This window comes from Phyllostomus discolor, chromosome 5, assembly GCF_004126475.2.
Source record: "Phyllostomus discolor isolate MPI-MPIP mPhyDis1 chromosome 5, mPhyDis1.pri.v3, whole genome shotgun sequence".
Classification (NCBI taxonomy): domain Eukaryota; kingdom Metazoa; phylum Chordata; class Mammalia; order Chiroptera; family Phyllostomidae; genus Phyllostomus; species Phyllostomus discolor.
Genome location: NC_040907.2, coordinates 38,959,958 through 39,248,315, shown reverse-complemented (window position 1 = coordinate 39,248,315; position 288,358 = coordinate 38,959,958). Strand labels below are relative to the sequence as shown.

Sequence of the window (288,358 nt, the reverse complement as noted above, 5' to 3'; positions counted from 1 at the left end):
AAAAAAAACACAAGCAATTCAAGTATCCTCGAGTTTCTTAGTTTAGAGGGTAGTCTAAAGGGCCCCTTTAAGGACCGCAACACAATGGAAACTTCAATTTGCATAACTGTAGGAGCAAAAGCAAACTCTGCCCACATCACCACCAGGTACTTCTTAGGATTCCAAGACAACTTGTGTTCTCTTGATAGCCACCTCTCCTTCCAAACCTCTGCTCCAAGCTGCTACCATTCATTTCTGCCCATTCAAGCCTTCCCCAAGCTGCTGTCACGTCTTCCCTTGTCTTCCCACGGGGAAACTTGGCCTTCCCTTAATTCCCCAGAGCACAGGTGATGCTAGGCCTAAGTGCTTAACCAACTCGACTCAAGTCCTGAGAGGACTACAGGGCTTTACGACACTGAAAAGTAAAATGGAAAGTTGTGTCCCTTCATCTTCAGCCAAAACAGGGTGCTATTTTGCTCCATCTGTGGTAACCTCATAACAGAGAGCTCTCTCCCACTCTCTTTCCTCCAGGCTTTAGCACTCCGATCCTCTTGCTCTGGGCCCTGCCAAGGAAACCCAAAGTTTGGCATTATAAGAGGTGGGCAAAAGTGTGTTTACAGTTATGACTACACAAAACATGGAGCTTATCCTTGTATTATTTATTAATTATTATGTTACTTTCCACACAAACAGCTATAAACCTATTTTTGCCCACCGCTGTTTAGGTTAACACTAGCTGCTTTAAGAGTAAAATCCTGACATTTTAGAGGCATAAAAGAACACCTTATTCTACTTTTACAAAGTCCAATCAGTAGAAGGGTAGGGGCATCCATGGAGTTATGCTCCACAGAGTCACTCAGGGACCCAGGATCACAGAGAACCTGCCATCTTCTACATGAGGCTGCCTGTTTGCCCTGGGCATCAACATCCCGCCTGCATTTAGGAAAAGAGAAGGAATCATATGTACAAGAGATGGGTTTTTGTGGGCCAAGCCTGCAAGTGGCATGTGAAATTCCCACCTGTATTTCATTGTCTGGGACATGTGGCCATACCTCATGGCAAGAAAGACTGGGCAACACAGGATAACTTGTGCCTAAGAGTAGAAGGAAGCAGACTTGTCAAACAACTAGTCACTCTTTGCCGTAGGCATCATGGTGCTCTCTCTACCCAGGGAGACAGCACCTTCTAGTCGACTACCCAAAACAATTTAGAACCCATCCCTTTGTCTCAACCCCTCCTTCCAAAATAGTTTCCATGCCTCCTCATGACCAGATTTCCATTTATATATTTTTTCCTAAACAATAAAGAAATTTCCCTCAAAAAATCAATTCTGCTACCAACCCTAGAATTCATAAACATTTGTGTGGTTCTTTTGTATTTTTTGTCCCCTTGCATAGAAAAAAAATGGTTTCAAGAAACCCTTATAATCCTACAACTCTATTACTTCTAATGTGTTTCTTTCCTTCATATTTCCATATGCTCAAATCTTGAACAACCTTGAAGGTCCTGTTTAAATGATTTACCTTCTTTGGACCTGGGGCTCAGAGAGGTTAAGTAACTTGCCCAAGGTCATACAGGTAGGAATAGTAGAGCCAGACTTTTAATAACAATCTAACCCCATAGCCAAACCTCTTGCCAATGCACCATTGTGCCCTTCAGTATTTTTGTAATTTTCCCTGCCTGAATGCTGATGGCAATTAGCTGTGCTGAAAGTATACAATGGCCCATATAGGAAATACCTTATTGTCCTTATTAGAGTGTCAGCTACAAGAAGGCAAGAGCTATATGATTCCTGTTTGCCACCACAAGGCCTGGTCCATAAGAGCTGTTTAATTCTCTACCACCCAAAGAAGCAAACATTTATAGGGCAGTCAAATTGAAAACTACCTAAAGAGTCCAGACCACTCCCCAGTCTACCACCCCCTTCCTGTTTCACATAGTGACCAAAGAACAGACTTTGGGGCCTAACAGATCCAGGTTCCCTTTCACTTCCACCACCACATGACTTTGGACAAGTTACCGAACTTCTCTTTTTGTGAAACCCAAATAAGTTAATGCACTAGGTGTTTGATAAACAGTATTGATTATATTGTTGTTAATAGTGTTGCCATTGTTATTATTGTTATTCATCCTCCAACTTTTCCAAATTATTTACCATAGAGAGGAGTGAACAAAACCTTTAAGGCCTGGAAACAAAAAGAAGGCGGGATTTGGGCTGGTTTCTTGTGACCCTCAGAGAGCAGCGTGGAGTAAATACTCTTTTGGGGGAATTCTTGACCCCTCTAAAATCCCATTAAACCTAAACACACATCTGTTAGCACACACCGAGCATGCAGTGTCTGCTTTCACCCAGCACTGAGTAGCACAAGGAGGAATATTATATCCAGTAACTCATATGGAACTATTTATCCCCAATCACTTTGTGCTTTTCCTTAAACTTTTCCATAGTCTTTGGTTTCAAAGGCCATTTTTGAACAACTGAATTTCCTTGCAAAGTCAGTCTCCCCCTGCCCCCACTCCCCCCAAAAAAAGATTGTTTTAGGAAAATCTCCTCAGGGCATAGAGGCCCTAAGTTTCCAAACTTGCTTTCTCCTGCCCTCCTTTTTTCTTTTAAATAAAAATTGTCCAGGAAACCAAGATTCATTAAGAATGGTGAGGGAAAAAAAATATGGCTGAGTTTAAAGGAGTTTATGCCTTACTGCTTAGCAGGGAGCTTACAAGGGCCTTTTAGGAGAAGCTTATAAGATCAGAAAATATGAGGGCCAGGAAGGAACTAAGAGATCATACACAAGTTGACCTTTGAACAATGCAGGAATCAGGGGCACCTACCTGGCACAGTCAAAAATCCACATATAACTTGACTCCTCAGTCATCCCTTGGTATCCACAGGGGACCGGTTGCAGGACCCTCTGCAGATACCCAAATCCACAAATGCTCAATTTCCTTGTATAAAATGGCATGAAATGATGCATACAGTTGGCCCTCTAAATCCACAAACTCCTATCTGTGGATCAAAAATGCTGTTTTCAGTCCACAATTGATTAAATACATAGACGCAAAACTTGTGGATGAGGGCTGACAATATTTATTGAAAAATAATCTGCATATAAGTGGACCCTGCAGTATAAACACATGTCATTCAAGGGTCAACTGTAGTTCCAATTTCCTCATTTGGATGTGGGAAAACTGAGATCCAGAGGAAAAATTAATTATTGATGTAATACAGGTCAGCCAAAAAACTGAGACTTAAACTCGGGTCTCCTACTACTGAATTAGGCCAGCTCCTGTAGAAAGCAGAGCCTGAGGCAGGAACTATGGGGTTGATGCTTTACTTGGAAGCTGCAAGCCCAGGTAACAAGAAAGAAGGAAAAGGGAAGTGAGGCGACGAAAGGTGGGGAGCTGGGCAATGCAGCAAGAAGCAGTCCTGCACTTGCTCCTATTTCACAGGGACAGCACAACAATCGGCAACTTGATTGATTCACTTGGGACTTTTCTAGAGCTGGAGGGAGAGACTGGGTGGCCCTGACCAATCGGATGGCAACTTGGTGGATACAGAACCCAATTTTCTCACTCCTAGTTGGGATAACTTCAGGCATTTGTGCTACACTCTCAGATTGGGTGGCCAAGGCATCCTGATTTGCCTGGGACTTTCCTAGATTTTGCACTGAAAGCCCCCTATCTCATCAAACACCTCAGAAAAACAGGGTCAGTTGGTCACTCTACCCCAAAGGGCCCCAGTGTGACTGGGCTCCAGTTGCTCACAGGGTAAAGGGCTTGATTACACACATTTTACTGGTTTCCTGCCCTTTCCTGTCTCTCTTCCTGATGGGTGATTACTGGGATCACCACCCAGTCAAACTACTTGCCTTTCAGTCTTTGTCTCAGATTCAGCTTCTAGGGGAAACCACATGCCTGGCACATGGTATGCTCTCAAGAAATGTTATGAGTAATCATAGTAAAACATCACAGCAAAGCTCTCTCCCTCTTCATTTCAGTTGCTTTGGGAACTTGCAAAACACAATAGTCATGTGAACCCTCAGGTGGCCTGAACTGTAATCTGGTTTTGTCCACTCTCTGCAGCCTAATGGTAATTAGGGTAGGCAGGGTCTACCTGATCGAAGTATAGATAGAATATCTGCACAGCTACTTTAACTAGGGACTGTTGTGACTCAAAAGAATTAGTTGAGAATGACTAAACTACTCATACACTAAAACACTGTATACAATTTATCATACAGCTAACTGAAGTCTTATTTTAAATTTAATAACACAGAAGTCCTCCAAGTGTGGCCAGCAATCCAACTACCTACATCTACATAACTGTAGGCATAGACCTACAGTTACATGTGCATCTACATCCAAAACATGTTGGAAGGAGAAGGAGTGACTTCTTTGAAATTCGGGGTCCAGGTTCCCACCACAGATCCACCCGCCCCCCACCCACCCACTGAATGCTGCTGGGTGAGAAACGATGATCTGCTCGTGTAACAGTCCCTCCAAGAGACCCTTGGACCTGTTAAGCTTTGTGAGTCACTGCCCTAAACCATTGACAGAGGTTTTGTTCCTCTTCCTTGAAGAACAAGTGAAAATTCCTTGCTAGTCCTAGTTGACCCAGGTAGATTTCTTCCTCATTCTACCTGGTTTGTGCAGTGCCATCTGAGAGCCCACTACTGCTCTTGTCCTACTTATTGATTTGGGCTGACAAAGTCACTTTCTAGGGGCCCAGTGTTTTCTTTGTCTGCTTCCAAATTCGTTCAAGGGTCACTATAAGTAAAAGCCATTCTCCACCATGATGCCCAGAGCCAATACCTGTTGATAATGGTGAATTAACCCAGCTAGTGTTGTGCCAGTTTTCTCTGATCTGAGCCTCTCTGTCTACCTAGCTTCAGGTTCAGAGAAAGGTCAGGACATAGGGCACTGTGCCTGAGCTGCCATCACAAAAGAATGTTTTGTTCTACTCCCTTTGGTGGCAAAAGAATTTCATCTTCAGGACACAAGATGGAGATGGATTTTCCTATTTGATGCCAGTGAATAGCGCAGTACCACCTCCCCTCACCCGGTTGGCACAGCTCCGGTGTGTCTGAATAAATTCCACTACAGGGTCTCCTCATACCTTTTCTTAAGTGGACATAGGGTTCTGCACGGCAAATATTTTGAGGACGTGGATCATGTCTGATGGACCTTCTGATGCCCAAAAGCAAACCCAAATCCTGGCTCATTAAAGGTATTCCAACAATATATGTCAATATTTTTGCCAAATATATAGCAAATTTGTACATATTTACTATAATATGTAATGCATAACATATCATAATGAGTGGTAAATTTCTATGCCATTATCTTGGTTTTATTTTCTTCATAACACTTATCCTCTAAATTTACCGAGTGTGTTTATTGGTATAGTCATTATTGCCCCCTCAGCCCAACACACATTAGAATGTAAACTCTCTGCAGGTCTTATGAGCTGAGTCATGTTCCCCCAAAATTCATATGTTGAAGTCCTACCCCTAGTACTTCTGAATGTGACCATATTTGGAAATAGAATTCTAAAAGAGGTAATTAAGTTAAAAAAATGTAGTCATTAAGGTGAGTCCTAATCCCACTTGACTGCTGTCCTTACAAGAGTAAATTAAGACACAGACACACACAGAGGGAAGACCATGTAAAGATACAGGGAGAAAAGGGCCATCCACAAGCCAAGGACAGAGGCCTCAGAAGAAACCAATTCTGCCAACACCTTGATCTCTGACTTCTAGCCTTCAGAACTGTGAGAAAATAATTTTTTGTTGCTCAAGCCACCCAGTCTGTGGTATTTTATTATGGCCAGAGCAGACAAATACAGCAAGAAAGAAACATGTCTGCCTTGGTTACTCCTATATCCCCAGCACCTGGACCGGTTCCTGCCACATGGCAGTTGCTTAATAAATAATTGTTGAATTGTCACTCTGGAAATACAAAATACTTCTAGTTCCACCCAAAAGCACATGTTGCTTCTTGCATCTGAGCCTTTGCATATGCTGTTCCTCAACCTAAACCCCCTTCCCCAAAGAAATCCTATTTTTCCTTTAAAACTCAGTTTATTCTAATAAAATGTCCTCAACCTCACTGGACAGAATTTATCACTCTCTTCCCTGTACTATTCTGAACTGCGTACACATCTTTCTACATTATTATACCTGCTAGGCTGTGAGTTTGACTTCAGAAACCATATTCAACTCTGGTCCCTGCCATCTGGTATCAGACCTGGTGCAGATAAACTGATCAATCATTAAACTACCAAGGTCTTTGAATCCATTACCTAGCTGCAGTGTAGACAGTCCCTGTCTGAAAATAACTCACTGCCTGATGGGGGGCATATTCATAAACATACATGTCTGGTACATACCAGTGTTAAAATAAATTTCTATGCCCAAGATGGAGCCACTTCTGCCCAGGGTGGTATACATGCGCCCCTGTAAATGCTCTACTTGACTATAAATGCAGAAAGGCAAACATCAAGCCAACTCTAGGGTCTATACTTACTTCCTTTTTCCCTCTAACTCCAAACAAAGTTGGCTATTTGGCTCTAATCAGATGGTTTCTACTTTTCTCTTCCTTGTTTTTTTATTCTTTATCCTATAAAAGATCCTGCCTTCTGCCACATTTTTCAGTTCTCCAAATGGAAACTGTCTACTCCATGAAGTATTAAATGAGTTTATTTTTACCACCTAAATTGTCCTTTAAATCCTATTTTAACACTAAGTACTCAACAAAAATTTATTGGATTGAAATTCATTTCAATTCAAATTGTTGCCATCATAGCCACTTATTCTGCTTGCTTAGAATGCCCTCCTCTCTCTTCTCCTTTCAAATAAACCTCTCCCATCTTTCAAAGCAAAACTTAATTCCTAACTCTTAGAGAGCACTCCACCTGGCTACTTCAGAACTCACTGAGCTCCTAGAATTATTTCAGAATATGATTCACTATACGAAACATGAACTCAGCCCAGACAAGAGGCTGGTCACACTACTATCCTGGATCCCAGAGCACTTCCTGGTTCTAAAGCCAGCAACAGCCAGGTCTCCTCCTGACATGCACCTACCCAGCTTAGGAGGGCCACTCCACACCCCAGGATGGATATAATGCCTGCCTGGGTATTCACAGCCTGCATTTCACTTTAAGGAACAAAATCTGCATGTACAGAAAACATTGACAGGAACCATCTGCCCTCCCCCAAAGCTTGAAAGAAGCTGCATGTGGACTCGCTAATCCTTCCTCTCTCCCCTCAGCCAGGAATGAATTTCATTTGGAGGCAAAATTGGAAGGGGGGGCGCACTGTGAGGGAGAGGGAGCCCAGAGAGGTAGACCAGCCACATCTGGACAGCTTTTCTCTGTAAATTCAGAAGACTGCAGGGAATCACTTTCCTGCCTTGACAAAGGAAATGGCCCATGGTCAGGAATTGATGACTTGCAAATCTCAAGCAGGAGAAGAGGTTATTGTGCCTCAAGGTCTTAGGGGCTTAGAAAAAAAATACAGAGCAAATAATTTAAGTGGGGCAGCTGTTGGTGGGACTAGAAACCCTACCACCAGCACCAGTCAGCAGAGAGAGCAGTTCTGGAGGATAAGTGTCTCCAACATAGTCTAGGGTCCCAATGGTACATATACATTCATTCAGTTATTCAGCAAAAAATGATCATAAGATATGCTTAAGATTCTTTGCCAGGCAGGATACTTGGTACAAGGGAAATAGCCACGGGCTTACATTCATCTTCATCTCTTAACAGCCTCACAAAGGAAACAGTCACATAAACAATAATATACAGACCAACGGTCACAAGCAATCATCTGGAAATAAGGATAGATCAGGTGTTAAGTACTATAAATGAGGTATTTGGAAAAACTATTCACTTGACTAGTACCTTGACATGGTGGGGGGTGAGGGGTGGGTAGTATGAGACAAAGCCTTGGTGAACAGGGCACAAAGCTAGATCCTGAAGATTGTCCACTCTGCCTAAAAGGAAAAACCTCCCAAGAAACAATGCAAAAATCAGCGACACACTTGGGCAAAGGAAGCTGGATCTACTTTGGGGGATAACCTAATCCAAGAGAGTTGCTGTAAAAAATGTGTTCCTGGAAAACAGACCTTCCAGGTAGGATTCTGGAACTGTAATACCCACAGGTCAGACAGTGATAAGGAACCCACTGCAGGGTGGTGATAACCCCTAAATGGGTCCTTCAGGGTCGCAGGAAAATCATTTCAGGGACACTCCCATAAGGGGAGTTATAAGTGGAAGTGGCAGGATTCATCAGGGCAAAAAGCAATAGTACACTCTTGGAGAGGCGGAGAGTGGGCAGGCTATAGCAGTAGCTGTGTGGACTCAGGAAAGGAAGTTACCAAGGCAAAAGGAGAGTCCTCTGCTACCGCTCACTTCTCCCCTGTTTGCAAGTCTTGTGGGGACCCTCAGATGAAAAGAAAGCAAAAAGCACGTGCCGGAGAGAAGGAAGGGCACAGGCATGGTCCAAGGAGGGACACACCTGGGTTCTTTGTCTAGCTTCCATCTATTTCCTTGGGTTCAGGGAAGAGCAGGCTTTCCTTGAAACTACCCAATCTCTTTCCTGGCTTTTCCCAGGCTGGTGTTTGCACCCCCACCCCTTACCCAATTTCTTTTCTGGATTCTCCAAGGATTATGACCTCCCTTCTATAATCTAACCCTTTTCCCCTCCTTTCCCAGGCTTGTGCCCTCCTCCTGGTATGGTTGCCATTTTTGGCCCTACTGCGCATGCCTCACAGTTCTGCTTCAGTCATTTGGCTTGTACTGCGCATGCGCTTAGTAAATGTAATTTCCCCCTTGCAGTTCCCCACCCTTGACTTTTGTTTGCTCCCTCATCTTTGGTTAATTATCTAACTGCCTACTAAGTATTAAGACAGAGGTGGGTTGGAAGGAGGTGAAGCATGGGGACATTGGGGTCACTGGTAATTACAAGGATTATGGATTGGCTAGCCGTCGGTAAGTTTTTGAAGTCTTCACAAAAGGAAAATGATAGCTCAGTTAATAAACTATCTATTCAAGATCTGGGGTAAAAGTCAGGAGGCCTCCATCGCAGCTGGAATGGCTCTTTGAAGCTTAGATGTAAATTTGGCCTAGAGCAAATGAGAAGGGTACCAAAAGGCAGAGTATTGAAGGAAGGGTCAGAAGATTCAAGAAAATAAGAACATTAGTATTGTGTTCTCATGTGAGACCATTTAGCATCTCAGTTTACTACAGACTCAAGCCCTATTGTATCTGTAAGTCAAAAGAGTTCAGTGAAGAGCCACCAAGCTTGGGTATTTTGGAAGAGCTAGAGTTTCTTCATCTAACACGGGCCTCTCTTAAAAATCCCAGTTTTTCAACTCACCTGGCAAATAGGTGAGAGCAATACACCCAAACATGGCACCAACTGAGTCCAAATTTTTAAAAAGCCCACTTAGCACCGTGCCTCCTTCATAGGGGAAAGGAGAACAGGACAGACGGTCTTGTCTTTGGAGGAGATAGTTAACATGCTATAGATCAGGGGTCTGCAAACTAAGGCCTGCAAGCCATACTAAGCCCTCAGCCTGTGTTTGTAAATGAAAGTTTGTTGGAACAGGGTCATGTTCATTGGTTTGCACATTGTTTATGGCTGCTTTCTCCATGCAACAGCAGAGTTGAGTAGTTGCAAGAGAGACCATGTACCCAAAGCTAAAATTATTTTCTATCTCACCCTTGACAGAGAAAGTTTGCTAACTCTGCTCTAGATCACTAGAGCTATACAGAAATTCAATTTCACAGGATGTATATAGCTCACCATCTGCTCATGTGTATCTTGCCAAACATCTAGGGAATCTGCTATTTCTAGTCTTACCTACTATAGGGGAAAAAAACTTTCCTCAGCCATCTTAAAGTCTCTGTCTGTGTCCAAAAATTAAACTGACAAAGATTAACAGAAGAAAACATACAAATTTGATTGAATTTTTTGCATATAAAGCCTTCAAAAGAGAATGAAGACCTGGAGAAATGACCAGAGCAGGAAGCTTTTATATCGTTTAGGGGGAAAAAACAACAGCAAATTTGTGAAGCATTGGCAAGACAAAGTCATTTTGGCTGGAGTGGAAAATGAAGAGGTAACAAGGAAGGTGAGGGTTAGGTTAAACAAGGTTTGTTCATACAGATTTCTCAGCCCTACATTTCTCATCTTCAGTGGTCCCCAACTCTTCTTTCCTTCCTCATGTACAGATGGGGAGCGTACCTTTTACATGGGAGTTTTGTGACCTGTTTCCTGGATGAAAGGCAAGGAGGGGTGGTTAGAGTGAGCTTCCTGCTTCTGCCATTTCTTCAAACTCCTTCAGCCTAAGATATTTAATGTGCCAAGGTGCCACAGTCTGGGGTCACATGTTTTGAACCCCATCATTACATGGCATCAAACTAGTGGACACACATGATGTCCTGTAAGATGGTGAGGCCATCATGATCCTTTATAATAGACTGTAGCACATACCTGGAGAATTGACAAATCCCTGACTCAGGTGAGTGGTCTTTTACTACATAATCTACCAGGTCAGAGCTACTTGCTCTGATGTTCACTATGATTCAGGAGGAAGAAATGCATTTGCTGACTCAATAGCTGCAGAAAGAGAATGCCTCCAAAATGGCAGCTGCCATTTAAGCCTCCACCTAATCAAAGTTATAGTCGACCATTATCATCTCAAAGATCCATTGACCCTGGCAAATTAAAAAGTAAGTGGGAATGAGCTAGGAAGCACCCTGACTTTATCTTCTAAGTCTGATGGTCGTGATAATGTCTTCAGCTTTCCTTGGAAATGTGTTATTGCTTTTTATTTTCCCCTTTTGTGTAACTGGTGAATGCTAATAATTCTGTGTGATCCTTTCTCCATGATGGGCTTTACCATAGGTCAGGAAAAGATGTGGGAATTATGTCAGTTGCTGAAGATACCCGTTCTGGCTTCACACTGGGGTAATAATGACAAGGAGATTTAGTGTCCTATTGTCCTCCTGTGTAGAGAACTCAAGTGAGATCTCTATATAACTCCTGACTTACCAGAGTCCTCCCTCACCCCCCCTCCATGTTAACTGGTGAACCACAGTACATTTCTGTATCCCTAGCTTTAGCTTGAAGCCAGTGTAAAATAGAATTCCAAAAGGTTAGCCACTTCTCTTTCCTTTGGGTACAGTTCCTGAGTTTCAAGAGTAGCAGGTTCCTTTGGGGAAGACTGAAAAAATATTCACAGGGACATTTAGGTGTGTGTGGAGCAAGGTCCATTGTCAAGGGTTCCAGGACTCTCCACTACTCCAAGACCTCAGGGACTGAAGGCTGAGTCAGGTACAGGATTGGAGAGAAATGGTGGGTAATCCTGTGGCTCAAGTCAGTCACTACTCCATGCTTGCCCAAGTTCCAGTCTAGTGGGGGAGACAAAAATTACACATGTAAATGTTTACTGTCTTACTGCATCAAGATCATGATGTGAACACAGTGTACTATGAGAGAGCCTGTAGAAGGGGACTCTCCCCTGGTCCAGTCGAAAAAGCTTCCAAGAAAATGACATAAAATCTGAAGAATAAATAACTAAAACATCAGGGTACAAAAAGCAGAACATTAGACTCCCCATTTTGTCATAACTTTATTTTTAAAATAAGATGTTTATGTGTATAAGTGGAGTATCCCTCGCCTCTGCTGGGGCACATCATTCATATTGTGGGAACTGGCCAGGGTACAATGTGATAATTTGTATGCAGTACGTACTTATGCATACACAGAAAATGTCTGGAAGGATATACAATATTGTGTTAAATGTGGTATCCATGCAAGGTGGAGTTATTAGTAGGTTTTTACCCTTATAAATAGTTCTCCATATGATTATTTTCCACATACACATAAAAAGCAGTTGCTATTTTTGTAATAAGGAGAAAAACATAAGTCATTTATTTTCTTAAAGGGAGAGAAGGTGGTGCATCAATTTTTAAGCCATCTGACCTCTTAACTGTCACCTCCAGGGGCTCTAGCTGTGCATATCCTTGCATCACCCCTGTCATCATGGCTTTCCAAAACTGAATTCTAGAGATCAGTGAGTGGTGTCAGGCTTGCCCAGAGCTTCAGCATTTAGGACCCCAGCCCCTGAGCCAAGGGCAGTGACTCTGACACTAGGCAGATACTCAGTGCTCTGTCTCTGTGGCACATCTGGACGTGGCTGTGTCCTGGGCAGTGTGAATCCTGGGCCAAGTGCCCCTGGTAGACACAGCCTGTCATGGTCCCTATATGCATCTCCCGCCTCCACCTAGAAGACTGATACAGGCTGCTGTGGGTCAAAACTTAGTCGCTGGCCATAAGTAGAACAAATGGTTGGGCCAACAGCTTAACCACCTTTGCACTGAAGATCATCAAAACATCTTGAACTCTTTCCTTAATATTTTGGGTTTGTCAAAACTCAGTCATGCTTGGCTGATTAATTCTAAGTGCACGCTTAAAAAGAAGCAGGAGAAAGCAAATGGAATCCTTATGTTTTTGATTCATTCACACCTAATTCAGCCAGATGTGGGGGATGGGTGGAGGAGGGGTACCAGATGCTCTGCATTTGATGACGAAGTATTCCAACGAGACAGGAGGCTGACAGGGACCTGGGTGCCAACAGGGAGCCAGAAACCTAGATTCTTGTCCAGTCTTCACCAATTACCAGGCCCTGTGCTGGGTGCCACAGACACAAAGGTAAACCAGTGAGATTTCCTCAAAGGATTTAAAGTACAATGTCAGAGATAAATATGTGAGCAAATAACTTCCCTACAGAGTGTCAGGGATGTACAGGATAGACTAGAACATCAAAGATGAAGAGTCCATTCCTTCCAGAATGTAAAGAAAGGCTTAATAGACAATAATGGTACTAACACCCACCATCCATATACTGTCACGTGTACCAGTTTCCTGGGGCTGCCTTAACAAATTGCCACAAGTTGGGCATCTTAAAACAATAGAAATGTATTCTCTCACAGTTCAGGATGCCAGAAATTAAGGTGTCAGCAGGGCTGGTTCCACTGAAGGCTCTGAGGGGGAATCTGTTCCGTACCTCTCTCTTGGCTCCTGGTGGCTCCCAGCAATCCTCCATGTTCTTTGGCTTGTAGCTGCATCACTCCAGTCTCTGCCTCCTTCATCACATGGCCTTCTTCTCTGTCTCTCTGTGTCTCTTCTTCCTGTAGAGACGCCAGTAATTGAATTTAGGACATACCCTAAATCCAGCATAAATTTGTCTTCATGATCTTATTTCCAAGTACATTTAAATTCATAGTACTGGGAGGTTAGGACTGAACATATATTTTGGGGGGACACAATTAACACAGTATAATGTGTTTCATCCCCTGTGTACATTATATGAGTTAGTTCTTACGATGACCCTATGAGGCAAATACTATCATTAGCCCTATATTAGAGATAAGGAAACAGAAACTTCAAAAAATAAATGTCTTGTCAAAGGTCACACAGCCAGTAAGTTAGCAAAAAGCAGGGTTTGAGCACAGATCAGACAGACTCCAAAACCCTGTTCTTACCCAGCATGTTATTCTCATGAGCTAAGTTTTGAATGGTGGGAGCTGGTTACCAGGCAGATGACAAAGTACCAGGAAGTTACCATTTCAAGAAGGAGCTGCAAAGACAAAGGCTTGGAAGAGGGTATCCTCATCTTAAATCTGTCACTTATTTGCTGTGCAATTTGGGGCAGGCCACTTTCCCTCTCTGACTGAAGTGCCCTGGCTGCCTCTTGTCATTTGCATGCTGCTGCCAGAGCCACATGACTCACCTTTAAAGATTCAGCTGCATCCAGACTCTAGAACTTATGCATTCCCTCATCCAGGTGCCATAACTCAGGACATTCCACATTAAATCAGCCTGCCTTCTAACCCCACTCCAGCAGTATGCCTCTATGTGTCTGAACCTCCTTCAGATAACGATGATCACTAAAATATAATGAGAACATTCAATACACTGGGGCTATGCTAAGTGCTATATATGCATTGTCTTATTTAATATTCACAACAGTATTGTGGGGAAAGTATTGCTACTATCCCCAGTCCACAGATTAAGTGAGCCTTGGAGAATTTGCCTTTTGCCCATGATCATACAGCTATGAAGCAACAGAACTGAACTTCAAGCTCATGAGATCCATAAGGTACATTCTTGATGACTAAACAACACCTCAGGCAATTGTCTAACTCATCTGTCCCTCTAGCACTCAGCAGAATCTGGCATACAGCCAGTGCACCATGGGTAGCTCTCTCTGACCTGGGGCCTATCCTTCTACATCACCAATCCCCCATCTCCATGCTCTCCAGAGACCATTCTTCCCTCTGGGCCAGGACTGCATGTCTTTCTGCATTAGAACGCCCACATTTATAAAACTTATATATGTGAAAGAGTATATGAAACTGATAAAAGTCATAGAACTGTACAAAAAAAGAGTAAACCCTAATGGAAACTATGGACTTTAGAAAATACTGATATACAATTATTGGTTTATCGATTGTACCACACCAATACAAGATGTTAATAACTGGAAACTTTGTCTGTGGTGAGGGGGTATCTGTGGGCACTCTCTGCACTTCCTGCTCAAGCTTTCTGTAAACCTAAAACTGCTGTAACAAAGTCCATATTGATAGATAGATAATAGATAGATAGATGATAGATAGATGATAAATAGGAAAGGAGCATTTTCACTCCTACCCACCTGTCCACTGCCAGCCTGGAGGCATGTGGAGAAGGTTGAAGGGGGGGGATGTTAGTGAAGAAATGAAGGGATTAAAACTCCATTGGGAAAAGAGTAGGTCACTGTTCCTTGTTACTTTTTCCCCACGCATACTAAGGTGCGTCATCACCAGTTTTGTCTGTTTTCAGAAACAATTAGGTGAATATGTGTCTGTTTCTCATCTCCAGCACTGGCCCCATGCTGTGGCCCAGGCATACAGAGATATGTAAGACACAGTGCAGATCCTCAATGAGCTCACATTACTAAGAAGTCCTCAGACACACAGCATAGGATGCCAGGAAATGAAATGGAGCTTGGGAGGCTGTGCGGGCAGAGGAGAGAACCAGAGACCTCAGGCTTCCCAACTGGAACCAGATACAGGTGGGGAAATGAAGAAACATACAGGCTGAGTTCAAATTCTAAGGGGATTCCCTGTTCCCAGCCCACAACCCAAGGGAGAGAATTTGCAAGGTATGGGGGAGTGACAGGCTGGGACAGGTGCCTGGATTTGAGTGGCAGAGCAGTCCTGTAGCCCGGTGGTGCCAACGGGGCATTCTCAGAGCCAAGGCTGCCATGGGCTCTGCTTGTGGTAGCGCCCATCATTTCTTGGAGCCAGGACAGTGGACTGCAGGAGCACAGAGCCCACCTTCTTCTTTGGTGCCTTTCTCTCACTTCCCCTAGTCTACTCTCCTTAGAAAACATTTGATGAATTCTCTCTTGGAGGAAGTGGCAGTAGCATCAAAGGAAGACATTGCTGCCGGTGGCTCTGGGCTGTTTTCCTAATTGAAATACATGCCAGGCCCCCCTGTGGTGGGACTGCTCTCACCCTAAATATAGCAGCCCTGGGGGCTCCTGCAGTGTGCTAGCCACAAATCCATGCTTACACCTACCCAGCTTCTTCCACTCACCACCGGGCTCTTCCTGCCTGGTTGACAGACCACCCACAGGAAGAAGTGAAAAGTGCTGATTCCCTGTCACTGGTCATATATCCTGTCTTCTGTTTCACAGCAGACACTGTGGTTGGGACTCTACAGGGGCTAAGTCCAGATGCCAGGACACCTGTCACGCTGGCCTCCTTTCCTTCTGCTCCCATAGGGCACACCCCAAGAGTGCCCTATGTTCTTACCACAGTGAACCTTCTCAGTCCTCTGAGTCTTTGCTCATGGCTGTTTCCTCTGCCAGGAATGCCTTGCTTCACCTTCAAGCCCCTGCTTATCCTTCAAGATTCACCTTAAATGTTCTTTCTTCTACACATCTCTCCAAGTTCTCCCGAAGTGACTCATTCCTGGATCTAGGTTTCTGAAGGTCTTGCTTTTTATTTAAATCATTTTGCATCACACATGTTTCCATTCCTGTCTCCCTCCCAATACACTCACCGCTTCATTTCTACAGGGTAGCACAGAAGTAGGTTTACAGTTGTGCATATGGAAAATAATACAATAATTAATAAACAATAGTACAAAGAATAAACTGTTTCATATACTCACAACTGTTAACCTACTGTTTCCCTACCATATATTTTCCCAGCATTAAGCAGAGCAACTGGCACATACAAGTGCTCAGTACCTGTTCATAGTATGAATGCATGGTCAGGAGGCAGTTAAATGTGGTCTCATCACAAGCGTAAGGACACCTGTCAGAGCAGATGGGAACCATTTGGGAAATGCAGCTCTTCCTCTCCAGCCCAGGCTCCACCTCCCCAGTACCCTCCTCCTTGCCTCACCTGAGGTTGAAACACCCTAACAGGCAACAATGCCCATCTTAAAGCAGGCGTTGTGGCTTTGCCCAGATAAACCAAAAGATGTTCCCTGCACTTTGCATGTTTCCCACCACTGATCTGATTTCCATCATTGACCCCCATTTGGCTTATGATAGCCATTTAGGTCATGAATTCCCAGAGGCTGCCTTCCCTCCAACAGAGATGGAAAATGAGGCACTCACTCATCATCAGCCAGCATAAGGAAGCCCTGGACCAGGCTGAGACATGAAGATGAATGGGACTCAAGCTCTTGCCACAAGGATTCCACCTTCAAGTTGGGTGGGTTGGCAGATCAGTAAATGAACATGCATAATACAGTGTGCTTCAGAGTGAAAAGAAGAACTCCCAGAGCAGGGTGCATCCACCCATGCAAGGGTGGGTGCATATGGGAAACCAAAGAAAGGACCTCATGCCAAGCTTGGAGTATCCAAGGAAGGCTTCTTGGCAGAGGCAATACCTATACTGCAGTTTTAAGCACAAGTCCTTACACAATTTCAGATCCAGACCCCTAAGGTGTCTGTCTGTAGAATCCCCGAGGCAATGTCAGAACAGGGATGAGATGCTGTCATCTACAACCACCCAGAATCTGCCTTTTCTCCAGTGAGGAGAGGCCCACAGCAGAAAATTCTTCAATAGTTGCTTGGGCTTATGCTGTCCCTGTTGCTGGTGCAGCTCAGGACCAGGAGCTCAGAGCCTCAGGATTCAAAGATCTCTAGTTCTTGGTCACATTTCTAAATTCTAGCCTTTTCAAAAGGACTAACCATAGAGGCTTGGTCCTTCACACCATATGTTTTAGAATCAGCATAGACAGGGGAGTCAACCCACCATGTTTCAATTCACTTTTGGGTATGTGACCTTGGGCAAGCCACTTAACTTGGTCTCCATTCCTAATCTGTTAAAGGAAAATAATAATAATATTTCCCTGTGGGTTGTTCAGGGGATTAAATGAAATAAAGGATGGAAAGCCCATCTTTCAAGCATCTTTCACTCCCTGATCACACCATGCTCTATCCTGCCTTCTCACATCTCTTCCCTGGCTTGGAAGATTCTACCCCAGTTTGCCTGGATAGCTCTTATTTGTCTTCCAGAACTCCCCCTGCAGTCATTCCTCAGGAGACAAGTGACACCTCAGGCCCAAGTCCCTTATATCACAAAAGCTCACAGCATGCAGAATCTACTTTGTATCATACTCAATGAACCTGAACATTGAACAGGTGAAAACATCTTTGCCAGCCAACTGTAAGGGCAGAGATCTTATCTCTCTTGTTCAGTGCTATATTTGCATCTAGCCCAGTTCTGGCATGCCACAGCAGGTGCTCAATAAATGTCTACTGAATGAATACAGAAATAATCGAATAAATAAATGGGAACTCAATTTTGGATGGGTATCACTAATATATTCTTAGTCTACCACTTACCAGATATGTGACTTCGTTGCTTCAACTATAAAGTAGGAAGAATGAAGACTCAAAATGACCTTGCAAAACAGCTATTGACCTAACGTAGGTAAAATGCTTTTCTCATAGGAGTCTTCAGACCCCAAGTGGAATCACTTATGCTAAGCCCCACATCACCAAACCAAGACTTAATTACAGTTTTGGCTCTTCCAGATGTGGGATCTTACATCAGTTCTTCAAGAAGCACCTGTTAGGTAACCTGCCTGACAGACCACTGCCACCCCCTAAAGCAGGGGTGTCAAACTCATTTTCACCAGGGGGGGCCACATCAGCCTCAAGGTTGCCTTCAAAAGACTGAATGTAATTTTAAGACTGTATAAATGTACAGTCTTAGCTAGGGGCAAGGACCTCGGCGCTGCCACCAGGTAGAAACAAGGTGCTGGGCAGGATAAAACAAGGTGGAGGGTTGGATCGGCCCACAAGCCTTGTGTTTGCCACCTGTGCCCTAAAGGGATTTTATTGTGCCATAACCAACCCACTTTTTGTCTAGTAGAATTTTCTTGTTCCTGCTCCCTTCTGCCTATAAATGTCCTTCATTTTGTGCAGCTCCTCAGAGCTCCTTTCTATATGCTAGATTGGATACTGCCCAATTCCAACTGATTTTTGCTTAAACTCTTAAAATGTGCAATGTGCCTCAGTTTATCTTTTCAACAAGTCATAGCCACTATTTTTATCTTAAGGGCAAAACAGAAGTAGGGTCTTTGTTTCTGAACCCAAAGATATCCTTTCTCTGTGTTTCCAAAGGTCAGAGAGCAATTGTGACATCTTCACCCCCATACAACCTAGGGCCCTCCAGGAGATGCTGGAGGGAAAAACATGCCCCTGGGCTGGCCAGGCCTCCTCCCCTGACCACTGAGGCCATCCTATTTCAGGGGCTGCAGCAGGTCTGCATGACCCTGCCTCTGACCAGAGCAGCAAGGCCGAGAGGGGACACTGCCAACAGCCTTGTGCAGATTCATCATTTTGAATCCTCATTTTTAACATATGGTTTCAATCTCACACAAAACATGGCTTTCTGGTTTCCATTACCTTTGTTTCATTTTAGAATTTAATGTTTTTTATAGCCTAGGGAAGGGAGGAATATGCAAGCAAGTCAGTGAGAGTGTGGGCTTGTATTGCTTTTTATGAAAGAGAAATGAGAAAAAAAAGAGGAATGAGAAAGCCAAAAAACAGTGATGGTAAGCTTGCCTCTGACTCCTTCAAGTCAATCACTGCTTCATCAAGCATTTATTAAGCACCTACACTGCTCGTTCAGATGGGTTAAAAAGATGATCCACACATGGTCCCTGCAGTCGAGTAATTTGCATTTGAATGAAGCAGATATACTGGCTCACAGCGTCATAATTCAAGACAGATTTTTCCCAGGAAGGGAAGAAGAGGAAACAGGGACGGGATAAAGGAAGGAAAAAAAGAAAGAAGAAAATGAAGACAGAATGAAGGCATAGTAGGAATAAGGAAAGAAAGGAAGCCAAACTGTATTCATGATTTCCTATGTGCCAGGCACTGTGCTAAGTACTTTACATCTTGTATTTTGTTTAATCCTCGTAACAGCTCATTAAGGAAAGGCCGTTTACCATTTTACAGGTGAGAACACAGAGACTTAACTGACGCCCAACGTCTCACAGCTGGTAGAGCAATCTGGAGGTGTTGCACAGGCCACCAAGCTGCTGGAGCCAGGCTGGCTCTGCTGTGCAGACAGGACTCTCCTTCTTGCATACACAAGGGGCCCAGAGTTCAGTCAGTCCTCTGGCTCCTTGAAGGTCACCCAGAAGCATAGAAAGTTAAACCTGATCAAGCTTTGATCATTAATCTCATCCACTTGAGGAGAAACTGAGATCCAGAGGCAGGTGGAGACTTGCTTAAGGTCTTATAGAAGGGTCATAGGTGACCTGGGGCCCTGCCCTTCCCACCGGAGCCCACGGTGAAGTCAGCAATGCCAATAGCCATGGCATTAATTGTTTCCAGACCCCGGAAGACTGCAGTCCACCCTCCTCGTTCTGTCCCCTTCTAGCTGAAGCATTTCCCGGTCAGCTGAGCAGAAAGGTTTGTTTTGGCAGAAATCTGGGTGCTGTCCAGCTCGATAATCGCCCGTGTTAACACACCGTTATGTGTGTCGTTAACAGACTTGGCAATTGGGACTTAACTTTTTTTTTACATTTTCTTTTTATTTTCAAAAATAGAAAAATAAAATGTAACCCCCATGTGTGAATCAGTAAGACTAGCCACACAGGTGCATGTTGACTCTGCCTGAAAAAGGGGGTTTTATCGAAACCACATCATTTCAGCTCAGGAAGTATCTCAGGACTTTGTTCTTGAAGGAGGCTCTGTCTGTCATCACAGGTGGGCTCTGCTGCTCATGGCTGGGGCTTGCATCCAGCCTTTTCCCCTGGGACTCCCCAGCACCCCCTCTGTACCAGCCCAGCTGATGGAACATCAAGGTAAGGGCTATGGGGTCAGACAGACTTGAGATTAAAGACTGGCTCCATTGCTTTGGGGCTTGGGAGAACTTGATCAAGGTTTAACCTCTCTGAACCTATTTCCTCATCTGGAAACAGGGTAAAAATGAGATATGATATATCATCTTTCCCTCATAAGTCATGCCCAGAAACTTGCCTTTTTTTTTGAAAAAAGGAAAGGATTTAAAAATAAGTTTGTTTATAAAATTACAAAAATAGTAAACTTATTGTTTATCAGGCCTTATTCTAAGGACTCAGAATATAAAGATAAATCAAACACAGGTGTTGCCTTCCAAAAGCTTACATGCTCAAGGGAGCTAGATTAAAGAAACTGAAGTCAATCATTATACCACAAATACACACTAAGCTGATGTTAACCCAATTCCAATGTTAACACCCTGGCCCAAGCCACATGTTCTCTTGCCTTTACCACTGGACTTAGCTCCTAATTGGTCTCTGGTTCCCTCTCTAACTCCTCTACAGTCTATTCTCAACAGAGCAGCCAGCATGAGCCTTTTAAACACCAGTCTGATCATGTCATTCTCCTGTTCAAACCTCCCAACAGCTTCCCTAACATAGGGGAAAATCCAAAGTTCTTACATTGGCCGAGAAGGCCATGTGACCTGGGATCTCTTTCGTCTCACTCCCCTCCTCACTTACTCTGCTCCAGCCATAGCAGTCTGCTTGCTATTCCTTGATCACACCTAGAAAGCTCCCATTTTAAATTCTTTATTCTCTTTCCCACAACAGTATACCCCTGTATACCTGCATAACTCCTTACCTCACTTCATTCAGGACTCTGCTCATATGTCACCCGATCAGAGAGACACTCTATCCAAAATAATGCTACTGCTTTGTTCATCCTTACTTTGCTTTTTCTATATAGACTTATCACTTCCTAAATTATATTATTATGTATCTATTTTTTTCTGCCTTTCTTACTATAATACAAACTCCCATAATGCAGAAATTTCAGAACAATGGGTCCTGCATGTGCTATGCAGTGAATAAACATTTATTGGGTAGATCAATGAATGCCCGAATTAACACATACTGTGTGCCAGGCACTACTTTAAGCACTAGTGAGACCATTGACAGAGTTCTACTCTTCTAGTCTATGTGGGGAGGCAGACAGCAGGGAGTTCAGTAGGAGCCCTGAGGAGGTACCCAAGCCAACTATGGCTAAGGTCAAAGCCAGGGAATCCTTTCAAAAGAAAAACATTTCTAAGCTCTATCTTAAAGAATGAGCCAAGATAGTCAGATAAAGATGCAAACGCTGGGAGTGAGGGGAAGGCAATCCAGATAGAGGAAGTAGTCTGTAAAAAAGTAATAGAGGAAAGAAATAGGTTGGTATGTTTTGAGGCCCACAGAGATTCCAGGTTTACAGAGCTATGCACACATGTACACGCATGTGCACATATGTGTACGTGTGTGTGTCAGGGGTGGGTACAGAATGGCAAGAGATGGAGCTAGAGACATAGAAAGGAACGGTTCATAAAAGGACTTCTATGCCAGTTGAGGATTTGGGATCGTACCTTATATGCCAGGGAAAGTCACTGAAGAATGATGTAGTCAGATTTGTGTTTTTGAAAGATCCTTCTGACCAATGCATAGAGAATAGATTTCAGGGAGGTCAGGGTGAGAAGCATGGAGATGAGTTAGCTAGTAATACAGTAACAATAGAAATTAAAACAGAAAACATGGTAGTACTTTTTATAACTACAACTATATTCTAAAGAGAGCAGATCCTGTTCAATGAAAGAGGGGCCTTTTTCTTCTAAGAATGTCTATGACTTTGGTTATATAGTTTTGAGAACAGGAGCTATGGAGAGCTAATGCATGACAGAAGGACAAAAAATTGGAGTTTCCCAGAGAATCTCAATGGGAAAAAATAATAGTAATAAAGAAAGAGGAACAAGCATGACAATATGATGCTACCTACTGAGCGGAGTGAATGGCCAATGAGAATAACCAGCAGCAAAGGAACTCTAAAAAAGGGCAGGGGAGAGGGGGTAGGTAATTTGTGATTTCAAGTTGCTTACTAATTAACGGAGTTCCACTTCAGGATATGATGCAATTGCTGGTATGAAGTATGCCTTCCACCATTAAGACAAAACAAAGATAAAACCTGACAAAATATGGAAGACAGCAGTTTTCTGGCATTGACCACCAACCAGCACAAGACTGGGATCCCTGAAAGAACGGGAGTTCACAAGATAAACCTCTCAACTGCCCCAGCTCTGTGTCTGGGAATAATTTCCCCACCGCAGACAGAGCAGCTAGAGTCAATGCACAACATGATGATTCTGATGAGCTGAAGAGGTGGAAATCAAAGATGAAATGGTTGGAATTGTGAGGCACTGCACCAGAGAAGAATAATCCTCGCAGACCGGGGTTCCCAGTAGCTCATGTAGGAGTGCCCTATGGAGTCCTCAGCTGTAAGCGAGATTATGTATGTGCTCAGGGAAAAAATATACAGGCTGTAACAGGGCAGAGAACAGAACAGAGGTACTAGAAGTTAAGCAGTGCTAGAGGACAGAAGAGATTCAGTTCAAACATAAAGGAGAAATCTTGTTCACATCCAGGCCTCCAGCTAAGACCTGAAAGGCTAACAACCTAAGAGTAAGAACCACACCCTGACATGAGGCATCCTCTTGATAACTACTGGCCAGTAGAGCTTTCTGCAATAATAGTGATGCTATTCATGCTGTCCAAAATGATGAGCACTAGCTACACGTAGTTATCAAGCACTCAAAATATGGCTGGTGAGACTAGGGAAGTGACTTTTTAATTTATTTTACTTTATATAAATTTAAATGTAAATAGCTACATGTGGCTGCCATATTTTACAGCACAGCTTCAGTTCCACCAGAAAAAGCATAAAGCCAAGCCCACACAAGATCCATGAGGGACGCAGATTTGGATGTTGGCCCCATCAAGTTAGAGGAGCTTGAGAAAGACATTGAGCTCTCGGGAGACCCTGCACATCAAAGCAGAAAAACAAGCTTACAATACTTCAAGGTGATGAGCCAGTAACCACTGAACTCCTTACTGTGTGCTAGAATAAAAATCACACTTTTTGGAGGACAATAACAAAATACAAGACCTTGACCAAATAGCTACTAAAATTTAAAAATTGACTGGACTGATAAACTTAACAGGAGATTGTGGAGGCAGAGTGTAATAAACTCAAAGACAAATCAATAGAAATTATTCTGTCTGAAGGAAAGAAAAGAAAAAGATTGAAAAAAAATCAACAAAAGCTCAGGTATCTTCAGAGCACTATCAAATGGTTGAAATACATGTAACTGGAGTCCCAGAGGAGAAGAAAGTGGGAGTGGGGAAGAAAAATATTTGAAAAAAGTGGCTGAAACTTTTCCATATTTATTAAAGGCATAAATAGGGTAAACACACAGAAAACCACACCTAATATGTTGGGGTCAAACATAAAAACCAAAGGAAATTTTTAAAAATCTCAAAAGCAATCAGAAAACAAAGATATTCTATATACAGGGAAACAATTACATCAATTATTGATGACTTACCAGAAAGAGTGGAGGCAAGAACATTTTAAAGTCCTGAAATAAAATTTAAAAATTTTACCAACTCAGCATTCTATATTCATCATCAGTAGTCTTCAAAAACTAAGATGAAATAAAGACACTGTTGATAAATGCAAGCCGGGAAAATCTGATGCCGTGGACCTGCACTGTGAGAAGTGCTGGAGTATATTCTTCAAGCTGAGAGGCATTGGTAGCAGATAGAAAACTCAGACCTATAGACAGGAAAAATCAGCACCAAGAAAAAAGTTTTTTAAAAATAAGTTAAACATAAGAGGTAATTTTATCTCATAATTTCCTTAAAAGCTACTGACTAGTAAAGAAAAAATAAAAACATCATATTTAGGAAAAAAGATATGGCAACAAGGCACAAAATACAAGATGTGGGTAAATGGAATTATATTATTCTGTTTGTGAAGTGGGAAATAAGTTTCACATGTGAAGTGAGAAAAGAAAAAAGTGTGAAGAATCAGTTGTGCAGTGAGAAGTATAACGCTGAGCATAAATAGATTTATTTTGATAATTTAAAGATATATATACATGCTGTTAGTTCTAGAGAAACCACTAAAAAGTAATAAAAAGTATTTAAAGTACTGATGAGAAGCTAAAATAGAGGAAATAAAGTGTAATTCCAAATATATAATTAGGAGATAAAAAAATCATTAGAGGAACAACAGCAGAAGAAAAAAAGAGTAAATGAAAACAAACAGCAAGATGTTAGACTTAAGTCCAAATACATTGATAATCTCATTAAATGTAACAGGACTGAAACTCCCCAACTTTAAAAACAGAATGACCAGCTAGATTTTTTTTAAAAATTCAAGTACATTTTATCTACAAGAAATTCACTTTAAATTTCAAAACACAAATATGTTGAAAGTATATGGATGGAAAAAGACATGTTATATGTTATGAATTCATTTGTGTTCCCCCCACAAAATAAATATGTTGAAGCCCTTATGCTCAAAGTGACTAAATTTACAGGTTGTGCCTTTAGACAGGTAATTAAGGCTAAATTAAATGAAGTCATCAGGGTGGGACCTAATCCAGTAGGACCAGTGTCCCTATAAAATGAGGAGGAGAGACCAGAACTCTCCCTCTTTCTCTACACCTACATGGAGAAAAGGTCGTGTGAGGACACAGCAAGAAGACAACTGTCTACAAGCCAAGGAAGAGAAGCCTCATCAGAAAACCAACTTTAACAGCACCTTGGCCTTGAACTTCCAGCCTCCAGAATGGGGAGAAAATATATTTCCATTGTTCAAGACCCCTCGTCTGTGGTATTTTGTTAGGGTAGCCCAAGCAGACTAATATATTATACAAAGAACAAACATAAAAAGGTGGTGTGGTTATAGTGACATAAAGTTCTTTGCTGTTTTGTGCTGTGTGATCCTGTTGAGTGACAACCAAGTAAAATCCACATTTATGAAAGCTTTATACAAGTGAGTTCCTTTTAAAGACATCAAGAAAGAGCTTGAGTTTCATGCCTAGGTCTAGGCAGTGCAGAATTTGAGAGCACATCTGCTAACATGGAAACCTAAAGTGAAGAGGACTATGAAAACCTTGGGCCTCTTAAAAATTGTTAGAACCTTAAAAAAAGATATTAGATATTCACAAGCCATGAAATAATGGTTTGATCTGATATTGTAAGATGTAAAGATGCTAAATAATATCTGGGTTTAATAATTTTTAAAATCATCACAATAATATTGATGGTGATGATGATAATGATAGTGATGGTGATAGAAATCATAAAAACCTAAATTTCTTATTTCCATGCCCAGGATACTTTCCACTAATTTAACAGTGCTTTCTACTTACTAGTAGCAAATTACATCGTGGATATTCAGATTAAAGAATGTAGGAGTTTGGGCTACTAGAGAGATCAGGAAAAGGCATTCTTAGAGGAAGGAACTTTTACACTGGGGTGTAAAGAAAAGGGCTCAGTTGAGAAATCTGGAGACATGTGTCATGTCTCTGAAGGATTGTCACTGACAGTGATGAACAGTGTGGCATGTAGCCCCCAGCACAGAGTCGTCCCAATGAATGAGCACCACTGTGGCTATGGGGCCTTTCTGGCCTGGGAGAAATTGCCAGCTTTATTTTTACTTTTCTTACATTTTTCTTATGTAAAAATAAAAATCTACTTAATCAGGATTACACTACCCACATCATAGCATGGTTGGGAACATGGAATGACATAATGAAGTGATTCTTTTAAAAGGCCAGAAGCAACCTCATCACTTCTCAGCTCAAAGTCCTCAACTGGAAAGATAAACATGGAGGGGTGAGAGGAGGAGAGAGCGCACTGGGGTAAGGGGCAGAGTCAAGGTTAAGGGTTTATAGTCAGAGCTCAAAACTCTCTGACTAAGGGGGAGGTTGAAGAATACTTCTTGAGAAAGGTAAAGGTAGAACATTTTTGTGAAATAAAAATCTGGTAAAAGTGAAAACAAATAAAAAAAAATACCTACATCGCTGGCTTTCCATCTTAGAGAAAAAGCAGAAGTTCTCAAATTGGCCAATCAGGTGCCACATCATCGCAAACCTGCACTCCAGTTCCACTCTTTTCCCCTCTGCTCCCCACATGCAGACACAGGCTCCAGGCTGGTCCTTGAACCCAACACATACGTTCCCACAACCCTCCCCAGAGGTAGGTGCTTGCTGCCTCACCTCCTTCACACTAGTGCTCAATGTCATCCTCTCATGAGGCCTTACCTGGCCTCCCCTATTTAAAACTGCACACTACAGGCCCTATCCCCTTCCACACTTTATTTTCCTTTATAGCACTCAACATCTAACATATACTATGCACATTACTTATGTTGTTTATTTCCTGACTTTCCTGATAGAATGTAAGAGCAAAGGCAACAAATTCTGTCCATTCAGTCCATTGCCATATCCTGGTGCCTAGAACAGTGCCTAGCACATAGTAGGTGCTGGATACATATTTGTAAGGAGGGGAGAAAAAGAGGAAGTATTTTTCATAGCACTTAGCACTTAAGCCTCCAGTAATTCATTTTTACTAGATATGAAGAATAAAGCCTAGAAAGAAAAAAAAGTCTTGATCAGAAGCCACAGAAAGTTTTGATAGAGCCAGTGCTAAGCCCCAGGTCCCCTAACTTAAAGTATCTAGTTGAAAAAATAAAACTAAAAATGAAGGAAAAAAAGTTCTGACTTCCTATTATATACCTGGCATGCTCACATTTAATCTGTGTATTAGTTACTGAAGGTGAGGATAGGATTTTAATTTTAATTCTGGGAACACTGATGCTCAGAGAGGTCAAGAGACTTCCCAAGGTCACAGACAGGTGAGTGTATGAGTCAGGATTCATACCCAGGACCGTAACTTGAAGTTCAGTGGTCTTTTTTTAATAAGGCAGGAGAAGGGTGTGGCAAAAGGTGCCAACAGCTTGGAATGAAATCCATCATACACAGGCCCAAACTCAAACCTCCCCTCATTTAGCCTCCGGCAGGTTTTCATCTATGCCTTGACCTTGAGGGAAGCCTGCTGACACTTTGGCGTCTGCCTTTGAAAGTCAGCTGCCTGTTTTTCAGACTCATAAATTGCCTGTAAGAAGTGTTTCATTATTCTATCCAGGCGACATCAAATATCTGGGCCGTATTTCATGAAAGTTTTCCTTCAGGCCCAGGCCACAGGGCAGGTAGCATTTCTGTCTCCAGGAAACCCCTGAAACCACCTTCTGGATTATTCCATCGGAGACAAATTAGAAGTGAAAGCGGCTGCCTGCACTCTTTCATGTTCACAGGGGAGACGGGTGGGTGTGGGCTACCAGACACCAAAGAATTCTTTCTTCTTCCATCACAGCGGAAATTGAGGAAAGAAGGTAAACATGGTGCCTTCCACCCATACACCAGTCATGGAGTGGGAGGGAACACAAAAGGTGTCACTCCCAAAGCAGAAATCCATAGAAAGGGCTGGGACTCTCTCATCCAGAGCCAGGCCTAGTCAAAAATACAGACTTGCGAGAGGCAAGTGGTGCCTTGCAATGATCTAAAAGTCAGGAGGCCTCTGTTCAAAACCCAGCTCGGCCATCGAATGGCTAAGTGTCTTTAAACAAGTCACTACCCCCTCCACGTAGCAACCAGGTGATCCGTGGATCCTTACCGAAGATCCGTGGAACGATCCTATCGTTCTGATCTTCGTATTGACCAACACAGCCAAGTTACTTGAACTAGTAATTTATTAACTATATAAGTGAAAAATGAATGAATATACAACCAAGTTTATCAAGCCAGTTTTTCATCTTGGCACCAACTCTTTCTTGATCCTTACAGTACGTTAAGTGTACACCATTCTCCCCAAGGCTTTATATGTTCTCATTCCCTTTTCTGCGGAAGTGCTAAAGCCAGCACAGCCAGCCATCACCAGAGAAGGGTCTAGGTGCTGCACTCACAAAGCTGATGCGGTTTGGAGGGAGGGAAGCTCACTTTCATTGAGGACCTTCTCTTGGCCAGGCACACGTGGTATTTCATTAAATCCTGAGGACACCCCTTACAGGTGGGTATTGTTATTTCTCCCTAAAGTAAGGAACCTGAGGCCTGAGGTCATCAGCTAGGATTCAAATTCAAGTTCTACATTCCTCCAGCCTACATTTATTCCACACTTTGCAAAGCCTTGTTCTTGTTTGCTAGAACACTGAGTGGAAAGCCCTAAGTACCAAAAGAGTATATTTACTTCCAGCTGAGGGACTCTGGGAAAGCTTCCTGCTGGAGGGGACATTTGTTAAGGGGAGGGAGCTGAGGCCACTCGGGGTTTAGTCATTCAATTCTATCCCACAATTACACACAGTCACACTCATACTCTCACACACGCACACACACACACACACTCTTCCTGTCTTCTGCATGGATCCATGGTAGCCCTCTGCTGACCAGGCTGGAAGAACGTGCGCATACACTGAAAAGAAAGCTGTTGATTTAGTGCTGGCGACCCTCCAGCCGTGGAAGTGGGGGGTCCCAGAACGGTTATTATTTCTTTTTCTGCCAGCAGAAAACATCTGTCCTGTGAAAATTATATTTGCCAAGAGACCACAGCATACCTGCTGGGAACCCTGTGGCCCTCCCCTCCAACTCTTCTTACAGGCAGAGGCTACAGACTGTGCTCTGGTGAGACTGACCGTGGACCCCCAAAAGTTCTGAGCACCCTGAGCTGACCAGAAGGAGAGAGAGTGTCCTCTGACAAGGAGGCCTCTAGGAACCACCGAAATGGAGCTTGTGACTCTCATGAACAGAACTTTGATTCCACCTAAATTAGCTGCCTCTGGATCTCTTAACTGGCCCTGGTAAGTCACCTAAACAGAGTTTATTTAACAGAATCCAAAACATGGTGCTGTACAAGGGAAGAGGGGTAAAGAGGACTACATGTCAAAGACCCTAATAAGTCCCAGTCCTGTGCAGGGTTCTCTCTCTTCCTCCTCCCTTTCTCCAACAGACTGTGACCCTCTTTGTACCCTTCTACCATCTGTGGGGACCAACAGATTAGAGAGGTGGTATGTTTTCCTGGAAACAACTTAGGTTTTGGTGTAATGAATCCAAGGTCACACAGGTAAACAGGTAAGACAAACATGAGATAGAGGTATGGGGCTGTAAGGTCTGTGTCTTATACCTTACCCTACTACTTCCTCCAGCAGGTAGTCCCAGTTGACAGTGATGTCAAGGACATGGATGTGTGCAGTGGAAAAATAAGCATTACCCAGATTGGGACAGGTCCTGAAAGCCAAGGGTTTTAAGGGTTTAAGCTTAATTAAGCCAAGGGTTTAAGATCAAGGGTTTGAGCTTAATTTAGGAGGCACTAGGGAGCCACAGAAGGTTCTTGAGAGGGAGGGAAAGTTTATCAGGTTTGCACTTGGAGACCCAGGTGTAATCCATTATAAAATATACTCACATGGAATCTACAGCAAATACAATCATTTTCAACTCTGGATACCTCACACCTGCTAGCTTACCAGGAGGTGCAGAGACCACCCTGCTCAGCAGACACTGTCAGTCTCCTTTGTGAGGACTGTGCAGAGGCAGCGTCCAGCCCACGGTGCCAGTGATGGCAGTGATGGTGGAGAATGGACTGAGCATGCATGAATTTGAAGCACTGCTAATGACTTACCCACCTCAGAAGCAGGGCATACTTCTAGCCCTGAAACACATTTTTCCAAAACACGGAAAAAGGTACCTGGGCACTACAATGAGCATGTCACATGACTTGGAATGACTCATTTTTCTCTGGGACCTGCTTCACTCCTGGGTGGATCGGGTGGTGTGGACAATATCATTATGGCTGATTTTGATTGTTGTGTCAGTAAGTGGGTGCTGAGCCCCTCTTTGGGGCCAGGCTCCAAGCTGGTGACAATGCTATACACGTCTCCTGTTACTGCTTTCACAGACATGTTACTGCTTTCTGACATGGGTAGGAGCTTCATGGCCTCAAAGCATTAGCCATGGCCTCTGTGGTTAGACTCTGAGTTCAAGTCCAAGCTCCACCATTCACTAGCAGTGTGACTTCAAGCAAGCTACCTCACATGATAGCCTTTCACTTTTTTTAAATCTATAAAGTAGTATAATAATCATCTACCTTAGAAGGTGGTGGTGAGCTTCCAAGTTAACCTTAAAGCACTTAGGGTAGTGTGAGGAACTGGCACATGGTAAGCAGCTGACAAGTGTTATCTATTTACAAAGTGAATTGGAGCTACGCTCAAAAAAGCAGCTCTCAGGACCTGGTGAGAATTCTGTGCAGTCCTGAAGGAGGGAGAGTGGGAAGGCCAGGACTGTGTTACAGGAGGGTCCAATGCACCTGTGGGTGAAGGTGGTAACAAAGAGGGGCCCAGGGAAGAGTGATAGGACAGTGGAGGTGTTAGTGACACATTAAATGGCACCAGGTGCTAACCTCAGTTCAGCAACCTCAGTTCTTAAGTTCTTGCTAAGAGAAGAATTCAGAGCCCAGACTCAAATTATAAGAGAAAGTTTATTTAGACAGCCACAGAGGTAGAAGAAGTGAACCATAGAAGAAATGGGTTCAGGAAACAAATTATAGCCAAGGAGGGGCCTTTGGAGCTTAGAAGAAAGAGTGGTATATGTGCCCTGAGAGACCAAAGATGGAGGAGAGCTTCAGGTGGGCTCTGGAGAAGGGTGAAGGTGTGCTCCATGAAAAGAGCCTGCAGGGTCCTCCATCCTGAGGGCTTTTATCTGGAGGTCTCAGGGGAGGGTCTCATAGACTATTCATCATCTTTCCATGTATGTCTTCTCAGGGTCATGGTCTCCACTAATATTGGTCAGTACCAGGGCAGGGGGTCCTTAGTCAATGCTGCTGGTCCTGCTGTCAGCCATGGCATCACTCAGTCTGATTTTGCTGCTTCTCTGGTTCTCAAGCTAAAACACAGCTGAGGCTAGGTGTCATCTTCCAGGGGTTAATGCTTAAGGGAGTAGTCATGCAAGGGCTTATAATTTTGTCCATTGCTAGCCACCTGGGGCTCTCCACCCTGGTAATCCTCTGCACCTGGCCTATTGTTGCTACTCTGCTCATGCATAACTGCCTACTAAAGAGGGAGGTGAGTGACAGGCAGGTAGTAAAAGTACCTGGGTCCCAGATTATGGATGGCATCACAGAACAGACTCGCAGGGGTGTCCAACATTTTGGCATCTCTGAGCCACACTGGAAGAAGAAGAGTTGTCTTGGGCCACACATTAAATGCACAAACACTAATGAAAATGTATGAGCAAAAAATAGTTTTAAGTAAATTTATGATTTTGTGTTGTGCTATATTCATAACCATCCTGGGCTGCATGCAGCCCATGGGCCACAGGTTCACACGCCTGGAAGGATTTATACTTCACCCAGAGACAATGGGGATCCATCAAAGGGTAGGCACTTAAAAGTAAGACTGGCCTGATCAGACATACAGGGGACTCTGACAGTGGGAAGAGAATTGGCTGGAGGGGCCACCACAGCTGTAGAGAGGCCAGGCCCACTAGGAAATAGCAAACAATGCTGGATGAGACAATGGCAGAGAAGATGGGGAGCAGAGGTCAAGAGGCTGCCTGAGGGCTTTACAAGGGTTCTTGCAGCTCTGACACTCCAGGCCTATGGCATTTTTCCAAGACCCTCCAAGTGGCTACAACAGGGCAGTACACACACTTCAGAGACGTTGTTCCAGTTCCTCGGAGCTCAGAAGACAAAGAAGCCCTGCTGGGGAAAGGATGAAGCTTTGCAATGGCTGTGCTGTCTCTTCCCATCTTGCTCCTAAGAGTCAGTGGAACTACAGAGCAGAGCCAGACCTGGCCAGGGAGGTGGAAGGATGGGGGCTATCCTCTAAATCTGAGAGGATCTGCATATCCACAGGGACAACTCTCTTCTCAGCTTCCATCCATCACCCCAGTGGCCTTCTTCCCAGCTTCATGCAGCTGTCTCTGCTGTAGCCCCTCGGTTTGCTGCTCCAAGAGATTTGTCATACTTGGAGAGACTCTGCCACAAGGTGTGCCAGGACCTTGATGAGGATGAACCAAGGGGGAGGTGAGGGATGAGGGACTATGCAGACCAGGACCTGGGTGAAACGGGTTGGAGATGCTGTTCCTGCAGGGAAAGGCCTGAGGAAGGAGTCAAGCAGAAGGGAGCTAATGTTTAAGGAGAGCTTCCTCCTGGTCAGGTGCTTTGTCAGTATCCTCTCAACCCACCACCCCCACAATGAAGCAAGAGAGCTTCTGTTACCATTTTTTATCCAAGGATAAAATTGAGAATTAGAATGTTTAATGATTTGCCTAAACATAGAGTCAGACCCAAACTTCTGGGCCTCTGGAACCTATTCATTCACATATTTATTCATTTGTTTATTTACCCAGTGAAGATGTACTGAGGGCCTGCTATGTGCCAGGCACGGTACCAGATACTAGCGCTGCCAGTCAGACACATTTCCCACCCTTTCATGGGAGGGACCAACAATATCGAGTTTATAAATGCACAGGATAACTCCAGATGCCAAGAAATTGTGGAGCAAGCAAATAAAACAGGGTGATTGATCACTGAGAGCAGAAGTTACTAAAACACAGATAGGGACTAATCTCATCCACACTGTGTCTTGGCATGGAACTGCAAGCTAAGAACAGTTTATACATTTATAAAGGGTTATAAAGAAAACAAAGGAGAATATGCAACAGAGATGACTTATGTCCCACAAAGCCTACAATATTTACTATCCAGCCTTGTGCAAAGTTTGCCTACCCCTGGTTGAGAGAGAGCCTGGAGGGGTATCCTTGGTAGTGGTCATGGAAGGCATCCCTGTGACAGTGACTTTGAAGTGAGGCCCAACAATGGGGGAAAAAAAGACACCAGGCAAAGGGACCCTAGCAAAGTGAACAACAAGTGAATGCAAAGGCCCTGGGGTAGAAACAAGCTTAGCAGGTTCAAGAAACAAAAAGGAGGCCAATGTTTCTCAATTCCAGGAAATGAGAGGGAAAAGGTACTGGGTGAGCTCAGGGAGGCAAGCAGGGAGCAGTCTTTCTGGGCCAAAGCTAGGAGTATCCTGTCCCCTTCACCCCGCCTATGGTGTGGCAAAATCAAAGTAGGATCTAGCAGGTGTTGGGCTGGGCAGGGTCCCATCTAGAGGTTCAAGCACAGTAATAAGAGTCCAGGTACAAGGGACACTTGAGTTTGACCCATGGTAGCACCAACCTCCAGGCAATGAGGCCACCCCATGGACAGAGGGTAACAAGGAGATGACCCAGGATGGACAGGGCTGCAGGAGTGTGGCAGGTTGTCAGGACTCTTACCAAACAAGCTGGGACTTGAAGAGGCCTTGAGCTCCAACAGAAATGAAGGATAAATACAAAGAACCAAGGATGGGTGATGATGTACTGAGGGCGATTATAAAAAACAGTGACTTCTTGAGCATTTGCCTCCTCAGGCCTCAAGACTGTGGCCACATGGCTTACACTGACCCCCTGTCCTCCCTGTCCTTGTTGGACAAGGTTCAAGAACTGGGCAGGGCCAAGCCAGGATGAGGAGAGCATCAGTGACTCCTCTGGAAGGAGCTAGTGATGCAGACACTGGCTGAACCGTGCAGGAAGTGAGTGTGCACAGTAATGGTGGCTGAATGTGTGGTGTGGTCACCCAGGCAAGCATGCTACAGGGGGCTTAACCACACGCAGGGGATTCTCTGACCCTGGGAGCGAGAGGAGGGAATCGTCGGTGTGTGGATCACCTATAACATTTTGTACCTTGGCGACCACTTAGTTTAAAATGGCCACGCTCCTGAGCATGTACCCAGGCAAAATGTGTTCTGTAATGTGATTGTTTAAAAAACAACTTCTTTTGGAATTTTTTGCTTACAATAAAAGCAACACATTTCTTTTAGAAAAATCAAAAAGTACAGAGATACCAAAAAGAAAACAATAAAAAATACCCACCCACCCAGGGACTGCCATTGTCAATAACCCTGATGGCTATTTCTCCAGGCTTTCCTTTGTGCATATATACTTTATTAAACAAACATCCTCTGGGTCTCACCAGCTGGTCGCTCCCCTGAGGTATGATGAGTGGTTATATCACTGACTTGATGGCTTCTATCTTCCTGTCTCCAGGCCCCTAGCTCCCTTTTTGAGATTTCTTCCCCCAGAATCCCTGGACATCTTTAGGGGGTTCCCATACACACTGCCAAGACAGGTCAAGTGTCTACCTGTGCCTCCTTCACTGCTCACCTCAAAGCCAACTCATGGCTGCCCTGTGGCTCCTCCCATGCAGCTGGCCCCCCTGCTCAGCCTACCTTTGAGCTCATCAGCCTCGGTTGGACCACCCTAGCTCCCCTAGGGCAATTCTGGTTGGTCACTTTGACTCTCAAACACTGCCACTTCCCTGGGTCACATGGATGTTCCTGCCTCCTCATAGGAAAAATACCTTCCCCATATCTGCTCTTTCAGTGGGGTCCCCCAGGATTGAAATACGCAGTCCTTCCCATCCCTGGGGTGAAGGGACCCTCTAGTAGCTAGATCAGGCACAGATAAGAGACCTATTCTATATCTGGAACCTTTAATCCACTCCTATTCTGAGAATGAGCCTCAGGTCCCTTCCCCCATGGTGGGACATCTCCCAGGGACATACAGCCTCTTCTGTAACCTCCCATTCCTCCCACTCCAAGCCCCACCCATGGCTATCTTCTCCAGACACACTATACACATCAAGTCACCTGGAGGGGAGGAAGGGGTGGAGGTCCCCACCCCCAGAACCCCCTCATCACTATGTCGCATGATGAAAGGGATTTATAACATATTTATAAGCTTATAATCTTCTTTTTTACCTGCCAGTACAGAGTAGACATATTTCTTTATCAATAAATGTGTTTCTATATCAGGTTTAATGGTTGCAAAATATCCCATTATACACATTTAGCTTAATTCACATAAGCTAACCCTATTAGACATCTAGATTGTGTCCCACATTTTCTGGTACCACTAAAATCAAGCAATGTTATTTTTAAGTGAAAAATGTCCTTTTGCAGAAATTCCTTATCAATCCTAGAACTTTAGAGGCAAGTTTCCTGGTCATCTACTGAGTTCAATAAGGATGAAACACCTACTTAGTGTGACATGCGTGACAGTGTGCACTACACTGTACTCTCTTGATAGGGGATGCATAATTAAGTTAATGCAGTCTGTGCCCTGAAGAACTAATGAGAGGCAGGCACCAACGGCAATGACCCTGATGGGAGGCAGAGGGTGTGCTTGCTGTAACAAACTGGCCACAGGGAGGATGCTTGGGGAACATCATGGTGAAGCAGTCCTTCTACTTCATGTGGGTCTGAAGGATGACTGGGATCTTCTTCAGGAGGAGGAGACAAACAAGAGAGCTGGGAGAGTGGTTAGAGCCAATGTGTGAGAGCAGGGAGGGGCAGGGCTTAGGAGGAACAGGGGGGAGGCTGATTGTAGAACAGAAAGCAGTGCAAGAGAGACGAATGGAAACAAGTCTAGAAAAATACATTGGGACCAAGTCATGATGTCAAGGTCAGATATCAATGGGGGAAATGGAAAATTAAAGAAGCAAACTCAAGTTTGTGGATATAGTTTTTAAATCATTGTTTCTGAAAATGAATTTTTCCACTATCATTATTCTTACACCAAATATTATCATCATACGAACACAGAAAATTACACCAAGTACATTTTTATGATCCTAAAGCTGGCCATGTTGATTTAGAACTAGAATGAGTACTAAAAAATGAAATTCTACACTTTCAATCTACCTAATATTTCAGTGATTGCTTTTCCTCACAGATAGAACAGCCATGAATATTCCACATCTATATTCACTGACCTTCCTTGTTACCCTTGCAACTCAGGGCCTTTGCACCTGCTATTCCCAAAGCCTAGAATTTTTTTCCTCTTACCTTTTACCTACCTAACCCCACACATTTTTCAGATATCATTTTAAACATTACTTTCCCCAAGTCCCCCAATTTGGGTTAGGTCTTCCAATTCTATGTTCTTAGGTTAGTCATTCTTTCTTTTTAGTACTTACCATAATTAAACTTAAATAATTTAAGGTGCACTCATGCACATGTGTTTAAACTCAAGGGGTCAAAGCCTACCTCCCCCACTTGAATGAGAGCAGGAATTGTGTCCAAAGTATCTTTACATATAAAAGATAACCATTAGGTATTTCTCAAGTAAATGAATATCACTCACAACCCAATTATGGTTCCAAATTTTTTGATAATTCCAATTTTTTTAAAAAAGTGTTTTCTCAGAACAACTATAGGGTAAAATTTTATAACCATCATCTCTTATTTTTATGTGCTTTTTCATAGCCCACCTTAATTTGCATAAAAGACCATAGACTTGAGAAGATATTAAAATAAAATCAGCAATCTCATTATCATATCAAAACTATGTAAGGAATTTTTGTGAGGTAGGGATTATCATTCCCAGTTAGATGAGAAAACCGGGGCCCAAAGAAGTGAATGAGCTTGCCCAACTCGCAAAACCAAGAAGTGGAACGAAAATGAGCTTTCCCGGTGAATGAAGACTAAACATCAAGTTTACTGCTTCCTGCTGCCTCCTGTTGGTGTGAAGAGGAAAGAGCAAGACTCTGGGTTGTCTGAAGAAAGGCGCCTTCCTTCCTGCAGTTGAGGAGGCAAGCCTCCCTTCCACCCCACCAAGCCACATTCTCAGGATGCCTAATTGTTTCAGTTTACAGATGATTAACAGAACTCAAGAATTGGAGTGATAGCCTTCCAACCCAGCAGTGGTTTCAGACTGGCTGGAGGATCCGCATGGTCTCCTCTTTTCAGCCCGGTCCCTAATCATCTGCCCTCTGAGTTGTAGGTGCAGCCTTGGGAGATGACCAGAGACAGGAAGGGATCTGATATTTACCAGCTGTGTAGATACCACACCAGGTCTTCACTTCTCTGACCTTAGTTTCCTTCTCTTTAATAGGATCAGGATGTCTGCGACTTATAGAACATTGTAAATTGGAACAAGATTTGGAGTTAGGCACTTAGAAAATGTCCACTTCCCTTGCTTTTCTTTCAGTTTCTGCTGGCAGCTTTAGCAAGGACTGAAATATTGATTGCTCTCCTGCATGGTGCTTTGGCCAGGCCTTGGGGCTGATGTCCCAGTAATGAAGTCATTGTGTGCTGAGCCAGGAGGATGAGTAACCGCCTCCCTCTCCAGTTGAACTTTATCTCATACAGGTGTTTGGGTTGAGGCAGCCCAGGCACCTCTGCCCAATCCCAAATCATACCATTACACCCAGCACGTGCTATGAGCTAACAAAGCAAGAGCCGCCAATCATGGCTATAAATCCAGGGTGTTTATGTAGTCTTAGTGCACCTCTAAACTCCAATAACCCCAAGTCCCACAGGAGTAGAGAAAACAAGCTGCAATTGTTGTTTACTCATCAAAACCACATTCTTCAGAGGAATGAGGAGCCAGGACCCAGATGTCACTCAGTAAATCATCCAGCAACAACTGGGGAATGATTGCAATGGGTGAAACACTCTGATCAAATAATGGAATGAAGGAGAGAGCAAGGCTTAAAACAAAGAAATCAGCCTGGATGAGGCTGGAGCCCAGAAGATTCCTTCTCCCTGTGCCATTTGCAAATGTGTGTCTTCAGGGTGAACATGCAGAGTGATTCACCTTAAAGTTTCATGGGGAGGGGTCCAGGGCTTCATTAACAGCGAGTTCAATAGGTTATTAAAGTACACTCTCCTTTCAAATGTATGGGATGAATTGTTCTTTCAGTGAAAACAGAAAACAAAGTTGGCATCCAACTAAAAGATGCAACCAACATGGCAAAGATAGAAGCCCACTGGAGTTCAGAGAGCTCGCCCCAGATTCCTGCTGGCTGAACACAGCAAGCCAGCTCAGCCTCAGAGATGGCCCCCTCTGAATAGACACAGGTGCTGAGTCCCACTGGCCCTGCCCGGGCTTGGCTCAGGGCCAGGTGGGGTGAAATTCTAGGGGACTCTTGCTGGAAGGGATTGGAATGTCAGAGAGGAAGGGAACTTTGAAAAGATGTCTGGTGACAAGAACAACACCTTTACTTTAAGAAAGAATAAACTGAGGCCAAGAGTGGAGAAGAACGTTGGACAGTCTTGCCATTCATTTGCCTATAGTATTCATGCTGAAAGTACAATGCATAGCTTCTTGAATTTCAAGGCAGTGCCATTTGTTCTGAGCTATTTAGTCATAAAAGTAGAATCTAAGAGTTGTAAGGACCTTACCTAATCCTGTGATGGAGAATGTGTGGCCTGTCTGATGCCAATTTGCCTCCCATGCACATAGCTGGTGTTAATGCCTAGCTATAGGGTTTATTCTACCCAAATGGCTTTCCTAACCCCTTCTGCTGCAAAGAGCTCCTTAGTTTTCTTTTGAAAGAAAGAATGTCTAGGAGGCCTAGGTGGGGCTGTTAATCATAGCGCTTTACCCCCTAGTCCAAGACTGAGACATGTGACCCAGGACTATTCAATCAAAACACCCTTTCTTCTGGATGCACTGATTGGTTTGGATATGGATGAATTACCCAAACCTAGCCAATCAGAAATCATCCAGGATCTGTCTATCAAAGTAAAATGGAAAGATTGTCTATTTCCCTGGAGATAGCTAAGATGGAAGCATAGGAGTACTGGGACACCAGCAGTCATATTGCCCACCCAATAAAAAGAGCCTGCATGAAAACTGAAGCCCACCAATGTCAGACAGAGTCAAAGGATGGAGCAAGAAGAACCCTAAAACATCATGTGTGCCCTTGGCTGTAGCTTTGCCTAAGGCAGTTCTTCCTACAGGCACCCTGCTAATGAGTCAATGTATTCTCTTTTTATTTATTGTTGTTCAATTTTGATTTCTGTCACTTCTGTTCTAACATTGCCAATCACTCACAAATCTGCATGATGCTTCATATAGTTGACATGTTTTCATGATGAAACCAATTGACCTTCTCAGATTCTAACCCAATGTTTTCACTTGGCAAGTGAGGAAACAGGTCCAGAGAAGGAAAAGGCTTTGCTTAAGGTCATGTCCAACTAATAATAAAACCTGGTTCACACCCCAATGGGCACTTGATATTCTTGATCAACCATTTTGCAGCTAAAAGACCTGCTGCCAACAGTTGAATGAGAGCTCATGGAAAGCTCTGCATCCTCCATTAGGATTTAGAGCATCTCCATTCACCCCACCACATATTTTCCCAACCCCTCAGCTATATCCCTATATAGCCTCAAAGCTGCCCAGGATTTCAGTGTGATATTTCATGTGCCCTCTCAGAATATCATTTTGAAGGGGACTCTGGAGAAAGCTTCCTGTGTTGGCATTAAAGGAGCAAAGAGAAACCCATTTTACTTCTACTTTCTTTGGTCAACAAGACCGGTCCTATGAAAGATGTTTTTCTAATACACACTCATTCATCTGGTTCCCTCACACCTCATTGTCTCACAGCTGAATCTGTATAACTCCAGAGTCACTTTTCCCCTCCTTTAATTCAGATACTGTACTTCTTTTGATGCAATCTGAACTATCATTAACTTTTAGGGATAAACATGTGATTGACTTCAGGAAATCAAAAAACAAGTGGAAATATGCAATTAGAAGAATTTTTAGCCTGAAAATGAGAATATTAAGAGGAAGTGCACTATTTTTATATTTTTAAATGATTGTCATGGCTCAAAAAAAATTAGATTTCTACTAGATTCCAAATGGAAGAATGAGGTGAATGAGTACAAAAAATAAGCCAGATCTACAGATTCAGAAACTGAGGGGCTCAGAGAGGTTAAGCTGCTCACCTGCACCCACACAGAACACTGATTTACCAAATAAGACAGTCAACTATGACTGGTTGAAGTATCTAACAGCCTGAGACAATTGAGTGAGTCAAATCCTTGTTCAAATCCAGTTTTGACCATTTCCTTTCTTGGACAAGGATACCCGTAACTTCTCTAAACCTCTTCATCAATAAGTAGGTGTTGAAACTGCTGAGGTTCCGAGAATCAAATGATAGAATGTGGATAATGCAACCACCATGGGGCTCATCTCATGTTGGCATTCAACTAATCTTACTTCTCCAACCTTTCCTCTTTCCCCTTACCATATCACCTCTTCTTTTCCTGTAATTTGAAAAGCATAGGGTCTACTTTAACCCAGTGTGCAGAATGGGATATTTTTTTTTGCTTTAATCATAGTCCAGTTCCATTGGGCTCAACCATTTCCTGGTACCACCACCACCAGACAATCAAGTGACAACCATATCCATGGAGGGAAGGTGCCCAGAAAGAATCTGGTGCAACCTGTAGAATGTGGAAGATGGTGTTTCTGCCACACCTGCACCTTGCTGGCTCCTTCCCTGGGCACCCTGCCCTTCACCTCTCCAGCAAAAGCCACTGTCTGCTCCCCCATCTTGCCAAAGCTGATGCTCCATTTGGCCTCAACCCTGTCAAACTGAGTCCCCAGAATCCACTTTGCCAGGTCCAACTTCTAAATCTTTGCCTATGTCTCTGCCCAGGAATTTTTCTCATCCATTTTTCAAAATGTTAAATGATGGCATATTATCTTCTTCAGAAAGACTTCCTTGGTCCCAGATTTGTTTGTCTTAGTTACATTGGTTTAAAATGAATTGCCAGGCACAAAAGTATTGCTAATATCTACCTTTTATTGTCATTGCCAGCATCATCATCACTGGCTGGAGTACAGTCCACCTTTGGGCATAACTGGAATGGTAGCTGAAGGAGTGAGCACAGCATGGTTCTCTCGTTCTTTTAAAGTGGTCAGGACACTAACAGGGAAGGAAAACTGGCCAGCCCAGAAGGCCTCACACAGGGATTTTCATTCCCTTGGTGAATGTTTCAATATGTGGGGGAAGACCTAGGCTGACCAAGTCCATGAGACTGATGTATAAACCCTAGAACACTTGAACTTTCTTACAATGGGAATGGAACTGCTAAGGAGTAGAGAGCCCTGTTCACTCCCTCTTACCCACCTCCACAGTGATGCCTGATGAACAGAGGATCAGAACCACAGAAAACAGAAGTTATATGACGCAAATGTTCCCTATCATCAGACTTCCCTTGAGAGTTTTGAGCCCTAATGTCTTAGTCTGCTGAGGCTTCCATAACAAAATACCACAGACTGTGCAGCTAAAACAATAGGAATTTATTTCTCACAGTTCTGGAAGCTGGGAGGTCCAAGATCAAGGTTCTGGCTGATTCTTTTTCATGATGAGGACTCTCTTACTAGCTTGCAGATGGCCACATTTCTTACATCCTCATGTAGTGGGAAAAGATGGAGGAAGCTCTCTGGTGTCTCTTCTTATAAGGACACTAATCCCATCATGAGGGCCCCATCCTCATCTTCATGACCTCATCCAAACCCTAATTACTTCCCAAAGGTCCCATCTCCAAATGCCATCACATTGGGGGTCAGGGCTTCAGCATTTGAATTAAGGGAAACACAATTCACTCCGTAACACCTACTATTCACCAAGTAGCCATCTAGTTCCATTTCCTTTAGAGACTGAGTATTATACTCAGTCATCCTTCTTCCTGTGCTCCTTATTTAGATTTAAGCATTAAATACTATTAGCTCTTAACAGTAGCAAATGAAAATAATTCAAAGAGAAAATTTCCAATATCTAACACCAATTAAACATTTTCGCCTAGAGTGCTATGTGTCTAAAGCCCTTCTTCCTGTGCCCTTCCCACTGTCAACTTAGCTTTCCAGCATGGTGCATGATTGGGAGCACTAGTTACCAAATGGATGGAGAAAGAGAGCCAGGATGGACAGTGGGAACCATGGGAAGTGAGCCCGCCTACTCCAGAAGGCTGCTCTCAAGTAATGGGAAACCAGACATTCTGGCACCCAGGTGAACATTCCAGCCTTGAGCTGTGGCTCTATTTTTGAGGTCAAAGTAAGTCATTTCTCAACTTCATCCCATCAATGCTGTGGTCAGAGAGAATTTCTCCCACAAATCTGCAAATTATTCATGGAAGTCATTCCTTCCAGACTGGTGCAACTTTAAGTCTTATTGTGTGTTTGAGAGTATTTCTACGGAAAAGACGGTGGTTAAATCGGGTACTGCTGGAAAGCCACCAGCATAACCCAAAAAACCCCTAATTCTTAACCATTAAACATGCTACTGAGCCTTTCCTTAGTTTTAATCCAGCTGGTGATATGGATGTGGCATGTTTCTGGTCAGCTTGATGTCAAAAGCTCTTACAGGAAGCCTTGTTTTTTATTTTGCCACCAACACTCTTCCAACCCAGATATATGAAGCGTGACTGGTGAGGCTTTTTCCAGTCATGAGACTTCTCCAGAGAAATCCATTCATTCAGCAAACTTCAGTGAAAACCTGCCATGTCCCAGGCCTTGGTTGGCCCTGAGATTCAAAGATAATTAAGCACAACCATCCACATTTCTCCTGACACTGTGGATGCCTTATCTTGTTTATGGCCTGTCTTCTAATGATGAACACCTGGCCAGCATCATCTATGTGATAATTCATCATTCCTTTCTTTTTTCGCACAAAAGTCTGTCCCTAGAGGATCCTCAAGGACAGATCTACTGGGATTCAGTCCAATATCCAGATGCATGAGTACATTTAGGAGGGTCATCAGACCTTTGGAACCAAATTTAACTTGATTCAACTACAGAAACCTTTCTTAAACCCTGCTCAAGTTTAATATTGCTTTCCAGAGGCTTGTCTGTTCTCCAGTGCCTCTTGTCTTAGGTTCTTCCAAGCCACCTGCTGCAGCTGACTCTGCTTCACTAACCCAGAACTGGAGAGTCATTTCCTGTTTGAAGTATTGGAAAAGATTTTAATAAGATGATACAGAGCAGCTGTTATCTCAAAGCACAGAAGGTAAAACAAAAGGAACAGCCCTGGCCTGAAATGAAGAGACTGGGGGTTCTCCTCCACCCAGTCCCCAAATTGCTGAGTAGCGATTTGAAGTTTCTTCACTCTGAACCCATCTCTGTGACCTCCTTCTGAACCTCACTCCTCCCCTCCACCTACCTCACTCCTACCTCTTTCCAAGAGTGTCTTTTCCAAGGTTTTAACCAAGTCTTACCAAGGTTCACAGGAGCCAATTCACACCAGAATGTCACTTCATGAGCATGTGAGCCATTATTAGAAACCAGTAGTGCCGGGGGCAGGAATTGAACAGCCCATTTGCACCTTCTTGCTCAAACAGCACTCCTCCTATCCTAAACATTTATTCTAACTCAGGCACCTTGCTGGAGGCTGGACAACGATTAAATAAGGCTGTAACACAAATATCAGGGGGACTTCAGAGGCAAATCTAACTCATCCTGAGGAGAGCAAGGAAAACTTCCTGGGAGAAAGCATGGCCCTCACTGGCCCTAGAAGGAAGAGCAGGGGTTAACCAGAAAGAAAGGGGGAGGAAGATGCCCCAAGCTTGGGAAACCATGAGCCATTGTGCTGAGGTGTGAAGTAGCATAGAGTAACTAGGAACCTACCAGAAGTGTGAAGTTACTAGAAGAAAAATCAAAGCTGGAACCGGCAGATGAGGATGGGAAAGGGAATAAGAAACAAGTCCCGAAAGTCCTTGCAAGCCAAGAATGAGATCACCCCTCAGTTTACAACCTTTTCGTGCCTTCCTCTGCACTCAAGTTAAGATCCAAATTCCAGCAAAGGATGCATGCACTGGACTGACTCCCCGAAAAGGCCAACTGCTTGCATTTGTTTCTTTTGTCAGGGTTTTTAGAGTTTCTTTGAAGAAGTGCAGCATTCTCTAACTGTGGGGAGAAAAGTTTTATTTTTTCTATTTTAAAACATAGGGAAATGACATTCAAGTACATCATCATCATTGTTGTTGCTACTACTGTTATTTCATGGATTTAAAAAGTATCGAAACAGTATAATGAACATCTGCATACCTCTCGCTTTTATTGAAAATTAAGACTACAGATACAGTTAATGTTGCCCTCCCTAACTCCATTTCCTTCCCTGCATCCCAAAGGAAACTACTGTCCTGACGTTTGTATGTTATTCCCTTTTAGATTTGTACACTTCTATCCTATGTATGCTTGTAAAGCAATAACACAGTTTTTGCATGTTTTAAAGCTTTGACAAGTTGCACTGATTCTTCTACCACTTGCTTCTTTCACTCAACGTAGAGTTTGAGATTTATCCATATTGATACATATAACTCAGTTTTATTATTTTTAATGCAGTATAGCATTCCATTGTATGAATATACAGGAATACCCCAGACTTTATTTTTTCCATTCTCCTGATATGGATATTTCTTTCCAATGATTTGCTATTATGGATAAGGTAGCCATGACTGTATCTTTACATGTCTCTCTGTGCACATGTACAACATATGTACTCTGGGAAATACACCTAAGAGTAGTTTTTTGATCACAGGGTATGCACACCTTTAACATTATTGTCTGTTGCCAAATTTCTCTTAAATTGACTTTACCCATTTTAACTTCTACCACCAGTGCATGAAGACTGAGACCATATTCTTTCAAATACTTAACTTTTTACCAATTTTATCTGGTGGGTATGAAATGATATCTCATGGTAGTCTTAATTTGCATTTCTTTGATTACTAATGAGGTTGTGCATCTTTACATTTTTATTAGATATTTTGTGAATTGCATGTTGAACATTCTTTGCTCGTTTTTCTTTTAGTTCTCTTTCTTAGTAATTTATTGGTGTTCCACATATCTCATGGATAAAAAACCCTTTTACACTGCACACCTTACAAGGAATATCAGGAAATTTCATGAAAGACTAAACATGGGTAAAAGGGATTCCTGGGCATTCTTTCAATTAAATTCTGAGCATTGTTCAAGGGTTATAAGATTCTATATACCTTTTTTAAAAGATTTATTTATTTATTTGTTTGTTTGTTTATTCTTAGAGGGGAAGGAAGGGAAAAGAGAGGGAAAGAAACACTGATGTGAGAGAGACACATCAGTTGGTTGCCTCTCACACACTCTCTGGCCAGGGACCAGGCCCACAACCCAGGCATGTGCCCTGACTGGGAATCGAACCTCTCCCTTTGTGAGAGGACACCAACCAACTAAGCTACACTGGCCAGGGCTTACCTTTGATTGTTTTTGATGGATTAAGGTATTTTACAACTCTGTGGAGGACAAAACTTAACTGGCAGAAAACTAACAGTAATGCAAATGTTTCCTGTTCATGACAATGCAAATAATTGCTGCTCATAGGGATCAAAATGAATTTTGTTTGAAAGAAAACATAAATCTCTGTAAGTTGAGTTCTCTTTTAACCTCTTATTAGTTCCCTCATCAATTAACAAGTTAAAATCTTTTATACCCCTTTATATTTGTATGAGAGTAGTGACTTTACCATGATTAAAATTATATTTTTAGCACTGGCTGGTGTGGCTCAGTGGATTAAGTGCTGGCCTGTGAACCAAAGGGTTGCCAATTCGTATTCCCAATCAGGGCACATTGCCTGGGTTGTGGGCCAGGTTCCCCAGTAGGGGGTGTGTGAGAGGCAATCACACATTCATGTTTCTTTCCTTCTCTCTCTCCCTCCCTTTAAAAAAATTAATTAAATTAAATTATATTTTAGTAAGTCAGAAGACAGAGGGCCTGAGCCCATCCTACAATGAATAACTGATTCCAAGCCTCTGAAAGCTGAGATCAAATGAAAGTAGATGGAGATGAGCCCTAAGAGGCAGCAGGCAGCTGTGTGGCTGGTTTGCAGCCCAGCACCACCATTTTCCTATCTGGGTGATTTGGACAACGTATTTTACCTTTCTGCACCTCAGCCTCCTCATCTGAACAACTAGAATAATAATAACATCTACCTCAAAGCCTACCCTGAGACTTAAAGGAAATAATACATGTGAACCACTTAATGTATGATATGACAATCGTATTACAACAATAATAATAGCAGCTAACACTTATTGGAATTTTATTTATTGGAGTAGCTAAAAAGCTACAAAAGAAGAAACTGAGGCTTAGATATTCCAAAGCCCAGGATTGTTACCAGGGAGCTAACGGGTAGCTAAGTAATTGTCCAGCAGAGCAAACAGTTGTTAGGCACCCAGAAAGAACTTCACAAGTAGACTCTGCCTCCAACAGCCATGCAACCTTGTGCACTTCACACCCCTTCTCTGAGCCGCAGCCATTCACTCACTCATTCCTTTGATAACACTGCCTCTACCAAGTCCTAGACTAAATTGTTGGTGCTGGAGAAATGAGGAAGTTTGGGGGCTCCAGTTTCTGAACATTTAAGGTAGAGATGAAATATCTACTTATTGAATATCTTATTAGCATCCTAGGGCAGCCATAACAAAGTACTTAAAACAATGGAAATTTATTGTCTCACAGTCCTAGCAGTTTTAAGTCCAAAATCAAAGTGTCTGCAGCACTCTTCTCCCTCTGAAACCCAGGGGAGGATGCTTCCTGGCCTCTCCCTAGCTTCTGGTGGTGGCCAGCAATCCTTGGCCCGTTGCTGCAGCCCTCTGGTCACTGCCTCTATTGTCGCATAGAGTCCTCTTCACACAGTCTTCTTATAAGGACACCAGTCACGTTATATTAAAGGCCTACCCTACCCCAATATAAACTCCTCTTAACTAATTATATCTGCAAAGACCTTATTTCCAAATAAGATCACATCATGAGATACTTAGGGTTAGGGCTTCAGTTATGTCTTTTTTGAGAGGCACAGTTCCACCCATAACAATACCCCAGATGGGAACCCTGAGTAGCATAGGCCTGCAGGGCCCATGGGTGACCTGGCATGATCTTCCACGGCATCATGGCCACTTTGGACTTCCAGCTCCACAGAAAACAGATGCCCAGATCCTAGGAGAGAGCAGTCACACTTCCCAGTGCAGAAGTTTTTTTTGAGGCAGCCTTATGAATTAAGTCCAGCCAGCAGGGCGATGGCTTTGATAAAATGAAGAGGAAAGACACCACCCTGCTCTTTCATCCTGAAAGATTAGGTAATTGAAGTGTCAAGAGTGTTATACTAGACGAGTGCTTCCTATTCAGCAAATACAGCCCAATTCTAGAAGCCACGATAGGCAATAACTTTTCTCTTTAAAAAAGAAAATTTCTCTAGGATACAGGAAGGGAAGAGAGCCAGCATTTTTATTTACAGCCTCCTCTGTGCCAAGCCATATGTGGAATGGTTTACAAACATCATCCCTTTCCATCCTCATGATGATTCTTTGATTATTAACCCCCCCTTGACAGATAAGGAAGCAGCTTAAGAGAAGTTAACTGAATTTTTTCCAAATCCCACTGCGAAAAAGGTGATGGTACTAGCATTTAGATCAGGTTTGTCTGACAATCAATGTTATAATCTTTCCACTGTGTTAACGTGTCTCTTTATTATTTTATATCAGATAACACATGTGAAAACTGAAGCATTATATCTTGCAGGCAGGGTAGTCAATACCCATTTATATCCTTGCTCCAGAGAATGTTTCTAGAATGAATGAATGACAATGGAGAGGAGACAGTCCCTTCTGGTTGTCCTGTCTTCATGCGATATCTCTCTCCTTTTTTGCACATATGGATTTTAAAAATAAATGTGTCCCAAGAGAAGGGTAGGAAGCAATAAAAAAAGAAGTGAGTTTTTGAGATCACCCTCTATTCTTTATACTCAAATGGAAGGTTTTAAAGTTTCGTTTCAAAGCTTTTGTTAACTACAAAGCCCTGTTTATTAAGTTCCTAATGTGTGCTAGGTCTGGTACTTGGTGCACTGTATATATATACTCTCTCTGCTGATACAACAGCCCCAGGCAGGGTGTTCACTCTCACCACCTTAGAAATGTGAAGACCAGAGAACTGAAGTACATTGCCCAAAGTCATACAGCTACTAAGTGGCTGATCAGGATCTGAACACTGATCTACCTGATTCCAAAGCCATACTCCTCGATTCCACGATTCTAATATTAAATACCTGTTTTATTTCCAGCTAGGGCTAAGTTCCATGGAGAATAGTAAGATAAATCAGATACAAACTTTTTGTTTGCTAGGTAATATCAAGACCTTTTTTCTTATGGAAAGTAAAGAGATAGAAGGGTGTCAGACCTAAAGTCAGAACTCACGGGTTGCCCTGTCCCTAACTACCTCTGCATCCTTTTGCACATGTCTAAACCCCTTTGGGCTTCATTTTCCTAACTTATAAAATAGAAGTAGTACCTATTTCCCAGAGTCCATAGAAAAATTGAGATAACAGGTATGATAATGATATGTAAACTATAATGCATGGGAAAAGATCACATTGCTTTAGGATGTCCTGGAAATCTTGCTTGTGTTGTGTAAGTGCTTCATTAATGTCCATGAGGACAGTGAGCCAAGCACCTTTGCTTCCCTAGAGATAAAGGGCAGTCAACTGGTATCTTCTGATGATGTTCCCAGCATGTGAAATCCCAGAAGTCCAGGTATCTGAGCTCTGAACAATCTGACCTTTCTCCAAAGTGATACCAAATGGTATATGCTAACAGGTTCTTGGCCCTCTGCAGTCTCGCTGTTGGCAACAACAATCCTTTATGTGTGGGTGGCATTTTAGGATCTACAGAGTAATCTCACAGCCACAAATTCTTCAAGCCATCTTGGAATCAGCAAGGTGAGCAGAGCAATTGCATATGAAGTTGTTGGGAACCGCCCTGACTGGTATCAGAAACTGAAACCCCCGCCTAGGCTAAGGCTAAGGGAACGCCCTTGGAACTGTAAGCCAGCAAGGAGACAAAAGCTTATCTTCCTGGCAGGAATGCTGCTTCTGCTGCTTTATTCATAACTGAACCCCAAAAAGCTTGGTCGGTTAGCCAAGGACGGGTAAGATTCCCCACGGGGGGAACGACCTAAGCCAGGCACGATCACTTTGGGAGGCCCCCCAAAAGAAGGACTTGGGGGGCTGCAGCAAAAGAGGGTGACGGACCCTCGCTCCTCGGCTTTGACATAGCCTGAATTCTCATTGTCTGGGAGAAAATCTCCTTATTGCCTTAGTTCCCGTGCTAAGCCTGAAACAATGACAGGGTGGTGCAGCTCTGGGCTGAAAAGGGCAGATTCCCTGGGTGATCAGGCCTAAGAAAAGATATGTAAATTACTGTGAAACCTTCTTTGTTTAGAATGCTCTCAGTTGAATGAGAGGGGTCCAAGGAGGAAGTTTGTTCCTCAAAGTCTTACAGCTCTTTGACCCCGACTCAATAGACCAGCAGAGTTCCTTGTTTTCTATAGTTCCTTACTTCCCCCTGATAAGTACTGTACTTTACCTGAATTATTATGCAAAATGAGCCAAATAAAAGCAGGTATGGACTGTAAATCAGGGCGGTCCCCACTAGAGGGGGTGGCCATTTCGTCCCTACTTCCCCACAGAAACTAGTTTGTCTCTGTGCATGTTTTTCTCTCGCGTGTTTTTCGGCAAGCCATCTGCAGCATTCCGTGGTCACTGCTGGCCGGTGACCCACGCAACATGAAGTAACTGGGGTGCTAAGGTTTTGGGAGATGCCACAACCTGCCCAACAACTTACAGTTATTAATGGGCAAGATCCCTATCACCCATATCTCAGGCCTCTATCTGGGTCTAAAGTTTCTTTCTATACCACCTGCAACAGAGGAAAATACCTTCATTTGGGGCCCAGATTGCAAAGCATAGCACTGAAAGATAGTCATCCATCCAATAAGCACAGAGGATCTGCTCCTGCCAGGCCCTGCAGAAACCAATAGGGCAGATGCAGACACCTGCTCTCCAGAATTCAATCTGCTGGACCACAGGACCACATCATGAGGCTCTGCTGTGCCAGGCACATTACCAAAGCAATCTCTAATTCTCACAGCAATATGGGAAACTATATGCTTGTCCCCAGACTTTGTAATGTGGAATGCAGACCTAGAGACACTGAGTGATTTCGGTTCAAAATGACTCAGCCAATAAGTGGCAGAGGTGGAATTAGATGCCAAATCTGCCAGATGCCAAAGCTCAGGCTCTTTCCCCAAGAATAGACAGGACTCCTCAAAATCTCTTCAATATACAAGGTCCAGGGCAGAATTATAAGCATCACTGAACCCACTGGGTTTAGTTATATGACATCAAGGGACATATTCAAATAATTTATTTCTCCTTTTTATTTCTAGGTTGGTAACTTTGTACAGTCATAGAATGTTAGAGGAAAAATGGTCATCTAATTAAACCTTCTGATTTTACAGATGAGGGAACTAAAGACCAGAAAGCACATCTTGCCCAAGATCACACAGTAACTTACTATCAGGGCCAGAATTCAAGCATACATGTGTCTGAATTTAAAGCCTCAGTTACTTCCACTTCGTAAGTGTTCTGGAGCCTAGCCTGGGGCTTGGCACTTACTTTTGCATTCTATTTTATGTGGACAATTCCACCTGTTTGAGGACGGGAAGAGTTGTAGTTCATCTTTGTTTCTCCAGTGCCTGGCATGCAGAACAATGCCCTCATGGAATATGTGATGGTTGAATGACAGATGAAACAATAATAATTATATCCACTACACAAATGAAGAAACTGAAGTGCAAAGAAGGTAGACTATCTGTCCAAGGCTACATGGCTCACTGGTGGCCAAGTCAAGATGCAAACCTGCTCTTGCTGGCTCCCAACACCATAATCGGCTGCTGGCAAAAGGACCTATATAGGCACCAGCCTTACAGCAACCTGGAACACAGGCACAGTATTCAGCCTCAAACAACAACCCTGACCTGCTTCCTCTGACTGTTGGAAAGAACTCTGCAGAAGGACCAGGTACATGCACTCAGCTGGAACCCGTGACAAGTGTGCAGGGCAGAGAAAGACATGTCCTAGCAAGGGCCCCCTCACAGAGTAACTTCAGGCTCAGATGTCAAAGCAGTCACACATGTTTGGAAGTCAGTGAAGAGCTTTGCTGGGGGGCCAGGAGAAATATCTGTTCTGGGGGTTCTGCCAGGCCTGGAGATGAGGCTGCCAGAGGGAGGTCAGGACAGGGGGAGGACAGATGTGTCCAAGGCCCTGCCAGAGGCCACGCTGGCCCCAGTGAATCAGTCCTCTAACCAGAGCCATAACTCTAGTCCAAGCTCAGAACGTTCCAGTTCCCAGATTAGACCATGGAAAAGTGATTCCATGTGGACTTTTCAGCTTGATCACTTACTCAACCCCCCACTCCCACCTCCAGCCCAGAATCACAGGGCAGCCAGTTCCTGTCAACATGAGGATGCTGCTCTTTATTTTCTTCTCTCTTGAACACATAAAAATAATTCTGCCAGGCCCAAATATCCACGTGAATGCTCATGAAGCTGGGCTTCAACGTGTTTGCATGTCAGGACCAAAACAATCCCACATGGGGCTGCTGAAATGGGGTGTCTTCTACATGGCAAGTGGCTGCCTCCTCCAATCTCAGGGATGCTAATGGAAGGAAGAAGAGACCACATATGCACCCATTCCTATGCTCTTTAAACAGGTCATCTCGTTTATTTTATCATCTTAATTTCACAGATGAAAAACGTAAGGCTCAGAGTAATGTAAATAGTTCAAAGTCATTCATTCACTCAACAAACTTTTATCATTTTCACCAGCATTCTTACTATGGATTTTGGTAAAGAAAAGCCTTTTTTCTGCTATATAAAAGGATTCACTAATGGATTCCTTTGTGTTTTCCACGCAAAGTTTCCAAAGTCTATGAGAACTTAATAGGCATTTGGGGAAAATGAGTTACATACACAAATTACCCTAGAAATCACTGATTAAACAACAGTTACTTAGGAAACCACTGATTAAAGAAACTAAACAATGCAAGATTTTTCAAAGCTTTGAATTGTCCAAGTGTATTTGACTTCCCCAGCAAAGTATAGAATAAGCAGGATTTTCCATACTTATGATGTAGAGCTCTAAGAAATCTGTTTTGAAGTGCTTCCCCAGTATATTAGGTTGAATCATATGAAACTGCTAGCATTCAACTCTTTTTTAATCTGGAATACAGAAATTCTATACAGTTCGATCTAATGTTTACAATAGGTGTTTTCACATGTTTCCTGCCCCCTTTATTATATATATTTCATAATGTGATATGGCTCATAGGCCCTGAACTCCTTAAATCAGACTCAGTGTGTAGCCTTTTATATGCTCTCTCTGTTAGGGCTAGAAATAGCCTTAGATTGGAGGTGGGAGGGAACAGATGACTACTCTCCACCAAAATTCTTGCTTGTCTTTCCATACCACACTGTGGAGTTGTCATGAGAAGCAGCTGCCTAACCAGAGACTATGTTGTCCAGCCCCCTTACATCAGGTGGCTGTGGGGAGCTAGTGTCCACTATGGAAGATGATAGCAATAGATGTTACTACCAAGCAAAGGCAGGTAAGAATCAGGTGTGTCTTCTCCACCATCTCCTTTGCCCATCTTCTGGCTGAATACAGAGGACTTCATGGTCCCAGAGGTTGGAAGATTCATAAGATTAAAGGGGACTCAGCCCTGATTCACCACCTGCTGGAAAGCTACCCACCAATGAGGAATGCCCACATTGAACTACTGTGTTATGTGAAAGAGAAAGAAACTCACCGAAGTGTGGGGGCAAGGGGTTGTTGTTCTCAACACAGAAGAAAATATTATCCTAACTAATACAATAAAATTGGAAGCAAATGAAAAGTGTGGCCATCCACTACCCTAAAGGTGGTGTCAGGGCAAAAGAAGACCCAAATCAACAAGGCCCACATAAAAGAATAACTAACTGGTCAGGGTGACTAGACACCACATTCTTGGAAGCTGTCTTAGTCAAGACAAGATGCTGTAACAAAATGCCATAGACTGAGTGGCTTATAAACAACAGAAATTTCTCACAGTTCCAGGGGCTGGGAAGTTCAAGACACCAGGCAGATTTGGCATCTGATAAGAGCCCACTTCCTGATTCATACAACAGCTTTTCACTGAGTCCTCACATGGTAGAGGGGACAAGGGATCTCTCTGGGTCTCTTTTATAAGGGCACTAAGTGCCTTCATGACCTAATTACCTCTCAAATGCCCCATCTTCAAATACCATCACTTTGGGGATTGGATTTTAACATATGAATTGGGAGCTGGGGGTGGACATAAACATTCAGTCCATAACAAAAGCCAGTTTGTAGGAAGTATAATTTGAATGAAGACATATGCTGATTATAAGGGCTAATCAGTTGGTTGATATATTCCTTGGTAACTTTCTCCCAATCACACCCTCCATATCCAATCAGTCCTCACCAAATCCTATTGATTTAATATCCTCTGTAGCATGACCCTATCTCCTCCTTATCACCTATGCCCTAGAAACATGGTCTCCTTCAGATTTCCTGAATGTCAGTCTCACATCAAACCCTCCAAAACCCCATACACAGGAGGATTTCAAAAGGATTTTCTTTTTTCATTCTAATTTTATTTTAATCATTGTTCAAGTACCAAAGGGGTTTTCTTTTTTTTTTTAAGATTTTATTTATTTATTTTTAGAGAGGGAAGAGAGGGAGATAGAGAGAGAGAAACATCAATGTGCGGTTGCTGGGGGTTATGGCCTGCAACCCAGGAATGTACCCTGGCTGGGAATCGAACCTGGGACATTTTAGTTCCCAGCCCACACTCAATCCACTGAGCTATGCCAGCCAGGGCAGGGGTTTTCTTAACACTAAAAATATAACTGTATCTGTCCTGTGTAAACCCGTAAGTGGATCCCAGTGTGCTCTACTAAGGTCAGAGCTCCTTAGCCAGAGAATTGGATGAGTGAGTCCCCATCATCTGAGCTGAATTTGTAGGGCAAATTGACAAGAAGGTGAATTTTGATGACAGACTGCTCTGCATTTGAGCCATGACTTCACCAGCTCCTTCCTGAGTGGCTATGCACATGGACCTTATTCTTTTGACCTTCCATTCCTTCACCAATAAAATGGAACAGCACTCCAATGCCTCTCATACAGAACGTGCTCTATGTTCATCACCTTTCATCTTTTCACATGAATAGATCCACAGGCACTAGTCATGGAGGTGGTGACTCTTCTTCCAGGCTGACCACTAATGTGGACTTGGCAGAGTGGGCACTCCATGCATGCACGCATGCATGCCAGATAGGTCAGTGCTAAAAACCTTGCTCCTAGTCCTCCCAGGTGTCCTGGGTTCACATGGCCACACCTGGTTTCAGTTCTAGGCAGGAGAAGGTGGTTGTTCCCAAACAGGGTGCTACATTTTGTACTCTCTGCCATGTAGAATTAGAACCAAACTCTAGAGGGGCAAAAGAGACACTGCCCCCAACCCACCAGATGTCCCAAAAGAAATATCTGTGCCCATGAGAGAAGCAGATAGGGTAGCAATGGGTATGCTACCCCTGGGGCCTACCTGCAAATTGGCCTCCAAATTAAGTAGGCAAGAGCTTACATCCTTTCTGCTGATCTTCAAAACCAAGGCAAGAGAGAAAACATTAGCTTCCCCAAAACGAACATCTGCTTTGCAATTTCTGAGAATGAGCCCACAAGGATAGTTCTCCCTTCATGAAGGCTCCGAGGAGAGACTAACAATCTGTGTGGGGCACTTTCCCATGAAGTAATGGCCAAGTTCCCAGAGATGCCCCTAGGCCACTCCACCAAGGATAATATTAAGGCCCTCTTTACCCACCTGGTCTTCCTTCTGTGGGCCTGGGACAAATCCTGTCTCCGAGGTGGTTCATCCCATTGTTCATCTCTACGAAATGTGTATCATTTTACTTATTTCAGTCTCAGAGTTCTGATAAGGTGTTACAGTGGCCCCTTTATTCTACCTACACACTTTAGCTAAAATAGTCTATAGGACAAGGACAAGGGCAAGAAGTGCTTCTTATACAAAATCCCCACAGGAACTGTGGTTGTTATATAGAGCAGCATCCTGATACAGCATGCATTGGCAAATCATAGATTTATGTCATCTCAAAGTTCAAAGTAACTATATTTAGCTTGAATTTCTACCATGTAACTCAACAAACTCCCAAGGTCTTTATGAGAATTAAATAAATGAAGTATCTCAGATTACCCACTGGAGACCACATTAAAAGATAATTATCCAAACACACAATACATTATACAGATGATGTATTATAGAATTGTACATCTGAAACCTATATAATTTTATTAACAAATGTCATCCCAATAAGTTCAATTTAAAAATTTAAAATTTAAAATTAAATAATTATCCAACTAACAACTTATCATGTATGATAGAAACTGTTGTTTGACTACCTAATAGACATTTTCTTCCCACATTTTTTATGGTGACATCTACATACACAAACACACACACACATACACAGGTTCATGTTTTCCTAGATTTTCTTACAATTAGGAGTGGCCATGTGACATAATTCAACACAATGATGTATACAAAGGAATTTACTAGTGGGCTTGTGGGGAAAGGTGTCTCTCCTGACAGAGAGATACCACTTTGGCTTCCCTTGGCTTTCTGCCTTTGAAAATAGCCATTAAGGACTAATGCTAAGCTAGCCCTATTTAACTCACGAGGCAACAAGGCTGAAGAAAAGAGCTAGTATTCTGAGAAAAGAGAACTAGAAATGTGGAAAGAGGCTGGTTTGGTTGAAGGTGGTGGGATTTTTAGTTTTGTTTTCTGAGTCTCTGAAACAGCCTGAAACTGCCTATTACTTACGCCATTGTTAGTCAGGTGTTCTATTACTTGCGCTCAAAGTATCTTTTTTTTTAAGTTATTTATTTATTTTTAGAGAGAGGGAAAGGGTGAGAGAAAGAAAGGGAGAGAAACATCGATGTGAAAGAGAAACATGGATTGGTTGCCCCTCATGTGTGCCCTGACAGGTGACTGAACCCTCAACCCAGGCATGTGCCCTGACTGGGAATCAAACCAATGACCTTTTGCTTTGTTCAATGATGCCCAACCAACTGAGTTACACCAGTCAGGGCTGCACTCAAAGCATCTTAACTGAGACCTCACTATTGACCCATGGTATAATAACAACTTGGGTCATGGAGGGATCACTTGGAGAATAGATGGTTCCAGGGTTAAAAGTAGAAAATAAACCTTTGAAAAGACTGGAAAATATATAAGTGAATGTCTAATATTATTAATAGCTCCTCACATGAATGCCTCTGTTTGCAAAACAGGAATGATAATAATATCGACCTCATGGGATTGTTCTAAGGATTAGATGAGTTAATACATGCTGAGTAAAGTTAAAAGTGCCAGGAACATAACACGTACCCAATACTATCTAATTATAGCTATCATGTTAATCAGTAAAACATAACTTTCTTTAATAAAGAATATGAGTCTGGCAGGACACAAGATTTGGAACAAGAAAACCTGGCTTCTGGACAGATACTGCTCTTTGATCAAACATCAGCGTTTGTGGCTGTTTTAGGACAATGAACTCTCCATAGAATATAGTCCCTGTGTCAAAGGGTGTTGAAAGTTTGATGAATCAGATGAATTTTGAGTTATTGCATGTTGCCAATTGAGTAATGACATAAATGTATCACTGGAAGTCTAAACGCTCTTAAAAATATGCTTGTAAATAAGTTGGAACGTTTGGTTGTGCAACTAAGGAAGAGCCTGGAGGTTTTTAAATAATTTCATATGAAATTTGTTTTTCTTTCCTAAAACAATATCTGGACAATAACAAGTAAGAGCAGAAAAGTGGAACAGAAGAAGATGGACAGGGAATCTGAGTGCCAGGAGTTAGCTCGTGTCCTTCCTCTGACCTGCTGATATGCCTTTGGGCAAGTCTTTTCCCATCTCTGGGCCTCCTTCTCCTGTTCGTATATTGAGGGAAAGATCCTGAAGCTATAGTAGGAAACCACAGGCCTTTTCCCCCAGATCCACTTCTCAGCTGTGAGACCCAAATTAAGTCACTTTCTCTGAGCTCCTTCTCTAAAATGGGAATGAAAAAAAAAAAAAAAAAAAAAAAAAACAGCAACCTCACAGAAAAGCTATGAAAGTCAAATGTTGGAACATATGAAAAAATTCCTGGCACAGGACAGGCCCTTAATCAACACTGGTTGGAGCACAATACATCCTAGTTGAGCCTTCTATAATTCTATACAAAGCTGGCCTGGAAGATGCAAAGAAATGAAAGATTGGATGTGTCCTTTGCCCTACAAGACCATGACCCAGATACAGTGGCCTGAGCCCCACCAGCAGGCCAGGGCTCCCTTGTAAACAATCAAGAGGCTCTTGGCCAACCTTTAGCATGAGGGACAGTTACTAAATTCAGGAGACAAAGAGCATTCATTAAGGTCCCCCTGGACTCTGGTGTAAGGAATGTTGGGCAATAAATATGGAAAGGTTCAAACTCTGAGAAAAAGACTTCTATAGGATGTCTTCAGTGCCTGAGTATTTATTATCAGAATTCCCACAGTTGTGAGGTCAGGTAGGAAAGCAAAGATTGAACATGAAAACTCACTAATACACTCACCATCTATAAAAGTAACCCTCATTCAAAGGGCCAGCCCTCGTACACACACACACACACACACACACACACACACTGTTTGATACTAAAGATTATGACTCATAGAGAAGTGGATGAGATAGGCAGAAGATCTCCCCTTCATGGCCAAATGTGCCACATCTGATAACACAAGGAATATACAAATCAAATGGCCTACAAAGTGATACCGTAATTTATCAAAGTTGCCAAATGTCATGAATTCAATGGAAATGATGCTAAAGAACTGCATGAATTGCCCTGGCCAGGTGGTTCAGTTGGTTGGAGCATCATCCTATACACCCAAATTTTTCGAGTTTGATGCCCAGTCAGGGCACATACCTGGGTTGCAGGTTTGATTTCTGGTTGGGTACATACAGGAAGCAACTGATTGATGTTTCTCTCTCACATTGATGGGTTGTTTTTTTTTCTCTCTCTCTCTCCCTTCCTTTCTCTCTTGAAAAATCAATGAACATATCTTTGGGTGAGGATTGAAAAAAAACTGCATGAACCACACCAGAGTCAGTGACAAATGATAATTTGGCAGGTAGGCCAGTTAGCAATTACAGACAAAAAAAAAATCAAAAACGATAATGATACAATAGGTGCTTTGAAGGAGAGCATTTCTAATAAAAATGAAAATCAATTTACACCAATCACCCTGCTTTGATAATGCTGCAAGTCACCAGTAAACAATGCAGCTTGTGTTAGCATACAATGCTCGTGGAAAATTAGACCAAAAAAACCTGACATTTCATTCATTCTTGGTTTACTGTAAGCCATTTGCATATAATTGCAATGCAATGTGAATTTTGTTAAATATAAGACAAAATACGTATGACGATAATTTTTGTTCATTTTTTCAAAATAATTTCCAACCAACCCTTATTTTAAGTTTATTCATTTTACTTGACTTACTTAAAACTCTAGGCCTTCTTTTCTATGGTTGGACAAACAATAACCAGCCCTCCACTGACTCCATCCCTTGCAGGCCCTGGCTCTTAGGATCTGGGGATGGTACATCAGACAGAGGAAACAGCTTGGATGAAGGCCTTGGGGCAGGAGAGGCGTTGATGGGACTGGAAGATGTGAGGAAATGAGTCAAAAGGAGAGTGGGATGATGTGAGTGAGAGGGCTCAGCACGGACAGCTCAGGCAGACCCCTGTCAGGGAGTTAGAATGAAAACTGAAAGTATACTGGGAAATGACAAGCATTTCAAGCAGATGTTCTTCCCTGAGCATTTGGTAGACAGAGGTAGTCCAGCAGACAGGGAGGCAGGAGCAGCAGATCTGAAAGGAGATGGTGAGTTTGTTGTCAGAGGGACAACTGGGTTCCTGGAGACTTGCATGTGGACGTGCCCAGATGCACTAGATAGAGAGGACGGAAGGTGGTCAGAGAGATAGGGCCTGAAGACAGGGCTTGGGAATTGCTAGTTTGGAGGACATGGCTGAAACTACGCTTAGGGAAGCAATTCCCCAAAGAGAACCTGTAGACAAGCAGAGAAACCCATGAAAGGAAAGTCCTGAAAGAGCCGAGAGAGAGAGACTGCAGCCTGCCCAGATGACTCTGGCTGGAATATCACTACGAGATCTCCAAGCAGAAATGGGAGGAAGCTGTAGATAGAAATGAGGAGTCTAAAAGAACATTTTTATGGCAACAGAATATTAGTTCTATGCTTTCCCTTGTCAGAAAGTTAATGTTATTAATGAACTTGTTTTATGTTGCCAATTCTGTAATTAAATCAAAGCACTAATTGATCTTTAAGGGTAAACTTGAATTGGCCAAAATAACCTTTCCTCCTCTTAAACAAAAGAGTTCTCTCATTGTGCAGCTAAATACAAAGCCAGCCAATGTTAAATAATTTCATAGGGAGCAGTCCTACCCCCACTTTTGCTCTAAATTAATACATCAAATGTGACATAGCAGAGTTGAGTAAGAAGGGAAATAAAAGGTGTCAGGAAGCCCAGGACCTAATTATTGCTCCATCACTCATAGGTGTTGAGATCTGAGATAAATTATTTCTCTCTGTCCCTCAGTTCCATCATCTGTGAAATTAGAAAAATGGGCTTGATGATGACTTCAGTCTCTTACAGTGTTATGATCCTGCAACTCGATAAACACATAAGCTAGTAGGCACCTAACCTCCACTGAAATTCCATAATGTCCCAGACCTGTACATCCCTTGTCTTATTTGATACACGCAGCATCTCTATGAGGCCAGCATTGTTGTTGCCAGTTTAGAAATGGGAAAACTGAAGGTCAAAAAAGAAAGAATTGGGACTTTGGTGTCATATAAACCTGGGTTATAACACTTACTGTGCCAATTATCAATTTATTCTTTCTGAGCTTTGTATTCATCCTTCATTGCCCAGCTCTGGGATGTGGGAGCTGGGCCCTGTGACCACATCTGCTTTGCCAGCTGGCATAATCTTAAGCTTCGTCAGTAGAGAACACTCCAGGAAGGAGGGCCTTTTCTCCCTCGTCCCACGTGCTTTCTTTCCTCTTGTTCCTGTGGTGAATAGTGACCAGAATGTAAAGGACACCCAATCCCAATGGTGCTCACACCACAGCCAGTATCACTGGCACCCCAAAAGGCAGCTCCACAGCAAATGTCCGCAGCACTCTCACAAGCAGCCCCCCAGGGCTCTTTGTCACACCCCCAAGATAGAACCCTAGAGGGTTTTGTGGGCAACCCAGGGGCCTGTTTCCCATTGGTGGCACCCGAGCAAAGCTCTCTACCATCTAGTGGGTGACAGTCACACTTTCTGCAATGAGTTCTGAGTCTCATCCTAGGAGTCAAGGTCCTCTTCCAAATCCGTTCCTTCTTTGCACACAACAAGCAAATCTCTCTCTCCTCTACTCACTACACGTCTGACACCAAATGGGGGGCTCCCACACCAACCAATACTCCAACTCTCAGACACCAACGGGGTGACTACAATTCAATCATTAACTACCTGGAGCAAGCACAGACCCACACTTAAGGACTCAGCCACACCAGACTCCCTCATGACTTTAGACGCCAGTCACAAGTCCCAGGCTGTCATCTAAACTTCTGACCAACCAACTGACTCTAAGTTGGAGGTTCCCACAACCCTCGCCTGAGGTTCAGTAATAGCTCTAATAGCTCACAAAACTCAGGGAAACACTTGCCTACCTTCACTGGTTCATTATAAAAGATTTATAATCACTATGTATGTATACCTGAAACTAATGTGTTAGTGTACATCAACTGTAGTTGAAAAATAAATCCAAAAAATAAATTAAATTAAGGACACAATAAAGGATGCAGGTGAACAACCAGATGAAGAACTACACAGCATGAGATCCGGAAGGGTCCTGAACACGGGAGCTTCTGTCCCCGTGGAGTTGGGGGTGCATCATCCTCTCGGTACGTGGGTGCCTACATCGACCCAGAAGTTCTCCAAACCCCACAGTTTAGGGAATTTTTATGGAGGTTCCATCATATAGACATGATCAGTTATTCACTCAAGTTCCAACTCCTCTCCCATTCCCAGAGGACAAGGGGTGAGGCTGAAAGTTTCAAGTCTGTAATCATGCTTGGTCTTTCTGGTGACCAGGCAACATGCAGGAGCCTACCAAGAGTTGCACCATTAGAATAAAAGATACTCCATCATCCAGAAATTTAGGAACTTCCAAGAGATTTAGAAACTCTCTGAAAGGCACTACTATGTTCTTCATCACTCAGGAAATTATAAGGCTTTAGGAGCTCTGTGTCATGATTCAGGGGCAGCAGACAGTATACCTGGTATATATTTATTATTTCACAGGTAGCCTGCCTCATTCCTAGAGATATAAACTATAACTTAAGCCTCTATTTCTGCATTCTTTAGTGCTGTCTTTACCCTTTAATTAATATTCTCTGTAACTAATTTACAATTCTTTATATTAAACTTTCTCTATTCAAATTACTGTATGGTTTATATCTTCTAACTAGACCCTGACTAATATGCTCAAAGGAAGTCCCTTAACCTCTCTGCACTTCAATCGCTTTTTCAGTAAAATGGAAATAGTAATAATAACAACACTTCTCTTACAGGATTACAAAAATAAGAGCTGCTGAAATATACAGTACTTAGAAGAGCATTAGTTGCAATGCTCAATTGTTGAAACATTTTTTTGTTTCATTAATTCATACACTAGTAAATGGCAAATCTGGAATTGCATCTGGATCTAAATTATTCTTAAAAGTACTTTCTTTCTACAGTTAAATGTTAAAACATCCATCTTTTAAGAAACACGAGCCCTTAGAAGGCAGTCAATGTAGTGGTTAAGAGCCTAGGTTTTGGAAGCCAAAAAGTCTGAATCTGGTGCCAGCATTTATCAGTTGTGTATCCTCAGGCAGTTACTTAACCTCTCTAAGCCTCAGCTTCCTAGTCTACAAGGGGGATGTGGTAGCACCTACCTCACAGGACTGCTTAAGGAGGGGAGGGGTTATTATGCAAAGTGCTCAGCTCCGTGCCTTGCCCAGAGTGAGAGTTCAAGTCATCATTATTAGTCTCACTTCCCTTGCACTCATCATCATTCCTCGAGCATAATAAGCACTCAATAGATGTTGCTGGCATTGGTGCTGGTGTTGTTGTATATATTCAGCAAGTTTTTTGAATGAATAATGAATGCATGTGGAAGAGCCAACTGATAGAGAAATTTGCTTTCGAAATGTTGGGGGCCAGAAAACATGCCAATGAACTATGTAAAATGTCCTCCCCTTGCATGAAGCCCATGGGCTAAGGGCAGCAGCCCAAGAACCTGGAACTTTTCTCCCAGAAGGTGGGAGGCCACAAAGGCAGTGTTGCCAAGGCAGCCCAAGCCAAGGACATACAAACAGAGCAACATGGCCTTGGGAGAGATCATGTTCTGCTTAAGGATGTACAAAGTGGTGCCTCTGGTGAGGGAGGGACTGAGCCCAGCAAGTGATCAGGAGGCTTTTGAGGTGCAGCAGACCACACCCAGAGCCCACCTGGACTAATAATAATAACCACTGTTTGCCAAGCTGCTGCCTGTGCCACCAGTGTCCCAGGCCCTTTACCCACTTCACTCATTTATCACACTCCTGGGCTATGGCTGAGGCTCTGTGACCTTGGACAAGACACTTGGCCTCTCTGAGGTGTTTTATAAAGCACAGGTAATAGCAGCGCCTCTCTTACAGAAGTGGAGGAGGAGAGACAACGTTAAATAGTGAAGTTCAGCCTCCCTTTGTAGATCTTCCTGAGTCTGAGCAAAAGCTGGGCAGGAAGAAGATGCTCACCCAGGACAGTATGACCTCCAAAAAGTAGCTTTGAGTTCGGATTTCCTGAGGAAGAACATTTAGGCCTAAACACTTTCAAGAATGTACTCTGGATAAAATTGGCTCTTGACCAAATTGTGGAGGATAGAAAATAGCTTCCTTTCCTCAAGGCAGAACCAGGGTGTCCTAAGAGGCACCATCTGGGGGACCTTCACAGAAACCCAAAACAACGACAGGGACCAGGTGGGAGAAGTCCATGGGCCTAAACAAACATCAGTTCCAGGAATGGCAGAGGTTGTCCACCTGCAGGAGGAAACCAGAAGCTCAACACCAGAGGAAGGGCTATGGGATGAGCAGGCTGGGATCAAATGGGAGAGAAGGAGGTTCTGAAAGACTGTCTCAGGCACAGCTAGAATGGCTGTAAGGTCCGATGACTGCCTCAGGGACAACGCCAGCCTGACTCAGAGAGAAGCTAGGGCGTTTAACGAGCCATTGAGCTCTGCCAGCCAAGCCTCAGCCCTGGGTTACTCTGGAGAGCATTTTGCTGCCAGTGCCCTGGTGGAGACTGAGATGGACATTTCTGTGCCACATACGCCCCATTTGCTGTACTAGACTGCCACTTCTGTTTCCTGTTTGCCCTCTATTCCTTGTCAGAAGCTTCTCTCTGACTCCTGCCAGATGCTGCAGAGGGCTGCTCACCAGGGAAAGTGCTGTCCTGTTCTTGCCAGCCCCTTTATCACCCCACCACTGTCCCATCAGATGGGTGACAGTGGGCACAGGACCATGTCTATGCACCGAGCAGTTGTCTCCTCGACCACCAGAACCCATCCCTCTCACACACCCACTCAATCCTTCCAGCCATGGCTTTCTCCCTTTTTCTAGTCCAAGCCCCAGAGGCCTCTGGAGGACTCAAGGTCAAGTCTGTGTGATCACAGGTAAAAGACTCCCCCTCTAAATCTCAGACCCCATTTTACACTGAGGAAATAGGTCCTCTCCAGACGATTCCTCAGGGCCTTCCCAACTTTCAAATCCCATAGCCTCTCTTGGTGCCATAACCCCATAACCAGTTGGTTCCCAGTATCTCTTGCGCAAATACTACATCTGTTTTCCCTTTCTTGTTCTCACAGTGGGAAAGAGGCCAGGAGGTCAGGCCACATCAGCCATCTCCTGGCATCTGCTGCCACCCAGTCTCTCTGTAAAGGGACTTTCTGACCAGATACAAAAAGGACTTCCCCTATCTCTGCCCCATTCTGGTCCACATCCCAGCAGCTGGGACAGTACCCTCTTCAGCCAGATCCATAGAGGGAGGATGAAAGAAATCTACCAGTCATCCCTGCTCGCGCAGACCACAGCATGCACTGACGGTGACACATTTACTGCACAGCTGTTCGTTCACTCTGACTCCCTCATGCACATTCTCACACTCACTGCCTAGCACGTCTAATCACTTCCATCTTCCGACACATACAGATTCTTACACAAGCCTCTTGCTCACATTCCTCTGCTCTCTCTTGTCAAATAGTTGAGTCATATTACATTACAAGTATATGTAAATCTGTATATTGCCTCTTGGGTTAATGTTATCGCATAAGAAAAATCCTATATGCAACTGGTATGATGCACAACTTGGACTTAAAGGAGGCAGCTGTTGTCTCCTATACTTCTTAAAATCAATTCAACAGGGGAACCCCCGCCCTTCCCCACCCTCTGAAAGAAAACTATGACAGTTCTCATGAATCATCTGCTCACACTTAGGTGATTTTTATTTTAAATATCTCACAGGTTTTTTCAAATCACAGATTTATTCTCAGTTTGATTATTAAAAGCCCCATGGAATAATCAACGCTCCAAACTTGATTCAGAGTACTCTCCATCACCCCTAGCTGGCAGCCTGCTTCAAGCATATAGCTTGCCTGAGCCAGGTGGGGAAAGTGGAGGAAAGACGAGGTCCTGCTTCCCTTCTTGTCCACCTTATACCTCCACATTTCCTCACCCTTCTCACTGTGTTACCTGGCCTACCAGGGTTAAAGAGAGGAAAGGAAGGCAAGATAATAAAGCCAGGCACAGCCTTAATGGACTGACACTGTCATAAGATAGCTTATCATACTCTCTCTCAGCTCAGCAGTGTATAAAGCTCACTCTTAAACAGAATTTCATTACTTCTAAGAGACCTCACACCTGTAGTTTCCTTGATAATAATAATGTGTTCTCCTCTGGCTTGTGGCTTACAGCTTCTGCAGCCCCTAGGAATCTATACACTCACCTCTTGCCTCTTATCTGTGGAGTCTGTTCCCAGCTCTAGGCAGTCACCCACACCAGCTCCCATTCACCCATGGCCCACACTTAATCCATGGGAAATACAAACTCTAGGAATATAGGTATCTTTTATCTGAGGCATAAAGTCATTAGATAGCAGCCACCAAAGTAAATTGTAAGACAGAATACCCTAGAGGTATTCATATTTATAATTCAGATTACTAAGTGTATCTCCCAATATTTATTCTCTTGTTTTCTTCCATGGTTGCAAAACCCAAATTTTTGGCTGGACACACACATTGTTGTGATTAAATTGAGATACAACCACAGTGTTGTGTGAGGAAGTCTAAGATGTTTCCTTAAAGTGAGAGTGTACATACTTCTTTGCTCTTTTTTCCATTATGTTGCTTGAAACACAGCTGTGATGGCTGGTGCTCCAGCTCTCATCTTGAACCCTGAAGACAGGGACTTCACTTTCAGGATGATGGAGCAGAGAGATGGAAAGTGACTGTAACTATTGAGCCATTGAATTGATTTTGGATTGCCTTTCCTCAGACTTCACTGGTTGAGAGAATTCAGTTTCAACTTGACTCAAATCACTATTTTAGGTTTCTTAACTGAACCTACTTCTAACAGACTGTATAACAGTCCATCCATATAGCTAACCCATAGGTTATTTTATCATGATTCTAATGTTGTTCTTTAAGATTATTTCCAATGTTCACTATTAGGAATAACACTGTAATGAACTTTTGTCCATATTCTTGATTATTTTCCAGGATTGGAAATAAATTGCTGACATAGATAGAAGTATAGGTCCATGTTACTTTCCTAAAGTTATACTCTTTATCTTCTCAGAAGCAACAGGTCACATCATTCACATATTTAACCTGCCTGTGGACTTCAGAACATAGCTCCTTGTATTTGTTAGCTTTTGTTACTATAATGCTGCATAACAACCACTCCAAAACTCAATAGCTTTCAACAACAAGCATTTATTCTCACAATTACAAGTCTGTAGATCAACTCTGGTTCAGTCAATCCAGGCTAAACCGGGCTGGGAAGCACTGCATCAGCCTGCCAGACAGCTGCATTTGGCCAGATGGTTGTTGAGTCAGGTTTGCTCCATTTGTATTTATTCTGAATCTCAGGCTGAAAGGGCAGCAACTACCCAGAAGTAGACTTCCTCATAAGGTGACAAAAGAAATTCAGGGCATGAGAGTGATACTATCCAGAAGAGCCACAACAGGAAATGCTACCTTGCAACAATAGGAAGCAAGTGGCCAAGATCTTCTCTAGACATTTGCAAAGAATAACATGTGTCAATGGACAGAGTAAGCAAGATTTGGATTCAATGAGCAACACTGATTAAGCACCTACATCAGCTAAGCCTATGCCAGGTATTTTCAGAAATATATCAATCCTTGCAACAAAGAGTTGTATCCATAAACATTAAGGTTATAGAGGAGCAATGCTAAAGTAGACCAGAAAAAAAGAAGAAATGCTTAAAATTCTCCACCTCCACCCCCATCAGTGCTAAGGATCTCATAGTTGTCACATAAACAGAAGGGTTTGTGTGAGCACATCTGGGTGGGCAGAGGTTAAGGTAAATGGCCCTTACACTTGACTTCCTGGATTCAAATCCCAAGTCTCCCATTTTGTAACTGCAAACTTATCAAGGTTTTAACATATCTGTGGCTTGGTTTCCCCATCTGTAAAATAGGGTGGTGAGAGTATATATTTCATAGAGTTATCATGAAGGTTTAATAAAACAACACACCTAAAATCATAAAGCAGCACCAGACATGTAGAAAGTGCATAATAAATGTTAGTGTTGTGCCAGGGTACATTTCACTCCTTGACCAAGAACTTGTAGCTCCTTTATTTTGTCATTCTTTTCCTCCTGTCTCATATAGTTTTTGTATTTTTTTCCAATGTTTACTGACCTCAAAAAAGAAAGTATGGGGTAGTGCTTTTAGTTTACATTTGAGTGAACAATTAGTGAGGTTAACTTTTTTGACATGTATTTATCAACTAGAATATTTTTAGAAGCCTTTCAATAATGGCTAATCTTTGCCCTCTGAGAGTGGTTGATTTTTTGGACATAGCCAAAAGCCATTCAAAAGGATGACCTGATTACTTCCATGTCTAGTCATGTTTGAACTATAGTATAACACAATAATATAAACAATCGCTTCAAAGAATGTTTATTTTCTGGAGGGAAAAAGGGTGAGTCTCTCCAACATACCATTCTGGCTCCCTGCCTGGCTCCTCTCCAAGATGGCACCTGGGTGTGAGGGAGATAGGTGGGGCTTAAATGACATCATGGAAGGTAACAATTCATTCCTCTGGCTACTCTGGCTCTTCTGGCTCAGTTGCATGGTCCCTGGTCTACCTGCTGGGGTTCGCAACTGAAGTTTATGTCTGTATTAAGTAGAGGAACTTATAGACCAGGCTTTCCTCCACTGGTCAGGGCCATGGGATTGCCTGGATGGCTCTGCCTCACACCAGCCCTCCCTGGTAATTTAGACTCTTCTGTTAGTTTGAGACTCTCTCTCTTTTGTTATGACTCTAATTTTGCCTGGCCCAGGTGGTTTGGCATGTGGTCCTTATCCAGAGCACCTTAACCCTGTCCAGCCATGGTGACTCCCATTGGCAATATTCCCCAAACAAATTCCCACCATTTTCACTGGAAATAAGTATAGGTCAGGAAAGCTAAGCTTTGTAGCCTCCCTCTTTCTAGCCATAGCACACTGCCATGTGGATGTGGTCACACCCCAGGATGATGATCTGCCCTTGGTGACAGCGCCACTTATCCCATGTGCCTCCCCACTTTCTGGGCCAAGCTAGGAGAACGCCCAATCTAAATTGATCTCTAAACTCCTCATTCCTCCTTCCTCTTTCTTTCTCCTTCTCACTATCTCATAGGACCCCAAAGGTCAGCTATCTCTCACCAATACATCATGCCCTCGTCTTTTATTCTAGCCTCTTGGAGATGGCTTAATGGAGCACAGCAGTGTTTTTTTGTACACACTGGGAAAATTCCATAAGCTGAGTCAATTGGGCCAAATTGTTGAAAAGTTAAAGGAAGATTAAAGGAAGGTAGAAATCAATCCTCTTTCAAGAGAACACCTGGCTTGCGAGGTTATTTTCTTTCTGGATCATTTTATTTTGCCTGTCAGAGGAGGAATATTAACTTGTTCTTTCCTTTTACATTTCTTCTCTTAAATATCACGATCTTCCCCCAGGATGATGGATGCCAGAAGCCAGCTAAAGCAAAGGTCAAGAATAGAAGAAAGTAAAATAAAAAAGCACATTAATAGGTTTCAAAACATTACCTCCATTAAGCCATTTTCATTAGCTGTAATTATAATTAATCCTTTCCTTTCTTCCTCTAATTTGGTTTAGTGCTTCTCAACTCTCTATTATGTGTAAAAATTAGTGTGACTCATGGGCATTATCGGAATTCCGATTCAAACAAACCAACTGTAAAAAAATAACTTTTTATAAAATAAAGGAAAGCTGTTACTAGATGATATCAATAAATTATTGTTACTTTTGCTGGGTGTGATAATGACATTATGGTTAAATAAAAAATACTTCACTTTTTAAAATATAGACAAGTATGTAACACATAATGACACAATGTCTATGATTTGCTTTAAAATAATGCAGCAAAATAAAAGGCAGGGAGGTTATTTGGCAGACAAACCAAATACAGCAAGATATTGACAGTATTTGAAGCTAAGTAATAGCTATAGAGATTTTTCTCACACAGTTTATTTCTGTGAGTGATAGACATTTTCAAAACAAAAAGCTTTCTAAATCAATTAGTACAGGGAATTATAAAACATAAGTCATGTGTGCTGTACTTAAAGGTCACTTCAAGGGTGATGTGGATTATAGCAATTTCAACTGCACAGGCTCAGATGTAACTCAACACCCATCTCGTCATCCCATTGTCAGCACTGAGTTTTATCAGTTTCCCAACATTGAACAAGCTAAAAAATACACATATAGTCAAGTTGTTTTAATTTACATTTGGGAGGTTTTAGTAAGGTTAAATTCTTTTCATATATTTAGTACCCTGCAAATTTTCAGTAGCTCTTTCAAAATGGCTAATTTTTGTCCTCTTAGTCAATTTGATTTTTTAAAATCACCAAAAGCTTTTCATAGCTACCTAGTGAAAGAATCAACAGGGAGAATAGTCAGAACCCATTCTGAACCCTCACATCTTCAAATGAACTAGCTCCAATTTTCCCCTGGGCCTTACAAACGCCTCCACAGGCCCTGCTCAACAGAGCAGTCAAGTACCTGCCACTGACAATGTCAGCCCTTGAAGATACGCGAACAACCCCTCGAGTGGGACAGATCTAACACTCCTCTGGATGGTACAGACGATACTGATGATGACAACCATAATGTATAATGTATTTTGCACCAATTATGTGCTAGGGACTGTGTAGACACAGCGCCCCTCAAAATTTTCCAGAAAAGTGCCCTCTAATGCACAAAATGAGCATGAGACCCCAGCTGGTTGTAAAAACACAGCCCAAGGATGACTGCAGCAAGGGTAAACATTTGTTGACGTCTCCTGTTTTGTCTTTTAAATGAATGTGATTTTCACATTCTCTACCACATAATAGGACTAACATTTACTGAGCACTTATAAGAGATGCTGTTTTAAGTTTTTTACATACATCATTGCCCCAGTGTTTATGGCGTTCCTATGAAGCTGAAGCTGTTATTACCTCCACTCTGTAGGTGAGAAAACAGGGATAAGGAAGTGAAGTAACTCACCTGAGTTTGCACAGCCGGCAAGTGCTGGAGCCAGAATTTAGACTCCGACAGCCGGGCTGTGGACATAGTGCCTTTAACCACTAGGATATATTTTGTCCCTAGGGTGTTCGTTCTCTTGGGGAATGGGTAGGGTTTACAGGAACAAATTTAAAGGACACATGGACAAAAACTAGGGGTGGGTGGGCTGGAATGGGAGTAAAAGGGAGAAAACTGTACTTGAACAATGATTAAAATAAAATTTAAAAAAAAGAATCAATTGTATCTTCTGATTTACTGTGCACCCATAGTTTAGAACACCAAAGCCATTCTGTGCCTTCTCGAGGCCCTGACACATACCGCTGTGTAAGCAGAGTTATGATGACCCAGTTGGAGAAGCACAAACACGTACTATTATCTCCAGTCCTCCCAGTGAGAGAGCAAAGTAAACATCATTATCCTGTTTTAGATCTTTACCTAAACCGGGGTGACTCTTTTCTCTGGGACAGGACTTTGATTCTTTAAAAATTAGTGAAAATAAAGGGGTGAGCATCCGGAAAAGTTTATTCCACTCTTGGCTTTGATCTTTACCAAGGGCAAACCTTCAGTGTCATTGCTTCTCAGGTTTCTCTAACTCAAATGTCACACACATGCATGTGTGCACACACAAACACACACCCATGCATGCACACACACACTAATCTTAGGTCAAGCCCCAGCCGCATTCCATGGGAACCAGCACAACTTCTATAGGTGACAACTAATAAATGGACACTGACCCTGGCTGGTGTGGCTCAGTGGACTAAGAGCCAGCCTGTAAACCAGAAGGTTGACAGTGCGATTCCCATTCAGGGCACATACCTGGTTTGCAAGCCAGGTCCCCAGTTAAGGGTGTGAGAGAGGCAACCAATTGATGTATCTCTTGCACATGAATGTTTCTCTCCCTCTCTTTCTCCCTCCCTGCCCCTCTCTCTAAAAATAAATAAATAAAATCTCCAAAAATGTTTTTCAATAAAAATAAAAGGACACTGGACACATGAATGAGCCAGGGGCCCCTGTAAATAAGTCTACCTTAGGTTTTTCTCTTGACTTTCTAATTACAGCTGTAAGCATCCAGAGCCTATTTTAGACCTTTTGAAGTCAAATTTTGAAATTTACAGAAAGCATTTTCCCAATAAGCACTGAAGAGGCAGCGTGAAATAGCAAGAAATGGACCCCCTTGAAGTCAATCAGACCTGATTTGACTCCCAGCTCCTCCAGTCTTCAGTCCGTTGGCTGCCGGCGACTGTTTAGCTTCCCTCATCAAGCCTCCTTTTCCTCATCTGTGTGGCAGTCAAAGCAACAGACACCACACGAGGTTGTTACAGGACCAAACGAGAACACACATGTGACCATCCTAGCATTGTGCTTGGGAAAGCATAAGTGCTCAGTAAAAATTACCTAAATAAAATGAATTTGAGGGGCATAGTAGTAAGGATATTGCACACACACATTTGTATATGTGACGTCTGTTTTAAGAAACCACCCTCCTAAGGAGGACTAGAGAAGGTTCTGGGAGCCAGATGAAAATATGGTTTTCACACTATGCCTTTTTACTATTTAAATGTTTACAACAATAACATATACACATATTTCTTTCTCAGTTAGAAATACAGGGTGTGGCAAAAGTAGCTTTACAGTGGTTCCCATGGAAAATAATACAATAATTAATAACTATTAACACAAAAATAAACTGTGTTCCATGTACTCATGACTATACACCTACTTTTGCCCTTCCTGGTAATGTCATGGTTATTGTCGTTATTGTTCAGCAGAGGGCTTTCGGAAGACCAGATTTTGTTCTCTGCAGCCTGTTTCTTGAGCTTCTTACTTCCACCTTCTCATGGGCAGGTCCACTGAAGGCCGACTGTATGATCAGATTATACCCACCTTGAATGTGTGTGTAACCACTGGCATATAAGATAACAGTAATAGAAGCTGATGCTTATGCTGTGCCTACTTAGCACTCTCTGAGTGCCCAGCCAGACTAAGTGATTTCCCGGGGTTGCAGAGTTGAGAAGGAGTAGAGCTGAGATTTCAGCACTGGTAGTCGGGCTCCACTCCTGTATGTAACCACTAGACACAGTGTGGTCTCACCAAATCTTAGTCACCACTCCACAGTCTGACATGCCCTTGCATCCCTGCCCAGTCTTTGCTTTTAGACCAACACCTTCCCTGAATCAGAGCCTGAGGCTGAGACCAGAATGCTTCCCAAACCCCCACACCCCCAACCGCACCCCCACCCCCATCCCCCCAACCCCAGGACCTGGAGGTGGTCTGCTCAGCCCTGCCCCCTCCTCCTCCGGGCCTGCTGCAGGGTCCAGTCAGAGCGCCTCCTGGCAGCTCAGCCCACTGCCAGCTGCTGGTGGCCCCAAGCCCACTGTCACTGATCAGCGTGCCTCCCCACCTCCCAGTAAGTTCTGGAATCAAGACTGATACTGCTACATCCCCTAGGACACTCACTCAGCAGGCTGTTGGGACAGAAGTGACATGAACACTTCAGATGTTGCTGGCTCAGCGTCCTCACCTGGGTTTTTCTGAGATGTCTCACAAACACAGGGATGTGTGCCCCCTCAGGGATATCTGCAGCTTGCAGTCTTCTGGAGGGGGCTCCGCCCTGTCACCACTCCCAGTGGTGAGCGTGGCACTTCCTTCCCAGGGCTCTCAAAGCTCAGTCCTCAGGGCAGCCCCGAGTGGCACCCACTTCCCTGCCTCGCTGGGGAAGGGGCCTTCTTCCACAAACCTGGGTCTCGCTTTGCCTGCTGGGCCCCCAAGTAGCCCTGCTTGGAACCCAAACCTCACAAAGAGCTTTGTAAAAACCACATCTTTAGCCTCTGACATGGAGCCCTCTATTCAGGACCTACCGTAAATCTCAGGTTTAGATTAGGAAGTATAAACAGCAGTGTGGTTTCAACTTCTTCCTCCCACACGCTTGTCTTCTCCTCAGCTCTACTCCAGAGATCTGTGAACGAAACTTGTCCCACAGCCAGTTCTGTGAGAGGCATTGCTACTTCACCTTGTACCCTCTTGGTCCATCTGATCACCGCCCCAGCTCCCAAAAGAAAACTCTTCTTCCTGGCCCTGGACATTGTCCCGGTTGGAGAGAGCCCTGAGAAATGTTTCCACTTTGGCCAGTTAAAGCACTTCCTATGCCAGTTTCCTTTCTAATCTGTGGGAGAAGCTCGTTCCATGGCAGTTGTGTGAAAGTGAGGGCCTGAGCAGGGGAGGCCAAGCAAAAAAGGGGTGAAGGCGTCAGAGAAAAGGGGATAACAGGAGGCCACTCAATCAGCAGTCCGAGTGAAAACCTTCCCGCTCCCATCTGACATCAGCAGATCAGGCAACTTTCTTCCCCCTCCTCATGGTTACAGAGCATTCGGGGCACTGGGAGTGGGCCTTGCATCCCCCTTCTCTCTTCTCCTGCCTTGGAGCCAGGCAGTACGTTCCCGTCTCAAAGATGAAGGCCCCGAGTTCAAAGAAGGGAATTCGCTTGCCCCCCACCACATAAACAGTGACAAACACAGTCATGGACTCCAGTCTCCCAATTCCTTAACCAGGGCTCTAAGGCCAGGATGTTTTCTTTATAATGCTGCAACAAAATAATAAGGATAATAATAATGACAACAATACTCCAGAACTGGCACAAATTAAGAGCTCATAAAATTTAGCGAAGGGCTGTTAACTGTGGTGTTTACTTCTACGACAGCCCAGGAAGGAAAGTATCGGTATCTCCACTTGTGGATGAGGAAACTGAGGCTCAGAGGGTCAGCAAACCGACCCACAACCTTTTTGAATAAACAGAATTTTGCTGGAACACAGCCATGCTCCTCCGTGTATGTGTTCTTGACGGCTACAACAGCTGAGGTAAACGGTTGCAACAGAGAATGCATGACCCATAATGCCTCAAATATTTACTATCTGGCTCCTTAAAGAAAAATGTGTGCCAGACCCTGGTCTGTGATTTGGAAAAGTTTTCGCTGTGTAAGACACAGAGCCAGGGCTCCAGCCCAGATTAACCCCAGCGACTGCACCCTTCATTACCTTGCCGGATCACAGCCTGTCCTCCAGTCATTCAGTAACTCTCTGCTCGTTACTGCCGTGGGCTGAATTGCGTCCTCCCAAAAATTTAAAAAAAAAATTTTTTTTTAATTCCTGTGTTGAAGTCCTACCCCCTGAAGCTCAGAAGGTGACAGTATTTGGAGATAGGATCTTCACAGAGATAATTAAGTTAAAATAAGGTCATTACAGTTGGCCCTAATCTAATGTGACATGTGTCCTTCTACAGAGAAGAAACTGAGGCTCCAGAGGAAAAGCAGCTCACTCCAGCCCTCCTGGTGAAAAAGTAGCAGATTTAGGCCTCAAACCTGGGCCTGACGTCGGCCCACCTGAGCAGCCGAAGTTGCAGACGCCCTTGCTGAGAGCACCAGGCCCAGCTGCTCCCCAGCCCCACGCCCGGCGGTCTAGCCAGTTCTGTCAGATGACTGATTTAGTGGGGAGGCCCGTCAGGAACAGCCGGGAGCCTGAATGAATTTGTGACCCCACAACCAGGTGTTCCTGCTGCCTGTTGACAGCACCTGGATTACGTGTGGCAGGAAGAGGAACAGGCCTGGGCCTTTCGACACGAAATTGCGGTACCAACCTGCTTCGGCTCTTAGGGATCTCCTCCTGCTCTCAAAAGTTTATGTCCCCAACAGCCTTGCTCCAGTGGTCTCAGCACCACCTGGGGGAGCATTACAAATGCAGAACCTCAGGCCCCCCTGGACTTTCCACATCAGAATCTGCATCTGAACAAGATCTGCAGGTGATTGGTGTGCAGGTCAACACAGGAGAAAGAGCACTGGCCCACAAGTCCAAACACTGAGGTAAGAGTCCTAACCAGCCACTGAGAGGCTCTGTGACCCTGGGCAAGTTTCTTCTCCTTGCTGAGCCTCAGTTTCCTCATCTGTAAAATGAGAGTACTTAGATCAGATACTCTCTGAGGGGACATCAGCCATTGGAGGGAGCAAAGGCCTGGAAAGTCACACTCAAGCTCTATAAATATTTTAACTAATTAACACCACAAATTTGCACTGAGCACCTACTATGTGCCAGGCATTCTAGGCCCTATTGATAACAGTGATAAACAAGTCCCTGTTCTAATGAAGCTTATATATTAACTAATTGTCTAGTGAATTGAGGTTAAAACCCCACCTCTACTTTCTAATAACTGTGTGACTTCGGTAGCCCAATTTAGCTTCACCAATATCTAGCTTTCTCACCTGCAAAATAATAACAAGAGCAGCTAACATTTCTTAAGTGGTAATTATTTAATATCAGGCACCATTCTAAACACAAGGATTCCCTGGGAGGCAGTAGAGCATGGGTTCCAGTCCCCTCTAAAGCTGTGTGACTGGGGCAATCATTTGACCTCTCCACACCTGGGTTCCCAGTGCTGCAAGTGCCCCCAGGTGCCCTACAAGGCATGAAGAACGGAACACCCCCAGTGACTGGGTGTGCTGCCTCTAGACAGCCCACACCTGTCAGCCTTCTTTGGGGATGGCCTTGGCTAAAAAAAACTGCCTCACCTAAGTTCTTGCTTGCATTCAAGGTCCCGTCAACACAGGAGTACAAAGCCCAGTCCTCTCACCCCAACTTGGACCAAGTGAAGCCCCGTCTGCACTCCAGAGTGCCCCGTCAGGGCAGCAGAGGTCTTGGCTGAGGCCGTGTCATAGCCTAACTTCTCCCTCCTTCCCTCCTTCCACAGGTGCTGGTCCTGAGAGCACTCCCTCATAAACCTCCTGCACACCCCTCTCCTCTCAAAGCCCACCTCCTGAGTAACCTAGCCTGCTAGCGTCCCACCGCTGAAGTGGGGATAAGAGTGTTGCCTGCCTGGTAGAGCTTTTGTGCTCCCCTTTTGCTCATTCACCCAGGAAAGAGCCACTCCACAATAATATCCATCCTGTGTCCACAATAAATGTTTGTGGAGCAAAGACAGGCAGTCAGGTTGGCCCAGAATATTTGAAATAGGTATGGCATGGAGGTAAAGAAAAGAGAGACTTTGATGTCGTTTTCCTTTGGGCCTGGTTCAGTAATTAGTATTTTCATGGGCTACCTTTTAGAACGCTACAAATGCATATATCCTTTGTTGCAGGAGTTGCACTCCTGAATATATTTCCTGCAGTTAAACCAGACTCCTGAGGTTATTCATTACAACAGTGTTCATAATAATAAAAGAGAAAAAATAATCTAAAAGATAATCAATGAGAAACTGAGTAAAACAAAATACATGTTTACAATGAAATATTATGATACTATAAATGGAAAGAAATAATTAAATTTACTATGTGCTATTAGGGAAAAATCTCAAGATACACCGCCTGGTGAAAAACTCAAGTGCAGAACAATGGTGAGCTGTGCTCTTTAAGTAAAAAAAAAAAAAGTGAGGAAATAGTACTCTATATTAGTGTATTTCATGCTTGTACTTACATAAAACATCTCTGGGCAGAACAACAAAAAAATGAGCAATCAGCAGGGTGTGCTGGCAAGCCGTATGAATTAGTAGATGGGAAAAACAGGTAGATCGGAAATTTTCACCTTATGTCATTCTACACTTTTTTCATGCCTGTAACAGTTTATTTCTGGTGAATAAAAAAAAATATGTGACCATATCGATCTAGTAAAGACATGTGACATGGGACAGAGCTTAATTGTCCCACTTACTTCTGGATTTTTCAGCTCAGTGAGAAGGCACATTCTCCACAAGTGAGTGAAACCCAGCCTCCTGCTTCATAGAACCTCATTCTATACTTTTTGATGTAAACATATTACATGGTCAAAAAAATAAGGAGGAAGAGGAAAGCAAGAACAAGACCTCTCCAATGTTGTTATTAAGCCAGTCCCTTAATGAGGGCTAATGCCAATCCCCTTTATACAGCTCTGCCCTCACTCCAAGTAAATTCACTTCTTTTACAAGATCACTGATGCATAGATGTACAGAAAGGCTGGCATCTCTTGTTACAGATAAAAAAAATGAAAGCTTAGCAAGAATAACTGACTTGCCTGAGAACACATTGGCAGTAAATGTTTTTAGGTAAAAGTAAAAGAAGGTTTGATTTAAAATACAATATCTTAAACAATAAAGCATTTATTAACCCACATAGCAAAGGTCAGGAAGTGGAGGGAAATCTACATTTGGTTGATTCAGGGGCAGAAAGATGACGTCAGGGGCCTGCCGTCTTTGTGCTTTACATTCTCGGCACATTGCTGATGTCTCCCATCACGGTCATAAGAGGGCTGCAGCAAGGGTCACTGAAAGACGCATTAGATACCCCCCAAAAGGATATTTATTTCTGTGAATCTCTCCTATAGCCATTAAATCCTTTCCCAGAAGCCCCACATCAGTTTCCTTGCAGGTCCCATTGCCTATGTGAATGTTTCATATGTCCATGCCCAAACCAATCACTGACAAGGAGTTTGAGACTGCCATGGATGGCTTCAACCAATTCTGATTTATCCTCCTGGTGTGAGAATAGAGCTATCTCCCCTAAGCACCTGAAAACCAAAAATTGGAGTGACATTGGCAAGGGTGGAGTAAGGAACTCCTATTATGCAGGCACACAACACTGTCTGCCCAGATGCTAAAAGATGTTATCTCAGTACAAAGTTGGGCATGACCTGGTCAACTTAGATCATTAACAAAACTCATTGTTCAGAAGCCTTTGCTGAGTACGTACTATGTGCAAGCCAATATACACAGGGTACCAGAGATTCCAAAATAAAAGTTATGATCCTTAAGGCCCTTCTCCCAGTTAGTAAGGAATATGGACAAGTAAAGGAACAAGTCCAACCCAGTAATCTTTGGTAGGTGACTGACATCATTAGGGTTACCATTTAGAAAGAGAAAATGGGAAGAAAAGACAAGACAGACAAAGGAAAGGAGAAGAAGAAACAAAGGGAGAAAGGTCAGTTAATTACAAAGAGTGATTGAGGGCCAGACTCTGACCTGGGCGCAGGGAGTCCAGTGCAACTGATGGGAACAGGCCTGCCCTCAGAGTCCTGCAGAGAAAATTGAAGTCAACAGCATGTGCAAGCCCTGTAGTCACTGGTAACAGAGGTATCAGGGAGGCTCCAAAGAGGGAATGAGCTTTAGGCTGAGATCCAAAGGATGAGTTGGAGTTAGCTAATAAGAACAGAGATAAGAAAATGTGTTCCCAGTGTGGGAACAAGCGCCAACTCCGTGAAGTGTGAAAAGCTTGACATAATTGAGGTACTGAGGCCCCCACAGTGGCTGAAGCTCAGAGATCAAGGACCACAAATGGCGAAAAGGAGATCTAGCAAGGGGTTATGTTTTATGGAGAGAAAGGAATAGAAGACACACAAAGAGCAAGCTGAGAAAGAGAATTGTAAGGCAAATGCCCCAAGTTGGCCATCTGAGATCTTAATGGCAGTTGAAAACCCCAGGATGAAATGTCAGATCAATAAATAGCTTCAGGCCATCCCAGCCTGCCAAGGTGGTGGAACAGTCTCAACGTCCCCAGCCAGCTCAGGGCCTTCCCTAAGGCAGGCTTCAGGCCTCCTTGGGGAAACCTTCAGAGGTGGTGATTTGCCACAAAGGGTCCAGGAGATCCCCTATAGGCGGAGGCGGTCAGAAAGGGATTAGCACAAGGCCCTGAGATACCTGCAAGAGGAGACTTTCAGGCCCCTGTCCTGGGAACTCCTTCAGCTGATGCTGAGGGAAAAAACCTGAGCTCTCTGTGGTGGGAGCCAGAGGGGCCCTGGGAACACATTGCCCTGTTGAGGGCCTTTGCAAAATCTGTGCTGAACTTGGGACTCACAGAACTTATCATTTCTAGCCAAAACAGGTCTTCAGAACCTTTGGATCCAACCCCTTAACTTTAGAGGAGAGAAAACTAATGTCTAAAAGGTAAAATTTTAGTGGGCAAGTGCCCGAGGTCACAACGCTGAATCTCCCAGAGTGAGACCAGCACAGAAGTCTGAAGACTCTGTTCAGTACTCCTGCCAATAATACTTGCTAACAAGTACTGAGCATTTACTATGTGCTAGACTCTAAGTGCTCTGAATGTTTTAACTCATTTAATCTGCACCACTACCCCATCAGATTGGTACTGGTATGATTACCATTTTACAGATGAAGAAGCAGATGAAGGAAGTTTAAGTAATTCTCCCAAGCTTGCACAGCTGTCAAAGTTATATAGAATTTGAACATAGACAGCCTACAGTTTTAAAGACCACTCAAAAGTGCAGTTGTCCAACCACTCAGTTCTAACCCCACCTCCTCCAAAAGGCAGAATCTATTCAATAAGGTGGACCCCACTTTTTAAAATTTGGTTTGAGTTGGGCCTCAGTGGGTTCACCTCTCTTCTAACCAGAACGCTCCATCAGTCTGGAATAGCCAGTGGTCTTCACTGACCGTATACCAGGGAAGAAAACTAGCATGTTTTCCTCCGTGCTAAATAAATGCTTCTGTCTCCAATAACGTCAAGGCAGAAACAACAAGGTCACATGCCAATGTCAGCTGATGCCCCTTCCACCACTCACCATCTTTCTGCCCTTGGCTCTCAGTCCCTGCTGCCTAACTTGTATGTATTACATCACTGGGAGTGCTTGTCCTCTGGCCAGTGAGAACAAAGGTAAATATGATCAGGAAATTAAAGGAATAGAAAAGAAAAGTTGGGGTATTTGTTCCCCAAGTTCCCTCACTTTCTGCTCACCACAGGCTGGCTGAGTTCCTTACCTACAAGGCTGTTGGGAACCTCCCTGCCTGATATCAGAAGCTGTAACCCCCGCCTAGGCTAAGGGTAAGGGAATGCGCTTGGACCGTAAGCCAGCAAGGAGACAAAAGCTTATCTCCCTGGCAGGAGTGCTGCTTCTGCTGCTTCATTCATAACTGAACCCCAAAGCTTGGTCGGTTAGCCAAAGACAGGTAAGATTCCCCAAGGGGGGAACGATCTAAGACAGGCATGATCACATGAGAGGCTCCCAAAAGAAGGACTTTGGGGGCTACAGCAAAAGGGGGTGATGGACCCTCACTCCTCAGCTTTGACATAGCCTGAGTCCTCATCGTCTGGGAGAAAATCTCCTTATCTCTTGGTTGCCTTAGTTCCCTTACTCCACCTAAGCCTGAAACAATGACAGGGTGGTGCAGCTCTGTGCTGAAAAGAGTGGATTCCCTGGGTGATCAGGCCTAAGAAAGAACATGTAAATTCCTGTGAAACCTTCTTTGTTTAGAATGCTCTCAGTTGAATGAGAAGGGTCCAAGGAGGAAGTTAGTTTGTTGTTAAAGTCTTACAGCTCTTTGACCCTGACTCAAAATAGACTGGCAGAGTTCCTTGTTATCAATTGTTCCTTACTTCCTCATAATGAGTAATGTGATTTACCTGAATTATTATGCAAAACAAGCCCAATAAAAGCAGGTTTGGACAGTAAATTGGCGCGATCCCCACTAGAGGGCGTGGCCATCCATTCCCTACTTCTCCACAAACTAGTCCGTCTCTGTGCATGTTTTTTCTCGCATGTTTTTCGACGAGCCATCTGCAGCGTTTTGTGATCACTGCTGGTCGGTGACCCACGCATCACAAGGCCAGCTGCCATAGTGGGGGCACTTCCATGCAGCCCCCACCCCTTGCTCCTTCAGGGATAGGGCTAGTAAGGAAGCCTCTGTGGTATTTCCTCCAGGGTTCCATAGCATCCATTGTGATTTCCCTATACCCTGCCATAGTGCCATGAATGGTCTCTTTATTAACATCTTGTGTACCCTATTTGAGAATGATGTTTGTTTCCTATCTGATGTATAGGTTAGTCCTTGAACTTATGAATTGCGCCCTCTGCCTTAACCCAGGTGAGCTGGGATAGGCATTGATGTTGCCCCTTCTAAAAAGTTGACCAGGATCACCATGCCAACCAGCTAACTTTAGGATCCACCTGCTATCTTGAGGTTTTGCCACATAACTTTGGGATTACCATTAGGGATGATTCTAAAGGTTAAAGCCTAGTCTCCAGAGCCATTAGTTTTGATCACTGACAGTGTTCACAAACATGGCCTGAGTGACTTCTTAGGCACCAAAACTGAGTGGTACACACATGTTCTTTAATCCTGACGGCCACCCTACAAGGTTTGTAGCATTCCCCCCATTTTACTGACCAGAAACTAGGGTCCAAAGAGAGCAAGATCAGAACTCTGGTTAGTGAGGCTCTTTCCCTCCCAGCCTGCTCCTCTCTGGTACACCTGCACTGGATGGGTCAGCCACAGCAGGATGATCTGAAAAGTGGCAAAATGCCAAGTCTGGAGAGACTGGCTTGAATGGGGACATTCTACAAATAAGGCAAGTTGCCCCTGCTGGCCTAGGGCAATATGACATAGAGCTCTTGGGTAGAAGGGCCTGGCAAGGGTGACGTAGGGTTTCAGCACCCAGGCATTGGAGCAGTACTGGGAACACCTGGCGTTTTCACCTGCTCAACATCCATTTCCCCTCCTTGTCCTTACAGCATGCTTATTTCCCTTTGAGGAACCTCAACCTCTAACTACTCCCAGTCTAAGTGATTCAAGTAGGGCTCCACCTGACTCAGGGGACTCTACCAGTGAAGTCCTTAAGAGGAAATGGTCCTTTCCGGGTGATTGGTTCAGGCTGGGCACATGACTAGAATTAGTTTAACTGAGAATCAGCATGGAGCTTCTCTTAACACCAGGGCAGGAAGCCCCAGCTAGCAGAACATGAGCCAGGAGCTCACCTGGGAAGTGCCTGCCTGAGAATGCAGCAGATGCAAAGGAGCTCAGAGTTGAAAGGAAAAAAGAAGGAAAATTCTGACTCCAGCACATATTGCAGTCATGCCTGGATTCAGCACAACCCCTGGACTTTTCAGTGAAGGAGGCCCTTCCTGTTCCATTTGTGCTTAAACCAATCATAGTTTCTGACACATGCAATTAAGAGTCCCGACTAATGTAAAAAGTCTTAAACTCCATCAAAGATTTGAAGTACAGATCAGGGAAACTGAAGCAAAAGCCCAGGTGTACGGGATAATGGAAAGAGGGCTGAAATTCCCAACATACCTAATAGTAAAGTACATGGCCTCTGAAATCATGTTGCCTGGGTTAGGACCCTGGCTGGGCTATTTCTTGGCTGTGGCAGGCACCATCTCTGCCTCAGTTTCCTCCTCTGTATGACATATGATGTGTATTCAAAACAGTACTTTCCTACTAGGGTTGTTGGGAGAAGTAAGTGGACTACCACAAGTGACATCCTTACACCAAGGCCGGGCAGACTGTAAAGTCTCAGTAAACATTAGGTGTTGCCATCATCCTAAGGCACACAAGCAACCCCAGACCTGTTCCAGGCTGTAAGACTTCTGTACCCACAGGGGTGAGACAGCTGAGGCCAGGGACCTGGACTTGCACCCTAGTTAGAATACCCTAGCGACTCCAGAGTAGAGGCTGTAGGAGAAGCCTCAGCACTGACCAGGTCCCATGGGTTTAGGACAAATGGGGGCCCCAAGCTGGCAAACTCAGGGTATTCTTGAACTGTCCCATGCAAACCTCCTATCTGGCTGCTGTTGCAAAGCCTGATGGGAGGCTCCTCCCCTCCCCTACTATGACCACCACCCAATTGTTGTGATGATCCTTTCATAACCACCTGCAGTCCCCAAAAGGCAGGCACAAGGCCAGTGCCCTACCCATATCCCCTCCTGGGATAGCACGTGGCCAACTGGACAATCAGTTTGTTTTTGTGTGCTATGCCTGAATATAGAATGGGATCTCTTTTGTTAGAAAGGAAATTGTGGGAAAGGAGGGAAGGAAGGAAGAAAGGAAGGGAGGGAAGGAGGGAGGGAGGGGAAGGAAGGGTAAAATGGGGGGAGGGGGGAGAGAGAAAGAGAGGGGAGAAGAAAGAATGGTAGATTTTGTTTTTATTGAATTAGGAGTACCCCTAACCAGGGGGAAAAAATGTATAGTGAGAAAAATGCCTGGGGCAGAAGTCGGGAGGTCCAGGCTCCAGTCCAGGTCTGTCACTGGCTCACTGTGGAACCTTGGCTGGTCCTGCTCCTCTCCAGACCCAGTTCCCTCCACTATAGATTCTTGGGTGGGAAGCTGCTAGAGGGGAGTGAAAAGGCAATTAGGTTCAGCAGCCTTGGTGGCTCCCTTCCCATCCCCTGGGTGAGAAATTCCCTTTCACCACAGAAACTAGTAACTTTTCAGTTTGAGAAAACAAACTTCCTTGGATACTGGCACTGGTTTGTCCTGCCCCATGCTTTTGCTTTCTCACCATTTGCTTTCACCTCCTCATAAGTCTCTTATTAACTCACAGCTGTGCTCTTCCCTCCCTTTCCTGTCATGCCCTGTGAGAGTAGATTCCTTAGAGCCTACTCATTGATAATATTAATAAATGACAAACATTTGTATTAACCCTTTGCAATTTAAAGCTAACTTCACATCGATGCCTTTGTTTATCCTGAGATTAATGGGAAGCCTATAGTCATGCTGTCCCCTCTCTATTGTCATTGCTTATTTCATTGTCTTCCTTGTAAAGGAAAATCTCTTGGAGTGTGGGGACTGCTTCTTCCTTGCTCACCACAGTACCCCCAATGCTAAAATGTAATGCCATTGTATGGTGAACTCTTAATAAATGTGCGTTGAACAAAGCAGCCAGGCCCACAGTTGGTTGAGAGAAAAGAGGCAGCCTGGGTGCATGGAAGATCCCTGTCCCAGTGAGTAGCACCACTGCCCCCCTGGTCACTTCAGGAACAGCAGACTTAGAGATAGGAAAGGAATTATAGGGGTTGAAAGCCCCAGTCTGGGGTCCTCATGGCTTCTCTGAAGTTATAACATGAAGATCAATGCCCAAGTAGTGCTTTCACGAGGGGGGAGAAATCCTTGGGGTGGCTTTTATTGAATCTGATCATTCCATAGCCTATAACACGGAATCAGATAGGCCTACAGTATTTTGTTGCCAGAAAATCATCTGTGACAACTTAGGCAAGTTAGGGGGGTATCTAGGCTCAGATCAAGCTTCAGAAAGAGTTCCATAAAAGTTTCAAGAAGCAAAAAAAAGATGAGCTCCATGGAAGTGACGGTTTCTGACTCAGGTCAGACTCTGTAAATAAAACCACATGTTGTTTAGACATGTTGGTCAATTACCTTAAAGGAGCATTCACTACACCTTCCAAATGCTTTCTCCTTTTGGAGTGGGAGGACTTTAATTAAAAGGCCAGAGGAGGTCTGGCACAGAGAATGACAAATGGGAATGGATCACCTTAGAGAAGCCATTGGCACAGAAACAGAGAAATTAGGCTGGCTGGGATGTCCAGCATATATTAAAATTCCCAAAGTGTGAACTCACGCCTGAGTCAGACTGTCAGTGGGCTGCCTGGGGAGGAAAGTGGGGCCCAAAATAAATTCTACAGCTATATGCCTCACCACCAATTCCAGTTCCAGGACTGAGGCTGGGGCATAGAAGGCAGGAAACCAAGGGCTTACCTTGGTAGGTCACCCTAGCCTGGGTGGGCTCTGAAAGGGGGCATGTCTGGGCCTCACCCAACAGCTAGTCTAAGGGGAATAAAGAAAATCATCCATACGTTGTTGCATGGTTGTGTCCTGAACAGGCAGGAAGACTTGTTATTGGGAGCCAGGGGGCATCTGAAGGACCTTTGTAGGCCCTCCATTGGCTGTCTACCCCATAAATGTTAGTGTTCACCTGAGCTTGGTCTTGGCCCACTTCCTCACAGTGACTCCTCTCCAGCTCCAACATCACTCATGAGACCCAAATTTATATTGCAATCTGCCTGCTGGACTTCCTTTCCTGGGTTCCTCAGAGACCCTTCAAACTCAAGATTCCCCAGACCAGATTCATTTTCCTATGTACCCCCAACACTACTCATCCCCAGAATCTCCTCTGTGAATGAAAAGCAATACTTAGACACCTGAGCCAAGAAGCTGGATATTGGCCTCTTCCCATTCCTCACCAAATCTCTAGTTCTGTCTCTTAAATGGATCTCAAACCCATCATCCCTCACCACTTCCTACCTATAATGCTTGAGATGCATATAGGTGCTTCCCTGTACATCCAGCCAACCAACAGTATCTCAGAGACCTAGGATGGCTCTGTTTGTTTCGTTTCTTATTGAATTGCAAATACCCTTCCTCTGCCTTGAATCCTAAAACCAAGCCAACCAAGCCAGCTCTTACAGAACTCAGGATCTTAACTCTTTGCCCTAGAAGTCTTTGTTTCTCCTTCAACTGGGACTCCTGACTTGGCCTTGACCAGGAATCCCAACTCCTCCCACTTACTCTGCCCCAGATCCCTCAGGCACCTGCTTGCCTCTTACTCCTTGTCCTCCCTCTGCCCCACCACACACTCTGAGTTGCTCTGCAGAGACTCTCCTCAGTGAGCCTCCAAGCCTAGGTTAGGAACCTTCTGTATGTCCTCATAGCCCTCGGCATTTCCCTATAACCACATTCATTTCACTGTATTAAAGTTTCCTGGTCACTTGTATAATTGGCTCTTTAAGTGGGAAGTGCACTTAAAACTAGGTCAGTTTCTATTATATCTAGAAATGGAAGTAGCAAGTCACTTTAGAGAAAAATCACTTGAGTTTCTAAATCAATGGCTTCACATACTAAAAGTTTATTTTTTCTTATGCCATAACCTGGTGCAGGTTGGTACAGGTAGGGGGTGCCCTATGCATTATTCAGAAACCTAGACTTCTTCCATGTAGGTCCTTGAAGTCCTTTCCATACAGCTAGTGGGAAAGGAAAGAGAGAGCAGGGATCACATGTGGGCCAGTTCCAGAAGCCATGCAATTGGCCAGAGGCATTCCCAGTCATGTGTCCACATCTAGATTCAAGGGAGTCTGGAAATGGAAATGAAGAGAACATGAACTTTGGTAAGCATTAGTCATTTTCTACCATTCCTGGCATTGTTTACCAAGCAAGATGCTGTCCATTTGATTTGTAACCAAGTTTAACCTTGAGACAGAGAATTATCTACCCTTAAAGAAACCTGGTCAGTAGCAGCGAGAATAATAAAAGGAAAGGCCCCTTCGAACTCTGTTCACTGCAGCTGCTACACCAGCACCCTTCTTGAAGGAGCTGGCAGCCACCAGACCATCTCAAAGCAAGCCATTTCCTATGGAAGGTGGGTACCTCCTGCCTTAGCAGGTAGAGTTTGAAGCCTACTTTCTTGTGATGACCTGGAAGACAGCAGGACCGGGCATCCCCATATACATAGTAGTACATCTCCAGGGAGTCTAATGGGGTTACTGGAGAAGAAGGAATGGGCTTCATTTAGTTAGAACAGGAGGGAGTTAGAGGGAAGCTTGCGCTCCAGACATTACTTAGGGGATGGAGGGTGGGGTGTGTATCTGCAGGCCAAACTGTAGAATTAATCCCTTTAGTTATATCATTTGGTCTTTTATGCTAACTCTGACCTACTCTGAGGCATAATCTCTGTCTTATTTATCCTGTAGCCCCAGGGCATGGGGCAGAGTCTAGCATGAAATGGTCAAAAATTCAGCTCTTCCCAGGCCCACACCACCCCAGAATCTACTCTGGGAAAACTGGCTCCAGAAAGCTAAGGCTATAAAACCTCAAGGACAGGGGCAATAGAACACTAGCTCAGTACCTGGCTCCTTTTTCCAGTTGAATCACCAGAAGACACAACTCTGGAGGTGTCGCTAAACTCAGCCCTTTTGACTACTGCCTGCTAAGGGTATATAGAAACCAGAGTTACTGGCCAAAATATAAGTTGGAACATGATCAGGGGTTAGATATTTCTGGATAAAGGTGAGAGATACTTCATAAGCCCTAGATTTGGTATGTTTCATTCATTAAGTCATTTAATCTCATAAGGACTATAAAAAGCAGATATTTGGGTGCCTACTTTGCAAGTTAGAAAACAGAGGCTTAGCAAGCATAAGTCATTTACCAGAGGTCACCCAGCCAGTGAACAGTTAGATGAAGATTTGAACTCAGATCCTTCTCCTCAAACCTGCCATCTTTACACATACTGTGATGCTGGCTTCCTCTCAACAACAAAAGCAGCTAAGACTGAACCCCAGCTGGGGGTCAGCACTGCTGAGAAAAGCAAGAGAGTGGGGTGTTCCTTAAAGAAAAACTAATGTGTAAAGACAGCAGGAGGGGAAGACAGAAAGGAAAGTGCATTTGTTGAGGGCCAGCAGGTTTAATATTCTTCCAAGTATCATCTCATCTAATCCTCACAACAGCCTGTAAAAGAAGGATAATTATCTCCATTCACAGCAAAGGGCACTGGGCTCAGAGAAGTGAAGTAACTTAGCTAAAGTTGCAAACTATAGTTGCAACTAAAGTTGAGATTGAGACACTCTTGGCCGCATTGTATAATGTCCAAGACACTGACTGCTGACCCAGAAGGATTTATGAAGGCAAAAATTCAGTGATTGGCTAGAGCCAGCCCTCCTCAGTGGCTCTGGACTCCGAGATGATGTGTCCTTGTTAACACTTGAAGCAATGGCACTGGGGCTGAGAGCTTTGGGGAAAGGGCAGGACAGATCCTAGCCCTTCTCCTGGTCCCAGGCTCAGCCTCTGGGACAGCCATGGGGAGGCATTTGCACTGCCCCAGCCCCAGTCCATGGGTGTGTTGTACTTGGAGAGGGAAAAGCTGCAAAGATAAACATAGAATAAAACTCAGCAACATATAAAACCCCAAGTGACAAGACTGCCATCATTAAGGAGACTGCTTTTCATCTAGGATGCTGGCTTGCTAACATCTTTTACTGTTTCAAATGCTACCTCCTTTAGAAAGCCACTCTCGGGAAGGAATCCCACTCTTCCTTGCCTGCAATCTCTTGTATGGTTAGTTTAGAATTTATCATAGTTACCCAAAATTAATTCTACTTCTTCACTAAATCATGTTCATATTAAAAGGAAGGACCCTGCCCTCTTTGCAGAAAAATAAACTAATGGCCACCATTTACTGGGTGCTCACTACACCTCACATGCTTTACAATCATTATCTCCTTTAATACTTATGGTACTCTGCATTTGTTTCACCAGTTTGGAACTCATGTTCAGAAAGATCACCCACAAGATGAGGATCCACACCCAGATCCAAGACCAGACTCTTGCCAACATATGGCAATGCACAAAGTATTTACTGAGAAAACATTTGTGCAATATTTGTGAATTTATGGGTTTCAACCCCATCACCTATGTGTCAACCAGACTGAGCATGATAGTACCTCAGTTTTCTACTGCTGCGTAATAAACCACCCCAAATCTCCTTGACATAGAACAACAATTAGCTCCCAATTCTGAGGATCAGAATCCAGGCAGGGACCTCTCCTTTCTGCCCCACGTAGTGTCTGTTTCCTTCTCGTGGCCTCTGTATGTGGATACTCTGGACTCCTCTGCATGGCAAATACGTTTCCCTCAAGTGAAAGCAAAACTTTCTTAAAAGGCCTCTTAAATCTCAACATGTTAATTCTGCTGCATTTTACACACCAAAGCAAGCCACAAATCGAACCTAGATTCCAGGGAGTGGAGAAACGGACCCCACCCCTTGTCGGGAGGAGGAGGCGAGGTCCAGTTGCAAAGGAATGTGGACCTAGGAGAAATAATGCACTAAGGGGCCTTGTCATAGCAATCTGCCGGATAACAAATGACAGATTCTGATCAGAGCCGGAGCTGCAGGATCAACTGCCAGCTCCCTTAAAGAATTGGAGATAACACCAGTTCTGATCTGGAAGTCCAAGCAGCACTGCATCTGTCCCAGGACTCTCCATGGGTTTTCTAGTTTCTCTGCTTTGGCCAAGGGTTGCCACGGTACTCATCACATCCACTTCACAAAGGTATCCTCAAACACAATCATTTATATAGGGTCAAACAGGCTCTAAATTAAACCCTCTCGCCAACCCTCTCGCCTGCCCCTGGTTGTGGCAGGAACAATTGGATGAAGGCACAGCTGCTACCACGTGTGGACCCTGGGAACCATCACTGGCACCGCCATGGCCCCCACTGGACACAAGGCCCAATGCAGGCACCACTGGCACCAGAACAAACTCAAACTCGCCCCTGAATCACTCTAGCTCCAAATTCAGAGCACTTAAAGTAGACATTTCATTATATGGAAATTTTACTATGTGGAAAATCCCCAACTGGGCAGGAACTGGAAGAGAAAGAGGCTAACAGGGGAGATGATTCAAATCCACCAGCGAGAGCCAGGAGAGACAAGGCCCATCCCAACAGCAGACGTTTACACTCAGTCCCCTCTTCAATGCACATGAGTGGTGACCAGCTCAAGGCAGTTCACTACCGGGACAGTGAACCGTGTGCATTCCCAGCAGACACAGGTAGTGCACTAAAGCTGCAGTGGGGTTGGAGTGAATAAAGGGGCTCTTCTTAAAGATGTGAGCAGCATTTCAGGAAACCAACAAGAGTAGAGCAGCGCCCTGGAGTTACAGTAGCTCTGCTGCCTAGAACTTGGCAACTCAAGGTCTGCTGGCTGCAAGAACACCCTGTGATGTCACCTTCCTCCCACCCCAGTCTCCTGCCGGTACCCAACATTGGCTGAGCCCAACCAGAAGCCAGAGGGCAATGGAACCCATAGGAGCAGTCTGTTAGGGTCAACTTCCCAGGGCATAGAGCAAAGTAGAGAAGAAGATGCTGCTGGAAGGACAAATGACAGACAGCCCTTCTGCTCAGCAGCACACTGTGGGGAGTCCTAGAGATTGCACCCCCTCACTCCTGACTTGATAGTCTTTACAACGTGGTTTCAACTGATTGCACATTTATGGGGGAATGAAGGAGGATAGTAGACTGAGATTAGTCCAAAATAGGTCCTCTAAGGCTCAGTGCTCTGCTCTGTAAATTTCAGATGATGACTTTTATTTCCTAGGGTTCCTGTGTGAGAATTCAATAAGCTCCTGTATGTGTATGCTGCTTATAAAGTATCCAGCAAATATACAGATATGATCTACTATATCTTATGGGGCGTAGGAGGTCCACACATATGAAACCACACTTGCACAGTAAAGGACACATCCAGGCATATCTCAACCAGGCCACTCCAGTTCCATCACACATGTCATGTCACATCACTCCTCCATGCAAGGTCCAGGCAAGCTCCCAGATTCCCTCGCAGCTGATGTAAGGAGCCAGGGAGGAATCCAGGCCAGACCCCTGCATCAGCAGTGATGACCGCCTGTACGGGCAGTCGGGAAGTCAGGCCCTCGTCAGCATGACTGATGAGCTAGAAATGCATGAACGTCATTCGAGTTTTTGTTTCATGAACACTCTTCTCTCCAGAGAGGCCCCGTGTGAGCGTTTAAATCCACAAGGTTTGTTTAGGGGCATGTGAAGTAGGAAGAGGATGCCACAGAGCACATTCCCCAGGGAACAGCCTGACAGCGGCCGCTGGCCAGAGAGAGATGCAAAAGTTGGCCGGGCTCAAGACTGTCCGTCCACATCCTTGTAGGAGCCTCGCCAAGCTCTCGGCAAGAATGGCTCCAGGATTTATGAAGCCAAAAGGGGCCCTTAAAATGGTTTTTATTTTATTCTTAAAAGAAATTGGAAGGGTGTAGGAAAAATGGTGATACCCTTTTCAGAGGGGATGAAGCGGCACGGGAGCCTTGGAAATGCCACCAAAGCAGTTATCACACATGTGCCCACTTGACTTATAAGTAAATTTCCATTTTACTCAGGAAGGAAGGCAGACTTCTGCTCTTTTTCCCATCTACAGGCTCCCCACTGCCCACAAGACAATGCCCAGAGCTCCTTAATCTGGCGTCTCAGAGCCTCCCCAACTGGCCCCAGACTACTTTTACAAGTTTATTTCCCAACACCACACCTCACAGACTCACAATTCTGGCGTCATGTGGTGGTCGGATGTATAGGCTTCAGGGCTGACACATCAGATTTTAAATTGAGCTCCATCCCTCTCTGAGCTATGTGATTGGGCAACCTGTTCTGCCTCTCTAACTCAGGTTCCACATCTTTAAAATAGTATTTGCAACAAATTAAAGGAAGTTATGCACATAACGCATCGCCTGACCCAGAGTAAAAACTCAAAAAGTAGCTGCCGATACCAGGCCAATCTCCTGGCTGTACTATGTTTTCTGCCTCCAAAATCCTGCCTGCCCAGCCGTCCACCAACACAAGCCCAGTCCCAGTTCAACATCTCTGGCTGCTCCCACCACACACATCCCTTCTCAGGCCCAGACCTCCACCTCTCCCTCAGGACCCCAGGAAACCAGTCATCCTGCAAAGGCCGTCACCATGAAATAGAAATACGGCTGGTTTCAGGGCCCAAAGACCCCAGTTCAAGTCCCAGACTCCCCAGTGATTCGCCATCTGACCTTGCACCAGTCACTTGGCCTCTCTGGACTTCTGTTTCCTCTTCTCTAAATTAAGGAAAACACCCCTGTCCACTTGTTGTGGAAAGTTAAAAGGATGATATATGTGAAAGGACTTCGTAAACTCCAAAACACCATGGAGTGTTCAAAAAAAAAAAACCTATTAACCTTCAGGGCAAAAGTAATACTAAACCATAAAAACTTACCTTTTTATGATCCAGTTCTGCATTTACGGTCTATTACATTTCCATTAGAAAACCCAGTGTACTGATTCAATTATCCAGGCTGCTCCAGTTCACTGTCCTGATAAGCAGAATTTCCATGGACTCTCTACTCTTCCCCCGGGCCCCTCTCTGAAAAGCACAGAAATCATTTTTGTCATTCAGACAATGGGAATTTCACTACTCATCTGCAAGGTAATTTAGTTTACAAGCCACTTACATAGCCCAAGGCCTGGGGACACTATTGTTGACCTACAGAGCTAGGCAGAGTTCCCACATCAGCCTGAGAATTTATAATCACTTGAAAGCCTGGGAGCAACTGAGCCTCAGCCATAAAGGGCCAAATGCCCATAAGAAATGGGATTCCTTCAAATGCCAGGTCACGTGTAAAAAATCAAGCCAGAGGTCTGGGACCTGACAGGTAAATGCGTTGCTTCTTTTGTTTTATTTCTTACAAAGTGCAAATCCAGCCACACCTCTTTCCTCTCCGGAGTCCACAGCCTTGAAACACACTGCAAGCCCCACTTACCAGGTCAGCCCGCCCATCACACTTGCTACATGTGCCAGGCCGCAGCATTCCTGCATTGTAACCTTGGTTGACATTTCTGAGGCAACATCTAGTTCGTCATGCTTAAACTGTACATTTGCTCTGAGATAAGGGGAAATTTCTAGGGGAAGCAGATTAATCCAGAAACACAAAAAGATTAGCCCTTTGTTTATGCTACACTGCATCATGGCTGGGATTAGACCCTATGGTCCTTCATGTTATAGGCTGCCTCACTGATTTCCATTTAAATGATAGAAATCCTGCCAAGGTTAAAAAGAAAAAGGAAAAACAAGGCTGATTGGTGGCCTTGGGGGCTGGATTGTAAATGAGAAAAATTCTCACCCCCAGCTCTGCCCCTCGTACATTGTGAACCTTGAGTAAATCAGACCCTGTCTCTGAGGCCCATTTGTCGTTGGTTGAATGAGACGGTTGGACTGGAAGAGGCAGAGCAAGTGAGTGCCACACACACTCACCCAGCCAAAGCCCAGGTGACATTACGGATCAGTCGCAGTGTCCTTCCCCAGCAAGCAGGGCACAACACAGTGCTTCAGGCAATTGCTACGAGGAGACCAGAGCTGGCATGTGAAGTAAATAAAACCTATTCCATGTCTGAGCTAGATGATTTCTAAAGCAGAAATCGGGAAATCTGGGACCTAGTCCCCACCCTGCCATGGGCTTTTGACGCCACTAAGAAAGTAAAGCAAAAATCTTGGTCCTTGTTTCCTCATATGAAATTGAAGAATAACTATTTTTTTTATTATTTTCAGGATCTTTGTGAATATAAAGATTAAAATTAAAACATGTAGAAGAGCTTTCTAAACTGAAAGTCCACTAATAATTGTACTAGACTAACACTAACTACCATGCCAGGTATCTTGCATTTATTTCTTGTCCCATTTGATTCACACAGAACCACTGTAAAGTTAGGTTTCTGGCACTTGCAGTCAGAGAAGATCTCATTAATACACTGTGAACTCCTCCAGAACATGACTGCTTCATTCACATCTCTCCCAGTGCTCAGCCTGGAGACTTCAATTAATAGTTATTGATATATATGTTTCTCTGGAGAAAATTGTGCAGCTACTGAAAGAGTAATCACAGACATATCTTGGAAAGTGAAGCAAGACTGTTAGCACACATTGGGCTGATGTAACAGTGGTTTCAAATCCTAATGGTGGTTGAGGGTATGAGGCATGGACTTTACCTCATGATCCCAACATGGCTGCTGCAGCTTTAACCATCACATTCTCACAGTGCATTTCTGAAGCCAGAGATCAAGGGAGTGGCCAACACAGAGAGACAGATAGCTCTCATTGAGTACTTATCTGCTTTAATCAGGGAGGAAAATCTTCCCCAGCTGATACTTATGACTCACTGCATCACATGATTATCCCTGAGTACAAGGAAGGCTGGGAGTAAAGCACTTGGGAAAAAGTCAGGACAGGAGGGTGTTAGGAATAGTCATTAGGTAGCCAAGCAGTGGGGTTTGCCATAGGGAATATCTCAGGTATTCTTCATGTTTTAGTTCCATATTGCTGCTGTAACAAATTACCATAGACTTAGTGGTTAAAACAGCACGTTATTATCTTACAGATCTGGAGTCAGAAGTCCAAAACAGGTAGAATCAAGGTCTCAGTATGGTTGTGTTCCTTTTGGAAGCTCCAGGGGAAAACCACTTCCAGCTTCTGCAGGCTGCCTTTCTCCGGTGACTTACAGCCCTTTCCTCCGTCTTCGAAGCCAGCAGCATAGCATCTGACTCTGTCTCCTGCTTCCACCCTCACATCTTCTCTGAACTAACCTTGTGCTCCCTCTCCTGGTTTTTAAGGACCTTTGTGATGGCATTGGGTCCACCAGGATAACCCAGTATAATCTCCCTATCGAATCACGTCTGCAAAGTCCCCTTTACCACGTAAGGTGACACAGTCACAGGTTCTGGAGATCAGGATGTAGACACCTTTGGGGACCCATTATTCAGCCTACCACACCCCACTCGAATCTTTGCAAACCTCTTATTCCTGAACACAGACTAACCGCTCCTGGATGATGGCTGAAAACACAATGAAACTGCAAGTCCACCAGACACTTTACACATCCGCCCTCATAAATGGCAATGCTTAGCATCCAAAGGGGCACAGGAAGGCTAGCTCAGGCCATTGCTCTTCTTGCTAAGTTCTCTACCCGGTTCTAGAGAGGGGACACACAAAAGAAATTGAAAACAAAAAGAAATGTCATTCCTACGTTGAGGGAAATACTACTTTTTAGGCTATCCAACAGCACCCCCCAGTGCCAAGAATCAGAAAGAGCAAAAGAGGTGCTAGCGTTTTGCCAAAGCAGCAGAGTATTTAGTTAGCCCAAAGGGTTCACCGAGGCACCAGCACCCAGGCCCCAACCTCAGAGGTCCCGATGCAAATGACCTAAGGCTGGGCCCAGGCATGAGCAGCTTAATCTTGCCCCAAGTGAGTGCAATGTTTGGCTACAACCCCTGAGTTCAACATTGAAATAGATATGGTCTGAAAGTCCACTAGGCCCTAAGTTTTCAAAAATAAATATGATAAGGCTCCTTCCCCCTCTCAATAGCTTCCAGTCTGGATAGACTAGGAGAGCTGGAAGAGACATTGGCTGCAACAAACTGTGTGATGTACAGCAAATTATTTAACCTCTTTGTGCCAGATTCCTCATCTGTGAAATAAAGGTGAGTCCCTGCCTTACAGGTTGTTAAGAGTTACATGATATAATTCAAATAAAGCACATAGCAGGTATCTGATAGAATAAGCACACAAGTGTTAGGGGTTCCTAGCAAGTGCAAGGACAGAAAATACGTGGTCCATATGCTGCCACTTCCCTATTAATCAGGGTGGAGACCACTGCTCTGAATGCCCTTTTCTACAGGAGCTGGACAAAGTTTCTGAATTCTTCTTTATCTACCTCTCCACTGAGGGGGTTGGGGGTGAAGATTCAATCTGCCAGGCAAACTCCCACTGTTTTTTCATTTAAGGAAACAGAGTCCCGGGAAGGCCAGGTTCACTGGATGAGCCTACGCAGAACTGGAAGGAAGGTCCAAATTATCCAGGTCAGGTGCTCTGTGCATGCGGCTTTTCAGCTCTCACCAGCCTGCTGGGCTCTGCTTCAGCTGCAGCGTGCTATACTCACTGGCTCCTTCTGGTCAGGGCTCCTGGCTATTGCTGTCCTCTCCACCTGCTGCCTCCTGGGTGTTAAAACCTCAGAGTCCCTCTGTGGGCTGGACACCCAGGGATTAAAACCACACTCACACTAACAGAGCCCTGACACCTGCCTTTTGCTCATTCTTGGTTGTATCTGATGTGTCTCAGACAGCTTCATGTCGACCCTCCCAAGCAGGGGTTTTCTTATCCCTCTGGTATAGATTTTAAAAAAAAAAAAAACGCATAAACAAAAACTGAGGTTTAAAGAAGTTTAGTGTTTAGCCCAAGCTAAATTTATTATAAGACAAGAGAGGATGCAAACCCAGGGCTAATACCACAGAGCTTAACCATTGCTGCATTCATTTCAACTTTATATATCCACACCTTCATGAAGCAAACTCATTAAACTTTGTCGTGTTCCTTGAGTCCGAAGCCTCCCCACCCCCCATCATAACATTCACTGTTACATTGATTTGTCCTGCCCACTTAAAGGTCTCCCCCATAAGACTGAGATCCTTTAGCCACCACTCCTTAGCACACACACATGTGTGGGGCACACACCTTCTCTACCTGTAACCTACTCACCTTTTGGTTTTATGCTTATAAGTCACTCCTCCTCCAGGCAGCCTGCCTAGACCATCAGGAGTCTCTGCCGTATGCACCAGCATCAACCTGTATTTCCCTTGTCTCAAACAATTGTCAAACTATATGGAATATGTTCTCTGATTTCAGTGCAATTAATCTAGTTATTATAAGTACTTATCATATGTGAAAATTAAGAAATTTTGTACACATTTAAGAAATCAGACAAATAATGCATGATCTCACTTATATGTGGAATCTAAAATAGTCAAACTCATGATACCAGAGAGTAGGATGGTGGTTACCAAGGGTGGGGTTGTAGGGAAAATAGGGAGACGTTAGTCAAAGGGCATAGACTTTCAGTTGAAAGAGGAATACATTCTGGGGACCTAATATATAGCATTGTGACTATAGCTACTAATATTGCACTGAACATTTGAAATTTGCCGAGAAGGTAACTCTAAAATGTTCTCACCACACACACACAAACGGGAGCTGTGTGAGGTAACAGATATGCTAATCAGCTTAATTTAGTAATCATTTCACAGTGTATACACATATCAAAATATCATGTTGTACACCTAAAATATATACAATTTTCATTTTTCAATGATACCTCAATAAAACTGGAAGGCAGGGAAGATACACTAAATTATACTAAATTATACTGAGTTATAACAGCTGCCATTTATTGAACTTCGTGCCAGGCACTCCATGTACTAGACACACATACATTTTACATAATCTCATTGAATGATTATGCCAAGCCTCTTCAGTGATTACCATCACCTCATTCTACAGGAGGCAGTGGTGGGAGGAGCAGAGAATGAGCCTCAGAGAAGTTAAGTGGCCAGCCCACCGCCATGCAGATTCCATATTTTTCGGACTATAAGACACACTCCCCCTACCCCCAAATTTGGGAAGAATAATGGTTGTTAATGTTGCTGATGAGTTCTGTTTACATTTACATTGGTGAAATGTTATGTTATTTATGTTATTAAATGTTTTACCACATTTTTTTCTTCAAAAATTTTTTTCCTGTTTTCCTCCTATAAAACCTAGGTGCATCTTATGGCCCGAAAAATATGGCACATATGTCACAAAACCAGAATCTGCACCAGGTCTGGAGCCCGGGGTGCTGACCCCTGGGCTATATGGCCTCCATGCAGTGTGATGCAGCGTGATGCACTCACAGCTTTGTTCGCGGCCCTCTGAGCACTAGTGCAAGCCTGGAAAGTGGCCTCCTTTCCTGCTCTTCTTGTCATGACTTCAACTACTAGAAAAGTCACCAGGTTGTGAATGGCTAACCGAACTCAGCCGTCAGAAGTCGTTACTGAACAACAAAGTATTCAGTAACAAAACTGATCTGAAAGAGATCCCATGTTGGAGACAGTGACAGGCAAGGAGCTTGGGGGCTTGTGCCCAGTTCCAAAGCTCGAGAAGGAACTGTTGAAGCAAATAGAAATCCAGGCCATCAGACTCCACCTATACATCCACCTCCCATCAGAAGACGAGCTTGATGAGAAATGAGATGGTTTTGTTCCTTGCTGTCTCTCCAGAGCCTCAAAAAGTGCCTGACCAGAGTAGGTGCTCAAAAAAAAAATACACTATTGATTGAGCTAATGGACTCCCATTGATCAGATCGTGGAGCCCAGGAATGGTGGTAGAGATCGTGGGTGTCCCCAAATCACTGTTAAAAGGTACCCAAATATGACACACAAAAAATTGTTTCATGTAAATTTAAAGGTCAAAATTACATCTACTTTTTAGGAACAATTTTGTCCTTTTTGTTACATCTTCCCTACCAAAATAAAAAAAAAGTTGTTGAGTATAAAACACACTGGTAATACACAATACTCTCCTTCTCACAATATCCCTAACAACAATAATGATATGATATATACATATAATTAATGCACAACAGATCACATTAACGGATGAAAAACAGCTACCAGGTCACTACCATCTTTTTGGTGAAAGGGCCTGTGAGAGTTCGCTGAATGAAATGGGACAGAGGAGAGGGTGTGCAGCACAAAAAAGGCCAGGAAGGTGCTTAGAGGAAGGACCTGAGTGAAGGTTTACAGACATGGCGAAAAGACAGCTAAAGGTGGGCGGGGAGACGCAGGAGGTGGCAGATTAGAAGGGGTCTGGGAGGGCTGTCCATGGGGAGGGCAGGTGGTGCACTCTCGTTAGCTCAGCTGGACACAGAAACTGTGCTCCCTTATCCCCAGGACTCGGCCACTCTCTTCCGCTGGCTCTGCTTCCTAGGGGCTAATTTGTGGCCTTTAAAATATTTTCTTAAATGCTCTGCCTTACTTTTAATTATGGTTATTCTGCAAAGCAATTAATCCACCCTTTTTCCTCATCATGTAAACAAATGAATGACCTTAAAATAAGAATGCACAGGAGCTAAGAGGAGGTCTCTACTGAGGGATGCCAGGGCAAGGGAGATGGCCATCTTCTGAGAAGAGCGAGTGTAGCCCTGCCTACAAGTGATTGTGCCTCTTGGAGCTGCAGTCAGTCCTGACAGTAGATGACAAAGAAGAACATGCTACAGGGACCATAAAGTGACACTTCAGCCACGGTCACAGCTGTGCTCATGTCCACAAGAGGGCAGTGGTGCATATGGGCAGAACCAATCCTCTGGCTAATGCCCCCATGAGGGAGAGCAACTATAAGATCAGAGTCCTGGAGACAGGGCCTATACCAGACACATACAGACATGTATATGTGTGTGTGCATGCACACAGACACACACATGCATGAGTGCACATACATACACACATGTTCGTGCACACACAAGTTACAGATGGGGCACTGAGCCCAGGGAGGACTCACTTATGTTTTCACAGAAACAAATTACAGAGCCAGACCTGCTTCCCTGCATTAGTGGTTCCCATGTGGAGTTTCCGGTAATGCAACCCTGGGACCCAGTCAGACCCAGTGATCAGATCCTCCAGGTGGGGCTCAGACATCCGCAGGTTTTAAAGCACCCTTGGGTGAAGAAGCCCTGCTCGTTGCTGCCTTTCAAAATGAGGGAAGCAAAAGAAAGAACTATGTGAGCTTTCTATACTTCAACAGGTATCATGACACAAAGTGGGAAAAGGGCAAGAAAGTGTGCAACATGATGAGCAAACGTATATGAAACAGCATACAAGTCAGGGAGGGACCCAGCAGAAAACAGATGTCTCACTCAAACTGGGGAACTTGGGAAAGTTCATAAAGCAGTTACGAAAGTATAATCAGGGAGTGAAGAAACCACAAAGAACAGTGTATCAGTTCTTACAGGGACATCGACACCTGGGCCAAAGCCAGAGGACAGAGTGGTTATCAGAACCCAGAGACAAAGCAGGCCGTGGGGAAGGGCCCCACGGCTGGAGCCATGGCTCTCAGAGGGAGGCAGCCGAGGGAGTCAACACTCCAGACCCACTCCCCTTGCCCTATGAGCTCCTTCCAGTGCCTCTCCTTGGGCCAAACTCAGCCTGAAACCAAAAGACAAGGCAGCCACTGAGAGAGTCCTAGAAGTCAGCTTCTGGGATGGAGAGCAGATCTGGAGGTCCAAGCAATCACACACCTCTCAAGAAACTGACCGCTCAACAGGAGCTAAATGAGCAGTACTATGTAGAGACACTTGGATGTAAAACACCTGGACTTTAAATCTCTGTAGAAGAGAAATGGATAGTATTTGCTGGTTTGAATACAATCTAGGCAGCGTCACTTCTAGGAAAACAGCCATAGGGTTTTAGTTGGGAAAAAAAGAGGAACTCCTAAACAGTCTTACTTCTCTCTTTTAAAAAAAAAATATAGAAATCGGCTACTTTTCTAAGAATCGAAAACAAGAGAAGTTTTCATTAAATTATAATATAGTGTGGTTGATAACTTTGTAGCTGAAACTGTAGGATCTCCTTTTTGAGACTTAGAAAAAATAAATTTCTTATATTTATTATACAATATCTGCCTTTTCAAAGAAGCATCATATCTCATGTCAGTTTTAAGGTAGTACCCTTATTTGCCAGCTTACAGATGAGAAAGCACAAATACAGAGAAGTCAAAAGGTCACCAGTGGACCGGGGGCAAGGAAGAGGTCAGGCCCTTTGATGCCACACCCCAGGCCCCCAGCACCCCTGAACTGGGATGTTTGTCTGACCCTGGAGATGGGGTCAGGGCCTTACTAGTGAAGAAGTCAGCAAACTGAGTTCCAGTTCTAACATGACCTCAGTGGGTGAACTTGGGTCAGTCACTTCCTTCTTTGGGCTTCAGTTTCCTAATCCTAAATGAGGGAGTTGGACTAGAATTGTAGTTTTCAAACATTTTTAGCAAGAAAACTTCTTCCAAATAAGTCTTACATGACAATATAATAATAGATGTAGTAGTTCTTTTTATTTAAAGCAATACTGTGCCCCCCCAACCCCGCACTGTTGCTGAAACCCCCTGGGAAATTCTAAAGGACTTTTTTCAAGTCCATCCAGGTCTGTGTTCTGTGAAACACCAGTTTCATGACACAGTAGTATAAGCATTTAGGGGAACCAGCAAAGTTCAACAGATTCCTTTGCCGCAGAAATTTTCAGGGCTCTCAATGCATTAACATGTTGTCATTTTTCAACCTGAGGATTTAATACACAGCTGGGAAAATGGCAATCTAGACTGGTGTTTCTCAACCCGTGTTACCAAATCCACGGTCAGAAGTACAACTTACATCATGACCCAACACACACCCAAGTGTGAGTGTACATGCACACACACAGAGAAACAAACGTCTCACAAAACAATACTCGTCTTTACTGCACTCTGATACTGTCTGGTCCATTTTATTTCCTTTTTCAAATGTGTGAATTATGTTTAAGAGCATACCTGAATGTGTCTGTGTATGTCACTAGATCAGGATGCAAATTAGTTCTCACTATAGGCTGGAGTCAAAAATGTTTGAAAACTGCTGTCTTGGCAATGCTCAGCTCTATGACTCCAGCCACGGAGGCCGCAGGCTGCTTTTACATAGGTCTTCGGGACACACATTAACTGATCCTTTATGGGGCTTAAAACATGGGAGCCTCTGTGCCTCTCCTCACAGCTGAGTCGGGGCAGAGACTGCGGATGGGATGGCGAAAAGAAAGCTGGCACTGCCCTTGTCTGGGAGGTACCCCTCAGGGACAAAGAGGGAGTTTGTCTCAAGGGCTGCCAATCCTGCCTCATTCACAGGCACTAAATTCATCCAGCCTCCACTGGCCTGCAGGCATCCCCTCTCGGCCTGTGGGCCTGCCAGCCACTTCTACAAGGGGTTAGTGTCAGATCTGGGCAGCTCTCCCTGCCTGATGCGATGGGCATTCAGGTCGCCTGTGAGAATCGGAAACGAAGTCACTAGTGCTGGTTGAAAAACAACATCCCTCCCCCCATAAAGGCTTCCTGCTCCCATCTCCACCCTCAACAAGATCCAGAAACAAACATATCTTGAGATGCACATCAGTCGTTGGAAAGGGCGCTGGTTAGCCTGGCCGCTGTGTGCAGGTCACCAGGGGTCATCACTCTCCACTTTCCCTCACCCCATCTCCTTACTTCTTACCCTCGAAGGGCTGCCTTTCCACTTGGCCATTCTAAGCAACAGGATCAGGAAAGGAGGAAGAATAAGGAAAAAATCCTACCTTGTCGCAGGCAGCACCCTGGGTACCTTACATCATGATCTTATGGTAGCCCCTCCTTTTATATAGATGAGGAAAATGAGGCTTAGAGAGGTTGCCGCTCGCTCAAGTCTGTTTGGTTTCTAGGTTCAAGACCTACTAAACTATGGAGATGAAGGGAGGTACCAGGGATGGTGGCAGACCAGCTGCCCACAGAATGAAGACCCAAGGAGTCCACATGTAGACAGTTGAATACAGGCACAGCGTGAGTTGTGAGCTGAAACCTGTGATGGAGACAGTGATATTAGGGGGCTCATTTTGCAACCACACAGACTCAGGCTTGGGTTTTTTAAATTCATAGACAATTTCTTAGAACAGTTATAGGTTCGCAGCAAAATTTAGCAGAAAGTACAGAGTTCCTGTATAGCCCTGCACCCACACAGCCTACCCCATCCCCCTCATTAACATTTCCCATCATGGTGGTGCGTATGTTACAACTGATGAACCTACACCAACCCATTATTATCATCCAAAGTCTGTAGTTTATATGAAGGTTCACTTTTAGTGTTGTACGTTCTATTGACTTTAACAAACATGTAATGACATGTGGTCTCCATTATAGTATCAGATAGAATAGTTCCATTGCTCTACATCTCTCTGTGCTCTGTCTATGTACCCCTCCCCACCTCCCCCAGAACCTTTGACAACCACCAATATTTTTACTGTCTCCATAATTTTGTCTACTAATGAAACCGAATTTATTTAAACTCTCCAAAAGAAAATATCCAGTCCCAAATGTTTCCACTGGATAACTCTACCAAATGTTTAAAGAAGAATTAAAGTACACAGTCTTCTGGAAAATGGAAAATGGAGTAAGGAACACCTTTCGGTTCATTTTATGAAGAAAATATTACCCAGATATCAAAACCAGACAAAAACAATACAAAAAGAAAGAAAACTATAGATCAATATTCATCGTGAATACAGATGCAAACATCCTTAACAAATTATTAGCAAATATAATTTAGTAACATATAAAAAAGAATTATATACCATGACCAAGTAAAATTTATTCCAGGGATGCAAGTTTGGTTTAATACTTAAAAATCTACTTTGTTAACAGACTAAAGAAGAAAAATCACATGATGATACCAATCAAAAACAAATCTTTTAACGAAATTCAACATCACTTGTAATATTTAAAAAAGATAACCTCTCAGAAAACTAAGAATAAAAGGAAACTTCTCAACAAGAGCAGCTACAAAAACACCTACAACCAACATTCTGCTTAAGGGTGAGAGGATGCACACTCTCCCCACTCTCATTCAGCAATCACGCTGGAAGTTTGGGCCAGTGCAACCGGGGAAGAAAGGGAATAAAAGGCATGTAGAGGGACCAGCCAGACCTAAAACTGCCCCCACCCACAAATGACATAATCAGCTATGTAGGAAATCTCAAGGAATCTACAAAAGTTTTTTTTTAACTCTTAGAACTAAAAAGCAGGTTCAGGAAGGTCATACAACATAAAATATACAAAAATCATTCATATTTCTATGAACCAAAAATTTTAAAATACATTTCCATTTACAGTAACTCAAAAGATGAAACACTTAGGTATAAATCTAATGAAAGATGTACAAGACTTGTGTGCTGAGAATTACAAAATGATGAGAGAGATCAAAGACGACAAGTGAGAGACAGTGCTCATGGATCGAAAGACATAACAATGTCAGTTCTTCACAAATCGATCTATGGATTCACTGTGATTCTTGTCGAAGATTTTTGTAAATTTAGAGAAGCTTAATTCTAAAATTTGTATGGAAAGGCAAATGAACTAGAAAAGCTAAGACAATTTTTTTAAAGAATAATATGGGAGGAATCCGACTACCTGCTTTGAGACTTGTTCTACAGCTGCAGGAATTGAGGCTGTGTGGGGATTGCTGGCAGAGGAACAGACACACCGATCAATGCAATGGAACAGAGAGCCCAGAAATACCCCCACACAAATACACCCAAAAGCCAAAGTCATCCAAAGGAGGAAAATAACCTTTTCAACAAATTGTGCTGGAGTAATTGAACATCCAGAGGAAGGGGAAAATGAAACTCGACCCAAGTCTCACACCTTATACAAAAATTAACTCAAAATGGATTATAGATTTTAATGCAAAACATTAAGCTATAAAACTTGGGAGGGAAGGAAACGTAGGAGAAAATCTTCAAGACCCATAAAAGAAAAAATGGGTAAATGTACCTTATCAATATTAAAAACTTTTGTTTTGTGAAAGACCCTGTGAAGATGAAAACACAAACTAGACTGTGAGAAAATGTTTGAACCACTTATTTCACAATGGGCTAGAATATATAGACATTGTTCAAAACTCCAACAGTTAAAGTAAACAATTCAGTTAGAAAATGGCAAAAAGATATGTGGACATATTTCACTGAAGAGGATGATACACAGATGGTAAAGACACATATGGAGAGACACTTAACATTGTCTGCCTTAGGGAGATGGAATTTAAAAGCACAAGGAGCTATTCCTACAAATCTATTCGAATGGCTAAAATAAAAAAGAGTTGCAACACCAGATGCTGGTGAGAACTTGGAGAAACTGGCCCTGGCTGGTGTGGCTCAGTGGATTGAGTACGGGCCTGAGAATCAAAGGGTCACCAGTTTGATTCTCGGTCTGGGTTTCAGGCCAGGTCCTCCATAGGGGCATGTGAGAAGCAACCACACATTGATGTTTCTCTCCTGCCCTTTGTCTCTCCTTTTCCCTCTCTACAAAATAAAATAAATTTTTTTTAAATCTCTAAAAAAAATTAAAAGGAACTTGAAGAAACTGGATCACTTCACACACTGTTGGTCAGAATGTAAAATAGTACATCCACTCTGGAAAACAGTTTAGCCGTTTCTTTTCAAATTAAACATGAAACTACCATATGAAGCAAGAATGGCATGCCTGGGCATTTATTCCAGAAAAATGAAAATCCGTGTTCATTTAAAAACCTGTACACAAATGTTTTCAAGCAGCTTTACTTGTAACAGTCAAAACTTAGAAAGAACCCGATGTCATTCCAAATATTTTACAAATACTGACAAGGCCACAGTAATGACCATTCACGTGACAGGTCTTCTTGCACACACACGAGAGCCTGGCAGGCACTGCTGGATGCCTGCCCACAATCCATTCTCACCTTCTCAGGTTATTTCAATGAATGAGACAGACATAATCCCTGCTATTGTAGAATCACAGTTTGCGGGGACAGATAGACAAACATACACAATTGACTGCTTCATAATGGGTTGTTGCTATAAACCCGTTTATAACTGCTGTCCCAACCCAAAAAGGTGCCAAACTCAGTCGCTGACTTCACCACTCCAAAGGGAGGAGCCTAGGATTGTTTCGCATTTTAATGTAAAACTCATCACAAAACTTCCCAGAGGAAGAGGTGGTAGCCCCAGGAACCTTAATTAAATTCATTGGACTTAATTCGAAATCCAAATGCTGTGAGGGTATCTGATCAGTGGAGCAAGAAACAGTTTGCCCAATTTAATTATTTTGTAAAATAGCTAGCTTTGCACCCTCTTCTTAACCCATGTTTAGTGAGTCCACAGAATAAGTACCGTTATTATGGGCCCACACGCCAGAGTCAGATAACCCCGGTTTCCCCGTGTCTTCACAGTTAGTAATCTTAACTTCTTTAAGCCTCAGTTTCTTCTCTTGTAAAAAGAAACTTTATGAAAATACCCACCTCACAAGGCATCTGCATGGATTAAATGAAACAATACATATTAATGCACTCAGCACAAAGTACATAGCACATAGCAATTTCTCTCTTCTTTATATGATAACAGTGTTATATTTGGATTATTTCCTTGGGCTAATTCTTGAAGTAAAAGTACAAATCAAAGAGTGTAAACATTTTTAAAGTTCATAAAAAATACTGTAAAATTATTTTCTAAACATAGCTGAGCTAATCTGCATTCCCACCAGCTGTGCAGAGAGCACCCATCTCTCCTTACCCTTGCCAGCTTTGTGCGATCTTATTTTAAAATCTTTATAATTTGACGGATGAAAATGTATATATTTCTTTCCTATCTGTTTCTTTGATGATCAGCAAGGTTGAATGATTTTTTTAGGTGTCTGTTGGCTGTCTATATTTTCCTCTCTCTGGATTGTTGTGAGAGGGACCCTCCACCTATATAACTATCAGGGTCTTGGTTTTTACTGATTTGTAGGAGTTCTTTATATATTAAGGATGTTCATTCTTCGTCAGCAGTGTGAAGTTTAATAAATATGCTTGGAAGGGATGAGAGCAGTTCTACCGCTTTGTCACCGGAATGGTGAGTAATGTTTACGAGTTGATGTATGTGACCTTCAAGTCTTTTGTTTATGTGTGGTAGGGTTACCATCTCTTTCTTTCTTTTCTTTTTTTTAACTACCTATACATCATTTTCCATCCTTCATAGACATGAAGATATAACTCCTGTTAATTATGTCTTGGGTGGCTATAGTGGATTCTGCTGGTGCCTCTCTTCCTACCCAGTAAATATGAGTATTGCTGACAAAATTCTGCCTCCCTCTTCTAGACAGAATAGTCCTGGATCAAACAAGAGCACCCTCATTAGAGAGGCAACATCACTCCCTCCTCCACCCGACCTGTTTGCAGACTTCAGCCAATAAATGATTGGCACTTGGGTCCAACAGACCCAGTCCCTTACTGAGATGGGACTAACCCTGTGTCACCATTTGTGCTCCAGAGCTTCTCCCCAGGAGCAAACTGAAGCCGTGTTCCTGCCCTGTGCCACTTCCCTCTGTCCTCTTCTCTTTACCTCAGGCTCTGTTTCCAGGAAACCCAACCTAAGGCATTGGCTTTTTCAAGGAATAAACATTTCTCCCCAAGCATTCTGAGTCACACTTTTTTTGTGGTCACTCTGAGTATGTAACTACTTGCTCTCCCTGATGGTTGAGTAAACCTAGAGGTGAGCAGTTTTAGTAGCTTGTCCAAGGGCATCCAGTATGTTGGTTAATATTTACTGAGACTCCTCAGGCAAAGTAACCTGAATGTGAATTTTTGGCTGTTGGCAGATGGAGCCATTGCTTGGCCCCTGGCCCTGATGCACTGAAATCTCACATCTCATTCCCAAACCCACGATTAGCTTCTCCTGAGCAGAAAATGATCTATACCAGCTCAGCAGCTCTAATACAGAAGGTACCAAAGAGGCTAAGAAATACTCGTTTACACAGTTTTACACAGTCAGAACTGGAGAATGCCATGGTAATTATGAAATTGTGCCGATGGAACAACTGAGGCCTAGAGATGGAAAATTACTTACGGTAGTAATGCTATTGTAGGATATTCTGGCCCGGGGGGACATACGAACCTAACCATAAATTCTTTGTTGTTGATGCCCCATGGTCTCCTAATCTAGCAGCCCCCTTTCTGTCCCTTGGTTGGTTGGCCTGAAAGAGACCCTTCTCCACCTCGTCACCAACCCTGCACTCATCCATTGCCTGCGGCAATTGGTCTCCTTGGTCCTGCCCCTGGCTCCCTAGCTCTGCTGGAGAAATGTGTGGGCAGGCTGTTTCATGGGCTCCCCTTCAGCTGACCTGGAGTTTGACAGCCTTTGCTAATCGGAAGCTGTTTCTCCCTCTCATTCCCATTATTGCCTTACCCCCTAACACACATACTCTGAACAACTTCTTTGAGAAAACAGAGGTGACACTGTGTGCACCCCTGTGCCTTCTCCTGTTGCAAGAGAATTTACATCTGCACCCAGATTCATCTTTCCTCACCCCCTATTCCTGTTATCTCATCAGCTCCTACTTCCTGGAGGCCCAAACCCTTGAAATATACCATATTCTCTCCTTGTTGTCTCACCTCTCTTTTCAACAAGCCTATAAATTTACTCAAGTTCCTCCCATCCTAAAAACAAACAACAAAAAGCACCCTTGCTGAAAAGCCCTTCACTCCAAGTCAGTGGTGCAGGGGCCTGATCAGGTCGAGTGGGTCTGACCCAGCCCCTGTCTCCTCCTCGGCCCCACCGGCTCCCATGCCCCACCTCACACTTATGCTCCTTGACCCACGGACTTCCTTGCAGTTCACTGTGCACACTAGGCTACTTCTTGCCTGACCGTCTTTGCCCATGCGGCCATCTTTTTCCAGAACATCTTTCCTCTGCTGCCTTCTCTCTTGGTTCAGCTGTTTTTTTCCTCCAAGAAGCCTTGTTTGACAGCCTAAGACCTTCAACTGTTAAGCTAAGTGGAGCTCCTGCCAGCCTGAGCACCCTGCTGTATAGATGATCACCACCCATCCCCTTACTGCACCTTAGCAAAACTCATTTCTGCATCTGTGTCTTCCACTAGGTTAAAAGCCTCAGGCAGGCCAGCTATGATTTATTTATCCCTGTTAAACAGGGTTCCGACACATGGTACATGGTAGGTACATGGTCAGTTCTTGTAAATGGTTTTCTCTTTGCCTTCCCTGTTAAGGTGGTTTCTAGGACCCCTCTGCCTTGCTTCTGTCACCCCCTGATGCTGTGACAACACAAGTGAAATCATGAACCCAACCCTGCTCCAAAGTGCTACCGCTGTCCTGTCGTTGACACTGAGCTCAGTCACCAGAAAGTGATTTCTAAAGAACACAAGCCTTTGGTGTTTTCTAACACCAGGAAGGGGACCATGTGATGAAAATGTCTTTAAAATAATTTCCCTTTTTCTCTCTTCCATTTTCCTGGTATGTCACAGCTGCTTCCATACTGATGTTTTCAACACTTCCCCTCATCTTGGCTCTCACTTTCATGTCTTTCTGACATCACAGTGGCCTAAAAGAACCAAACTGGCAAAGCCACAGCCTCTGCAGGGGGAAGAGAAAGAGAGAAAGGAGGCACCTTTTTCTTGGGATGGGGGCAGGGCACAAATTGAATACATGTGCAGTGTTGTAAGTGTGTCTTAACTTGCCTCCTACTTCAGCTGTCTCTGATGTTTTGCTATTATAAAATACACTTCAAAGAACATCTTTAGCTAGAGAGGTTTGCCCTAGCACCTCCACTCACCGGCTTTCTGATTTTTGACCTTGAACAGGTTTTCTTCACCAAAAATCTGTCACTTCTCCTTCCCTCTCACCTGCTTCTCACTCATTTTTTGAAAGATTTTATTGACTGAATTGCATTTACCCACAGTTCATCCCTATTTGGGCAATCAGAAACTTGTACAATTGGCATTCAAGGCTTCAGATTTGCTTGAGATAATAAAATTAGTGCTAAGCTGATACAACTACTGGTCAAAGCAAAGGAGATTTATAGTTTAATAATAGCTAATGTTTATAGAAATTTCACATGTGCCTGACAGTGACCCACTGAGACAGGCATTATTGTTAACCACATCTTACCGATAAGGGCACAGAAGAAATTAGCTTGCCCAGCATCGCTTAGCAAGTAGGTCACAGAGCTGGGATTCAAACTCAAGTGATCTGATAACACAGCCCAAGCTCTTATGTCCTCAACTATTGCCAAGTTGATTAACACACAGTTAAAATGTACCATTTCCATTAAGTTTTGTGAATTATAGCACAGATTTGGAGCCCCTCTATCACCCTCCCTATGAGTCCTCAAATTCCAGGTGAGGAAACGCTGTAATAGCATCTCTCTCAAAATGGTAATTATGTTTTGTTTCAGTGTTTTCCAGAAGCTAGTTTTACTGATCAGCAGACATTTGGCCCCACTCAAATGCCTTGGACAGAACATCTTGGTGTGAACCAAATGTCTCTGTGGGCATTTTGGATGGGACCAAACAAATGTCCTGCAACAGTTGTAACATTGAAATCTAGTTGTTCTTTTTAAATCTACCTCTCCTTTTGTTAAAAACTTGGTTCAAGATTCTTTCTTTGCTTTTTTTAAATGAATACAATATTTAAACCACTCTGCCCAAAAATACAAAGAAGCTTCATATAAGAATCATTTGCATGACCTTGAACACTTCTGGTCCTTACCGGCAGACACCGACGAGTTTTCTCTAGATTTGAGAAGTATGTGCACACTCTTTGCGGCACTATTCTGCATTCCATACTTTTTACTCAACACAGTTTCGGGTGTTCTCTCACGATGTGCTTCACGTGTCCCTCCTTTGAAGTCCAGTGTGTCGTTCACGCATGGCACCTCCCCATTTTCCAGTTTGGGGTCACATGGCCACATGATGGATATAAGCTATAAATACTTTTTTTGGATTTTGTTTTAACCATTGACCTTCTCTTCAGCATTGACTTAGGATTATTTTCCCAAAAGTGGGGCTGCCGGGCCCACAGTGTAGAAAGGCCTAACAGGGGAAGCATGGCTATTGAGTTAGGCTGTGCTTGAATTCTTTTCCCAACCACTTGCTCTCTGATGACCTCAGACAGGTTGCTTAATCTCTTCCTAAGCCTCGTAAATCAAGTGATAATAATACCATCCCCACAGCAGAGTTACCAGGATTAACAATAAAATAAAAGCCATTAAACGCATAATAGATCCTAAGTAAATGGAGGCAGCAATTGTGAATGTTACTAGTTTAAGGCTTTTTTTTTTTTTTTTGGCAAGTCACCATCTTATTTTCTGGCTTGCACAATAAATAGCTTAATGATTAATTAAGACTTCATAATTTAGATCGATGAGAGGTTAATGTGTTTTCCCTTTAAGATGTTTTCTTTTTCACTGGGCCTCCCAGATAATAGCACACCATAGCTCAAATGTTAACAGTGGAATTTAACAGCTAATAACAAAATGTGGGGCGGCCAACAGTATTCAGGACTTCCCTTTACATCAGCGGCGTATTAACAGTTACCATTTACTTGTCACTGTCTATGTGCCAGGCATGAGAAGGTTTATTATGTTTTCTGACTTAATATTCACAACTGTATGAGTTCTGAGTCACAACCATTTTAATGATGAGAAAACTGAGTCACAGAGAGGTTGTATCTACTGTGTCGGACTGGACAAAAAGGAGAGGCTGAGCTCAGCTTCAAAACCAGGTCTCTGTGACTCCAAAGCTCATGTTCTCTCTTTTACCCCAGACTGCACCCAGTGGACTGGAACAAATTTCTGCAAAGTCATCATTGCCATGCGGACACTTGGGGAATATCCTGGGTGATGTTTGGATCTCTCTACACCCTGCTAGTTGGCTCATTGCTCTTTGCTGGACCCCTGCACTGGAAACCACAGTGTGATTTGATAGTCTCATTCTCAAGACAAAAATTTCAGCAAGGGCTCCCCTATCTTCAGCTGTGAGCCCATCTCTGCTATTTATTCACTTTAGGCAAGCTTCTTAACCTCCTCAAGCCTCAACATTCTAATCCAAAAAGTGAGAATAATAGAATCTAACTTAAAGTGCTATAACTAAGAAAATTAAATGAGCTAATATATGTACAATTTCCTGTACCTGGGCCCTAGTAGATGTTTAATAAATGTGAGCAATTATTATAAAGACACCATGATTATAAACTGAGAAACAACCTATTTCCAGCTTTGGTGCCCTTGCGTTGATCTTTTCCCCCCTGCGTGGTGTCCGCATCCTATCCCCCATGGAACAAAAGCTGTTTGGAGAATATTTCTGCCCACGGATAGGAATTTGAAAAGAAAACATAATTAAACCAATCAGGCTACAGAAACTCCTCTTTGCCAAGATGGCTTTGAGCCAGGTCTGCTGGCAGTCAGAATGTATGAACCAAGGGGAGATGAAGGGTACAATTCCCTTCAGGAAATGCCACTGCCAGGATTGATCTCTGGCCTGAAGTCAGAGCTTGCCTCCTCTGTGACAGGATGAGCAGGGCTGGACAAGCAGCCTTTGTTGCCCCGGAGGCCCCTGCAGAGGTCAGGCCTACATCCCCAAGTGTCAACAAGCCTGGTTTCCTACAGGGACAGGGAGAGCCGAGCCAGGGCCACCTCTGGGTGAGCTCCCTCTTGGGCTGGGCAGGCCTGGCCAGGTGAAACATTCATCCCCAAGCAGGGCAGAGGGGCGCTTCCCCCACATACCCAGAAGCAATATAACAGAGTAGCTCAGGATAGTCATAACCACGGCCAAGGTCACGGTGGGGAACCAGAGCCCAGCCTTTCAGGTAATGAAAAGGTCCAGAGGGAGTAAGGCGGATAGAAGAGTAGACAGAAATCTCTATCAGCTGGACAGCAAAGAACTCAGAGGAGAAAGGTAGCAGGTGAGGCTAGTGTCATGAGGGACTCATCACGTGAGAACTTCTGGCTGTGGTGGATTTTAGTTTTTATCCTAAGCAAATGGAACATTTTAAGTAGAGGAGAGTCATGATCAGATTTGCATTTTTAAGCAATTCACTCAACAAATATTCTTAAGCACCTACAAAAATTATGCAACATACTAACAGTAATAATGGGAAAAAATGACACCAAGTGTTCAGTTCAGCACAGCAATGAGACTAGGAACCAAACAATCACCACGTCATGGGGACAGATAGCGTGCCATCGGGCAGCTCTGTGAACGGAGTGCGTGGAATTCCACAGCAGCAGCGAGGGCGTTTTGAAGCGAGGGGTCTGGAAAGCTGCAGGGAGAAGGTGGAAGAAGCTTCATGCGCGTGGGTGTAACGCAGCCTAGCGCTGCAGTGTAGACACTGCCGAGTGGAGACACCAGCTCTGACGGCCTGGGCATAGGGAATAAAGACAATAATATTGTAATTGCCTATGTTTGGTGCCAGGTGAGGCTCACTTACTTCATAAATTATATAATTGTCTAACACCATGCTGTATACCTGAAACAAATATGAAATAATATGAATGTTAACTCTAATTGAAAACATTTTTTTAAATTTATATTTGAAACTTAATTTTGGGGGAGACAGAAGTCTAAAGAGACTTTGTAACCTGGAAATGTCCAGAGGGAAAGTGACTGGAGGTTGATAAGTTATGACATTTGGAATGACCTGGAAAAAATGTCGATGATTTGGTGGGGGTGCCACGACAGAGGGACTCCTGGGCAGGAGAGAACAGGAAGGACGTGTCAAGGGCAGAGGCGTGGGCACTCTCTCCGTGCTTCTGTAAGGTGGTGCCACGTGGGGGCAAGTGCACGACGCTGTGTCAGGGGGCTTGCTGTTAATAGCTGCGTGGTTTTGCCTCTCGTTTTAGATTTCATCTGTAAAATAACAGGGTTGGATTATTATAGTAGTCAGGGTTCTTGGTTGCAAAAAACAAGTATTGCCCCTGGGCAATTTAAACAGAAAATGAACTGATTGAAAGGGTATTGGCCGGCTCACAGGATTACCAGGAAACCTGAAGAACCTGACTTAAAGAACCGGTAAGAACAAGGAAGATGACACAGGCAAAACCTGGGGCTGGCACCTCAGCGTGGGGCCAGACTCCCACAAGGCCCCTGCAGCCTCTGGGCCATTGAGTGCTGAGCATCGCAGCTCTAACCCCTGCCAGGAGCGGGCACTGGACACACCTGCTGGCACCGCTGGCTGTGCTGCCCTTGAGAACTGGATGTTGCTGCCTTTGTGGCTACCCTTGGAAAGAATTCTCCACTCTCCCTGCTTCTTTCCATCACTAACTTCTGACTCAAAAACCTGAGCAGGCGCATCGGCCACCCCCAGCTCAGTCATATGTGAGAGCCCTTGCTGCCAGGGGAACTGGAAAAACAGAGCTCCTAGAGAGAGAGGCAGGCTCTGCTGACCATCAACTCTCCTAAAATGGAGAGTTTCCCCATCGCAGGAATCAGAGGGCTTAGATCCTGGGCAGCCGATCAGTTTCACACGTCAGTACTAGGCAGTTTCTACAGTCCCTTTAATGCCGACAATCTCTGTGTCCACCGGCAACATGAGAATGAACACAGTTATCACCTTAACCCCCTTTCCACAAACCTCAGCACCTTACAAAAGCTACAGCATCATTGTTGTGCCACAGAAATTCTGTACTGTATTACAAGTCCTTCTTTCTGGGTACTTCGGAGACATGCTCTGCATGTCCTTGCATTACGTGTTAATTTGAGCCACTGAAGCCAGCCTGTTTTTCCTAGCTCCACAGTCCTAAAAATAGGGCATTATCGAATAGCCTAATAACCTGGTCAGAGCCCTCAGAGTGCAACGGGCCCCTGTGTTGATTCATATTTTCAGCTGGCAGATGCGCTTTCTGTTGAAATATCTATTTTTAAACTTGCCAAATGTCAATTCTCTCTCAACTGCCAATTCTTGTTCTCAAAGACATGCTGGTGTGTTTATTTTGTTTTTCCTGGCAGAATTCACTCCGCAATGTAAAAGGCACACTCCAGTCATTAATGGGTCCTTTTGGACAGAAGTAATATTGATTTTCTCACCCACACCATCTTCTTCTTATTTGACTGAGAGCTAAGAGCACTGGTGAGAAAGGAATTCTGAAAGTAAAGGATCCAGGATCTTGGAGTGATTTGTGTAGTTTCCACCATATCTGCTTCCTTAGGCAAGTGGCTTGCATTTAAAGTAGCCAAGCTGTGACAGCAAAGCTTTATAAAATCATGCAGTGTGAATAGCTAATTCTGGCTTAATTGGCTACTACTCCAAGTTAACATGGAGGTATGAATATAAAGTAATGTGACTGATGCTTTAAAAACCATCCAAGATTGCACATATCCGAATGAATGTGGAACTCCCCAAAGAGCAGTGTACTTAATCTGACAATATCTTTTTGTTCAGAGCATTTTGGGGAAAGCCTTTTTCAGAACTACCCACCCAGGTGTGGTTCAGGTTCTCAAATGTCCTGCATACGTCAGCCCCATGCACTTGGGGAGGGGAGTGTGGGACGTTAGCTCAGGAGACGCTGGCCCGCTCGGGCGGTGGGTGTGGGAAGGCAGAAATGCAGTCACAGTGAGCTGACTTGAGTTTTGGTGTAAGATGATCAGGCTTCAGATCTCCTCTCTCCCTCTTACGAGCTCAGTCAAGCTGCTCAGCATCTCAGAACATCAGACTCGGCAGTGTGCGTAACATGTAGGAAATCCCACCTTCCCCTTGTGGGGCTGTTGTGAAGGTTAAATGTATTTAACGTGTGCAGAGTTCTAGCACCTGGTAAAAATTCAGAGTTAATATTCATCTCTACTCCACAATCCTTTTAACACACTCTGTCCCAGCCAAATGAAGCTTCTTTGTTCATTTACGTTTAAGCCCTCTGCATCTTTACTGATGTTCTTGCTCCTGTTGCCCTCTCCCACCCCTCCCCCATCTTTACTCACCCTTCCCCCATCTCCGTATGTCCAAATCCTATTTCTCCTTAAGTTGTGGCTCAAATAAAAACAATAGTAGTGAGCAGAGAGTGTAAGCAATTTGCTCAAGGTCTCATAACTCTTTGCTTTATATCCCAGTGACTATTTTGCAGCTTCTGAAACCTTTTTCACCCATCCCTCACCCCCTCTGTACCTACTGTGTGCCTGACACCACACCAAGCACTAGGCATCCTAGAGTGAGGAAAACAGAAATGGACTTTTATGTCATGAATACTACAGCATTGAGGGGAAGCCGGATATGAATAAAATAATCATGCAAGCATACAATTACAAACTGACAATAGCTTTTAAAAAAAGTGTAGGCTGTTAAAACAACATGTAATGTATCTAGTCTACAGTTCAAGAATGGCAACCTGAGGAAGCAGCATTTAAACTAAAATTTAAAAGTCAATTAAGTTAATTTGGTGAAAAGAGGGAATGGAGAATTCTAGATTCTGAAGCAGAATCACAAAAGTAGGAACAAGTGGAAGAAAGCCAATGTGTCTGAGCAAGGGGGAGAATGAAAAGAGGTGGGCCGATGGTGGGAGGGCAGAGCTGGCTTGTTAAGAGCCCATCAGCCTGGTTAAGGACTTTGCTCAGGTTACCAAGCAGCCACTGAATGATTTTATGCAGAGGAGTGGCATGGCCAGCTGTATTTTGAAAAGATGGCTGCGGCCGCCCTGTGGAAAATGAAGAAGAGGCAAGAGTGAACACCTGTAAACCAATTAGCCGGCCATCGCCACAGTTCAAGGAGCACAGTGATGACGGCTTAGGTGAGGATACAGCATTGGAGAAGGGGAAATGTGATCAGACTGGAGAGATACTCCAGTAAAATCAGCAGGACTTAGTGTCTGGAAGGTTGGAGAGAAAATGTTAAAAAGAATGCTACATTTCTGAATAGATAGTAGAGTTATTCTCTGCATGAGATACAATGGTAAGTCCAGATTTGAGATGGGACACCATACCTCTGGTGTTAAATAAACTGAGTTTTAGATGCCTTTTAGACATTCCAATGGAAACATCCAAATGTATGGATCTGACTCTCAGGAGAGAAGATTGGACTAAAGATAAAAATGTGAGTGTTATCATCGTACAGGTGATCACTGAAGCCATGAGTGCAGGTGAGTTCACCTGGGGAAAGAGCATGGAGGGACAAGAGAAAGAGGCTTAGGAAAAAACCTTTAGGAATTATGACATTTAAAAATCAGAGAGCAGAGGGTAATCTAGCAACATTATTAAGAAGAAGTAACTGAAGAAGGAGGAAGAAAACCAAGAGAGTGTTTCACAAACACCAAGTTAGGAGGGGAGCTGGTGCCCACAGCATCCAACATTGCTGAGAGGTCGAGCAAACCGAGGATAGAAACGTTGCCAGTGGCTCAAGCAACACAGAGGCCTTTGTTAAGTTCATTGAGAAACATTTGGATGGCATGACAGGAGCGGAAGCGAGGATGAAGTGAGCTGAGAGACAAGAAAGTCACGGTGGAGAGGAAAAAAACAATTCTTTGGGGAAGTTTCACTATGCAGGGAAAAGGGAGACATGGAATGGTAGGGGAAGTAGGCTCAGGGAGGATTCTTTAGGATGGGTGGGCTTCAGCTTCATTGCATGCTGAAGAGAAGCGTACATAGGAAGAAAGAGGTCAACTATCTTCTATAAAGTTGACCTGAAAATTTTGAATGGGTAAAGTTAATATCACCCACGTCCCAGGAAATATTGTTGCTTTTATGTGGGTGTTTGGTGTTTTGTATGGGTGTTTGGTTAATTCAACAGATGATGTGGGATTTCCTAGTGTCATCATCACACTGCCCCAGGCAAAGTTAACGGCTCTTATCCTCTGTCACCAACAGTTAATTTGTGTCTGTTGCAGTCCTCCCCAATGTGGCAATGTGATTTATCATCTGTCTTTCCCACTCATTGTTTATTCCTAATTTTGTACTTTGTACATTGTATGTCCTGCATTTTATTCATCTCTATACCCCTAGGCCAAGTGAAGAGGCAAAGAGGGCCATGCCATTGTATAAGTCAGAGTATACTAGGACTGAGTGATGTGGTGGCCCTGCCTGACCCACTGCATTCAACAAATGTGTTCTGAGTGAATGAATGAGTAGATAACAGCAATAACAAGATACAAATAGGGCCTCTGAACAAGAATACTGGGGTTCAGAAGGTACTTTTCACCTTCCATGCAATCTCACCCACCCAGACCAACTCTAACTTCATCCATACAGCTAGCCCTAATAGCAAGAAAATTCCAGTCTTTACTCTAAGCAGCATGACTTCTGATCAGCACACAATGACCATAATGTGTGCTTGTCAGGCTCAGCCAGGGGCGACCCAGGGAAAGGACGCCGAAAGGCTTGTCCTCAAGGATGGACAGCCTGGGAGCTAAGTCGGCTCTTCTTTGGCCAAGACAACTTCTCAGAGAACCCATGCCTCTTCACCTGAATTCCTTGCAAAATGGAGCAATGTTTTGGCAGGACCAGCCAGAAATCCTCCCAAACTTGATCCAATTTCTTCAAACCTGGACCACCTGCTGCCCTGGGAGATCTATCTATACTGTAGTGTGTCATCTTCTTTTCCTCTTTCGCTCCTCGCATAGCCTGGCCTAGATGATTTCATTGCTCTTTATAAGGGGGAAAGAAACAACACACACAAAATTTCTCATCCACTTTTTGAAGAGTACAAGTATTTAAAATAATTACTGAAAAATACTCTATTTTATTAGTTATTTGCCTTTGTGGATATAAGGTGGTGATCAGTATTTTATCAAAATGTGAGATTATGAAAATACTGGGAGTATCAGTCTGAAATTTAAAAGATTACATTTTCTAAACTAAACTCTTAGAATTTTTACTTTAAGCAAGAAACACCATTGTGATAGAACTTGTGAAATGTCGCTTGATTTTTCAATAAAAAATTATTTCATGCAATGCATAAAGTACAATGTATTATCCTGTAACAGTACTTTACATGTTTAATTCCTAATCTAAAATGTGTTTGCACAAAAAAAATTCTTTTAATCAATTCCAAAATCTTGTTTAAAAAAATACTTTCCTCAGTGGTGCTCTCCAGATGGAATCTGCTGAGTCTGACTTTTCTCTCACCTGGAATACTGCAGGTGCTGATATTGATTGGCAAGCTTCACTCATTTGGCCACCCCCCAGGTATGCCTGCCACTCTCCTGGGCGCTCTGTGTCCCAGGAGCTCACTGCTATGGGCCATGTCCCTTGGTCTCTCTTGTCCTGGGTTCTTTGGCTTTGGCCAAAACTGGAGGGAGATTGATAGCTCCTCACGTGGTTCTGGTAATGGCTGTGTCCCTCCACGGCCTCAGCTTCCCCTTAGGAGTCTCCCTCACAAGTCCAGCTCCCAGGGGCCCTAAAGGATGGCAGAGACTTCCCCCTGTGGCTAACTCTGGAAGGCCCCAACAGCTCTGGTGTTTTCCTCAACCTGCCCTTCCTCTGTTCATGGCCCCTTTGTCCAATTCTCTTCCCAGCTCTACCTGAGTGCGCTTCTGCTTCGTGCTAGTGCCCTGACAGACACTGTACCCCTAATGGAAAGGTGGACAGGGGCTAAACAGTTTAAAAGTTACATGGCAGTATCAGTCCAACAGTAAAAAATACGTGAGAAAACACCTTTCGACCAGGCGACTTCCCCCTTCATCTTCCTACCTTACAGATTAGATTCCCAAAATCTGCCTCAAAAACATTTCCTTATGGGTTATAGGGTGTCACTTCTGTTGTTCACCAACATGGGTAAGTCTCTGACTAAAAGATGTTTTCAAATGTTTGCTAATTTAGTTTTAGTGGGGTTTTTTTCCTGAAACACTAAGCAACGTTGACTAACACGGAGCAGTCTGCCAATTTTCAATGAATTGGTTGCTATAAATAGGCATTAAGTAAAATTATGAAGTAAGTAAAAATCTATGGTTGCCTTTTCTTTCCCTCCCTTCATGCTACTCCAGGGATCTGGGGCTCTTCCACAGGAGAGCAAGGAGAAAAACTAGCACACCAAGCTGTTAGTGACTTGTGACAGCTCTTCAGAATCCCGAAAATGATGCTAAAATAGTGTGCTTTATTTATATAGAAACTTCTCAGTGTCTCTTCCTCCCTCAGTCTCTCTCTCCCTCACACACACACCAAAGCCATTGACAAAGCAGGGAATACAAGTGGGCTTAGCCTTGCCCAGAGGGCACAGGCCAAACCAGAGAGACTGAAAAAAAGTGTGTGTGTGTGTGTGTGTGTGTGTCCAGAAAAAGTCCAGTCATTATTAATATAACGAGAGTGGTTTGTATGACAGAGTGGACTGTAATGTGCATGCATGAATTAGGGCTTCACTGTACTAGTCAGTGGGGGCGGTAGACGCTATTGAATGAGCATGTGTGCTGTGCAGTTGTCAAATTCAAAATAAGTGAGTACAGCAACAAATCAGCATCCAATTTTGTACTAAGCTTGAACATTCCTCCATGGAAACTATTCAGATGATTCAAAAGGTTGCAGCTATGGGCCACTGGTGATTGGCAGCTTCATCATGACAACACACCCACTCAGGCGTCATGTCTCAGGCAGAGGTTTTTAGTGAAACATCAGATCACCCAAGTGACTCATCCCCACTACAGTTCAGACTTGGAGCCCTGTGACTTCTGTTTTGTCTCAAAACTAAAATCACCTTTGAAAGGGAAGAGATTTCAGACCATCACTGAGGTTCAGGAAAATACAATGGGGCAGCTGATGGCAACTGAGAGAACTATGTGGGGTTCCAAGGGGCCTATTTTGAAGGGGACTGAGGAATCATTGTCTCATGTACAATGTTTCTTGTATCTTCTTCAATAAATGTCTCTATTTTTCATATGACATGGCTGGATGTCTTCTAGACAGATATACATACACACATACACATACATATATATGCATATGTAAAATATATATAGAGAGAGAAATAATAGGGAAACAGTTGAGAGAAAGCTGGATGTATGTGTTCAGCAACACTGGGTCAATACGATCATTTGGTTCAGAAGAGAGGCATCATTTCAACTTCAAGGTTTTCTTGAGTTAGGACAGCTCTTTATCCTTCATACTTTTGTATATCTCATATTCCACCTAGCCCATATTCCTTTCTTCTGATTCTGCTGACAATTGCCTTTTTTTGGTTTTTATTCATAGCAATAGCCAGGCTGCTCCAGAGAGTATACCTATTTATCTCCCCCAAACTCATTTTCCATTAAAGGATATGCTGGGGTGGTTTGTAACTCATAAATTTTCTTTTATTTTTTCAGGTCCACTTCTGATGAGCATGGCACCTTACAGTGGCTGACAAGTAAGCATGTTAGGTGTGCTTTTATTATTTTCAAAACAAGAGAGTTGTGGTAAAGACAAAAACTCTATTAAGGCTGATGGGTTGCTTAATACTATACCTGCGTTGAGTACTGAAGTGAGCTTAGTCATAGAAAAAGCAATCCCTCACACTTCTCCCAAATAATGAAAATAGCACCTAGGTAAATGAGCAGATGGAGATGGATAAACTTCACTTGAACAGCTTGCCAATGCCGTGGCCTGGCATTTGAGATTTTCTGCAGGCTGCCTCCTCCCTGTGTCTCTAACCTGCCTACCCATGTTTCCATCTCAGTCCTGTACCCTTAGATCAGCAGGCCTCCCCCTGTGCCTTCTTCCCAAACCCAGTATGAGAGGACTTCGGAATTCATCACAGCCTTCATGTCCTCCCTCTTTAATTCACAAAATATTTAGCATGCCCCTAGGTGCTGCATGTTCCAGGTGCTGCAGAAGGAGGGGCTAATCCAGTGCAGAGCTGACTAGGACCCAATAGGTAAGGCTGCCTATGTCCATAACGGGTAAGGATTCCACTGCTTGAACTATGCTTCCAAATTAGCCCCTATCAGTAATAAAGGTTATAGTTCCACTCTGTGTTCACGTCATGACATTTGTTGAAATTGTTCAGAACCTAAAGGGAGAAGGGAGGTGCTACTTACTGAGAGTGTGTGGAGGGGTGGGGTACCCCTTGGAGTCGAGCAGCGGACACTGTCTAAACCACAAGAGATAATGCTATGAATAAGACTGCATGGATGTAATGTAATGGACTTTACATTCTAATGAGGAAGACAGCTGATGAACAAAGATGAAAAGTAAATCCGATGTTGGCTGGTGTTAGGAAGAAAATGGACTGCATGGAGAGTAACAGAGTAGAAGGAAACGAATGCGGGAACAGGGAAGCTTCTCGGAGGAGCAGACATTGAAGTGAGGCTGAATGGTGACATGACAAGCAAATGAGATTTGTGAGGAGCTTTTCAGGAAGGAAGCAGCAAGTGTCACACCTCAGAAGTGAGAAAGAGTGCAGAGAGAGCAATTATGAACCAGGGAAGATTTGTGTGGCTTCAGCTTAATTAATAAGATGAAGAGAGAGATGAGGTCAGAGATAGGCAAGGAGCAAATGGCATAAAGCTACTTGGATTTTCTTTTAATTGCAATAGGAAGTCTTCTAATAATTTTAAGTAAGAGATCTGATTTATGCATTTAAAATTTTTGCATTTCTAAATAATTATACATTCACAAGAAGTGGCACAAAAGTGTACAGACAGGTCTCACACCCTTCACTCCTCACTCGGTGTTAGCGTCTTGCATTACTACAGTACCATATCAACACCATACCACTGGCATGGCTATGATCCCCAGAGCTTCTGCAGGGCTCACCAGTTACACGTGTACTCGTGTGTGTGTGTGTGTGTGTGTGTGTGTGTGTGTGTGGTTCTAGGCAATTTTATACCATGTGTGGCTTTGCATAACCACCACCACAGTGAAGACGCAGACCTGTTCCATCATGTTACCTCTTTGCAGCCAGGCCTCCTCCCTCCTCCTGAGCCCCAACCCCTAGCAACCAGTAATCTGTTTTCCATCTCTGTAATTACATTTCAAGAATATTATATAAGTGTAACAATATAGTATGTAATCGTTTGAAATTGGTTCTTTTCCCTCGGTATAATTCCCTTGAGATCCATCCAACTTGGTGCTTGTGTCAACAGTTTATCCCTTCTTACAGAGAAGTAGTATTCCGTAGTATGGACGTACCAGTTTGTTACCACTCATTGAAGACAATCTGGGTTGTTTCCAGCTTTTTGGCTATTTTGAATATATGCACATTACTGTGCAGGTTTTTACATAACCAGAAGTTTTCATTTCTCTGGAATAAATGCTCAGGAGCACAATTGCTGCACTCTATGGTGAGTGCGTTTTTTAGTTTAAAAGAAACCGCTGTTTTCTAGGGTGGATATTGTATATTTACAGCAGCAATTATTAGTGAGCCATATTTTATGTCCTATCCTTCAAGAGTCTACTCAAGTCCTAGCACCTCCTTAAAGCTTTTTCAACTGTTCCAGTCACTGATAAGTGTTCCTTCATCTTACTTCATACAGCTCCTATTGTCCATTCTACTCCCGTAATTCTATTCATTCATTATGCATTCAGCAAGCATTAGCGGAGTGTCTACTATCTTCCAGGCACTGTGTAGATACAGGGATGGCACTGTGAACAAAAGAAATGCAGTGCTTTTCCTAATGGGACTTACAGCCTAGCAGAGGGCACATCATCAAACTAAGGTTCACACAAGAATATATATTTGTGTGTATATAGTATATGTATTTGTATATATACACATTTTATATATATATAAAGAGAGAGAGACAGAGAGACAGAAAGACAGAGAGAGAGAGAAAGGAGAGAGAAATGAAGAAAAGTGCTATGAAGAGAATGAATGGAACATAAACTCCTTGAAAACAGAGACCATATTTGATGTTGCCTGGTTAAACTCAGAATCTAACCCATAGTAGGTATGCAGTGGATGTTAATTAATGATGATAGTGGCAATGAAAGAGAACAGTATTGTCTGAGAATGACTCTTAAGTCCCAGAAGCTGAGCAAATTACACTTTCTTTGCATTCCTGCAGAAGGAAAGCAACCTACAGAAGGCATTTTTATTATGTTGGTTTAAAACATAGGAAACCATCTCTTTGTGAGTTTTATCTCTGGAAGGGCTCTGAAAATTGTTTTGAAATGCCTACCTACTTGATTCAAATGTACATGCATTTCCAACCTCTCTCAATCTTCTCTGCGTAGTGGTGTGCTGGTAAATATTTTACAACTGACTCTCTCAAAAAAAAAACAAAAACTGTAGCATTTGCCAATACTCCCACCGTAGCAATTTGAAATTATCAACATGCTGTTACTAAACACAGAGATGGGAAGAAATGCACAGTAGCACATTTTTTAAATACCATGGACAGATACAGTAGACATAAATAAACTCAAGAGAATAGTTAGTAATAAAATGTAGTAAAATATTAGGAAATAATGAGTTTTAAGTATTTATTACCTTTTGAGTATAATTTATTTAAATATAAATTCATATAATTCAATTTTTAATAATGACTATATTTATCAGCTGGCTTGCAATATTCCTAAAAATTTAACAATTGGCTCTCAGGAGATTGTAGAAGCCAGCTCCAACACCCCACTGACTAGGTAGCTTACCAGGCCCATCTGTGTTCCAGATGGGGTCCAACTATGTTAAGTTGGGTCTTTAGTTAGATAAAGGAGAGAAAGCAAAGTTGAATCTTGCTAACTGACACCAAACCCCCTTGTCCAGCTCTGCAGGACAGCTGAGGGTCACACTGAAAGCATCAGTGTGGCAATACTTTAAGTTAGCTGACCACAGGGTGCCTGCCTCTGCCGCAAAGGCTGGAAGAACTAAGCACTCATTTCTCAACTTCACACGGGGGCAAGTGCCCAATGAGATGTGAGAACCTTGGGGGACAGACAGTGGCCTGGAAAAGCTTTTTGCTTTCCTGATGAAAGGACTAGATGGGTCTCTTACCCCTCCTTCCTGTCTCACATATGAATATGATGTCTGGAGCTGCAGCAGCACTTTTGGGGGCAACATGCATGAGGAAAAGGCCAAGGGAACTGAAGAGCTATTGGCCGAGGGTTTCACAGGCTCCCAGATGGAAACCAAACCAGCACATCCTATTAGACTTAATGTTTGGTGAGGGAAAAGGCTCTTTCCTTAAGCTCTTATGTTTAATGCTCTGTTATTTACAGCCAAAACCAGTCCTATCCCATACACGAAGGAATTTCATCTGTCCTGGCTTCCATTACCCTAACAGCAGGAAAGGGAATAAGAGGAAAAGCACCCAATGTGCCACTCATGGTCCTGGGTGGTTTCCACACTTCATTATCTTTAAGTTTCACAACACTACGAGAGATAACATTTATAAAAATGTACAATTTAACATGGTTTGTCATACTTTATGTTTTACAGGAAGATTTGACAGAGCTGCATCGATGTGGACCTTGAAAATTTAATTTCAATGTAAATTTGCAAAGGTTTAAACACTTTTCCTCCTTTAGTAAATGAAAAGTATATCACACAGACATTTCTTCTGGGTAAATTAGACACCAACTGCCTACTAACTACACCTACCAGATACAGCTTAGCATCCACACCCACCTCCTGCCCAGGGAATAAGGACACTTCATTTGATTAACAAGCACCAGGAATACTCCCTTTTATTAAAGCTGGCTTAGGGTTCAAAGAGACAAAGGAAAGATTTATCTCCCTTGGGCCTGGGTGGTGGCATTCACTATGGAGGAGGAGGAAATGGTGATTTCTGTGGTGTGTGCTGACCATCTCTTAGGCAGGCCAGAAGACGGTCCTCACGTCTCATTGGGCACTTGCCCTCATGCGAAGTTGAGAAATGAGTGCTTAGTTCCCTTTGCGGCAGAGGCAGGCACGGTGTGGAATGAGGTGGGTAAGAAGGGGTCTTTGGTAAGCTAACTTAAAGTATTGCCACACTGATGCTTTCAGTGTGACCCTCAGTTGTTCTGGAGAGCTGGACAAGGGGGCTTGGTGTCAGTTAGCAAGATTCAACTTTGCTTTCTCTCCTTTACCTAACTAATGACCCAACTTAACATAGTTGGACCCCATCTGCCTGTGTTTCCCAGGGATCTAAAACTCTCCCAGTCAGAATCTAGAGGGAAATGGAGGAAAGAGCTGTACTTCCAGGGCTCAGTCAGCCAGTAATCCAGGAGTCAGGATTCTTCGGGCCCTCATTACGCATGGAAGGTAGAGGTTTCCCTGGCCTGAGTCAGGGTAAGCTGCAGACGGTGCCAAGGGAGAAAAGCAAGGGCAGGATGTCAGAAACCACATCAGAAATGACATAGACAGCAAAGGGTGTATTCTGTCTTGAGCAGTGGAAGTCCTGCTGTTCAGTCATTCTTCAATCATTCCGAGGAGGGAGGTGTGATTGAGTGTCTACTATGAGCTAGGTCCCGGGGACGTACCAGTGATTTAGTAAGCAGTCAGTGAATTATTAAGCAGACATAGGTCCTGTTCTCATGGAGTTTACAGTCCAGTGGACAAAAAAAGGCAGTTAAAACAAGTTGTAATGAAGTGAGATGAGTCTCACAATACATAAATACTATTGCTTGTATTCATCCTCTTCCCTATTTACTGTGTTACTATGTGGTGACACAGAATGAAGAAAGAGTGCTGGATAAAATAACCAGGTGAGTACTGGTTAGTTCGGTTACAGACATTCCTCAAGTTGTATGTCCTTGGGTAAATCTCTTCACCTTCTCCATGTTTTTGTCAAACCAGGTGGTTATGATTCCACTATTTACACTAAAAATTGTAGTGTTACCTTCTCAGAGCAGCTCCCACCTCTGCTTGTGATTGCCCCGTTTCAGCTAGTACCATTTATTTTTTATTCGTATGTTCCAAAGTTTGTTCCAAGGAACACACTATTTTCTGAGCCTTTTCTCTGTCTCCATGGCTCTGACTTGGGTTTCCTAAGCCTTCCTTGCTAAAACTGAGAGACTCAAACCTGAGGTTGATCAGTTTGCTACTGGCAATACCAATATTTCACAGCAAGGTTAGATCTTTTGAACTGGATCTTCTAGATAAGTACATTTTCAAATCAGTAATTTAAAAAAGGGATTTTATTTATTTATTTTTAGAGAAAAGGAAAGGGAGGGAGAAAGAAAGGGATAAAAACATCAACATGGGAGAGAAACATCAATCGGTTGCCTCTCAAACACACCTTCACTGGGGACCAAACCTACAACCCAGGCATGTGCCCTGACCAGGCATTGAACTGGTGACCTTTCATTTTGCAGGATGACACCCAACCAACTGAGCCACACCAGGAAGGGCTCAAAGCAGTAATTGTTAACTCAAATTCTTAAGTACCTTGGAAAACCATGAACACCTTTAACAAGCATGCAAAAAGAAATGCATGCAAAATTTAGCATGTGTCTGTGTGTGTGTATTTGGGGGATAAAGAATTCACAGGGTTTATAGATCTTCAAAGGTGCCCATAATCCCCCCAAAATTAGGAGCCTCACTCTGAAGATTATAGTATGATCATGATATCATCTCTCCATTCTTTGAGAGCCCACTGCACGTGTACCTTTCACCACTCTTACTACAGGGATGTGCATCTTTCCAACCAAACTATTTCTTCCTTCAGAGTGTAGATAACACCTTATTGAAACAATATGATATAGAAGAAGAAAGATATATACTTTGGGGTCGGATAGACCTGGGTTCAAATCCCAGTTCTGCCATTTACTGGCTATGTGAGCTGAGACAAGTTCGCTTCCAAACTGATTTGTTTTGTCTGAGTCACTTTCTGATCTTATTCTGAAAACATATCTTCCTTGTCCATAGTAGAGGGCATGAAACTCAATCTAAACCAATCACAGTACCATTTTCATAGCCAAGGAGATAGACAGCAGAAGAGCACACAAACTCTGCTGGCCAACAGACTTCCTCTCCAGGATCTTGCCATGTCATGCCGGCAGAGAGGAAAAATCCTTTCCTTTCTGGCTGTAGAGTGGTCAGGGAATGAACCTAAGCTGCGCAGTTATGTCTCCATTCTTGTGAGGACATCTGTGGAACGAATGACTAGGTTTGGCAAACAGAGAGAAGCAGAGATTAGAAGAAAGAGAACCTTTCTGGTTTCAATGTTCCAAGCTTCTCAGTTATATGAACTGATAAACACCCCTTTCCTAACCAACCGGAAACATTCTTAGGGATGCTTAGTAAGTATAAATAAAAGGACAAAGGAGAAGATTCTTTGAAAACTGCAAAGCACTCTACAAATATATTGTTATTATTCACAATGTTTAAAGTGTAATTTTGGCTTTACCACAGACATGACTTCAGGCAAGTAATTCATCAGCTCTTCCCTTCATATAAAACAAATACAGTAGCGGATGGGAAAGATTAACTAGAAAATGATGGTGAGCACCTTTGAAAACTGAGGGTCACTGCAGTACTTACTAATTAATAGTCATCATACAATTGCGAAGTTGTAAACAGCACTGAACCCAGACGCCCTGCTCCTTTTACACTTGTTGCCATTTTGATTGAGTCCATTAGCTCTACTAGCCTATAATTAGCACGACACCCTGGAAAATTAATCCCGCCTGGTGAGTTAACCTCAGGGAAGTGAACAAGACTTCTAAATAATGTTGGAATGAAGCTGAAGCCTGAGAGCCAGGTCCTCCTGGTGTCAGAGGGAACAAAAAGCCTCAAATCCTGATTTTTCAGTGAGAGGGGAGTCCAGTTTTCTACTTTCAACAACTGAGTTTCGAGGCTGCTGTCAAGATAAACATTCTTTATTAGAATTTTCAATTAATCAGAGGTTTACAAGCTGTTACATTATGAGTATGTATTCTTCATAAAATGTGGCTTGGGAGAAACTAAGCCTACTAATACGATTAAAATAAATTGCCCAAATCTCTATCTCCTGGCAGAGATCCTGCAGTCAAACTGAGCATGAGGGTTCTGGGTATCTGGGCTGGCAGAGGAAGCCTTTTGTTAGAAACTGAGATTGCCGAAATCTGAAATACCAGGGACAAACATATCCAATGCACAGGAAGGGGAATCGCATGTCGGAACAGTCAAGAGGCCACAGGCAGATTAAAAGCAGTGTGGAAAGCTTCAAGGTGGAGCCAGCTAGCTCCTCAGAAACAGGGGGAGAAAAAGCGAGGCAGTGTGGTGAAAACGGGAGTGTGTCCTTGGGGCCTCTCCTCCAAGAAGGAGCTTTGCTTTCCTCAGCTGGCAGGTAATGTCATGTATAGGTGAGTGTGATGAGCTAAAGGCCAGGTCATCCGAGCAATAAATGGGGCCTTTCATCTAGTTCTTTTTGTAAACTCTTTTCACTTTCCAAATTAAATAGCCCCAGTGTCCTTTCTTTGTAAATGCTTACCACCCTTAACTGTTTGTATTTCCGACTGCATGCATGGGATATGATTAGGGAAGTCTGCAGACAAACTTTTCTAGTTAAATGTCAACTCATCTCAAGCCAAAGTCATTGTCTTCCTTTCTAGTCACAGCCTGACTTCAGATCATCCAGCCTTAAAAAATAGGAGTCTTTCCTTGTCTTTGATCGCCAAATCCAATTGTTAAAACCTGGATATCTGTCTTACTTCTTCATACTTTCCACTCTCACCTCATAGTTGCTTATTTGATCTCTATGTTCAATACACTAATGCCAGTTTAATCTTAAAGCATATCTTCAATCATGCATTCCCTGACTCAAAATCTTTAGTGGCTACCCACTGCCTAACGAACTAAAGAAACCTCCAGTTTGGCAGTCAAAACTCTGGCCTTCCCTCCCACATCCCTTTCTATGTGACAATCTAATAACATTCATTTCTTCATGCTGTGGCCTGCTGGAGTCCGTGGAACCAGCCTACATGCCCAAGGGATATAACTGTAACCATTAGGCATAGGGGCTCAGGAAAACCATGGCTGCTACTAGAAAAATACCCAAAATACCTGGATTGTCATCAATCAGCTGCATCATTTTCTTAAGCGAAGGATGATGCCATGTTAACGTTTAAAGGACTCCCCACTTGGAAATATATTCTCTTCGTGAAAGGGGTGAGAGAAAACTTGGACGTAAAAATGATCTTTTCTTCTTTTCTCTAGCTGTCTCCTCTTTTTTATACTGACTTTTTTTTTGGCAGTAAATAATTAGAAGCTAGATTCCTATACTGGTAATTGCTTTCTTTCTCCAATACTACCACTGTATTTTTAAACAAAATATTAACAAACTGAAGCCAGCAACATGTATAAAGTATTGAGAACCATGACCAAGTGCAATTTATCCCAGAATGCAAGTTGGTTTCACATCTGAAAATCAACTGAAGCACTAGACCATATCAATCCAATAAAAAACAAAAACCACACAATCATCTCAACAGATGGAAGAAAAATCATTTGACAAAATCCAACACCCTTTCATGATAAAACCCTCAAAAACTAAAAATAAAAGGTAACTATCTCAACATAATAAAAGCATATATGAAAAACCCACAGCAAACATCATACTTAATGGTGAAAAGTTGGAGGATTTCCCCCTAAGTTCAGGAACAAGACAAAGAGGGCTGCTATTGTACCTCTATTCAACATTGTACTAGAGGTTCTCCACTAAAAATATATTAGATTTACTAAACAAGTTTATCAGGTTATAGGTTACAAGATTAATGTATAAAGTTCAATTGTATTGAAATAAAATTCATTTGCAAGCAAACAATTCAAATATGAAATTAAGAAAACTCCATTTACAGTAGTATCAAAAGAATAAAATACTTAGAAATAAATTTAGCAAAATAAATGTAAGACTTGTACTCTTAAAAGTATAAAACACTGCTGAAACAAGTTTAAAAAGATCTAAATAAGTGGAAAGACATCCATGTTCATGGATCGAAAAACAATATGGTTAAGATGGTAATACTCCCCAAATTTGTCTATAGCTATAATATTATCCCTATCAGAATCACAGATGACTTCCTTATAGAAATGAGCAAGCTGATTCTAAAATTTATATATAATTGCAAGGGGTATAGAATGACAAAAACAATCCTGAAAATGAAGAACAAAGAGGACTAACACTTGATTTTAGAACTTACTACAAAGGAACAGTAATCAAAAGAGTGTGGTATAGGCATAAAGATAAACATACAGGACATTGGAATAGAATGGAAATTCCAGGAGTAAACCCAGTGTTTATGTCTAATTTGACTGTTTGACAAGGGGTACAAGACCCTTCAATAGATGAAGGGATAGTCTTTTCAAAAAATAGTATTGGGGCAACTGGATAGCCAAATGCAAAAGAATGAAATTACCTCACACCAACACAAAAATTTACTCAAAATGGATCAAAAACTTAAATGCAAGAACTAGAACAATAAAACTCTTAGCAGAAAACATAGGTGGAAAATTTCATGACATTGGATTTGGCAATGACTTCTTTGATATAACACCAAAAGCACTAGCAACAAAAGGGGAAAAAAAAGATAAATTGGATTTCATCAAAATTAAAAACTTTTGTGCTTCAAAGGACACTATCAAGAAGTGAAAATACAACCCAAAGAATGGGAGGAAATATTTGAAAATCATACCAAGGTATGAGTCCACAGGTAAAGGACTTGTTCTATATTCTAGGATATAGGTCCTAGGATAAAGGACTAGGTCCATATTCTAGGACTTGGACCTAGAATATAAAAGAACTCTTAAACTTAACAATAAAAGCCTAACCTAATTCAAAAAGAGGCAAAAGACTCAAACAGACATTCCTCCAGAGAAGATATCCAAATTGACAGGTAAACACATGAAGAGATGTTCAACATCATGAGCAGGGAAATGAAAATCTAAACCACAAAATACCACTTCACACCCGCTGGGGTGGCTATAAACAAAACACCAGCTTAGAAGCATTAGAGAAGATGTGGAGAAATCAGAACATTCATACACTCTTGATGGGAATGTAAAATGGTTAAGGCACTTTGAAAACAAGATGGCAGTTTCTCAAAAAATTAAACATAGAGTTGATCTTATACCCAAAAACTCCACTTTTAGATATATACCCAAGAGAAATAAAAACATACATCCACACAAAAAATTTCACATAAACTGTCATAGCAGCACTATTCACAATACCCAAATGGTAGCAACAACTTACATGCCCATTGTTAATGGGTAAACAAAATGTGATATGTCCAGGTAACGAAATATTATTCAGCCATAAAATGGAATGAAGTACCGATACCTTCTATGCAACATGGATAAAGCTTGAAAACAGTATACTAAGTAAAAGAAGCCAGACAAAAAAGACCAAAATGTCTTCCTATAAGATTCCACTTACAGGAAGTTTCTAGAATAGGAAAACTACAGAGACAGAAAGTAGATTAGTGGTAGTTTGCTTAGCACTGTGGGGGATGAGAAGAAAGGAGTGGTTTAAGGGTATGGGCATTCGTTCTTAGGTGATAAAAATGTTCTGAACATGACTGTGGTGATAGTTGCATGTATCGGTGAATATACTAAAAGCCACTGTACACTTTAAATGGGTGAACAGTATGGTCTGTGAATTACATATCAATAAACATGTTACCCTCCACCTCCCCTCCAAAAAATTCAATGCCCAAATAGACTATTTAAAGTATGGCTGTTGATGCCAATTGTCTGGTGGCTTTAAAAAATATTTTCTAACATATATAATGGGTATGAATTTGCATCCATCAAAATCTGGTACATTAAATATCATTTTATTTTAATTTTTGAAATAAATTAAATCTCACCTCAACCCTTATTTGCCAAAGTATTGAGATGTTGTGTTATAATGTTCATATATGCAACTATCACCACAGTCAATTTTAGAACATTTTCGTTATAACTAGGGTTCCCTTCACTGCAGCAGTAGGATTTGTACAAGTTGCAGGGGTCTTCTACAATCTAGAGGACCAGGAAGGGCCCTCTGGTCCTTGGCCTATACTGCTCAGCATTGAAAATGTCACAGTGACAGCCTGCACAGGCTAAGGTCCTTTGAGTGAAGGTCGTTTTGCTTCTTCCCTGTCCTGCTGGAGAATGAGGGATTTTGTGGAAGTTGGATATGCAGAGTCCCAGGCAGTCATTTCTCTTTAAGCTCCTTCTACTTCCAGAGGCACTGTCAGGGAGCAGAGCAATCACAGAATCTGCAAAATACTAACTTCTTCCCTGTCCTGCAAAATCTTCTTCTTTGTCAGGGCCTGCTCCTTTTACATACTACCTTGAAGTGCTCTCCACCATCTTCCCTTCTATGGGATTTCTGATTCCAGCAATAACAGATCTGCTTAAGACCATCCCTTCGTACTTTGAACAACCAGACAAGCTGGTCAGAACAGAATACACATCTGTTTTAAAGCACTGGAAAATTTTTAAGTAAGAACTTGAAGTTCTCTTCGGGTAAAAACTTGAAGGGCCAAATTCCAAAGAGAACAAAAGTACAGAGAGGTTAGCCCATCATTTGGCACTCCTCCCTTTGATACATTTGCTGATTCTTAATCAGCAACCAAGGGGGCAAGAAGCTAAAGAGAGCTTTGAGCAGTCTTAGGACACTGAGATGACAAAATGTGAAGATCGGAGGCCACTAAAGAGGAGGTGCTGTGGTAAGTACCCTAGGCTTTTATTTTGCATGGTAATCTGTTACATTGGTTGCCCCCCTCAATGAGCCATAGTTTTTAGAGCCCGTGCCTTTCAGTGGCTACTCTTCACCCTGGCTTTGGGGATGGCCATGTGATTTGTTTTTATGAATAGTCCATCAATAAAAGTGACACAAAGACTTGATGAGCACTTACCAACAAAGCTTTGTACTTTTGGAATTATCCCTCTTAGAACCCAACCTGCATGCTTAAGAAGTCCAGGTTATCCCAATGGAGAGATAGGCCATGTGGAGAAGCCCTGGAAAATGGGATATTATGTGAGAGAGAGACCATGTGGAACAGCAGCATAATACCCCCAGCCAAGCTCACAGAGGAATGCAGTTGTAGAGTGATCACAGCCAATGCCAAATAGAGCAGAACCGTCCAGTTAACCTAGAGGAGTATGAAAAACAATATATCGTTGTTATTTTAAGCTACATTTATTGGAGTGGTTTGAAATACAACAAAAAAATCAGTTTGGAACCCGAAAGAACACTAGGAGAAAGGGTAAACAAAAACAAACAAACAAACCGAACCCTTACAAAGCTGGGGTCTGGTTTCAAAAGAAACGTAAACCTTTATTGGATTGAGTTGCTCCGCATCCCTACTCCTAACTGCCTACCAGAAACTAAAATGAATCCTCTTGTAGGGAAGATAGTATTGTCTAGAACTTCAGGTCACCTATACAGTTTTTAAACAACATACAATATACAAAATACAATGCCCAGAAAGGTTTAAAAATTATGCTTACAAAAATGTAAGAATTGACTGGCAGTCAAGAGAAAAATCAGACAATAGTAACATAACCACAAGAGATCCAGATATGGAAGTTATCAGACAGATTATAAAATAACTGATGAATACGTGCAATAAATTAAATGACAAGATAAAGCATTTCAGCACACATGCAGAAATCTGAAGAATTAGAGGGAAATTATGGAGCTTAAATATTCAATAACTGAAATGAAGAAGTCAAAGACAGACTTAACAGCAGGTAAGATGTAGCTGAAAAGAGAATCTGTGGACCAGAAGAGAGAACAGAAAAAATCCAAACTGCAGCACAGACACAAGAAATAAAAATACATAAATAAACACAGGAGTCAGATGTGACTCAATGAAAAGAGCCTCATATTCACATCACTGAACTCCCCAATGGAGAGGAGAGAGAGAATAGGATAGAATCAATGGAAAAAGAAATAATGTCCAAGAATTTTCCAAGCTAATAAAAGATTTCAAACCATATAGCCAAGAAACTTCACAAACTCCATTAAAGATAAGTAAAAAGAAAACCACCCCTGGACACATTATAGTAAAAGTGCCAGAAATCAAGGAAAACAATACAAAAGATTATAGCTTAAATAAGAAAACAAAATATTATTACTCATGTTTTTCTATTTATCTGAATCACTTCAAAATAAAGTACTTTAAACAAAGAAGCTTATTTGTTTTTTTTTTTTCCTTATCCCCCACCCTACCCTTTTGGCAATCAGATTGTTTTCTATATCTGTGGGTCTGTTTCCATTTTGTTTATTCATTTGTTTTGTATTTTTTTAGATCCCACATATAAGTGAACTTATACGGTGTGCCTTTCTCTGATTTATTTTACTTAGAAAATACTCAACACTTAATTCTTCACTGCCAAGTGGTTACCTAGGGAAGCTGATTGGTCTTGTCTGCTAACTAGATTCTCCTCCTTACTCTTCCTTCTAGACCATTCTCTACACTGCAGTTGGGTTGATCTAAAATTTAAATAACACCTCTCTCTTCTATATGAATTTTCAGTGGCTTCCCATTCCCTCAGAATACAGCTCAGACTTCCTATCACAGTTTCACTAGCCCTCTCAGATCTGGTGTCCACCTTTCCAGATTCCTTTCTGACCACTACCTCCACCTCTCTAGAACTCTATGCTCCAGCCACATTCCACTGGCTTTTAATTCCTCTGCATTACCTTCCTCTCACCTACTCCAGGGTCTTTCTTGCAGGCTATTCATTGGAACTCTTTTCCCTCATCTCACATTGTTTTTCCTGGCTTTCCTTCCTTTCAGAATATAATTTACATATCATTTGCTCTTGGAAACTTTCCAGAATTCCTAGAGGAGGTAATTTACTCCACAGAGAGCAAGAAATTTGCCCCTACATCCTGAAATTTCCTCATCAAAGTACCTACCGCACTTTATGAATACTGCTTATCTATCTCCTTGTAGAGACAGTCAGTTTTAAAAGGGCAGAAACCATGCATGTCTTGCTCACAGTTATCCCCCTAGTCCTCAGACCCTACCCCCGGCTCAAAATAAGCACTCAACAAATTATTTTTAATTACTTATTAATTAATATAAGAAAACCCTCACATCTTAACTTCAGGACAGCCCATCATACTTCTCTTGCAGACCTAGCTTTTTTTTTCTTCTAGGAGCTTCTAGAAGAGTAAATGTGAATTGAGTGTTATTTAATTTTTCTGTCCTTTTAATGTTTTCAAGAATTTGCTGCAATGAAAATACAAAGCAAAAAATAAATAAAAATTTAGCAAAAGTTTGAATATTCACTCCACAGGCCTCTCTCCCCTGCAATCCCAATTCAAGAGTCTAAAGTGCTCACTTGCTTTCCTGCATGCAAAAAAGTGTAATTATACTGCTTGCATCCTCAAATGACACTCTGGCTTTTCAGTCACTGCAGGATCCAGTTCAAAAAAATGGCCTTCCTTGTTTTTTGTAGCCTTGGTGGCTCTTTTCCAATTTTTATCACAGAGTTTGTTTTTCTCTGCTTCCTCTTCTCAGCTCAGCACAACTTCCTCTGTTGTGTTCTATAAACCTGCCACTGTTGATGAGTCTTTTTATGTGCCATCTGAATTGGTCGGCTCTGTCTCATTACCTCTTGGGTTCTATTTTGAATTTTAGTGGCAAACAATTTTTCTTGTTACTTTCTCTCCCCTTACAACTCATTTCTTAATTTGGCCAGTTAATTAACTGTTCATTTGACAAAACTGAATGCCACCACTTTTCCATCATCAAATTTTGTATGCCTTGTTTTTTGTTGCACCACCACTGCCAAGAACAGCACCTACCTGGCACCTGATCCATACTCAGTACATATTTGTTGAATACATTAAATGTCTCAGTGTGTCCTCTATGACAGGTGGCTTGGGCTGATTTAGATTACCTTTGTTCTTCATATGCTACAGATAAATATTTAAAATACTACTGAGACCTAAAACTTCGTAACACTTAATAAAATTTCATTTAACTGTATATGCTGTGCCCTGGTCGGGTGGCTCCATTGCTTGGAGCGATGCCCCATGCACCGAAAGGTAGCAGTTTCGCTCCCAGTCAGGCACATACCTAGGCTGTGGGCTGGATCCCCCTGCAGAGCATGCACAGCAGTCAAGGCCACCCATCGATGTTTCTTTCTCACACCGATGTCTCTCTCTTTTCTCTATTCCCTGACCCCTTCCTCTCTCTCTAAAATCAATAAACATATAATCTGGTGAGGATTAAAATACAGATACACGATGTGACCTGATCCAATTATAGTCATTATTCATTAGTAGGTTCTCTTCTGTTGTTCAGAAACTAAGAGACTTTAACTTCTTTTAGGTACTAAGCCTAGTTTTTGGTCTATAACCTAGACTTTAATCAGTACAATGAATAGTTACTTCATTTGAATGTAAACAATAGTGATACGTTCACCCTGTGAATCAAATTGGTGCTGTTTACAAATATAGGCAGCAAGTACCAAGCAAGAAAGGTTCATCGTCCAGGTGAAAAGCTGATAATGGAGAGAGAAATTTCTCAGTACCGCCACTAATTTAAGATTGGGATAGTGACTGCTGGGTTGGTGATAGGACAGGTTTGATGGGATTGAAAAGAAAGGTTGGTAACCTTCGGGGTTCTGGAAGAAACCAGAGTGAAGGCACTAGAAGGTGAACTAAATTTGCAAGTACTCCGTGAGATAAAGAAAAGGCAAGAGGCTTTGGGAGAGGGTGAGGAAAAGACCAAGAATTAGCATGAATTAAAGGAAATTGAAGGGTCGGGGGTGAGGGGGTGGAGGTCCAGAGCTTAGATGGCTGGGTCACTGGGACTGCAGAAGACATGGCCCTGGCTCTAATGCCAAAGACGCGAAGAGAAAGCAAACCAAGCGAGCCTTAATCAGGGAAAGGACTGCTCCAAGATAGAAAGGAACAGGGGAGGCCCCCCCCCCGCCCCCAACACAAGCACTGCAGCAGTGTGGTGGTGGGGTCAGCATCAGGTGGGGAGCAGAGGCGCAGCTGATGAAAGGTGATGCAGTCCCAGGTTTGTTTGTTTTTTAGGAAGTTTCATAGAGAGCATTGGGATCTAGAGTTCGGGTCATAGAATATACTTCAGACTCTCAGGGCATTCAGTTTGGTGGCCACTCAATGTTGGATGGAAAATTCAGGGAGGGTAGGGACTTCATTTCAACCGGTTTAGGGTAACTTCAGTGAAAGATAAAGGGTCATGGGTCAAGGTACATGGGGATAAATTTCAGCTCGGGTGGGTCGAAGTGCCTGGTTTGGGGATAAATTATGTCGACGTTGGGATGTATTTCTGACAGCGTGGCAGGTGAATTTCCTTGAGAATCGGGTGAATTTCCTTCTGGACCGGGGGCATTTCAGGTGGGGGTGAAGGTGAAACGCGGTCTCGGCAAGCGGATTGCATTCAGGCCGGGCTGCATTTCGGATCTTGCAGGCGAGAGCGAGTCCGGGACCAGGTGTCGGCGGAGACTCAGAGGGTTCGGATGCCAGGCGGAGGGAACAGCGAGCAGGGCTGCGCTGGATCCACGGCTTGGGTACTTCGGAAACGCTCCGTGTCGCGAGGTGCACTGGGCTCCCGCCCCTCCGGCTCCTGGGGGAACCTGTTGCTGGAGAAATGGGCGGGCAGCGGCGGCCACGACGGAGGGCCCTCCCTCGCCTCCTCCGGGGCCTCTCGGCGGCACTTCTACTGTAGAGATGCTTTCGGTGCGGCCCCTCCTTTAAGAAGAAAAAAGAAATCTCCAACCTACAGCCTTGAGCCAGCCAAAGCCTGGTGGCGGCTCCAGCCGCTTCCGGGAGCGGAGGCGCGGTCCCGTGGCGGGAGGCGGAGGAGGCGGCGGCGGCGGCGGCGGCGGAGGAGGAGGAGGAGGCGGAGGCCAACATGGCGGCGCGCAGGGCTGGGCCGGGCCGCCGCCGCGCCTGAGAGCCCCACCGCCCTTACTCGGCTAGCGGCGCCCACGCCCGCACCCGACGTGGCCGGCGGCTGCGGAGGGCGCAGGCTAGGAGCTCCGTGGCCCGCCGGAGCGCGGGGACGGCGCCCCGGCAGCCTCGCGTGGCCCGCCAGGCCGGGGACTCGTAGCTTCGCCCGCCGGCCGGCGCGGCCCGGAGGCTGAAGCCATGGAGTCGGAGGAGGAGCAGCACATGACCACGCTGCTGTGCATGGGCTTCTCGGACCCCGCTACCATCCGCAAGGCCCTGCGCCTGGCCAAGAACGACATCAACGAGGCCGTGGCGCTGCTCACCAACGAGCGGCCGGGCCTCGACTACGGCGGCTACGAGCCCATGGACGGCGGCGGCCCCAGCCCCGGGCCTGGTGGGGGCCCGCGGGGCGACGGCGGGGGTGACGGCGGCGGCGGTCCTTCCCGCGGCGGGAGCACCGGGGGCGGGGGTGGTTTCGACCCCCCGCCCGCCTACCACGAGGTGGTGGACTCCGAGGTGAGGAGCGGCCACCGTGACCTCCTGCGGGGAGGCCAGTGGGCTGGAGGGGACACACCCCACTGGGCTAGGAGTGCAGGGGGAGGCCCAGAAGAGAGGAACTGGAGCACTGGACTCGTCAGGGACGGAGGTCACAGCACTGGGGTCAAGTGGGGCGACGGGTCCGTAGAGGACAGGCTGAATGGGACTTGGGGGTAACGGGCGGGATGGCGCGGCGCGGTGAGGAGGGGGTCTCCTAAGCTTCGGGCTAAGCCCGCCAACAGAGCGATCCTGGGTCGGGGATGGGCCGGAGAGTCCGAGGCTAGCATCGGTGGACACAGGAGCCTGGCGTGCTCGAGGACGCGTGTTTAGGGAGTCAGAAATGGGGTACTAGAAGACTAGGTTAGGGTCCTAGATTTCGTGTCACCCGGTTTCGGTGAATGAGTGGGAGAAGCGCCACGTTCAGATTCAGAGTCAGAAAAAGTGGGATGGGCCAGCCAGAGTAGTGGTCTTTTGCTAGCGGCAGAGGAGGATTGCTAGGGTTAGGAATGGGGTTGGGGTTTTATTTAGTCAAGGACCGGAAAGAGAGAAGATTGGGCAGGATCTAAAATGAAGAGGGACTGGGTTGGAGCTAGGAATGACAGGACTTGATATAAGGTGGGGGAGGGACACAGTTGCTATAAGGTCTGGGCTGGGGGTGCAGGTGGTAATAAGGCCAGGTATTCAAAAACAGTAGGGATTGGACTGAGAGAGGTTAGAGGTAAGAGGGACTAGGCAGTGATGGGGACTGGACTTGGAGGATGAAGCAGGGACCAAGTATGGGTAAGGGGAGTACTTGTCACAGATGAGGTCATAAATGAGGGAATACTAGCCTGGGAAAGGGACTGTGTGGTGAGGGACAGGGTGAGAGAGAAATTGTGGTGGAGGAGTCTGTTAAGGAGAATGTGCCAACGAGGTGAATGGCTTCGATGATAAATCTCGAGACTAGGTAGAGAAAATTAGGACTGTTTGGTGTGGGATGTGAGCAAAGAACATGGGCGGGTGGGAGAACTTAAACTGCAGTTTAAAAAATGATGCACCATAAGCAACATGGCAGCTCATGGCAGGAATTTCCATCAGTTTCCTTGGTTAGTGTATTTCGAAGGGTCCAGTAGAGCAGGTGGGCCTAATCACAGAAAAACACATCTCCATCTAGTGGTGTGTGTTCTTAAATAGATAAAGGAATTTGGATAATTCTTAATGAAGCTAAGCCTTCTGAGAGGTTTTTTTTCCTAAAGTGTTATATTCTTTTAATTATATGCTTCTGCAGCATTTGCTTGGGCTGAAGTATCTTGGGAAAGAAGGCACTTCAAAAAACCAGGTTTCTCCACAGGATTTCTTTGGTTTCCAGACTTCCATATACTTGATTGATTGGCCTGTGTTACCCAGTATCTCAGCTGTTTCATTGACTAACGTGTGGAAGTAAAAATTGTTATTCCTAGTTGGGGAATTTTTTAAAAATTCTATATCATTGAGTAACTGCACTTAAGTCACTTTAAGCAATGAGCTTCTCTTTGCAAACCCCCATGCTCCTCTCCTTGTTCCTTCCAGTTTTTGACCCAGTTTTGAATTAAAGAAGAAAGCTGGTGCTTTTGCTGAAGGCATTTGTCCAACTCTACAAAGCTCAGTGTAATCCCCATTTTGTGTGACATCTTCTTCTTTTTTTCTTTTGTCACATTTTAATTTCCTGTGGTTGAAAAATCAAATTAAAGTATAATGCTTGATGGTATTTTACATTAGCTGCACTGCTTGTACATTTAAGTACAAAGTATTGGGACATGCTTCTTTTCACATGATGGTAGGTTGAGGAGTTTGCTTTCGTGTAAAATCCAGAGAGTCTATACCTTTTTGAGGAGTTGTGTCAAGCTTTTATTTCCTCTTGACCTGTCTATTTGGCGGGGGGGGGGGGGGGGGACTGCAACATTTAATATTGAGATTTCAAAGCCTAGTGACCTGAGGCTGCTTTACCCAGAAGCGTTTTGGCAGGAATGCAGGCAGACACAGGAACCTGATGAGAATGTTTAACCCAGTTTTTGCCTCTGTAGTTTTATAAATTTTGTGTGCCACCTGTGCAGCTTGTTGTTCATCTTTGCTATAGTGGGAAACTGAAGCTTCCCTTGAACTTGGGAAACGGGGAAAGATGCTAATTTTTGTTGAGCATCTATAACATATCAGACACTGTGCTGTTAGTTACTTTATGCAGTTGATTTAATCCTTATTGAGACAGTTAACAACATAACCATTTTAGAGATAGGATTAGTTAGTGGCAGAGCCTAAATTTAAACCTGATCTCTTTAACCTCAAAGACTGTGTTTTTCATTCTGTTCAACTCAGGCTTTTAGGATTGCATTCATTTTAGGACAAGGAAAAATAAGGAAGGAAAGACATTTGGGGGCCACTCTACAATCTAGGAATGATGTGGCAAGCACTGAATCAAGGCATTAGGCATTGAATAATGGGTAGGATGAAAGGAGAATCATAGATTTTTAAAGCAGAAGACTTTAGAAATTGTTAGTTCAGCTGCCTTGTTTTACATATGCATCTTGCAGGCCCGAAGGGGAAGTGGGTTGTCCCCACAGATCCAGTTGATGGAGGAGATGGAACTGGAACTCAGGACTTCTCACTGCAAGTCCAGTGCATGTTCTCCCTGCCAGCTGTGTGCTTTCTTTCAGAGGAAAGAGCCAAGACACAGTTGTAGGTTAAAGGGGATGAAGAAGAGGGAAGCGTAACAAACTGAGTGAAGTTTGTCAGTTCTTGTATGATTTACCCATTTTATTTTTTAAAAGTACCTTATTTTAAATTATATAAAGCTTTATTTGATAAATCGGAAATTTTAGTTTCAGTGTCCTCTTAAAAATGTTTGGGAATATATAGGTTAAAATCTAATTGTTAAAAAAAAGAACAATGACTACATTTATTTTTATATTTGTAGTTTGGGGACAGGAATGATCCTCTCATTTGGGAAACAATAAATGCCTTCTGTATACCTGGGCTGGGAGCACAGTGGTGACCTGAACAGGGAGGTTACCTTCTAGTGAATCCTAGAGCCATGCCTCTAGGCCCATTTTACAAGAAGTGACCTCCCAAAGTCATGTAGCTCGTTAGGGAAATCAGTTTAGTAATTAGGGCTCATGATATAACTAGGATTTGGCTTAAAAATTAAAATTTGGAAAGTAAAAGCAGTTAACTTCTTGTTCAGTAGAAGCCAGGAGAGTACAGATAAAAAAGACCCAGATGCCTAGCAGTGCACATAAAAAGGCACAGAAAGCCACCTTTTAAATACCTTCCAGTTAAGTGAAGGTGTTGTTTTGCAGAAAGTTGTCTTTGGTTGTTACTGGTACTGTTGGATGTACATATACAAGATCCATCTGGAAAAAGTCCAGCCATCGTTAATATAAGGAAAATGGTTTGCATGACATGATGTAACCTGGCAGCCAGGGAGAGTGGACTGGAATGTGCATGTGTGAACAATGATGACTTCACTATACCAGTTGGTAGGAGCAGTAGACCCCCTGAATGAACAGAGTGTACTGTGTGGCTGTGGCATTCAGTATGTGGCCTTTAGTCTTAGATGACTAAGTGAGTAGAGCAACAAATCTGCATCAGATTTTGCGTTAAACTTGAACATTCCTCCACGGAATCTAATCAGATGATTCAGAAAGCCACAGCTATGGGCAACTGGTGATTGACAGCTTGATCACAGCAACACACCCACTCATGCATCATGTCTCATGCAGAGGTCTTTGGCAAAACATCAAATCACCCAGGTGGCTCACCCCTGACTACAGCCCAGATTTGGTGCCCCGAGACTTCCAGCTTTTCCCAAAACTAAAATCACCTTTGAAAGGGAAGAGATTTCAGATCATCAATGAGATTCAGGGAAATACAATGGGGCAGCTGATGGTGATTGGGAGAACTGTGTGAGGTCCCAAGGTGCCTACTTTGAAGGGGATTAAGGCATCATTGTCCCATGTACAGTGTTTCTTGTATTTTGTATCTTCTTCAATGGATGTTCCTGTTTTTCATTATATGGCTGAATACTTTCTGGACAGGCCTTGTAATTTTTAGTCTCTGAGTCTGCAAAGAACCTCAAGAAGCTATCCAGTTTTCATTTTAAATAACATTTCTTCAGAACCTTTCCATGGCTGCTAAGAGTCTGTTCTAATATTAAAGAGAGTGAGATCTCACACCTGCTCTAAATAACTTACCCTGATATTTAGGACTCCCATCATCAGAGTTCTTTACTGTTTCTTATAGAGCTAATATAAACTTCTCTGGCTATTACTAATGCCCCATGGTTCTGCCCTCCACAGAGCAGGGAGAGTTGGTCTTTTGAGAATTGTAATCCTGTTGCAGGGGCCAGTGGAAATCAACCAGGTGTTGTCTTGGGCATCTTATAAAATTTAACAGCTGTGAAATGTATCTTATTTTTATTGTCTCCTTATTTGTCTTTAGAAAATACAAAAAATGGTGGGGTGTCTTGCAAGGAATTGCTATTAACAGCTTAGAAATACCTTTCTGTGATAATTTGTGTTCTTAGAAGTGGAATTTAATATGGTGAACTCCTTGTTTTGTTCCTGTTTTAATGTGGACATTCCTCTGGAGTTATCTTGTCAGAAGTGCTTGCAAGATTTCATTGCATCTTTATTTTTTTTAAGAGCCCCAAAGTTGGCCCTGCTATAGTAATAGATCTAAATCACATAAAAATAAAAATCACATTAATTTGTAGTTTCTGAACTCATTTCTGCCTCTCTTTTTCCCCCCTTTGGTAGAAGGTGGTAGTTGTAAATGAATTAAAATTGTAATACCATCAATATTTATATTAAGGTTTATATTAAAATTTATGTTCTTTTCTCCCAAACCATACAATCCTAGCATATTTGAATGTGAAGTAAATATCAAGTAAATTTTAGTTAATTGTTAGTGATTTGAATATATGACCCATAAGTTGTGATTTACTGTGGTTTGGTAACTTTTTAAAACATTCCATTTAAAGATTTTACAGTAAACAATAAGATTAAAAGATCAGTTGAAAGTAGATGAAGTAAATATAAGGAGTCTGAAAGATATAGCCTAATTTTTGAAATAAATTTCGTTATAATTTAGTATGTATGTATCTCCTTTGGGAGTTGGGCCTGTGAGTTCATCTAACATGTAGGTTCTCACCTTGCGAGTACCTGGCCACATGCTATGAGAATGAATGTACTTTGTCTTGAAGGAAACACCTTTTGTGTGTCAGTGAGTCGTGGTGGATATACACAGCCTAATAATGCTATTACCTTAGAATTTAAAACAATATTAGAAAAGTAAATATTGTAATGTTTTAACAGTTTGAGGAAACAGTTTCACCTTTAATACTATTAAATAGCAGGTTTCAATTTACTGTATATTTTTGTTTACTGCTCAAATATCATAAGATTTATTTGAATCCGAGTGTGAAGATGAAAATTTTTCACTTTTATTAAGAACTGTTATATTTAGTTAAATAGTATTTTTCATGTCTAGAGCTCAGTTTTCAGGATTTTTTTTAAAAATTTCGAATACCAGAGAGAAATAGGAAGTTAAAATCCGTAAGATTAAGCCATTTCAAAACACCCCCATAACAGTTAATGCACTAAAGCCCATACTTTTCACTCATTTGTGTTGTAACTTCTTAAAAAAGATTTTATTTATTTATTTTTAGAGAGAGGGGAGGGGAGGAAGAAGGAGAGGAAGAGAAATACCAGTGTGTGAGAGAGACACCAATCAGTGTCCTCTCTGTGTACCCCAGACACGTGCCCTGACTGCTCCTGAACCCAACCGGCTGCTTGGTGACCTTTCACTTTGCTTAACTTTTTTTTAAACATAGTTCAAATGATTTTTAGTATTAGTTTCCTATCAATTAGAAATAGCAGATTAGAAGGGTTTTGTAGTAGTCCAAACATGAGGTGATGAGCTGCTAGAGGCAAGCACATTAACAATAGATATGAGGTAGCAAGCAGCTCAGTGGTGAAGGAGGGGATGGGAAAACTTTAAAAGCAGACTCAATCAAAACAGGACAGCCAGTTGCATAGAGCAATATGATACAGCTTTCTGTGCTTCATGACCCGGAAAGGATAACTATTTTTAATGGTGCCACACTCAGAAACGGTTCCAGGATGCTCTGTTTAGGAAAGGTCAGGAATGTGTAACACATTTTAGCAAAGTTTCGGTTTTTTAAAAAAATAGAAGACAGAAGTTGGGCATATAAGGAAGTAAGCTTCGGGTTTGGAAAATTCTGAGGATGCTAGAATGCAGAGGCACTACTAAGAAAATTGGGCTTCCTGTTCAAAAAGTGAATGTTTATCTCTCGTCCTTGAGGGTAGTTTTAGTTTCTTTTTCACATTTGTATTTCTCATTATCATAGAAATTTTTGTTATTCATTATTGAAACATTTTTTAATCACAACTGATTTATACATTTTTTCATAGCTTTTATTAGTAAATAATGGTTATTATTGATAATCTCTGATGAATTTTTGGATAGTAGTTTTATAATTGTTTCATTTTCATGATATGTTTATGAGTTCACCTCTCTATCCCACAGTGAGAAGCCTGTCTTCCACCATAGGTGGCTTATGTTTTTTAATTTCTGTACAATGGGGGGGCGGGGAGTGGAGTCTACTTGTTTTAGAGATTAACCTTAAATTAGTTAATGGAACAAATGTAGGTTTGATTTCTAAGTATTCTGAAGAAAATAACTACCACAATTAAGTCAAAATTTTATTCTGATAGTCTTTCCAGAAATTGAAATACAAAGAGCTGTGGAATCTTTCTAGAGCTGACTTGAAGATTTGCTTTTAATTTTCCTTAGAGATAAATAACATCTCAGGTGCCCACCAAAGTCTTCTCCCTTCCAGAGATGAGCTTCGTGGTTCTGGCACTCAAGTAGCTAGTTGTTTGTATTGTGAAATCCCATTGACACTCTTTGATATGAAATCTGATTGACACTCTTTGATATGGGTTCATTTAGGTTTAAGGTGTTTGTGTTAGAAGTATTTTGTTTAGAACATTAGATGGTTTCTAATTAGTTCTGTTGTAAGAAAATTGGCTGGGAAGATGTGACTCACCAAGACTTTTCAAATTTGAGTCACAGTTTAAGCCTTAATGGAATTTCTATTCAGTTGCTTTCCTTGCCTTCTCTTTCTCTGTGTGCTTCCCCCTGGGTCTCACCTAATATCTCAGCGCATTTTGTCTTATTAATTGTTTTAAAGATATTGTTGTTTCTGACTCGAGTGTGTTTTGATTGGCCTTTAGATTACCTGCCAGCTTTTTAGTACTCTCAGAGGTCTGTGACTGTTTTAAAAACAGGTGTAGTTAGAGCATAGCTTTGCTTTGCCAAAGGGATGGAAAAGAGATATACATCTGGCCACCACAGTTTTCTCTTGTCACCTCTGTCTCCTGCAACATGTGGCAGTGTCATGGTGGTTGGGCTGTTGGTAGGCTCTAGACCCAGTCCCACCAGTGGTATTCAGGAAGCTTTCTACTCATTTGACTCTGTTCCGTGCACTCTCCCGTGTCCATTTGCTCATTGATAAGAGGGCAGGGCAGCTATTTGTGGTATTTTCGTTAAATGGAAAATATTTTTTAAGCTCTCGATTTGTATTAAGTAATAGTAAAAATCAAATTCCAATGATAAAACAGACATTAAACTAAAAATGTCAGCACAACAAAAACAGTTTATAGGCCATTTTAACAAAATAGCCATCCCTTTACTAGGTTTTTACTGAGCACTTACTGATTGCTAGGCACTGGCTAAGTGTTGGGAATGCAGTGGTGAGTTAATCATACATAGTCCTTTCTCCATTACAGTTTAAAGGCTGTGTGGATTTCATATGCTCTGATTCTAATAGATTGTGATTCAGAAACTAGATGCCTTGAAGAGCTGAGGGTTAAATATGAAAGACTTTAGATTGTCTATCCACATCATTTGAATAGTGCCTCAAAATTTTTTGTGATGTAATTTGGCCTCTAATGGTATCCATTGCCAGAAACTAAGTGATTTCTTTTTCAAGATATGTTTGTTTAGTGCTATGGAAATATACAGAATTTATATTTATTTACTTGTTGGATGTTTAATATTAGTAGGTTGATGATTCTCTCCACTAGTATTCTTTTAAAAATGGTGCTAATTATATCAATTAAACATCATTACGTTTTGTTCTAAAATCATGAGTGTTTACATTTCTCCCAGAAAAGAGAACTTGCTCTAGGAACTAGTCTTATTGTAGGCTAAACATCTCGTGTGGTTGTTGATAATACAAATAAACTATTTTAAAGCTAGAGGAATGTTGTTGATTTTAGAAAGACTTACTGTGCTGGAAATAGTAGTGACTCTGTAAATGAAGACCTGTCTAGGAATAGTAACATTAGAAATCCTTATGTTATGTTAGCTTATTATTAGTATTTTGCTTTTTGTGGTCAGTTTTATGTTGGAGTGGACTCTCCTTGCTAAAATAATACTTTGAAAGTGTTAATAATTTTCACTCTTTAAGATTTACTTCTCGTGATGTCTGCTTCATTTGAAATGTGTTGGTGAATTGCAGTAGCAATGGGCCATTCTGTGTATCCTATCTGTTTTTGAGAAAATGTCAGGGATTTCTTGAGCAATCAGTACTGTCTATGTTGAAATTATACCAGGCAAAGATTTTACATATGTATAAAAATTCATATCATAATGACAATTGGTTTATGATATACTGACATCTGTGGAGAATAACAGGTGATTCCTGTTTGCTTTTCATTACTTTGAGGGTATTATGGTTGGAGTATAAAACTAATCTGTGGTAGCCTTGGCCAGGTGGCTCAGTTGGTTGGAATGTTGTCCCACACACCAAAAAAAGGTTGCGGGTTCAATTCCCAGTCAGGGCACATACCTTGGTTATGGGTTTGATCCCTGGTCAGGGCATGTATGGGGGGCAACCTATTGATGTATCTCTCACATTGATGTTTTTCATTCTCCTTTCCTCTCTCTAAAATCAGTAAAAACATATCCTCAGGTGAGGGTTAAAAAAAAATAAATAAATACAACTAATCTGCTGTAAAGGCAGCAGCATTTTTACAAGAATTGATGATAAAAAAATGCAAAGTTACTTTGGATTCCCCCAGTTCATAGTAATTATAATATGGAAGAAAAATATCAAGAATACTTAACAAGATCCATTCCATTAAAAAAAAAAAAAAAAAAAAAGCTCTATGTGGAACTGAGAGTATTTCCTGTCTTCCACTTTCCCTATTCCAATAAACAAAACTAAAAGTTGTAAATTTAAGGATCGAAATTGAAGAGCTGGAAGTTACCATGGGGATTGTATGGTACTAAATCTTGCCAGTTCAGAGAGAGGACCTCTTTTAGCATTAGCAAAGTTGGGAAGGGAACCCAGCGTCCTGCTTCACAAGATCTATTTTGTATACCATATTTTTAGGACTATAGACGCACCAGATCATAAGACGCACCTAAGTTTTAGAGGAATAAAATAGGGGGAAATTTTTCGAAGCAAAAAAATGTGCTAAAATATTTAATAACCAGTGACCCCACTCCACCACCACCCCCCACCCCCCACAGTGAGCCAGGTAAGCTACATTTGGACTGTAAGACGCAACCCCCTTTTCCTCCCGAATTTGTGGGAGAAAATGCAATTTATAATCTGAAAGATACGTTATTTTACCACACTACCTTTCTGACATGAGGAAGTCTTTTTCTGTAGGTCATCTTTAATATATCATCCTTCCTCATAAATTTGCTGTGTTTTAATCACCACCATTTCCTCTGTTAGATACTAGTTTGGGTTAGGGAGACAAAGTTGACATTTGATTTGTTTTTTCCCTCTCAAAGGTATTTATCTTGTTTGTCTTGCTTTCCTATTCAGCATTTTTTAAAATGTCAACATTTATTAGTAAGTTTTAAAAAGGTGGTGGGGTTGCGGAAAGGAAGGTTGAGCAAATGCTGTCACTTGTGATGGTGCCGTGTCTGTCTACTCAGTATAAACCTGACAGGGATTAGCAGACTCCTGCTTGACTTGATCCACAGTGTATAAACCTCTTGAAACAGTATACCACCTAATTTGTCTGTTTCAGATGTGTATCTTTCACTTCCTTAAAATTGCCTTTTTGTTCCCTGTCAAATACAGTGTTTATTATGGTAAATATCAACTAAGACATATATACTTGTAGCTTTGAAATTAAACATTTTGAATGATACCTTGGAGGACAGGTGTTAATATGCTAAAAACATAACATTTGTCTTAAATTATGTATTTTAACGAATACAGAAAAGTATTTTTAGTGTATATTGATTAACTTTTAGAGGATACCTTTAAAAAATTAGTCTTAAAATATGCCAAGTCCTTTTATGACTCCTTGCCTATGTACATGGTTTTTCTCCTACCTGGCATGTCCTCCTCATCCCTCTTTCCCCTTTTCTTGCCATATTAGATTATGAGAATCAGTCCAAACACTGTGTGACATCAACTTGATCCTTGCACTTGACCCTTTCTCCATAAAGCAGTTAACACAGGCTTGCAGTTGGCAAAGAGAGGTAATGAACAGCCCCGGTGTTTCAGTGTAGCAAGTCCCGTGAGACTTCAAATGCTAGCAATACCGCAAGTACCGTTAATCAAGTTTGCTAATGGCCCTCTATTAGAGCTCAGTACCTTGCATTACACTTCTTCCCATTCATTGTTCCCCTCCTCCTCGTGCAAGGTTCCTTCTTAAGTTGGAATAGAAACCCTTTCATGTTCCTGTCTTAGTATTTATTATATTTTACTGGGGTTACTCATTTGTCACCCCGACTAAATTTTAAGTCTTTTGAGGATGGGGTCTGTTCTCTATTTCCCATACAGTCCAGGGTTACACTGACAAAGCAAGTGCTAAATTAAATGAAAGTCTGATTTGGAAAAGATTTGCATTACCATTTTTGGAACACATTTTCCTTCATTCACATAAATCAAATAGTCTCTAAAGCTAATTTTGCCCAAAATAACCTAAACCATAGCTTGTAGGTGACATATATATTTTGGTAGTCTTTTAACAGATTTGTGTCATGTTTTTTACTTGTTTTACAGTTTGTGGGAAGGCACTTCTTTTGAACTGTTGCAAATGTCTCTATAATGGGCACCATTTTGGACATAACACATTCAATCTGAACTTTGGTATTTGGTAATACTGCTTCATAGTTTTTTTCCTGTAGTCACATAGAAGACTACTGCACATAGGAAAGAACATAATACATGCTAAAACAAGCAAACTTTTTGTTAGCTTTTGGTAGAACTGTTTGCTAGTTAATATAACTTTGTTACATGGCATATTGAGCTTTACCTTAGTAAGGAGAAAAATATTCACAGAGATTATCATTTCTGGAGAAGAAAAAGAAAATGCTCTATAGTATAATTAAAACAGAAAACTGATTTTTAGATTTTTTTTGTTTTGGGTTGTCCTATTTGTTTCATTTATTACTCTAATAATGGTTAATGAGGTTACTATTAATCCAAGTTTATTTTGAAGTAAAGCTACTGAGACACTGTTCGTCTTTTCCCCCCTCCTTTCTCACCCCAGTGTTACAAACAGGGCGGGGTGGTGTAGAGGGAAAGTAGGAGGAGGAAAGAAACAGTAGCATGGGAACCATTTGTTTAATACTGAACAAATATTTATTGAGTGCTTTTGGCTGTGGTGAGGTTTATGACTGCTAAGAAACATCCTGCTTTTAGGGGTTCGTAGTCTGTGGGGTGGTTCTAGAGAGTGGGTAGACAGGGCCAGCACCCAATTAGAATCGCCTGGCTTGTTTGTTCAGCATAGCTTTTCCCCAACAAGCCTCCAGCCATCCCCAGAGATTCTGATGAGTAGGGAGTACTTAGTACAGTACTTAAGTGCTGGGAAAGGTGTGTGTGTACTGTGGTCAACTGAAAATCCAGTGTGGATATAATTTGATTTGTATACTACATGTGTTTTTCCCAAGTTTTTAACTTGCATAATTACTAACCTATGGAAAAGTACAAGAATAGTACAAAGAACACTTGCATACCCTTCCCCTTGATTCAGCATTTGCAAATATTATGTCACATTCGCTTTATCTCTCCTCTGTCTCTAAAGGCATACAGGTACATGCACATGCACACCTTTCTTTTTTAATCCTTCGGAAAGAAGATGCAGACATCGTGGCACTCGACTCCTAAGCCCTGCAGTGTGAATCTCCTAAGGCCTGCGACGTTCTCCTGCAGATGCGCAGTGCCATCCCTTGTCTCAGCCAGGGAATTTGGGACACTAACGTTTTTGTTATCTTCTTTATAGTCAAGGTTTTCCACTTACCCCAGAAATATCCGTTATAGACATTTTAAAGATTAATTCAGGATTTAATCAAAGATTGTGTACTGCATTTAATTATCATGCCCCAAGATCAATAAGTAAAATGTAGATTCCAGAATAGTCTTTACATCTTTTTAGACTTTTGATATATTTTTGTAAACAACCCAATTCTCTTACTATATTTTTAGAAGATTATATAATTGAATCGTTTAAATTATGCAAGTAAGTTTTATCATCCATTAAAGTAATAAGGACAACTGAACAATAATACTAACTTTTTTCATGAGATAACTTGTTCCTGCTTATTAATAAGACTGCACTTAGTCATCTTGATTCAGATCTTTTATATAATTTTAACATTTTTAGAGCCTGAAGGGATCTTGGATCTAAAGGTAAATGTTTTCACTTATAGATGGAACTGAGGTATGCAGAGATATTGTCTTATCTAAGACAGTGGTTCTCAGCCAGGGGTGATTTTGCTCCCAGGAGACACTCGTCAGTGTCTGGATGGAGACCTCTCCAGCTGTCACAGGTAGAGGGGTCCTGCTGGCACAAGTGGGGAGAGCCCAGGAACGCTGCTAAGCATCCTGCAGTGCACAGAATGGCTCCCCGCAGCGGAGAACTATCCAGTGAAAATGTCAATAGTGCTGAGATGAAGAAACCTTGGTTTAAAATCACACAGCTAATGGTGGGTCTTAAAGCTGTGTTTCCTGACTCGATTCTGTCTTCTTTACACAAACACACACACAGTGCCTTGCTTTCTTTCCCTTTCCTTCTCATCACCTTCATCTTCTATTTCTTAGAACATTTTTGTTAAGCCTAATGAATTATTTTATGGCTCTCAGGGCTAAGCTGAATTGGAACATATTGCTAGAAAGAACATGGAGTATCTTTCTGAAAGAGAAATACAGAAGTACTTTCAGTGGAGTTTTATTCCTTTAAGTAAAAATTTATTCAGAATAACCTTTTAAAAGCAGTTCAGGTAACTCTTAGGTAGCACTTTACTTTTATATATGATGTTTGAATTTACAGAGCATTTTCACGTACATTATCTTACTTAGTACTCAAAAAACCCTTTGTAGTTATAAGCAACGCAAGTAGTGAGGAATTGAAGGTTTACAGAAAACAATATATCCCATGTGACTGTGGCCAAGTAGGTATTAGTCAGAATTACATGGAGAGAGATTTTAGTTAAACTTTTATCTGCAAAAAGAATAGTCAGTCTCAGAGTATCATAAGCGCCTGATCACTAGACATATTTAGACAGAGGCTCTGTGATATTTCTAGACATGTTGGAAGGGATTTAGGTATCAAATACAAGTCAAGGCACTGGAAGTAGGTGGAGAATTAGATATAGCCTCTCTCACTGAGTAACACAATCTAATTAGGGCACCAAACCTGTAAATAGATCAAGTTTCATACAATTCAGTATCTGGTGTTAAGGAAATAGAAAAAAATACTTGAAGTGTACCACACTGTCTCTTTGGTGGCAGACCCTCAGCCATACAATTCTCTAGAATTCCTTCCCCTTCTCTTTCATTTCATAAGTATTTATTAGGTGCTTATATGTATTCATGCCTCAAGTATTTATTGAACAACCACTCTGTGTTAGGGACTGTTGGTGATAATACAACAAGCAAAACAAAAGTTATGTCATGGTGGAGCATGTATTTTAGGTTAGGGGAGACAGGCAGCAACCGAGATAAATAAGTAGAATGTAGACTGTCAGATGATAAGTGCTATAGAAAAAAAAATAAAGCAGGAAATGGTGGGGAGAGCATGCCAGACTAGGGGTGGGTGTCACAGGGCTGTTTTTTAAGGAATGCAGTATTCCACTACTGCTTGCGCAAGTTTGCCAACGTGAGATTGTACACAGCACACTATTGGCTGATGGAATGGAAGGCAACCAACCACAGCACTGTGTTCTGTATCCTGGGCGCTGATTGTCTCAGTGACCATAGCATCCGTCTGTCTGCTCTCCCGCACTGTGCCCATATGTTCAGCATCTCTCCTTGTCCACTTCATGTCTGATCGCTGTACGTAGTGTTGCTCTGCGGTGTTGTGTTTTTGTGAAATTTTTGTAAAAGTTTGAATTTATTTCAAGCCCTATGATGCCACCCAAATGTTCTGCACCTTCTAAGGCTTCTGGCAGTGAACCCAAGCACCAGAGGAATATGCTTACCATCAAAGAAAGGGTGGAACTTCTCCACATGTTAAAGGAAGGCAAAAGCTATGCGGCTGTAGGCCGCCATTACGGGACCAACGAATCTACTGTTTGCTACATAAAGGAAGACAAGAAGAATATTACGTCTACAGCAACAATGACTTTTAACAAGACTGCAAAGAGAGTGGTCACTTCCCACAATAAGGCCATTGTGAAGATGGAGTCTGCATTGGCCCTGTGGATAAATGACTATAGGAAGAATATCTCGCCAGATACCAACACCATGCGGACAAAAGCCAAGACACTTTATGATAGTTTTGGGGAAAGCACAGATGTTCATGACAGTGACAAGGATGAAGACGAGGACAACGACGCAGAAGCAGGACCGTTGAGTGCTTCTCCCACCAGATCAACCCCATTCGGTGCCAGCAAGGGCTGGTTTGGCAAATTTCAGAGATGCTTTGGACTCAAGAGCATTTCTCTGCATGGAGAAGCTGCCTCTGTGGATAAAAAGCAGCACCAGCAACTCCCCATAACTATGTTCATCACTCAGATGAAGAGATCAGTTACGCCTGCACCTTTAGCAGAAATAGAAGTTACGGCCCAGGGTGTAATGCGTGGGTCACTGGCCAGCAGTGATCACGGAACGCTGCGGATGGCTCATCAAAACACGAGAAAAAACATGCACAGAGACAGGCCAGTTTCTGTGGAGAAGTAGAGACGGAACGGCCACCCCCTCTAGTGGGGAGCGCACCGATTTACCATCCAAACCAGCTTTATTGGGTTTGTTTTGCATAAGAATTCAGGTAAAGCACATTACTCATTGCGAGGAAGTAAGGATCAAACGATGGGTAACAAGGAACTCTGAGGGTCTATTTTGCGCCAGGGTCAAAGAGCTGTAAGACTTTAACAACAAACTAACTTCCTCCTTGGACCCTTCTCATTCAACTGAGAGCATTCTGAACAAAGAAGGTTTCACAGGAATTTACGTATTCTTTCTTAGGCCTGATCACCCAGGGAGTCCGTCCTTTCCAGCACAGGGCAGCACCACCCTGTCATTGTTTCAGGCTTAGGTGGAGCAAGGAAAGTAAGGCAGCCAAGAGATTAAGAGATTTTCTTGCAGAGCAGGAGGACTTGGGCTTTGTCAAAGCCAATGGGCGAGAGTCCATCACCCCCTTTTGCTATAGCCCCCAAAGTCCTTTTGGGGGTCTCCCACATGATCGTTTCTGTCTTAGGTCGTTCCCCCCCTTGGGGAATCTTACCTGTCATTGGCTAACCAACCAAGCATTGGGGTCCAGGCAGGGTGAGGTGTGAAGGAGCAGAAGCGGCGCTCCGGTCAGGAAGATAAGCTTGTCTCCTTGCTGGCTTACAGTTCCAAGGGCGTTCCCTTAGCCTTAGCCTAGGCAGGGGTTACAGCTTCTGATACCAGGCAGGGCGGTTCCCAACAAGGGTGAAGATACTGCACCACCTGATGAATCACCTGATGAAGTGGTGCCTTCAGAAGAACTGTAATGCTCTTCTTGGCTGTGCAGTACATTCACCTTATCATCATCACCTTCATCCCCATCAGTACTGCACAGCTACATAATTCATGATCTTCATCATTCAAGGTGTAGTATACTTCACTGGTGAGTACCCATATAGAATTTTATATGTTGTTAAAATTACGTAGGTTTAAGAGTGTAGAAAGTGTTTAAGAACATATGAAGTGTTTATACGAGTGTGGGATAGGTTAATAAGAGAGTGGGAAAGGTTTATGGAAGTGTGAGAAGGGTTTATAAAGCCTTAAAACATATATAAATAATAAAATAAATATAATGCTGCTACTTTGCAGATTTTCACCTATCGCAGGGGTCTCTGGAATGTGACTCCCTCGATAGGTGAGGATCACTGTATTTTTCAGTCTGCAGGCTAGGAAATCTGAAGTTACCACCCTGGGAGATTCAGGGTCTGATGAGGACTCACTTCCTGGTTCATACGTGGCCATCTTCTCACTATAACCTCACACATGGCAGTAGGGGCAAGGGAGTGCTCTGTGATCTGCTTTATTTTATTTTATTTTTAAGGTTTTATTTATTTTTAGAGAGAGGGGAAGGGAAGAAGAAATAGAGGGAGAGAAACATCAGTGTGTGGTTACCTCTCATGCACCCCCCCACTGGGGACCTGGCCCACAACTGAGGCATATGCTCTAACTAAGAATCAAACTGGCAACCCTTTGATTTGCAGGCCCATGCTCACTCCACTCAGCCACACCAGCCAGGGCTGTGATCTGCTTTATAAAAGAAGAGTTCTCATGACTTAACCTCCCAAAGGCCCCATCTCCAAATACCATTATAGTGAGGATTAGGTTTCAACATACAAACTTTGGGAGAACACAAACATTCAGTCTACAGCAAAGAACCAAATAATAATTTATTAGGTTGAGAAAGGGCATTCTAAGCATTCTAGGCAGAGGAGACAGCGCAGAGCTATGCATGGTTTCATGACAAGGCCTTGGGTACTCAGGAGCCCAAGAAGTTCAGTGAGGTTGTTTGCAGGGTCTGGTCAGATTGTGAAGAGCTTTGCATGCCAGTGCAGGAAACTTGCTTTTATTTTCAAGACACCTGTAGGCTGCTGGGAGCTAAAGCAGAGGTGTCCAACCTTTTGGCATCTCTGGGCCACACTGGAAGAAGTGTTGTCTTGGGCCACACATTAAATACACAAATACCAACGAAAACCAATGAGCACAAAAAAGGTTTTAAGTCAATTTATGATTTGCTGTTGGGCCACATTCATTGCCATCCTGGGCCACCAGCTGGACACCCTCAGCAAGGCTGTGTTTGACTAGGAGAGACTCTTGTGGAATGTTTTTTGAGGTAGAATCATTGTGGTATGGTGACCAACTGGGTGGGAAGATGAAATAAAGTTTCAGAGATTAGGGATATAGAGAGGGAGCAAATTTGAAGCAGAATAGCACTGAGTTCTTTGTGGGTTTGGTAAATGTAAGTGCTTTGAGGGCACTGAAATTGAAGAGTGACAAGGAGATAGAAACACTGTCTGAAGGTCAAAGAGGCTCAGAGAGAGGTCTGGGCTTCTGTTTGTGATGTGCCTGTTCTAGTTGGCTCTCTCCATGGATTAGCACTCATCAGTGTTTTAGTCCTACCAAGTAAACACTGTTCTGTTTTGTTGTTGCTGTTGGGAAAACTGAGGCACATAGAGAGGTTAAGAAGCTTATTCGAGATCACAGCCAGCACCCGGTAGTGACAGAGTGAACATTCAGATCTGATATACAATAACATATAGTCAAAGAAATTTCAACAAAATTAGGAATAAAAGATTATTGCTTATGCTATATAGCCCCTTATTTAGAATTTTAAGAATATTAATGGATTAAGAAATACTAGTGCTTTGACAAAAAAAGAAGTTTTAATTGATAATCCATCCTCTTACCTATCAAATCTTGGTTTAGGGTACATTATGTAAGTTTATTTTGTTTGTTTTTATAAAATATTTTCCTCCATTATGGAGTAGACCTTTTTGGGACTGTGCCATTCAACCAGTTTTAGGAGAAATTGGAATACCATTAAGTATGCTTATTTTAGAACCTGAACTTTGAAGAAACCTTGACTTGTATTCTCATCCTATTCTGGACACATGAGTGACTGTTGGTTTTAGGCAAGAGGCCATAAGAAATAGGACTTGGAGTGAGTAACTTGTCTTATTTGAGCCTGGTTTGCCCATCTAAAACATGAAGACAATAATTGTCGCCTCATGGGGTTTGGCACCACTCCTGACACATAGTAGCTAAGTACTCAGTAGATACAGTAGTTCTCCGTTTCTCACTCCATTTTTCTCTCACCCAAATGCATCAGATTCCCGTTACCATCTCTCTCCTTCCTGCTACTGAAACCGAAGGTCCAATTCAGCAGCTACCAACGTTTTGTTCCTGGGATCAGTGATCTGTAAATCCCAAACCTTAAATCCAAATGAAAGGATAAATTCTATATGTAAAATATCACCTTTGAATTTAAGACAGTTTCTTTATAAGAAACATGAAAACCTGTTTCTGTGTATTAAAAAGAAATGAATAGCCACCAAGGGTTATGAGAGAAAGGCACCACAAGAAATAACGGCCTTCATAGAAACATTAAAAAATTATCTACTTATGACATGGAATGAATATGAATTCCAAGAAAACAATGTGCAGACTTGAGACACAGTGTATTAGTGACTTGAGGACAGCCTGCATTTGTCCGTGCTTCCTTTTTCCAGGAAGCAGCAGTATTTCAGGAATCATTTTCTCTCACCTAAAATAACAGAAGAAATATCAGATCTGCATATAACTACCCCTGAATGCTTTGAAAAGATATTTAATAAATAAGGCTAACAATTTCAAAAATTAATAAAATTATTATAAATTAATGACTTAGAATTAAATGTTCATGTTTTCATCTTTTCCCTTAAGTAGTTAACATATATGGTACTATTTATTTTAGGTAATAGACAAACTCATTAAAATCATGGAGAAATCAATTTGGCATCTTCATTTTTCTGTACAGTCAGTAAGAAGCTCTTTTGAGTATGTTGTTGACTAATAAAATGGTTCAGCAATTGAGTTTACTATTAAAATAATCTTTAACAACATTGTTAGTCTTTTACCCATTAAGCTGAATAGCTTTCTTTATCCGTATCTGTCAGGTCAGTGGGTAGGCAGGAACTTATCTCTAAACTAACAGGCAGTACTGATCCAGTAGGTTTTGCTTCTGTAAATGAAGGCAGCTTACATTTTAATAGTATATCCTTGTTGCGTTCAAGAACAAAGGGTTTATTTTCTTTTCTGAAACTCAGTGAAGGTAGTCTTCTAAATAAATATTAGACTTTATTACTAACTTAAAAACTAATGCGATGATATCTTAAAGCTCATTTTCAAGGGTTAAGTAAATAACACTTTGTGTACTCAACTTGCAGTGAAAATATTGCCCATATTTACATTAGTCACCTGCATTTTTCATTCAGGCAAGTTTCAGAGGTGGGTAGTGACATACATTAATATGCTTATTGTAAATATAAAAGGTGTTATGCACAAAAATATTTTTACAAAATAATCTAAAGATTTGTGCTAAACTCTGGAGGGATAAACTCATACTTTCCAATGATGACATGGGTCAGTTCATGAAACACTTTTGTTTCCGAGGATTAAAAGTCTTCACTTGCCCTTTTAAGTATGTAAATAGTAAGCTTCATTGTGAATAGTTTGCCAAATAGATGAAGGTATAATCACAACTATTTGAATTCCTAACATGTTTCTGACACTATCAAGTATTATGGGAGTTACAGAGGACTTGTTTATGTTTTCATTTGTATCTATGGGCATAAGACTACTTATTTATTTAAGAAATAGCCTTCATTATGTGTCCAGAATTGTTAATGTTTGGATTAGAATCTTTGGCTAATTAGGAAATCATAATTTAACATAATTTATTAGCTTATCTCTTACTTTTTTGGGATGACCAAATACACAAGATTCAGTGTTACTAGGAATTTTTCAGGTTAAAGGTGGCATCCAAAAGTTGTTTATGAGATTATTTCTCTTCTGCCTTAATGATAGCATTGTGAACTCTAAAAAAATGGGGAATTTACATTAATATTGTAAAACACTTTTTAAACTTATTTTAAAATTTTAAGTAAAATTGATGAAAATCATAATAAAAAGTAAAGACATTGTTTCAAGTAGTCAAAAAGGCTGAAAATGTTGAAGTTTTATTACTTAATGCACTTGAAAAATAAAGTAACCCTGGTTTTGAAGTGATACACTTTGTAACACTTTGCCTTGAATACCGGCTCCCTTCAGCGTCTTCCGTGGTGCACACACTCACTCCCATTGCCCCTGTGCACTCAGCAGCCACAGGCCCTGGAGAGACAAGGCTCATGTGCTTATCTTCATCCCCAGCAGTGAGCACCTTATCTGGAACACAGTGAGCTTTGATGAATGTATTTCTAATCCATTTAGAATCAGAAATCATTAATGGTTACTTGGTATCATTTGAATTTGGCATCTAATGAAAAAATAGTATATTACATTCCAGAGTTCATATTACCAGCCTGACAATACCTTATGTCTCTTAGGAGCTATGTTGTAATAGAATGGTTCTGAGCTGCTTTTCACGTGTTCTCTTGCTCAATATGTAATTTTTGCCAAGGACATGTTCTACTCACAGTCATGATTCAAAATATTAAGTCGGCCTAAATATGGGTTCATGTCAGTGTTCCCTCCCCTCGTGTGATCCTCTCTGTTTGTACAGGTAGCACCCTCCTCAGAATGTAATGCTGCATCTGTATACACCACGTCTGTTCCCTCCTTTTTCAAGACCCAGAAAAGAGTGTGAGATTTTGCACCTTTTAGGTCTTAAATATATTATTTTTTAAATTGCTTTAAAACTGTTTAATGGGCATATGTATCATTTTTATTACAGATCATTAGGTACAACTCTGTTTTGAAATTATTAGATATATATGATGGCCATACTACCCACCCAGAATGCACCTGATCTCATCTTAAATTCTTAGATAAGACATTCATATATTCATTTATGTTTAGTGACTATAATCATTGGACTCATTTTTATTAATTCACTTTTTAAAATAATAGCTTTATTGAGTTATAAGTTACATATCAGAGTTTACCCTTTCAGAATGTGCATTCACAGAGTTGTAAAGCCTTACCACTCTTTAATTTTAGAATATTTCATCACCTCAAAAAGAAACCTTGTATTCATTAACAGCCACTCTCCCTTTTCTCCCTCTTCTCATTCTCTGGCAACTGTGCCAGTGGAAATGCCTAGTCTAGACATTTCATATAAGTGGAATCATACATTATGTGGCATTTTATATCTGCCTTCTTTTACTTAGCATAATGTTTTTTGAAGTTTGTTCATGTTATAGTATGTCAGTATTTTGTCCATTTTTAGGGTTAAGAAAATACCCCATTGGCCCTGGCTGGGTGGCTTAGTTGATTGGAGTGTCATCCTGTACACCAAAAGGTTGTAGGTTTGATCCCTGGTCAGGGCACCTACCTAGGCTGCAGGTTCCATAGCAGGTGTAGGAAATATGGAAGGCAACCAAATGATGTTTCTCTCTCTGCCTCTCTCCTCTCCCTTTTTCCTCCCCTCCCTCCATCCCTCTCTAAAATCAATAAACATATCCTTGGGTGAAGATTAAAAGAACTCTAAAAAATATTTTATTGTATGGCTATATCACATTTAATTTATTTAGTGATCAGCTTTGATGAACATTTGAGTTTTACCACTTTTTGACTTAACAATGCTGCTATGAATACTTGTGTACAAGTTTTTTGTGTGGACATGTTTCATTTCTCTTGGTTGTATCTTATAGGTGCATCTGCTAATAGAATTGCCATGTCCTATGGTAACTATGATTAACTTTTGAGGAACTGCCAAACTGACTTGTGAAGAGACTGTACCATTTTATGAGATCTGTCCAGAAGGTATCCAGCTATGTGATATGAAAAAGACATTTATTGAAGAAGATACAAGAAATATTATACATAGGACAATGATGTCTTACTTCCCTTCAAAATAGGCCCTGTGGGACCTCACACAGTTCTCCCAATTGCCATCAGCTGCCCATTGTATTTTCTCAGATCTCATTGATGGTCTGATATCTCTTCCCATTCAAAGGTGATTTTAGTTTTGGGAAAAGCCAGAAGTCACAGGGTACCATATCTAGGCTGTAGAGGAGCTGAGTCACCTGGGGAATTTGATGTTCACTGAAAACTTCTGTGTGAGATGTGATACATGAGTGGGTGCGTTGTTGTGATGAAGCTGCCAATCACCAGTTGCCCATAGCTGCGGCCTTCTGCATCGTCTGAATAGATTCCATGGAGGATGTTCAACCTTAATGCAAAATTTGATGTAGATTCATTGCTCTGCTCATTTTTAGTGTGACCACAGCCACACAGTACACATGCTCACCCAAGGACATCTACAGCCCCCACTGACTAGTACAGTGAAGTTGTCATTGTTAATACATGCACATTCCAGTCCACTCTCCTTGGCTGCTAGGTTACATCAATGCCACACAAACAGTTCTCATTATATTAACAACAGCCATTATATTAACAACAGCTGTACTTTTTCTGGACAGACCTCATATAGTCCAACTAGTAATGTATGACGGTTTCAATTTCTCCATATTCTCACCAACATTTGTTTTAACTTTTTTGTCTTAGCCATTCTAATATGTATGAAGGTGGTATCTTGTTCTCATTTGGCTTTCCTTGATGACCAGTGATGCTGAGCATCTTTTCATGTGTTAATTGTTGGCCACTTATATATCTTTGGAGAAATGTCCATTCAAATCCTTTGCCCATTTTTTATAGGGTTATTTAAATTTTTGGTGAAGTCGTAAGACTTTTATAGTCTATATAATAGTCTATATAAAAGTTCATTATTGCATGTAAAATTAGCAGGTATTTTTCCCATTTTGCTATTGTCTTTTTCTTAATGAAGTTCTTTGATGTACAAAGTTTTTAATTTTTATGAAGTTCAGAATTCAGAATTTATTAATTTTTATTTTTGTTTTTGGTGCCTTGAGAAATAGCCTTTGGCTATCACAAGATCATGCAGATTTACTCCTGTTACATTTTGAGCTAATTTCTGTATATGGGATGAGGTACAGGTCCAGTTTCATTATTTTGCTCTGTATGTTCAGTTCCCTCAGCACCATTTGTTGAAAGGCTTACCCCCTCCATTGAATTGCTTTTATGTCTTTGTCAGAGATTAACTGAATTGTAGTGTTAACCCTTATTTAAAATCAGTTGATCACAAATATAATGGTTTACTTATGGAATCTCAGTTCAGTTCTGTTGATACGTATGTTTATCTTTATGCCTGTAGCAGGCATTCTTGATTACTGTAGCTTTTTACTAAGTCTTGAAAGTGGGAAATGTGAATCCTCAAACTTTGTTCTTTTTCAAGATTACCTTGGCTATTTGGGATTCCTTGCTTTTTTTTTTTTAAGAACTTTACATTTTATTTCTCAATTAGAGATTACATGCATTATTATTTTGTTTTAGTTTCAGGTGTACAGCATAGTGGTTAGACAGCCACATACCCTACAAAGGGATCCCCTGATATTTCCAGTACCCACCTGACACCATACACAGTTATTACATCATTGTCTGTATTCTTTAGCCTGTACTTTACATCTCCATGACTGTTCTGTAGCTACCAATTTGTACTTCTCAGTCCCCTCACCTTTTTACCCAGCCCCCCCCCCACCTTCTCTCCTCTGAGAACCGTCAGTCTGTTCTCTGTGTCTGTCCATTCAGTTTTATTTGTTCATTTATGTTGTTCTTTAGATTCCACATAAAAGTGAAAACATAATGCATTTGTCTTTCTCTGACTGCGACTGACTTATTTCACTTAGGATGATACCCTCTAGGTTATCCATGCTGTAATAATGGTAAGATTTCATTATCTTTTATGGCCAATATTCCATTGTATACAGGGTGTGGCAAAAGTAGGTTTACAGGTGTTCTATGTAAAAATAATACAATAGTTAATAATAAAGCAAGAATAAATTCTATTTCATGTACTCACAACTGTAAACCTACTTTTGCCCCACCCTGCATGTGTACCACAACTTTGTGCACGCTCATCTATTAATGGGCACTTGGGTTGCTTCCATATCTTGGCTTTTGTAAATAGTGCTGCAGTGAACATAGGGGTGCATATATTCTTTCAAATTGGTGTTTTGGGTTTCTTCAGATATATACGCAGAAGTGAAATAGCTGGGTTATAAGGCAGTTTTGTCTTTTTAATTTTGGGGGGAACCCTTCATACTGCTTACCATAGTGCCTGCACCAGCCTGCATTCCCACCAACACTGCACAAGGATTTTCTTTTCTCCACATCCTCACCAGCACTTACTGTTTGTGAATTTATTGATAGCCATTCTGACAGGTATGAGGTGATAACTCATTGTGGTTCTGATTTGCATATCTCTGACAATTAGTGACGTCGAGCATCTTTTCATATGTCTGTTGACCATCTGTATGTCCTCTTCAAAGAAGTGTCTATTCGGGTCCTTTGCCCATTTTTTAATTGGATTAGTTTGTTGTTGTGTGAGTTCTTTGTACATTTTACTATTTAGCCTTTATCAGGTGTATCATTGGCGAATATCTCATTCAGTAGGTCTTTTTGTTTCATTGATGGTTTCCTTTGCTGTGCAAAACCTTTTTAGTTTGATGTAGTCCCATTTGTTTGTTTTGTTTCCCTTGTCCAAGGAGATATATCAGAAAAAAATATTGCCAATGGATATGTCAGAAATTTTAATGCCTATGTTTTCTTCTAGGAGTTTTATGTTTTTCAGTCTTACACGTAAGTGTTTAATCCATTTGAGTTTATTCTTGTATATGATGTAAGATGGTGGTTTAGGTTTTTTGGGGTTTTGCATGTATCTGTCCAATTTTCCCAGCACTATTTATTGAATAGACTGTCTTTAACCATTGTATGTTCTTGCCTCCTTTGTCAGTTATTTGACCATATAGACATTGGTTTATTTCTGAGTTCTCTATCCTTTTCCATATGTCTGGGGGTTTTTTGGTGGGATTTTTTTTAGTATTTTAGTTGTTTATTAAACTAATGAACACATCCATGAAAAAGATAGTAACTGCTAAAAGAAAACAAAACAAAATGATAGGAAACAAGTGACGTGGGGACACACACTACAGAACACAGATGATGCATCGTACAATTAGACACTTCATATGTCTGTTTTTATGCCAGTACCATACTATTTTGATTACTATGGTGCTTTCACGTTTGTTGTAATGAATGGTTTGGTGGTAATGAATTCCTTTAGCTTTCTTTTGTCAGGGAAGCTCTTTATTTCTCCTTCAATTTAAATGATAAGCTTGTTGGGTAGAGTAATCCTGGTTATAGGTTCTTGCTTTTCATCACTTTGAATATTTGGTTCCAATCCCTTCTGATCTGAAATGTTTCTGCTGAGAAATCAGCTGACAGTTTTATGGGAGCTCTGTTGTAGGTAACTGCCTTTCTCTTGCTGCTGTTAAGATCTTTGTCTTTAACCTTTGCCATTTAAATTATGATTTGTCTCTGTGTGGGCCTCTTTGGGTTCATCTGGTTTAGGGCTCTTTGTGTTTCCTGGACTTGTGTGTCTGTTTCCTTCACCAGGTTAGAGAAGTTTTCAGTCATTATTTCTTCCAATAGGTTATCAATCCTTTTCTCTCTTCCCCTTCAGTTACCCCATGATGGGAATATTTTTATACTTCATGTTGTCCCAGGGGTCCCTTAAACTATCATTTTCTTAAAGTCTCTTTTTTTCTTTTTCTGTTTTTTTTTTCTACTTCGATTGGGTGTTTCTGCTACCTTGTCTTCCAATTGTTGATTCAGTCCTCTATTTCATCTAGCCTGCTGTTGATTCCTTCTAGTGTATTCTTCATTTTAGGTAGTGTATTCCATTTGTTATTTCTGGGGATTTCTCCTGTTTTTTCATTTGGGTGTCTTTCTTTGTTTCCCCATTGTGGCTACTTCTCTGTGTTTGTTCCTATGTAATAGGCAGATCTGCTATCCTTCCAGTCTTGGAATGGTGGCCATGTGTAGTGGGTGTCTTGTGGGGCTCAGTGGCAATCTCCCTAATCACCTGAGTTAGGTGCTCCACGAATGTCCCTTGTGTGAGTTATGTGAACCCTCCTGTTATAGTTGAGCATTAATTGTCTTTATGCTGCCTTTGGGTGGTAGTGATCCTCTGGCTAGCTGACTACAGTGGTGTATGATCCCAACCACAGTATATGAGCTGCTATGCAGGGGCTGATTTCACAAAGCAGAATTCTCCCCAGCAGGATTTGGTGCCTCTGGAAATCTCCCTTTTGGGTGTGCCAGTTGTAGAGCTCATTGAGCCATGCTCTGATGTGGTCTGAATCCCACCACCAGGTTGTTGGTTCTGGGGCCTCTTGGGAGGACTCCAGGGCAGGTCAGTGTCAGTCAGTCAGCACCTGAATAACTGTTGGGAACCACAAAGAGATTAATGGTTTGTGGTTGCCTCCTTTGAGCCTGGTTGTGCTGGGAGGAGCCAAGCTGTGCACCAGTGCTGGTTTCCAGCAGCACCAATCATTCTAGCATGCATGCAGTGGTATCTTGTGGTTCTGATTGGCATCCCTGATGACCAATGGTGCTGAATGATACTCTGTTCTACGTATGTATCACATTTTATTTATCCATTCATTCACTGACAGGTATTTGGGTTGCATCTACTTTTCGATCATTATGAATAATGTTACTGTAACCATGGGTGTACACATAACTGTTCACATCCCTGCTTTTAGTTCTTTCAGATATATGTCCAGAAGTAAAACTGCTGTATCATGTGGTAATTCTGTGTTTAATTTTTGAGGAACTGCCATACTGTATTTCACTGTAGTTGCACCATTTTACATTCCCACCAGCAGTGCACGTAAGCTCCAATTTCCCTACATTTTTGTCAATACTTGTTATTTGTGTTTTTGACAGTAGCTATCTAATATATGTGGAGTGTCTTTGTATAATTTCAGTATCAGGGTAATGCTGACCTTGTAAAATAAGTTAGTGTTTCCCCTTTTGGGGCAGGGAGTGAAGAGTTGATGTTAATTTTTCTTTAACTGTTTGGTAGAATTCACTAGTAATGGCATCTGGTCCTGGGCTTTTCTTTGTGGGAAGCTTTGAACTGCAAAGCATTCTGTTTACTTGGTATAGGACTATTCAGATTTTGTTTCTTCTTGAGTCAGTTTTGTAGTTTATCTCTTTCTAGGGATTTGTCCATTTCGTCTAGATTATCTAATTTCTTGGCATACAATTGTCAACAGTATTCCTTATAATCATTTTTATTTGTGTAAGATCTGTCTTTATATTCCCTCTTTCATTCTTGATTTTAATAACTTGGATTTTCTTTTTTTTTTTTCCTTGGTCAGTCTAGCTAAAGATTTGTCCATTTTGTTGATCTGTTGAAAGAACCAACTTTTTGTTTTTGTTTTTTTATTTGTTGCTTTTCTATTCTCTTTTTTAATATTTTTATTTTTCAATTATAGCAGATATACAGTATTATATTAGTCCCGGCTCTATTCCCAGTCCGGGCATATGCCTGGGTTGCAGGCCAGGTCCCCAGTTGGGGATGAACAAGAGGTAACCACACACTGATGTTCCTCTCCCTCTCTTTCTCCCTCCCTTCCCCTCTCTCTGAAAATCTATAAATAAAATCTTTAAAAAGAAGTGTAATTTAACCTTTTTTATTATTGTTGACATATGAAACATCAAACCTGTAGAGAATTTTTATAAGAGTTTTATTTGAGCCAAACTGACAACATATGCCAGGGAGCAAGATCTTAAGTGATCCTAAGAATAACAGTTTGCAGTTTCTCTTATGCATTTGGAATTAAGGAGGGAAAATAAGGAAGATTACATGAATGGGAGAAAGCAAGGCAGGGGCTGGATTCTAGTACATATTAGATGGGGGGGGGTACAAAAGGGCAGTTGAGTATTATTAGAAGGAGTCATCTGAATGGAGGTATTCCAAAGGTGTGGTAACCTAGATGCACAGAAACAGTGGACAAAGGCTTGCTTAAGGCAAAGTTAAGCCTTTTAGTAAAGAAGTTATATGCCTGGGGCATGACCCCCACCATGACCTGCCTGGTTAGGAATATATGGTCCAATCACCCTGTGAGATTACTTCCCATAGAACCTGTTGGTCCACACCATTATAGGTGAATCTCTACCTCTCTGATTCATTAGTATCTTCCAGTCTAAGAATTTAAAGTAATTAAAGGATATGACATAGTTTAGGAAATTCTGGAAATGCTTCTTTGAAAGAGTTACGGAGGAATACTGGCATCTCTGTGGAGATGGACAGAAGTAGGTCAATTTCAGAGAAATTTAGATCTGATCACCTGGTCTTGGAGGTGGAGATGGGAGAACAGGGTTTTAAGAATAAGTCCTAATTTCTGTCTGTGCTGCTAAATAAATGTGCCAGTCTCTGGAGAATAATGAGAAAAGAGAGTAGCACTGAGGTTTGAGAAACTCCAGTACTTGATGGCTAAGGAGGGAAGGATGTACCAAAAGCAGAGATAGAACAGAACCAGCCAGACCCACAAAAGAACAGGGAAGTGTGCTGTTCTGGAAGGTGAAGCATGCAAATCTAGCATACCAAGAAGAGGGAGCAGGCAGAAGGCCAAATATTCCCGAGAAGCAGGATAAGTACTGAAAGGTGTTCGTTGGGTTTAATGATAGAGTTCATTGGTGACCTTCACAGTAACCACTGTGGGAGAGTAGGAACTCTGGAATCCCTACATCTGAGTGAGTCCGTGGTGAGGAGATGGAGACCTCAAATACAGATAACTCTTTGGAGAAATGTATGTCTCTCAGAAAAAAAAATGGGGGAGGATAGGATGCTGTAGGTGAAGGTAAGGTTGATATTTTGTAACATGAGAGTTCATTTTTAAGGAAGGAGATGAGCTTACCTCCTGAGGGAGTAGGAATGCCAGTATAATAAACGTTGAGAATACTTGAGATAGTCTTGGTGAAAGATGTAATTATAAGAAAGAAATGTGGAATCCACACAATTGGTATTAATAGCTACCATTGGTTAATCGCCTGCTTAGTATTAAATAAAAAGTTTTTAAAGTAGTCACTGATTTGTTTTTAACCATAATTGCTTTTTGCCAGAAGAATGATGAAAATGGAAACTGCTCAGGGGAAGGAATCGAATTCCCCACAACAAACTTATATGAACTGGAAAGCCGTGTTTTGACTGATCATTGGTCCATCCCTTACAAGAGGGAAGAATCACTAGGCAAATGCCTGTTGGCATCTACCTACCTAGCAAGACTTGGTAAGTTTGCAGACTTCAGGACACATGAGCAGATTATTTTTTTTATTATTTTTTTTATAAGAGGCCCAGCTTTAATCTTGGCTCTTGTCATTACCTATCTGTATTATCTTAGATCATTTAATCTCTTAGTCTTTGCTTATCCCCTGAAGAATAAAAGCTTTGAATTAAATCAACTGTTTTGCTGTAGCTCCAGTAGAGTGTAAGATTCTTTAAAATATAATTGGAAAAACATTACAGAAATTGAAATTAACTTTTTCCACAGAAGCTTGGAGCACTTCGAGTCTTAATTCAGTGGCTTTTCTTAACAGAAAGCAATATTTATTTAATATGCATTCTGTGCTTATTAAGTGCTTGGCAGTGTCTTAAGTGCTGTACAAATATTAAACTAATAGAGTAATAAAGCATCACTAGGTTGGAAGCATGGGTGTCAATATAAGGAAGCTTCTATAGAATATATAAAAGAGAAGATAATTTCTTTTTCATATTGAATTTAATTGTAAAATAAGAATTGGGCCACTGTTTTATAATCCCCCCCTCATTAAAAATGTGCATGGTTAACTACCATGATTAAATATGAGGCACATCAGTAGGAAATGTTTTTACTAGGATTAGATTTAATTCTAATAGGCAATTTTCTGGTACGTTTATTACAAGCTTTGCAGCAGCAGCATTTATTGAGTGCGTGTTAGGGTGTAGGTGCTGTGCTCCACAGAGGGTCTGACAAAAAGAAAATGTGTTCAGCAGTATTCCCAATGATAAGCAAAACCCATTACTGAGTTGTTGTTTCTTTGAAAATGTATTCCACAGGATAATTTTACAGTGAATTTATTCATTCACTTAGCAAATTTTTATTATTTACTGTGTGCCGAGCACAATTCTGTGCATTGTGTTACACAGAGTCTATTAGTTTGTTTTAGGAAAAAAGAGTGATTTTTGGAATATATTGAGAATATGTGTGTTTTTATAGAGCTGTTTAGGAAAATAATGGTGAGTAAGTAGTTGCTGATAGTCTTTTATTAGTTATTTAATCAGTTCATTTGAAGTTACTCTGACATGGAAACATGTGTTCAACCATTTTCAGTGCTAATTATTTATTATACTATTAACAAATGTATATTAATAATAAACATTAGTAAGCACATTGTACTGTTAATGAATAAATACTGTGATTGTTTCTGAGCCTCTGCCTTCATCAGAATGTATATATTCTGCTTTCAATAATCCCTTAAGAATCAAGGTTTCTATAATAAATAGTTCCAGATGTGTGAATTTGAAATGATACATATGGTCTCTACAAACTACCTAAAATCTAAGGCATATCTTTTCATTTATTTTACTAAGGTCTTTCCGAGTCTGATGAGAATTGTAAAAGATTTATGGATAGGTGTATGCCTGAAGCATTTAAAAAGGTAAGAAATATGTGCTCAGCTGATTTCTGTGTTGCTGGAATGAAGGTGAACAGGCTTTTTGTTTTATTTTTTTATGTGTGAGACCAATTTATGAAACTTGTTCAACTGAGGAATCCTCTAATATGAAAACAGTAGCTGTAAATTTGAGGGTTTTAAATGATCTGCTTTTTTATTTAATTGTTTGCACATGTCTGTTGACTCTTCTACTTAATTGTTGAGGTTAAGACTTTATACTAGGAAATTAGATTAGACATCTTACTAAACCAAGGATTGTAGCACTTAGAAAGGTAATATTTATCAAAATACGAGCCATTTTATACTTATTCTACTGGGATAGAAGCAGATGTTTTAAAAAAACAGAAAGTTGACTGGCTTGAGTACTCCTACTGGCAAAATGACATGCAGATGGCAGCATCTCTGTCTGGGCTAGAGTGGTGCATGCTTGCTCCCGTTCTGGCCACATCTCTTGCAAAGCAATTTTTCTTAACAGTGAGAATAGATCACAGGACTTGTGTTTCTAACTCAAGCAAGATTCCTTTTTCAAGATATGAGTCCTGAATTCCCACAAAAACGGGGACAATGCCATAGACACTGTTTCCCCCAGCATGGAACCAGGCCTAGCACAAGGAAAGGACTCAATAAATCCTTGTTGAATGAATAAATGAGTCTCCTGCTGTCTTGTACTTCTGGGTTTTGACATCCATTTTTGTCTCGTATTCAAGTAAATCACTAGAACTACAGATGGGTGAAGTTTGTGCTTATCTTAAAACCAGTAAAATAAACTGTTCATTTGCAAACTGTTACTCTCATCTGCATCTTGATAACACACTCTCTTTGATTCAAGACTTAAAAAATAACAAAATTAATTTTAGGAACAAAAATAGCTTCATCTTTGAATAAAGGAGGAAATCTTTTTAAGTTTTCATTTGGGCAAGGATTATTTGGAATTGAGAATTTATCTTCATTTTGGGTGAATTAATTTGACCAATTTGTAGCTTAGAATTATTTTCAACTTTTAGGAATTCTTTTCAAATTAGGGTAGCTTTTTAAAAATAGAATGTTTATAATGTAACAAACTGTGAGACATATACTGTGTGCATATATTTACAGAGAAAGAAAATACAGGTTTCTTCTGTCATAGAAAAGGATTTATTAGTGTAAGGAAAGGACCTTTAGGTCGATGATTTGCAGATCCAGAGAATCCTGTTAGTTCACCAGCAAGTTGCATTTTTGGAATATGATACTCTACCTGTAGGTGGAGGTGCTTCGGAGAACTGTTTCATATTATGCCCTCAGCTGTTGGCTATAGTATAATAAATAGTCAAGGAGTTGTTTGGGGGTTTTTTTTTTCTGTAAAACTGTGAGTACAAAGGCACTCTGCAATATATTCTTAACAGTTGTTTACTTAAAAATGCCTGTTAAAATCCCTTAATTTAGAACTATTAAAAAGATTCTCCTCCTTATCAGTAAGGCATTCTTTTTAAAATTAAATCAGAAGAGCTACAGGATTCTGTGTGCCTGTAGACTTAACTGCCAGAAAAAGTAGTATTTTATACAGTTGGTCTTGGTTTTCTTAGCTGTGTTTTCTGGTATGATGACTCTACTTCTACCCCCTTCTCTAGGTTTTTCTTACAAGCTATCACAGATTTTTTTAGAAGGGTATAAATAATTAAATAGTTGTATGAATAAGATGCACAAAAGCAGCTTTGTTGTCGTTCATACTTTCTTTACCCTTCACCTTCAGGCCAGCCTGAATTCTTTATTAGGATACTGAAGCAGGGAGAGAAAAGTCTGGGTGTGGCCCTAGTACACAGTTGTGGCTACACCACAAGTGCATCTTCCGCACCAGGCGCTGCCTGTCCTTCCCCACCTCTTCTGGGAGACAGAATTCTATTAAAAACTGAATAAATGAGATGGCAACAAAGGGAGGGGTGCTTCATACACCTACGTTTTTGGTGTCACCGTGAAACAACAAAAAATGTCAATCTTTTATATATCAGTATCAGGAGTTGATCTCAGGTTCTTATTTGCTGTTTACCACTTAAACTTCGCTAGAAAGAAATGTTAATCTCTGCTTCATTTTGCTTTAATTTAATTTTTAAGTGTAGGAAGAATATATAGGCAGGCAAAAAACCTGCAAAAAATACTAATTCATTGGTTTATATAAAAATCAGTCTTATGCCCTAGCTGGTGTAGCTCAGTAGATTGAGTGCCAGCCATGAACCAAAGGATGGCTGGTTTGATTCCCATTCAGGGCACGTGCCTGGGTTGTGGGCCAGGTCACATCCTCAGTAGGGGGCACCTGAGAAGCAACCACACGTTGATGTTTCTCTCCCTCTCATTCTCCCTCCCTTCCCCTCTCTCTAAAAATAAATAAATAAAATCTTCCTTGGAAAGTCAGTCTTACGATTATTGCTCATTTGAGCAAATAGTACAGCTAATTTGTACTTAGAAAATTGGTACTTGGAACTGAGGTTTTTCTCTGCAGCTAAAGAAGTTTTAGCTCTTTTAGGATGTTCTTGTTAAGAGCTTCTTAATGTGGGCAAGATGAAATTTTTATTGCACTTTATTTTCTCTTGAAGGGAAATCTTGTGAAAACATGAAACCACCATGTCAATTTGCATTACTTTATTAGTGAAATCCTTTGATTTCTCATTCTCTTTTCGAGCAGTTGTTTCTAAATTAGACTTCTCCAAGGAATAGAATACTGAGGATTGGGGAGATACAGTATGATTTTAGATTCATCGATGTGCCATTTCCCTCTTTTAAACAAATCTATGATGTTGAATATAAGATGCATTATTGCTTTATATTTTATGTTTATATTTAAGAAAATAGCTACAAGGTATCAGTGTTACAGTGCCTTATCACATAGAGCTATTTTAGATTACTTAAACATTTTTTTAAAATATTTTATTTATTTTTAGAGAGGGAAGGGAGGGGGAGAGAGAGAGAGAGAAACATCAGTGTGCGGTTGCTGGGGGTTATGGCCTGCAACCCAGGAATGTACCCTGGCTGGGAATCGAACCTTGGGACACTTTGGTTCCCAGCCCGCGCTCAATCCACTGAGCTACGCAAGCCAGGGCTAGATTATTTAAACATTTTTTAAAGTTGAATATTACTTGTATACAAATGAGAAAGGGAAATACAAGCAAAATAAATTGGTAAGGTATTCTTAAAAATTTTTTCACATTCAGAGTCCCACTGTCACCTGGTCAACAGGTGGGAACATGTAGTCCTGTTTCTGAGACTTAAAAAAAAGGCAAAAAAAAAAAAAACACACATGAAAAGAATGTGTATGTTAGAATCTGTGAAAATGAGTATTCATTTCTTAGATCCCAAGAATATTGGTTAATAGTGACAGCCAAGGTATATTAATAATAATACCTTACTATTTGTAAAATAGTTTCACATTTGTCATATCTTTTGATACTTGTAAGTTGGTAGGATTTTGTTTGCCTCTTTAGAGATGAGAGAACTGAGCCTTTGAGAATTTAGCTAAGTTTATCCAAGGCCACACAGCTAGAAACCAGCAGTATCAGGAGTTGATCTCAGGTTCTTACTCACTGTATACCACTTAACTTTTCCTAGTAATACTGAAAAATAGAGGAGCAAATACATTCTTTTAAACTAACTTTTTTAATGTAAGGGAATTAAAGTTCAAATACAAAACTCACTGTTAACTGAAGTACATGAATAAGTAGATGGACTACAGCTATGGGTCTTTTAAAGCCAGTCATCTGCATAAAAATAAATGTTATGGTAATAATCTCTTGGTTATTTGAGACTGAATTGATAAAATGCAGACTTTTTTCCTTTTCAAGTTAGACTCCAAACTGTCCTTTATGTTTTTGTAGCTCCTGACCTCAAGTGCTGTTCACAAGTGGGGTACTGAAATTCATGAAGGAATCTACAACATGTTGATGCTATTAATAGAACTGGTTGCAGAAAGAATAAAACAAGATCCAATTCCCATTGGTCTCCTGGGTGTGCTTACAATGGTAGAGTATCTCTGAAATGTGAAGTGCTTTGTGTTGATCTTGTTTAAAATACCTAGTATCCTCTGACTTGTATTTAATGAGTCACAGTGATAAAATCATTACAAATATTAACTTAGCTGTTAGAGTCCTTGCTTTTTATTTTAAAAGCAGAGCAATGATTCTGCATTTTCACTTTTAAAAAAATGCCTTTCTAATTTTAGTAGCTTTTTCAGCTCCGAGACTGATTAAACAGCTTTCCCTTATGTCTCCCTGATTATTTACATCATAAACACTTTCACATAGGCTCTTTAGTTTGCTGTCTGGCCTTTTCCGCTGAGCAGTAACAATAGCGCATGAAGAAGGGGCACTCATGTTTTCCCTCCTAACTTCTCTCTTTACTGCCTTTCTGCCAGCTCTACCTGTGGCAGCCCGAGGATGTCTAGAACATGGGTATCACCTGGCTTGAATCAGACCTCTCATCCTGTTACCTCCTCCTCTTCCCTCATAAGCAAATGTTGAGCAGGACAGGAGAGCACCACGTTGCTCGTTTGCTCCTCTGTTCCCTGTACCCATAAAGCATAAGGAATATGCTTTATGCAGATACTTGAAAGATTCCATTAATAAAGGAGTGCAAGGCTGTATTTTTATCTTCTCTAATGCTAATTAGTGTTGCTATAGAAATAGATAATAATAATGCTTCTCTGTTCTCTTTGAATCTAGGCTTTCAATCCTGATAATGAATACCATTTTAAAAACAGAATGAAAGTGTCTCAGAGGAATTGGGCAGAAGTGTTTGGAGAGGGAAATATGTTTGCTATTTCACCTGTATCTACTTTCCAAAAGGTAAACATAGTTGTGTTTCATCTTTTTGTAGAGAAATGTATTGAAAAAGATTTTCTATACTATAAAAATAACAGTTTACATGGAAGGAAAAAAACAGTCTCTGAAAAATGACAAATATTTCATATGGCTCATAAAATTGCTAACCTTTTTTAAGATTGTGTATTTTTCCATAGCTGTTAACTCATATCATAAAGAATTTTATACATCTGAAATGATGTTTGGTGAAATGAGAAATTACGGGATAACATCAGTGCCCTATTTAGTGAATTTTCAGAACTCCAGTTTAATGGCTGCCCCAGTTTCTAGAGATGTTTGAGTGACAAGAGCATTTGAAATCATTTGAAATGACAAATCATACCTAGAAAAAACAATGATGTATAGTTTTCTTTTAAGCTTCATAAGCATTAACAGTTTTGTTTGGGCAAGCACAGAACCAGTACCATCTTTTCCGTCTTTACGGCCTTGCAATGTGCCAGTAGCATCACACCCACAGGAATGCATAATTTCAGCAGCCCCTTGATCGCACACTGTGCGCACTGTTCCGGTTAACCGTTGAAAGAGGTCAGTTTAGTAGATAAAAAAACTTGTCCATCACTTTAGCAGAAGTACAGGTTTAGTTCAGCAAGAACATTTACAGCGTGTGTGACATTCTAGGTTTTGGAGACATATAAAGAGTGATATGATTCATAACTTATAGCATAGTGGATAAAATATGAAAACAAAAAATTACTTATAATAAACAATAGGTACAATTAAAATAATACAGTCTCATAAACTCCTAAAATTATCATAGTATTGTCAGAGATGCATGTTAAGAAACATTTTGAAAAACTTTTCAAAACATTGTTCAAATTTTAATGCTTTTTTTCCCAACATTTTTTTAGAGCAAAAGAAATACAAGGGTTGATGGAGACATTTTTCTGTTGCTATCTTAATTTCTATTTTCTTTCTTCACAGGAACCACATGGCTGGGTTGTGGATTTGGTGAACAAGGTATGTAACTTTCATTAATAACTTTTTATTTTTCTAATGAAATTTCCTAGAATTTGGCATTTTAAGTGAATGACAACTACAGAGAAAATCAGAAATTTTTCCAAGGGAAACAGGTTGTATAGTTCCTTCCTGTTTTGTGTACATGATGTTGATGCAGATGACCATCAACCTTAGGACTTAGCCCATCTCCTGCGGTACATCCTAGGAGCAGCGGAGCGCCCCTCATGATGCCTCTCCAGAGCAGTGGTGGAGAGCACATCGACAGAGTAGAATGTCTGCCTTAATTCCTTGCTTAAAATATTGATGCACAGCATTTTAAAATTAATGTGTACCTTTTTTCAGTTTGGAGAATTAGGCGGATTTGCAGCAATCCAAGCCAAGCTCCGTTCAGAAGATATAGAACTTGGGGTAAGTTAAACCACACTGTGTGCTTGATGTGGAAGTTCCTTTATATTTATGTTGGTATGTAACCTAAGGGACATGGTCTGGACACATTAAATTAATTTTTAAAGTATAGTTTAAACTTTACAGAAGCAGCTTCCTAGGTTCTGGTATCACAGAAATGTTTTCTCTTAATTATAATAACCAAATTTTAACCTAGGGTGTTTTGGCTTTATTATTTCACTAATTTCCCTTTGCATATGGCACTTTTCTCTTGTGGTTACATGAAATTATCTTGTTATTTAAGGACAGCTGGTATAATGTGGCAAGTATTTGTGTACATAGCAAGTTTAGCCTCTGTAAATTCAATTTATTTCATAGGACTAGCACAAATAAAATATTTTAAGGTTGTTTAATAAATTTCCTGGTGTTACAGAAATTTATAGATAACAGAGGGAAGTAAGAGGAGCTGAGAGTCATCCCTCATGTGCATTACTATTATCTTCTCCTGTCAAATTTATTTTCTCAAAAAAGTTAATCTTGTAGTTAGGGGGAATAACTTTAATTTTGCGCAGATTGCTGACCTGTTTGTAACTGAACGTACTTTACTCTGTTCTCTAAGTAATTAGTCATTCAATTAAAAATGACTTACGTACTTGCCAAGTACAAGGCACTGTGTTAGCTATCGTAAATAGAGCAGAAAATGATGTAATAAAATAAATAGTTGAGTGCTGCAAATTGTGGTTAGAGTAGCATTTATTTCTGTGGGACTATGGCATGAGGGAAATAACAGTCAAAGAGAGAGGCCAATGATATGGTTGGTAATAGACTGACCCTTTCTTGCCACCCACTGCTTATTTTTAAAGATCGATGTCTGCCAGATCATAAATATTTCCACTGACACTGATCGGGAAGCCTCTTCCACCTTCCCTGAACATTAATTAGATTGTTAGGCTGTTGTTTTGATTCCCATTGAATGGATAAAGTATGTTACAAATGACTTTATTGACCTAGAAGGTAATACATAATGACTTCAAGAAGCAAAATAACACAAAAACCTGTTCTGATACAGGGTTTTATCCAGCTTGTTCCTAAAGAATTTGCTGTATAGGTCATTGGGTGATATCAGAAGTTAACTTCATTTTCAAAAAAGGTTAAAACACTCAATCATTTCTTGCAGCGTTAATTTATTTAAAACAAATACAGAGCAGCCCAAAGTTTGTACTCTACTTGGATGAAAATTGACTAAAAATGGATACGTAGGAATCTGGGCTTACTCTCAGTATTTTCAGATGTCTGGAGGTTAAAGATTCCTCCAAGATTTTTTCTTTGTTCAGATCATTTTTTAGAATAATTGTGTTGTTTGTTACAATTGATGTAAATTATATTGTTTAGGTTGTATTAAGGGATGATAAAAGTCAGGCCTAGGAAAAAGATTCCAAAATTGAGATTCTAACAAATATGAAGAAAATTTCAGGATAAATGCCTGATTTCTGACCAGTTAAGAAGGTGACTATCCCAGAATAAGTTTAGGCCATATGATAAGATGGAGTATAAATACATGATCTATTTTACATTAACATTTACATTCACATTAAATTTTTTGAAATCCTCACTCGAGGGTATGTTTACTGTATTTTGCCGTGTCTAATGCATTCCCGTGTATAATGTGCACCTATGTTTTGTGCATATTACACTTGGGGATTAATATACCCATGCATAATGCACATCCTTATTTTTCCCTCAAAAAATTGGGCAAAAAAGTGCAAATTATACATGGCAAAATACAGTAGTGATTTTTTCTTTTTAGAAAGAGGGGGGTGGGGGAGACATCGATGTGAGAAGGAAACATCAGTCACCTCTCGTACATGCCCAGACCAGGGATTGAACCTACAATTTAGGTATGTGCGTGGGCCGGGAATCAAACCCACACCTTTGGTGTGTGGGACAGTGCTCCAGCCAACTGAGACCTGGCCAAGGCCACATTAAATATTTTTGAATTTGAAAAATATTCAGGAAAAATACTTTCGCCTGTTTTTTTCTCCTAGTCTTTTGTTTCTTTTTTTATGTTTATTGATGGCTACACAGAATCTTCAAAATTTGATGTAGTCTTTATTTTTCCTAATGGTTTACAAGATCCATAACTTGCTTGAGAAATGTTCCCCCATTTCAAGGTTATAAAAATAACTCATTTTATTTTATATTTTACAGTTTTATTTTTAAAACTTAGTTCTTAAATTTATTTAAATTTATTTTTATATAAGCCCTGGCTGGCGTAGCTCAGTGGATTGAGTGTGGGCTGTGAACCAAAGCATCGCAGGTTCAATTCCCAGTCAAGGCACATGCCTGGGTTGCAGGCCACGGCCCCCAGCGACCGCACATTGATGTTTCTCTCTCTCTCTTTCTCCCTCCCTTCCCTCTCTAAAAACAAATAAATAAAATCTTTTTTTTTAATATTACCTTTTGAATTATATATTTTTAAAAAGATGTATTTATTTATTTATTTATTTATTTATTTTTAGAGAGGGGAAGGAGGGGAGAGAGAGAGAGAGAAAGAGAGAGAGAGAGAGAGAGAGAGAGACATCAATGTGCGGTTGCTGGGGGTTCTGGCCTGCAACCCAGGAATGTACCCTGGCTGGGAATCGAACCTGGGACACTTTGGTTCCCAGCCCGCGCTCAATCCACTGAGCTACGCCAGCCAGGAAAATCTTTTAAAAAAATAAATTTATTTTTATATATTGTGTAACACAGACGTCCAATTTTATTTTCTTTCAAATGGGTCACTGATTGTTGTAATCTTTTTTTACTATTTGATTTGTTGGCTTTGTCATATGTCACCATCCTGTGTGTGCATGGGTTTGGTCCTGAACTTCAGTTCCAGTCATTTGTTTGTCCGTTCATTCTCTGGCTATTCTTTACTGCTCCATTGTTTTAACTGTTGGTAAGGCTAATTCTTCTCACATCATTCTTTTCTCCAATTTTTTTTGATCATTCTCATTTTTCACTCTTCTGAACATAGTCAACATGTTAGGTTCTCCTGCAGAAAATCCCACCTGAGGTTGTGTATGGAATTGTGTTAAATTTATAGGTCAGTGTGTGGAGAATTTACATTTTTACAGTACTGGTCCTTTTTATTTAAGAAAATGGCATTTCATTTATTTGGACTTTCTTATATGTATTTTAGTAAAGTTTTATAATTTTCTTCATGGGCATCTTAAATTTTTTTTGTTAAAGGCACATTTCACTGCTTTCCCAACTGTTCTCTCCTTTTTCAAATAAAATTTTTTTGTATTGTATAATATGAACTTCAGAATCATTTTATCTAGTTCTCCAAAGAAGTTTTAGCAGCATGTTAGTATTATTTAAATTACATTAACTTTTTATAATAATTTAAATGGATTGACGTCTTTGTCAATTCTTTCTGTTCAAGAGTATTGTTTGTCTAGTTATTTATTTGTGATTTGATCAAATGGCTGTTTAAAGTTTTCTCCAACATAGTGAAGGGAATTTGTTTAAAGTTGAAGGGAAAAAAACCTTACATTTATTCCTAACCTTCACTGTCTTTTCTCAGGCAGTCTCAGCACTGGTGCAGCCCTTAGGGGTATGTGCAGAGTACCTCAACTCCTCAGTGGTTCAGGTAAGATTGGGCCATTTTACATTTACTTCAGAAAGTGATCTAAGAAAGACAAACAGTAATAATTATCTTTTTATCAGATTTGTTTAGAATTGTGCCTAATCCAGAGTAACTTCTAGTGAAAATAATTATCAGAAGAAAATTTAAAATGATTAATAATTCAAAGTCTAGGAGACTGCTAACATTTAAGGTTATTTACCTTTTCAATTTATCATTTCATAAATATAGTTTATATGTGATAGCATATATTTTTCTTCCTTTTCTTGCCTGTAAAACAGGCTGCATAATCCCACCCCCCCTTCACAGGATTGGTTAAGGATTCAGTACCATTATGCATTAAATTAGATCAGTTTTGAGCAACCCACGAGACTCACTTACTAGCCAGGTCTCTCACTGCGGAGTAACAGCTTGACAGCGCATCTTGTCTCATTCCCTCCCCCGCATGTGGTCAGTCAGCAGCTCGTACAACACTCAAGGCCCCGAGTATTCAGTGTTGTGTTGTTTAAGGCCTGTTACACTCTCTTGTTTCCTTTCCATATCAACTAACAAGTTTTACTGAATAAAATGTCCCATCAAAATTACCTCCATTTATTATTTTCTTTATAAATAAATGTGTGAAACCAATAACTTCCAGAGATTTTTAAAAAATAACTATAAATGATTTTAAAAGCACAGTGTCCTTTGGGGCAATGTTTTGTATGCACTATTCCTTTTTCCTAAAACCTAATTTACTTAAATTTTAACAAGGGAGATAATGCTTTTTCAGTAGGTTCTGGAAATTTCTTCTAAGTGTTAAATGCCTTCTTTAGATGTCCAAGTAATACTGCAAGATTTTCAAATGAAATGGAATGACTATGTATTTCTTCATTCTGGATATTAAACTCTTTAGAAACATCTAATGTTCTTTCAACTTATTAAGCATATAAATCATTAGTTTTGTAGCTGAAACAGATACAAAGAGGCAAAATAATTTGACTTTTTAATTTGATAAATAATAATTTAATAATTGTTTTTTAATAACAGAGCCAACATTGGATTTTTAAATGCATGCTCATTACCCATGCATTGCTCCATAGAAAGAGATTTAGCATAAATATTTCAGTTGCTAATTAATACTAAGTTCTCTAGAAATTACAGGTTTTGTAAATAAGCATAGCGTACTTCAAAAAGTAAAAAAGTATGTGAATTTCCAACCAAAACATATTTAACTTCATCTTCTTCTAATTATATCAAACTACCCCAAACTTAAATTCATACTATGTTCATACTGTGTTACTTGCCATAAATTAATAATTGTCTCTACCGTTTGTTACTTGTGTGATTTTGCAAGACTTACGTAACTTCTGTGCCTTGGCCGCCTTGGTTGGCTCTAAAATGGCAATGATAATCATGCCTATCTCAGAGTCTCAGTGAGAAATAGGGCTGGCACATGGTATAAGAGCAGTGTGACTTGCCTTTTACCCTACGAGCCCTCAGTCCTCACTGTATAATCAGTGTTAAGTGTAAGTGAAGATACTCTATTTGGTTAATTGCCTGATGTCATTTTAATTCATTGCTAATGTCTTCTTGGCTTTGACAGCTAAATATTGTTCATCTTCTCTCATCTCTAGATAACTTGTAAAAATCGTCTTACTCTGATGAAAGTGATCATTTATGTCTAGCTACTATTTGACTCCCTCTCACATACTGTTTACAGTTAGTTGCCTGATTATACTACTAGCCTGGAGCAGTGTTGTATGAGTCTCACCTATGGCCCCCATTTTATCAGCAAGCGAAAGCAGTACATGTAACAGCATCTGTTTTGTGGTCTGTGCTTATATTCATTTTTTAAAATCAAGTGCAATATGTTTACTTTATTAAAAAATAATACATACTCATGCTTAATGTTTAAAAGCTAGTCCATGTGGCTTTGGTTGCTCTTTAAAATCATCCTTCTAAGACAGTAATTGTAGGGATTGCACCCATGTAACATTGAAGAAGCTAAGGCCCAGAGTCAATTAAAGCTTTACTGGGAAGGGTATTAGCAATTTAGTGGCAGCTCTGCTACTAGAATTGCACTCTTTTCTTTGTGAAATGTGAATGGAGAATTATCTCCTCTCCGATTTTAGGACAGATTCAGGACTTTTTATTAAAGTAGCACTTTTTTTCTGCAGCCCATGCTCGATCCAGTCATCCACACTACAATCCAGGACGTGCGGAGTGTGGAGGAGAAGGACCTCAAAGACAAGGTGAGTGCTGTCTCCAGCAGGGAGGCCCCAGGGCCTGTTGCTCCATGGGAGCGGTGCCAGGACTCGGGGCCAGTTCACATACCATTGTTCTTTGGATTCTGGTCCCACACAGCTCACATCCAATTTCTAATTGAAAGATGCTTCTTCCTGAAGCACCAGTAGTTGATGTTACCTCAGTCAACAGAATGAATATAAGGTTCTCATGATATTCAGAATTTTACTAACATGTTGATTTGGATAATATTATAATTTGTATAGCAGTGAAGAAGCTTTAAAATAATTTAATACCAGAAGTTTACCCAAAGTTGTTTAAAGCAATTTTAACATGTAAATTTAACATTTCTCTGTCTGCCTTGAATTTCTGACAGGACTCTGTCCTTTCCTTTGCTCACCCATGTTTAGAAGCAAAATGTAGCTAGTTGACCATGTGGAGCATCAGACGCCACCAGATAGACCATCATCATTGAAAATGTCCTGTAATTCTTGTGTGTGCGTGTGTGTGTGTAAGAATTGGAATCAAGATGTTTTCATGTTTTCTTTTTTGTTTTTGTGTGCATGTAATGTGTTTTTATTCAAAGAGATTGGTTAGCATCCCCGAGCTCTTGTCTGCCATTAAGTTACTTTGCATGCGCTTCCAACCGGATCTGGTGACCGTGGTGGATGACCTGCGACTGGACATCCTGCTGCGCATGCTGAAGTCGCCACATTTTAGCGCCAAAATGAATTCCCTCAAAGAGGTAAGTTTTCCATTTGTTACTAGAAGACTTAAAGCACAGACACTTTCAGTTCTCCCCAAACTTGGGATTATCAATATAAAAATGCTGGGATACAAAGAAGAATAATTTCTCATAATTATACAGAAAAGAAATATGATTATATGTAAAATGCTGTATATGTTTATAATTGCCTGTTAATAAAGTGATCCTTTTATATTACAATCAAAATATGTTTTCTGAAATGTTTGGAATATTTAGTGCTTTTGTGAAATTTCCTAGAACATAATTTTTTGGCACATATTTATTTGCTACTTATTTTTTGCTTTAAAGGTACAGTTCCTTTTATTATATTTTAGATATGTGTTTACTTAAACCAAATCTTCTAACTGGGGTGGGACAAAACCAAAGTGACTGCAACTGTGATGATCTAAACAAAATAGAAATCATTTTCTGTAACTTCCCAAACTTTACATGAGCATAGTTGGTTTTGGTGAGTGACAGAGGGAACCAATACAGTTAAGTTATAATTCCAATGTTTTTCTTTCAGTTTTATATTAATTAGGAATCTTGACTGCGAGTGAGATAAGCTCGTCATAAACCATCTTAGGCTAGAGAAGTTTCATGGAAGAAAGCTGGGCTCTTTCACATGAATGAAGGATTGACTGGCCAAACCCTGTAAGGGGCAGGAACAATTAGAATTTGAAACCACACCACATCCAGGACTCTTTCCAAGTCTTAGCTCTGCTTTTCTGAGCATGTTCTTCCTCTACTGGCAGAGTGACATCTTTCATGGCCACAGATCGCTTCCATCGCCCTGGAGGGACTGGCACTTTCTCTCTGGTCCCAAGTATAGAATTTGGAGGACATGCCTTGATTGAAATTTGAGTCAGATACTTATTTCTGTGCCAGTCAGCAGTGGCCCAGGAAGTATGAGCTGTAAGAATGGCTCCATACTTTTTAAAAGAGGTGTCACAAGTAGTCTGTTAATGCCTAATAACTGGCCTTTGATACATTGTAGCTAATCATCAGATGATACTGTAACACTGTGAAAGTGACAGAATATATTTATGTGAAGATTTTGATTATGCATAATTTGCACTAGTTTCAGTCACAACAACACTGTTTTTCTAGGTAACCAAACTAATAGAAGATAGCACTTTATCCAAATCTGTGAAGAATGCTATAGATACAGACAGACTGTTAGATTGGCTGGTTGAAAACTCAGTTCTGTCAATCGCACTGGAAGGTAAGTCGCTTTAAAAAAATATTACCTAACACATAACTATAAATAATATATTTTTATAAAGTTTAAAAAATTGTTGCTTTGTATTAGCCTTTGAATGATCTTATAGAATGTTAATATTGCTTTAAATTACTAGGATCATATTTAGAAAGTCATTGTTCACTGTATCTGCCTGCCCCTCTGGTGCTTCTTCCCTTAGGTAACATAGACCAAGCACAGTACTGTGACCGTATAAAGGGAATTATCGAACTCTTGGGCAGTAAATTGTCTTTAGATGAACTCACTAAAATTTGGAAGATACAGGTAAGTTGATTAGACTTATTTTTGCCTTTTTCTGACATTTTCGTCATGAAGAGGAAGGAGAGTGAGCAGGAAAATGGAACTTCGATCTTGCTTGAACCACAGCAGCACCTCCGAAATTTCTCTCACAGCTTAGAGTTTCCATTAAGATTGTGTATAAGAAGGATCCTTCTACTCATGAGGTGTGTAACTACCGATCTAGTCTAGTCTTCTCATTTGAGAGATTAAAAAATGGAAGTCGTACTGCAGCTAGATAGCAGTTAGTGGCAGAGCTAGGAATAGGTGTGTCTTTTGCTTATCATTCCAGTGTTCTTTTAACTGCATTGCTTAACAGTTTTCATTAATAAGTTTTTCCCATTTAATTCTATTAAATGAAGATGATAGTAATATTTACTGAGTTTATAGATCTTACCTTACCAAACTCTCAGCATCTGTGACAGAATCAAGTATGCCCTTTATCTTCTTTTTCCTCCACTTTGCTAATAGTTCATTCTCCCACATTTCTGTCATTCTTTCTTAAGTCCCCTTTACTATCTTACTGTCTTCTCTCTTGTAAATAGGAGTTTATTTCAAGCCTTAGTCTTTTTTTTTAAAGATTTAATTTATTTATTTTTAGAGAGGGAATGGAGGGAGAAAGAGAGAGAGAGAGAAACATCAATGTGCAGCTGCAGGGGGTCATGGCCTGCAACCCAGGCATGTACCCTGACTGGGAATCGAACCTGCGCCACTTTGGTTCACAGCCCACGCTCAATCCACTGAGCTACGCCAGCCAGGGTCAAGCCTTAGTCTTTAGCCTCTGTTTCACTATATAAGCCTTCAGTAGTCAGTTTCATATACTCTTTGGCTTCAACACATTTGGATGTCGCCGACTCTCAGAATTATATCTCTAATTCAGACCTCTTCTTGGAGCTCCAGGGCATTATACCTAAATGCATAACTTACATGTTTACATTTGTTATCTCATAGGCATCTCGAATTCACTACGTCCAAACCTAGTGATTTTCCAATCTGTTTTCAGTGATGGTATTATTCTTCATTTAGTTGCTAAGCCAGAAAGAAGCCTGGAACTCACCTAGGCAGTATCTGCTTAATCACTCTCAGTCATGATCTAGTCAGGAAACAGAAACTGTGCTAGGCACTCCAAAGGGGATTGAAATCAGGGCATTGTTTGCAAAGGTGTCACTAGGATGGAAAAGTATGAGTGCTGCAACAGCCAACTGGGAAAAGGGGCATCAAGTCCAGGCAAAGGAAGCTGCCTTTGGAAGTTCTTTCACTGCCAGTGATGAACCTGACAGAGAGGTGACACTGCTACCAGGGGTTCTGGAATCCCATGAAATGCCATCACCTGTATCTAGTCTCTGAGCATAAACTAGAAACATTTCTTTCTTCCTCCTGCCTGTTCATCTCCTAGCAGTGCCTCCCACTGCTGGAACATAATGGGAGCACAGCTGGCAGGAGAAATGTAATTTGCAGGCTTCCAGTCTGACATTACAGAACAGAACATAGAAAGTTTAGGTGCAAAACTGGAAAAAAAAACAACAACAACAACAACAACAACCATTCCTGGGTCCTGTGAATTTTTCTTCCCGTGTCTTGACCTTAGTTGAATACTGGCATAAAATTTGTTTTGTTAAGTTTTGACTCCACACAGGTTGAGGACTATATATATATATATATATATATATATATATATGGTATCCCTACTACATTCAGTGAATGTATGTGTATAGCAGATAATTGAGCAAATTCTTACAAAATTGATTTTTTTTAAAGTCCTGTCTTTTAAGTCTCTCACATGGTGAATAGTGAGACATGACAGTTGTGACTGAGGTTTAAAGTGAATTTCAGTCATAAGGATTCACCATGGGGTCTGCATCTCTGAAGCAGAGACTTACTGTTCATGGAACCAATAAACATTAATTGAAACCATAAAATATCTGTGAGCAAAATAAAAAATGAGGCAGGTAAAACCCACAGCTGAGGCCATCAAGCTCATACGTGAAATACCAGAAGTGAGTATGTTTGTCCTGTAATGTAATCAGTTTATTTTTTTCAGCCAGTTAAAAATATTTTGTTCCCCTCTTGAAAGAATGTCAGATTGAGAATTTGATTCTCATCTCTTTTCACCCTGTATTTTTAAATATTTAAATATTTAATAAAAATATTAAATATTTTTAAATGTTAGTAATTTAAACAAGGCTAACTGGTAACCATTAATAATGGTTGTTTCATGTAGTCTCACCAATATATTGTGCAAGTGAATGCTAAGTAAACTAGAATGAATTTGTTTTTGTTACTGTTTACTTCTGTAAATTGCCAGGGAGAGGACTTAGGTTTTCCCAAGTTCCAAGACTTAACTTTCTCCTGATGTCTCTTTTCTAGTCAGGACAATCATCTACGGTGATCGAGAACATTCACACTATTATTGCTGCCGCAGCTGTCAAGTTTAATTCTGACCAGCTTAATCATTTGTTTGTTCTCATTCAGAAGGTATGTGTCCATTCAAACATCCTTATTTTAAAATTTTCTATTAATTTATTTTGAGGTCCCCTTCACTCTAAATTAGTAATGTTTAAATGTCCTCTTCTTAGTTTATTAAACTTTTTTTTTATCTGAAGTTTAAAGTTTTGCATATTCTGCCCATTTGGTGACACCACACAGTGCACTAATTCTCGTCTTTTCTGTCCTGCAGAGCTGGGAGACTGAGAGCGACAGAGTAAGGCAGAAGCTGTTAAGCCTGATTGGACGAATAGGCCGGGAAGCACGCTTTGAGACCACTTCTGGAAAGGCAGGGAAATCAAATGAATTCTTCTAGCTACAAATACTTATAGCAGTTTTATTTGTGTATTGGCTGGCTCATCATATGTGTTGTTATTGTAGGTGTTAGATGTGCTCTGGGAACTGGCTCATCTTCCAACCCTGCCCAGTAGCCTTATTCAGCAAGCCTTGGATGAACACCTGACAATCCTTAGTGATGCCTATGCGGTGAAAGAAGCAATCAAGAGGAGTTACATCATCAAGTGCATAGAAGATATTAAAAGGGTTGGTTTACCTTTGGTCTGGTTTTGTTGTTATAACAATAGTACTGTTGGAGTAATTAGAGCCAAATAATTTTCCTCCCCTATTATGTAATTTAAACTAAATGTCTTTTCTGGAAGCTCTTAACTTTTAGAGTCCAAGATTAGGACATTATTAGTACTGCTTTTACCAAGTCACTTACATATCTCTTAATAATTTTTCAGCCTGGAGAATGGTCAGGTTTGGAAAAAAAGAAGGATGGATTCAAGGTAAGAATCTGTAGGTGAAACCAATTAAGAGGTATACTAATTTAATAATTCCTTTTAATAAATTACATCACAATTTAAAGATATGTTTTTGTGTTTCTTAGACTAATGTGCAGTACAAACTGCTGTTTAAATATTTATGGCCTATGCTTTATTATTTAAAGCTTAGGGAGTCATTGACTCTCAAAGGGGGAAAAAAACCTAGAATCACTTTCAGAGTAGTTTTATTGTGTTATTTTTTGTTATCTTCATAAAATTATAAGAAATTCAACTTAGTCTTTTTTTTTAATTAATTCCAAAATACAGACAACTTTAGTAAGTACAGTGGATTCTAAGTAAATATTATGCCCATTTTTCTCCCATAAGGGAGAAATGGAGGAACGTTCATAGAGAAAGAAGGAAGAGAGAAAGAGCCCTTGGCCAGGTAGCTCAAATGAATGTATTTGAGTGGAACAACAAACTGATGTCTCTCTCTCCCTCCCCCTTTCTGAAATCAATAAAATTTAAAATTTATAAAAAGTGATTCATTTGGGGCTGGCACATGATCTTTTTTTAGATGCTTAATTCAGATGTGTTCCTAAAGTAATTCCTCTTAGGCAAGCAGTTAATGGGTGAGTGCCTGCTGCTGGGGCTCCACTTTAGAAGGAGGTAGGCTTGGGTAGTGAGTGCAGGAGGAGCTGGCCCTGTGCAAGCCCTCACCTTCAGGGCTCTGGCCTCCAGGTTCCAGTGGGCTTCCAGACCGTCCTTTGAAAGGGTGGTTAGCAGAGGAACCACTGATCATTGTTGCTGTCCTGTTGCTGCAGTCCTCAGAGGTCAGGTCTCTGCTCTGAGGGGGCTGATCACAGTGTCTGCTCACTGGGACTCCCTCACTGGGACTCGCATCCGAGGTGCTACGTCCCGCTCAGAGGAGCCGTGTTCTCCTCCCCGGTGGGCCCTCGGGTTGGGGTTGCCCAGCAGTGAGAGGGATTTCACTTTATTGTCAACTTAAAAGGTGGTGGTAAATGGCTAATGGCTTAGTAATTTCACTGGTGAGTCACTTTTCTTGGCTTTCACTAAGAGGTATTTCTTTAAAGATCTCGACTACTGCTTATTGTCATTGGTATATTCCAAGACTCTCAGCTCTTGTTAATAGGCTTTGGTAATTCAGTGGACTTTTAAGAACTTGTTGTGTTACACCTCTGACACTGAAATTTGAGCAAGTGAGTTTCATACATATTATCTAGCTTTAGAGATTTTAAAAGTTGTTCACAAACTGGAGCTGCTAATGCTCAGGTTATGAGGAATTACGCCTTCAGTTCAGCAACATTGCTCTCTTTCTCCTCAGATGCAATTTGAATTTTTCCAGCTTTCTCAGTTCAGTGATTCAGATAATTTAGCAGCATCTGTCTTTATGATTGAAACTCATCCAGAGTTAAGAAGTTTAGGTCCTTCAATAGTAAGAGGAAAAGGGTATTTATAGAAAAAGGGTCTTCTTAGTAACAGATACATTTCTTTGTGGATAATGAAGGTCAAAGCTGAAGGGACTTCTCCCAACCTCCAGGAAAATGACTTTGAAAACCAGAAAATCCTTCCTGACCTCTGTTCCTTCCTTGTTGCCACTAAGCATTACTTAGCTTTTCTACCCAGTAGCATCACCACATCTTTATTGCTTCTCTTTGCAGTCACTTCATTCCAGAACGATGTTTCATAACAAAACTCAAAAAGTAACAGGGAGAATTTTGGAGTCATTTCGTGAGTCTTGAAAGGAATATTCTTCCTTTTATTTCCCACTGCTCCCAATAAAGAAATTCTGATGCATCATTTCATTCCAAATAATAATATCTTGCATTTATAAAGCACTTTTCAGTTGACTAAGTGCTTTTGCAGATATTCTTTTAAAGTACACGTGGCTGAAGGAGGGCAGTGGGAAGATCTGAGCCCCCTGGACATGACTCCAGGCAGGGGGGTGAATTATATACTGCCACTAAAGGTGTTTTTCTATGCTATGCCCTTTCCTGCCAGGCAGCAAGGTGGGCTGACTTGGGGATTATGTCTCCCTGCCAGGCTACACAGAAACTAAGCAAAGGGTAAGACAAGATCACCCACCTCTTACTCCCCTCCCACCCTCAGCTACCTCTCTTCCTCCAACTGATTCCCTGTCCCTCTGCTTTTGACACTCTTAAAATTCCCAAGTTCCACTGTTGTGTTCAGAAATTCCAACCTTTATTGCTTAACATTATTTCTGTAGATTCTGTCAGGATACCCTTGGCTTCCTTGGTCCTCTTTCCTTTGCTTCCTTTATACTCTCCACTGTCCACCCAACCCCCTCCATCTTATTTCACTTTTCTCCTTCAATTAAAAAGTTGAAATGTACTCATCTAAAACAAATGACTAAATCAAAAAAATCGTATTTACTCAATGAGTGGTGTTCGCATATTCCTGAAGTGATTATCTTAAGAAGGCCTCCTCGTTCAGAGCCTGGCAGCCTTTCAGTGAATGTCGGTCCCCTTCCTCTCACTTCCTCCCTTTTGCCCACAAGTACACTATAATCCTCACCCGTGGTGGAGTGGCCTCTGTTTGCCGAATCACATAACTGAAAGTTAAAAGTAGCAAGATGTCCTCAGTACATTCTCACAGTAATGTTAGCACAGGAGGAAACACTTTTTTAAAAATGTTCTCCTGTGTAAAAATTTTTACTTTGATTCTAGATAAATTGCTAGGTCTGAGTAAACAAGACAGATGAGCAAGTGGGGGTGTGTAGCTTTCAGAAAAGAGAACTCAAGAAAGAATATGAAAGTTTCTTCAAGTATTGAGAGTATTGTTATAGAGAAGTTTTATTCAACTCAACTTTTTATGGCTCCTAAGAAGTTATGGGATGGCATGTTTCATTATGATAGGTCAATGATAGTGAGAATAGCCTGAAATAGAGTGCACTACCTCCTGAGTTCCTCATGACTAGAAATACTAGGAGACTAGTTGTTTAACAAAAACGAGTAAGAGGAATTTAGGCATAGACTTGTAGGTTAAACTAGTTGACCTCTAAGGCTTCATCTCATGTCAGGAGTCTAATTTGGACATACCATTAACTCCTACTCATGAAGCCGCAGCTCCATCATTTGATATTATCAGATATGTTCATTTTAATTGTCCACCTTAGTTTTTTGCCTCTTTTGTGAGTGGAGAAAGAGGAACTTAAATTTTTCTTGTAACTTAACAGATGTCATAGATATGATAGAATAAATAATATCTGTCCTATCTGCTAAACTTTAGAAAGGCCATATTAGAAATACTTTTTAAATTCCAGTTTTATCTGTTTTTTTTTTTCATTCATTTTGATAGTGAGCTACCTTCAAAGGATAATTTTTAATGTTGAAAAAATTCTAATCATAATTGACTTAGTTGGTCATAATGATGCTTTTTAATATGTCACATTATGTGCTAAAGGGTTTATATTTATATCCTTCTGTTTGTCATCCTTTTGGAAGGTATCAGCTTGGGCCTAAGCCTTAGAGTTTTAATCCCTGTCATTTTGCAACTTTTATATTTTAGCAGAAATATTCTAGCTAGTCTCACAAATAGTTGGCCTTTATTACAGAGTGGGGCAAAAGTGGGTTTACAGTTGTTGAGTGTGCAAAATAGTTTATTCTGGTATTACTATTTATTATTATTTATGTGTATTACAACTGTAAACTTACTTTTCCCCACCATGTATATACCTTATTTCTTTGATTCTAAGATGCTAGATTTAATAAGTTTATAAAGAAGTAAAAAAGAAACTACGTTTTACTTTTACAATACATTTGTTTAGATTTGCATTCAGAGATTATCTCAGCTTCCTTTGGACCAGTGTGCACAGCTTCACTGTGGCACGCTACTTTTCATTATTATCCTAGTGTTCTTGATCTCTTTGAAATCTTTACAACTGACTATAATTTTGAGACATGTTGAAGATTATGTAGTTTTGTGTCCTTGTCCTTTCTTATAAAACTCATGCTGCCTTTAATCATTAAATTGTGCATACTACATGTTAAACAACAACTCTGAAATTAAGGCTCACCTTTAGACAGAGATGTTTAGTGCTGAGTGATACAGTGCTTCACAAGGTATATGAGTCTATCACACCAAATTCCCATCTTCAAAAATGCTTTAGTAGTCTGAGGCCCCTGGCAGTTTTCTTTGGTTTTAACTGAATTGGCAGACATGACAGGCCTGTCAGTTTCACATTATAGTATAATCTTTTTGACAGAATTTAAGTAACAAATCAGTGATCTAAATTTAAGTTAAAAAGCTTTCCTAAGTTGGTGTTTCCTATACCAAGTGATAAATACAGTGACAGGTAGATGAACAGATATTTTCTGTACATAGCTAAGTTTGCACATACTTAAGTAAGGACAACTATATCACAGCCTACTCCTACACCTAGGGGCTAGTACATTTCTTTTGGCATAGTTGTAAGAAGCATCAATTTCAGAACTTGAAATTTATAAAACCTGTATCTTAGAATCCAGGAAATACAGTATTGGCTGACTGATTGGCTAGTCTTTAGGAAAGCCAGTATTGTTTTGGCAATTGTGTCCTCACATTTACATATTCTCACATTTACACATTAGTAGGATATTCTTTACAAAAGACATCAAAAGTGTTTGTCACCCCATAGGGGTATTTATCTCACAGAAGGACTTGAAGCAAGGCTTTACAAAAAAACAAAATCTAGCCTTTAAAATAAATGCTCAGGATTTAAACTTCTACTCAGTTGCTTTAGACTTCTTTGATCAGTTGATTAATAGTGTTTAACCTGGTCCTCTTACAAATTTTATAATGAAATCTCATAGCTGTAAGATGCTATTTATTAAAAAGCAGTTCTCTTTTTAAAGGCGAGCGTCGGGCTTTTCAGATGTGTACTGGGAAAATCTGGATTGTCCTGTAGCAGTTTCAGAGCTAGTACATTTGAAAGTGTTTTGAAAAATATAAAGTATAAGTATAAAGTGGCTGTAATAATTAATAAAATTTTTTCTTATAAAATTGTTTTAACTCGGAAATACAAGCAGATTGTGAATACTTAATATTTAGGCCACTATCAGTGTCTTGATCATATCATTGATATCTTAATCATGTAAGTATAGAAAACCACATTTTTATACCATTTTACTTATCAGCCAGTTCAGCTTATCTGAGTTAAGCTATTGCCATTAATTTATTTTATCAACATGTCCTGACAGCCTGTGCTACTTAATCTATCCTCTGAAGTTGCTAATTCCTTGTCTGTTTTTTGCTGATGTACCCTGTACATTTGCTGTCACTTCACACCCACTCCTGTTTGCAGTTCTTGGCCTTAGGAAATTGCATGCAGAATAAGAAATTGAAGACTGAATTATGAATGCATGGAGATAAGCTGTAAATGAGCAATGTGAGGAGGAATATAATAGAATGTGCAACAATGAAGCCTAATTGACTTGGAAATTTTTCATAGCTAATAAATTATGTCTGCCATTTATTTCTAAATTTAATTAATGTAACTTCTTTTCAACTCTAGTCATCTCAGCTTAACAATCCTCAGTTCGTATGGGTGGTGCCAGCTCTGCGTCAGCTCCATGAGATCACCCGCTCGTTCATCAAGCAAACCTACCAAAAGCAAGACAAGGTAAGAGGATAGAATAGCTGTACCTGATTATTATACAGTTATTTATGTAACATTTTATAATAAAACATAATTAAGATTGCTGAGTCTTATAGTCACTATTTTACATTTTATGATTATTACTATAATTTATTTGTATTATTTAATAATTTTGAGTTTAAGCATCATTCCTCTTTTCTATGGAAATTTTCTTTTGCTGTACCCTTGATTTTCTTTTTATTTCCTTAAAATATTGAAATAATTAAGCCAGTTTTTAAAAGTATGTTTGAAATTTGTTTGAAAAGACTTATTTTATATTGCAAAAAGATAAGTGTGATTAAGGAACTAGAACTTCCTCGATGTGATATACTCGGGAAGAGTGATCTTGAAAGGTACAAAAGAAGTGAAATCGTTTTGTTAAAAGGATTACTTTAAAAAAAAGAATCTCTTTTAGAAGCTAAATTTAGCAAAGAAGTTTATTAATTCCTTAGTAAATGTACATTCCAGATTGCTTTTATTTGGTTTTATGTAAGAAATGTGAGTGAAGAAATCCTACTTGCTATCACTCACCTAGGACTACATACTAACACAGAAGTTTGTATTAAAGTGACACAATAACTGTAAATTCTCATACCATTTTTGTTTTTTGTTGTTTTTGCCAAGAGCATTATTCAAGACTTGAAGAAAAACTTTGAAATAGTGAAATTGGTAACGGGAAGTTTGATAGCTTGTCATCGACTTGCGGCAGCCGTGGCGGGACCTGGAGGCTTAACTGGCGTGACACTGGTGGATGGCCGCTACACATACCGAGAGGTACTGGCCTATGCTTTCGATTCATGATTTGCACGTTCATTTGGACTTTTTACACTTGAACTACTAAGATGATATTTATTGGATGTATTTATGAAGAGGTAGCATGAGGTATCTTTATAGTGATGGAACAATTTTTTTTTTAATCCTCACCCAAGGATATAGTTACTGCTTTTAGAGAGAGAGGAAGGGGGGTCAGGAGAGAAGGAAAGAGAAACACTGATCAGTTTCCTCCTGCACACTCCCCAACCAGGAATTGAACCCACAACCTAGGTATATGCCTGGACTGGGTATCAAACCCACAACCTTGGTGTACAGGATGACATTTCAACCAGTTGAGCAACCCAGCCAGGGCAGTGGAATAGTTTTGCATCTTTACTGTAGTCATTTCAAAATAAAAGTTTAGAAAATTGATATCTGTGGGTAAATTACCTAAGACCTACATATGATAAAGTAACAAAAATAAACATCTTTTTTTTTACTTTGACATGAAATACTAATTGTCAATTCTCTGCATAGTTGTTTCTGTTTTTAAATCAAATGATTAGTAGTAGTATATTTTAAGTAGAAAAAAACCTGAACTCACTAGTTGTGAGTTTGTGGTGTTTTACTTTGAGATTGATGAAATTATATTTTATTTATTGTCATCTAAAGTCAGCTGAATTTCTAATAGATTTGATGTAGTTTCTACTACATTGTACTGTTAACTTGTAAACAGATTTCTCACATGACTTTACCCTGAATTATATGAAAAAGGATTAGATAGAACTATTTTTTTTTATTTTAAAGTTTCGGTGTTTTGTTTTAATTTTGCTTTTAGGTATGAATGCCTGGAGTTAAATAATTATCATCTCTTTTTGCAGTATTTAGAGGCCCATCTAAAATTTCTGGCATTTTTCTTGCAAGAAGCTACGCTATATCTGGGTTGGAATCGTGCCAAGGAAATCTGGGAGTGTCTTGTGACTGGCCAGGATGTTTGTGAATTAGATAGAGAGGTAAGCAAATGGTGCTGTGGACAGAGTAAGATAGAAGTCAGATTTATGTTTCACATTTTGTGTGTGTGTCTTACATCTTAGGTTCTAAACACTTTTCAGTTTACTAAGCATACATTTATATTAATAGGCCAGGGCAAGTGCTAGAAAAATCTTTATTTATATAGTTTTTTCCAAGGTATAAATGAAAGTGTGAGTATTTCCGTAATTATGATACCATTCTGTGTAAAACCAAAATCAGCCAGTTTAAGTACAGCTAAAGAATTCTCAATATATCTTTTAGTTTCTTTTTCCTGTCACATGAAACTAATTTTAAGTTACCAAGAGAAAACAGAGCTCCTGTAATGATGTTGTACCCCAGAAACACCAAAGAAGAATGAAAGCCTAGACAGATTTTTAGAACTATAATCAAACAGCTGAAAATAGGTGAAACCAGAAGCTCAGTACCTGTTTCAACATTGACTAGCAGTGAATCGCTGTTTTTTCCTCTCATTTTATGGAATAATATTAGTTACTTCATGGAATTGTTGAAAAGACCAAATATGTGATAGTTCTTAGCACAGTGCCTGGCACATATTAAGGCTTATTAATAAATGTTTGTGGAAAAACCCAAGTACATATAAAATTCAAAGTAAGAGTATATTTTCATTATCTGTGGGAAAGATTGCTGGTAATTTAATGCTTTATTTAGTCCAGAGTTCTAAGCATTTCAGTTTTGAGTGGTATTTTGGCAGTGTAAGTTTTTGAAGAATTAAAAATAATTTATCTTTACTGCCCCAATTCAGAATTCATATTTCCTTGACATGAATTTTAGTTACAGAGTCATATTTGTCTTGATCCACAGATGTGTTTTGAATGGTTTACAAAAGGGCAACATGATCTCGAGAGTGACGTTCAGCAGCAGCTCTTTAAAGAGAAAATTCTTAAATTGGAGTCATATGAAATCACTATGAATGGTAGGAAAAAACATAAATTCATTTTTTCAGTTCTTTAAAAAGTTTTATTCTTTCCTCCTTTCCTTCTAAGCCAATGTCTCAAAAGCAGCCAGTTTGGAATACCTTTGTGCTGTTTATATACACAGATAGATTCCTTTTTATATAAATGTTATCTTATAATAATGTTTTAATTATACGGCCTGATAACTCATATTATCAAACTGTCTTTTCTTGAGGTTACTTAGTACAAAAGTGAGTCACTTAAATTTATCCAAGTACAGGAATCTTCCTTTTAGGTGTTTCTTGTAATTGAAAACTTTTTATTGAGATATAATTCATATACTATAAAATTTACTTTTTAAAAGTGTACAATTAGTGGTTTTTAGTATATTCACAAAGTTGTGCAACCTTTACCACTTTCCAATCCCAGGACATTTTATCATCCCCAAAAGAAATCCTGTACACACTAGCAGTTGCTCCCTGTTCCCTGCCCCCAGTCTCCAGTCCATTTCTTTATCTTTATGGATTAGCCTAATCTAAACACTTCATAGAAAAGGAATTGCACAATATGTATCTGGCTTTTTTTATTATGCTGAGACATAATGTTTTCAAGGTTCACCCACGTTGTAGCATGTTCTTCATTCCAGTGAGGCCAAATAATATTCCACCGTAAGACTATACCACATTTTGTTTAACCATTCATCGGTCCATGGATATTTGGGTTGTTATCAACTTTTTGGCTATTATTAATCATGCTGCTACAGACATTCATGTACAAGTTTTGTGAACACAGGTTTCATTTCTCTTAGGCATACACCTAGGAGTGAAATTGCTGTATCAGATAATTAGCATTTGAGAAACTACCAAATTGTTTTGCAACATGGGATTTTATAATCCCACTGGCAAAGTATGAGAATTTCATTTTTACCACATCCTCACCAGTGTAGACAGTACTAGTCTGTGTTTGTTTCTTTACCGTCCTAGTGGGTATGAAGTAGTGTCATGTGGTATTGATTTGCATTTCCCTGAAGATTAATGACATTGACTATCTATTCGTGTGCTTAATAGCCATTTATATATATTCTTTGGAGAAATACCTTTTCACATCTTTTGCCCATTTTAATTAGATCAGTTGTCTTTTTATTGTTGCATTGTAAGAGTTCTGTGTATATTCTGCATGCTAGCTCCTTGTCAGAAATACAATTTGTGAATTTTTGTGCCGTTCTATGGGTTGTCTTTTCACTTTTTGGGTAGTCCTTTGAAGAATGGAAGTTTTTCATTTTGATTTAGTCCAATTTATCTACTCTTTTCTTTTGTTACTTGTGCTTTTGGCACCATATCTAAGAAGCCATTGCCTAATCCAAGGTCTTAAAGATTTGCAGCTATGTTTTGTCCTGAGCATTTTTGTTTTAGCACTTGAAATGCTTTGACTGTTTTCATTGATTATGTCTGCGTTGCTTACAGCATGTGAACTTATCTGACATTCTGTAATTTCAGGTTTTAACTTATTTAAGACTTTTTTTGAAAATGTGAATCTCTGTGACCACCGATTGAAAAGACAAGGGGCTCAGTTGGTAAGTACACTACTCTCAAATCTGGCTAGCTTAGATCATCTAGTAAAACCTGACATTCTGCAAAAGTGTGTTACAATCGAGATAAAACGTGGATTATTCTAAAGAATGTGTATCCTTTGTCTGCTGTTTTCTGCATTGACGATAACTGACTTCCCAAGTCCCTCTGCTTCTTGCTGATCTCTGGGGCAGCCAGCAGCTCCCGTGGCTAGGTAAACGCCAAGTAAGGTAGTTCTGCTTACCTTCCCACTCCTCAGATCAGTCCACACGTTCCTAAAAAAGTAAGAGTCTTCACTTCTGGGATCGAAGTGGCAAGGATTTGGGGAAAGACATTTAAGAGCAGACGACGAAGCAGAAAATGATCTATAGCAGGGACATCAAACTCATTTTCACCAGGGGCCACATCAACCTCCCGGTTGCCTTCAAATGGCTGAAATAATTTTAGGACTGTGTAAATGTAACTAATCCTTAACTGTTAAGGAATTGAAATTACATTCAGCCCTTTGAAGGCAACTGGGAGGCTGATGTGGCCCCTGGTGAAAATGAGTTTGACACCCCTGATCTGTAGAATGTATACAGCTGTTATTTACATTTACATGTGCACCTTTAAAAAGAAAGGCAAAAAATAACTCTGTTTTCCCAAGACTACTCATGACCTGGTTTCCTGGATGGTAAGTGTTTTTACAGAATCTTCTAAGCTCTTGGGAAGACTGAATTGAGCTCCAGGGATTAGTAGCTACTTCTAGCTTGACTTCATTTCCTTTTGAAGAAAAGCTCCTGAAGATGGCACCCATCTCTTGCCAATGCTATTTCTGCATCAGTAGTTCATTCGGGCGGAGGTCTAGTGTGGGTGTATGGGTGCCTGGAAAAAAGTCTTCACATTTCTTCTGGTTCCCTTAGAGGTGGCCCAGTGTTTCTGCTGTTGGTTGGGTTTTGTTTTAAAGTTACATATTGGTACAACAGCATTCTTGTATAGCTTGATTTTTGCAGCCTTAACCATATTAAACTAAAGAGGTAGGAACTTACGCTGTAACTGAAAATGGTTGTAACTCTGTGACCTTGGCATACGGTATAATTTGTTTTCTTTTGAACAGTATGTAGAAAAGCTGGAATTGATAGGAATGGATTTCATTTGGAAAATAGCCATGGAATCACCTGATGAAGAAATTGCAAATGAAGCTATTCAGTTAATCATAAACTACAGTTATATTAATCTAAACCCCAGGTTAAAGAAGGTGGGTGTCTATGGGAAGAAGGTCCTCAAACACAAAAGGGCAGAAAATATATTATATATTTTTTATTTACAAGTTGGCATACCTGAAAATTGGCTTCTTTATTTTGACATTTGTCCTTAATGATTACAGCTAAATGCCAGACTAATTTTAATTTTCATATACATCTTTTAGGATTCTGTATCGTTACATAAGAAATTCATTGCTGATTGCTACACAAGATTAGAAGTGAGTAGCAATTTTTAACTGTTTTTTTAAATAAATGTTTTGGGTTTTTTCCTTTTATAATTTTATATTTTGAGATCATGTGTAATGTTGATATTTATGGCTGGATCCTATTGAAGACAGTACCATACTGTAACATGGGGAATAGACATTTGCCTCAACGCCCCAGTGTAGAAGTGTAGTCTGTAGGAGATGTTTCTTCTCCCACCACCGCCCCTCTTCTCTGCTTCACCCACCCCTCTGAGGGAATGGGAACCTGTTTTCTTAAGGTAGACAGAAAACAGGTCTCCTGTACGTTTCTGTCTTTGGAAAACAGGTCTCCTCTATGTTCCACATTTCTAATAGATTGTTCTTTTCTTGTTCACTTTCTGGCCCAGAAATTTTATACAGGCACCTGTTCCTTTTCCTATCCTTCCCTACATTCCACCTAGTTTATATTATAAATGCTATTAAAGGCCACAGTAGGACACTCAGTAGGGTGATGTTGGCTGCCTTTGTCCATTAGAAGCCTGCTGTGTAATACTGCTGTCTTACATGTGAGGCCTTATTTCCAGCATATGATGAAAACATTAAAGATTTATTTTCTTTCTTAATTTGTGCTTGTTTTTATGTCTAATAAAGAGTATTTCAAAAACAAAATGCTACTGCCCCCAAATGTTAATGAGTTAGACATTTTGGTGATGAATGTGTGCTGGAATCTATGTAGGATTTTCCAAGTCCAAATTAAGTCTCCATAAAAACATTTAAAGTATTCAAGTACCCCTAAATGAGGTCCTGTGTATTACATAAGTTGAACAGTAGTTCTCGACTGGAGTTATTTCATTTCCCACAGATCACTTGGCAATGATTGGAGACCTTCTTGGTTGTCACAGTTAGAGGGGTCCTACTGGCACCTGCTGGTTGTGAGCAGGGGTCAGGGATGCTGTTGAACATCCTGCAGTGCCCAGGACAGTGTTCCACAACAAAAACGTGTCCAGCCCAAAATGTCGATAGAGCTGAGTTGGAGAAACCCTGATAAAGAATTATTTCTTATCTCATAGGCAGCCAGTTCAGCACTTGGTGGCCCTACTCTAACACATGCTGTGACCAGAGCAACAAAAATGCTTACAGCGACTGCCATGCCGACTGTAGCAACATCAGTTCAGTCTCCATATAGGTAAGAGATTGCAGAAGTTACAACAAATACACAATATTTAAATATGTATCAGTTTAAAAAATAATTGGCCTCTTTTCCACCCCATGGAGATTTCTCCATTTTGATTTCCTCATTTTCCTTCATAATTTTTGCCAACAGTCATGTCCTGGGAAATTACATGTTTCCCACTGTATACCCCAATTTTGTGTCTCTTTAGAAGATTCGAAGGTCATCATAATCATCCAAGTATTGCTCTGCTCCTACCCCTCTACCTAGTAGATAAGGTGTGATTTTTTTTTATTCACTTAACTTTTACTCTGTGTAATAGTGATCTTCTCTACGATGATGGAATAAACATACAGTCATTGCATGAAGAGTAATTTTTTAAGCTTGAAATATTTACTTAGACATCTTGTAAATTTTCTCCTTGAATAGTCAAATCCAGGGCATTAATAGCATAAGCAAAATGAAGTGGAAGATGGTGATTAATTAAAATTGTACAGTATAATATAATCATAGTTAAAATATTATCACTTAAAATTATTTTTCAAAATAATTTTTAATGAGAGCTTTATCCTGAGATATTTGGCATTTTTTACTGTATTTTTTTCTGTCACCCAATGATACGTTTTTATTAATTTTAGAGAAAGGAAAGGGGGGAGAGAAACACAGAAACAGAGAAACATAGATCAGTTGCCTTCCACAGCCTAGGTATGTGCCCTACCGAGAATCAAACCTGCGACCTTTTAGTGTATGGGACAATGCTCTAACCAACAGAGCCACCTGGCCAGGGCCAAAATACTTGCATTAAAACCGAATTGGCATTGTCTCTCAATCACATTGCTGTGTTTATGTTTCAAATATCAGTGAAATCTGAGTGCAGCATTTGCTGTAGTTCTTTGATATAGTAAGTAGAATAGATAAACACTTAGAAATGTTAGGTTGAAGTAACTAGAAGATTTTTGTGAGGTTTTATGAGCCTTTCATTACTAGTAAGCCACCCCAAATCAATGGTACCCGTGAAGCGTTGGCAGGTGCTCATAGGTCTCTGCACCTCTGCACCTCTCTGCATCACTGCTGCCCTCTAGTGATGATACTCGTGCAGTCTTCTCAGCTCCTAGACTGACTTTGTGTGTGCATGTGTTTGTTTTTGTTTACAGTTGGGGATATTCCTTTTCTTTTTAAAGCCTTCTTTTAGAAATGGAATCCTTGCTCACAGTCTTTGTTATCTTTTTAAAAATGAATTGAGTGCCATATAGTGATGCTTTATTAGAAAGACGCCAATAAAATTCAACCCTCTAGAACCTCTTTTTTAAATGACAGAAGGTGATTGTACCTGATGAGAACACTTCACATGACTTTTGCATTCCCACATTCTTGGAAGTATATCTCAAATAGACTTTCATTAAAGATGTGTATTAAGAATTCCTAATTATATATTTATGAGATGTAATCCATCTCTGTGACCTAGGTTCTTAATGATTTATTGTCTGACATATCAGAATAGAAATGCATTTATGAACTACTGGATTGGGATTTCCATACTTCCACTTCTTTAAATGTGTCCTTTTCTTTCTAAGTGTTTTTTATTCTAAATCGTTTTATAATTGACTACAGAGCAAAACCACATAATAGTTTTTAAATATTCTTATTATAAACTTCAAACAGTTAATAAGAATGTATAGTGTCAAAACTGAATTTGAACCAGGACATTGTTTTTATCTTATCCTACTAGTTTGAAAGAACTTGTTAGTGACCATAATTGTTCCATCTTGTGGAGGTGGGAGTTTTTCTCTCATCTGTATGGCGTGTTGCAGTGCTGTGTGTGGTTCAGTTTATTATTGGGGCATCATTAAACTAGCACGGTCAACAGTTCACTCTTAGTACTTACCTATGTCCTAAACATTTTCCATCTGGATTATCAAATTTCGCTGGCTCCTGCTCATAGAATGAAAGAATTTAGAATTCTGTTAAATGTATTGAACCAACTCTTTTCAAAGTAAAATTTCCAACACTGCTAATCAAGTGTTAGACAGTGGTAGCACCTCTTTTAAGTTGTAGAAATATACCTATTTGAAATACCTAGACTTTTTGGACATTAGCACATTGTTAAAGGGATTTGGATTTTTTCATCTCAGTGTGAACACATGTAGCGTTCTCTTTAATAAAACATGGGCTGTGAAAAGCTGCTAAATAAAAGTTGAAGTCCTATTAGTCATTTCTTTGTACCCCGCAGGGACTGATTCCAGGACACATACACACACACCCCAGAATCCAAGGCTGCACAAGTCCTGTATATAAAATGGTGTAGCATTAGTCTTTCTTTGCATACAGGCTACAGTGGGTTACACCTCCACACTTCATTCATGTGGATTCGGTGTCTCACTCGGCTCATGGCAAATTCAAATGGTGCGTTTTGGAACTGTGGGGTTCTTTTTTTTAATAGTTTTGATCCACAGTTGTTGGGCCGGCTGTATTTCAGATGAAAGTAGGATTTCCTGAGTCTGACCAGGAAAGTCCTCGGGTCTCATTTTCAGAGTCTGTTAGGGCTCCGTGCTCCCTTGCTCTGTATTCCTGTCCCAGAGATGCTTGTGTCTCCTGATGTGTGTTGATTTCTTAATTACTTTGAAAACCTTTAGGATTACAAATTCTTATATTTTAACTTTGAACTATACAGAATGTCCACAGATGAACAATTGTTTAGTCTTCCTTCCCTCCTCATTCTTAGCCTGATTTAAACAAATAGTAACTTAAGTGTCCATCAGTGAATGAGTGGATAAAGAACAAGTGGTGTTTACATACAGTGGACTATGATTCAGGCATAAAAAGAAAGAAATCTTGCCGTCTGCAACCACACGCGTGGACCTGGAGGGCACTGTGCTGAGTGAGATATGACAGCACCATGTGATTTCACTTACATGTGAAGTCTAAAAGTCAGAGCAAACAAACAAGCAGAATAGAAACAGAGTAGATGAAGAGAACATTTTGATGGTTGCCAGATGGGAGGGGAATTAGGGAAGTGGGTGGAAAAGGTGAGGGTATTAAGTATAAATCGGTAGTTACAGAATAATCGTGGGGATATAAAGTAAAGGTCAGTAATGTAATGATTATGTTTGGAGCTGGGTGGGTGCTAGTTTTATCAGGATAACCACTTTGTAAGTGATGATAGAAATGTCCAGTCACTGGGTTATACACCTGGAATGAATGCAGTATTGTACATCACCTGTCACAGAAAAATAAAGATTATTTTAAAAGGAAAAGTAGCAACTCTTCTTTGTGGAATTCCCCATTTGTCTCCTAATTTTCAAGCAATTTAGAACTTTGATCCCCTGTTTATAGAATTATGTGGCATATTCTAGTTGTAAGACTATGAGAGTCAAACTTGCTGATTTTTCATTCTCTGTGGATTGATGGACAAATCGACCTAGAGACCCAGGTCCTCCATGTGTGAAACAGCTGCTTACAAAGAAGGAGGAGGAAGAGAAGGGCAGGAAAGGAAATGTGGGGACGGCCAGGCTTCTCCTCCCTTGTTTTGTCTGTGCCCTGTAGCTGGGACCTGGTTGAACTACCTCCTCCATGGGCGAAAGGGAAGGGTAGTCTTTGCAAATTTCAGTCTTTGACCAGGGAGTGCTGACTGTGATTGGTGAAACAGACTGGAACTGAGCTCAAGTCAGCCATTCAAATATGTTTTAAAAAATTGTTTTAATCCATAGATCCACGAAACTCGTCATCATTGAGAGGTTGTTGCTTCTGGCAGAACGCTATGTGGTCACTATAGAGGTAAGCCTCTCTTCACAATGCAGCCGCACCACCCATGACTAGACTCCGTGTGTTGGCTGTGCATTTTGGAAGTGTTAACAGTGATGCTGTGTACCTAAACTCATTTGACTTGCTATCTTTTTCAAGGACTTTTACTCTGTTCCACGAACTATTCTACCTCACGGTGCCTCATTTCATGGACATCTTTTAACTCTCAATGTTACGTATGAGTCTACCAAAGATACCTTTACTGTAGAGGTAGGTTTACATTAAGCTCTGTAGCCATTTTCTGTCTTGCTATTTTCATAATACTGTTGATTAAGATCTCTGAATGGGTGGCTATTCTATTGTAAGAGTTATTAAACAAATTTAGAATAAAGACCTGAAATGACAGGAAACTGATGCGGTATAAAGCAGACACATAGATAAATATGTAATACAATATCAGATGGTGGTGAGTGTTAGTAAGAATAAAGCACAATAAGATGGTAGAGGTGACAGTTGTACATGAAATACCATTTTAGATGAAGATGGACAGGGAAGGTCTGAGTGGGTAACATTTGAACACAGAGTTGAATACAGTGACATAGTAAGCCATTTCTGGAAAGGACATTCTAAACAAAGGGAGCAGCAGGGACGTAGGCCCTTTGGTGGGAGTTTGCTTGGCTCGTTTATGAGAAGCAAGGTGGCCAGTGGGACAGTGAAAAAGGGAAAGAAAGAATGGAAGGCCTGCTATGGAAGAAGGACTTGAGGTTTTATTCCATGTGCAACGAGGAGGAATTGGAGTGGCGAACAGAACTTGCACTTAAGCAGAAGGGAAGCCTCCCGAGGGCAGGGATTCACATCTCCGGTTTCCTGCTGTCTCAGCTTGTACACCAGTGCCCAGTAGGTGCTGGTTTAAGTGAACGAGTAAAGGGGTTATAATGATGTGGAGTTTCATTTCACAGGCCCACAGTAATGAAACCATAGGGAGTGTCCGGTGGAAGATAGCCAAGCAGTTGTGCTGTCCTGTGGATAATATACAGATATTTACAAATGATTGTCTGGTAGGTTTAAATAAACTTGGCCCTTTAGCCTGATAGTACTACTTTCCTCTTTCTTTCCCTCTCAATAATTAAGAAACCACTTTTTGCAGCTGACAGTGAATAAAGATCAAAAGCTACTCCACCAGCTGGGCTTCTCTGATGAACAGATCCTTACAGTAAAGACTTCTGGCAGTGGGACCCCGTCTGGGAGCTCAGCCGAGTCCTCCACCAGCTCCAGCAGCAGCAGCAGTGGGGTGTTCAGTTCATCATATGCCATGGAGCAGGTACTGAGTGATAAATACCTGTTTTAAAACAAGGTTTTAATATCTTTTTGCCTTCGGTCTACATAGATTTGGGCTGAAGGCAAATCCTGACTCTTCAGAACTGTGTCGCTGAGAAGCACTCGGCATCAGTTGGGAGAAGATACATAATTTATCAATCTCCTGGACAAAAATCTTCTGAGTCCCCCAATCGTTCTGCCTGGCCACTGCTTACTGCTCCTCTCGTACATTTCTCTTCATTGATTCATTAATTTTCCCTCTGTTGGGCCATGCCCATTAGCAGTCACACATGCCTTGTTACTTATACCCTCTTAAAAATAGCTCTCCCTCCCCACCCCCCCAATTCCACCTTCATTTCCTGCCCTAGTGTCTCCTTCCCAGATCATCAAAGCTCCTTGAAAGAATTGTTGAAACTCTTGTCACCCTCTTTTCTGCCTTTTTTCTAGGTTATCTGTCACTTCCACCTCTCAATCCTCATTTTCTTGACATTTCAACAGATTCGATACATGTGATCATTTCCCCTTGAAATACTTTTTTCACTTGGCTTTCAGCTCTTTATGACTGTGTCTTTTTAACTTAGCCTAACTTGCTATAGATGTCAAAGAACTCTTCAGGGTTAATATTAGTATTGTGGATTTTTTAAATAACTGTATAGTACTTTTGTTTAACAAGAACTTAAGAAATTCCATTAAGAATAATATTGTGACAGTTAATTAGCAACAGAAACAATGTATATAGCATCTTTAAGTTTAACATATTTGTACTATTTTATATTCTGAATTTATTAAAAATCTTCCCCTATGTAACTACATTCTATAGTGATGTCTAGTTTCGTATTCCTTCTAGCCAGAAAATAGTACTTCAATCACATCTGAGTCTCTTGTATGCACTTACATCCAATTTTTTCATTTCTTACCTTTAGAAAAAAAACAGGGTAACTTCTTTTTCTCACCTTGAATTACATATAAGGGAGGGACCCTGAGAGAACTGGAATTATCTTCTAAAGGGCAGGCCCCTTGTAGTACAGGCTTCCCCCACTAGGTGAGTGTTCTAGTAACCCCTCTGTATCGGTGTACCAGCTGGCATTGCCGTAAGAGGCTATATTCAGCTTTAGTGATTTTTTTTTTTTTTGAAGATTCTTTCAAAGCATTTGCCCGTTTCATGATGGGTGATTACAAGAACACCTGCCCACACCACACTGAGTGTTCAACAGTTTTTGACCAAAAACACCATGGCCCCCATGTCCCACCCTCCCCATTCACCCAGTCTTGCCCCAAGCAACTTTTTTGTTGTTTCTTGGATGAAAAATATTCTCAAGGGAAGCATTTTACTGATGTGGAAGAGGCGAAACAAAAAACAGCAGAAGCACTAAAAGGCATCAAAATTGACGAGTTTAAAAACTGTTCTGAGCAGTGGGAAATATCCTGATATGTGTATTGCATCAGATAGAGAGTACTTGGAAGGTGACTGAAGTTTAAACATGTAAGAATAAACAACACAATTTTTAAATAACTGTGTAGTACTTTTGTTTAACAAGAACTTAAGAAAGAAATTCCATTAAGAATAATATTGTGACAGTTAATTAGCAACAGAAACAACACAAATAAGTTCCAATTTTGGGGGGTTCTCCCCATATATATCTATGTATTGTGTGTGAATGTATGCACATATATATATACTACCTTAATTTTGCTCTTAAATCACTCATTGCCTTGTTTCCTCCTAATGAGCTCGAGTCTGCTTTCAGTGGTGCCTACTCTCCATTCTAGTGATTATATCTGCCTTCGTTTTACCTCTCTCCTCCTGCCTACCATTTGGCACCTTAGCCCCCCCTGCCAGCAGGTGGGCGCGAGAAGAGGGCCCAGGTAATAAGCTCACTGGAAGGCAGGAGATCTGTGACTCTGTGTTTTCATGTGTCTTCAGTGCAGATGAGGGCTGTGCTCCCCTCATCTTGTGTAGTGACCAGTCTTTCAGAACAAGTATTTTTATTATTGGTATGTTTGATTAAAAAAATTCTTTTGTAACTTTGTATCTATATTTTGCCTCTTTCAGGAGAAATCCCTTCCTGGTGTTGTGATGGCACTTGTATGTAACGTATTTGACATGCTCTACCAGCTTGCCAATCTAGAGGAGCCAAGGTAAATAAATTTTAAGTTTTTATTTATTTATTTATTTTTAGAGAGGGGGATGGGAGGGAGAGAAACATTGCTGTGCAAGAGAAACTTAGATTGGTTGCCTCTCACACGCCGCCAACTGGGGACCCAGCCCACAACCCAGGCTTGTGCCCTGACTGGGAACTGAGCCGGTGAACCTTTGGTTCATAGGCCAGCACTCAATCCACTGAGCCACTCTGGCCAGCACAGTAAATATAAATAATTATAAGGCATGAAAGAAAGTTATAAAGGTTAGGGAACCAAGTGACTTTTCACTGGATATATTTGACCTTACATCTCATACTAAATGACTCTGTTAGTGAAACTGTGATTTACCTGAAAAAAAATTTAAATTTGAAAAATTTCAGGATAACTCTGCGAGTACGAAAGCTTCTGCTCTTGATACCCACTGATCCAGCCATTCAGGAAGCCCTTGATCAGCTTGATTCTTTAGGAAGAAAGGTATGAATGTCTTCATAGTTATTTAACGGGCATGGAATTTTATACCACGATTCAGTGAAAATACAACATGAAATCACACTAAAGTCATTTGATATCATCTTTTCCATAATGATTTTTCTTCTTCTAAAGAACCTCTGTAATGGAAATCAGAACTTCATTGGCTTTTAAAGTATATAGATAGAATCAAAAATGATGTCAAACTTTGAAACTACAAGAGTCTTGAATATCGTCTGCTTCTGCTTTCATGGTGCGGTTAGGAAACCAAAGCCCAGAGAGATGAAGTATCTTGTCCGAGATCAGACTGTAGTTCTGACCCCTCTCTCATGACGCCTCTCTGATTGTGATTGTTGCTTGTGTTCGAGTTGTTTACATGAATGGATTATCTTTTAATTTTTTCGCTGTCGATATTTAAAGTTCATTTTTTAATTTTTAGGTTATTGTTCCTTTATGTATATATCAAAATTATGTTTTATCCATAATGTTGTCTATGTTCTCAGAATAAATTTAGAACAAAGTTGTTAGAATTAAGATACAAATTTTATATTTCATTGGTTGTTTATATCAAGTCAGTCTTATCTTATTTGACTTACATATTAACTTGAGGGAGAAGAGAACTAATATAATAAAATATATCACTAGCATATGTTCAGAAAAGTGTCAAAGCTAACACTTTTGCAGTCTTGTAATTTCATCATCAGTATATAGAGGTACAAGTCTTACAACATAGAAACAAATTCAGACAACCGTGCTGGTGTTGCTTAAAATAGGATTATAATGCTGTTGAGTAATTACCATTTGTGTGATAGTTTGATGTCTGATTAATAATCACAGAGTGATCTGGCTTTATGGGATTAATTTTTTTAAATGTCATTGATTTGGATTATATTAAAAAGGAAGAAAATATTAGAATATATACAGATCTGGTTTTTTATTTGTCATTACAAAACATACATTCCTTTTTATTATTGTTCTTTTAAACTTAGAAAACATTGCTGTCTGAAACAAGCTCTCAGTCTTCAAAGTCTCCATCCCTCTCTTCAAAGCAACAGCACCAGCCAAGCGCCAGCTCAATTCTAGAAAGTCTGTTTCGATCCTTTGCTCCGGGAATGTCCACCTTCAGAGTGCTCTACAACTTAGAAGTAAGAGACCTTCTTTCTTCTCATTTTGTTTGGGCTTGCAGAATCGTGTTTGCCAATGGCAGAGATAAGTAAACAAGCTTGATCTGTTAAAAATTAGTTTTAAAAAAAGTACCAAATAGAATATAAATTTGAAACATTGTGGTTTTTGCCTTTGTAATTGCTCAGTTTTTTTCAGTTTATAGCTGTGTACATTGTTATACTTGCAGAATAGCATCTAAATAAATAATTAGGAAGCTTTATCTATTAAGATCTGTCATTACCTTCCTCTACAAGTTTTGCAAGCATATATAATATCAGTTATTAATTCTAAGACTTCTTGTTATTAAATGCATTTAAATTTTTTTGTATGTATTGTGATTGGTTGACATTAATCAAGCTTTATGAGGAATTTGTCAGGAGACATGTTGACATTATTATTATTTGAAGGTTAAAAAAAGCCATTGGAAGAATTTGAGCGAAAGAATATTTTTATTTTCCTGCCCCTAAAAGTAGCTTTAAACTAGTAGTAGATTGAGTTCAGTAAACATTTATTACCATTCATTGTGATGGTTTGGAGGTCAGAGCTGAAAGGCTAAGATATTTGCTCCAAGGTCTTATGAATAAGATATAGGTGAGGCGGATATACTGAGCCTTGAAAGCAAAGCATTAACAAAGCAATGTGGGGAAGTACCCAGGTGGAAGCAGTCCTGCTCTTGGAGGGTCAGGAGTCACCCTTGTGCCACATCACGTCTGGAGAAAATAAAGCCCTTGATGATTTTGCTTTGACCAAGGAAATTATATCTAAGTAGTCAGTTATTCAAGCAGCTTTAATTATCAAATTATTGTTTTCTCTTGTAGATTTTGAGTCATAATAAAGGTCATAATTTCTAAAGGGTACCTACTTGGGCATTTTTTATAAGTTTTATTTCATCTGATAATCTAATTGGAATACATAATTATATTCATTCATTTTTATGGTCTACCTATTGCTTACTTATATGTTCACACTATGGTAACATTCATATTTCCCTTAAAATAATTATTCTTATCAAAAGATATATTGGATTAAAAAGTAGAAAATAGTAAATATTTTTAAAATAAAGCATATACTTATTTAATGTGGACATTCAAAATAGTTATAATATCCCAAAACAGAACATTGCTTAGAACTTTTGGGCCAATTTAAGCTTATACATTTTGAACTTTCCATTGCCGCCAGATTCGTCATGTTCTTTTGAATGAGTGTCTCAAAAAAGCTAAGGTATAAATCTTAGTGCCCTCATTTGAGAGCACCCAGGCAAACAGAACGATCCCATGGTGCTTGTCATCAGCTATTTAGATGGCATTATCTTAGAACCAAAGGACTTAATGGTAAAATAACTCCAGTACAATTTTAGGACTTGTAACTGGACATTCCTTTAGTAGGTTTTCTTTTGCTTTAGACAACAGAAAACATTTGGAAAATGTAACACTCCCAAAAGCATTTATTTTTACTTTTACCTGAAAGGTTATATTTCTTACATTTTGATCTTTAACTCATGTTTGCCTACTAGGAAACTTCAAAGTGGATATTCCAAATACCGATTCCTGTAAAGAAACATTACATTTTCCCCCACATTATTGTCCAGTGAGCATGGGGAGTGCGTGCATGTGGCTGTCGACAAGCAGGAAGCATTAGAATTACAGAGGGTTCCCTCTTTCCCATGCGGTGCTCATAATCCAGGGCTGATGAACCCAATTCCTGAAGAGCAGGAAGAAGCATCTTTTTTAAAAAAAAAAATCTCACATTAAAAGTCTAAGCTCATAAAACTGGAAGAAAACTGTACTTGAGCAATGATTTAAATAAAATTTTTTAAAAAATCTAAGCTCATAAAAACCCCCATCGCTTCATAGGGGCAGATGATAGCTAAATAAGCAATTGTTTACTGAGTACTTGTTTTGTGCCATTGCTTATACTAAGCACCTTATGCTTGTGTTACCTTATTCAATCTAAACAATCCTCTGGTAAAAGTAATTATTATCCCACTTTAGCTGATGAGAAAAGTAAGGCAAAGGGGAAACTTACATGCCTGAGATCTGTCAGCTTGTACAGGGTAAAACCAGAATGTGAACTGGATTTGTAGTCTCTTACTGTAGTTTAATTATTTACGTGAAATAATTCTCTGCATACCAAAATACTCAGTTATGCTTTCCTTTAGGTAAATATGCCAGTGTTGTAGAAGGGGCATGGATATTAAAGTGAGACACATTTTGGATTTAAATTCTCATCATGTGGCCTTGAATGGGAGGTCACTAAACCTCTCAGTGGTCTTTACCTGTAAAGTAAAATATATATGCCATGCATAGTGACATGAAGAGATAATGCGTGTTAAGCACCTCCTAGGACATTGTAGATGCTCAGTGAGTAGAAAGAAGTTAAGAATCATTAATGGGGAACTCATCTAGATTTTTAGTAAATGGTCTGTTTTATAAAGTTTAATTTATATAGTTTTTCAAGAACATATCTAGCATATCATGTAATGTATCTACTCTTACCTAAGCCTGAGAGAGACTGACAGTCACATTTGCTGGTTTCAGGAAAGGAACATATCAGGTTTCTTCAAAACAGATTTTTCTAGCTAGGTAAATAGAACTTAGGAAATGTGATTATTTAATTGTGAAACATGAGGCTCCTTATATTTCTGGGAGAAAAACAGCATGCAGCACTTAAAGGGATTGTGACTTGAGTTGTGTGATTATTTTACTTAGTAAAGGAATCATTCCTGCTGGAAATGTTGGGGTGATTAATTGTGCTTATCTGTTTCCAAGGTTCTAAGCTCCAAACTCATGCCAACAGCCGATGATGACATGGCAAGAAACTGTGCAAAATCCTTCTGTGAGAACTTCCTCAAAGCAGGAGGGTTGAGGTTAGCATTTCAGTACAATGTTACATGAATTGCAGAAAATGATTATATTACTTTAACTTCTTTTGCCAAGCCTCACTTATTCCTATAAGGTGTCTTGTGAAGCATTATGAAAGTTATAATAAGAAGGAATGATGTTTCAACCTTTGGGCTATTTTAATTCACTTTATGACTTTGGATTGTTTGGAAAACTCAGAGAAGCACATCTCTTTCCCTTCAGGTAGTGGGAAATTCTCAGGCAGAGTAAAGGATAGGAGGCTGTGTCAGTGTCTGTCGGTCCCCGCCTCAGTTCGTGACGAGGTGAATTTGATGCCCCATAGTCCACATTGTGTAAGGTATTAGTTCTGAGGATGTGGACAAATTAAGTATTGTCCCTGCCCTTCAGAGTGTCATGGTTTAATAGTTACTATATCTATTAATACAGAGGCTTATCAAAAGTGCTTTGGAGAATAGAGGTTAGAGGGAAAAGTAGTGGTTAAATTGGTTAAATTTGGTTGGGGGGTCATAAGATTAGGAAGTGCTTCATAGAAATTAACATTTGAGCTGGGGATTGTGAAACCAGTAGTCATTCCCTAGGTAAATAAGGAGGACAGCGTGCTCTAAGCCAAAGGTGGGGGTGGGAACTTGTGAAGCCAAGGATAAGGGGAGAAAGAAGGATCACATTGAGGAATTTCAACATTTTGTTGTAGTTGGAAAAACAGGAAGTTTCTAAGCCAGGGATTACTGTGGAGAAGAGTAGAAGTGGGAGGGACTGAAGGCAGGGAGAATGATTAAGAGCTGTGACCTGGTCCAGAGAAGAGACGACAAGTTCTAAATTTAGGGCAGTGGTAGGATGACATTTGTGAGGTAAAATAAGCAAGTCTTTATGACTAGATATATGACTATGGTAGGAACTTCCAGAGAATGGCCCTGTGATTTCCAGCGTGGGAGTTGGTAGATGGTGAATCTCTAGTCTGTATGGGGAATAAACATGGAAGGAGATGGAGGAAACAGAGGAGGTCAAGAGAAATGAATTCATTTGCATATGAGGTCCATGTGAGTCACGTGAAGTGGATGGTTTAATTGTGACGCTCTCAAGAGAAGCAGAGAATGCGTTAGAGATTTGGGGGAGGCACCAGTATGGAAGCATAGCCATTAGGGCATAAGCAGGTGGCAGAGTTGAGTGACAAGTACAAGAATAGGATGGTACATTCTATAAGTGGATGTGACATCTCTGCTTTACAGTATGGGACAAGAAGAGGGTGACAGTACTTGGATGGTAAGAATAACTAAGGGGAAAGTTTACTTCTGTTTTGCTTTGAACTTGTAGAAGACTTGGTTCTCTTTGTAGGTAGACTAGAAGGGGCCAGGGAAGAAGAAAAGAACAAAGATGAAAAAGGGATGATCGATTAAGGGGCTGAGTTCTACTGCAGTTGAAAGGAGATTTGCTCTGGGAAGAAGTAGGCATGCCATTTCCTCCAAAAGGGAAAACAGGCTTGCAGTTTGAGCAGAAGATAGTTGAAGTTCCTGTTTGGAGGCCATGAGGGGAGGAGGAATCGGGTGAGACCGGGAAGAGATAAAGGGGAGGAGAAGAAGAGAGCTGGAGCTGAAGGAATTCCCAAGCAAGTGGGAGGCCTAGTGCACAGTTTTCTTCTTTGTTCAACATTGTGGAGATGTTACTGTGACAACTCATTTTGGTTTACTCGGCCCATCACAGAGCTGTGTGGTGATGAAGGCATTTTCCTTCTGGCTGCTTGTTGTATATCAGCTAATTTACATGCCAGGCATTGTTCTGAGCACAGGGAACAGAGCAGTGAATAGATGAGACCAAAACCCCTACCCTTGTGAAGCTAACTATCCAGAGGGGAGACAAACAGTAGAGGCAAAAGTAAAAATGTACATCAGGTGGTAATAAGAGCTGTGGAGAAAAAAGAAGGGATGGAAAGGGTTGTGGTTTTCGGTAGAGTGGTCGGGGAAAGCTTCACTGATGGGGTGGTGCTTTACAGAGACGTGAAGGAGGTGTGGGAGTGAGACCTTGAGATAACTGGAGAGAGCTGTCCACAGGAGCAGCACTGCCCCTTAGAGGGACCGACCTAATGTCTGCCTGCAGTGACCAGCAGGAGGCCAGTGTGGCTGGGGCAGAGTGTGGCAGGCGGCAGAGGGGCAGGGAGGTTCCAGACATACCAAAGGTCAGGTTATGTGGGACCGTACAGGCTACTGTGGAGATTGCCTTTTTTTTCTCTGTAGGAAATAGGAAGCTATTGGAGGAGTGCCATATCTGATTCATATTTTAAAAGGATCGTTCTGATTGATTTCTTGAGACTAGATTTTGGAGGTGGAACATCAAGAATGGAAGCAGGAAGAACAGCTGGGAAGCTTCTGCAGTAATATAGGTTGTAGGGGCTGTGAAAAACAAGCTTTATTGAACATACAGGTCTGGATATATATTTGAATTGATAGTTCTACTGGTGGTACATCAGTGAGCTCAAACCAGCTAGTGAGAAGAGGAACTCTGCAAACACTGTCTGTTGGGCATCTTTTTTTTGCCTTAACAAGGAGTCTGAGTCTAAAAGGACAAGCAGAGTTATAAGGGTCATAAGATTTCATTGTGATAGAGATATGGATGGTTCATTCTCTATGTAAGGATCTCGTAGAAGTTTTGAGTGACTGATATATTTATTAACAATTAAATTACCAACAGAAAATTTCTTATGAGAGAAATAGAAGTCTATAATATCCTGCCTTTTTTCTCTTTTTTTGAAGTCTGGTTGTAAATGTCATGCAGAGGGACTCCATTCCATCAGAAGTCGACTATGAAACAAGGCAGGGAGTTTATTCTATCTGCCTGCAACTCGCAAGGTAACACCTGCCTTTACTTTTCTTACCAATCTCATTATTTTAAATAGTGTGGACTGAGTTTGAGTAAGTGTACCTTTTTATTTCCTTGTAAGATTTTTACTTGTTGGACAAACAATGCCCACGTTATTAGATGAAGACCTCACCAAAGACGGCATAGAAGCACTTTCTTCTCGCCCGTTCCGGAACGTCAGCCGGCAGACCAGCAGGCAGATGTCCTTGTGTGGCACCCCGGAAAAGTCATCCTACCGACAGCTGTCGGTGTCTGACAGGTCTTCTATTAGGGTTGAGGAAATCATCCCTGCTGCTCGAGTTGCAATACAAGTAAGTGGTTTGTGTATTCAAGAGTTACTAAGTACCTCCTGTTTAGAAAGGACTGGTTGCTGGGAGGGGCCATTCAGATATAATTGAATATTGACATGAATATTGCTTTACAGAAATTTATAATAAGAAAGAGACCACTAGTTTAGGAATAACTATAATTCAAGGTGGAAAATGTCAGGTGTTATAAGAGAACTACAAGGGCAAAGAGCATTCTAGGAATTATTTTAGAGGAAGTGGAATGATTACCTGTGGCTGTCATGAATGATTTTATGTAGCAGGTGGCATCTGAGGTAGGCCTTGAAGAATAGGTAAGCATTAGATGTGTAAAGATAAGTGTGGAGAACAAGAGAAAGAAGAGCTGTTGGAGCAAAAGGGGGGGGTGTGAGCAAAGTGAGAGAAAACTAGGATCTTATGGGAGGTCACACAGTAGTTCACGCGGAAAGGATACAAACCAAGTCAGCAGGAAATTTAAAGCCAGAGCATGGAGATCAGAGCCCTTGTTTTACAGGTAACAGAGATGTCGGAAGTCTTGGAACAGAATGGAAGCATTAAAAAGGTGGTCCTCTAGACAATCTAGGGGGGGAAGGAGTCTCCCGAAACTGAGACTGTTGGGAAGGTTTAGAAGCCAGTGGAACATGTTCCAGTACCACCTTTTCTCATAACGCTCTTTCGTACTTCTCTAGACAATGGAAGTAAATGATTTCACCGCTACTGTGGCTTGTTTCATGAGACTGTCGTGGGCTGCTGCTGCAGGACGGCTTGACCTTGTTGGGAGTAGCCAGCCAATTAAAGAAAGTAATTCCTTGTTTCCTGCTGGAATTCGAAACAGGCTCAGCAGTTCAGGTACTGATTAAAAAAAAAATAAAGTAATTAGAACATTGGACAAGAAATAGCTGTAAGACTCATCTCTGTGTAGGTTGTTCAGTCACTAAAAGGAGAAAGCCTTTTCTCTTGCTTTTCAGCATTAGTAAAAATTCATCGAGCTATACACTTAAGATGTGTACACATTACTGTATGTATATATGTATGTGTGTGTGCATGCCATTTCAATTAAGAAAAAGAAGACATTTACAAACACAGAGTACGAGGGGAAACCAAACAATTTTTATCTTGCTGAATGTAAAATGTTATGAGGCCAGTAATTCTGGCTGCAATAAAAATTTTTCTAGAATTTCTACCTGGCAAAGTAATTATTTTGGTTCAGCCATTTATTTTCTATTAGACCTTTACAAATGACTTTACTTTTCAGTCTCATTTGGTTTCCCTGCTAAGTCTGTGTGTGTGTGTGTGTGTGTACACCTCAATAATAAAGTTTTTCAAATGCGTGACATAGTGAAGTGCAGAAGTGTTAAATGTATGGGATTTTTAGGATTTTTATATCTTTTAACCCACCTGCATCAAGATAAGGAGCATTTCTGACATCCCAGAAAGAATCCCTCTTACCTCCAAAACTACACTATTCTTACTTCTGCCACCTGAAATTAGTTTTGCCTCATAAACACATTTTTAGTGCCTTGAAATGTGTTTTCTGTGCAAAGTCAGGGTCACATAAAGTGATTAAGTCTTTTTTGTGTCTTAGACCAAATTGTCTTCTTGAACTATTTAATTTCACTTAAGGATTCTGGGGAACACATTAAAAGGATGCTAGAATGTCCCACTGGTCCTGTAGGATCTACAGTAACTTCCTGCTTGCCTGTTTCTAGGAAGCAATTGCAGCTCTGGAAGTGAAGGAGAACCGGTAGCCCTGCACGCAGGCATCTGTGTGCGGCAGCAGTCCGTGTCCACCAAAGACTCCCTGATTGCGGGAGAGGCGTTGTCTCTCCTTGTTACCTGCCTACAGCTTCGGAGCCAGCAGCTGGGTATGCAGGAGGCTTGCTTGTGACTCATCTCCTTTAGGAAAAGGCCAGGTTTCTGTGGGGAATTACTGACAGTGCTTTATAAATAAGGTCATATTAATAGAAATGAAAAGTGGGGGAAGTTGGCATGTAGAATAGGTACAAATAGTGCTAGAGTAGTTAAATTTTGAGTATTTATTGAGCACTTTCTATATACAAGGACCCACAGTAGGTGTTATAAAAGGTAGTGTGTTGCCCTCCAGGAGCTTACTATCTAGTTGAAGAATTAAAACAACCTAAATTTGTAATTCATAAACTATAGAATTAGAATTATATATCAATTCCTAAACTGATAATGACCCCACTTAAAAATTAGGAGACTCAAGATTTGCCCTTTTAACTTTTTGTTGGTTTTAGCAAAGCAGGCTACCGTTCATCACACATTTTGGGTTAGAACCCCTCCAGGGTCCAGTCCCTCATCACTGTCTTGCCTCTGTCAACTCTCATCCTCTCACTGAGCCCACCCATGTTCACAGCTTGAAATTCCCTCTAGACGCTGATACCTGGATTTGGATCTATAGCCCAGACCACACCCCTGACATCTCCACTTGCATATCAGATAGACTTTTCAAACTTAACATGTCCAGAACTGAGCTATGGATCTGACCCATATCAGCCAGAAGTGTTCCCAACTTAATTATTAGTTTTTCTCTGGCCAGAAATCTCGGAGGCATCCTCAATTTCTTTCTTTCACATCCCACTTTTAAATTGTCAGCACATCCTCCTTTAAACTGTACCTATATTCTACCCCTTTGCTGTTATTACCCTCTGGTCTGCCTTCATCTCTTACTTGGATCATAGCCATGGTGCCCTAACTAATCTCCCTGCTTCTACCCTTGCAGTTTATTTTCCACACAGTCACCAGAGTGGACCTTCTTAAATGTAAGTTAGATCCTATCACTCTGTTTAAAATCTTGCAGTGGCTTTTCAGTTTACACTGAATAAATCCAAGTCTTTACTGAGGCCTTCAAGGCCCGACACGATCTACCCCCTTGATACCTGTGTACCTTCACCTTTTCCTGCTCGCCTCCTCACGTTCTGTGCTTCAGCCTCCTTGCTGCCCCCCACTACTCCAGGCACTTTGCTGCCTCCGAGCCCTGGCACTGGCTGCTCCGTCTTCCTGGTACGTCCTCCCATCTATCTGTGTGGCTCTCTCTTCCTCATCTCCCACAAGTCTTTGTATAATGTCACTTTTTTAGTGAGACATTCTGTGACCCCCTTTTTAAAGAAATCACAATGCTCCTGTCACCCTGGCACTACCTAAACCCTCACCTTATTTTTTGCTTTATTAGCTATCATTTTATAACACATAATTTATTTCCTTGTCATGTTCATTGTCATCACCCCTCTACAACTAGACTGTAAGCTCCATCAGGACAGAGACTTTTGTCCATTTTCTCCCCTACTGAATCTCCAGCACCCAAACACTGCCCAGTGTGTAGTAGGTCCTCAATAAATATTTATTCAGGAACAGTCTTAACAGCTCCGCTTTTAAAAATTACCACAACGCATAGGAGCTGTGTTCTTCCCTGTTACGACTGATTCAGGCTGCCTCATATATAGGATCGGTGATCACTATGCATTTACTACAACACCCAAATTTGTTGTATAAGGTAACCAAGATAAACACACAGAAAAGGCTGTGTATTTACGGCACATCTCAATAGTATCTAAACTTAGTTACTCTGAGCAAGAATGCTTTTGAAGGTTTATATATGAGTGAGAAGTGTGAGTCATGACATGCTTTTGATCATATGTCATACTTAGTTCAGTTTTCCTACAATTACAGGTATTTTAAACTGAACACCAAAAAAATCACAACATTTCTTAAGCTATTTTTATCATTTTTAAGTTTATGGTAGAGTATATTTTGTAGTTCAGGAGTATTGATAGTTTATCAACACAAGACACATTTACTCTGTAATGGTACGTGTGAGGCGTTGTGCTAAAACATGGAGGTACAGAGGTAACCGAGACCTAGTCCTGCTCTTGAGCACTTCAGAAACTCAGCCATGGAGGCAGTTGTCGAAGTTTCTGAATTCCATTCCATGTAGAAGAAAGGAATTTCTGCTATAGTTAAGCTTAAATTATTCAAAATTTTTGAAATTTTGAAAATGCATTGCCTAACTTAATTTTCTCTCTACCTCCAATTCTCCTTATTCTTATTGTTAGCATCTTTCTATAACTTGCCCTGTGTTGCTGATTTTATCATTGATATTCTACTTGGATCACCAAGTGCTGAGGTAAGGACTGGTTACATTACTTTTTTTTTTTTTTTTAGATTTTATTTATTTCTTTTTAGAGAGGGGGAAGGAGGGAAAAAGAGAGGGAAACATCAGTGTGTGGTTGCCTCTCACACACCCCCTACCAGGGACCCTGCCTACAACCTAGGTTTGTGCCCCCACTGGGAACCGAACTGGTGACCCTTTGGTTCGCAGGCCCAGGCTCAGTCCACTGAGCTACACCAGCCAAATGGTTACATTACTTTTTGAAAATAAAAAGCCCTTTGGTCCTATTTTGTCTTTGGCTCTCTGAATTCCTGTGACATTGTAGGGAGGACAGAGGAATGACATTCAGTCTGCTCAGAGGGTCATACAAAGGCGCTGCAGACAACTTTGAAGCAAAGTGACCATTTGGACTATCTGCCCTCCTTTCTATTCCATACTCCACAAAAAGTTACGAGGCCAGTGCTACAATTAATTTGTGTTTGTTTATTACAAAGAAAATGTTATAGCCAGCGTTCCGTGCCCATAGTTGGCAAGGGCAGCTGGCATTAAGCATTAACATGTTGGTCAAAAGCAAGACAGATCAACTCAAGCCATGAACTTTTATTAGATTTTATAATTCTGATTTTCTTACATGACCTTGAAAATTAACTTTTTTAGTTTTCATTTATATTACATTATAAATCTGCTGATTAGAGTAGAATAATAGAATAATTTGGGAAATCAGTTCCCAAAACATACTTGTTTTTAATTCTCGTTTATTCAATGTAACCTTTACCATTAATGATTGGAACATTCAAACTCTTATATTTTCCTTCAAAATGTAGACTTGGAAGGAAAATTATTTTTTAAGCAATCACTAAGTGTTGGTTGGTGGACATTCTTTGCCACTAATGTAATTTCAGATTCGTCGTGTTGCCTGTGATCAGCTGTATACTCTTAGTCAGACAGATACTTCAGCTTATCCAGATGTACAGAAGCCAAATCAGTTTCTTCTGGGCGTGATTCTCACAGCTCAGCTGCCTCTCTGGTCTCCAACTAGTATTATGAGAGGAGTCAATCAGAGGTATGTAATAAAGATGAGGAAGCTCACATTATACAGAAAGAATGATTTGTATGCTGTTCCCCTAAAGGCCCACTGTGCATTGTTGAGATGACAGAAGAATTTTACCCTTCCTCTTTTAACATTTGTGCCTGAAAGAGGGCATTTCAATGTTTTTCCCCATTCAGGACAGCAGAGTTAGAATAACGCTAGGTTTTCTTCTCTCTACGGCTCCCCAGCTCCCACCTCCGCCTCACTGGTTGGTGAGAACCTGAAATTAAGCCAGATCACTTGTGTAAAGGTCACGCTGCTCACATATGTGAGCATACCTATGTGAGCTCTTGTATGTCACTTTCTCATAACACCACATCTTTATGTAGCTTTATGTAGCTGTACCCTGCTAGCTTACTTTCTTGGTTTTATACATGACTGCATGTGTAAGAAGGCTTGTGACCCAGGCCCACAGAATGACTTGAGTAAATCCATTCTGCCTGCCCCCCGTCATCTCGCTACACCAGCCTGCATAATACAGAGGTGCCTCAGTCTAGGCCCAGGATGGGAGGCCCCATGCTGACCTCAAGTTGAAGCTACTTTCCCCAATTTTCTGACGCCAGAGCTCACACTGTGGGGCCTATAGGTGCCACAAAGATTTGTGAAATCTGTATCTACTTTCCTTGTGTATTTGCGTTATATAAATCAAAGCCCTTGGATGGAAGAAATGTTAGAGCTAGTCTAAACTCCTAACATGTAAGCAACTAAACTTGGTTGTTGTTTATTTTAATGTGGTAAAATATACATAACAAAATTTAACATTTTAACCATTTTTAAATGCACAGTTCAGTGGCATTGAGTATATTCACATTGTGCAGCCATCTCCACCATCCATCTGAAGAATTTCTTTGTCTTAAATTGAAACTGCATACCCATTAAGAAATCATTAAATAAGAGGATAAAATCTGACCCCATAAAAATTAAAATTTTCTTTGCGAGAAAAATATGAAGTCAAAAGCCAATTAACTGGCTAAATGGATTTATAACATATATGACAGCAAGCTAATTTTAATAATATATTACAAAGCTACTGTAAATCATTGAACAATGGGTGGGGTTTCTTTAAAGATTTGTTAGAATTTTTTTTTTACTGTAGCAAAATATACATAAGTACTATTTTAACGTAATTATACATTATTGTGCAGCCATCACCACTGTCCATTTTTAAAACTTTTTTCATAATCCTAAACTAAAACTCTGTACCCATTAAAAAAATAACTCTCCATTAATTCCCCATTCCTTAGAGCCCCTGGCAACTACCATTCTACTTTCTGTCTCTATGATTTTGAGTATTCTAGATACCTCGTATAAGTGGAATCATGTCCTTTGTGTCTGGTTTATTTCACTTAGCCTAATGTTTATAAGGTCCACATGTCATAGCATGAGTCTGGGTTTTATTTCTATTTAAGACTGAATAATACTTTCTTGAATGTGTATATTACATTTTGTTTACCCATTCATCTGTAGATAGATATTTGGGTTGTTTTCACCTGTTAGCTGTTATGAATAATGCTATTATGAACATGGGTATACAAGTGTCAGCTTGAGTTCCCGCTTTCAGGTCCTTTGGGTGTATACTCAGGTGGAATTTGCTGGATCATGTGGAAATTCTGTGTTTGATTTCTTGAAAATCCCCCATACTGTTTTCTACAGTGGTTGTACCGTTTCATGTTCCTACCAGAAATGCATAAGCATTTGTTTTTGATAGTAATCGACCTAATGGGCATGAAGTGGCATCGTATTATGGTTTTGATGTTCATTTCCCTGAAGTTGAGAGATGTTGAGTAATCTCATCATGTGCTTATTGGCCATTTGCATATCTTCTTGGAAGAAATGTCTATTCAAGTCCTTTTCCCATTTTTTTAAAGATTTTATTTTTAGAGAGAGGGGAAGAGAAGCAGAACGAGAGGAAGAGAAATATCAATGTGTGGTTGCCTCTTGTGTGCCCCCTACTGGGGACCTGGCTGGCAACCCAGGCATGTGCCCTGACTGGGAATCGAGCTGGTGACCCTTGGATTCACAGCCAGCGCTCAATCCACTGAGCTACACCAGCCAGGTCCCTTTTCCCATTTTTAAATTAGATTGTTTTGTTGGTGGCGGTTTGTAGGAGTTCCTGATATATTCTGAATATTAATCCCTTATTGTATACATGACTTGCAGATATTTTCTTCCATTCTATGGGGTTTCTTTCACTGTCTTGAGAGTGTCCTATGATACACAAAAGTTTTTATTTTAATGAAGTCTAGTGTATCTGTTTTTCTCTCGTTGCCTCTGCTTTTGGTATTATATCCAAGAAAACATTGCCAAATCTAGTGTCATATAGTGTTTCCCCTGAGTTTTCTTCAAAGAGTTTTATATTTTAGCTGTTACATTTAGGTCTTTTTAGGTCTTCGATCCATTCTTAGTTAACTTTTGTACTGCAGTAAAGTAAAGGTTTAACTTCATTCTTTTTCCTGAGAATAAGCAGTTGTCCCAGCTCCATTTTTTAAAAAGATTTCTCTTTTCCTATTGAATGGTTTTGATATCCCTATCAAGAATCATTTTTAAAATATTTATTTGCTCTTTGATTCTGTTCTATTGATCTGAATGTGTTTCTGTCAATATCACACTGTTTTGATTACTATAGTGTTATAGTAAGTTTTTTTTTGGGGAGGGGGGTTTAATATATTTTATTGATTATGCTATTACAGTTGTCCCATTTCCCCCCTTCTCTCCCCTCCACCCTGTACCTCCCTCCCACCCACATTTCCCCCTTTAGTTCATGCCCATGTGTCATACTTATGAGTTCTTTAGTTTCTACATTTCCCATACTATTCTTGCCCTCCTCCTATCTATTTTCAACCTACATTCTATGCTACTTATTCTCTATACCTTTTCCCCCTCTCTCCTCCCCCCACCCCCCTGCTGCTAACCCTCCATGTGCCCTCCATTTCTGTGGTTCTGTTCCTGTTCTAATTGTTTACTTAGTTTCTTTTGGTTTTGCTTTAGGTGTGGTTGTTAATATTTGTGAGTTTGCTGTCCTTTTACTATACATGTCTTTTCTTTATCTTCTTTTCTTAGATAAGTCCCTTTAGCATTTCATAAAATAAGGGCTTGGTGATGATGAACTCCTTTAACTTGACCTTATCTGAGAAGCACTTTATCTGCCCTTCCATTCTAAATGAGAGCTTTGCTGGATAGAGCAATCTGGGATGTAGGTCCTTGTCTTTCATGACTTGGAATATTTCTTTCCAGCCCCTTCTTGCCTGTAAGGTCTCTTTGGAGAAATCAGCTGACAGTCTGATGGGAACTCCTTTGTAGGTGACTGTCCCCTTACCTCTTGCTGCTTCTAGGATTCTCTCCTTCATTTTTACCTTGGCTAATGTAATTATGATGTGCCTTGGTGTGTTTCTTCTTGGGTCCAACTTCTTTGGGGCTCTCTGAGCTTCTTGGATTTCTTGGAAGACTGTTCCCTTTGCCAGATTGGGGAAGTTCTCCTTTATTATTTGTTGAAACACGTGCTCAATCTGTTGCTTTTCCCCTTCCGATTCTGGTACCCCTATAATTCAGATATTGGAACATTTAAAGGTGTCTTGGATGCTCTTAATCTTTTCCTCAATTTTTTGAATTCTTATTTCATCATGCTTTCCTGCTTGGTTGATTCTATCTTCCTTCTGGTCCACTGTATTGTTTGGAGACTCATATTCCTTCCTTTCACTATTGGCTCTCCTCCGCGTGTCTTCCTGCATCTGTTTTATGGTAATCTGCATTCTTTCATCTACATTTCGTCCAAAATCAACCAGTTCCGTGAGCTTTCTGATCACCAGTGTTTTGAACTGCGCATCTGATAGATTGGCTAATTCTTGGTCACTCAAAAGGATGAGTCCTGGGGGACTGATCTGCTCTGTTGAAAACATATTTTTTTTTCCCCGTCTCTCCTTTTTTTTTTTTTCGGTCTGGTTGCTCTTGTTACGGTGGGGGGCGGAGCCTTAGGTACTCACCGGGGCTGGGCACCCCAGTCACAAGATTGTGACGTTATATGTGGGGGTGGGGCGGGAGCGGGGCGGGAGAAAACAATGGCTGTAGTTCCGTTCCCCTGGACTCAGACCCTTGTCTGGGCTTCTGGGCCTCGACTTCTGCCCTGGTCCACAATCGCTACCCCTCTGGGTCTGCCAGCTGCAGCTTGCGTACTCAGGGATCACCACTGCCTTCTTGCGCCCCTGGATGGCTTTTGCACCGATTTCACGCCAAACCTTCCCCCGACCTCCGCGCGCCGCCAACCCAAGCCAGCCCTGTGTCCGCCCGGCTCGTCTTCTCCTACCAGTCCGGATGAACGCGTCTACTTCAACTTCTTGGCTACCCAACTTCCATTCAGATAAATCCTCTGCCGGATCTGGGTGTTATTCTGATAGTAAATTATTGTTGTAAATTATTGGTTTTCTAATCTTGGTTGTACGAGGAGGTACGGTGCGTCCACCTATTCCTCCATCTTGCCGGAAGTCTATAGTAAGTTTGAAGTCAGGAAGTGTGGGTCCTCCAACTTTGTTTTTTCTCAGTATTGTGTGGGCTTCTTGGAGTTGGTCCCCTTGAGATTCCATATGAATTTCAGGATGGGTGTTTCTATTTCTGCAAAAACATCATTGGGATTTTAATAGGGATTATACTGAATCTGTAGATTACTTTGGATGTTAGTGGTGTCTTAACAAGATTTTGTCTTCCAGTCCATGAACATGAGATATTGTTCCATTTATTTATGTCTTTCAGCATTGTTTATACATTTCAGTGTACAAGTCTTTTGTTTCCTTGGTTAAGTAGATTCCTAAGGATTTTATTCTTTTTGATCCTATTGTAAATGAAATTGTTTTCTTACTTTCTTTTCCTGTTGTTCATTGTTGGTGTTTAGAAATGAAACTATTTTTTATGTACTGATTTTGCATCCTGCAACCTTGAATGTATTAGTTTTAATGTGTGTGTGTGTTTGTGTGTGGACTCTTTAGGGTTATCCATACATAAGATTGTGTCATCTGCCAAAAGAGATAATTACTCCCATCCTTTCCAACCTGGATGCCTTTTATTTTGTTTTACTTTTTAAAAAATTTTTATTTATTTATTTTTAGAGAGAGGAGAAGGGAGAGAGAAAGAGAGGGAAAGAAACATCAGTATGTGGTTGCCTTTTGTGTACCCCCCTGTGGGGGACCTGGCCTGCAACCCAGACATGTGCCCTGACTGGGAATCAAACTGGCAACCCTTTGGTTCACGGGCCAGTGCTCAATCCACTGAGCTACACCAGCCAGGGCTGGATGCCTTTTATTTCTTTTTCTTACTTGATTGCTCTGGCTAGAATTTCCAATACTATGTTAAATAGAAGTAGTTATAGCAGGCATCCTTGTTCCTGATCTTAGGGGGAAAGCTTTTAGTCTTTAACTATTGAGAATGATGTCAGCTGTGGGTTTTTCGTATATGGGCTTTATTACATAATGAGATAGTTTTCTTATGTTCCTAGTTTGTTGAGTGTTTTTGTTTTCTGTTTTTCATGAAAGGGCATTAAATTTTGTCAGGTTGTTTTCTGTGTCAATTAAGGTAATCATGAGGTATTGTGTTTTTTTCCTTCTTTTAGTTAATGTAGTATGTTATATGGATCAATTTCTCATATTTTGAACCATCCTTACATTCCAGTTATCAATTCCACTGATTCATGGTGTATAATCCTTTAAATATACTGCTGAATTATGTTTGTTAGTACTTTGTTGAGGATTCTTACATCATCTATCATGAAGGATATTGGTCTGTAGTTTTTTCTTTTTTATATTATTTTTAAATTTTATTTTTATTGTATTTTTTACATTACCATTTATCCTTCTTATACCCTCTTCTACCTCCACCCACACCCCCTTCCCACAATCACCACGCTGTTGTCCATGTTATTTTCTTGTGTCTTTGTTGGGCTTTGGTATCGGGTAATACTGGCCTCATAGAATGAGTTAGTAAGTGTCCCCTCCTCATCAATTTTTAAAGAGTTTCAGAAGAATTGGTATTGATTTTCTTTAAATGTTTATTAGAATTCACCAATAAAGCCATCTACTCCGGAGCTTTTCTTTGTTAAGAGGTTTTTCTTTCCTGTTATAACCTTCTTAATAGTAATAGACCTATTCAGATTTTCTTTCTTCCTGTTTCAATCTTGGTAAGTATTATGTTTCTAGGAAATTTTCCATTTCATCTAGGTTATTTAATCATTGGTATACACTTGCTTATAGTATAGTCTTATAATTCTGTAAAATCAGTAGTAATGTCCTTATTTTTCTAATTTTAGTAATTTGAGTCTTCTTTTTCTTATTTAATTGTTCTTTTCAAAGAGCCAACTTTTGGGTTTGTTGATTTTTCTGTTTTGTTTTTCTGTTATCTGTTTATCTCCACTCTAATCTTTATTATTCCTTCCCTTTACTAGCATTGGAACGAGTTTGGGGTCCCCCCCCCCGCTGGTTTTATATGTTGATTTGAGATCATTCTTTTTAATGTAAGCATTTACAGGTCTAAATTTTCCTCTTAGCACTATTTTGAAAACATAACTTTTAGTATGTTGTATTTTCATTTCATTTGTCACAAGATATTTTCTAATTTCCCTTGTGATTTCTTCTTTAATCCATCATTGACTTTTGTAATACCTGTATTTCCTAGTTATAAGATGTATAGTCATCAGAATTTCCTTGAATTTTCTATCAGTTTGCAAGCCTTCATTATAAGGTTAAATGTATCTCAACCTTTATTTTGTTCTCATGCACTTTCTCACATCTGAATCACAGGTAAATTTTTGAAACATTTAACCTTCTACTTTAACATTCTAAATTTATAAATAAGGAAGAAGTCAGAGTCTCACAGCCAAGATGGAGGCATGGGTAGACACACTGTGCCTCCTCGCACAACCAAAAGGACAACAAGAAACTTGAAAACAAAAATATAACCAGGAAGAAGTCAGGATTTTGGTTTCTAAAATAAGATCACCAAGTTAAAAATTTAGCTAAAACTTTCAGTTATGTTACAGTTGACCACCAAGATTTAACATGAATAAGATATTAGCTGTATATTTCCAGTAACCAAATTTCAGAGAATGGTTTTTCCCTGTTAAAGGCATCTGGATTAAAAGCTATAGAAACTGTTTTGACCCTTGTGCAGTTTTTACTTTAGAATTTCATCTTTTCCTAGTTAAAAGTTTACTAAAATCAGATGACCTTTTTATGATCATGTAAGATAAATGATTCACTAGGTGAGATTTATGAGTCAATTTTAAAGAAGTGAGCTATTCTTAAACTTGCTGTAAGAGATTATTTAATATAACTGAATATTAAGAGTCTGATTTGACACTAAATTTCTGTAAACTTTGGGAAAGAAACAGAAAACATGAGATGAAATTTTTAACATACCTCTCAAAAAATCTCTTGAATGTAAAACACTTAATTTTAATGCCCAAGTGTGGTACATGTTTTCCCCAATAACAATAGTGACAGTGATAATAGCAATTGCCGTGAGCTGACTGTGTGCCATTCAGCGTGCTGACTTCTTTGAGCATATTTATCGCTCAGCCCTCACAATAGCCAAATGAACTCAGCTGTGTTTTTATCCCCACTTTTTTAATAATGATAAATCTTAGTTCTGAGTTTGTTCTCATCATCAGTGCATTCTTGAGCCTTTTATGTGTGCATTATTATTATTTCTGATACTGTTATAAACATTTTAGAAATTAGAAAACTGAGGGAGCTGAAATGAATTGTCCCTAGACACCTAGCTATAGGTAGTGGAGCTGGGATTAAAACCAAGGTCCCCTGACTTTAAAACCTGTGTTCTTCACTATCATGACTACAGCAAAAGCTTCTTGGATCATCCTAGATAAAAGGATTTACTTTTCTTTTTCTTCTCTTACTCTGCTTTATTTTTCTTCTTAACCCGTATCACCAGCTGAGATATGTATGTATTTTTTATTTATTGTCTGTCTTTTTTGTTCATCGTTCCCCTGAAACAGTTCCAAGCATAGTGCTCAATAAAAATTGGTTGATTTTTAAACAAACGAATGTAATCAGTGTGTTATATATGTAACCTGGGTGTACATCAGTACAAAATGACATGGATTTGATGTTTGCTTTCTTTATACTATTATTCCTATAGTGTCCCTGTATTAGTAAAATCGATAGTGTGCCTCTTGCTAAAATATCAAAGTTGAATTAATGTAAAAGTATTTATTTTATGCTTAGGAAAAGTCACTTACTCAGTTGTTCTGTCAACTTATACCCAGGAAAATGCTTTTTATTTTTAAACCAGTCTCCTTTTAATAATTGAAATTTGTTTTCTAGACTGTTATCTCAGTGTATGGAGTATTTTGATCTGAGGTGCCAATTATTAGATGATCTGACAAGTAAGTAAATGTCTAATTTGGATGTATCGGGGGTAGTTTGGAGGGGGTGGGATGGAATAGAAAAGTCAAATGGACATTTCTAATTCTGACTTAATGTATCAGCTATAAATGAGATTATAATTATTATGTGGAGTTGACTTTTATTTTCCTGAAAATGGTGTGAAACCCATATTCCAGTGTTATATATTCAACCATTATTGTGTTGAGAAGATTTGTTGATTTTAAAGATTGTCAAAGACTCATACTTTAATTACACTGATATAGAACTATTAGGAATAGTCTTTCTCTCTAATATAGTCAATTCTGACAATTTTCTAAAGATTGGTTGTTGAAAGAAAGAGGGAATATCTATTGAGATATGTTGATAGTAGTAGAAGTGAGTGACAGAAGTAGAGACAGGATTCATATCCAGTGCCAGTCCAGCTCTGGCTGTTCCTGAAGTATCACTTTTTACTTCCCCATCCAGAACCCTGGTTGTGGGTTATGGTGCAGTGGAAGTAGAATATGACCATTCCTTTCCATCCCAATCCCAACTTCCAATATGGAATCTTGTTTTAAATCCTTGTTTGGAGGGGAAGTGAAATACTTGATACAGAAGATCAGAGTAGTACTCTTGAGTCTGGTGTATTATCCAGAAGCCTAGACTCTGCTGCTATGCTCTTGACCTCTACCCTTTGCAGAGTTCTGCCCTCTCTAGGCTTAGGTGACACTGCAGGAGCATGGTTCTCCCCATACCCTTTCATCCCTTCCTTCCCACCAAACCATGACCTTCTTTGAAACAAGGATTGCCTCCTTCTTCTTAAATCCCTACCGTATAGCACAGAGGAAGCACTCATCATGTTTGGTTTATGACTGAGAGAGTGATGGAGAGAGGGAATGAATATGCATGAGCCTTCATAGTCCTGTGGGCAGCAGCTAAAGCCTGCTATTTATTAATGATAGGGTTTCGTGGGGGGGGGGGGGGGGTTTTGAGATCAATGAAGTTAAAGATTGGGGCTTGACTTTGCTTACTTTAATTCAGGACTTTGACTTCACGAAGGGAAATCCTTCTTTCTGAGAAATGGATTTTTTTTCCCCTTAGCTTCAGAAATGGAACAGTTAAGAATCAGCCCAGCTACCATGCTCGAAGATGAGATTACTTGGCTGGATAACTTTGAACCTAATCGCACAGCTGAATGTGAGACCAGTGAAGCAGACAACATCTTATTGGCAGGGCACTTACGGCTCATTAAGACCCTCCTTTCACTCTGTGGGGCAGAAAAAGAGATGCTGGGTAATTACTGCTTCATCTCATCATATGGCAGAATAGCTCATTTTCACTTATTGCTATGGTATTGCGTGTAATTGGGAAAGTAAGATAGGTGCTAAGCGTTGCATAGAAAATTGACTCTTCAGGCAAGAGGAGGTTGTCTGGATCAGTGCCTAACAAATGTAAAGTGTGTTTTACCTGCGTCACTACACTACATAGAGAATTTTACAGCGTTCAAGAGAGTTGGATCACATAACTTCTTAAGAGCAGTAAAAACTACAATCCAAAATAGGTGTTTCGATTTTTCTCTTATGTACTTCATAAAATACAATCTATTATATATCTTACTTCTCTTAAGGGTAATTTTCATCTAGAGAGGCAGCCCTCAACCACCACCTCAGGTGATGGATGAGTCTCCTGGGGTACACATATAATTTGTAAAAGCACATTTAGTATTATAATTGTATTCAGAAAACAAATGAAAACATTAATTATCACTTTTATCATACAAAGTAAACTCTGTAAAAATCTTCTTGGCTACTGGGGATACATAGAAAAGAGTGATTCTAAACCAGGGTAAGAAGGGCAAATCATTTTTTCCTACTGAAAGCAAGATATTAAAAGTTTCAGAACCCTTTATATGGACTCCCCTGGGCCCAAAGTATGATTTATTCCCTCAAACCATCTGCCTTGTGGTGTTTATGGCATTTGTGTTTCTAAAGTGAAATTTTGACTCCTTTCACTCTGTTGTCAACTCATAAAGGAAGGCGCCCTCATTTGTCTATCTTTGTATCCTGTCCCCTGACCCTCCCAGCCATCCCTACTTCTCTGCCCCAAGAGCTTTGCCAAAAACTAAGCATTAAAGTAAATTGAATGCTCTGCTGTTGGGTGGCCTTGGGTGCCTTTTTCTTTGCTGCTCTGATAGGAAAGTGCAAGACAGGGTCTTTGAATTACAATGTGTTCATCCTCAACATGAATATTATGCTCTATTCCAGGTTCATCACTCATTAAACCATTGTTAGATGACTTCCTTTTCCGAGCTTCTAGAATTATTTTAAATAGTCATTCTCCAGCTGGCAGTGCCGCCATCAGTCAACAGGACTTTCATCCAAAGTATGGAAAACGCACGTTGTGTTCAGTTTGGGTAAAAATTCTAATCTGAAACATTAGTCCAAAAAGAGTTTCTTAACTTGGAATTTATCTTCTACCTTGTGAGTGTGCATAGCTTATAAGATATTATCCATTATATTTTAAAAAATGCATGTAAAAAGGCTTAGGATAAAGAGCCTGCCTGGCACATAGTAAGTGCTGAGCAAGTACACTGGTACCATTATCATCATCAAAATGGAAAAATAAGTAATAATGTGGTTAACTTGGTCAGTAACAAATGCCAAGAGAAACTGAGGTGGTAAGAATACAGTCCAAAGTAAAAGTCAGTAGGCCTTGAGTTTTGAGAGTTTCTTCTAGGGGAAAAGGATAGGTGCTATAGCGCGTGAACCTCATGATTTGCTGAGTACTGATAGTGTCCTGGTAATTAAAACTGTTAATGATTGATTACTGTGGTAATTTCAGAATCAATTTTTGTATTAGTTTCTCTGGGTAGGAATTTGGAAGATCCTTTTGTAATGCTAACCCTTTTTGGGTGATGTTTATACTCTTAGAGATAGGAGGAGGTTATTTGCTCTAAATCTAACTTACTTTGTTCTTTTCTCATGAAAACCAGTTAATTGAGTAATCCTGAAGAAACAGTATTTGGTATTTAACCAGTGAAAAAATTCCCACATAATTTCAGTGGTTAATGAAATGGGCAAGGCATAATAAGCAATATTTAATGTAATCTTAAGAGGAATCTTAGATGTGGGTATTTCTCTATTTAGAGATCCCTTATAAGCAAAAATCTGTTTTAGGCAATAAACCTTCATTAGAGCTCTTGGGGTGTCCCTCAGGCTCTGACTTCAGTCTTATCCCCGTCCCAGTCTTGTTCTAGAAGATTTGGTGCTAGCTCTGCGGGAATCTTATTAAAGCAGTAGAAATACATGACTGTATCCATTTTTAGTGAACAGAGAAAATAAATCTTCAGTTCTACTGAAATTTTTATTCATGAATCCTTCTCTTTGTTATTAAAAGTAATCCTCCATCCACAGGAATTATTTTTTTTAATCATATACAGTGCCTTGCATAGAAAAGGAAACATCTTATTTTCTCTCTCCCCAGTGCAGTGAATGGTGTCCATTTGTCACAATACCTCCCAGCCTTTTCCCACCTAAATCCCAAAGCCAGAAAGAGATTTAAAATACACAGAAACTCTTTTTACAAGTAGTGGTATTCTTACATCACACTAACAACAAAAGAAACTTACTAATGTTTAGCTTGTGTATGTGACACCTCCTATTCATTCTTTACCTGTCAGAAGCCATGGCCCTTGTCCTCAGTGCCTGGCACAGTGCTGATCTAAAAGCCTCACACCCCCGTCTGGAACACCTGTCTACACCCTGCTTCATAAGTGTTTCTTTCAGAGGTTGGATGTTCTCTTTTCTGTGTATCCTTCCTAACCTGTGATCCCAGTATTGCAAGGTTGGCATAGGTGACGGTGAGAAATTACTCTTTATCCCCAAATTGATTTCCATTAAAGGTGAGCAGTTGAAACAGAATGATTGAGCAAAAAAGTATGTATTTTTGTCTCCTTTTTTTTTTTTCAGCAAAATGGAAAGTTGATTAGTGTCCTTAAAGAATTTTTTTTAATCTGTAGGCACATATAAAATGTTTATGGCATCTATTCTGATTTGTATAGCTTTCTTTTTCTGCCATTTATTTTAATGGTATGCCATGATATTTGAATTTCAGGGTATCTACAAAAACTTGTCTTACTACTTACACTTTAATTGAAAGCTAGTTATTCTTATGTATGGTTTTGGTAAAATTTTCAGACTCTTTTTCTGCATTCTTGCTGATCTGTCCCATAGATAAGAGTACTCTGGAATTGTAAACGAAAGATTTTGCTACTTTATCATCCAGCCAAGAAGACCCTTGGCCCTAAGCCACACTGTCCCCTCCAGTGTCTGCAGCCCCCTCGTTTGTGAAGTCAGCGCTGCCCCCTCGAGTCCCTAGGGTTCTGCCAGCAGACCCAACTCAACCTGCCTGTTTGGGGAACTTCAGCTCTGATACTTTCACTTCAAAAGTTGATTTAAATGAATGAGCAACTTAAGTAGGTCATTTATTTTTTAATTGACTTGTGTCTTTTGTTTTTAGGTGCAGTACAGCAAATAGCCGATTGGCAGCCTATGAAGTCCTTGTAATGTTGGCTGATAGCTCCCCTTCAAATCTTCAAATTATCGCAAAAGAACTACTTTCTATGCATCATCAACCTGACCCTGCTCTGACCAAGGAGTTTGATGTACGTTTCCTAGACCTGGATGCCCTTAATTTTTTTAGAATGGTCTCTTAACCATAGAATTTTTAAAATGGTTTTTCTTTCTCTAATCACAAAGTTAGTATTATTTTTTTGCTTATCGTGTTGACATACTCAAATCAACTATAACCTACAGTATATCACTAAATGCTACCCTTTAATTAAAGAGGATACATTTTCAAGTCAGTTGATAATTACTCTCAGTAAGAAGTAGCATTTCAACCTGTGTTTTAGTAAGTTTATGCTTGGCTAGGCACTAGAGATAAAAACTCAAACAGTGGCTTTCGTACTACAGTCTGTGCTCAGTTAAATTCAGCTAAGATTTATTGAGTTTGCTGTGTGCTAAGAGGTGTATTGGGCTTTTGGAGCCCAAAAATAAAGATTGATCCCAGCCTCAAGGTCAGTGTGTAATGGAAAAGACAGGCCCATAAGCAGATGATTTCAATGTAATGTGACAAATTTTAAGATAGAGGTGGGTCCAAAATGCCCTACTAACATACACTTTACCACCAAGTGGTGGTGTCTAAGGAGGCTTCTTAGAAAAAATGAAGTTTAACATAGGGCCTTAAAGACGGGTGAGCCAGGTGAAGCAACGTGTCAAGGTCATGTGGGCAAAGCTGTAGAGCCATGAAGCAGCATAGCATACATTGGGATCTGCACGAAGGAAGCAAGTGGCAGGTGCCCTGGACTACCAGACCAGGAGTGGGAGGACACTTCAAAGCTGCTTCACATTTTCCACTAACATCCTAGTCATTTGAGCTGAATGTTATGAAACATACAGCTTAGGCAGGAAAGGAAGTGAGAACAGGTGTTCTAAATAGAGGAAATAGCATTTACTTGCAAAGTAAAATGTAAGGGCATAAATTAGGAACTGTTTTGGTGTCAACATGTTTAGTTTATAGTGCTTATTTTATGCTGTGTTTTCATTTTACATGTATTTAATCAAATTGAAATGAAAATTTTAATTTTTTCATAAATCAGGGATTATCAGCATAATGAAAATATTATATAAAAATACTTAGATTTTTAGCTCTATTATAAACCAGTTTTCCTTATTTTGTAAGTTTTTTTTATCTGTGCTTTGGACTACAAATAAATTACAGTGGTAATTAGATCTTAGAAATCACCCTGCTCTAAGTGTATGTCAAATGTTAGTGAGACATAATGTAATACACTTCTTTCTCTCCAAAAGATCAACAGGATCTTGTCAGCTGGTTGGTTAACACATGGATACAGATACCTGATGTATGCAGGTCACATGATTCCGGCCATGGCATTAGAATCAGGATTCTGCTGTGATAGCATTTTAGAGTGTTGTGACATGTCTTTTTCCACTTGAAGAAGTGCCATGTCAAACCTTATCCAAGATGCCTTTTCTTGGTTATTTCTACCTAGAAAAGCACTGTGCTGGAATCTACATTACTATAAAATAACTTTAAGTGAAATGCTAAGGCATTTACCTATTTTTTTTTAATCTGTGTGCCTATTAGAGAAATTTCAATAAAAGAGTGTTACCTTCTCAAACAAGAAGAGAAGGGATGTGTACCTTCCTTGACCATCTTAGACTGGTCAGGATTCTTCATAGTAAACACTTCATACAACACTTCATTATTCTCTCCACCCCCACCCCAGAGTACTACTCGATTTGTAAATATATATTAGTATATTTACTTGATTAATGCCTATCTACCCTACTAGATTGTGAGCTTCTTTGAGATCAGAACTAAGGCATTTTTGCTCTCTCTTGTATCCTGGCAGTTTCAGGCACACACACAGTGGGCTCTTAATAAATACGTGTTGAGTGATAATCAAGTGATGGGGTGCATGACTACATAATGGATTAAAAATGCTTGCTTATGTGCTGTGTATTTTATGAACTAAAAAGAAACTTTGAGACCGTAGCATTTTGTAATTGTGTTAGCTTGTGCAGAGGTACTCACGAACGTGGGTTTGGCTGGCATGGCTCACAGTACTCGGGGTGGATAAATCTGAGTATATCTCTCTTCCCCCGTGCACATCTCATACAGCTATGAAGAAGACACTAATTCTCTCTCCTGTTTCTCCTCCTCCTCCTCTCTCCTAGTACCTGCCCCCCGTGGACAGCAGGTCCAGTGCAGGGTTTGTGGGGCTGCGGAATGGTGGTGCCACGTGTTACATGAACGCCGTCTTCCAGCAGCTCTACATGCAGCCCGGGCTCCCCGAGGTGATTGCCTTGCTTTCCCACTTGGTGTGATAAGTGATGTGGACATTGCCTGAAAGTGGCTCCACATTCATATAGGGCGTTTTGGGGACTACTGAAATTAGACAAACTTGGGGATCTTCAGTGGCTTCTGAAATATGTCTAGACAACATATTGCTGATAGTCATACATTTTTGTACATCTGCTGAGATAATATGTTGCATGTTTGACAGATGGATTTGACATAATGTAATTATTTTTTACTCCTAAGTTGTTCTCAAATGCCATTCCATGAAATGACTGTTGTTTTTAGATTTTAGAAATATTTAGGCTCTATCTATCATCACTACTTTATAATAGTATACTAGTAGGTTGTGATATAGCAGTAAATAGTTTGAGAGTATTCTATATTACTGTGTCACACTTACCTCTTATAAGAGATTCTAGTGTTTACTAGTTCCAGTTTTTCATAATTCGACAGAGGCTGAAAGACGTGGTTTATTTATGATCAGACCAGCTAGAAAGTGCTGAAGCTAAACAGTGCGGAGTCAGAGCCGCATTCACGCGTACCTAGCATTCTAACAGAACAGTGTGCATGCTCGCATGTGCGTAAGTCAGGGTTTTCTGTAAAGCAGCTAAGTGTTTCTGACTTGATACTTTTTGTTTCTTTGCAGGCACTACTTTCAGTGGATGACGACACAGACAATCCAGATGACAGTGTCTTCTACCAAGTGCAGTCTCTCTTTGGGCATTTGATGGAAAGCAAGCTACAGTATTATGTACCTGAGAACTTTTGGAAGGTATTTCACCAGTAACTCTTTTTTTAGTTAGTTTGTTTGTGTTTTTCTTTTTACTTTTTTATTGAAGTTTTTGGGGTGGCAATGGTTAATAAAATTACAGAGGTTTCAGGTATACAGTTCCATAACATATCATCTGTATATTGTGTGATCACCACCCCAAGCCAAGTCTCCTTCCGTCACTGTTTATGGCCCCTGTACCCTCTTTTGTCTCTCCCCACCTGCCCTTTCCCTCTGGTCACCCCGTACCTGTCAGAATGGCTATCAGTAAATCAACAAGCAGCTAGTGCTGGTGAGGAGGTGGAAAAGAGGGAACCTTGTGCACTGTTGATGGGAATGCAGACTGCTATAGCCACTGTGGAAAGCAGTATGGAGTTACCTCAAAAAACAAATTCACCAGTAACTCTTTAGACTTAAAGATGTTAGATATTTTGAGTTTGGCTGCATTCTTTCTCTACTGATAATTATCTCTTGTCTTTATTAACTCTAGGCTAATTCCATTGCCAAGAACCTATAAAAGAGCTATCTGCACCATTCTTCTTGAAATTGGTTCTTGATTTCAAATGATTAGAATGTTTAGGCATTTGTAATTTCTAGGGATTTGCTAATCTTAACTATTTTGTATATTTTTCATAATTCTTATTTTAGCTATTTGAAATATCTGTTGAAATCTTTCCTTAGAACCTATGCCAGTTTCACTCATGCCTCTAAATAAAGAACATTCTCTTTTTAACATTGATTTACTGGGTTTCACAGGATGAGTAACATGTACTCTCTCACATAGGCTGGTTAGTTTCTAAGCGAGGACCTCTGGTCTGTGCATGGCCCTAGATCTCACCCTATAGGTTTCATAAACGTGGGAGGACTACAGAGGGACCAGAGAAAAGCATAAGTGGCTAGACACAGTCACAGCTCACTTCAGTAAAAACTCCTTCATTTCGTTAGTGAGCTCAAGGTTTTAGAAGCATTAAGTGCTCTATTACATTCTTTCTCTACCATATTCAGAAATTGTAACTTTTCTTTTAATGACATATTTAATTCTTATGTAGATTTTCAAGATGTGGAACAAAGAACTTTATGTGAGAGAACAACAGGATGCTTATGAGTTCTTCACTAGCCTCATTGATCAGATGGATGAATATCTTAAGGTAGAAAAAGTTTTATTTTTCCTCTAACCCCCTCAAACTCAAGTACGTGAAGAGTGTTTAAGAAGGCGAAAGAGTCATACGATCTGAAGAGAAACCAGAATATGAAGGGTGTTTAAGATTTGGGACTGCTGTGAACTGACAAGTCAGATATTGATCATCTTGAATACGACAACTATATTTCTTCTGGGTGTTAACATCCAAACATACACAGATCACTAAAGTTACAGATTTCCTTTTAATTCATCTGACACTCGATAAAGCATGCAATTCTTAGTTCACACTCCATAATAACAACCATTTGTATCTGCAAACTCTCACTTGTATGTATTGAAGTAACCTGGCCTCAGAAGTGCCGTAAGCTTAGAAGTTGTTTGTGGTGATGTTTAAACCCAGAGCTTCCTACCTCTGTCCAGTAAAACATGTGACCAACTTCCTGAGTGGTACCTCCTGCTAAGTGACAGCTTCCCATCACTGCCAACATGTGCCTCTCTTCTCATCAGAAGGCACAATTTAGCTACTTCTTTTAAAAAAGAAAAGATAACATAAATCTGCATTCCATCCGCAAGAAAAAAGAAAAGATTGTGGAGAGTCGCTACTAACTTGGTATTGGTGGCATAGAGAGGGGAATCAGAATCACCCTTGTCATTAGCTCTGACTGACCCTCCCCCCTCTTCCTCTTGTGGTGATTTGCATTACTCTGACAGTGAGTCTGATGGGCTAGAATCCTTTTCTTGGTTCTGAGATTAAACTGCCAAGATGACTTATTTAATTTTGGTGGTTAAATTGACATTTGTGCTTTAGCTTAGTTAGGTCTAAATAAAACTGTATTAATAACCTATGAATTCTAAGTTTACTAAAATTTTGACTTTCTATTCCAACAGAAAATGGGGAGAGACCAAATTTTTAAGAATACTTTTCAGGGTGTCTATTCTGATCAGAAGATCTGTAAAGACTGTCCTCACAGGTTAGTGGAGATATAACATTAAAAAGTTATTGTTAATATTTTTAAGTGACGCTTCTAGTAGGCTATGAATTTTGCATTTATTGAGAGACTTGCAGATATATCTCCCAGTGAATCTGAGTGCCTTTTGAATTAAATTTCTTTGCTTTCAATTTCTAAAATTTCCTTATTGAAATTCATGTTTTAAGTAATTCTGAATTATCAAAAATTGGTATTTTTTTGGTAGTGTACTTTTTTTAAAAGATGAGGAAAATCATTGTTAATTTCACTGATTGTTAACGTAGTTCTGTGTTCAATCTCAGATAATACTTTCAAAATTTTTAAATCCCGTTGTTGATCACGGTTTTTCCGTTATTTCTTAATCAGATATGAGCGAGAGGAAGCTTTCATGGCTCTCAATCTAGGAGTTACTTCTTGTCAGAGTCTGGAAATTTCTTTGGACCAGTTTGTTAGAGGAGAAGTTCTAGAGGGCAGTAATGCATACTACTGTGAGAAGTGTAAAGAAAAGGTATTTCATTCGCCCTTTTTATAAAACTACATCAGTTTGTTCTTCATGTACCTTGTGCTCTGATGTAAGATCGATTTTAAACTGTTGTTGCTGCTTCATTAGATTGCGTCATCACTTCTGTTCACACGGGGGAGGCCTGTGGAAACCTGTGACCGTTGTATTGATTACGTGGCTGTTTCATTTTCTCCAACGCAATAACTGGGTTTTGCTTTTCTTTAGAGAATAACAGTCAAAAGGACCTGCATTAAGGCCTTACCTAATGTCTTGGTCATTCACCTAATGAGGTTTGGATTTGACTGGGAGAGCGCACGCTCCATTAAATACGATGAACAGATAAGGGTAACTTTTTTTTTTTTTCCTGAAAGTTCTTATAACCATTACTACCTCGCCTACTTTTTATCATTTTCTTTTAATGTTTTCAAATTTCAAGTGTGAAAGACGATAGTCTCAGCATTCCGAAGAGTATGCAGCCTTTTGTCTTGGCCACTGCTGCTAGTAGAACTAGTGCTGTTAGACCGTAGACTAGACCAGTGGTGTAACACCATATAGTATGTGGTGTTACCTGTAAACAGCTACCCTCATTTCTAGAAGGCATCCTGGTGTCAGCTGTGAAGTAAAATGCTCTTCTTAATGTTCAAACAAGAGGTTACTTGTACTTCCCCAGACTTGCGAGCCATTCTTAGGTTTTGTGCTTGAATTGGAGAGGTAGTCCTAGCTTAAATTAGGAAAACACACATCTCTCTTCTTTGTGTCTGACTTAATTGGGTATGGCCATGTATGTTACTGATCAACATTAATGTGCTCTTTTTTTGCTTTTAAATAGTTTCCCTGGATGTTAAACATGGAGCCTTACACAGTTTCAGGGATGGCTCGCCAAGATTCATCTTCTGAAGTTGGTGAAAATGGACGAAGTATGGATCAGGGAGGTGGAGGGTCCCCACGAAAGAAAGTCGCCCTCACAGAAAACTATGAACTTGTTGGTGTCATTGTCCACAGTGGACAGGCACATGCGGGCCACTACTATTCCTTCATTAAGGATCGGCGGTAAGGGCTCTCCCATCAGTCCCTTCCTGCCCTTCTGGTGCCTCTCATCTTCTCCCCCTCCTTCCTGTACATCTCTCCTCTGTGTTCCCTTCCCTCCTGTAAATCTCTCCTCTGCATTCTCTGCCCTGCTTTATCACCCACATTTACCATTATGGTACAGAGATGCTTTTCATCACTCTTTGGTCTTATTTCATAATAGATTTTTTAAAACTTACCGTAACTACTTTACCCCTTTAATTTGAAAAGTTATTTTAGAAATTAGAATAACTTTTTATATTTTCCTTAGGTATTTTCAAATGGTAATCACCCACTATATTTATAGACAGTATAAAGAGATGAATACTGGAGGTGGGATGCTTGTGTTTTATTATAATGTTTGTTTTATCTGTGGGCTCCAGGGGATGTGGAAAAGGAAAGTGGTATAAATTTAATGACACAGTTATAGAAGAATTTGACCTAAATGATGAGACCCTGGAATATGAATGCTTTGGAGGAGAATATAGGCCAAAGGTTTATGATCAAAGTAAGTATTTACAAATGGATATTTTCCATGAGCTTCAATTTTTTTTAAGTTAGGATTTTCTATCAAATTGGAAGCGGGGTTTTTTGGCATAAAAATAGATTTTTTTTTTAATGTATTGCTGCTCTAGCTACATACATCCATGAACTCTTTGATAGCCAAAGAGAAAATGTTTAAGCTGCTTACAAAAATTTTTTAAAATAATTTCTTACAACAGCGTTGGGGGGGAGTGTAAGTTAAATGTATGAAATGAATATCAAAGAGAAACTAATGAAAGCAGAATTTCAGCCTTAAAAATAGTTTCAGAAGTCCTGGCCAGGTGGTTCAGGGGGTTGGAACATTGTCCCATGCACCAAAAAGTCTCAGATTTGACTTCTGCTCAGGGCACATACCTAGGTTTCAGGTTTGATCCCTGGTCAAAGCACAGGAGGCAGCTGATTGATGTTTCTTTCTTGCTCTCGTCCCCCGCCCCCCTTCACTAAAATTAATAAAAGCATATCATTCGGTGAGGATTTAAAAAAATAGTTTCCTTTTTACTTATCTGGAGGTGTAATTAATTAGAGAAGACATTTCTAGCATCTGTGTTTTTAAATCCATACTTATTATACAGTGTGGCAAAGGAATCTTTCCAGAACCCCCAGCCCCAGAAAGAAAAGGATGAGAAAAAATGCATCACAAAATTCAGTCACAATTTGCTATTTAAAGAAGAAACATTTTTCAGAGACCTTAGCCTTTCTGAAACATGATTTTGAAATATTCTGGGTTCATTTTAAAATATCTAGCTGTATTAGATTCATGGTATTAGATGTGATATCATACCATGACAGTCATGCATCTAATGGTAGTAACCTCCAATGGCTGAATATAGTCTTATTGCCAAAATTTACCTGGATTTGGCTGTTCTGGAGATGATTAAGTGGGGCCATTGTAATCCCATCCTGGGCCACAGAATTTATTTTCAAATGTTACTTTTCGATTGAGTTGAGACTTGCCTGGGAGTATTACCTTCTTTCACTTACTCTGTCACCACCCAACCACCCCCCACTGCCCCCTCTGTATCACCTTATGAGTAATTCCAAGCAGTACTCTAAAAAGACACACATTTTGCTTATACTTAGCATTTAACAAATTTAGTAAGTACCTACTTGCTGGATTTATGGGTTCTTTATGTTAGATTATCAAGACAAGAAAACTTTTTATTTACAAAGACTTCTTTCTTAATGTCTTGTCATGAAGCAAACCCATATACTGACGTCCGCCGAAGATACTGGAATGCCTACATGCTCTTCTACCAAAGGGTGTCTGATCAGAACTCCCCAGTGTTGCCAAAGAAAAGTCGGGTCAGTGTTGTGCGTCAGGAAGCTGAAGATCTCTCTCTGTGAGTGTCCTTTCCATGTAGTTTGCTGTGCGATTCAGGAGGTGGTACTGGGATCTTTTGAGTGTAGTGTTCAGTTTTTAAGTGAGATTGGCTAAGCTAGAGGAAAATTCTAAAAAGAAAATAAGTAAATTGCTCTACCCCTTTTCTTCTTATGGCTACCTGGTCATTATTTTCTTAACAAGAAGTTATGTTATATTTAGAAAAATGCATATAAGTTATTTTATTTTAGAAGTGAAATTTTTTTCATCTCAGCACTTATCGAATACACTTATGTTCCAAGCATAGTAAGCACTATTTCAGCACTGTCAGAAAGGTTTTTTGTTCCCTGTTATCTGTGAATTTGAATTTAAATTACTAAATTAAGAAAGTATACAATTTACTTTTTAAGTCTAGTACCCTGTTGATGTAGAATTGTCAGGTTACAGGAACTACTAAAACAGTAGCCACTTTATACAATACAGTTTTTGATTCCTTCTCTTAGGTCAGCGCCATCTTCACCAGAAATCTCACCTCAGTCGTCTCCCCGGCCCCACCGTCCCAACAATGACCGGCTCTCTATTCTAACCAAGCTGGTTAAAAAAGGCGAGAAGAAAGGGCTGTTTGTGGAGAAAATGCCTGTTCGAATATATCAGGTAAGAACCGTATTAAAAAGTCTAAGGGAAAAATGTACATAGTGTCACAGTCTGTGTCATAGGTCCAGAAGTGCCCCCACGGGTCATCTTGTGGGCTTAGTTGTACCTGTAGTGCCTGCCACATCTTACCCACCATGCCACGAAACGCTCATGTCAGGTCCCAGAGGCAGCGACAGACTCAAGATTGGCCACATCATCAGCACTTCCTGTGTGGCTGTTGAATGCCAAAAATAAATAAGTAGAGGCCATGGGCAGTAAAGGAACACATTGTTAAAATTAAACATATTGTATCTAGAGAAAAAAATAAGTTAAATTTTATAACTTTGGAGTAAAACTAATGACGATGATGACCATTAATTATTGAATACCTACTCTATGCTGCACGCTTTAAACAAATCCCTAATTCCTAAAACACTCCTGTGGAGTAGGTTTTCTTCCCATTCCTCAGATGGAAAAATTAAGCTCAGAAGAAGAAAAATAACCTGCTGGTGTCTCAGAGACAGGATTAAAATTCAGAACTGTCCAACCACCTCATCCAGACTTTCTGCACTAAGTAATCAGAAGCAAAGTAGCCAGACCAGGGGACTGAAGAAAAATGTGGAGTTTTTCACCAAGAGAGGTGGAGAGAAAGAGAGAATTAAGCCGTCTGAATCAAGGAGAGCATGGGAAAGCTCTGTTTGTCCCTTCCTACCCAGAGTAATAGGTTGGAATTCACTTGTCCTTCACATGGTGGTTTTCCCAAATTTCCCAAAAGGATTTGGTTTTAATGAATGATAATTCACCTTTTTACAACTTCTTATGTAATGAAATGAAGATTTTTCCTCTCTTTTTAAAAAAATTCAAAGCTTGAGCGTAGGGTTTTTATGAATTCTTTTTACCTAACATATCACTAAAACTATGTTCTACAGTTTGAATTTTTACCCTGTTTCTTTAAAATAATTGCTAATTTTAAGCTATCATTTGGAATGGGAGGGCAGATAAAGTGCTTCCCAGATAAGGTAAAGTTAAAGGAATTCATCATCACCAAGCCCTTATATGAAATATTAAAGGGACTTACCTAAGAAAAAGGAGAAGATCAAAACTATGAATGGTAAAATGACAACAAACTAACAACTATATCAACAACTGAACCAAAAAACCCCACAAAAACAAAGTAAACAACTAGAACAGGAACAGAATCACAGAAATAGAGATCACATGGAGAGTTATCAGTGGAGAGGGGGTGGGAGGAAAATGGGAGAAATGGTACAGGGAATAAGAAGCACAAATGGCAGTTACAAAATAAACGGGGGGAGGTTAATGGTACAGGAAATGGAGAAGGCAAAGAACTTATATGTATGACCCGTGGACATGAATTACGTGGGGGCAGGTGGGGGTGAATAAAGGGGAAAGAAAAGTGGGACAACTGTAATAGCATATCAGTAAAATATACTTTAAAAAAATAACATAATTGCCAATTTTCTTTCGTAGATGGTGAGAGATGAAAACCTCAAGTTTATGAAGAATAGAGATGTGTACAGTAGTGATTATTTCAGTTTTGTTTTGTCTTTAGCATCATTGAATGCTGTAAGTACTAGTTGGATTGGTACTGAAGAAAGAGTTATAAGAATTAGTATTTGAGCTCAAGAGTTCAGTGACTCATGCTCACTCTCGGTTGTTAGCCTTTAGATGCAGAAATATTCCCACAAATGTGTAAATTGCTGAGTTACTGCCTGATATTAAAATACAGGCAATATTTGTAGTATATGTTACAGATTGTGAACGGGCATGGGTTTCTAGGTACTGGCTTTTTGAAATGCTTTTTCTCTAAGCTTTGTGAAGACTCAAAGAGTAGCCATGAGGTGATATCGGTGGATGTTGGGCTTTGTGGAGATTAATTTTTCCTAATTTGTAATCAGCTTTTACCAGTACTTCCAAGTACTTCTCTTTGAGTATCATGATTATAACTTGCTAATAGTGGGGAAATTTTCTTAGTCTGTTGATAGGTTACTCAGCATCTTGTGGTCTAAAGACTGTACTTTGAAAGGGCTTCATAAAAGAAATGAAGATGTCTTAACCTTCTTTGAAGTTTAACTGGAACATTTTTTATAGTGAACTGGCTAGATTTTTCTTATTAGTATTAAACCTTGTTATACGTGTATTATTTAGCTTATAACAATATGTAATAATCTATAAACCTTTATGAAAAATATCCTCTCTTTTTCTCCCTACCTCAGACCAAATTAAAGCATCCATACTACCCTTGCATGGCAAAGGTAAGCTTACAGCTTGCCATTCAGTTCCTTTTTCAAACTTACCTACGGACAAAGAAAAAACTCAGGTAAGAAGTGATAGATATGTTTGAATAGTTATAGCAAAAAGCACTGATTAATTCCATTAAAGTTGAATTTATAAATTCAACTTTTTAAATCATTGTTTTAGGTAGTTGGAAACTACCGAATGTACTCAGATGATTAATGGCTCCTATCTTTAAGGAATTTCTAATTCAGTAGGAAAGGTAGGTTAAACAGGCAATAACTGTGATGCTAAGCATAAATGCTGTACATCTTTGGAAACTGGGCAGAACCCTATCCAGATATGGGGATCAGGTTGGCATTAAGACACTGATGTTCTCAGAGGGTTTTGAAACTCAAAATAGAGGAACAGTTATTCTAGGTGGAAGGGGAAAACCTGAGTAATGGGCAAGACTTGCCTAAGGAACTGTGAATGACTCATGTTTTACTCCTTCTCTTAAGGAACTCATTTGACGTGAGATGGAATACTGGGTTTGGGTGAGCTCAGGGAGTGCCCTGAGTGCCAGAGGAGGGAGTGTGGGCTCTGTTTAGTGGGAGCTCATGGAGCGTTTTTAACAGAGGGTTAGCTAGCGTGTTTGGAGTGACGCCATAGAAACTCTTGACTTTGATTGCATGTTAGTCATCGTTGGTTTTTCTCTTTAGTACCTTGTGGGGTGCTTGACACAGAGGCCCCCAGTAAATAGTTGTGGGAAGGAGGGAGGGAGGGAGGGATGAGAGCAATTGTGGGCTGGTTTACAGGATATACCTGGAGCAAGAAGGGAATGCTCAGGATGCAAGAACCAGTTAACAGAAGACCATGGGCATTTTCCACCTCTTCTCTCTCTAGCAGTCAGCTTCTCCTAGTATTGAGAAGTTTTTGGAAAGATTTTGCAATCAAGAAACTCTTGAGATAACAAATATAATGACACTATTTCATGGCCAATAATTAAAGATATATTAAATGATACCAATCTTTATTATTCGATTCAAAAAGAAGAAATAATATGTTTCTGGTAATGTCTGGCATACGATTGACTAAGGAAATTTATTTGGTTACTTGTATTTGTGAAATTTGCTCAAGCTGCCTAAACATTGCACACTGTTTCCAGTATGTTTATGCTTCCCATTTTAGGGCATGAAGGACTGAAGAGGGGTGGCATGAAGCCATGGATAGAATAGTCATTGCACCTTTTTTTGCTCTTCAAATATTTTTATTCCATAAACTAGAATATTAATGATTGTAACAATAAAATATAAACGTGTAGGAAGTAGGCGTTTTGTGAATGTCAGTTAAGTAAGCAAAACAAAATGCTCGGGCATTTTTTGCGGTTGAAGTTTTTTGAAGAAAATGCAGATAGCTTCTTCACACCGTTTTCTTTTGGGGGGTAGGAGTGATGAGTCAGACCACAGACACCCCAGAATGCAAGGCACTGGCCTCTGAGGAGCAGGAGTCGTGCTAGTTAGCAGTCACAGAGTATTTAACTTACCTCTACCTACCCACCCCACCCCACCCCCACAAAATTTTTTTTTTTTAATTTTAAGATGGAGTGACATTCCATGGGGTTATTTCCTGGGGCTATACTCCTAACATCACTCTCTGCCTTTTTTTTTTTGAAGGATTGACACTGAAGAATGGATTGCCACTATTGAAGCATTACTTTCAAAAAGTTTTGATGCTTGTCAGTGGCTAGTTGAATATTTTATTAGTTCTGAAGGACGAGAATTGATCAAGTAAGTGTCAAGATTTTTAATTAAATGTGTTTCTTTCAGTGATTTAGAGCGCAAGTTTCTTGCAGCTCTTTTTATTCCAACTTGAAATTATTTTTCTGATTGGGATCAATGTTAAACTGTCCTCACTGGTGAAGCAGTGAGGAAATTATTCAGATCACTTCAAAATCATTCTTTCCAAAATCACCTCTGTCGGACCAGACTCAGACACGGGGTTCAGTGAGTGCAAGCAGAGCAGGTGTGCAGATGGCCAGGTGCTAAGGGCAGCCGTGTCCCGAAGCCCTGCTGGACCTGAGGGCGTTCCGAAGTCCAAGTCGCTTCCCCCCAGGGACCCACAGTCTGGCAGCAGCTTACTGAGCTAATTGTGAAACTTTCGATCCCATGTCCCCTTCATCTTCAGGTCTGTGCTTCAGACGTCCGTGTATTTGCCTGCCTGATACATATATCCACCTTTCCTTCCTCCCATCTCCCCCGTACAGCAACAAAAGTGTTATTTTTTAAACAAATTAAAAAAAAAACGTAGGTGACGTTGCTTTTTTACTTAAAAACATTCTAGTGGATTCCCATTGCACTCATAATAAAGTCAAAGTTTTTATCATAACCCACAAGGCCTTACTTGAATATGGTTTGTGCCTGTCTTTCTAGACTGACCTTGTTTCACTTTCCACTGTGCTTATCCCTCACTGGCTTGCTGATTCCTTCAACACACTCAGCTTTTTTCCTGCCTGAAGACTCTTAAGCCTGATACTCTCTCCATCCAGAACATTCTCCCCTCCATTCTGTGCATAGTAAGCACATTCTTATCCTTCAGATGTCAGGCTGCTTACTCCCAGTCGCACCCAGGCTACAAGGGGTCCCCCTGTTAACCTGCCCTGTGTTTTTACCTATCTCCCCCACTAAACTTTAGCTTCTGAGGGTGGAAGCTACATTCGTTTGGTTCCCTACTCTACACAGCCAGGCAAATAGTAAGCACTCAAATATTTGTACAGCATACATGCATACAGTTCATAACAAGAGAACATATAAACATTTCTTCAAAGTGTTATATGCCTTTCCCTTTAGAGTTTGCGTCAGAGATAACCTTTCACCCAGTTATTGAGCTTCATTCCAAAATATCTTCCTATCAGAAGGACTCCTGAGTATTGGATTAGACAGTGGAATGTCATAGAACTATCATCTCTTTGGAAGGAACATGGCAGTTATTTAGTTCATTCCCTTATATTTGAACAGAGTTGCTTTTAAATATATTCAAAGAAACTCAATAACTTCTTTGGTAATATGTTTCAGTTTTTTAGAATTCCAGTGGTAAAGAATCCCAGTGAATTACCTAAACTTTTCCTGGTAGTGTTTATTCTATTTTGTCTCTTTCTTTATAAAGCCCAATTACTCATCATTATCAACTGCCATGATTTCATATTTTTGAAGAATTAATATTCTAATTATTTCTTTAGAAATGTTTAGATAACTTAGGCTATCGTTACAACTAAACAATAAATATAAACTATACTAATATTTTAGTGGTTGTAAATGTGAAGAGGGTGTTGTCTCTCAGATCATTTTTTTTAGGAAGTTAGTAAATGTAATTATGATGGTAAAAAAATTAGTAATAAATGTTGCTCACAAATTGATCTGAAGAAATCTAAAATACTAACATAGCCCCGGCTGGTGTGGCTCAGTTGGAGGGTTGTCCCGTACACTGAAAGGTGGCAGGTTGGATTCCCGGCTGGGGCACATGCCTAGGTTGCAGGTTTGTCTCCAGTCAGGGCTCTTCAGGCACGCACAAGAGGCAGCTGAGCGATGTTTCCCTCTCACATTGATGTTTCTCCTTCTCTCTCTCTCCCCATCCCCCCTTCTCCTCTCTCTAAAATCAATGAGCATGTCCTCAAGTGAGAATTAAACAAAAAATACTAACATAAAGGATAGTTTTAAAAATCTTTTTTTATGGAAGATTTTTTTTAAATTCTTACCTGAGGATATGTTTATTGATTTGGGAAAGAGAGAGAGAAAAAGAAACATTGATCAGTTGCCTCCTGTTCACAACCCAACCAAGGATCAAACTTGCAACCCAGGTATGTGTCCTGATGGGGAATGGAACCCCCAGTCCTTTGATGTATGGGACAATTCCCCAGCCAACTGAGCCACCCGGCCAGGGCTTTTTGGTGGAAATTTTTAAACAAACACAAAAGTAGACGGAATAGTGAACCTCTCCTCTACCAGTTCTCCAGCTCAAGTCATCTGTACTTGGCCAGCCTTGTGCGTCTGTTCCAGCTTCCTCGCACACCCTCACATGCGTGCTTTTTTTCCTCTTAAGTACTTTAAAGTAAACTTCAGACATATAATTTTACTATAAAAATTTTAACATGTATCTCTAACAGGTAAAGTTTAAAAAAACACACACAAGTACCTTTATCACACTAAACAGAAATAAAAATAATTCCTGTGTATCATTCAATACCCAGTCCAGCTTCAGATTTCCCCAGATGTCTCAAAAATAGTAGTTTACCATTGGGTTTATATTGTACAAATCTAGATCCAAACGAGCTTCACATGCTGTATTGGGTTTATATGTCTCTGAAGACTCTCTCAATCTCTCATTTTTCCTGTCCCCTACCACCTCCTTTTTTGTTGTGCTGTTTATCTGGGGCTGGGGCAATGGAGACTGGTCATTTGCCCTGTAGAGCTCCCCATATTCTGGGTTGGTTTGCATTCTCATGGTGCTTCCTCATATCTGACAGGGAATGTGGAACACCCCCTATAGATATTCTTCCCAAAAAAAATTAAACCTGAATCTGCAGTCTGATCAACACTTAAAGCTAAATATTACAGGAGTACTTGTTGTCTTTTAAACTGTGTTATATTGGCACTTAGAATCTTGGTGGGTTTTGAACAGAGCCCGTCTGTCTGGGTCAGATTAGATAGCTAGTGCGTCGCATTCACAGCGACGTGGGGTGAACGGAAGTGAAGCCCCTTTCATCTTTCTGTTTAGGAGCAGAGGGAGAACTGCAACTGCTGTGCTCAGAGGCCAGGGACACTCTCACTGCTGCTACCTAAAGGGGGACTTGGGTCATCAAAATTACGTTACATTTATATCTTTCTTGTGGAATGAGAATTTTCTGTTAAGAAATGCAGGTGTTCCTTGATTTACAATGGGTTACATCCCAATGAACCCTTCATAAGCTGGAAATACCATATGTATTAAATACATATATGTATTTAATACACCTGACCTACCAAGCTTAGCCTAGCCAGCCTTAAACGTGCTGAGAACACTTCCGTTGGCCTGCAGTTGGGCAGAATCAGCCAGCACAGTGAGAGCAGTGCAGACTCGGTGGTTTTCCTTCTTGACTGCATGGCTGGCTGGGAGCTCTGGCCTCCCAGCATCACGAGAGAGGACTGCACCACATAACGTGAGCAGGAGAAAAGATCAAAATTCAAAGTACACTTTCTGCTGAATGCTGTCACTTTCTCACCATTATAAAGTCGAAAAACCATAAATCAAACCATTGTAAGTTGAGAAGTACCTGTATGAGAAATGATAGGTAGGTTTTCCCTCGGGTAATTATAACGTGGGTTTTCATGTCAAAGCAAACGTATGAGGCAGAGAGAGAACAGGTGATAATGGAGAAGCATGTATCAACTGGGTGCTCTCAGGTGATCACCACCAGCCAGCTCCAGAGCACAGGTGTTTCTGCCTAACCATGCCCGCCACCACAGGCTGATGCCCCCTCATCTACACCCTAGTGGTGTAAAGGATTGAATTAGGTAATGCGTTTGTGGTACACAGTGTGGTATCTGACTGTAACGCTGGACATGCCAGAGGTAATAGAAGTTGCCCTAACAAACCTTCACTGCTGTAACCAGAATCATCACAGAAGAAGAAGGAGGGAAGCAGGGCCTTTTCATCCTCAAACACTTCCAGGACTGAACAAAAGTGAGGGTGGGGAGGGGAGAGGAATGGAAAGTAAAAGGGTAGAAATGTAAGTGCACAGGGGGATTCAGAGGCGCTCTCTTAACTCAGAACTTTAGGGGGTGTCTTATTCTGAGAAATTCAAGGGGTGCCAGCGAGAACTCCTGAGTGAATAGAATTTATAAAATTTTAGGGTTTTTCATATCTCTTTAAGTCCAAATTTGTGTTTAGACAGATACTCATTTTAGGGTAATAGAGGGAAAAGTAGGAAAAACTTCACTTTTCGGTGTTCAGGGTCTTGTTTTCCTGTTTGGCCTTCCTCCCTCACAGGGGCCTGTGGCGTGTGCTGAAGCTCTCAGAAGACTTGAACCAGCATCTGGGAGTAATTCTGTTTCAGGGACTGTAGGTGGGACCCATGCAGGGAAGGCTGACTTGCAGAACCTTCCTTGCTTTTTCACGCCTCCTCCTCTTTCTTCTAGGATATTCCTGTTGGAGTGCAACGTGAGAGAAGTGCGCGTCGCTGTGGCCACCATTCTGGAGAAAACCCTGGACAGTGCCTTGTTTTATCAGGATAAGGTCAGCCTCGTTTTCACGTTTCTGTGTGCTGTGTTTTTACCCAACATTTAAAATTGCACACCATAAGAAAGAGAGCCTAGGGTTGGAATCTGGTAATTTTGCCACATAGAATGCACCCTCTGTGAACCAACTTTCTGGTGAATGCCAGGGTACAAGGCATTCTGACTTTACCTCCTCGTATCCCAGAAACCAAGGTAGGCCAGGAATTGAGGTCTGCTTGGGTCTGCTTCAGAATTCTCTCTCCAGAACACTCCCTTTTCAGAGTCTTCTCTCAAGAGCTTGTATTGGATCTCTCTCGAGTGAGACGAGCCCGAGTCTAGAGGCTCTGGTCTAGACCCACACACAGTTTGAGCCACCCCTGGCTTCGTCTCTCCTCCTAAGCTGTTTTTGTGATCTAAACGTGCATTTGGTGACCAGACCACATAGTGCCATTTATGCAGGGGCCACTGGCCAAAATAGTTCCTTCATTGGTTTTCATTATTCCCTAATCTGTTCCTGTTCTTCTGAATTTCTTCTTCTTCCTGACCTGTTTTCTGGTTCACAGTACAACACATGTGAAAACAAACCATGGTCTTTATTACCATCCTCAATCCCCAAAGCTTTTAAGACCTAGGGAAAATTTAAGTCTGATTATTCAATCTGTTATTAAGTGCTAGCAAATACAGCAGTTACGTCCCAAGTTTGCTGTTTCAAACAGCTGACACTACATGGAAAACTTTGAAAAATGTTCTTTTTAAAACTGATTGGCTCCTTTAGCCACATTGGCTGGAGGCAGTGTGTTTCAGTGAACTAAATGCAAATTCTAGACAGTACAGCTTCAAATTCAGTTGTTGACTCTGCTGTGCAACCTTGAGCACGTTCTTTAAGAGAGAGGTTTAATCCGTGGACATCGCTTGACACCCAGGCCCCTAGTTCTTTCAGCTTCGTCTGACCGGGGTGCGCTGTCAGACCAGACAACCGCAGGAGCTCTGCTCGGCCCTGAATGAGCCAGGAGGCCAGATGTGCTCCTAGGAAGGACCTAGAAGACTGTCTCTCAATTTCAGGAATCATAAGGAAGTTGAGATTTACTCCAAGGCAGTGGTTTTCAGTCAGCTTAAAAAGCAACACCATTTTCCAAGCAAAACCTTACCTGGATGCAGAAGATATAAAATAGGTCATTGGGAACTGCTTGGGACAGTTTGGATACCATGGCTCCGAAATACCCCTGTGGAAGTCTTCTAAGATGTTTAGCATAAGGACCTTCTCTTTCTCCTCCCTCCTCCCATCTACCAACCCAGAAAATGATAAAGATAGAATTAGTGCAGTCTCCCTACAGATGGGGTCCGGCCACACCGTGTCACCCCACCGACCTCTAGAGGCAGGACTGCAGGTGGTGGAAAAGGACAGGAGCGGTGAGGGGCGTAAGCATGGAAGCCTTTTTCCTCAGTAACTTCTGTTTCATGTCCAGATCCAGCCGATGTACTTTATGTCGGTTTTCCCCTTGTAATGAAAATGGTGCCTCTTGCCACCCACTTTGCATTGTAAAGTACTTTGAAAATGAAGTGCTGTATAAGTGCTAGATCTTACTGTATTTATACAGGGTATGACAGGATGCACGGGAGTATTTTAAAAGTCTATGAACTCCATCTTCAGAGGAATAACAAGAGTAGTAAGCTGGGTCTTAATTCTCAGATCACAGATGAATTTCTAGAGACTTGTCCACAAGCAGTTGGGGTGGGAGGGAAAGAAGAAGTAATGTGATAACCAAAATGGTTTCTAAACAAATAAAATGTTTTTCAAAGCTTTCCATGAGGCGTCAGCGGGCTTTCAAGTAAGTTCACAGTTGAGTCAATATTGCCGTTGTCATTCTGTCAGGCTGTTGCTCTCCATTTGCTCCATTGGCTTGATTTCTAGCCCCTATGCCTGTGTCTGTGTTTTTTATTCTTTGCATCTGTGATTATGTGAAGAAATAGTGCAGTAGAGGGAGTGACTCAGAAATATGTTTCCTCTAAACCCCACCCCACCCCCACCTTTTTTTAGGGACAGAGAAATTGGCTCTACAGCAAGTGTGCCCATTAGGTGGTAGAATCACACCCTTGACTGAAATCTAAGAAACAAAACTAGGCTTTCCTTTTAATTATTTCTATAGCACCAGTCTTCCCTGGCAGGTGAAACTGATCATCTGTTTCTGCTCTCCAAAGCATACACCCATCTGAATCTGAGTCTGGATTGTGTTGGCCAGACTCCCCTTTTGTTCTTATGGTGACTGGCTTCAGATCACCCGTCCTGTTCACCTGTCTCACGTTGTTCTTCTTTTTGCGATTTCACCCTTCCCCCAACCAGTTCAAAAGCTTTCACCAGTTACTGGAGGTACTGCTCGCTCTGCTGGAGAAAGATGTCCCAGAAAACTGTAAAAACTGCGCTCAGTACTTTTCCCTGTTCAACACTTTTGTACAAAAGGTAAATGACTTTTTTCTAATATCTTTTTATAACACAGAATATTTACAGTCTGGAGGAATTTTGTACGTGGGAAAAATACAGACTGATTAATACTGGATTTATATGAGCAAGTATTTTGTATATGTAAATTATAGCATTTGAAAACTTAGTGACTCCTTAAAACTGCTTATTGAACTGTGTTTTTAAAACCAGTTTTTGTCTGAGTAGGAATTTAATGTGTTGTCCTCCTATCTTGTGACAGCAAGGTATCAGGGCTGCAGACCTTCTCCTGAGGCACTCAGCGCTGCGCCACATGATCAGCTTTCTGCTCGGGGCCAACCGGCAAAACAGCCAGGTAACGCCTGCTGCTGGAGCCCGGGGCGTGGCCACGGGCTCTGTGGTCACTTGGCCGCTCTGTGCAAGTGACAGACATTTCTAATCTCATACGAGTCCAGGTACATACTGTGTAGACTTTAAAATTCTTCATCGTTCAGTTATTTTCATAGCTTTCTCATAGAATTTCCCAGTAATAACAACCCATGACGATGACTGGAGTGTCCGTTACGATGCGACATGGCACAGAAGGGAAGACTGGTTCTGATGGGGGCAGGGCAGGGTGCAGAACCCCTCGAGGAGTGGTGGCGTTGGGCCTTGCACTTGCTCTGTGGCACTGTGAGTGAGGGCATTTGGGTGGCAGTCGCTTCTGGGGTACTGATAACGAGGCCAGAATTCACGTGTGAAATTGTACTGTTGCACCCCGAAAGATGCTGCAGGTACACTACTGCTCACTCGGGAAATGAAAGGGAAGCTGCTTTGTACTAATAGGGTTTGATGTATATGAATGTGGCTTTCCTGTCTGAAGTTTCTATAATGGTGTGTTTCTCCCATCAGTTATGTTTCTTTCGTTTGATAGATTTAAAATACATGTAATGTGAACATAGAATAATGATAAATATTATTTATAGAGTGCCTGTTATGTGCCAGACACAACTGGTCACTTTATATGCTATACCACTGATACACCATTCTCAGGCAAGAATTACAGTGCAAACAAGTTAAGTGACTTGTTCAAGGTCACGAAGCAGAGTGTTGTGGAGCCAGGATTCAGGCCCAGCTCTGGTGTGCCCTGCATGTGCATCGCATAGTAGTCTTCCTTCCTTCGTTAGGGGCGACGGGCGTGCTGCCTAGGCCTCCTCCGCTCCTGGCTGCCACTGTGATGCTCTCACTCTTCGGTGTTAAAAAACGAGCTACGGCACAACCGCCTGCTCGGTATAAGGATGGCACGTTAAGGTTTATAACAGCCACTTTTCACTTAAGCTCTTCTACTCCAGGGACTCCACTGACAATGGGGACTGGTTTAAGTTCACTCCAGTTCAGCAGCACATATGATCAGTATTGTTTTGCATTTATGGAGCACATAGCATCGAAGACGTTTTCAATTTTCAGGTTTCATCTGGTTCTCATAACCACAAAGTAGCCAGAGCAAGTAGGTTATCCTTGCCATTGTCCAAAGAGGCCGGGCGGTGTACGCAAGAAGAACTCGCCCACACCCACACAGCGCAGTGCGTGGGGAAGGGGTCCGGCCCCTGGGTGTGCAGCCTCATGGGTTTTCCCCATTGTACTGAGGCACAGGCAAATTACCTGGTACACAGTAAGAACTCAAAACCTACATTAGAATACATGAGTGGATTTGTTTTAGAATATGAGTTAATGTGTCTGCGGAGAAAAACACTGTTAAGCTAGCTTAACACCTCTGACTTCTTGTACTTGGACCTCTTTCACTATTAGATACTGAGAAATGATCGTGGCCCAAATTACGATGAACCAGCACATCCTTTCCCTTCCTTGTCTCATGTTACTTTTTTAAAAAATATATATTCAAGTGTCTAATCAGAACACGAACATGCACTCTATGTTCTCCGGCACAGATACGGCGATGGAGCTCAGCGCAAGCGCGCGAGTTTGGGAACCTCCACAACACAGTGGCGCTGCTCGTCCTGCACTCGGATGTGTCCACCCAGAGGAACGTCGGTGAGTCTGACGCATCCTTCGCACCTGCGGGAGCTGCAGGGGCCCTGAGTTTGTCAGTAGTGCTTGGAGGGCAGTGTTAGCGATTCAGTGGGCATTATTTGTTTCTCATTAAGCTATTGGATATTGTTTTAATTGTTGTTGAACTTTACTTTATTTTACTAGTTTGTCACAAAAGAAAGTCATTTATTTGAGAGTAAGGTTATGTAAGTATTAAAAACTTCTAGAATTAAAGGCTACTTTGGAGTTCATTTATTACCATAATTGGCACAACTGATGTAGTGGTACAGTTGCCAAGGTGTGGGTTGGAGTCTCCTAGCTCTGTGAACTTGACCAAGCCACCTGACCCTTTGATTCTCTACACAAAATGGAAATATTAAAAACATAACCCCACAGGTATACTGAGGATTAATGAGATAAAATGTTAAAGTCCTTTGTAAAAACAAAGGGGATTCAGCTGTCAGCTGGATATTAAGTCACTGGAGTGTATTTGAACATATAAGATGTAGTCGATAACACGCCCTTCTTTGTCACCCTCCACCAGTAGTTCAGGTCTCACATAACAGAGCAGGAACCAGACTGCCCTGCGCAGTCGTCCACTCCCCCAGCCTGTGTGCGCTGTGTCGGTGCTGCTCCCAGGCCTTCTCACAGCAGCACCGACACAGTTGCAGTAACAACACAACAAAGCAGCTGAAAACCATTCAGTGTTTTCAGTGTGCTCTGCCTTTCCATGGTCCTTTTAGTGTAGTTACTGTGTTTATAATCCCCTCAGCAAACCTATGAGAGGGATATTACCCCCTTCTGTGAATGAGGACACTGAGATACGGAGCGATTTACTGACTTGCACAAGCCTCGCAACTAGTAAATGGCATAGCAGCCAGTATGTGGGTGCCAGCCCCTGACCCCAGAGGCTGTGGGTGGGTTTCAGTGCCCTCTGACCAGTAAGGGCCCACACAGGAAACCAGGGAAAGTCACACATAGCACTCTGCTGCAAATGCGCCCTGACTTAAAGGAGCTTGGGGGAGCACCTGGGTTGTCTGAGGTAGAGTCTCCTTCCTAAGTCTGATTCATTCACCTAAAGAGATAAAACTACCTAATTCATTAGTCGAGATAGGTTTGTAAAAGAAAATAGTGTGAAGTCTTCTTTTTCTAGCAAATGGGATAACCCTTCCATGTGGGTTAATTCTGCTTAGTATCCTTGGTGTTCAAGGAACAAAAGTGTCTCGTCCAGTGTCTCTTCTGAGGCACATTGGGCATTTTTCTCATAAACAACTTATATATTTACTGCTTTGAACGATTGTCTTGTGGGGGTTGCGGGGAGGGGGATCACTAGGATTCTAGCGATCTTAATAGGCACTGCTGCAGCTTAGGCAGACTCTGGATTGAATGGGTCAACGTTCTGTCCTGTCTGCATGTCTAGCTTCCTCACTGCACTGTGAGGGAGCAGGTTGTAAGCACTCGGCAGTTGTGTGTGTGTGTGTGTCTTGGGAGAGTGGTGTGACCTTGCAGATGTCTATTTCATGAAATAACATCAAGTGAGACAGGGTCTGTTTCTCTGGTCTCCTGAAGCTCCTGGTGTACTTAAACAGCGGCCACCCATTAGCATTGCTCCCTCAAGTCCTCTGTTGCCCCTCCATGAGGAAGTAGAAGCCTTGTTGTTCTTGTCTGAAGGGAAGCCGTACCTGTTAGAGGTATGTACTTGTTCTTCACAAGCCATTTTCTCTTTGTTTCTATTTGAGTAAAAACACCTTTTGTTATTAGTTATATTTTGTATATTATTCTGATGAAGCAGGGCATTATTAAGAGAAGAAATGATCTTTCAAGTTAATTTTCCTTCCTATGTATTATATATGTCAAAAAGAAATAATCAGTTGAAGAGAATGTTACTGGACCTCCAGGTCCAGCCCAGCTAGCCACCCCTCTAGGTCCGAGTAGGTATATGGCGCCTCCCCAACCACAGTTCCTCAGTTTATTGTCAGAGATTTTGTTCCCAATCTCTCGTATGTGTCCCAGCCCTGAAATAGTACAACTGTGAAGCACACACATTTTTTTCAAACCTCGGGGGTATGGAAGGGGGCTGCCTAGCCCTCTGTCGTGGCCTCTCTCTAGCCCAGGTCACGTCCCCTTCCACCCGGAGCTGCCCCTTCTTGACAGTTGAATCTTCCAGTCCTCCCATAACCTGCTTTCCATATATATACGAGTCTGTGTGTCATGGTGGTTTTTCAACTACATTAACAGTGCTGTGCTACATGCCTTTTTTAAGCTGAACATTGTGTATTTTTCGGATCTATTAGTAATTAGTTTAGTTTGGGAAAGGCATTTACCTTTGAAAATCTGATGAAAGTGACTCAAGAAAAAAAATGCACATTTGCACAAAATTATGTTAAATTTCAGACAGACCTATATATACCCTGAAATCTATCTGTGGAGCTCTAGCAGTTAAACCCTATTTTGAGGCAATGTTGATGATATTAAGTCCGAGTTAGTTTCAGTTAAAGCCAGAAACAACCTGTTGACAATTAACTGGCATAAGAAGAGCTTACTCTTTTCTGTCCTCCCACCAGGTGATGTTTGCTTTGCGAGAGCTGACAGGCTCGCTCCTGGCGCTCATTGAGATGGTGGTGTACTGCTGCTTCTGTAACGAGCGCTTCTCCTTCACCATGCTGCATTTCATCAAGGTGGGACTTCAGTGAAACTTCGTGGCAGCCTGTTGCCTGCCCTTGAGACTAGGAAAGCCAGCCTTTGCTCCCAGTTCATGTGCTGCTTTTAATGTCCTTAATGGTTTTTCCTGATCATAAAAATGATATAGGCTCTTTTTAAAAAAGAGAACCCTAAATAACATCATTCACTGATAATCACCACAAACAGTCTCTTAGTATTTCCCTTTTATTTTCTACACATGTATTTTAACATAATTAGCATTTTATTGTCTAGGATTTTGGGGGGGGGGTTTTCACTTACCATTGTAAATATTTCCCATGTTGTTAAAAGTTATCCGTGAGTACATTTCACCCTCTCATGTGCAGTGATTTACTGACCCTTGCCCTTGCTAGCAGTGTGTTTGCATTCGGTTCAGTTTTCAGCTGTTCAGAATACCGCTTTATAGTAAGTAACGCTCTGGTGACCGTTACTGTGTAAAATGTTTTCCAATTTCGGATTATTTCCCCTCTGGACATTAGAAATCGAAAGCAGGTTCTTCTCACCTGAAGTGGTGCCACAGCTCAGTGTGCGGCTCCGGTCAGCGCACTGACTACCGCCGCGTGCGTGGCGCTTCCTGGGTGCGAGCACCGTTGCCAGCGTTTACTTCACTTAATTCTCAGGCAGTCCCGTGAGTGGTCGATGCTGTTTTATCACCACTTTTTCGTTCAAGAAGCTGAGGCCCAGGGCTGTGCGCAAAACCAGATGGTTTGCTGCCTTTCTAGGGCTCACTAGAAAAGCCTTTAAGCCTACACACATCATTTTATTAGTTTTTAACCTTTAATTACATGGATAATACATGACTACATTCTCTTTTTAAAAAATTAAAACATACAAATGAGGCCACAGTGCACTTTGATCAACATCAGCCAGGTGTGCCCCCTTTCTTCCCACCCCAAGGACCAACATTGTCGCTTTGGCGTGTGTCCTTCCAGGCCTCTTTCTGCACATTGACACCATGTGCGTGAGGTTCTGCCCACAGAACCTCTGCCACACTCTCATAACTGCACCAGGGCTTATAATAGTGATACCGGTAGCACTGACAGGTAGCGGTGACTAGTGGATTGTGTCTTCAAACTCCTATTAAAATGTGGTTTTCCCTCAGCCTTTTCTGTGCAGACCTGTATCAGAGGTGACTGAGTTCCTCTCTTTACTACTTACTGATTAGGGGACCTTGGGCAGTTTCCTCCTCTGCACAAAACAAGAGGGAGTGTGACTTGACTTCACAGATCATGAAGATGCAGTGGGGTCTGCTATGCAAAGTGCTCGCTCAGTGCCAGGCCTGATGCCTTCGGGGTGTGGCGTTGTAATGCAGGGTCCTTTATAGTCCCCTCTCCATGTGTATGTGTAAGGTTATTAAGTGCACAGAGCAATGTGAGTTTTCTGAGCCTTGTTTTCTTCACTTAGTGTGCCTTGGCAGATTTTTCTCTCACATACTTAACTCATGGCACACTTACCTCAGAGCATACTCATTTGCATTCTCATAGCTACAACAGCATCGTCTGGAAAACAAAATAGGATATACAATGCATAAGTAGAATATAAATGTGGGTTTGTCTAGTGACTCTGGCTGCCTTTCCTTCTCTCTCCCTCCTAATTTCACAGTAAAGCACCGCAGAGTGTTGCAGCTGGGAGGACCCTAGAGGTTGTTTATTTCACTCCCCAGATTTAGCATTGGGTGAACTTGAGGCCCCCAGAGAGAGGAATTGACTTTGCCAAGGTCAGCCAGTCAGTGCAGAACGAGGGCTTAGATCCGACATTGTTGACTGACACTCCACTGTGCTTTCCACTAAAGACTTAACTAGAATTTTTATGCTTTTAAAAAACATTTCAGAGCCAACTAGAAACAGCTCCACCCCATGAGTTAAAGAATACGTTCCAGCTACTGCATGAGATATTGGTAAGTCATAAATGTTCTGATTCACTTGATTTATGTATGTATTAGTCAGCATTGTGTACACATAAAAAGTTGTGTCTTCTATTGTTTTTCTATTTATTGTTCTACACTTACTGAATCCTCTTTATATCAGTCATGTTTTGTGCATTACTGACTTAGAGATGAGCGGTGGTAAAACTCTACCTCACAGGGGCTCTCGGTTCAGTGAGGGAGCTAGACAGGCACACAGGCAGTCACAGTGCAGGGAGCAGAGGAGTGGTGGGCAGCCGCGCTGCCAACGGGGCGCTGTGCTCAGCACACATGGTATCTGGTTGAAAACTCACAGTAACCGTCAGGGTTAAACCATTCAAATCTGAATGAATGATTGTGTTCATTCTAATAAAAGTGTTTTTAAGGAGCCATTAGACTGAAATGTAATTGACTTACAGGGTGCATCCCAATTTTGGAAGTATAAAAAATATACCTAAATTATTTAGCTGTAATCAGCAAACTACAGTATCACATTAGGAATTAGAACTTACAGAGGTGGAATGATTTGCCCAAGACCAACCCTTAATAAGTAACAGCCAGGATCTGAACCAAGTCGTTAGCCCCATAGCCCCTGCTCTCCCCCGCACCCCTAGATTGCTCCGTGAACTGCAGGTAAGTGGTGTGGCTGGATGTAGTGGGGACTACGTGGCGCTTGGGGAAAGAAGCCCAAACCAGATCATGAAGGGCTTCGGGCACCGGTGCATGTGGACCCTTTCCCGTAGGATACTGCTTGCACACTGGCACCTGGTAACCCAGTGCTGCCTGTGTTCCTGTTTTATGTGGCCCAAGTTCTGTTTTGCTTTCTAATTCCTGGAGTCAGTCTCTCCTGCAAAAGCAGGTCATCCAGTCTGGCCATATCAGCCCAATGCCTGCATGCTCCAGTCACCTGGAGCATAGCAATGCCCCCTTCACTGAGGCCTGTTAGCCACAGCCTCCCCCTGTCCTCACTACCCCCGCCCCCTGTCTGATGGCCAGCCTGTTTGGCTCATCTCTGGTCATCCTAGCCTCTAGACGTTTTAAGGTTGCAGCTCCAGTGACAGGGTGCCATGGAAGGGTGTTAATCAGGAGAGTTCTGGGGCCTTATTTCTGTCTCAGAAAGATTCCCCTGGCAGTTGTTCGAAAGGTGGACAAAAGAAGACTGTGGCAGTATCGGAATCTGGAATAACACGGCCTGCACTGAAGGACCAGTGTCAAGAGGGGCAAAGGGCCTATCAAGAGGTGTTTGGAAAGAAAACCAATAGAATTTGGTGACTGGTTGTGAGCTAGTAAGAGAGACTAGCCCAGGGATTCCTTAGAGAGAGGGCGGGGGAGGGACTGGGTTCCCTTTACATCCCTGAGACCTTGGCAGGGATGTAGAGGCCTTGGCATAGGGCAGGCATTTGATAAATGCTTTCAGTTAAGGAACTACATCATGGATGCCATTTATTAAAAGCCTGTCTTTCTGGTCTGTACCTCCTTTCAGTCCTAGTGCTTCTACAAACTTTGGAAGGTTGTTGCTCCTCAGGAGTAGGCCTCTGTATTGTTCATCTGCTCAGCAACAAACCACTTACCTTACTGCGCTGTGCACAGCTGGGTGCAAGGCACTGGAAACACAGCGAGAGTAAGACGCAGACCCAGCCCTGTGCGGCGTGGCGTAAGCCTCTCCATCAGTCTGTGGAACAGTGTTGTAGCAGAACTTCTTTTTGGTAAACCAGTTAGACCATAACCCTCTTGTTCTGGGGAGCATGAGATACACACCCATGCAACCCACAGAGAACTGTAGGTGTTGGTAAGACCACATTGACAGGAAATAAATGGGTCTTCAGATGTTACCTAATAGTTTTTCATCTGTAGTTGAAATTTAAGATACTGTTGTATTGGGTTTTGTCAAGTTAGAAACTAAATCTCCTGATTTTTTTTAAGGCACCAGTAGTTGTAACACAAGTTCCTTCTTTCATTTACCAACCTTTGTTCCCTTCCACTCACAGATCATTGAAGACCCCATACAAGTAGAGCGCGTCAAATTTGTGTTTGAGACAGAAAATGGATTACTGGGCAAGTATCCCCCGCCCTAACGGGCAGTGTCCCCAGTAAGTGTGCCGAGAGCCAGCCAGTCTCCCCTGCCCACACTGGCATCAATCCCTGAGGAATCCAGCAGAGGTCTGAGTAAGGCCTTTGGGTCCCCTCACTCTAGTCATGACAGTCAAAACCAGAGAACCTGGTTGTCCTAGACGCTGTCCTACTTTTGGTCAGTGCAGTGCAATGTGAGGTCCTTTTACTGGGTCAGGTAAGATTGAAGGGCACTGTGACTTTTCAGCATGCTAAAGGCCCTGTGTGACACCATGACTCCACTCTACAACCATCAGGGAGGAAAAAACCAAAAGCTCAGACTCAGGGTATTGTCACACTCATGAAATGTGATTGCTTTCTTACCTGTGGTGTGAATGCACCCAGATTTCTATTGTCTACTCATAAAAGGTTTTCGCCAGTATTTTTGTTTGCAAAAAGCTGAAGTGGCTTTAGTGAGCTATTTCTTAGAAAAAGTTTGGTTAAAAATAGTCTTATCCACCTTCTACCATACACCTGTAATTCTAGTTAATCCAAGTTATTTCACATTTTGCTCATGTATTGAGAAAAGATTTAGGACCTCCATTATTGCAGAAAAGAGATTTAAGCTAAAATGCTCTGCAGTTGCAGCATTCTGGGTCACGCGCCCTCAGAGTGATGTGCTCCACTCCAAGCGGCACCCAGATTCTCGGGAACAGTACGGACTGTCATGCACTCCTCAAGAGCAAGGGCCAGGCACCATTTCTCTTTAAATCCCCAGAGCAGGAAATATTTGTTGAACTCAGCTAACACCACAGATTTCTTTTATCACACTAACAGTGTTAAAACTACTCTTCTGTCAGGAGCGTGGTGGATGAAAAAACTTGGAGGTCTTTGGGTGAATAATCAGCCAGTATGCAGTTTAGTTCCTTTCATTCCTCCGAAAAGCCAGACTTCCATCCCCATGTATGCTTCCTGAATACTGTTTAGTATTTCTACCCTTCAGAATTTGGGGGTCCTGTTGAGTCGCCGCCATGCTTTTAATTTACTTATTTATCTGCTTATCAAAGTAGTTTGCTGTAAGTCTTCGGCAGGGGAGAGTTGTTAACTACTTGGACCCACTTTGGGTTCGGTGCTTTGGTGACACACTTTGCTCTCCCTTTAGCTCTGATGCACCACAGCAATCACGTGGACAGCAGTCGCTGCTACCAGTGTGTCAAATTTCTGGTGACTCTTGCTCAGAAGTAAGTATTGACTCACAAATGCAGGGAGAAAATGGGTACAAGTCAGATGTGACCAGAAAACAATCTGCTCTGTGCTAGTACCCGGAGAGCCTGGCCTAGGCGGGGAGTGGGCCCTTGCGTCAGCCTGATCAGGCGACCTCAGGGAGACAGGGAGGAGCGTGTGGAAAGAGGGACAGACCTTACGGAATCTGAGAAACAAGGCTAGACCCACAGGCCCAGTGCGGGAAGGGTGGGTGTTGGGGACCTTCAGTATTTCCTGAGCCTTCACTCAAGATAACGTTCATTAATATGACTTGATTACCAACTCTTTTATGTCTAGGTCCCCACTTTCAAAACAGTCTCTCGAGACAAAGTCACAATGTAGCTACTTACACTTACAAATCCACACACTGTGCTAAATGCTTTCCCCGCATTCTCATTTAACCTCTGCTGTTAACCTCTGCAGCAACTTCAGGAGGTTAGGTGCTTCCAGCAGTCCCACACAGCCGGTGGTTTAAGGGCCAGAGCTGGGACCTGAGCACAGGCCAATCGGCTCCATGCAGAGCTCTTTTTTCTGTTTACTTAGTTGTGGTAAAATATACTAACATAAAGTTACCATTTTAACCATTTCTAGGTGTGCAATTCAGTGGCATGAAGTACGCCACACTGCTGTGCAACCTTCACCACCGCCCTCTCCAGAGATTTTCAGTTCCAACACTGAAACTCATTACCTGCTAAACATTAAACACTAACTCTCCATTCTCTTGACCCCTAACCCCTGGCAGACGTCAGTCTGCCTTATAGCTCTGTGAATTTAACTACTTTGTGTACCTCATAGAAGTGGAATCATATCGCATTTATCATTTTGTCACTGGACTGTTTCACTTAGCATGATGTCCTCAGGGTTCATCTGTGTTGTAACATGTCAGAATTTCCTTCCTTTTTTAAGACTGAATGGTATTTTATTGTGTGGCTGTATCACATTTTGCTTATCCAGTCATCTGTCAGCAGACACTTGGAATGCAAAGGTTCTCTGTGTTAGAAGGAACCTCAGTGCACCGCTGCTTCAGTTCCCCTCTTCAGTGCCAGGACGAGGGAAAGCAGAGTGACCCCACGGTGGCCCGAGGGCAGCGAGCGGACGGCAGCACGCAGACGGCAGCGCCGACTCTGATGCCTGCCCCGAGCCTTCTTTACAGCCCACTTTAGTCTTCTCCGGATGTTTGCTGCCTCTTGGTCACGGGAGTAGCTGTCCCGGGACTTGTTCCAAGATAAGAAGGGAAATCCGTTTGGCTCAGTCTGCTGCATTTGAGTGTCCTAAACAGATATTGATGAGAGCCCCACTGAAATCGTGCATGACCGTGTGTGTCCATGTAACACAGCACTATGGACACAGGTGGGGGTCATCCTGCCACAGTCATGGTTTCGTGAATTAGGTGTGATGTTGGCAGTGCGTCGTCACGAGTGCTTGCCTGAGAATGGCGTTTCCAAGTAGTGTGGGGCCCACGGTATGTCTGGTGCCAGCGGACACAGTCCAGAGACGGGTATCTTCATACGTACTTCCATATCCTTCACCTGTTTGTTTCGTATACACTTGCTAGTGGTGGTGTTACCATCAGGACTAGCTTCACATATGAAGGACAGCTTTCCAGAAAGGCAAATAAAAACAGAGGGAATTGGGGGTGGCTGTAAGACCATGTTCTAATATAATAGTCTTTCTTATTCAAATCACAGATGTCAAGGATATGCTATTTGTTACGTAGTTTTTTATTATACTTTTCATTTCTCAACTTTGAATTTTAATAGAACTGAGTAGATGGATTAGAGATGGATAAGAGACTTTTCACTACGTACTTACCTTTTGTTACCTTTTGAAGTATATAACATGAACGTATCCAAATTTTAAAAAAGGAAAAATTTAATATAAAGACAACTGGATTTCAATGGAAGTAGTGGTTGTGTTTCAAAATGAAAAGGTGCCGTAGATTCAACATGGATATTTGCAAAGAAAGTATTTGGCTAATAACAGTCTCCAATGGCCAGGTGTCCTGCTGCCAAAGAGTACTTCAAGGAGAACTCCCACCACTGGAGCTGGGCTGTGCAGTGGCTGCAGAAGAAGGTAATTGCACTGTGCACTTCACTGGTTGTAACAGGAATCAACAGGAGCGTGTCTATCAGGAAAGATCTTTGAAACTTAATTTGAAACTAGCCTCAAAATATTTTCAGTCTTCAAACATTTTTTAGTATAGTTGACACCTATTTTTATGCATTAAATTTGTGTCATAATACATTTACCTTAACTTTACAGGTGAAAAAGTGGGGGTGATTGTATTAGTAGTAGTATTTTCCTGAGCTCTTGAGAGTGGAAGTGAAATTTTCCAGGAAAGAATCTCCTGAAGTGACAGAAGGCCCGGATAGATTTATACTGTTTTAGATGCTTGTGTAACCTGTTATCTAATGGTAGAAATTGTGGGCTCACGTGGGCTTATGTGTCGTCTCTGACGGTGTTTTTGACCTTCCATCTCAGATGTCCGAACATTACTGGACACCGCAAAGTAATGTCTCTAATGAAACGTCAACTGGGAAAACTTTTCAGCGAACAATTTCAGCTCAGGTGAGGGTTGTCTTTGGTTTTGTGTGGCTTGAAATCCCTTAAGTAGATTTTTAGTATGTTTTTCAGAAACTGCAACTTCAGAGAAAAGAGGTATAGGTTGAAAATGAGAAAGAGCAAAAGAAATGATTGAATTTCTCTGAAAAGACAGCAAATTGGTGTACAGTTTGCAAATTAGAAAAGAAAAGCAGTGTGGGTTGGTCATTCCAGCCCCCACATGGCACAGAAGTTGAGGGGTGCTCTGGGGGCTGCCTGGAAGGCACCACCCTCGAGGCTTCGGTGCCTCCAAAGGTCAGTTGAAGGGCAGCCGTCCTTGGTGATGCTGCTGCCACCACTGCACACTCCCTGACTTTTCCCTCTCGTGTTTCACTCCCCCACAGGACACACTAGCTTATGCCACAGCTCTGCTGAATGAAAAAGAGCAGTCAGGAAGCAGCAACGGGTCTGAGAGCAGTCCTGCGAACGAGAACGGAGAGAGGCACTTACAGCAGGTATGACTGAGGGGCACGTCCCGTGCGAAGGGCGGCGCCTGCTCCGACATTTTCCAAAAAGAATGTTTAGAGTCAGGAAAAACGCAGGCACCAGCCCCATCCTCCAGTTACCTCTGTTCAGACCCGCTCACAGTGTGCTAACAAAGTGGGACAATGCTGCAATGGAAAACTCATTCAGGGCTTTGCCCTCGGTCTGTGGCTGGCTGTTCTAATCACGCTGGAGAGTCCTGATAAAGCCAGGCCACTGCTGTGTTCGTTCCAGCTTGTTCACTTCATTCTGCCGGGTTATGAAAATTCACCCCCTCCAGCGTTCGCTTTCACCAGCCTTCTAGGAAACGTGGACCTTTGAGAGGAAGGGCCTCATGACATTGAGATCTGCCTACTTGTTGGAGGGGTTAAAGGATAATTTTAAGCTTACTTAAAAATTTCAGCCCTGGTCAGTGTGGCTCAGTTGGTTGGAGCATCATCCTATAGACCAAAAGGTCACAGGTTCAATTCCCAGTCAGGGTGTGTACAAGAAGGCAACTGATCAATGTTTCTCTCCCTCCCCTCCCCTCCCCGCCCCCCCCCCCCCCCCGCCACCCTAACCCTTCTTGTCTCTAAAAAGCAATGGGAAAAAAATGCCCTCAGGTGAAGATAAAGATTTTTTAAATTCAGTACTAATTACTATAGTAGAAAAGGAATAAAATATTTATTAAACACCTACTGCACAAAGCAATAAATGTGATGTAAATATAATGATGTATATGTGTCTTCTCTCTGTACTCTTCCGGAAAGGCAGTCTCCTTTGTGGCTCCGTATCAGGGCTTGGCAGAGGCCTCATTAAATGAATTTTGTTGATGTTATGCATGTCTTTTTTTTTTTTTTTTTTTTAATCTTTTATATCCTCATGATTACCTTGTGAGGTTGCTATTGCCTTGACTTCACAGAAGGGAAACTAAGGCTTATCTACTTCAGTTGCAGCAAAAATAAAAGCTATCAGACAAGAGCTCCCACAGCTGCCGGCTCCTAGACTTGCAGCCCCCTGCGTACCTCTCCCCTGTTTTCTGAGTTCTAGACACAGCAGCCTTCTTTCAGTTTGTCAGGTGTACTTCTTCCTTCCACCTTGGGCCCTTCCCATTCACCCTGTCTGACTGCCACTGAGCTTGCCCGTCATTTTATAGGGAGACTCTTCCTGCTCCTCCCCACCCCCAGCTGCATCAGTCTCAAGAGACATGGTAGGCATTCAGAACTCTCAGCGTACAAGGCGGGGCAAAAGTGGGTTTATAGTTGTAAGCGCATGAAACAGTTTATTCTTGTATTATTTACTTTCCATACAAACAGCTGTAAACCTACTTTTGCCCCCCCTGTGTAAACAAAGGCCACAGTTGGTGACAGAGGCAGAATTAGACACTTTGGCCATGTGGCAGTTTCTGGCACAAAGTGGATGTCGGGGCAGCCAGCACCTCTCCCTGCTTCATCCCATTGCTCCCAAGTTCTAAGGAGAGCCGCCTGCCTTGTTGCGTGGTGGTGGTGCAACTTTAGGCGAGTCACTGGTTTGCTTCAATGACTGGAGGAGAACAGAGAAATTTAAGTTTTGCATAATCAGGAATTGTCAAATATAAGTGTTATAGTCATGTTTTATTACCCTTTGGTAAACAGCAAGTTGTTAAAGGAGCCCACGTTTAAACTACGGAACACAAATAAGTCAATGAGTATAGCAACCTTTCTGTCTAACTTTCCATTGTGTGAGTTTAACTTCCTTTCCTTTCTCAAAGGGTTCAGAGTCGCCCATGATGATTGGTGAGTTAAGAAGTGACCTTGACGACGTGGATCCCTAAAGGAATACTCTCAGCACACAGTGGAGAGTCAGAGTACAGATACTGGATGCCTGGCACCTTTTTGAAGTCAGAATATCGTTTGAACCCTGTAAAGAACCAGACGTGGGGCTGGAGGAGCCTGCAGTGACCCTGAAGGAGCGTGTGTTTAAGGAAAGTGCACTCTGGCCGGAGGGGGAGCTGCTGGCGGCGGGAGAGGCCCGGACTGGATCTCCCGCGGCGTGATCCGTGTGTGGATTGCATTTCTGTGGCAGGTTTATGAAATAAAGCCGATGGCAGACTTCTGTTAGGTGAACATACAGGAGTGAATGAGGGTAAAGCTGTTGCTTTCTCTATGATGCTACAAAAGATATTCCTTTGGTTTTTATATTTTTTAAAAAAGTAAGCTGCCTTTAGATGAGTGGGGGCAAATTTTTAATCTTGCAGTGACATTGATTAGGGATATCCAATTTAAAATAATGTAAAGATACGTGATAAAATCCCTTTTCATTGTAAAATAGTGAAGAATTCAGTTTACACAGACCTTTGTATTTAATATGTCTCCCTATTTGTACAGAATTTCAGATGGATTTGGATGAAAGTCCTGGGCATACACTTGGATCTTGATGAAATGTTACCAGGATCAAAAATTGGGAAATTGTTAATCTATGAAGGTATTTTTTTCTGATATAATTGAGATTGAAAAGAGCAATAAAAAAAAAAAAACACCTGTGTTCCCCAGAAGTACAGGGCGCATTCTCCGACGGCAGCCACTAAAGAAGTCGTGTCGTTCCCAAAACGGATTTTAAAAAGAGCAAAAAAAAAAAAGCACTTTAAAGATACAATTTTATTGAGTTTAACTTCATAAAATCATCTTTTTAATGCTTGGAGACATATTGAATAAACTGTAGTCTTGAATCATGTGATCTGCAATCATTTGCTTTTGCTTAAAACATAATTACTAAACCCCTTGGTTCTGGTTGTACGTGAGGTGAAATATTTGAATTGGGAGATCTACTTGGTGGGTTTCTAGTCATTTTACTGCAGACCAGGAATTTGAGACTTTGTTTCTCTTCAACGTGAATATAAACACTGAAAAGACAGGGGCAGGGTTTATAATATTTTCCCAGAAAGAACTAGAAAGCAGTTGAACGACCATCATTTAGTCGTGATTCCCAGGCATACTACCATTCACTCGTTTCAGATTAGATACCAGCTCCCCTTTTACTGGGGGGGGCGCCTGTTTAGCATTTTTCGTATTTTATACATTTTGTATTTTGAGTTGCTGCACAGATTTCCAACTAGGGGAGCCTTAGGAAGTGCCAGGCCACTGCTGGCAGAGTTGCCAAGTCAAAGAGGAGTGTCCAGCCCCAAGTGCCTTTTTGGTGGCTTCTGCATCGTGTGGACACGTGACAGGGCAGCCAGCTCTTCATTGCTGCGCACTGTCAGTAACCCAGTCATTTCACTGTTGTGGTTGAAGTTACTGTGCAGCCGGGGTGCAGGGTGCTGTGGGTAATCACGTAACTGCCTACAGGCTGGTGGTGGCTCTCGTCAGAGACACTGAGCAGACGGAGGGGCCGGCATTTACGAGCAGAACTGCGCCCCCAGAAAGGTGGTCAGACGGTTGGCACATTTTTATGGTTCTGATGTTCTTGGATTTTGAATGTGATGTTTTAAAATTGATTTTGAGTATGTGAATATTCCATTCCCTACTGTGTTTCTCTACCCCACCCATCGCCATCCTCACAAAAAGATTGTGTGGGACATGACATTGACATGCCAGTGATGAGATGTGTTGGGATTTCATCGCTGGCAGCTGCACTCAGGAGCCCAAATTCAGGAGTGAAATTGCCACTTCTAGTCCCTTATTTCCTATGGAAACAACGCCTTCCGCACCCCAGCACCTGCTGTCCTCACTGTAAGGCTTCGTCAGGATCGCCGTCACAGCTGTGTGTCGCACGCGCCGGCTGATTTTGCTCGCACTGTTGCTGCGATGACCGTCCCTTCCACTCAGCCAGTGACCACTCGATTGCCAACGGCTGCAGTCTCCAAACCTGCTGATGACTTTTTTTAATGTAGTGCCACCAAGAGACAATTGTGACAGGCTTACCTTGGAAGAGTTGTCGTTTTTATTGCCAACTTTTTTGGACGAAGATGTTTTTATAAATCTTTCAAAAAGTAGGAATTGCACAACTAACTCAATGCTGTATGTTCTCAAGAAACTCCCTTCGCAAGGCCCACTGCAGATGGCTGGGTCTGCGCATCAGAGACGTCCTGGGAAAGAAAACACGAGCGTCCCAACAGCCGTCACGCCCACGGCTTCCCCTCACACGGTCACAGACAACCAGACCGAGCCTAGGACCTAGAGAACCGAGTCCTCAGACGGCCCTGTCTTGCCCGCCCTCCCTGCTAACGTTGAGGTGTGTGCAGTTACCTTCTGAGCTTGGAACAAGCAGACTGGAATTTTCCTCTGCTACCTCTTGTGTATAGAATCTTGTTTATAAAATTTCAAAAGGACGTAGATGAACAGGGAAGAATCTTAATTTTAATTTGGTTCATGAGTGGCAGAGTTCTTAGCTTCTAAGGGCATAAAATAAATTTTTCAAAAATGGAGAGTTGGAGTCTCACTGACCTCTTTCTGTGGCTGAGAACGATGAGGGGGCGGGGCTAGTGCCGGAGGTGCTGTGGGTCCTTTCGCACTCTGTACCGGTGACGTGAACAAGGGCCGCTCTTGAATCACGAGGGGTGATGGGTCTGAAGCCTTTTGCTGTTTTCCCTTCTGGATGGCCTGACGGTCTTAGGATTCTTCTATAAGGCTTGGTTAATGATGCCGAACTCGGCTGGTAGCTGACAGACGTCTCCCCCGTGGCTCCAGGTCTCGAGTGGCCCCCCGAAGAAGTCGTGCCCCGGTGCAGCAGGGTTGCTTCAGCTGGACCCCTCTGCTCTCGGTCTCACTCCTCAAGTCCCATCTCTGTGCGCATGGCTCCCATTCCCTGGGATGCTGGCTGCTACAGACCTTCCTCGTGGGTGGCCCACGCCTGGCCCTCCCTCCCCACTCCCAGGATGCTTGCCAGCATCTGCGAGAACCAAGCCATTGCCTTCTCAAATCATGGAGCTGTCAGGGTGTGGCCATCCAGCAAACTGACGGTTCTGTGCCATCTTGGGGAGGGAAGGCGGGTCTCTCCAGTGCCCTGGATATGCAGTTCTCTGGTGCTCGGGCTTTTTGCATGTGGCAGCTCTTGAATGCTTTCCATGATGCTAACTTGTCAGAAAAAAGAGTACGGGAGGATTTTTCCCTTTGCCCTGGCCTCCTCACTGGTCCTGCCAACTGCACCAATGTCCCCATTTCTCACTACACACGTGTTGTCCACCACATGGGCCCCACAGCCCATCGGTGTCCAGCCCTCCTAGGCAGCGGTGACCTGCCTGGGCCTGGAGACAAAGCACACGAGGGGCACGGCGCACTACCCACCAGTCCTGAACTCCTGAGCGTCACCAACACCCGCTCTCCCACACCTTCCCATCCCAGGCAGCACGGTACCACGCGTCCGGGAGCAAAGCAGAAACCTTGGGCTCACCGTCCACTGCTCCCACCTGCACATAGCCCCCCACATCTGCAGGCTCCTCCTTCAGGTGCCAGGGTCCTCCCTCCGCACTCCCACCTGGTCTGACTCCTTCCTGCCCATGCCCAGTTGTCCACAGCCACCTCCCTGCTTCTGCCTCCATCACCTACAGCCGTCCTAGCACAGCAGGCAGTGTGAACCTGCAGGAACCCAGGGCCCGCCCTCAGCTCAGAGCCCAGCCAGGCTCCCAGTGCATTGCCAGCAAAAACCTAAGTCCTTACTGTGGCCCTCAAGCCCCCCCGGGCCTCGGCCTGTCCCCTCTCCAGTTCCCCTTCACTTGGTTCCCAAGTCACTGGCCTCCTGTCTGTTCCTGGCACCCTCCAGGCATGTACTTCGCACAGAGCCTTCATCCTGACTGTTCCCTCTGCTGAAACACTGTTCCCTGGGAGGTACTCCACCTCTGTAAGACCTCTCTTGAATGAGCCCCCTTTCCCTTCCCTGCTTTATTTTTTTCTGTAGTATCTTTTTTTTAATCCTTACCCAAGGATGTTTCTTGGTTTGTTTGTTTTAATATATTTTATTGAGTATGCTATTACAGTTGTCCCATTTCCCCTCCTTTATTCCCCTCCACCCTGCACACCCTCTCCCACCGTCATTCCCACCCTTTAAGTTCATGCCCATGGGTTGTACATATGTTCTTTGGCCTCTCCATTTCCTATACTATTTTTAACCCTCCCCTGACTATTTTCTACCTACCATTTATGCTACTTATTCTCTATGCCTTTTCCCCCTCTCTCCCTCCCACTCCCCTGTTGCTAACCCTCCATGTGATCTGCATTTCTGTGGTTCTGTTCCTGTTCTAGTTGTTTGCTTAGTTTGCTTTTGTTTTTGTTTTAGGTGTGGTTGTTAATAACTGTGAGTTTGCTGTCATTTTACTATACGTGTTTTTTTATCTTCTTTTTCTTAGATAAGTCCCTTTAACATTTCATATAATAAGGGCTTGGTGATGATGACCTTTATCGGAGAAGCACTTTATCTGCCCTTCCATTCTAAATGAGAGCTTTGCTGGATAAAGCAATCTGGGATGTAGGTCCTTGTCTTTCATGACTTGGAATATTTCTTTCCAGCCCTTCTTGCCTGGAAGGTCTCTTTTGAGAAATCAGCTGACAGTCTGATGGGAACTCCTTTGTAGGTCACTGCCCCCTTATTTCTTGCTGCTTCTAGGATTCTCTCCTTCATTTTAATCTTGGGTAATGTAATTATGATGTGCTTTGGTGTGTTCCTCCTTGGGTCCAACTTCTTTAGGACTCTCTGAGCTTTCTGGACTTCCTGGAAGTCTATTTCCTTTGCCAGATTGAGGAAGTTCTCCTTTATTATTCATTGAAATAAGTTTTCCACTTGTTGCTCTTCCTCTTCCCCTTCTGGTACCCCTGTAATTTGGATGTTGGAATGTTTAAAGTTGTCCTGGAGGTTCCTGAGGCTCTCCTCATTTTTTTGAATTCTTGTTTCTTCATTCTTTTCTGATTGAATGTTTTTTTCTTCCTTCTGGTCCACACTGTTGATTTGAGTCCCAGTTTTCTTCCCATCACTATTGGTTCCCTGTACATTTTCCTTTATTTCACTTAACATTGCCTTCATTTTTTATCTAATTTGCAGCCAAATTCAACCAATTCTGTGAGCATCCTATTACCAGTGTTTTGAACTGTACATCTGATAGGTTGGCTATCTTTTTGTCACTTAGTTGTATTTTTTCTGGAGCTTTGAACTGTTCTTTCATTTGGGCCATTTTTTTTTTTTTTTTTTTTTTTTGGTCTTGTTGCGCCTGCTATGTATAAGGGGCGGAGCCTTAGGGGTTCACCTGGGCGGGGCAACTCAGTCGCTGGGTTGTGACGCTATATGTGGGGCAGGGGTCCGAGAGGGAACTATGGTGCTTGCTCCGCTCTCTACCAGATTTCAGTCACTTCCCCTGCTACCCACAAGCAAAGTGGGCCCTTCTGGTGCTGATTTCCATGTGAGTGAGTTTGTGTACATTCTAGGACCCTGTGGGTTTTTCCAATGAACTCTCCTGTGAGGCTGGGAGTTTCTCCTGCTGCAGCCTCAACCCCCACAGGTGTTTTCAATCAGTGTTTCGAGGCTTTATTTCCCCGTACAGGAACCCTGGGTTGTGTGGTCTGTCTCGCTCTCCAAGTGTTCCTCCCAGTTTATTCACACATAAATGTGGAACCACCTGGTCCGCCAGCCGCTGCCTTGCCCAACCCACTCCACAATCTGCCACCTCAGTGGGTCCTCCAGCCACCGCCTTGTGGAGAGTCCTCTCCACCTGGCTGCCCGTCTCCGCCCCTCCTACCAGTCTGGATGGATGTGTCTTCTTTAACTCCTTGGTTGTCGGACGTCCATACAGTTCAATTTTCTGTTGGTTCTGGTTGTTTTTGTTTTTAAATTGTCCTTTTGGATGTGCGAGGAGGCACAGTGTATTTTTTGGCCGGAAGTCTTCTTTCTTGGTTTTATAGAGAAAGGGAAGAAGAAGAGAGAAACATCAATGTGAGAAAGAAAACTTGACCACTTGCCTCCCATGTGCATCCTGACTGGGAATCAAACCACAGCCTGGATGTGTGCCCCGACCAGGTTCAAACCCACAACTCTCTGGTGTGTGGGATGATGCTCACGCCACCTGAGACACCCTGCCAGGGCCCCAGAGCGTATTTTAAGTGTAATGCTACTTCTTTGTGTCCTGTCCTTCTCCCCCACTGGAATGGATGCTCCAGGAGAGAAGAGCTTGTCGGGACCGTGTCCCCACCCCTAGGACAGTGCCTGGAACACTGCGTCCATCAGTGCATGCTGAGCAAGTGCTCTGGAGACAGTCGGTGACCTCAGGAGTACACTGTCTAGACCAGTTACCACAGCCCTGGGCTTTCAAAAAACCTCAGGTCATTTGAGCGTGGGCTCCACAGGGCTTCGCTGTGGGAGCTCCCTCTGGCTTTTCAGAGGGGACTCACAGCGCGCCTGTTGGGCTGCGTTCTGCACAGTGGTTTCTGGGGGCCGCGCAGGCCCAGGCCTCTGCGTGTGCCTTGCCCTCTCTCTGCATACCCTCCCTGGCCTTGTTGGCCACCTTCACTCACCTTTGGCACTTGGCTCAGCTGTCCCCTCCTTGGGTCATGGCGGAGTCATCTCAGTGTCCCCAGGGTCCCATGGGGGCTCCTGGCCCAGAGCAGCCTCCCAAGCAGACTTGTTAAATGGGTGAATCTAGGAATGCACATGCACTGCATTTCTTCGTGCAGTACCCATGCACGTTCTCGAGGGGGAGCAGGGTGCCCAGACGGCAAACCTCACTAACCTGGACACAAGCAGAAACTGGCCCTGCCACCTACCCGCACACACAGGCACACACGCTGTCCACACGGCTGCCAAAGTTACTGGTCAGATCCACCTACAAACCACTACCCCCCCACCCCCCGCCAGATACCTGAGCGGGTAGTGGTGACCCAGACGCTGGCATCAGAAAGCTGCACAGGAAAGACACGTGCCCCCTGCAGGGTGCCAGGTGCCCATCCCGCCTGCCCCCACACACTTCTTGCCCTTCTCTGCAGGAACCAGGGCTCCGCGCTCTCTGACGCTAAACTCCAGACTCAGCATGGCAGCAGGCAGCGTGGACACTGGCTTTCTCGTGGCCCACACACTGGTCCCACTGACCTCCTTGCCTCGGCACAGGCCACCAGGGGCTGCCAGGGTCCTCCACTTCCCACCGGGAGTGGCAGCTGGAGCAGAGGAGGGCTGGCTCAGACACTTGGATACTAAGGTGCCCTCTGCCTCTCCTCCCCACCCCCATCAGACACCATCTCTTTAGGGCCCAAGGCCAGAGCTGGGGCTCCCAGAAACAATACAAGGTAGAAAACAGATTGGCCAGAGCACCAGGACTCCTGGGTTCTCAGCTCATATCTACCACTGGCCTGCTGTGTGACCTTGGGAAAGACACTGAACCTCTCTGAGCCTTAGTTTCTGGGGGAAAACATCATCCCTTCACTCAGAGATGGGAAGAATGCGGCAGGCCTGAGAAGTTAGATCAGGAAATGGAACCCCCCAGACCCCTCCCCACCCAGGTAGAAGTTCCGGGTGAGCTTGATGTCTCTCTGGGGCACTTGGGACCTCCCTCCCTGAGCTTGGGAGTCAGACACACCCCCTGGCTACAAGACCTCAGAGACCTGCTCAGCTGCAGCCAGCCCTGGTTTCCCTATATGTAAAATGGAAAGAGCCACAGCCCCTCCTCACAGGGAGGCTGTGGAGATGAAATGAGGACACAGCATGAAGCGCAGCCCAGGTTGCAGGTTCAAACCCTTGGTCAGGACACATACAAGAATCAACCAATGAATCCATCAATAAGTGGAACAACAAACTGATGTTTCTCTCTCTCTCTCTTCTCTAAAGTCAAACATATCCTTGAATGAGGATTTAAAAAATGGTTAAATATTGCCCTGACAAACATCGTCCTGCAATGCAAAAGGCAGCCAGTTCCATTCCCAGTCAAGGGCGTGTGCCTGGGTTGTGGGTTCGGTCACCAGTCGGGGCACACACAAGAGGCAGCCGAAAATGTTTCCATTGGTGTTTCTTTCCCTAACTTTCTCCCTTCCCCTCTCTCTAAAAAAATAATAATATCTTTTTTAAAATGTATATATATATCCATTATATATATATAAAATGCTTGCCCCTGCATAAACAAAACAAAATCTAAGTTACAGACCCTGAAGTAAGTTAGAGGGCTCTCAGTGCCTGCATCCTAAGCTTGGACTGAAACAAACATGCGGTCTCTCCTACTGCCACTCAGAGCCCCTCACCTGTGCCCGCAGCCTTGCCCTGTCTCCACGCTCGGTCTCACTTGCCCCAGCACGGGGGGGGGGGACCTGCTGAGCTGGGATTATCCTCTCTGCTGAAAAGATGACAGGTTGAGGAGGCTGGGAAGGGAGCACTCTGTCGACATCGCGGAGCTGAGTCCAGTGGACACGGAGGAGGGAGGAAGAGCGCCCCGGACAGGGAACAGCAGGGGCACGGAGACCAGAGGGAGTGGTGTGGAGGGGACCAGGGCCACCCTGGAGGCTGCAGGGCCGGGGTGCAGAGCCGTAGGAGTGTGTGGTCTCTTCTGGGGACCCTGGCCTTTCTCTTGGAAGGTTTCAATTAGAGGCGCAAAATGCTCTGATTGACATTTTTTTAGGTTTATGTTTATTGTTTTTAGAGAGAGGGGAAGGGAGGCAGGAAGAGAGGCAGAGATACATCGATGTGTGAGAGATGTCCCATGCGCCCCGACCGGGGACCGAACCCACAATGCCGGCGTCCACCCTGACTGGGAATCAACCAGCCACCTTTTGGTTTGCAAGAGGGTGCCCAGCCATCTGAGCCACACCAGCCAGTGCGTGATTTACATTTTTAAAGGGCTGCTCTGACCACTGTTCAGAAACCAGACTGCAGCAAACAAGCCAGGAGGCTGTGAGCCCCAGTGGTAGCCCAGGGAAGCCGTGGGGCAGTGAGAGGGTGGGATTCTGGATGCATTTTGAAAGTAGAGCCTGTTGCATTTCCTGACCATTTGGCTGTGGAATATGAGAGAAAGAGAGGAGTGGAAGTTCAGAGTTTTGGCCTAGGCGACTGGAAGGAAGGGGTTGTCCTTTGCTGGGCTGGGACGTGCAGCAAGGGGAAGCTTAGTGGGGCCACTGCGGGGCTCTGGTTGCCCCTGTTTGAGCCATTCACCAGACCGCACGCCACATCAGCCAGGGACGTGTCATCCCAGTTCAGGGAGATGCGGGGCTGGGAGTGGTCAGCTTATCAGTGATAACTCGAAGCTGATGACTCTCAGCCATCACCAAGGAAGCGTGTCCAGCAGAAGGAAGTAGTCAACCGGGCCAAGTAAGGAGAGGGGGCGACTGGCATGGTAGGTCCCAGACGGGGTCCCGCAGTCCGAGCCGGTGGTGTAGAGGTCACCCGGTGGTCTGGCAGGCGAAGGCTCCGGAGAGAGTGCAGGAAGAGGAACTTGAGATGCCAGCACGCAGACAGCTCTTTAAAGGAATTGTCCCATAAAGGGAGCAAAAAAAGGGTTGTGTGGGGGGGAGCATGAGGCCAAGAGAGGCTTTGTCCTAGACGGGAGGCACCAGAGTGAGCCGGGGGGCTGATGGGAGGGCACAGCGAAGAGGGGAAGCTGGCAGTGCCAGGGCAGGGCATCGCTCAGGGGGGTGAGAAGGGACGTGTTCTGGCGCAGAAGAGGAGGATTTGTCTTCGAGATGAGATGGGGTACAGACACGTCGTCCTGACCACAGCGGGGAAGGTGGAGGAAGGGGGCAGAGTGCCGGTAGCTGGGTGGGTGTGGGGCAGGAGCTGCTGGAGGCTCTTCACAGTCTAACTCACATGGAAATAGGAAGTAAGGCCATGGCTGGAAGGAAGGAAAACGGGGAAGGTTTCAAGGGCTTGAGGAGAAAGGAGAAGACAGGACATTGTCATCTTCAGGATTAGGGGCACGGGCTCCTCGGGCAGGTCACTCAGGCCCCTCTGTGCTTCCATCTCCTAGTCTTTAAAATGAAAACAAGACAACTCAGGGAGAGCGATGGGCTCGGGAAAGGCATGGGTTTGGAGGACAGCCTCAGGGTGGAAGCAGAAAGCCTGTGCGTTTCCCTCTTGCTGGAGCACTTGGTGGACGGCTGAGTGACAGCTGAGTACAAGCAGGGTCGGGCTTCCCCTCACTCAGTGTGACAGCAGTGGGGCGCCGGCGTCACGGTGTGTGTGTGTGTGTGTGTGTGTGCGCGCGAGAGAGAAGTGGACACCAGGTCGGGCCGGGAGTCTCAGCTGGCCAGAGGCGAAATGTGTGCGGAGGTGAAGAGTCAGCAGCACCAGCGCAGGCTGGTGGGTGCTGATGAGGAATGTGGGGGTTGGGGGTGGGCTGGAAAAAGGGAGAGTGAATGCAGGTGTTTGAAACTGAGGTTCTGGAGGAGATACAGCTACAGGTGGCAGCAAGGCAGGTGTCCAACCTATTGGTGCCTCTGGGCCACACATTAAATACACAGGCACTAACAAAAACTGATGAGCAAAAAGAAGGTTTTAAGTAAATTTACAATTTTGTGTTGGGCCATGTTCATAGCCATCCTAGGCCATGGGTGGGACACCCCTGCAAGAGTACAATGGTGAGAGTGGGGGCCTGGGACAAAGTGGGGCAGGGGGTCTCAGGAGATGGAGGAAACGAGAGTCCAGAGCGTGCTGGGACCACCCAGTGGGAGGAAGGGACTGTGAGCTGTCTCCAGAACATAAGGCAAGTAAATGCGATGACAAGGGCTTCAGCATGGACAATCCATGGAGGACAGCAGGCCAATGGTCTGGAAGAAGCCATGGGGAGCAGGGGGACCCCTACCACACCTCAGCCCCCAGGTAAAGGGCAAGGGGAGAAGAAGGTAAGGAAGCAGTGTGCTTGGGAGACAGGGAATCGAGGCCAAGCAAGCAAGGGAAGGAATGTTCTGAGAGGTGTTTGAAGACAAGGTGTTGCTAGTGGTAGACCTGGATTTCAAGGGCCCAGTGAGGGAGGGAGGGAGGGAGGGAGGGAGGGAGGGAAGGAAGGAAGGAAGGAAGGAAGGAAGGAAGGAAGGAAGGAAGGAAGGAAGGAAGGAAGGAAGGAAGGAAGGAAGGAAGGAAGGAAAAGGATCTAGGAAGAGAGGAGATGGACCCAGGGAACAAGGCCACTCCCAGGAGTTTCCAGTGGCTCTGGAGCAGTGACCATGCCCAGCTGGGCCAGCAGAGGGCGCCCAGTACACAGGGTGAGAAGCCAGGGTCTGACTACCCAAGCCAAGCAGAGCCCAAGCATCGGTGGGTGGTGTCCTGCTGTAGCCTCTGGAACAAATGAGACCCTCCTCCATCCTTGGAGAGCAGATAGTGAGACAGGTAAGGGCACAGGCCTTTGTGGAGAAGTAAGAGAAGACATACAAGGAAGGAACAGGGTTAGTGCTGTGGGAGCCCAGTTGATGAGCATTGGATCCAGGCAGGCTTCCTGGAGGAGGCAACTCTGGATTTGTGGTCCAGCTGTAACGGGGTGACACGTCCAGGGAGCAGTACATGGCCCAGCTGGGGATGTTAGGACCGGAGGCTGGTTTTTAATGCCCATTGAGCCCCCTTCCTGTGGGTAGGGTTTCTGGGAGACTGAACAAGAGGGTCATGGCCAGAGCGCCAGCCTCTGTGATGTTTCACCATCTCCTGAAGGCCCCCTCAGGAACTGGTCCAGACCCACCACACTCCACAGCCTCTCTTCCCGGGGCTCCCTTGCTGCCACTTCATGGAGAAAGTGGAAGCCAACGGCACCCAGCTCACGCACCCCCTCCACCACGAACCTCCTCTCCCCCCAGGCTTCCAGGGAGATGTCCTGCAGGGTGAGGGCCCCGCCTCTCCCCCGCTGTTCCCATCGGGCACACACTGAAGCTCGCTGTGCCCTTCTCCTGCCAGCCTCTGCGCACACTCGGACCTCTTCCACCCTGAAAAACAAGTCGTCGTCGTAAACAAAGCAGAACGAAAGCCCCCACTACCATCTTCCCTGTGCCAGGTGGTCTTCCACACACTGGGCTATACATCAAGACAGACAAATCCTGCCCTCAGGCCGCCCTCACACGTGTACAGTAAACATAACAGCAAGTCAAGTGTGCACGATGGAAGCCGGTACCAAGGGCTGTGGAGGGAACTGAAGAGGGAGGGGAGGCTGTGTCGGCAGGGAAGGGGCTGGGAGCGCCGCACCCCTGGGTGTCCAGAAAGCCCAGCTCCTGCAGCTACTGCTGGGGCTCACTCCACAGGCCCCCCACACCCACCCCACACCCGGCACACCGCTCTGACCTCGCCTCTGCAGTCCTGCTGTGTTTCTCCAAGAGTGGCCCAGGGGCCACCTGCTTCCGAGCTGTGGGGTGGGGGTGGAGACCCAGTGTGTGAGCAGCGCAGTTGCCTCTGACTGGCCTAAAGTCCAGGGATCTGCATTTCCTAAGCTCCCTGGGAGATTCTGAGGCAGTCCAAAGAAAATGCAGCACTGCTTGGGGCGGTCCAGATGGCCTCATTCTGCTCTGCAGCTGCCAGGCAGGTCCAAGCCCCCTCACATGTGGTTCCCTTCTGGAGTGCCCTTCCCAGCATTCCTCACCTGACAACTCCTGCACATCCTCAAGACCCCTCCTCCAGGAGGTACTCCCAGAACAGACAGGCCTGAGCAGCACAGGGCACAGGACCTGGGGCTGGGGTCTAGAACACAGTTCTAATCCCAGCTTGCCACCGAACCCATGGTGTGACCCCGGGCAAGTCACTGCCCCTCTCTAAGCCTCAGTTGACCTGTCAATGAAATGGTGACGATGATTCTGACCTTTCCAAGGAGCTGTGGGACTGAGTGAGAAGGCAGTTCTGAAAATGCCTGATGTTTTCATGGCACGAGCGAAGGATGGGAGCCGTGAGGGTCGGGTGGCTGCCCTACCGCTCCACACCAGCACCCAGCCGTGTCACCGGACTGGGAACTTGGATCCTGAGGGCCAGGGTGCAAGGCAAGAATCCATAGCAGCTCCGGGGCCCCAGGACACGTAGGGGTGGAGACCAGGAGGAATGTGCCATTGGCAACTTCCGGGGCCACGGGCCTTCACCCCTGGCCAAAATATTTCCACCACCTCCTGATCAGGGCATTAATGGTGCAGGAAAGGCAGCCACCTGAGCTTGAGAGAAGGGTCAGAAGCCCTGAGACCCAGCGCAGCCATAACCCCACAGGGACCTTCACCCCGCTCCCAGGCCTCACTCCAGCCCTGTGGGGCAGGCAGACAGGGCTGCTGTCGCAATAGAGGGTGAGGAAAGGGAGACTGGGGAAGAGCCCACAAGGAATAAGGGTGGGGCCTGGACCCCCTACGCCCTCAGGGAAGATCAAAAGTGCTCCCTGGGAAGGGTGGGCAGCACTGACTGGCACCCTGCCATCCTGATGGGAAAATGGGGACTCGAGCTGAGGGCGGCTTGGGCACGGAGACCAGAGAGGAAGGAGGCCACAGGGAGGAGGAGGCAGGAAAGGAGGCAAGACAAGAGCTCCGGCGTCACTGTGGACAGCAAGCTGACCCAGACGGCTCTCCCCACTCTCCAGGCGGAGGAAGGGGGGTGACATAGCTAAGGGCCAGATTCCCCGCAGGTGTGAACACTGGTAGGGACCGCCCTGATGACCCAGTGTCCCTACCCCTCCAGTGGTCCTTGTCTCTGGTGCTCATCTCTGCCCCAGCTCCTCCTCCGGGCACTTTTCTCTGGTCCCTTTCTGACGGCGCTCTGCCCCTGTGAGCATCAGCTGGCCAACATGTGTCTGTGGCTGAGAGCAGCACCCCAGAGGCACAGAATTCTGGCTGTGGGACGACAGCCTGTGTCCCGGGCAGCACAGGGGCTGCTGGGGGACGTCTGCCCAGTACAGGATCAGCGCTGGCCCCTTAGTGCTTTTCCCTTTCATTCTCTGCTGCCATTTTTTCCTCCGCCTTTCCCCAGAGGTCACTTTCACCGAGATAATCCTGGGTTTGTTGTGAGAAGAGATGTCAGCCTTGCTTGTTGTAAGCCCATGTTTATAGCCAATACAGGTGCTGCCCACCTGCAGAGTCCACCTGCAGAGCCCACAGCTGCCCTGTCTCCCTGGGGCTTCAGGTCCACACCCCAGGTCCTCCTAGCCTGTTCCTTCCGGCCATGTGCTCATCTGCTCTGAGAACCAGCTTGGCAGGGCTGCCCAAGGAAAAGACCTGGGGGCCTGACCCCAGGGTCAGGGGCCACGCATCTGTGGGAGCTGGGGGACGTGCCCGGGTCAGGAACAAGTATCTGGGCTCAGAGCCCAGAGGGAGCGGTGTTGCCTGTGGGGCCGCAAGGCCGGGTGGGAGTGAGGGCTGGGCAGGAGGGCCCCGGAGGGTGAGTCCCAGCCCCACACAGCCACACTGGGGGCGTCCCCAGGTTCACCTCTCCTAACAAAGCCTCAGGTTCGCAGGTGTCCCTGGGGTGTCTGCCCCGCCTCCTTCATGAGGTAGCAGTCACACACTGTTTTGGGTGGGATCTCGATAGGCCACGGCCAGTCTCCCACCCACTGTTTGAATCTGGGCTCCAGCAGGCCCACAGGTGGTCACCAGGCTGCCCTCAGATCCCCTGACTGGGGTGAGCTACTTCCTGGGGGCCCAATATTTTGTTAATTTTTTAAAACTAGAACCAGAATCATTTTTATTTTCTGAACATAAATATTTTCTGATCATTATTTACATGCTCATAAAAATGTCATAAAGAAGAATCTCATCACCCAGAGATATCTCTTTATTTTTTTCTATTTACACCTGTGCAAAGGATCGTAGTCTATCTTTTGGGAGTCAGTTCAGCTGCGGCTAGAGTAATGTAAGCAAACAAGGTCTAAACTGTCTCACAGGGCGAGAAGACCAGTGTGGCTGCAGCTTTGGTTCTCGAGCTCCTAGCTCCGAAATCTGGGGGACTTTCTGGGCACCGCCCTCGTGGTTGCAGGACAGCTGCAGCAGCTCCAGCCACCGAATCTGACCAGCTGCTGAAGGCAGGCCAAGCTGACCATCACCTGACCACTTCCACCTTTTTATCAGGAACCTTGTTCAGACATGACCCCAACACGTCTCCCTGCGGGTCGCGCTGGCCAAGCTGCACGGGGACTGGGGCTGTGATGAGGGCTTTGGGTAGGTCACAACTGGTCACGTGGGAGTGGGCGTGTCAGCCCCCCCCAAACAAGTCAAAGTAGGAGGGAATTAATAGTGTTTGCTGCATTCCTCTTTATAATCTCTTTTTATTAGTTACATATCATAAACACCTTTCCACACCAAGAAATACAGACTTGGGGGCATGGAGGGAAGAGACTGATTTAAAGAAGACAGAAAGTTAGAAAGGTGGCTCCCTGGGCGTGGTGGGGGCGGGGAGGAGCTAGGGGTTGGCGAGCACGGAGCTTCCGTGAGAAACGGGGCGGACGGGCCGCCGCACAGCGCGGGGCTGCGCAGCTGTGGAGCGCGCTCAATATCCCTGAGCTGCACACGAAAGTGGTTCACATAGCAAGTTCTGTGTTATCTGTCTTTTACCACAATTTTCTTTTTTTATTTTTAAAGGTTTTTACTTATTTATTTTCAGAGAGACAGGAAGGGAGGGAGGAAGAGGGAGAGAAACATGGATGTGTGAGAGATACACCTACTGGTTGCCTCTCCCACGCCCCCCACCGGGGACCTGGCCCACAACCCAGGCATGTGCCTGACTGGGAACCAAACCCCTGACCCCCTGGTTCACAGGCCCACACTCAGTCCACTGAGCCACACCAGCCAGGGCTACTTCACTGCAATTTTTTTAAAAATATGGACTCAGTCATTTATTTAACAATTTATTGAAGGCCTACTGTGTTTCAGGAACTCTGCTAAGCACCCAAGGCACAAAAAGAAACAAAACAAAAAGAGTCCCTGCCTTCCGGGGGCTTACATCTAGCGAGCCGTGCAGCGCGTCTTCACAGGGACCCACCAGCAGATGCGGAGTTACCAAGGAGACAGGCGCTGCGGAGGAGAGGCAGCTGGCGCTGTGAGAGCCGTTGCGAGGGGGCTCCGCGCAGTCCGGAGAGGAGGGCCGTCACTGCCGTGGTCGAACACCGTTCCCTGGCGTGGCGCATCGCAGAGCCAGTCTCGCACTGCTGGGCGTTTAGAGCCTTCCCTCCTTTGAATCATCATGAACAATGTCGCAGTGACCCCTCTGTAAGCACATCCCGCACGCCTGTCTGATCATGCATTCCCTCGGGTGCCTTTCCGAGGTGGAACTGCGGAGCCCAGGGGTGGCCTGTGTGCAGAGCCGGCAACCACGCATCGCCTCCTGGTCCCCAAGCGTGTGTCATTCCTATTCCCAAAACGATGTAAGACAGAACCCTGTTCGTCCACATTCTGCCAGCACCACCTGGTGTTGTCCCCTTCACAAAATGCAGCCAGTGTTGTGGGGTGAAATATGGCTGCTGCTTGTTTTAATTTCCTTTGATTGCTCTTGAGGTTGACCGTGTTCTCATTGGTTTCTTTTATGGGGTCACAGATCTTTCCTGTAGCTGACATCCTTTTCCTGTCTGATCTCTCTCCCCTCTTCTCTCTCAGAATTGTGACCTCTGTCTCTCAGGTGTTCTCTGGGCAGCTGAGTGTTATGAAGTCCTCCCTTTATAGAAACCTAGAGCTCTGTCCTTGGCCACCCAGCAGCCTGAGGCTTTCCCCTGTGCTCCAGGGCAGCACCCACGGCCCACCCTGCTCAGGCCCCCAGTCCCCACCCCATGTCCTCCCCAGCCACCCTCTACACCCACAGCCCCCAAACACAGTGGGTGACTCAGGGCTCCCAGCCTTTGTCCGAGCTGCTCTCACTCCCCTTTCCACCCTAGGGGAGGCTTCAGGACAGAGCTCCATGCAGTGACTTCTCTGAGACGCTCTTGCTGACATCCGAGGCAGGGTGTGACCCCACCCCACACGGTGCTTCTCCATGCTCAGCACTGACCACGCTGGCCTGTCACTGTTCATTTTACAGTTATCCATGGGGGTGGGCCTCCACCCCAGACGGGCATGGGTCAGATGGATCTCTCTGTCCCTTGTGCTTAGCATGGGGTGGGGAGACACCACACAGGAGTGTAGACAGTTTGTACCCAGAAGGAAGAAGGAAGAAGGGAGGGAGGGAGGGAACCCACTTCTCCCTGCCCCCAGACTGGCTGGTCAGGCATCTGAAGCCTGCCGTTGCCCAGCTACTCACCACCCCAGGCCCACTGTTGCCTGGGTTCAACGTGAAGGATATGCAGATAGCTCGGGAATTGTCCCTATCTGAAGAATCAGGTGAGAAGGCCACTGTCTGACCTGGGCGCTGCCTGGGTCACTCGGGCCCTCACCTGCCCTCCCCCAGGCTATCTTTGAACTGGGCACTGCCTTAGCCGGGCTCTGGCATCTTGGACGGAATCCATGGGGTTCCCCACTCTGCTCCGCAGGGTTTGTGGTCAACAGTGACGACTCTGCTCTGGGACACTGGCTCCACCAAGGTTCACCCAGTGCCACCCTCACAGGTGGAAAATTTTTCACGGGCCAGGCTGGGAACTGAATTCCTGCCACTGGCCATGAGCCAGCCTTCTTGCCACCCTTGCGCTCCCCTCCATTCCCTTTTGTACCCATCCCCTTTTGTCCCATGTCACTCCTCTGCTCAAGAACCATCAATGGGCCCTGGCTGGCGTAGCTCAGTGGATTGAGCTCCGGCTGCAAACCAAAGCATCGCAGTTTCGATTCCCAGTCAGGGTACATATCTGGGTTTCAGGCCATGGCCCCCAGCAACCACACATTCATGTTCCTCTCTCTCTCTCTCTCTCCCCCTCCCTCTCTCTCTCTCTCTCTCTCTCTCTCTCCCTCCCTTCCCTCTCTAAAAAATAAATAAAATCTTAAAAAAAAAAAAAAAAAGAACCATCGATGGATCCTACTTGCCTGTCAGATCGAATCTGAGCTGCATGGCAGGGATTCAAGGAGCCCCATGACCCAGTCGCAGCCTCCCTCTGCCCCTGGTGGTTCTCGGGACCACCTCCCCCACCTCCTCCTCTCCTGTGGGGCTTGCCCACACCATGCCCACTGCCAGAGATACCCACCCCCCTTCATTACCTGTTTAAATCCTAGCTTGCCACCCATGCCTTCTCCAGATCAGCCTCCAAGGACTCCAGTCCTTGACAACCCGTGTAGAACACAAAAACTAAGCCCTTGTGTGCTCTAGAATCACCTGGCTTGTTTATCCCAGCTCTCTCTGGGGGTGCTTTTAAGACCCTGGACTTCTAAAGTTTCTCAGGAGAGTCTGGTGACACTGACCTGCATATGAGAATTGCTGATGAGGCAGTGCTGGACGCCAGCCCCAAGTGTGCACTGGCTCCTGATGTCTGCACACTGGACACACTCCCCTCGCCTCTGCAACTGCTAGTAACGATAACTACCATTTACTGAAGGCTCGCCAGGCCCCAAGCACACGCCGAGCACCCGATATGCACGATCTCATCTAATCCTCACGAGATGCTATTAGGTAGATACCACTGACTTCATTTTATTGGTAAGGACATTGAGGACCAGAGTGGGTAAGTCTCTTGGCCAAAGTCACAGAACTCCGCGGGCAGGGGAAGCCAGTCTCAAACCTGGGACTGATCGGGCCAAAGCCAGCGCCCCTCCTCACTGCTGTGTGTTTGTGTGTCTGGGCCAATGAGCCTTCCAAAGGGGCATTTGGTCGTCGTCCAGGTCAATTCGGATCAGTTCCATCCTGTTCCACCAGCACAATTGCCACTTGCTTTTGTTAAGTCCTGGAGATAGAAATATGGGTAGGAGGAGGCTCCTGCCCTTGAAGGACCTCTCAGTCCAGGTGGGGAGACTGGCGCACACATAGCCAGTCACATGAGGAAGGCTGGGGCCAGAATGGTGTGCATCGTTTCAGCAGGACCCCAAGGAGAGGGTGGGTGGGGAGGGGTCCTGCCGCACGAGGGGAGAGCAGGGCCAGGTGAGGCTCCAGGGAACTGGTGGAATTGAGCCAGGTCCTGAGGGGTGAGAGAGAAGAGGATGAAGGGCATCAGGCAGAGGAAACAGGCAGGATGGCGTGAAGGATGAGTGTACCTGTGGCTGCTCCTGGGAGGGAGTGGTAGACAAATCAGCTGGAAAGGGCCTCAAAATGCAAGCTCAGAAATCTGGCCTTATCCCCTGGGCCATAGGGAGTCATGGAAGGTGTGGGAGCAGGGGTGTCTGCCCTCAGCACTAGTGCAGGAGAAAGCACAAGTAGGTGCTCAGTGGAACCTTGCTGCCTGGTTTGTTGATAGATGTCTTTGTCCTGTGCTCACTGGGGTTGGAATGACCTGGGACTACTGGACAGTCCCTGCCAGGAATCAAAGGCCCTATCGCTATACCTCCCTCTCTCCATTTCACTCTTCTATGGGAGGGTGGGCAAATTATTCAACCTCTCTGCGCCTCAGCTTCCTCATCTGTAAAATGGGGATAACACACCAGCCTTGCAGGTTTTGAGAATAACATGAGACCACATAAGCACAGCACAGTCAGGGCATCGTTGAGTCATCACACGTTTGGGTCAGGTGACAGAGTGGAACAAGCACAGACGCAGGGGACCCAGCTTGAATCCCAGTTCCGACCTGAGAATGGCCCTCTCTCAGGGCTGGTGCAAGGGTTCAATTCAGTAAGCTAATAAACGTGGACAGCCCGATACTCAGCACGTGCTCAGTAACTTTTGTCTGACCAGGCGTGAGCAATCCTGCTTCTCCTCCTCTCAGTCAGGACACTGCCACTCTCGCTGAGCACTCCGCCCCTCCTCCCCGTCCTGAAGGGATTTCATTCCTGCCTTAGCTCCCTGTTGCTGGCTGTCCACTGACCTGCCCCTTGGCACCTGGCTCACTGAATCCACTCACATAGATTCATAAGCAGGACAGAGTTGATCTCCCCTGTGCAGATGAGGAAACTGAGACCCGGAGAGGGAAGGAAGGAGACTGACACTGTTTGAGCAGCCATGACGTGCAGAAGGCATCATGACCATTCATTCCATCACAACAGCCTGAGAGGTAGGAAGTGCCCTCCCCATTGCCTAAATGTGGGTGTGGAGGCTCAGAGAGGGCCAGTGACTTGTCCAAGGTCACATAACAGGGAACTGACAGAGGCTGAGGGCAAACCTGAGTTTTTCTGACTCCAAAATCTGGGATTCAGAGCAAACATTTACAGTGTGGGGTCAACAGATTCTCTTCCCAGGGCTGCTGCAAGGACCACAGGGAGTAGTAGGTGTGAGGGTGCCCGGCACAGGGCTTAAGGACAGGGAGAAGCGGCATCTTGCCCACCTCCACCTAGTCATACAGAGAACAGGGACAGAAGTCCAGAAGGGCTGTGACATGCCCTAAGTCACAGCAAGCAGTCAGCAGGAACCCAAGCTCCCTACCCGCAGGGCTGCTCTCTTTCCCAGGTAAGGACAGGGGCCACCCCTCCATCCCTGCATCCCTCCAGGGCCTTTTCCCCCGGAGAGTGGAAACTTCCACAGTCCCTCTGACCTCACAGGAGGGTGAAAAGAGCAGAATTTCTGCCATGGCACACAAACTCGGAGCCTGCGGCTGCACGCGGAATCCCAGGGTTTGCCAAGGCTGCTCCTCCAGGCCCTTCTGCACCGCACCTGTCCTGGAATCCTGAAGAAAGATCTGTTGCCCATCCAATTCACCTGGCAGCTCGAGGGACCATCCCAGAGGCCTGTGCTCTTAGAGGGGACTGAAAGGTGGCAAGGCCAAGGAAAGGGGCACAATGGTGGGATTTCAGATGCAATGAGCTGGTGAGACAGACCACAGAGCTCGAAATGGCCAGAGCGGAATGGAATAAGGGCCCCGGCACATGTGCTATTCACACTTTTAAAAAGCCACTGACCCTTCTTTTCAAATGAAATCCACAGCGCATTCTACCCCCACCCCTTCCCCACGGTCACTAGCGGCCCCTGAGGAAGAGCCCCAAAGCAGTGAGCCCAGAGGAAGAACAGCAGCAGCCTGATGGCCAGGAGCCTCCGGCCCTCACAGCTGGGCCTGGTGTTCTGTAGAACGTGAGCAAGTTCACGGACAAGGCCACTCTCTGACCATGATGGGTCAAGACAAGTCGAGGCCCCTCAGTAGCCATGACCGAGCACAGGCAAAACACGACCATTGTCATGGCCGCCACAGTCACCCCACATCCTCCCCTCCTGGCTGGAGGATGACAGCTGCTTCTCCACCACTTACAGCTTCAGCTCAGGGCTGGTCTTCCCCCTGCGAGATCCAGAGACCCAGGTGCCGCATCCTAGCCCCAGCCCTGCTTCCGACAGCATCCGATCCAGAGCAGAGTCCCGCTGCCTCACACCCTCCTACAGAGACCGTCCCCCTGGGGTT

The 288,358-nt window shown here is 42.1% G+C and overlaps 1 protein-coding gene and 1 long non-coding RNA gene across 4 annotated transcripts; one reads left to right on the top strand and one right to left on the bottom strand.

The window, feature by feature from the left end:
* Nucleotides 1–67,240: 67,240 nt before the first annotated feature.
* Nucleotides 67,241–73,214, bottom strand: LOC118500633. The gene is made up of 3 exons (XR_004903211.1): nucleotides 73,025–73,214; nucleotides 71,357–71,443; nucleotides 67,241–68,615 (listed from the first exon to the last, which is right to left on the bottom strand). It is a non-coding gene; the product is annotated as an uncharacterized LOC118500633 (long non-coding RNA).
* Nucleotides 73,215–137,584: 64,370 nt separating this feature from the next.
* Nucleotides 137,585–269,515, top strand: USP24 (ubiquitin specific peptidase 24). Of its 3 annotated transcripts, none has more exons than XM_036026155.1 (68): nucleotides 137,585–138,042; nucleotides 167,255–167,417; nucleotides 168,759–168,826; nucleotides 172,684–172,827; nucleotides 173,527–173,649; nucleotides 174,607–174,642; nucleotides 174,985–175,050; nucleotides 178,595–178,660; nucleotides 180,811–180,885; nucleotides 181,464–181,622; nucleotides 182,733–182,847; nucleotides 183,044–183,147; nucleotides 185,527–185,634; nucleotides 185,837–185,932; nucleotides 186,025–186,186; nucleotides 186,387–186,431; nucleotides 191,941–192,048; nucleotides 192,688–192,837; nucleotides 193,698–193,829; nucleotides 194,671–194,782; nucleotides 196,259–196,335; nucleotides 197,427–197,567; nucleotides 197,739–197,792; nucleotides 198,830–198,945; nucleotides 202,638–202,704; nucleotides 202,831–202,941; nucleotides 203,631–203,729; nucleotides 203,819–203,992; nucleotides 206,042–206,127; nucleotides 206,511–206,604; nucleotides 207,588–207,743; nucleotides 210,531–210,628; nucleotides 213,368–213,463; nucleotides 213,556–213,784; nucleotides 214,468–214,627; nucleotides 215,488–215,643; nucleotides 217,852–217,922; nucleotides 218,810–218,970; nucleotides 227,319–227,380; nucleotides 228,462–228,653; nucleotides 229,625–229,742; nucleotides 231,879–232,023; nucleotides 234,122–234,241; nucleotides 234,892–235,017; nucleotides 236,064–236,162; nucleotides 237,044–237,126; nucleotides 237,490–237,631; nucleotides 237,851–237,970; nucleotides 238,455–238,675; nucleotides 239,074–239,198; nucleotides 240,432–240,573; nucleotides 241,055–241,205; nucleotides 242,676–242,771; nucleotides 243,422–243,525; nucleotides 245,096–245,209; nucleotides 249,593–249,689; nucleotides 252,012–252,128; nucleotides 252,370–252,462; nucleotides 254,036–254,138; nucleotides 255,705–255,826; nucleotides 256,700–256,813; nucleotides 258,667–258,732; nucleotides 260,727–260,793; nucleotides 261,950–262,028; nucleotides 264,048–264,123; nucleotides 264,532–264,618; nucleotides 264,996–265,106; nucleotides 266,864–267,206. In XM_036026155.1, the coding sequence occupies exons 1-68, from the start codon at nucleotides 137,725–137,727 to the stop codon at nucleotides 266,924–266,926; spliced, it is 7,851 nt and encodes a 2,616-aa protein (XP_035882048.1). In that variant the 5' UTR covers nucleotides 137,585–137,724; the 3' UTR covers nucleotides 266,927–267,206. The 3 variants fall into 3 exon arrangements, with proteins under 3 accessions (XP_035882048.1, XP_028368886.1, XP_035882049.1); XM_028513085.2 differs by having other exon boundaries at nucleotides 137,725–138,042; nucleotides 167,252–167,417; nucleotides 266,864–269,515; XM_036026156.1 differs by lacking the exon at nucleotides 137,585–138,042 and adding an exon at nucleotides 154,117–154,166 and having other exon boundaries at nucleotides 167,252–167,417.
* The last annotated feature ends 18,843 nt before the right edge of the window (nucleotides 269,516–288,358 follow it).

Excerpts from the sequence above, each read along its gene's own strand:
- USP24 (XM_028513085.2), top strand. The coding sequence starts at position 137,725 with ATGGAGTCGGAGGAGGAGCAGCACATGACCACGCTGCTGTGCATGGGC. Across the intron at positions 192,049-192,687 it reads CCTACCAAAAGCAAGACAAG|AGCATTATTCAAGACTTGAA; the intron begins GTAAGAGGATAG and ends GTTTTTGCCAAG. Across the intron at positions 237,127-237,489 it reads TGTAAAGACTGTCCTCACAG|ATATGAGCGAGAGGAAGCTT; the intron begins GTTAGTGGAGAT and ends TTTCTTAATCAG.